Below are 288358 nucleotides of genomic sequence, written 5' to 3'. Positions count from 1 at the left end.
TAATGGAGAAAAACATGGTCTGCTGATAATTTCTCAAAGTTGGGTTTTATTCGGAATGGCAGAAGAGGGCTGTCCCAGGATGTCTGACCCTAACTGGGCTCAGGGGCGGTCCTCTGATTTAGTTCAAATAAAAAGGGAATTGTATTTTTCTTCATTAAGCAGTCCACAATCATATTACACAATTATACAAACAGTATCATACTCACTCATTCATCTTATACAACAATTAGATGTAAACCTCATATCTGAGGCTATTATATAAACAGTGTTATGGTAATGTGGCCTCACTGTCTCTCTTGAGATTCCCAAGTTGTGCCAAACGGACCAGTTCGTAGCTGGATTCTTCACCGATCTTTTACACTTTCTCTGGAACATGAAATGTGTTCGTACCTCAAGTTCTGTGAGGTGGAAGGATTTCCTTTGTCTCCATGAAAAACTACTCTCTATAACTGTGTGTCCATGAGGTCTTCTCAGGAATTTACGACCTCTGACCACAGCAGTCTGGTTTTAGACGCAGAGAGCGGGGGATGGTGTTCGCTGTACTCAAAGAGGGCAACGTCATGACACCTAGTTAGGTCATGTTCAGTTCGTACTGCTTCAGGGACTTTTTTGAGGAGACCTATTCAGTTGATATACTGCCTAGAGATTTAGATGAACACAATTGTTCATCGGGGAGAGGATGGTGTAACTTTAATGGTTTACAGAGTTAATGTTTAAGTTAATTCATTGAGCTAAAGATATTTTATTTTGTTATTTACATATGTAATTGTATTAGAATTTGTGTGTTGGAGATTGAGAGAACCAAATACATATTTTGTTGTATTGGTTAGTATTCGATTACGCTTTTGACTTCAAGTTCTAGAATGCCTTGCGACAGGAAGTAGAGAGAGAACGCGCCAGTTATCTACAAGTGACAAGTGATTATCCTGACTTTCGCTAGCAACTTCCTCTTGTTTTTTAGAAGTTGTTAAATGTAACGTGAACAAGTAGTATTACTAAAATAAACTTTCATTTCAAACCCTACGTCCCGAGTCACTACTTTGAAGAGTTATTCTATACTGTATGCTGTAGCATTACGATTTCCCTTCACTGGAACTAAGAGGCCATGAAAACAGCCCCAAACCATTATGCCTCCTCCACCAAACTTTACAGTTGGCACAATGCATTCGGGCAGGTGATGTTAACTGAACGGCCAGATGGTGGAACATGATTCATCACTCCAGAGAACACGTTTCCATTGCTCCAATGGCGGCAAGCTTTCACCACTCCAGCCGATGCTTGTTATTGTGCACGTTGTTCTTAGGCTTGTGTGTGGATGCTTGGCCATGGAAACCCATTTCATGAAGCTCCCGACGAACAGGTATTGTGCTAACGTTGCTTCCAGATGCAGTTTGGAACTCGGATGTGAGTGTTGCAGAGGACAGTTGTTTTTTACGCACTCTGCGGTCCTGTTCTGTGAGCTTGTGTGGCCTACCACTTCGAGGCAGAGCTCTAGTTGCTCCTGGATGTTTCCACTTCACAATAACAGCACTTACAGTTGACAGGGGCAGCTCTAGCAAGGCAGGAATTTGACAAACTGACTTGTTGGAAAGGTGGCATCCTGTGACGTTGCCACGTTGAAAGTCACTGAGCTCTTCAGTAAGGCCATTCTACTGTCAATGTTTGTCTATGGAGCTTTCATGGCTATGTACTCCATTTGATAAACCTGTCAGCAACAGGTGTGACTGAAATAGCCAAATCAACTCATTTGAAGGGGTGTCCACGTACTTTTCTATATATAGTGTCCTTTGCATTATATTTATGTGATACGTGGTTGGGATATGACTATGATCCAGTATGTGGTTGTCCCGCCTGGCTATGTTAAGTTGAATGCCCTAGATTTGGATTGCTCTGGATGGGAGCTTCTGCTGAACAGCTAAATTGTAATGTCAATGTAGTGCAATTACCTGCAATTTCTTCATTTTTTCCTTATTTGTTTTTGTCATTTCATTTTTGTCATTTAGTTTTTTGGGCTCATTTTGTCATTGGCTGGCTAGTAATGCCACAAATTCCTTTTTAAAAACAGTTCATGTAATTTAGAATGTTCAAAACACATTCCTGAATTCACACTTGTTTAGTTTAGCTGTTCGTCTAATAGTTGATAATGATATCATGTAAATGAATGCAAGCTAGCAAAGATAACACAGACGCACTAGTAAGCAAACACAATTGGACACAACTAATCATCTTACCTATTTTGGCATGGTGAATGTTCCCTTTTCTTGCATTGCTTTCGGCACCCGTTCGTACATCTTTATGTGTCCTTCTAGGTGGCACATTTTGCACGTTTCTAGATCATATACCAACCATTATTTTGAAATGCAACTCCTGGCAAAATCCAATATCACCGCCAGCTGATATATAAGATCTGTGTCCCAAATGGCAGCCTATTCCCTAGTGCACCCTATCCATTTTACACAGCAAAGGTTTACGCTGAGATATTTTGTATTTCCTCATTTTATGGTACCTGCTGCTTAAGTCCACGGTTCCCAGGTAAGGTCATTTGACATGGAGCCCAGTCTACTGTCTCTGCTCCAACATATTTATATTGTATTTGTTATGCTGGGTTTTAACAGGATGACGGTGCCGCTAACTGTGAGTCATTCCAGAATCTATATCATTCATGTATGAGACGGGAGGCAACCAATGAGTCTTGTCGTTGAGATTCAGATGAGAGTGTAATGCAATGTGAAAAACATAATGGATATACATTTTTATGAAAAACAAACACACAGCAAAGAAACATCTTCCATGGACCTCGATTGGGATTATGAATGTTCCATTCAAAACTGTGTATAGCATCCCTCGCCACATACACACATTTTGTCACGATCGTTGGAAGGTCTGGTCTGGGGACCGTCGCCTGAAGCTATGGACTGGGGAGGCGCACTGGACGCCTGATGCGTGGGGCTGGCACAGGTGGCACCGGACTGGTGACACGCACCTCGTCACTCCTCATCACCCCCCCCCCCAAAAAAAAAAAATATGTGGGCTGTCTTTTGGGCTTTCTCTGTGGCCGCGAACCCCGGCATCGTCGCTGTCCTCCCTTTTTTCCTTGCGTCTCCTGCCAAGAAAGGCAATCCTGTCCTGTCAGGATTTCCTTCCAAGTCCAGGATCCCTTCCCATCCAGAATCTCCTCCCAAGTCCATGTTACCCTCTCCTCCTGGGCACGCTGCTCGTGTTGTGGTGGGATATTCTGTCACGATCGTTGGAAGCAAACTCGGACCAATGTGCAGCGTGTTTTGTGTTCCACATCTTTTATTAGAAATAAGTGAACCATAAAACAATACAGAATAAACTAACTGTGACAACAATGGCATGCTAACATGCAACTACACATAAACAATATCCCACCAAAACACAGGTGGAAAAAGCTACTAGAACATGATCCCCAATTAGAGACAACGATTACCAGCTGCCTCTAATTGGGAATCATACAAAATCACCAACATAGAAAAACAAAACTAGAACCCCACATAGAAATAATAAACTAAACTAACCCCCAGTCACACCCTGACCTACTTTACCATAGAAAATAAGGTCTCTCTATGGTCAGGACGTGACACATTCACACTTCATCGATAAGTGGTAATTTAGTATATGGGCTCACAGAAATCACTGATTTTCAATTGTAAAACCGCCTTGTTGTAATCAATTGCATCTGTCGGTTAAATTTAATCAATGGGGATTACTCGATTTGGCTCAAGAGATACATTCTGTTATGGGAGAATACTAATTTACTGAAAGGACCATGTGGGCTCATCAGGGCCAATGTCACATTCCCTTTATTCTGGCCCTCCTTCTAATGTCTCTATTGATCGCTGACTCTGCCAGTACTTGCACTCCCATATTCATGCTGTGGTTAATATTGGTACCCTTCTGTTTTCACTTCTCTTTAATGACAAACCAAGTTTTTTTTTATTGCTGTAGTGTTTATTAAAAGCAATCAAATTAGAAAACATCTTTATCGTGTAAATAGTGAATTTGTTTTGCATTCCTCAATATTCTTCCCCTTATCTCTGATTTACAGTAAATCGCAGGTGCCCAGGTAATTGAAGGCTTAACATCAGTTCTAGACTTTCAGAGATCAAATCAAAACAAATGTTATTGGTCACATACACATGGTTAGACACATGGTGTCGTTTAAAGACGCACTCCAGCTATTTGATTTACTTTTCTTGTTGAAAAACAATATTCCATGTATAAATACAGTAATGTACACACACACTGAAGGGTAAAAACATATATACTGTATGTTTTGAGCAAAATAGTGTTTTTTAGACACAAGTGCAAACTTCATGGAGTACACAATTCAAGGAGTTGGTCTGATGGTGCCCTCTGATGTCATCAGCTTCCCCCTTGCTTGAGGAACAATAGAGTAATAGAAAACCGAAAAGGAAGCCCACACCTTCCACACTTGTGCCATGTCAGAAGACACCTGGACCACCTATTGAGCAGTGCCTTTTGTTACCTAAATCAGGTGATAAATTAGCTGAAAAAAAGAGACTGCTCTTTGATCAGCAGTTAACAACATGTATTTTCTTTGTTCTTACTGACATGAACTGTGTGATGAATCTTGCACCTCTGATATCACATCTGGTATCACCTGCCAACGTCCATCTAGACACACTATACACAGTATCATACCACGACATGAGTGCATAAGTGCCCTTTGATATTTTAAGTAGAAATTGTGCACAAATATTAAATGAAGTGATCTTTTGTACAGACAAATTAAAAATTTAAAAAATCTGCATTTTGCCATGTCCTTCTGTGGTTTCTATGGAGATTTTAACCACAACATTTCTCACTTTCCACCATCATTGTAAGGTCCTAGTTATGTCGTTACTTCGACAAAGTTATTTGTGAAGATCACTGTTTATTTCATGTTATTAGTGATTCATTTGAATAACCTCTTGAGATGGGAAGTTAAGCTGAACATGTGTTTTTTATGACAGCATGTTTTTCACCAAGTTACCCCACTCGAAAGGTACCTAATTAGTGGAATGACCCATACCACTTCTCTATTGAAGGTTGATATCTCAGAGACCAACTGCTGTTTCAGACATTCGTGAGATAATTCATGCCCCCAGTTCAACTTTGTGTGGCTCGTTTCATGGAGGTTGAAGGTGAATGGTTCAGCTGTCTCCTCTAGAAGTGGGGTAGACAATCTTTCAAGGCACTCTAGTTAATCTACTGTCTGTGTCTATTGATTATAATGAACCAGCAATGCTTTGTTCACACGAGAGATCCACAGCCCTTCATGATGAGTTGCAATTGTTTGTGTCCCCCACCCCGACTACATTTTAGCCACTGAGCAGACTGCATAAATGTTGATACTTTTTTAATCCAATACTGGTCCTCTGTTGGAATCAAACCCACAACCCTGGCATTGCAAGTACCATGGTCTACCAACTGAGACATACGGGACCCTATCACACTTGCCCATCCATGGTCTAGCTGGTCAAGCTATTCTGACTAGCATGGTCTAACTTGTGGGTTTTTGTTTGTCCACCCGCATTCTTGAGGATTGATCACAAGTTCTCAATGGGATTAAGGTCTGGGTAGTTTCCTGGCCATGAACCCAAAATATCGATGCTTTGTTCCCCGAGTCACTTAGTTATCCCTTTTGCCTTATGGCAAGGTGCTCCATCATGCTGGAAAAGGCATTGTTCGTCACCAAACTGTTCCTGGATGGTTCGAAGGATGTGTTCGTACCATTCTTTATTCATGGCTGTGTTCTTAGGCAAAATTGTGAGTGAGCCCACTCCCTTGGCTGAGAAGCAACCCCACACATGAATGGTCTCAGGATGCTTTACTGTTGGTATGACGCAGGACTGATGGTAGCGCTCACCTTTTCTTCTCCGGACAAGCTTTTTTCCGGATGCCCCAAACAATCGGAAAGGGGATTCATCAGAGAAAATTACTTTACCCCAGTCCTCAGCAGTCCAATCCCTTTACCTTCTGCAGAATATCAGTCTGTCCCTGATGTTTTTCCTGGAGAGAAGAGGCTTCTTTGCTGCCCTTCTTGACACCAGGCCATCATCCAAAAGTCTTTGTCTCACTGTGCGTGCAGGTGCTGCTGCCATTCCTGAGCAAGCTCTGTACTGGTGGTGCTCCGATCCTGCAGCTGAATCAACTTTAGGAGATGGTCCTGGTTCTTTCTGGACTTTCTTGGATGCCCTGAAGCCTTCTACACAACAATTGAACCGCTCTCCTTGAAGTTCTCGATCATCCGATAAATGGTTGATTTAGGTGCAATCTTACTGGCAGCAATATCCTTGCCTGTGAAGCCCTTTTTGTGCAAAGCAATGATGACGGCACATGTTTCCTTGCAGGTAACCATGGATGACAGAGGAAGAACAGTGATTCCAAGCACCACCCTCCGTTTGAAGCTTCCAGTCTGTTATTTGAACTCATTCAGCATTACAGAGTGATCTCCAGCCTTGTCCTCGTCAACACTCACACTTGTGTTAATGAGAGAATCACTGACATGATGTCAGCTGGTACATTTGTGGAAGGGTTGAAATGCAGTGGACATGTTTTTGGTCGATTAATTTCATTTGCAGGGCAAAGAGGGTCTTTGTAAATAATTGCAGTTCATCTTATAACTCTTCGTAACATTCTGGAGTATATGCAAATTGCCATCATACAAACTGAGGCAGCAGACTTTATGAAAATTAATATTTGTGTCATTCTCAAAACTTTTGGCCATGACTGTACAGCACCCGATGTCACAGGAAGGTCAAAAAGATTATCAAGGACATTAACCACCCGAGCCATTGCCTGCTCACACCACTACCATCCAGAAGGTGAGGTCAGTACAGGTGCATCAAAGCTGGGACCGAGAGACTGAAAAACAGCTTCTATCTCAAGGCCATCAGACCACTAAACAGCAATCACTAACTCAGAGAGGCTACTGCCTTTATTGAGACACAGTCACTGGCCACTTTAATAAATGGATCACTAGTCACTTTATACAACGCACTCTAAATAATGCCACTTTAATAATGTTTACATATCTTACATTACTCATATCACATGTACTGTATTTACTCTATTTTATACCATCTATTGCACCTTGCCTATGACGCACGTCCATTGCTCATCCATATACTTACATGTACATATTCTCATTCACCCCTTTAGATCTGTCTGTATTAGGTAGTTGTTGGGGAATTGTTAGATTACTTGTTAGATATTACTGCATTGTCGGAACTAGAAGCACAAGAATTTCGCTACACTCACATTAACATCTGCTAAACATGTGCATGTGACAAATACAATTTGATATGATTTGATTTGACTTGGTTGTTCCAGTTTAGATGGTTTAGGTCTCATGTATGTATCTCTCTAACTCTGGAAGTAATTCTGAAAGCAGTGTGTGGGTTAATAAAAGTTTCAATGGTTGGATATCCCAACTCTGGCTGGATTCCAATAGGAATTAACATTACTTTGCAAGCCAGGCCAGCATAATATGAAATGCATTCACCAGCAGACCAGTATCACCAGCAAACCAGCAAGTGTCCACAGCACAATGAATGCTGGTCACCAGCAAAACCCGCTCTAGTCACCAGAAGGGTGACTATTTAATGCAAATATTTCTAGGGCTTCTATCTGTCTGTCTGATAACAGGTGTATCATGTTACACACATGGGCATTTTTCCAGGGATTTAAGCTCTCCTTTTTTGAAAGGTAACGTTTGTGATGGGATTTTTCTGTGTGTACACTGCATGACAGTTTACAGATACCCCATACGCAGTCATGATATTCAACACTGATGCTCCAGTGCCATCAAGTGAAGCTACATGAAATTACACTGAAATAAAACGTGTGTTAAGTCCTCTCATGTGTATAGACTACTTTATGTACATAATATTCTCCATAATAGGACTTCATGAGACCCAAAACTGAACATCACATAATTGTGTAACAGAAAGTGAAAAGCATAATGGATACCATTAAAACATTTAAAAAACACAACAAAGAAGCACCTTGATTGGGATTAAGAAAGTTTCATTCAAAACTGCAAACAGCATCCCTCCTCACATTCATGCTCACAAACACATTCGCACTTTGTCGATAAGTGGTCATTTAGTATATGGGCTTACAGAAATCAATGCCTTGTAATCAATTGCATTTGCCAGTTAAAATGAATCAATGGGGATTACTTGACTAAAATGTGGAACATCGCTTTGGCTCAAGAGATACATTCTGTTATGGCAGAATACTAATGTACTGGAAGGATCATGTGGGCTCATCAGGGCCAATGTCACATTCCCTTTATTCAGGCCCTCCTCATTTCTCTTGATCGCTGACTCTGCCAGTACCTAACCTCCCTTTTTTCTCATGAGTCATATTCATGCTGGGGTTAACATTGGTACCTTTCCGGTTTTCACATCAATTCAATAAAAAATACACGCTTTTTTATCGCTGTGGTGTTTATTAAAAGCAGCACACTTAGAAATGGAATACATCACATTGGCAAAGATTTGTATCCTGTAAACAGGGAATTTGTTTGCATTCCCCTCTGATCTCTGATTCACAGTAAATCGCAGGTGCCCGGGTAATTGAAGCCTAAACATCAATTCCAGACTTTCAGAGATGGTAGTTTAGAGATGCACTCCAGCTTTTTGTTTTACTTTTCCTATTGAAAAACAATATCCTACGTATAAATACATGAATGTATATACACACACTTCAGGGTAAAGAAACATGTTTTTTAGACACAAATGCAAACATCATGTAGTAGGCCATTCAATGAGTTGCTCTGATGGTGCCCTTGATGTCATCAGTCTCCCCTTTGCTTGAGGTGCATCTATCCACACTTGTGCCATGTCAGAAGACACCTGGACCACCTATTGAGCAGTGCCTTTTGTTAAGTAAATCAGGTGATAAAAGAGCTGAAAAAGAGGCTGGAGTAGGACTTTAAGACATGTTCTTTGATCAGCAGTTATCAACATGTATTTTCTTTGTTCTTACTGACATAAAATGTGTGACGAATCTGGCACCTCTGGTATATTTGGGGCGGCAGGTAGCCTAGTGGTTAGAGTGTTGGGCCAGTAACCGAAAGGTTGCTAAATCAAGGTAAAAAAAATATATACGTTTTTCTGTCCCTGAACAAGGCAGTTAACCCACTATTCCTAGACCGTCATTGTAAATAAGAATTTGTTCTTAACTGACTTGCCTAATTTAATAAAGTATACATTTTTTAAATTCTGGTGTCACCTGCCACTGTCTTTCTTAATGCACCGTATGTCACTTCTCCATTGAAGGTTGAGATATCAGAGAGCAAAAAGATACTTAAGTATCAAAAGTAAAACTATAAATAATTTCAAATGTATTATATTAAGCCAACCAGATGGCACAATTGTTAATTTTTAATTTAAGGATAGCCTGGGGCACACTACAACAAGTAGACATCATTTCCAAACGAAGCATTTGTATTTAGTGAGTCCGCCAGATCAGAGGCAGTAGGGATGTATGGGGTTAAAAGTACATGATTTTATTTAGGAATGTAGTGAAGTAAAAGTAAAAATTGTCCAAAATATAAATAGTAAGGTAAAGTACAGATACACAAAAAAACAACTTAAGTAGTACTTTAAAGTATTTTTACTTAAGTACTTTACACCATTGGTTTCATGCAGGATGGTATCACCTGCCACTGTCCTTCTTAATGAACTATATGTCACATCTTATTTGAAGGTTGAAATATCAGAGAACAAATACTGTATCAACCTTTAGTGAATATTGTGGTTTTTTTCTCTTTTCAATCTTTCAAGGCCCTATAGTTAATCTACTGTCTGTGTCTATTGAATATCATGACCCAGCATTGCTTTGTTCTGGGAAGAGTCTCTTTGATCAGGGTGAAATGTACAGTTAGTCAGTACATGGAAAAACTACAAATCAATGACCACTTCTGATATTCAGAGACAGAATCAACTCTCTTGGGAGATATTAGCTATCCGTCTTCAGTGAATCACATTTGGGAGAGAGAAAATGTAATCTGAACACAACCAATCAAATTCCTCAAATACCTTCCCCAGACACAACCAATAGCCCTGTAAGAAACCTTTATGCTCTTAATTAGCATCAGATATTACATACAGGCATTACTAGTTTTGAACTGTCATAAATAACTCCATCTGTATCCTAGGAGATACCCTGGAAGAATATATATTAATAGGAATCATTCACACAAACACTTGTTTTAAGTGTATCATGTTTGAATGGGAAGGCCATTTTAAGACTATGAAAAGAAGAAATAATAATAACCAGCTGCAAGCAACCTGGTACATCCTTGTCTGAACCTGAATGCAGGGTTTGATCTCTGACAATGTATTGCTAATGACAATGTGCTTTTGAGGTTTTGTATCTTTGCCAAATGTATAATCCTGTGTTGTGTAAAACAGCTCATCTTGACTCACTTATTTAGGGCTTACCCATGTAGCAGAGGAGGCTGGTGGGAGTAGCTATTCGAAGACGGGTTCATTGTAATGGCTGGAATGGAATAATGGAACGGAGTCAAACATGTGGTTTCCATATGTTTGATGCATTTGGAAACGTTACATTTATTCCATTCGAGCATTACACATGCCTGTCCTCCTATAGTTCTTCCCACCAGCCTCCTCTGCTACAAGGGTAAGCCCTAAAAATATTATATTTAACTTGGCAAGTCAGTTAAAGAGCAAATTCTTATTTACTATGATGGCCTATCCCAGCCAAACCCTAACCGCACTGGGCCAATTGTGCACCACCATATGGCACTCCCAATCAGGGACAGTTGTGATACAGCCTGGAATTGAACCAGGGTCTGTAGTGACACCTTCAGCACTGTAATACAGTGCCTTAGACCACTGCGCCACTCAGAAGACATGTTGGAAACCCCTTTACCAGAGCCTTGTAGTCTCATGATCTGGACTGATCTCCTAGACTAGGTCAACTGGTGGGTCTGTCTTGGTGATATGCTTGCAAGTGACAACATGGGTGTGAACAACAGAAACAATGTAGTACAGTACTACCTAAACAAAAACACTGAATAAACATTGCTGTGACAGATTTAATTAATTTACAGGCATTCCAAGTGAGAGGATTAGGAATAATCCATTGTTGTTATGTGTTCCCTGTGTGTAGTTTTACTGTCTGACTGTAAGCATTGCAGTCCCTGCCACGGGCCTGGGCGGAACAAGACGGTGGCTGCATCATCATTTTATGGAATGCAGTTTTTGCTGGCTACATAACATATAACAAAAAATATTTTGGAAACTGAACAGATATTTGCCTCACATCTCTGTCAATGGGGCACCACACACTTACATTTCATGCATAACCTATGTAGCCTATATATGTCTTCATGTAGTAGACCAGGGTTGGACTGGGACCAGAAATTGTGCCTGGCATTTCTTACACAATAGTCAGTTTTTTTTTTGTTGTTGTAATTTTTAACCCCTTTTCCTCCGCAATTTCATTCTTGACTCATCGCTGCAACTGCCCAATGGGCTCAGGAGAGGCGAAGGTCGAGTCATGTGTCCTCCGAAAAATAACCCACCAAACCGCGCTTCTTACCACCCGCTCGCTTAATCCAGAAGCCAGCTGCACCTATGTGTTGGAGGAAATACTGTTCAACTGATGACCGAAGTCAGCCTGCAGGCACACGGCCCGCCACAAGGAGTCGCTAGAGCATGATGAGCCAAGTAAAGCCACCCCCCGGCCAAACCGTCCCCTAACCCAGACGATGCTGGGCCAATTATGCGCTGCCCTTTAGGGCTCCCGGTCACGGCCGGTAAAGACACAGCCTGGGATCAAAGAGACAGCCTGGGATCAAACCCCAGGCTGTAGTGACGGCGCAACACTGCAAGACAGTAACTTAGACCACCTCGCCACTCACCTCACCTCACACAGGCCACACCTGTCAGTTTTTTTTTCTTGAGGCCACCACACTGGCCCATTTTTCCCCTTGTATGATGTAACGTGTAATGTAATGTAACATTACCAAATGCATCAAACATTATTAGTCAGATAATGTTTATGTTTCACTAAAAACACAAGTTATACAGGCCCACTGGGCCTTAAAATGGCCAGTCCGCCACTGTAGCCTAAACATGCCATTAGCAGCAGTAGTTTTGACTACTATTATTATGCAAAATAACATTGGCCCATCATCTTGGCCTATTTTTTTTTGCCAGTCTTATGCAATAAATCCTTATGTATGCCTACTGATATAAAGTTCTAAAGGTAAAATAGGCCTACTCATCATATCTCTCTGTGTTGTTATTAATAAAATGTAGACCTAGTCTATGTTGGATGAAGGTGCATTGCGCTTAGCAGGCAACGATGTTGATGATAAACTTACAATAGCACTATTGAGTAGCCTAATGTCTGGAAATGTCTTGCCTGTTGATCACATATTGCCTATTGATCAGTCCCAGTGGCTGCTCTGATTGACAGGAGAAACGGTTCATGCGAAGAATCAAAAGTTAAGGGCAAGAGTAGTATCTTTATTAAATAGCGCGTCAATTTCTCGATCGAGAAATCATTAGCGTGGAGTGTCGAAAGGGGTGATACATTTAGAATGGAAACAAGTGGGCGTTGATTTTAATTTTTTCTTAGTTTCTCTTTTCTTATGTTTGGCAGATGGACTCCATCAAATTTAGAGTGAATTTTCCGTAAATATTCTATTTGCCTGATATCTTTAATTTCACAAATGACTTCCGCATGATTTTGCATTGGTTGTTCACTGCTAAAATGATCAACTGACTCACGCTTTCAAATGCAAACTTGTTCGGTGGCAGTGGCCACATGTCACTCTTACCCGGGGTCTTAAAGCTGAGGGGTCTTAAAGCTGAGGGGTCTTCAAGCTGAGGGGTCTTAAAGCTGAGGGGTCTTAAAGCTGAGGGGTCTTCAAGCTGAGGGGTCTTAAAGCTGAGGGGTCTTAAAGCTGAGGGGTCTTAAAGCTGAGGGGTCTTAAAGCTGAGGGGTCTTAAAGCTGAATTCCGTGGAAATTCACTGGCTTTTTATGGTGCCTCACAGGTCATTTTGCACAACTGACCACACCTTTCTCTAAATGTCTATGTCAGTCATTTCTCATGTTTCAACTTAATTTGTTTTATCTTTAGCTTAGTTGATTTTCCTTTATTTTGGTTGAGGTCTTAACAAAAAGTTACATTTTAGAATCAATTGTGTCTTGACACGCCAGGGCTACTTGTATTTGTGGGTTTTGAATTATCTTGGGTCCATGCTAGAACATCCTGACCTTTCCACAACTTTCAGCTTGATAACTTATTTCATGAATTTATGAGACGTGGCCTAAGGGCATTCCATAGCATCTGCATTCGAGAACTTGTGGTCTTATGACTACCTGCTAGAAGTTAGAATCGGTAGACTGCTCTGAACGTAGAACTGCTGTTTGTATTGTCTAACAGTGAACATGAAACTAGTTTTTAGATGCTATACCCCTTATCCGCAAAATCTAATATGGATAGCAGTCTTGTTCTGTCTTAGCTGACACCTGTTTCCTTATTAATGACATAATTAATTTGGGCTCCCGAGTGATGCAGTGGTCGAAGGCACTCCATCTCAGTGCTCGAGGCATAACTACAGACCCTGGTTCAATTCCAGGCTGTTTCACAACGGGCTGTGTTTGAGAGTCCCATAGGGTGGCGCACAATAGACCCTGCATCGTTAGGATTTGGTCTGGGTAGTTCGTCATTGTAAATAAGAATTTGTTCCTAACTGACTTGCCTAGTTAAATAAAGGTTAAATATACATGTATTTTTTGTTGTTAAAAATGGTCAAGCATTTTAAATTCTCATATAAGTCTAATCTTATCCTCATCAACCTTGTTCCCTTTAGAGTGCTTCAAGCATTTGGAGGCCACTCCATACCACAGCAGTCAGCCATGCCAGTGGACCTTACCATGCAACTGTGTCTGAGCTCGAGTCCTCCCCTCTGTCACCTACTGGGTGTGTCTCCTCTGAAGGCCCTGAGACCTCCCCTTCAGACAAGAGATTTCCAGACTCCCAGGGCAAGCCTCTGCACTGCAACCCCCTCCTCTTCATCCTTTTCCTCCTCACCAGTGGTCTTGGAACTGTGTCCACAGGAACAGTGCCATCCCTAAGAGGAAGCGCGTGGTGTTTGCTGATACAAAGGGTCTGTGTCAGCATTACTGAGCACTCCTTGAGTGGCACTGTGCGTGTCTGCAATGTTGGCTTTGAGAAGTCTGTGCACGTGCAGGTGACCTTTGACTCATGGCGTAGCCATCGTGACATCGCCTGCTCCTACCTTCACCGGCTCTACAGCGATTTTAGGACTGATGTGTTTGCCTTTGACGTCCCCCTCCCCCAGAACCTGGATCCCAGCGAGCATCTTGAGTTCTGTGTGTCCTTCCGGCTAGGCAGCGGGGACACACCTTGTTGGGACAACAACAAGGGACAGAACTATAGGGTGTGTGTGAAGCTTGACGGGTCAGGTTACAGCCATTCCCAGGCCCCGTTATGGCACTGTATCACCACCTGCAGTGTCCCCCTAATGGCCAAGGAGCAGAGGAACCAGCCTAAAGAACCCCATGTACCCTGATTTCTAACACCACTCAGAGGCCTTTATCAGCCAGAGTTGGGGGCGACTGGAGAATTCTGTCCCTTTCTGGTGGAGGGAACAGGCCCTAATCTGGTCAGGAAATTAGACAACTTTGCCAATCTGATTCTGGCTGCCTGAATTTGACATACTCTTTCCAAGAATATGTGCAATGTTAAAACCTGTTTTAATTTTAATAGAGGAAGTAACGGACTCAACTGAAATAGAATTGACCAATCAGATCAGCTCTGAAAAAGACTGGATATGAAAATATCTGACGTGATTGTTCAAATGCCAATTAGTGGAAAAAAGACAATTGGGCTGCCTGTCTAAATGCAGCCTATGACTCTGTAACGGACGTCGGTGGAAGAAGGTGAGGACCAAAGCGCAGCGTGGTACTTGTTCATGTTATTTATTTAAACTGAACACTATCAAACAAAGAAACAAAAAGCACAACCGAAACAGCTCCTTCAGGTGCAAAACACACTAAACAGAAAATAATCACCCACAAAACACAGGTGGGAAAAGGCTACCTAAGTTTGATTCTCAATCAGAGACAACGAACGACACCTGCCTCTGATTGAGAACCATACCAGGCGAACACAACACCACAACATAGAAAAAAGTACTGATTGCACACAAAGGCCCTCCCAAGAAGAGTGTCATGCAGACTTCAACTTCAGCCACCAGAACTAGCCTTTGAACAAAAGAATGTGTGCCTTGAGTTATTAAACATTCAAAATAGTATTGTCTTCACTCTCATTATTCTGAAACTGCATGTCTAGCAACTGACAAATCATACCACCACCTACTGTATATAGTTATCACAAGCCCTCTAAATTGGTATATAAAGGGAAAAACTAATTTGAGGCTAATTCATGTCAAATTTGTGTGGAATCATTAACCTTCTACAGTGGGGAGAACAAGTATTTGATACACTGTCGATTTTGCAGGTTTTCCTACTTGGTGAAGTGAAATGAAAAAAATGACAAGTACATTACAATGTCTAGTTTAAGAAACACACACCTCACAGGTCCTCAACTGGCAGCTTCATTAAATAGTACCCGCAAAACTCCAGTCTTAACGTCAACAGTGAAGAGGCGACTCCGCGATGCTGGCCTTCTAGGCAGAGTTGCAAAGAAAAAGACATATCTCAGACTGGCCAATAAAAAGAAGAGATTAAGATGGGAAAAAGAACACAGACACTGGACAGACAAACTCTGCTTAGAAGGCCAGCATCCCGGAGTCGCCTCTTCACTGTTGACGTTGAGACTGGTCAGACAGATTACCAGGACGTGTGCTCCGGGCATGTGCTGACCAACTGGCCGGTGTCTTCACTGACATTTTCAACATGTCCCTGATTGAATCTGTAATACCAACATGTTTCAAGCAGACCACTATAGTCACTGTGTCCAAGAACACTAAGGCAACCTGCCTAAATTACCTCAGACCCGTAGCACTCATGTCCATAGCCATAAAGTGCTTTGAAAGAATGGTAATGGTTCACATAAACACCATTATCCCAGAAATCCTAGACCTTCTCCAATTTGCATACCGCCTAAACAGATCCACAGATGATGCAATCTCTATTGCACTCCACACTGCCCTTTCGACCTGGGCAAAAGGAAAACTTATGTGAGAATGCTGGTCATTGACTACAGCTCAGCATTCAACACCGTAGTACCCTCAAAGCTCATCACTAAGCTAAGGATCCTGGGACTAAACACCTCCATCTGCAACTGGATCCTGGAGCTCCTCAGGGGTGCGTGCTCAGTCCCCTCCTGTACTCCCTGTTCACCCACGACTGTGTGGCCAGGCACGACTCCAACACCATCATTAAGTTTGCAGACGACACAACAGTGGTCTGATCACCGACAATGACGAAAAAGCCTATAGGAGGAGATCAGAGACCTGGCCGGGCGGTGCCAGAATAACAACCTATCCCTCAACATAACCAAGACTAAGGAGATTGTGGATTGCAGGAAAAGGAGGACAGGGCACGCCCCCATTCTCCTTGACGGGGCTGTAGTGGAGCAGGTTGAGAACTTCAAGTCCACATCACCAACCAATTAGAATGGTCCAAACAACACCAAGACAGTGGTGAAGAGCAGACGACAAAGCCTATTCTCCCTCAGGAGACTAAAAAGATTTGGCATGGGTCCTCAGATCCTCAAAAGGTTCTACAGCTGCAACATCGAGAGCATCCTGACTCTTTGCATCACTGCCTGGTACGGAAACTTCTCGGTCTCCGACTACAAGGCACTACAGAGGGTAGTGTGTACGGCCCAGTACATCACTGGGGCTAAGCTGCCTGCCATCCAGGACCTCTACAGCAGTGTCAGAGGAAGGCCCTAAAAATTGTCAAAGACCCCACCACCCCAGTCATAGACTGTTCTCTCTACTACCTCATGGCAGTACCAGAGTGCCAAGTCTTGGACCAAAAGGCTTCTCCACAGCTTTAACCCTCAAGCCATAAGACTCCTGAACAGGTAATCAAATGGCTACCCAGACTATTTGTAATGTCATTTGATTTATACAACATGCCTACCACTTTGAAGATTCAAAATATTTTGTATTGTGAAACAAACAAGACATAAAAACAGCAAAATTGAGCGTGCATAACTATTCACCCCACCCCCCTCACCAAAGTCAATACTTTGTAGGGCCACCTGTTGCAGAAATTACAGCTGCAAGTCTCTTGGGGTATGTGTCTATAAGCTTGGCACATCTAGCCACAGATTCTCAATTGGACTGGGGTCTGGGCTTTGACTAGGCCATTCCAAGACATTTACTTGTTTCCCCTTAAACCACTGGAGTGTTGCTTTAGCAGTATGCTTAGGGTCATTGTCCTGTTGGAAGGTGAACCTCCGTCCCAGTCTCAAATCTCTGGAACACTGAAACAGGTTTCCCTCAAGAATTTCGCTGTCTTTTGCCATCCATCATTCCTTAAATTCTGACCAGTTTCCCAGTCCCTGCCGATGAAAAACATCCCCACAGCAGGATGCTGCCACCACTATGCTTCACTGGATATGGTTCTCGGGGTGATGAGAAGTGTTGGGTTTGCGCCAGACATAGCGTTTTCCTTGATGGCCAAAAGGCTACTTTTTTTCTCATCTGACCAGAGTACCTTCTTCCATATGTTTTGGGAGTCTACCACATGCTTTTTTGCGAACACCAAATACAGTGCCTTGCGAAAGTATTCGGCCCCCTTGAACTTTACGACCTTTTGCCACATTTCAGGCTTCAAACATAAAGATATAAAACTGTATTTTTTTGTGAAGAATCAACAACAAGTGGGACACAATCATGAAGTGGAACGACATTTATTGGATATTTCAAACTTTTTTAACAAATCAAAAACTGAAAATTTGGGCGTGCAAAATTATTCAGCCCCCTTAAGTTAATACTTTGTAGCGCCACCTTTTGCTGCGATTACAGCTGTAAGTCGCTTGGGGTATGTCTCTATCAGTTTTGCACATCGAGAGATTTTTTCACATTCCTCCTTGCAAAACAGCTCGAGCTCAGTGAGGTTGGATGGAGAGCATTTGTGAACAGCAGTTTTCAGTTCTTTCCACAGATTCTCGATTGGATTCAGGTCTGGACTTTGACTTGGCCATTCTAACACCTGTTAATTTTTTAAACATTCCATTGTAGATTTTGCTTTATGTTTTGGATCATTGTCTTGTTGGAAGAAAAATCTCCGTCCCAGTCTCAGGTCTTTTGCAGACTCCATCGGGTTTTCTTCCAAAATGGTCCTGTATTTGGCTCCATCCATCTTCCCATCAATTTTAACCATCTTCCCTGTCCCGGCTGAAGAAAAGCAGGCCTAAACCATGATGCTGCCACCACCATGTTTGACAGTGGGGATGGTGTGTTCAGGGTGATGAGCTGTGTTGCTTTTACGCAAAAAAACCATAACGTTTTGCATTGTTGCCAAAAAGTTCAATTTTGGTTTCATCTGACCAGAGCACCTTCTTCCTCATGTTTGGTGTGTCTCCCAGGTGGCTTGTGGCAAACTTTAAACAACACTTTTTATGGATATCTTTAAGAAATGGCTTTCTTCTTACCACTTTTCCATAAAGGCCAGATTTGTGCAATATACGACTGATTGTTGTCCTATGGACTGAGTCTCCCACCTCAGCTGTATCTCTGATCAGTCTTCTTCTTGTATGAGCTGAAAGTTTAGAGGGACGGCCAGGTCTTGGTAGATTTGCAGTGGTCTGATACTCCTTCCATTTCAATATTATCGCTTGCACAGTGCTCCTTGGGATGTTTAAAGCTTGGGAAATCTTTTTGTATCCAAATCCAGCTTTAAACTTCTTCACAACAGTATCTCGGACCTGCCTGGTGTGTTCCTTGTTCTTCATGATGCTCTCTGCGCTTTTAACGGACCTCTGAGACTATTACAGTGCAGGTGCATTTATACGGAGACTTGATTACACACAGGTGGATTGTATTTATCATCATTAGTCATTTAGGTCAACATTGGATCATTCAGAGATCCTCACTGAACTTCTGGAGAGAGTTTGCTGCACTGAAAGTAAAGGGGCTGAATAATTTTGCACGCCCAATTTTTCAGTTTTTGATTTGTTAAAAAAGTTTTAAATATCCAATAAATGTCGTTCCACTTCATGATTGTGTCCCATTTGTTTTTGATTCTTCACAAAAAAATACAGTTTTATATCTTTATGTTTGAAGCCTGATATGTGGCAAAAGGTCGCAAAGTTCAAGGGGGCCGAATAATTTCGCAAGGCACTGTATGTTTGCTTATTTTGTTCTTTAAACAATGGCTTTTTTTCTGGCCACTCTTCCGTAAAGCCCAGCTCTGTGGAGTGTACGTCTTAAAGTGGTCCTATGGACAGACACTCCAATCTCTGCTGTGGAGCTTTGCAGCTACTTCAGGGTTATCTTTCGTCTCTTTGTTGCCTCTGATTAATGCCCTCCTTGCCTGGTCTGTGAGTTTTGGTTGCCTGGTCCCTCTCTTGGTAGGTTTATTGTGGTGCCATATTCTTTCCATTTTTTAATAATGGATTTTATGGTGCTCCGTGGGATGTTCAAATATTTTTTTATAACCCAACCTTGATCTGTACTTCTCCACAACTTTGTCCCTGACCTGTTTGGAGAGCTGCTTGGTCTTCATAGTGCCGCTTGCTTGGTGGTGCCCCTTGCTTGGTGGTGTTGCAGACTCTGGGCCTTTCAGAACAGGTGTATATATTCTGAGATCATGTGACAGATCATGTGACACTTAGATTGCACACAGGTGGACTTAATGTAACTAATTATTTGACTTCTGAAGGTAATTGGTTGCATCAGCTCTTATTTAGGGGCTTCATAGCAAAAGGGGGTGAATACATATGCACACACCTCTTTTTCAGTTTTACATTTAAAAAAAATATTTTTCATTTTTTTCATTTCACTTCACCAATTTGGACTATTTTGTGTATGTCCATTGCATGAAATACAAATAAAAATCAATTTAAATGACAGGTTGTAATGCTACAAAATAGGAAAAACGCCAAGGGGGGTGAATAGACAAACAGATTTTTCACCTAGTCACTGCTAGTTTACCTGCTGCCTCCATCTCCCAACTCTACTAGTCTGCCACCCCTCTGAGTTCATCCCTTGGTTTCACATGTAGGGGAGCTGTTTTGACCATATACTGTAGTAATTTAGAAAATATACACAGCACTATCTAATGGAAGAGAATCCTGTTCATCTAAAACATTTGCACTGATACGCAAACTGATATAGCCGGTGAAGCATAATGATAACATAACAAGACTGGCAAACTGTCCAAATGGCAAGTAACAGGCTGAAGAGCAAAGCACAATGAAAGGTGGGAAAAAAATCCATGATTATCATTACTGTACAGCAACACTGGGGCATCCATCCTTGATCCAACACTATATGTAGTAGAACACCATGTTCTACAACTTCCTGGTTGTCTGATGATGGGACTTCATGTCATCAGGCAAAAGGAGTATCTATACAGGCCACAACACAACCCTTATGTATTATCAGTCAGAATCCTCCACCACCCCACAAAACTCCTCTATCCTTCCTACGCAAAGCTAGTTCTGCTCTATGTCTATAACATTTTACATTTGAGTCATTCAAAAAACAGACAGCAATCATTAAACAAGAGGAAAGGTAGATTGAGGAAGATTTGGGAAATAGAAATCATTCTGAACTGAGATACAGTACCAGTCAAAAGTTTGGACACACCTACTCATTCAAGGGTTTTTCTTTATTTGGACTATTTTCTACTTTATCAAATAATAGCGAAGACATCAAAACTATGAAATAGCATATATGGAATCATGTAGTAACCAAAAAAGTGTTTTGTTTGAGAATATTCAAAGTAGCCACCTTTTGCCTTGATGACAGCTTTGCACACTCTTGGCATTCTCTCAACCAGCTTGGTGTGCCCATTAAAAGTTCATTTGTGGAATTCCTTTCTTTCTTAGTGGGTTTGAGCCAATCAGTTGCGTTGTGACAAGGTAGGGGTGGTATACAGAAGATAGCCCTATTTGGTAAAAGACCAAGTCCATATTATGGCAAGAACAGCTCAAATAAGCAAAGAGAAATGACAGTCCATCATTCATTTAAGACATGAAGGTCAGTCAATCCACAAAATGTCAAGAACTTTGAAAGTTTATTCAAGTGCTGTGCAAAAACCCATCAAGCGCTATGATGAAAATGGCTCTCATGAGGACCGCCACAGGAAAATAAGACCCTGAGTTACCTCTGCTCTGAATCTCAAATATAAAATATATTTTGATTTGTTTGACACTTTTTTGGTTACTAAATGATTCCATATGTTTTATTTCATAGTTTTAATGTTGTCACTATTAATCTAAAATGTAGAATATAGTAAAAATAAAGAAAACCTCTTGAATGAGTAGGTGTGTCCAAACTTTTTACTGGTACTGTATATACAGGTACAACGGTGTAGGCTGTGCTGTGTGAAGCAGTGGTGTCTGTGGTGGGAAGGCAGAGGCTGAGAAGCCACAGGCCTCTGGTCAGATGGACGTATACAGCCACACTGGCCAGACAGGCTTATACAGCCACAGGCCACTGGCCAGACAGGCTTATACAGCCACAGGCCTCTTACCAGAAAGGCTTATACAGCCACAGGCCACTGGCCAGACAGGCTTATACAGCCACAGGCCTCTTGTCAGATGGACGTATACAGCCACAGGCCTCTGGTCAAACAGGCTTATACAGCCACAGGCCACTGGACAGACAGGCTTATACAGCTACAGGCCACTGGTCAGACAGGCTTATACAGCCACAGGCCACTGGCCAGAAAGGCTTATACAGCCACAGGCCTCTTGCCAGAAAGGCTTATACAGCCACAGGCCTCTGGCCAGACAGGCTTATACAGCCACAGGCCTCTTGCCAGAAAGGCTTATACAGCCACAGGCCTCTGGTCAAACAGGCTTATACAGCCACAGGCCTCTTGCCAGAAAGGCTTATACAGCCACAGGCCACTGGTCAGACAGGCTTATACAGCCACAGGCCTCTGGTCAGACAGGCTTATACAGCCACAGGCCACTGGCCAGACAGGCTTATACAGCCACAGGCCTCTGGTCAGACAGGCTTATACAGCCACAGGCCACTGGCCAGACAGGCTTATACAGCCACAGGCCACTGGCCAGACAGGCTTATACAGCCACAGGCCACTGGCCAGACAGGCTTATACAGCCACAGGCCTCTGGTCAGACAGGCTTATACAGCCACAGGCCACTGGCCAGACAGGCTTATACAGCCACAGGCCTCTGGTCAGACAGGCTTATACAGCCACAGGCCTCTGGCCAGACAGGCTTGTACAGCCACAGGACTCTGGCTTATACATCAGGGTGGTGACATACTTCTTCTTGTAGCGATGAGTTGCACTAAGCACCAATCACACCATCCTGAGAGGAGAGAGAGAGAGAGAAATATAGAACTCCATTAGCACATACATGACATTTCCCTTTACCTCTCATTCTGATTCATTCTGTTCCATCTTGCACACTTTCAATCAATCTACTAATGCTTGATGTCTTTGATTTAATCTTTCTGATCGCTCTCTGGTCTTACCTTAATGGACAGGGAGTAGAGGTGATTGAGCATGACATGGTTGGGTTCTGGAAGCAATGCAGGGTCACACTGATGAGGGAAAGCAAACATCTTTCTTCAGTGCATGCACATTACTGTCAATGACATGAACCGCTCTGTCATGTCTTCATCATTGATATTCCTATGAGGGTTTGGATTCAGTTGTTGTCATCTTGTACTCAGAGATTCCCGTGTGCTTTTTTAGAATGACCTGTAGCAGGTGAGGTGGCAGAATGGGCAGAGACTTATCTTCCTGCTTGGGAATGTAGGGTCCTGGTGGTACGGTCCAGGAGGGGAGCTGGACAGGTCTAACTCACAAACAGATGGCAAATACAATGCGAGATTGAACATCAATATTTGTCTTGTTAATATTTTGCTATTACCAGTTACCATCTAACTTTCTAGCATCATGGAGACATTTTCCAATACAGTAGCATAACTTGGTTACACTCATTAGTGTTATGCAGAGTCTGTATTTCGGGAGTTGGGCCAACTTTTAGAATGTTGTTCTAATTCTAGACATTCAGTTACATTGCATGAAATATGACTGGGGTGCTAACATGGCTGCCATAGAATGTTAAAGATGCATCATTAATGCAGAAAGCTCAACGGCCCTACTTCCTTAATACGTGGCTCTGGCGTTATGCAAGGGTAAACAGGTTGTGGACACTGACCTGACATACACTGCTCAAAAAAATAAAGGGAACACTAAAATAACACATCCTAGATCTGAATGAATGAAATGTTCGTATTAAATACTTTTTTCTTTACATAGTTGAATGTGCTGACAACAAAATCACACAAAACGGATCAATGGAAATCAAATGTATCAACCCATGGAGGTCTGGATTTGGAGTCACTCAAAATGAAAGTGGAAAACCACACTACAGGCTGATCCAACTTTGATGTAATGTCCTTAAAACAAGTCAAAATTAGGCTCAGTAGTGTGTGTGGCCTCCACGTGCCTGTATGACCTCCCTACAACACCTGGGCATGCTACGGATGAGGTGGCGGATGGTCTCCTGAGGGATCTCCTCCCAGACCTGGACTAAAGCTTCCGCCAACTCCTGGACAGTCTGTGGTGCAACGTGGCGTTGGTGGATGGAGAGATGTCCCAGATGTGCTCAATTGGATTCAGGTCTGGGGAACGGGTGGGCCAGTCCATAGCAGCAATGCTTTCCTCTTGCAGGAACTGCTGACACACTTCAGCCACATGAGGTCTATTATTGTCTTGCATTAGGAGGAACCCAGGGCCAACCGCACCAGCATATGGTCTCACAAGGGGTCTGAGGATCTCATCTCAGTACCTAATGGCAGTCAGGCTACCTCTGGCGAGCACATGGAGGGCTGTGCGGCCCCCCCAAAGAAATCCCACCCCACACCATGACTGACCCACCGCCAAACCGGTCATGCTGGAGGATGTTGCAGGCAGCAGAACGTTCTCCACAGCGTCTTCAGACTCTGTCACGTCTGTCACATGTGCTCAGTGTGAACCTGCTTTCATCTGTGAAGAGCACAGTGTATAAGAGCACTTCTGTGAGTCCATCATAACTGCATCAAACACCTCAAAGTCAATCTTCTTCACTTGGATGACGTTGTTGACTGTGCCTAGCTGGTAGGTTACAACAGGCTGGGGGACCAAAACCAGCAATCTACAGTGGACTCAAACTTCAAATCTGTTAGCTATTTATCATCCATATAAGAATGACTAAGTAAACATTGGTTCTCCATCAGAGCCATTACAACATGTAAAACATAGGTGGTTCTGGTCCCAAAACACACTGCTCACCTCAGCTGGGTCATGAGTCCATGTTCCGTCCACATAGAACTTATTCTTACTGTCAGTGTGTTCTATCTTTCAGTCACAAAAACTTTGTGGCTATTGTGGATCTGCCTGAAGGGGAGCATCATTATAAGTGCATATACACACTCACAAATTGCACCATAGGCAAGTCAACAATAATGTTATGAGTATGATGCCCTTCCCAGGGCTGCTAACCCACCTCCTGGTTAGGGAATCTCCAGACAGAGAGACCTCCTTTCCAGGTCCAGTCCAGCGGAAAACAGTGGGGCGGTCCAGAGTGTGCCCTTTATCATCCTCCTGGTTCTGACGCCATGCAAGGTACTCCTCTTTCTCTTGGGGAGCCGAGGAGACCAGGGAAGATGGAGAGATGTGTGTGAGACAGGAAGAGGGAGAGATGAGTCTCTCTATATGTGTGAAATGGGAAGAGGGAGAGGTGAGGCTCTCTGTATGGGAGACGGGAAGTGTCACAGGCGAAGCAGGTACAAGGAGTCAAACATTTAATAGGGAACGGACATAGAACTAGACAGGAACAGCTTCAGCACATGGGTAACAAACACATAACAATCAATGCAGCAGTGGGGAACAGAGCTGGAGAACTGACAAATATAGGGGAGGAAAAAAACAGGTGATTGAGTGAGTCCAGATGAATCCAATATTGCTGATGCATGTGACAAGGGAAGGCAGGTGTGCATAATTGATGATGGCAGGAGTGCGTGATGCAGGGCAGCCTGGTGCCCTCGAGCGCCACCCGGCGCCCCACCTGGGCGAACCGGCCAAGACATGGGAGCCTGGCGAGCCGGCTGAGGCAAGGAAACCTCTCGAGCCAGCCAGGGCTTGGAAGCCTGACGAGCTGGCTTAGGCACCCCCGGTTCCATTGGCGGCAGAATCCACCCCGACATCTCTAAAAAACAAAAAATTAAATCTCCTGGACCGGCTGGGCGAAACAGACCTGACGATCCAGCTGAGGCTCGACGTGGGATGGGCGCCTTCCGAGCCAACGAAACCTCTCGAGCCAGTTAGGGCGTGGAAGCCTGACGAGCTGGCTAGGCACCCCCGGTTCCATCGGTGGCGACCTAGGACCAACGTCACCACCAACCGGAACACCAGTACTCCCCGATGCTTCGTGTGTTGGCTGCTGCATTCTGTCACGGGACGACGCTGGAGAGGCGAAGCAGGTACAGGGAGTCAAACATTTAATAGGGAACGGGCATAGAACGAGACAGGAACAGAGTCAGCAAGGGAACGGGCATGGAACGAGACAGGAACAGAGTCAGCAATCGGGTGACAAACACATAACAATCAATGCAGCAGTGGGGAACAGAGCTGGAGAACTGACAAATATATGGAAGGTAAAAAACAGGTGATTGAGTGAGTCCATGTCAGTCCAATATCGCTGATGCGTGTGACGAGGGAAGGCAGGTGTGCGTGATGGATGGCAGGAGTGACATCCAAAGACTATGCATAATGTCAGCTAGCTAGCTACAGTGCTGTGAAAAAGTATTTGCCCCTTTCTGATTTTCTCTATATTTGCCTGTTTTTCACACTTAATGTTATCAGATATTCAAACAAAACCTAATATTAGATAAAGGAAACCTAAGTAAACAAATAACACATGCATACGTATTTCATTTATTTAATTAGAAAAGTTATAAAATACCCAATACACCAGTGTAAAAAAGTAATTACACTCAATAACTGGTTGCGCCACCATTAGCTGCAATGACTGCAACCAAACGCCTTGTAGTTGTTGATCATTCTCTCACATCTTTGTGGAGGAATTTTGGCTCATTTCTTCCATGCAGAACTGCTTATACTCAGAGACATTTGTGGGTCTTCGCACACAAACTGCTCGGTTCAGGTACTGCTACATCTCAAATGGGTTTAGGTCTGGACTTTGACTAGGTCATTCCAAAAAATGTATATTTGCTGCTTTCAGCCATTCTGATGTAAAATTGCTTGTGTGTTTTGGTTGCTGCATGGTTGCCAATAAATGGTCAGCGAAACGCCCCTAATTAATATTCATTCACACTGACTGCATGACGACAATGAGGCGAAACCCGACAGAAATGCTAAAAAATGAAATTTCACCAAGTGTGAAATGGAAGTTCTTTTAGGTGAGGTTGAAGCAAGAAAAAATATATTGTTTGGTGGACACAGTTTGGGAATTACAAATTACAAGAAGGCGTTAAGAGTGGCAACATGTAGCCGACGCTATGAATGCTGCTGGCTCAAAAGGTCTGACCCTCTCAGAAATAAAAACATCAAAGTGGAGGCCAAAAGGGGCATAGACTTACAGAGAAAGTGTTTGTGCCACAGGCGGGGGAAAGGGGACACCGGAGCTCAACACACTTGATGAGCAACTTGCAGGTATTATAGGGGAATCCCTCCTGAGTGGAAGAGTGACAGGTGGTGGAGGGGGACACGGACATGCAAGACGCACCGGATGATCCAGGTATGTAATTAGTATTCCCTCTTTTGAAAAGAGTAAACCAAATGCATTCATGTTGTGTTTAAACATGTATTTACACAAACAATGGTGACATTTTCTATTGTTTTTAGTCGCTGCGTGTTCCAGCGGGGTCGGTGGTGCTGCAGCTGAGCAGGAGCTGAGTGTTCCACTGGGGAGGTGGTGCTGCAGCTGAGCAGGAGCTGAGTGTTCCACTGGGGAGGTGGTGCTGCAGCTGAGCAGGAGCTGAGTGTTCCACTGGGGAGGTGGTGCTGCAGCTGAGCAGGAGCTGAGTGTTCCACTGGGGAGGTGGTGCTGCAGCTGAGTAGGAGCTGAGTGTTCCACTGGGGAGGTGGTGCTGCAGCTGAGTAGGAGCTGAGTGTTCCACTGGGGAGGTGGTGCTGCAGCTGAGTAGGAGCTGAGTGTTCCACTGGGGAGGTGGTGCTGCAGCTGAGTAGGAGCTGAGTGTTCCACTGGGGAGGTGTTGCAGCTGAGTAGGAGCTGAGTGTTCCACTGGGGAGGTGGGTGCTGCAGCTGAGCAGGAGCTGAGTGTTCCACTGGGGAGGTGGTGCTGCAGCTGAGTAGGAGCTGAGTGTTCCACTGAGGAGGTGGTGCTGCAGCTGAGTGGTGCCACTGCAGCTGAGTAGGAGCTGAGTGTTCCACTGGGGAGGTGGTGCTGCAGCGGAGTAGGAGCTGAGTGTTCCACTGAGGAGGTGGTGCTGCAGCGGAGTAGGAGCTGAGTGTTCTACTGAGGAGGTGGTGCTGCAGCTGAGCAGGAGCTGAGTGTTCCACTGGGGAGGTGGTGCTGCAGCGGAGTAGGAGCTGAGTGTTCCACTGGGGAGGTGGTGCTGCAGCTGAGCAGGAGCTGAGTGTTCCACTGAGGAGGTGGTGCTGCAGCTGAGCAGGAGCTGAGTGTTCCACTGGGGAGGTGGTGCTGCAGCTGAGCAGGAGCTGAGTGTTCCACTGAGGAGGTGGTGCTGCAGCTGAGCAGGAGCTGAGTGTTCCACTGGGGAGGTGGTGCTGCAGCTGAGCAGGAGCTGAGTGTTCCACTGAGGAGGTGGTGCTGCAGCTGAGCAGGAACTGAGTGTTCCACTGGGGAGGTGGTGCTGCAGCAGCTGAGTGTTCCACTGGGGAGGTGAGCTGAGTGTTCCACTGGGGAGGTGGTGCTGCAGCTGAGCAGGAGCTGAGTGTTCCACTGGGGAGGTGGTGCTGCAGCGGAGTAGGAGCTGAGTACGCCCAGCCCCGGCGTCTCCACTGCACCTCGTGCGTCACAACCCTCCACCGCCCGTGTCCTCACAGATGCAGTCCTGCAAACGCAAAGTGACACCATCAACGCTATTAACGAGGTTGCCAAGGAGTTGCAGTGGGACAGGCATGGCTTGGTTTCTGCAGGTGATTCTCTGTAAAGCTGGGCCCACTACAGAGCAGAGATCCAAGAGAACAGCTCTTGGTAATCGGAACCGGCTCATAAACCACTCATCATCATTTGCCAGAAAATCTTGCTGGTCTCTGAAAATTCTCTCTCTCTGAATTCTTCCAGTTGCCAAATCTTCCAACATTGCCAAAGCAGCCATTATTACACATTGTTAATGCATACCTTTTTATACCCACACATTGGTTTGTAAAACTAGCCAATTGCATAACACCTTCAGGTGTGGTAATGACCCTGATTGTAACTGCCAATGACAGGGCCATTATCACATTGACAATTCTGCGCAAAGAACACATGACAACAATATATGAAACTGTACACTCGTATTTGTACATGTCGGTAGGGGTGAAGTGACTATGCATAGATAATAAACAGCGAGTAGCAGCAGTGTACAAAACAAATGAAGGGGGGCATTAGCTACTCAATGTAATAGTCCGGTGGCCATTTGATGAATTGTTCAGCAGTCTTATGGCTTGGGGTAGAAGCTGTTAAGGAGCCTTTTGGTCCTAGACTGGTGCTTCGGTACCGCTTGCCATGCGGTAGCAGAGAAAACAGTCTTAGGTGACTGGACTCTCTGACAATTGTATGGGCTTTCCTCTTACACCGCCTATTATATAGGTCCTGGATTGCAGGAAGCTTGGCCCCAGTGAAGTACTGGTCCATACGCATTACCCTCTGCAGCGCAACATGGTCAGATGCCGAGCAGTTGATATACCAGGCGCTGATGCAACCGGTCAGGATGCTCTCAATGGTGCAGCTGTAGAACTTTTGAGTATCTGGGGACCCAAATCTTTTCAGTCTCCTGAGGGGAAAAGGTTTTGTGCCCTCTTCACTACTGTCTTGATGTGTTTGAGACATGATAGATTGTTGGTGATGTGGACACAAAGGAACTCTCAACCCACTCCACTATAGCCCTGTTGATGTTAATGGGTGACTGTTCTGCCTTCCTTTTCCTGTAGTTCACTATCAGCTCCTTTGTCTTGCTCACATTGAGGGAGAGGTTGTTGTCCTGGCACCACACTGCCAGTTCTCTGACCTCTTCCCTATAGGCTGTCTCATCATTGTCGGTGATCAGGCCTACCACTGTTGTGTCGTCAGCAAACTTAATGGTGTTGGAGTCGTGTTTGGCCAGGCAGTCGTGGGTGAACAGGGATTACAGGAAGGGGACTAAGTACACACCCCTGAGGGGACCCAGTGTTGACGATCAGCGTGGCAGACGTGTTGTTGCCTACCCTTATCACCTGATGGCGGCCCATCAGGAAGTCCAGGATCCAGTTGCAGAAGGGAGGTGTTTAGTCCCAGGGTCCTTAGCTTAGTGATGAGCTTTGTGGGCACATGGTGTTGAACGCTGAGCTGTAGTCAATGACCAGCATTCTCACATAGGTGCTCCTTTTGACAAGGTGGGAAAGGGCAGTGTGTAGTGCGATTGAGATTGTATTGTCTGTGGATCTGTTGGGGCGGTATGCAAATTGGAGTGGGTCTAGGGTATCCGGGAGGATGCTGTTGTTGTGAGCCATGACCAGCCTTTCACAGCACTTCATGGCTACCGACGTGAGTGCTACAGGGCGGTAATCATTTAGGCAGGTTACCTTCGCTTCTTTGGGCACAGGGACTATGATGGTCTACTTGAAACATGTAGGTATTACAGACTCAGTCAGAGAGAGGTTGAAAATGTCAGTGAAGACACTTACTAGTTAGTCTGCGCATGCTTTGAGTACACGTCCTGATAATCCATCTGGCCCCGCGGCTGTGTGAATGTTGACCTGTTTAAAGGGCTTGCTCACATCGGCTACCGGGAGCGTTATCACACATTCCTCCAGAATAGCTGGTGCTCTCGTGCATGCTTCAGTGTTGCTTGCCTCGAAGCGAGCATAATAGGCATTTAGCTCGTCTGGTAGGCTCGCATCACTGGGCAGCTTGCATCTGGGGTTTCCCTTTGTAGTACATAATAGTTTTAAAGCCCTGCCACATCTGACAGTAGGATTCAATCTTAATCCTGTATTGATGCTTTGCTTGTTTGATAGTTCGTCTGAGGGCATAGCGGGATTTCTTATAGGCGTCCGGATTTGTCCCACTCCTTGAAAGCGGCAGCTTTAACTTTTAGCTCGATTCGAATGTTGCCTGTAATCCATGCCTTCTGGTTAGGATATGTATGTACGGTCACTGTGGGGATGATGTCGTCGATGCACTAATTGATGATGGCGATGACTGAGGTGGTATACTCGTCAATGCCATTGGATGAATCCCAGAATATATTACAGTCTGTTCTCGCAAAACAGTCCTGTAGCGCAGCATCTGCACCATCTGACCACTTCTGTATTGAGCGAGTCACTGGTACTTCCTGCTTTAGTTTTTGCTTGTAAGCAGGAATCAGGAGGATAATTATGGTTGGATTTGCTAAATGGAGGGCGGGGGAGCACTTTGTATGCATCTCTGTGTGTTGAGTAACGGTGGTCTAGAGTTTTTTTGTCCTCTGGTTGGACATGTGACATGCTGGTAAAAATGGGGTAAAACTAATTAAGTTTCCCGCTTCTGGGTGAGCATTTTCTTGTTTGCTTATGGCCTTATAGAGTTGGTTGAGTGCGCCCTTAGTGCCAGCATCAGTCTGTGGTGTTAGACGGCTATGAATAATATAGATGAGAACTCTTGGTAGATATTGTGGTCTACAGCTTGTCATAAGGTACTCTACCTCTGCAATATCTCAAGATTTCTTTAATATTAGACATCGCGCACCAGCTGTTATTGACAAAAAGACACACACCCCCACCCCTCGACTTACCAGGCGTAGCGGTGCGTTGAAAATCCCTCCAGCTCTATATTGTCTGTGTCGTCGTTCAGCCACAACTCGGTGAAACATAAGATATTACAGTTCTTAATGTCCCATTGGTAGGATAATCGTAAGTCATTCATTTTATTTTCCAATGATTGCATGTTAGCAAGTAGAATTGATGGCAATGGAAGTTTACCCGCTCGCCTACGGATTCTCAAAAGGCAGCCTGATCTGTGTCCTCTTTTCTTCACGCAACTGATGTGGACCTGGGCCTGTTCCCGGGAGAGCAGTATCTCTTTCTCGTCGGACTCTTAAAGGAAAAAGCTTAATAATCACAGTTCTGATAAGAGACAGTAAGAGCAGCAAGATTATGTACAAAATTGTTGTTGTTTTTTAAGTTACAAAGCAAAAAAAATGAACAGAATAGCACAATTGATTACAGGCATCCTCTTTGGCTCCATTTTCATATTTGAGGGGTTCTTTTGCAAAAACAAATCTCTCTGTTTGTGAGTGATGCTACCACCTCCCTCTACTGCTATAAAGTTATCTGGTTGACAAGAAGCACATAAACTATGTTATTAGTTTATGTGCTTCGTGTAATTCCCGAGTGCCCCGCCTCCTTTCGTACTTGACTGTCAGGGTGTGCAGTGTCACTTTCTTACCACAAGGTGGTAGTGTCGACCTGTACTGGGCCATCAGGCTCTGAAAGATCTAGATTTATAGGACGATAATTAAGTTAGACTATCCCAGCCAAATGCTGATATAGACATTATTTCAAACATAGTCACATAACAATGTCCCTATGCTTGTGTTTTTTACGCATGTCCTTTAAATCACCTTTAGAGTGAGGATGACAGGCAGTCAGACAAACAAGAATTGTCACTTATCATCCTGTTGCTTTTAAACTTCTGATATTGTTTTTCCAACATCCCACAGCTCTCAGCAGCCGTAAAATATCACACAGCCTCCGCACTCTCCTCTAGCTGTCCGACCCTGAGTGACTGGCTCTAGCTGCACTGTCTGGTGTCTCCCTGTCTTCCGTCTGTCTGGGTATCAGGAGAGCTGTAGGGGAGACTGCAGATGATTCTGTGCTTGTTTCATCCTCTCCTTCTCTACATGTCCAGTGTCCCTCCATAATACACAAATGGATATATACACACTCATCCACGCACAGACATAGACACTCTCGTATAGGTCAGGTTTAGTTGAAACAATCATCCACACGAAAAGATTCTCTCATACATCGACATCCTCCCACACAGAAAGATGCACACCCTCAAGTATTACTTGCACAAGGGAGTATGTTTCCTTCCTGTGTCACATAATGAGCCCCTGGGATGCTGGGTTGTGATGCACCAGGGATGCTGCATTGTAAAACAGAACAATTCAACAAGACACCTTCATATGGAATGTGGTGACATCACTGATAATAGGTTTACCCATATATACTGAACAAAAACATAAATGCAACATGAAAAGTGTTGGTTTCATGTTTCATGAGCTGAAATAAAATATCCCAGAAATGTTCCATACGTACAAATACCTTAAAATGTTGTGCACAAATATGTTTATCCCTGTTAGTGAGCATTGCTTCTTTGCCAAGATAATCCATTCACCTGAAAGGTGTGGCATATCAGGAAGCTGATTGAATAGCATGATCATTATACAGGTGCACCTTGTGCTGGGAACAAAAGGCAACTCAAAAATGTGCAATTCTGACAGAAAACACAATGCCACAGATGTCTCAACTTTTGAGGGAGTGTGCAATTGACATGCTGACTGCAGGAATGTCCACCAGAGCTGTTAACAGAGAATTGAATATTAATTTCTCTACCATATGTCATTTTAGAGAATTTGGCAGCACATCCAACTGGCCTAACAACCTCAGACCACGTGTAACCACGCCAGCCCAGGACCTCGACATCTGGCATCTTCACCTGTGGGATCGTCTGAGACCCCGCAGCCACCCAGACAGCTGATGAAACTGAGGAATCTTTCTGTCTGTAATAAAGCCCTCCTTATGATTGGCTGGGCCTGGCGCGCAAGTGGGTGGGCCTGGTACCAAGTGGTTGGGCCATGGCGGGCCATGGCTGCGCCACCTAATTTATTTATTTAAATTGACTGATTTCATTATACGTTTGAAGTCGTAAGATTACATACACTAAGGTTGGAGTCATTAAAGCTGTTTTTTCAACCACTCCACAAATGTATTGTTAACAAACTAGTTTTGTCAAGTCGGTTAGGACATCTACTTTGTGCATGACACAAGTCATTTTTCCAACAATTGTTTACAGACAGATTATTTCACTTATAATTCACTGTATCACAATTCCAGTGGGTCAGAAGTTTACATACACTAAGTTGACTGTGCCTTTAAAAAGATTGGAAAATGCTATGGAGCGCACGGTGTTTCCAGTGCGGGTGCATAGCCCGGTGCGGTTCATACCAGCCCTTCCTATTGGCCGGGCTAGAGTGGGCATCGAGCCAGGTAAGGTTGGCCAGGCTCATAGCTCAAGAGCTCCAGTGCGCCTGCACGGTCCGGTCTAATCCAGAACCAGAACCAGAGCCGGTGTTAGAGGTGAGCGAAGCAGAGACTGTGAAGGAGTTAATGGGGAAAGTGGAGGAGAGAGTAATGAGGGAGTTGCTAGTATGGTGCTATAGGTACGATATTCGTCCGACGGAGCGTGTCGGGGACTTAATGGCACCTGGGTCAGCGCTCCATACTCGTCCTGAGGTGCGTGTTAGTCTGCTGGTGAAAAATGTGCCAGCCTCACGCATGAGACCTCCTGTGTACCTACCTAGCCTTGCGCGTCCTGTGCCAGTCCTGCTCTCAGGCTCTCCAGTACACCTTCACGGTCCAGTCCATCCTGTGCCACCTTCACACCCCAGCCCTCCGGTAGCAGCTCCCCGCACCAGGCTTCCGATGCGTGTCCTCGGCCCAGTACCACCAGTGCCAGCACCACGCATCAGGCCTACAGTGCGCCTCGCCTCTCCTGTGATGTTGGAGTCTCCCGCCTCTCCTGCGCTGTCGGAGTCTCCCGCCTGTTCAGCGCTATCAGAGCCTTCCTACTCTACAGCGCTGCTGGAGTCTCCTGTCTGTTCAGCGCTATCAGAGCCTTTCTCCTCTCCTGCGCTGTGCTGTCGGAGTCTCCCAGCCTGTTCAGCGCTATCAGAGCTGTCAGTCTGCCTCCTCTGTCACAGCGCTGCAGTCGGAGCCTCCTGCCTGTTCAACCAGAGCAGTCACTCTTCCAGATCTCTCGCAACCTGCGAAGGGGTGGCTATGACTTTAATGGAGTGGGGTCCACGTCCCGAGCCGGAACCACCACCATGGACAGACGCCCACCCGGACCCTCCCTATGGTTTTTCCAGAGGTGAATCTTCCAGATGCGCAGGAGTCCGCACCTCTAGGGAGGGGGTTCTGTCAGTCCCGCTGCTCAGTGGTCTTAGTATTTTGTGTTTTCTTTAATTATTTGTTCCGGCCAGGGTGTGACATTGGGTTCTGTCGCGCCTTGGTCTTAGTATTGTATTGTTCGTATTGGGGTTTTTGTAGGCATTGGGATTGTGGTTGATTAGGGGTGTGTCTAGTATAGGCTTGGCTGCCTGAGGCGGTTCTCAATCAGAGTTAGGTGATTCTTGTTGTCTCTGATGGGGAACCGTATTTAGGTAGCTGGGGTTTCACTGTGTATTTCGTGGGTGATTGTTCCTGTCTCTGTGTAGTGTTCACCAGATAGGCTGTAATTAGGTTTCACGTTCCGTTTTGTTGTTTTGTATTTGTATCAGTTATTTCATGTACCGCGATTCATTCATTAAAGACATGAGTAAAACACCACGCTGCATTTCGGTCCGACTCTCTTTCAACAAACGAAGAACGCCGTTACAATATTAACATATCTTGAAAGGCCGCTCAGCAAGGAAGATGCCACTGCTCCAAAACCAGCATATAAAAAGTCAGACTATGGTTTGAACCTGCATATGGGGACAAAGATCATACTTTTTGGAGAAATATCCTCTGGTCTGATGAAATAATAATAGAACTGTTTGGGCATAATGACCATTGTTATGTTTGGAGGAAAAAGGGTGAGGCTTGCAAGCCAAAGAACACCATCCCAACCGTAAAGCACAGGGGTGGCAGCATCATGTTGTGGGGGTGCTTTGCTGCAGGAGTGACTGGTGCACTTCACAAAATAGATGGCATCATGAGGGAAGAAAGGCATGTGGATATATTGAAGCAACATCTCAAGACATCAGTCAGGAAGTTAAAGCTTGGTCGCAAATGGGTCTTCCAAATGGACAATGACCCCAAGCATACTTCCAAAGTTGTGTCAAAATAGCTTAAGGACAACAAAGTCAAGGTACTGGAGTGGCCATCACAAAGCCCTGACCTCAATCCTATAGAAAATGTGTGTGTAGAACTGAAAAGGTGTGTGCTAGCAAGGAGGCCTACAAACCTGACTCAGTTACACCAGCACTGTCAGGAGGAATGGACCAAAATTCACTCAACTTATTGTGGGAAGATTGTGGAAGGCTACCTGAAAAGTTTGACCCAAGTTAAACTATTTAAAGGCAATGCTACCAAATACAAATTGAGTGTATGTGAACTTCTGACCCACTGGAAATGTGATGAAAGAAATAAAAGCTGAAATAAATAATTCTCTCAAATTTTATTCTAACATTTCACATTCTTGAAATAAAGTGGTGATCCTAACTGACAGGGAATCTTTACTTGGATTAAATGTCAGGAATTGTGAAAAACTGAGTTTAAATGTATTTGGCCAAGGTGTATGTAAACTTCCGACTTCAACTGTATCTCCCCATCGACGGTGAGAATGATTTACAGATATTTCCGCCAGTTGTAACTGCAGAGAAAGTACCCTTCAACTCCATGGAAAAGCACTGGCAGAGCCTACTTTATCTTTGTTTGTTTTAAAGGTGAGAGTTGAGGGGCGTGCTGAGCTGAAGCATGGTTTACGGGAAATGGGTGCGTGACTTGATGGGGGTGAAAGTGAAAGGAGTTGTACGGTGAGGATATAAAGCTGTGCCTGGACCACAGTAGCCCATTTATCTGCAGATCCTTGTTTAAAATATTGAGACACAGACAGAGAACATCTAAGACAGAATGTCCTTACGGTTGGCTGCACTTCTTCTGTTGACATCAGTCCTCTGGAGCCATGCAGCAGGTGAGATCCTCTCTTCTACTGCAGAGCTACTGTTATTAACTACTTTTACCTCAAGTTGTTTTCATAGTAACTACTATAATAACGTCTTGGTTACATGATGCTGTGTCTTGATCACTAGTTATCTGTGGAACTGAATACGCTCTTCGTCTTCTCAGGAGAATGTTGAAATGTAATTTTAGTAGAATGCCATACCCAGAGAGAGAATACACAAAGATACAGAGGGGATAGTCTAACCTGTGTTTGTGTGTCTGCAGCAAACACAGATAAAGCAATGGACTGCTGCCTGACAACAACCGATGCCAAACTTCCTCACAGAGTGGTGAAGTCATTCCGTATCCAGACAGTCAGTGGAGGATGTCGGATACCTGCCACTGTGTAAGCAACATTAATCATTCCACACACTTGTACAATATGTTGCCAAATGTAACACATCACCCTAACCACAAGTTCATGTTTTCTGGATGTGTGTGACTGCATTGTTTGAACTATGTCTGATCTAAGTTACTTCTGCCAACAGGTTTGTCACGAGGAAGAATCTTAGACTGTGTGCTCCTCCTGCCACCAATAACAACTGGGTGACCAAACTCATCAAGCAACTGAAGAGGAAATCGCAGAATGGAAAGGCCAGAAAAGGGAAAAATGGTGGGATTCTATCTTAAAGTGTGATGCAATTCACATGAATCAATTCTATAAATGATAACGTTTTCTTCCATCAACGGTGAAGGTCCACCCGTGTCTGTATTCAACTGTTTCTCCTTGTGCATTATTTCTCCTCAGGCAAGAACAGTAGACACTGAAAGACTGATCCCTGAACATGGAGCTCCAGAACACGTTCTGCAAGAAACAATAATCAGCAGTTGGACACATTTTGTCAATGACATTTTAGAAGTTAGTTCTCATTGTAGGGTGGATGCACCGTGATACTGTTGAATCGATTGAATTCTCCCGGTTGCCATTTTTCTTTTTGACCAACACTGTTTCATGTGTACTTCGTGTACTGCAGAAAAAAACACTGCGTCTTTTCTAACCTTTCTCACAGTCACTTTACGTCCCTATAAGCTGGATTTTGTATTGTATAGATACATTTTATGTAAATAAAGTGTTTGCTTTTTTAAAGAAATATTGTGTTTTTCATCTCAGTATTAATTATGTATTAATTTTGTCCAGTTAAAGATTTGTCCATGGTTTTTACATTGTACAACATTATTGGGAGTAGTTAGTAGTTCAATTTCCAAGATATTCACATCCATTCATAAAACACAATGATCAACTCCAGCCAGTTGTCTCTGGTGTCAGTAGAGCAAGTTCTAACATCATCAAGGGATAGGTACAGGGAAACATCTGAGTTATAGTCTGTGTTAAACACTGCATGAACCTACATACCTACTTACTTAGGGCTGAGCCGGTGCAATAACATTTTCTCTGCCATGAACAACTCTCTTGGCACTTTACGAGTAATGCATTAACACACTTAAAGACAGATTTACACTTTAACCAAATGTGTTATTCCTTATTCTTATAAACCTTATTCCATAGTTATGATCTATGGACCTTCTGTGTTTAATTTCCTCAAACGAAGAAAAGGCGCAGGAACTTGGTCTGGTCCAAGGTGTGGCCGAGCATAACTAATATAATAATAATAATAATAATAATATATGCCATTTAGCTGACGCTTTTATCCAAAGCGACTTACAGTCATGTGTGCATACATTCTACGTATGGGTGGTCCCGGGAATCGAACCCACTACCCTGGCGTTACAAGCGCCATGCTCTACCAACTGAGCCACAGAAGGACCATAACTCTCTCCAATGATAACAGAATGTCAGCTAGAAGAATGGAGCACTGGGACATCAGCTGCATGTCTCCCTGTAACTCCATCTAATGGCTCATGAGAGTGTGACCTCTCTATTCATGGCAGCCCGATGTAGGTGAAGTTTCATCAGGCTACTCCTCTAAACCCCAGACCTGTCAGTCTAAAATACCTCTATGCGTGGGGACAGACTGACTCCTCAGAATGACAGTTGAAATGCAATCAGTCTGTTCAGCCAGGGAGGCGAACTGTATTCCTATTCCTGTCAAGTTGCAGTCCACTATCCATAGCATGTGTTTCCAAGACCTCTATTCTTTCTAACTCATGACTTATGATAAATAGCTCAAATGGGATGTACACTGAGAGTCATTTTTACAGACATCAGATGAGGGGAGTTCACTTCAATGGCAGATTGTCTCCATTGCCTGATACATTTGAGCAGAATCCTCAGTAATGAGGAGGTGAAAGTGAAAGTGCGTCATCTGTTGGTGATTTAGGAAGCTGAGCTAATAATGAGCTTTATAATATTAAGCTTTTCCCCCCCTTTGGCTCCACAGGGAATTTGTACCTGCGCTGTGGATGGCAAAAGGGTAATGGAATACAACATGTAGTGCTGGAGATACTTTGAATATGACCTTAGAGATTCACATGTATCATTTTCTGTGGATTTAATTATTATCAGTAGACTTCTAATTGTAATGTTATATCACAGAAAAGAGTGCCCACTGTAAAGTTTGGTGGAGGAGGAATAATGGTCTGGGGCTGTTTTTCAAGGTTTGGGCTAGGCCCCTAGGGGAGGCTGGGCTAGGCCCCCACTCTGTAGGGAAATCTTAACACTACAGCATACAATGACATTCTGGATGATTCTGTGTTTCCAACTTTGTGGCAACAATTTTGGGAAGGCCCTTCCTGGTTCAGCATGGCAATACCCCCATGCACAAAGCTAGTCCCATACATAAATGCTTTTTCAACCTTGGTGTGGATGAACTTCACTGGCCTGTACAGAGCCCTGACCTCAACTCTGTCGAACACCCTTAGTGATGAATTGGAACACCAACTGTGAGCCAGACATCAGTGCCCGACCTCACTAATGCTCTTGTGGCTGAAGCAGTGTTCCAACATCTAGTGGAAAGTCTTCCCATAAAAAGGCTGTTATAGCAGCAAAGTGGGTACCAACCTCATATTAATGCCCATTTTGGAGAAAAAAAAATCTCCTTTATTTAACCAGGTAGGACAGTTGAGAACAAGTTCTCATTTACAACTGCGACTTGGCCAAGATAGAGCGAAGCAGTGCAACACAAACATCACAGAGATACACATGGGATAAACAAATGTACAGTCAATAACACAATCGAAAAGTCTATATACAGGGTGTGCAAATGTAGTAAGATTAGGGAGGAAAGGCAATAAATAAGCCATAGTGGCAAAATAACTACAATTTGGCAATTAAACACTGGAGTGATGGATGTACAGAAGATGAATGTGCAAGTAGAGATTCTGGGGTGCAAGAAGGAGCAAGAAAATAAACAACAATATGGGGATGAGGTAGTTGGGTGGGCTATTTACAGATGGGCTATGTACAGGTGCAATGATCGGTAAGCTGCTTGACAGCTGATGCTTAAAGTTAGTGAGGGAGATATAAGACTCCAGCTTCAGTGATTTTTGCAATTTGTTCCAGTCATTGGCAGCAGAGAACTGGAAGGAAACGCAGCCAAAGGAGGAGTTGTGTCATGCTCTGACCTTAGAGAGATGTTTTATTTCTCTATTTGGTTAGGTCAGAGTGTGATTTGGGTGGGCATTCTATGTTTTATATTTCTTTGTCTTTTGGCCGAGTGTGGTTCCCAATCGTGGTCTCTGATTGGGAATCATACTTAGGCAGCCTTTTTCCCACCTAATGTTGTGGGTAATTATTTATTTTCTATGTGTGTTTGTGTGCGCCACGGTTGCATCACATTCGGTTTCTGTTTACCTGTTTTTTTTGTGAAAGTTTCACATTATTAAAAGATGTGGAATTACATGGGCCTTGGCTCATCTATGACAGGGATATTGAAGACAGTGAACGTGACAAGTTGGCTTTGGGAGTGACCAGTGAAATATACCTGCTGGTGCACATGGGTGAGTGTTACTATGGTGACCAGTGAGCTGAGATAAGGCGGGGCTTTACCTAGCAAAGACTTATAGATGACCTGGAGCCAGTGGGTTTGGGGACGAATATGAAGTGAGGGCCAGCCAACGAGATAATACAGGTCGCAGTGGTGGGTAGTATATGGTGCTTTGGCGACAAAATGGATGGCAGTGTGACAGACTACATCCAATTTGCTGAGTAGAGTGTTGGAAGCTATTTTGTAAATCACATGGCCGAAGTATAGTCAGTTTTACAAGTGTATTTTTGGCAGCATGAGTGAAGGATGTCTTGTTGCGTAATAGGAAGCCGATTCTAGATTTAATTTTGGATTGGAGATGCTTAATGTGAGTCTGGAACGAGAGTTTACAGTTTAACCAGACACCTAGGTATTCGTAGTTGTCCACATATTCTATGTTAGAACCATCCAGAGTAGTGATGCTAGACGGGCTGGCGGGGGCAGGCAGCGATCAGTTGAAGAGCATGCATTTAGTTTTGCTTGCATTTAAGAGCAGTTGGAAGGAGTGTTGTATGGCATTGAAGTTCATCTGGAGGTTTGTTAACACAGTGTCCAAAGAAGGGCCAGAAGTATACAGAATGACATGTTCGAGGAGGAGGTGTCCACATACTTTTGGTCATGTAGTGTATCTTTGACCAACAGTCATGTGAACTGTGATAAGGGCCTAATGACTTTATTTCAATGGACTGATTTCCTTATATGAACTGTAACTCTTAGAATTGTAAAATGTTAAAATTCTTACATTGTGTGTATATATTTCTGTTCAGTGCAAATATATAAAGCATCCAAAGTATTTCCGATTTTTTTGTGGTCCACATAACGGATTGCTTTATATCGGGAGTTATTATTTTTCTTATTGCCATCACTTCGTTTTTTTCCATGTTAATTTTATATCCTGAGATGTTTGAGTATTCTGAAAGGAGCCATTGAGTTTTCAGTATTGGTCAGGTAGATCATCTGCAAATAACTTCAGTTTATATTCATGTTTACCAACACAGATACCTGTTACTTTTGGGTCCCGCTAATTCTTACTGCAAGCGGTTCAATTTCCAACGCAAACAGGAGGGGAGAGAGGGGACAACCCCGTCTTGTGCCCATTTCTAAAGCAATTTCATCAGATAATGTATTATTTGTGTATATTTTTCAAGTGTGACCTTTATAAAATAGTTGTATTAAATGTATTATTTCAGCTGGAAAGTTGATGCTTTCAATGTTTTGAAAAGAAAAGGAAAATCTATATCTTGTTTTTTTGCATATTGTATATGGCATATTCCGGCGCTGCCAGAGATGGCAGCCTCGCTTCGCGTTCCTAGGAAACTATGCAGTTTTTTGTTTTTTTTACGTGTTATTTCTTACATTGGTACCCCAGGTCATCTTTGGTTTCATTACATACAGTCGAGAAGAACTCCTGAACATAAGAGCAGCGTCAACTCACCATCAGTACGACCAAGAACATGACTTTCGCGAAGCGGATCCTGTGTTCTGCCTTTCACCCAGGACAACGGAATGGATCCCAGCCAGCGACCCAAAAAAACGACTTCGTAAAAAGGGGGAAACGGAGCGATCTTCTGGTCAGACTCCGGAGACGGGCACATTGTGCACCACTCCCTAGCATTCTTCTCGCCAATGTCCAGTCTCTTGACAACAAGGTTGATGAAATCCGAGCAAGGGTAGCATTCCAGAGGGACATCAGAGACTGTAACGTTCTTTGCTTCACGGAAACATGGCTCACTGGAGAGATGCTATCGGAGTCGGTGCAGCCAACTTTCTCCACGCATCGCGCCGACAGAAACAAACATCTTTCTGGAAAGAAGAGGGGCGGGGGCGTATGCTTCATGGTTAACGTGGCGTGGTGTGATCATAACAACATACAGGTACTGAAGTCCTTCTGTTCACCTGATTTAGAATTCGTCACAATCAAATGTCGACCGCATTATCTACCAAGGGAATTCTCTTCGATTATGATCACAGCCGTATATATTCCCCCCCAAGCAGACACATCGATGGCTCTGAGCGAACTTTATTTGACTCTTTGCAAACTGGAATCCATTTATCCGGAGGCTGCATTCATTGTAGCTGGGGATTTTAACAAGGTTAATCTGAAAACAAGACTACCTAAATTTTATCAGCATATCGATTGCGCAACCAGGGCTGGAAAAACCTTGGATCATTGCTATTCCAACTTTCGCGACGCATATAAGGCCCTGCCCCGCCCTCCTTTCGGAAAAGCTGACCACGACTCCATTTTGTTGATCCCTGCCTACAGACAGAAACTAAAACAAGAAGCTCCCGCGCTGAGGTCTGTTCAACGCTGGTCCGACCAATCTGATTCCACACTCCAAGACTGCTTCCATCACGTGGACTGGGATATGTTTCACCAATTTGTATTCTGGATAAGAGCGTCAAATGACAAATGTAAATGATCTCTCTCAGAATGACCTTCTTGATCCAAATCAGTCAGGTTTCAAGACTAGTCATTCAACTGAGACTGCTCTTCTCTGTATCACGGAGGCGCTCCACTGCTAAAGCACAACATTGCTCCTACCAGGTTGGCGAGGCCTGTCTCCTCACCCAGCTCTCACCACTGGTGTCCCCAGGGCTCTGTTCTAGGCCCTCTCTTATTCTCGCTATACACCAAGTCACTTGGCTCTGTCCGCTCCTCACATGGCTCTCCTATCATTTGCTATGCAGACAACAACATTGACGAATGCGCTGATTCGTGAGTTCATTAGAACATGCGTTGAAGATGCCGTTCCCATAGCAACGATTAAAACATTCCCAAACCAGAAACCGTGGATTGATGGCATTCGCGTGAAGCTGAAAGCCCGAACCACTGCTTTTAATCATGGCAAGGTGACCGGAAACATGACCGAATACAAACAGTGTAACTATTCCCTCCGCAAGGCAATCAAACAAGCTAAACGTCAGTATAGAGACAAAGTAGAATCTCAATTCAACGGCTCAGACACAAGAGGTATGTGGCAGGGTCTACAGTCAATCACGGATTACAAAAAGAAAACCAACCCAGTCACGGACCAGGATGTCTTGCTCCCTGGCAGACTAAATAACTTTTTTGCCCGCTTTGAGGACAATACAGTGCCATTGACACGGCCCTTGCTCCTGGCAGACTAAAACATGCGGACTCTCCTTCACTGCAGCCGAGGTGAGGAAAACATTTAAACGTGTCAACCCTCGCAAGGCTGCAGGCCCAGACGGCATCCCCAGCCGCGGCCTCAGAGCATGCGCAGACCAGCTGGCTGGTGTGTTTACGGACATATTCAATCAATCCCTATCCCAGTCTGTTGTTCCCACATGCTTCAAGAGGGCCACCATTGTTCCAAGAAAGCTAAGGTAACTGAGCTAAACGACTACCGCCCTGTAGCACTCACTTCCGTCATCATGAAGTGCTTTGAGAGACTAGTCAAGGACCATATCACCTCCACCCTACCTGACACCCTAAACCCACTCCAATTTGCTTACCGCCCAAATTGTTAGCTAGATTACTTGTTGGTTATTACTGCATTGTCGGAACTAGAAGCACAAGCTTTTCGCTACACTCGCATTAACATCTGCTAACCATGTGTATGTGACAAATAACATTTGATTTGATTTTATTTGAACTCAACCATGTTCTTGTACTTGTTTGTGTCTATTTCAAAAATAAAACTTTGTTGTGTTACAGTCTGAATTTAAAATGTATTAAAATTATATTATTTTGTCGCTGGCCTTCACACAACACCATATTATTATATAATGTCAAATTATTTTGACAAATTAAGTTAAATGAAAGCTGAAATGTCTTGAGTCAATAAGTATTCAACCCCTTTGTTATGGTAAGCCTAAATTCGAATTTGCTTAACCTCTCTAGGGTACGTGGGATGGTAGCGTCCCACCTCGTCAACAGCCAGTGAAACTGCAGGGCGCCAAATTCAAAACAACAGAAATCCCTTAATTAAAATTCCTCAAACATACATTTATTTTACACCATTTTAAAGATACACTTGTTGTAAATCCAGCCACAGTGTCCGATTTCAAAAAGGCTTTACGACGAAAGCAAACCAAACGATTATGTTAGGTAATTGCCTATTCACAAAATAACACAGCCATTTTTCCAGCCAAAGAGATTATTCACAAAAAGCAGAAATATAGATAAAATGAATCACTTACCTTTGATGATCTTCATCAGATGACAATCATATTACTTCATGTTACACAATACATGTATGTTTTGTTCGGTAAAGTTAATTTTATATCCAAAAATCTGAGTTTACATTGGCGCGTTGTGGTCAGAAATGCATTATCTCAAACAAACATCAGGTGAAAGTGCAGAGAGCCACATAAAATGACAGAAATACTCATCTTTAACATTGATAATATTTTCATGAAAATATAGATACACTTCTCCTTAATGCAACCGCTGTGTCAGATTTCAAAAACACTTAACAGCAAAAGCACACTTTGCGATTATGTTAGCTAGCCACGGAAACACATACAGCCATTTTCCAGCCAAGGAGTGTCAAAAAAGTCAGAAATAGCATTAAAATGAATCACATACCTTTGATGATCTTCATCTGGTGGCACTCCCAGGTCTCCATGTTAGACAGTAAATGTTTGTTTTGTTCGATAATGTCCCTCTTTATGCCCCTCCTTTTTGTTTACGCGTTTTGTCCAGTAATCCGAATGCAGAAGGCGCATGCACTAATTCCAGGACAAAACGTTTTTAAAAAGTACAATAAAAGTTTGTAGAAACATGCCAAACGATGTTTAAAATCAATCCTCTGGTTGTTTTTGTAATAAATAATCAATAACATTTCAACCGGACAAAAGCTTCGTCAATAGGAAAGGAGAAACAAGAAAGGCACGTTCACGATCAGGGCGAATGGCTGATGAATGGAAATTTCCACTGGTCGCTGATTGAAAGTGCTGAATCTCCCTCATTTTTCAGAGTAAAAGCCTGAAACAATGCATAAAGACTGGTCACATGTAGAGGAAGGCACAGAGCTCATGAACTGGGTCCTAAGTCTTTGTATGATGGATAGGCTTTCAATGGAAAAACAGCCTTCCAAAATAATAGTTCTTCCTGGTTGGATTTTCCTTGGGTTTTCGCCTGCCATATCATTTCTGTTATACGCTCAGAGAGTATTTTAACAGTTTTGGAAACTTTAGAGTGTTTTCCATCCAAATCTACTAATTATATGCATATCCTATATTCTGGGACTGAGTAGCAGACAGTTTAATTTGGGCATGCTTTTCATCCAAAATTCAGAATGCTGCCCCCTACCCTAGTGAAGTTAACAAGTAATAAGTTGCATGGACGAACTCTGTGTGCAATAATAGTGTTTAACATGATTTTTGATTGACTACCTCATCTCTGTACCCCACACATACAAATTATAACTGGTTTCGCATGATTTAGTCAAATCAAATCAAATTTTGTTGGTCACATACACATGGTTGGCAGATGTTATTGTGAGTGTAGCAAAATGCTTGTGCTTCTGGTTCCGACAGAAATACCTAACATGTAATCGAACAATTCCACAACAACTACCTAATTCACAAATCTAAGTAAAGGAATGGAGTAAGAATATATACAGTACATATGAGATGAGTAATGCCAGATATGTAAACATTAGTAAAGTTGCATTATTAAAGTGACTAGTGATCCATTTATTAATGTGGTCAATGATTTCAAGTCTGTATGTTGGCAGCAGCCTCTCTGTGTTAGTGATGGCTGTTTAACAGTCTGATGGCATTGAGATAGAAGCTGTTTTTCAGTCTCTTGGTCCCAGCTTAAATGCACCTGTACTGACCTCGCCTTCTGTTCACTTCTAGCGGTGTGAACAGTCAGTGACTTGGGTGGTTGTTGTCCTTGATGATCTTTTTGGCCTTCCTGTGACATCGGGTGCTGATCGGGTGCTGTAGGTGTCCTGGAGGGCAGGTAGTTAGCCCCCAGTGATGCGTTGTGCAGACTGCCCTCTGGAAAGCCTTGCGGTTGTGACCGGTGCAGTTTCCATACCAGGCGGTGATACAGCCTGACAGGATGCTCTCAGTTCTGCATCTGTAAAAGTCTGTGAGGGTTTTAGGTGACAAGGCAAATTACTTTAGCCTCTTGAAGTTTATTGAGAGCTGTGAGATATTTGCCAGGTTTATTTGCAATTAAATAGTATGCTTTATTTTAGTTTAAATTGTAGTTGTTGGCTCTTTTCAAAAGTAAAAATTGTATTCCTGCTTAATGAGGACATTTTATTTTCTTCTTTAGCTTGCAAAGATATTTTATGGGCTTTTTCTAAGATGGCACTATCTTTTTCTTAATTAAAATTTCTATATCAGATTAAACTTTTGCAGAGTATTGGATTCTAGAGAGTTTGCCTATGTATCGGCAGGACAGAGCGGCAGCGTCTGGTAACCTCAAGGGGGGTGGTGTGTGTCTCTGTTAACAACAACTGGTGCGCAATCTTTATTATTAATGAAGTCTCAAGGTTTCTGCTTGCCTGAGTTAGAATACCCAATGATAAGCTGTAGACCATACTATTTACCAAGAGAGTACACATCTATTTTTTCATAGCTGTCTATTTACCACTACAAACCCATGCTGGCACTGAGACCACACTCAACAAGCTATCTAGGGCCAAAAGCAAACAAGAAAACCCTCATCCAGAGGCAGCATTCCTAGTGGCCAATGATTTTCATGCAGGATGTCACCTGTGCAACTAGAGGCGAAAAAAACTCTAGATTACCTTTACTCTACACAGAGACGCCATACCAAGCTCTTCCTCGCCCTCCATTTGGCAAATCTGACCATACTATATCCTCTTGATTCCTGCTTACAAGCAAAAACTCAAACAAGAGGTACCAGTGGCGCACTCAAATCGGAAATGGTCCAATGAAGCAGATGCTAAGCTACAGGACTGTTTTGCTAGCACAGACTGGAATTACGTTCCAGAGTTTATCACATCAATCACTGGCTTTATTAATAAGTGCATCGACGATGTCGTCCCCGCAGTAACCGTAGTAACCGTATGTACACATCCCAACCAAATAGCATGGATTATAGGCAACATCCACACTGAGCTAAAGGCTAGAGCTGCCTTTACAAGGAGGGACACGCACACACACACATATCCCAGAATCCTTCACTGCCTGCAGACCACAATGCACTGATAAGAGAAACATCTGGTCTGGAACCAACTTCAGCCTTTCCTTCGACAAAATTTAGGATATCTCAGGATTGGGGAATGCTTGTCATTCATTATGAAATATAAACAAAGTTTTCTCATCTATGTTTGGAAAACACTTTTTGCTTTAGCCTGTATACATTTTTCAGGAGCAGAACAGGAAATGGTTATATCTTGCTGCTCTATTTTCTTTCACTTCTGTTCAGTCCCTTTCATAGTCACTCTGTGTCACCATGGCCTGCACCCTGTGCCCTGTTTCAGGTCCTCCCCGTTGTCCATCCCACTGGTAAATACCACACCCTGCAATCATACACCTATCAGCAGCCTCTTAGTCTGCCTCTCACCCGGGAAATTATGTTCTCAACTCTGTCGATCTCTGTTTGTCTCTCGTTCTCTCTCTCTGTCTCTTGGAGTTGGGTGCTTAGAATAGCAAATTGTATTTCCACCAACCATTTCATTAGTTTGCATTCTTTTTGAAGGCAGTGCACAGACGTCAGTTCAACAAATAGTTTTGATTTACATTTGGTTAAGTTGTCAACTAATGTGAATTCAATATGAAAAAATAATAATATTAGAAAAAAATACTAAATGCCTTTACGTTGATGACTTTTTAAAAATCCAATCAGTTTTACACTTTGATTCAAAGTCATCACATACATTTATGGGGTTGAAATTATGCTTAAACAACTTCAACCAGTTTTTGCCCAGTGGGCAGTGTCAACTTGAGGATTAAACTAATGCATTATAATATTCACATATAGGCTTTGTCTTCCTTGATCATTCATTTTAAGAGTTTGTACTACTTTATATGCATGTACAGTACCCGTCAAAAGTTTGGACACACCTACTCATTCCAGGGTTTTTCTTAATTTTTTTGGTACTTTATTTATAGATTTTCAGATATGAGAACAGAATAACAGTACATATATTTTGATTTGTTTAACACTTTTTTGGTTACTACATGATTCCATATGTGTTATTTCATAGTTTAGATGTTTTCACTACTAATAGTAAAAAAATAAAAATAAAAACCTTGAATGAGTAGGTGTGTCCAAACTTTTGACTGGGATTTTATATATTGACATTTTTTATATACAACATTTATATTTGTATAGAATACACCTAATATAGAATTAGTATTTTCTTTGACTCAAATTCAATTTGCAATTCTGTATTCTGTTTACTACTTGAATTGGAAGAATTGAATTGGAATTATGAGGCACTCTCAATTCCATTCTGAAATGAGTCCAACCCTGCTGTCTATCTCTCTCTCTCTCTCTCTCTGCCTCTCTCCCTTAGCAGTACACTCACGTGGGCTATTCACAGATCTGCTCCCGCCCTTCTCAACCCATTGCCACTTTGAGGCTGAGACAGTGGGAGTGAGTGAGGGGCTGTGATAATATCTCCTTTCCTTCTTTCAGTTTCCCAGAGAGCTCTGACAGTGCACTGAAAGAGGATTGGTGTGTGTGTGTGTGTGTGTGTGTGTGTGTGTGTGAGAGAGTGAGGGACATTTAGGGAATGGGTTAGGGGTACTGAATGGGTTGAAGGAACAACACATTAGGCTGATGGAAGAGCCAGTGGGCTACTCTTTACACCCCCTCCCCTCCAACCTCTGCTCACTAATGCACTATCTACCCAGAGCATGCTGGGTAATCCCTGGGTCTGCCTTGGAGAAACTATGGGAGGCTTTTATCAGTGTGTTACAATAGCAGACTTAATTGAAGAAGCTACAGTGTACAGTGTAGTTCATGTATTTAAACTTGAGAAATGGTGTTGGAAGAATATTTTAATTGAGTTCTGAACGCTGACCTAGTGCTTGTTTGATGTATAGAATAGTGTGAGGCATCACATTTGAGGTAGACAGCCAAAGACCTTTCATCCTTTCAGGACTAGTCTGTCATGAGGTATCGGGTAACCTGGGGTCAATGTTTTCACTAGTTTCAGTCCTTCACATCGCTGACTGATCCAGCTATGGGCTTTCCAAGATGTTCTCAAAAGTCTTCAGTTTAGTTCTATAGGGGATCAAATTAAATAACATTTTATTTGTCACATGCACCGAAATCAACAGGTGTAGTAGACCTTACTGTGAAATGCTTACTTAAAAGCCCTTAACCAACAATGCAGTTCAAGAAATAGAATTAAGAAAATATTTGCTAAATAAGTTAAAGTAAAGAATTAAATAAAAAGTAACACAATAAGATTACATAACAATAACGAGGTTATATACAGGGGGTACCGGTACCGGGTGAGGGGGAGGGGGTTCAATGTAAATAGTCCGAGTGGCCATTTGATAACTTGTTCAGCAGTCTTATGGCTTGGGGGTAGAAGCTGTTAAGGAGCCTTTTGGACCTAGACTTGGCGCTCCGGTAGTGCTTGTCGTGCGGTAGCAGAGGAAACAGTCTATGACTTGGGTGACTGGAGTCTTTAACCATTTTTTGGGCCTTCCTCTGACACCGCCTAGTATATATTGTAGGTCCTGGATGGCAGGAAGCTTGGCCCCAGTGATGTATTGGGCCGTACGCACGTCCCTCTGTAGTGGCTGACGGTCAGATGCCGAGCAGTTGTCATACCAAGCGGTGATGCAACCGGTCAGGATGCTCTCGATGGTGCAGCAGTTGAGATTCTGGGGACCCATGCCAAATCTTTTCAGTCTCCTGAGGGGGAAAATGTGTTGCGTGTCCTCTTCACGACTGTCTTGGTGTGTTTGGACCATGATGGTTTGTTGGTGATGTGGACTTCAAGGAACTTGAAACTCTCGACCCGCTCCACTACAGCCCCTTTGATGTTAATGGGGGCCTGTTCAGCCCTCCTTTTCCTGTAGTCGATGGTCATCTCCTTTGTCTTGCTCACATTGAGGGAGAGGTTGTTGTCCTGGCACCACACCGCCAGGTCTCTGACCTCCTCCCTATAGGCTGTCTCATCGTTTTCAGTAATCAGGCTTACCATTGTTGTGTCGTCAGCAAACTTAATGATGGTGTTGGAGTCGTGCTTGACCACACAGTCGTGGTTGAACAGGGAGTACAGAAGGGGACTAAGCACACACCTCTGAGGGGCCCCAGTGTTGAGGATCAGCGGGGCAGATGTGTTGTTGCCTACCCTTACCACCTGGGGGCGGCCAGTCAAGAAGCCCAGGATCCAGTTGCAGAGGGAGATGTTTAGTCCCAGGGTCCTTAGCTTAGTGATGAGCTTTGTGGGCACTGGTGTTGAACGCTGAGCTGTAGTCAATGACCAGCATTCTCACGTAGGTGTTCCTTTTGTTCAAGTGGGAAAGGGCAATGTGGAGTGTAATTGAGATTGTGTCATCTATGGATCTTTTGGGGAGGTCTGTGGATCTTTTGGGAAGGTTTCCTGGATGATGGTGTTGATGTGAGCCATGACCAGCCTTTCACAGCGCTCCATGGCTACTGACGTGAGTGCTACCGGGCGGTAGTCATTTAGGCAGGTTACCTTCACATTCTTGGGCACTGGGACTGTGGTGTTCTGCTTGAAACATGTAAATAAAGTGAGGAAAAATAAACCTCTCAGACAGACAGCAGCAACCATTTCTGCTGATCTCTGATTCATTTATCAGAGGCAGGGTGAGACTGAGAGAACATTGAAGCCTTCCACTTAACAAAGGCACTGAGTCAGACAGAGAGCATCATGGGAATTTACATTCTGTATGAGAGCAGGGGTAACAGCTGTGGGGTTATGGGAGATGTAATCAGAGGATAATTATTTATATGTTGCTGCTGTAGCAATAGGCTATGGGCTAAACCCACACAGAGGTAGAATTACTTCAAGGTGAACTGGTCATTCTTTTTAGTTTGAAACATAGGAAACATTCTCTGCAGTTTGACATGATATCTTTGATATGATATCTCTATCTTTCAACAGGTTCAACATGATCTGAGGGTTCTTATCAGATAAAATGTTTTAGACCTACCCTGAAAGCCCAGTTTCATCTGGTTCTAGGAAGAAAAGTGATATATTTGTCACAGCCTGAAAACTTACTCAGAGTGCAGCTGAGTCTCTCATCTCCACACTATCTCATTTCCCATCCTTCACACTGTGTACAGTATACAGTACATACATATGAGAAGAGCTTTTTGTGGTAGAGGACATGGAAGCAAACCTTCAAACCAATTCCCTATCCTGTTCCATCTTCTATTTATATCTAAAATCATTGGACAGTGGGAGGGGAGTGAATAACATCGACATTGACAGAAGGAAACAGGATGAGGATGCTGAGTCAATAATTACCATAACTACCCATCACTATTGATGAGAGGAAAGGGTAGGCATTTTATACGTCTGTTTGAGAGAGGAAGGGGGAAAGCAAAGGAAGAAACAAACTAAATCACCAAAATAGGCCTCAATCCCAGATGTGGACCATTGTGGAGTTTTCCTTTGTTTGCCTTCCAAATGCACTTCTCTTCACCAACTGGCATTCTAACAGTTATCTGCTTTTCAGCAGATGAGATTAGAGCCTCTATTGCAAATAAACAGAAGTCCTTCTGTAATAAACCTTAAGTGCATCACACCACAGAGTCAAGGGTTGCGTGATCATGGATTGCAGAGATCTCTGTGTCTTATTGTTGCATACTAAATTAAATAAGCATGTCCAGGTCGGAGAGTGGCTACTCAGCCAGACCCTTATTCTCTAGTAAGTGCTCCTAAGAAGCCCTGTAAGAGGAATGTGGTCCCCTGAAGACCTGGTAGTCTTCAGGGGGCCATAATCATAATAAAGCCCGTTCAGGATCATCACTCGTTACGGGATTGGGTCATGGAAGCCTGCCTGATTCCCAGAGGCTGACTATCACGGCGATGTCATTATGTTCCTGCAGCTCCTGGCAATGCAGAGGGAGGATGTTCTTAAAGACAACAGTGTCGTGTCTTTACTATCATTAACTGAAGACTTTTAGTTTTTATCAAAGATTCTCTGTAATTAGCATTTCCTTTTGAACTAATCAGGCAAATGTAATTAACTAGGAAGTCGGGGCACCATGGAAAATATTCAGATTACAAACTTATCATTTTCCTAATACAACTTTTCAGATATTTTAATACCTGATCAATTAGTCTTCTTAATTAATGAGTTATTTATTTTACCTCACGTTAGTCTAATTCCAAACATCGTAAATTGTTGGTTATCTGTACGAACCCAGTCTTCACTATGAGACATCCATACATTAATTGTCTTAAAATCATTTATTTACTTACTAAGTAATTCACAGATATGCATAAACAAACAGTAGATAGTTACAAGGAAATGATAACAGACTTTCCCTAGTGGGATAAACCGGCATCGCGGCTTGGTGTACAAAAGGGAAGTGGGGGTCGACTGAGATAAGACAACACACAGTTGACAATTATAACAATTGAAATTCTAATCCTTTGCACACTAACGCTCACTCATTCGGGAACAATTGCAATCAATAAATATATTTACGCCCAGTGTGTCGTCGGGGTCTCTGTTGAAAAGTTATTTTCTGTTGGAGAGTTTGTCCGCCCTCTCTGTCGTGGTTAGAATGGATAGTTCAGAGTGACATTCATTAATGTCGTTATGGACAGATGTTTCGGCGGTTGTCAGTATTTGCTTTCAATGATTCCGAATTCCTAGCTGCAGACTAGTAATTAATATCAAAGACTTGTTCTTATTCTGTCGGTATCTATAGTCTAAGAGTTTAACCACGTGGTATGGTTAAAAGATTCAGCCATCTTCTCAAACCTTGGCCCTCTCGTTATGGAGGTAAGCTGGTTTGCAACCTTTGTCCTCTAGTAATTGAGGGAAACATGGTCTGTTGAGAAATTCTCAAGGTAGGGGTTCTATCCGGAATTGCAGAAAAAGCTGTCTCATGACGCAAGGTCCTAAGGGAATTGGAGTTTCCTTCATTAAACAGTCCAAAATCACATTACACAATTTTACAGTATCATCCTCACTCATTCATCTTATACAACAATTAGATGTAAACCTCATATCTGAGGCTTTTATATAAACAGCGTTATGGTAATGTGGCTGTTTTGACTCCTATGAGTTTCACAAAAATGTACCAAACGGACCCGTTCATAGCTGGATTCTTCACCGATCTTTCCAGAACATAAATGTTGTTCGGACCTCAAGTTCTGTGAGGTGGAAGAAATTCCTTTGTTCTCGTCTATGAAAACTCTACTCTCTCTCAAAAAGTGGCCATGAGGAGATTATCTCCTCCAGGAATTTACGACCTCTTTCTGACCACAGCAGCCTGGGTGTAGGAGACAGGGAGAGGGGGATGGGGCTTGCTGTACCCAAAGAGGGCAACGTCATGACAACAGGGTGAAAGCCTCTTCACCAGCTACGACTCACTTCCTGACCGCGGAATCTATAGTGTTGGAAAATGTATAACGGTGAGAAGAGAAAATGCTTTCCCCTATATTTAAAAGAGGGACATGGTTTTTGCTGTCCAGCAATGTGTTTTGGTCCATCTATTTTCCTTTGAAACATGTGCCTAGTCGGTTGTCTGAATTGTTTTTGGTCCAGTGAGATGGCACATTAGAATTCTACATTTGACGTTACTTGGGGGGGTCCAGTAATAAAACCCTGAGGCAGAATCAAGAGGTGTGTCACGACTTCCGTCGAGGTTGGCTCTCCTGCCCGTTCAGGCGGTGCTCGGCGGTCGTCGTCACCGTCCTACTAGCCACTACCGATCCCTTTTCGTGTATCTGTTGGTTTTGTCTGATTGGTTTCACCTGTGTGTTGTTTAGTTAATTAGTGTCTGTATATAATGTAGGTTGTCCCGCCCTTGTTTTGTGCGGGATTGTTTATTTTGTCATTCATTTCGTCTGTCGGTGTTTTTGTGTTTCTTATGCTCCGGTTAGTCTGTTATCCTGTGTTGGATAATTTCACCCTGTGTGTATTTGGGTTGACCGTGTTTATTTTGTTCACCGGAGAATAAACTTTATATCGCTATCTGCTCTCTGCGCCTGATTCCACCCACCTTGATTAGACGTGACAAGGTGACTACCCCATGAAGCTGGTTGAGAGAATGCCAAGATTGTACAAAGCTGTCATCAAGGCAAAGGGTGGCTACTTTGTAGAATCTAAAAAATAACATGTATTTTGATTTGTTTAACACTTTTTGGTTACTACATGATTCCAAATGTGTTATTTCATAGATTTGATGTCATCACTATTATTCTACAAAGTAGAAAATAGTAAAAATAAAGAAAAATCCCTGAATGTGTAGGTGTGTTCAAACTTTTGACTGGTACTATATATATATATACACAGTAATCATAATAAATAATCCATAGCAATGTGTCAATGCTCATAAAACCCCTGCTTCCTCCAGGCCTTTTTGATCTCAGAATGGGCCACAGGAATTTAAAATGAAATACAAAAGCATACTGAATTTCCACTTTACATGCTTTATAGCTATTTTAGCCATTTGTTTTCAAAAATTGTTTTAGGGATCCCCATTAGTTCCTGACAAGGCAGCAGCTCCTGTTCATGGGGTCCAAACACATTAAGACATTTATATTACACATAAAACAAAATTTCAAACACTACAGTACATCATATAACACAGTCACACCACCACATATCCATCCTTTCGAGAAGCCCTCATAATTGTATGCAAAATACCCAGTGTAACTGACAATTAACCTGTAAATGTCATTGTTTTTTGTTTGAATTGTTTACGTGTTCGCTACGCGGTGGAAATGTTAAGACAAGCGGAACTACGTGGCTAATAACTGTACATTATCGTAGCAACACACCTTTGGAGTGAAGACAATCCCGCGCTGTGTTAGCTAAGTTTTCATGTCATCGCCTGGTAAAGGTTGAAGTGTGTATGTTCGGATGGAAACATTATAATAATTAAGAATGAAGCGTGAATTCATGCCAGGAATAATAGGTGTGAAGTTTTGATTTTCTCCCTTCTGTAATAAGCAGCCAATGAGGTATTTTTCCTTTATTCATGTGTTTAATCTGATACTGTTACAGCGCCGGCTAAACTGTTTATGTGTGTAAGCACTTCAGAGTTATACCAAGCTAATAAGTCACTCGTAAGACAAGAAAGTTGTAAGAGTGTGCTTAACTGTATTTTCATTTACTTTATAGTTCCCATGGAAGGTGATAATTCTGACTAAAACTACAGAATAACGCCGCCAGTTAAAATCAAGGAACGGTTGTGCTCGTGGCTACTGGAGGGAGCTACACCCATCTCAGAGAAATATAACCCAAATACAAATGACAGTAATCAGTGCGTTACGAGTCCAAGTCAATTTCACATCAGATATAAGCAAAGGAAATATACTATCAGAAGGGAATATCCGACATATCCACCCATCTATCCACATATCCATCTTTCTTATTCAACAACACAAAGACAAACACCTAAAAGCTGCTAATTAAACTCTGAGGCCTATCTTGTTGCTGTCATTTCAGTCTAGTTGCTCTAGCTACAAAAAGCTGTCCTATCTGCTTCCAAACAACTGTCCTGTTCATCTTTTCAAACACATGTGAAAATCTGCAAGAAAAGAGCATGGACAAGGTTAAACGGTTCAGATTTGATAGTTGCTAATGCAGGCAGAAAAAAAAGACCTGCTGGGTATGAGGCGAGAGCAGATGAAGCAGATGATCCAGCCATCTGTGTATTGAAAGTGTAAAATACTTTAAACATAAAAACATTAGAATCAAACAAAATCCATGGGATGTGGAGTCTTTTGTCTTGGATGAAAGTTTATCCAGTAGGTATGGCTTTTCTTGTTGCTATGCTCTTCTTGTCCAATTAGGTGCACAGCCTCACCATGAGGCCATATCGCCAGCCAGACAGCCTTATTCATGTAGTCAGCCTCTTGACCTCTCCTCTCTCTTTGTCGCACCCTCTCTTTTTACACTGTATCCATGCCGACAACAGGATGAGTTCAACCAACAACTAAAAAGGCATCCATAACAGTGCATCTTCGATAAGTGGCAGTCCATTTCCTTCCACATTAGGATGAACCCAAAGGGAAACACTTTTCCGACTCTCATCGCGCACAACAGCATGCCCATTTTTCATCTGGCCCAGCGACACAATCAATTATGCATGCAAGCTGATCCTGTCTTTCTGACCAAATTTCATTAGAGCATCATTGCTGGAGCAATGAGACAACGCATGTATTTTGGGTGTGATGGACATATGACTTTATCTTGCGTCTCCCCCCGCGTCAATTATCAGTTCAGTTTCAAGTTTTAATGTCACATACACAAGTACAGTGAAATGCCTTTCTTGCTAGCTCTAACCCCAACAATGCAGTAATCAATAACAGTATAATACTACAAATAAGGTAGAACAAAAACACACAAGAAATAAACCATTCAAATAAGAAGAACAGAGAAAGTAAGTAAGCATGCTATATACAGGGTGAGTCAGTTCCAGTACCATATTTACAATGTGCAGGGATACTGGAGTGATAGAGGTAGATATGTATAGGGGTAAGGTGACTAGGCAATGGCATCGGGATATATAATAAACAGAGTAGCAGCAGCGTATATGATGATTGCATATGAGTGGGTGTGTGTGTGTAGTCAGTATAAATGTGAGTGTTTGTGTGTTGGAGTGTCAGTGTGCGTGAACGTGCAGGGCCTTGTGAGTGTGCATAGAGACAGTGCCATTTTGTGTCAACTCAGATAATCCATGTAGTCAATTTGTTAGCTATTTAGTTAGCTATTTAGCAGTCTTATGGCTTGTGGATAGCAGCATTTTAGGAGCCTGTTGGTGTCAGACTTGATGCACCGATCTCAGGAACCACTGCTGGGTTCATTGGTGCTGAATCTGATGAAAACAAACTTGAGTGCAGGGAATCGATGAGATCGTGTTGCCATTGCACATCTATCCTTTTTCTGTGTTTTTGCGAGGTGTCATGTGCCATGGAGAGAGTCACTTTTTACTTGCTCATTCAGCTGGTGATTTGGGGAGACAGGCGTACAGTAATTTGTGAGGACGTGCGGAAGAGGGTAATTAGATCAGTGAGATAGTGGATGTTTCCCTGCAGCTCTCTGTTTTCAAGCATTACCTCCAAATTACGTCACATATTTATTACCTTACGTAACAGTCAGTTTTTGACCACTTATTAAAGTAGGCCTATCTTGTGTCATGTTGATTTATTAAACATTATAGTCATTACTTTTTCATGTTCATTTGGAAGGTCATACTGTATATACACTGCTCAAAAACATCAAGGGAACACTTAAACAACACAATGTAACTCCAAGTCAATCACACTACTGTGAAATCAAACTGTCCACTTAGGAAGTGTAACGGATGTGAAACGCTAGCTTAGTTAGCGGTGGTGCGCACTAAATAGCGTTTCAATCGGTGACGTCACTTGCTCTGAGACCTTGAAGTAGTAGTTCCCCTTGCTCTGCAAGAGCCGCGGCTTTTGTGGAGCGATGGGTAACGATGCTTCGTGGGTGACTGTTGTTGATGTGTGCAGAGGGTCCCTATTAGGTACCGAGATGAGATCCTCAGACCCCTTGTGAGACCATATGCTCGTGCGGTTGGCCCTGGGTTCCTCCTAATGCAAGACAATGCTAGACCTCATGTGGCTGGAGTGTGTCAGCAGTTCCTGCAAGAGGAAGGCATTGATGCTATGGACTGGCCCGCCCGTTCCCCAGAACTGAATCCAATTGAGCACATCTGGGACATCATGTCTCGCTCCATCCACCAACGCCACGTTGCACCACAGAATGTCCAGGAGTTGGCGGATGCTTTAGTCCAGGTCTGGGAGGAGATCCCTCAGGAGACCATCCACCACCTCATCAGGAGCATGCCCAGGTGTTGTAGGGAGGTCATACAGGCACGTGGAGGCCACACACACTACTGAGCCTCATTTTGACTTGTTTTAAGGACATTACATCAAAGTTGGATCAGCCTATAGTGTGGTTTTCCACTTTAATTTTGAGTGTGACTCCAAATCCAGACCTCCATGGGTTGATACATTTGATTTCCATTGATAATTTTTGTGTGATTTTGTTGTCAGAACATTCAACTATGTAAAGAAAAAAGTATTTAATAAGAATATTTCATTCATTCAGATCTAGGATGTGTTATTTTAGTGTTCCCTTTAATTTTTTGAGCAGTCTATACAGTTCTCATTTATTCTGGTTAATAGGGGAGAGTAACAGGGCACAGTTGTTGATTTATGGTTGTGATGGCAATTTAACAATGCCAAGTGTATGCCAAAGTGTTCATTAGAGAGGAAGTCCTCTAAGGTTCTAAGAAATCTGGTTGAGCATTCTGTAGGTTTTACGAATCCTGGATGAGCTGGCAAATATGGAAATTAGCAGGGCCTGGTTTCCTAAAAGCCTCTTATGGCTAAGTTCCTCGTTTGAGCCAAAGATATTGTTCTAACAATGAACTTAGCCTTAAAATGCTTTTGGGAAACCGGGCCCAGACTAAGTGTAAGGACCGATGCCGGAGATGAGAAGCAAGTAACATTTAATGAAGAACAGGCATGAAACAAGACAGGCACAGCGCCAGCACACGGCAAAACAACGACTTTCGACAATCAATGCAGCAGCGGGGAACAGAGATGTGGAACTGACAAATATAGGGGAGGTAATAAACAGGTGATTGAGTCCAGGTGAGTCCAAATATATGCTCATGCGCGTGACGGGGAAAGGCAGGAATGCGCAATGCTGGGGAGCCTGGTGCCCTCGTACGCCAGGGGAGAAGAGAAGGAGCAGGCATGAGCAGGTAAAAGGTCAGGCATTTATTTTATTTTACATACAAGGTAGAGCTGGTGTTCACTCCATGGAGTTCCTTCCTCTGTGCGTCCACACCCAAATCCTTATCAGTGGAAGAGTGAGAATTGGAGTTGATTATCATGTTTAGTAATGCCTGGCCCTTCCAATGTGAAGGTTGGAGTGTTCTGAGAGTGGAACAGCAGCTATATGAAAGATAAGACTTGGACACGGGCATTCATAGCTCAACAGGACGTGACTTTATTCTGCAATCAGGTTTCGTGACAGACAGGAATTTATGGACACAGTCCAGGCATGACTAATCAATGATAATCAACTCCAATTCTCAATCCTACATCAGCCAAGTAATCAGACAGCCTTCAATTGGTTGCAAAAGCATGCAATGGAAAGCAGTCACGTGTCACGTGTTACATGACCTAACACCTAACACTGGCAAGTTTGAATACTCTGTTCATCACAACATCAGTTTCTGGTTATACCTATTTCCTTTACAGGAAGTAGTGCTATAAAATATTAAACCACAGAGAAGTGGATTATTGGATTTTTGCCACGGTAAGATGGGATCCGTCTCTCTCCTTACTCTACAGCTAATGCACTTTCAATTAATTACTGTCCAACTTTTAAAGCATCACCGCTTTTATGAAGGTAATCGTCAGTGAAGTGCCCACACAGTAAATCAAAGAGATATTGCTAAATTACAATGAACTTCCTACTGGAAATAGAACAGACATGTTGAGCAGAATTGTATTTAGATATGCTCAAGAGTAATAAATTAGTTTCTGTAATGCATGCTGTCGTGTCTCTGACTGATTCAGTTATATGACATGCTATTTTATCAAATCGATTACCTAACGTTTAATTGATTACGTGGTTGAACTAAACCATGCAACAATTAACCCATTAATGACCTGGGGCACCACGAAAGCATTAATTTATATAGAGCAGTTATCTCCCGAATCCACTCTCTTAAAGATCTGAAGATCTTTTATATCAATAACAGTCAGTTATTAATCGCCACCTCGATCACCATCTCATTTTGATTGTCGTAATTACTTGGTTATCTGCACCCTAGCTAATAAGTTGAATCAGCAATACACAAATTGGCTTAATTATTTATTTACTAAATACCTAAATCATCACACAGAATTACATATACACAGGATTGATCACACATCGATTACTGATCATGTCATGAAAAGCCCCTAGTGGGCTAACCCGATATGACGGCTGGTTACACAAAGGAAGGGGGTTGGGTTTGAATGAAAGAGCGGGAAGACTGAGGGACAAAGGTATTGAAACTCTATTGGACCTTGCGAAGCTATTCTACAGTAAATAAAGAATCTCATCCATGCATTCTAATAACCGCCCATTTGGAAGAGGAAAATGCAAGATATATATATTTACTCTGAGCTGCGCTTCGAAAGATGGGTCGAAGATGGAAGACTGGTTTACCCGTCAGAGATCGCCATTCTTTGAGTAATCTTTCTGGTTGTAGTGTTGTAGAGCAGATACATTAAAGTACCCTGTCATTATTAGGAGATTATCTGTCCTTTCCTAGGCCACGTACGTTTACAGCTGCAGCTGATAAACTCGATACTTGTTTGAAGTTCATACCAAGTTGCCATAATCAGCTTGCGCTGTATTCTGGCTGGTCTAGTCGAAATTCATTCTTCCAGTGTGGTGATGGTCACCTTTATGTTAAAATTCACCCTTTTAAACATATGGACACCAATCCTCACGTCGTTGGGAACTAAATGTTAATTTCGTTAGGTTGTAATTGAAATTAGCACTTTTAAACGTATGCACACCAGTCCTCACATTGTCTGGAACTAAATGTTAGTTTTGTTAGGTTTTAGTTGAAATTAGCCCTTTTAAATGTATGGATACCAGTCCTCACGTCGTTGGAAACTAAGGTTGACTTCCGTCAACTGGCTTTTGTACTGGAGGAGAGAAAGGCATGTTTCATTGTTCTCAACCAACGTCTGTTCACTTGGACATGGCCACTGAGTGGGCCTACGTTTTACAATGAAACAATTATCTTATTTAGGGGGCTAAAATTACATTTCATCTTTCTACAAATAGTTTCATATTTAAACATTTAAATTGCACAACAATTCCATGTGAATCTGATATACTAGAATGTGTAGACTTTACAAGATATAATTTATGTTGTCCTATCATCAGATATAATGTCCCAGACACCAACTGATCTGACATCATATACTTTAAGTACCAACGGACACTTTCAACTGGTTGAGAAAGGAAAATATTGTTCCATTCCCCAAACTTTTGATGTTACCATACTCTCTCTATGTTAACAAAGGGCTTTCCAAGAGTACATTCTGTAGATTGGAGAGAAAAGAGTGAAAGGTAATTATCGGGGGGGGTTGTTGCACCCAATTATTTTATTTCTGCTTTGCACATTCTTCCACTGCAAATCTACCATTCCAGTGTTTTACTTGCTATATTGTATTTACTTCGACACCATGGCCTTTTTTTGCCTTTACCTCCCTTATCTCACTTCATTTGCTCACATCGTATATAGACTTGTTTCTACTGTATTATTGACTGTATGTTTGTTTTACTCCATGTGTAACTCTGTGTTGTTGTATGTGTCGAACTGCTTTGCTTTATCTTGGCCAGGTCACAATTGTAAATCAGTATTTGTTCTCAACTTGCCTACCTGGTTAAATAAAGGTGAAATAAATATAATAAAATAAATAAAAATAAACCTCACCCAACAGGGCAACGTCATGACAATGCTGTTCTTACTACTTACTCTCTTGAGGTTAAATGAGGCAGTCTTGCCTTCCCGTGTCAATAAAAATAGTCCGGTGGCCATTTGATAAATTGTTCAGCAGTCTTATGGCTTGGGGGTAGAACGTGTTGAGGAGCCTTTTGGTCCTAGACATGGCACTCCAGTATCGCTTGCCGTGCGGTAGCAGAAAAAACAGTCTATGACTTGGGTAACTGGTGAGCTGTAGTCAATGAACAGCATTCTCACATACAGTATGTGTTCCTTTTGTCCAGGTGGGAAAGGGCAGTGTGGAGTGTAATTGAGATTGCATCATCTGTGGATCTGTTGGGGCGGTATGCGAATTGGAGTGGGTCTAGGGTATCCGGGAGGATGCTGTTGTTGTGAGCCATGACCAGCCTTTCACAGCACTTCATGGCTACCAACGTGAGTGCCAAGGAGGATGTAGTCACTTAGGCAGGTTACCTTCACTTCCTTGGGCACAGGGACTGCGGTGGTCTGCTTGAAACATAGAGGTATTACAGACTCGGTCAGGGAGAGTTTGAAAATGTCAGTGAAGACACTTGCCAGTTGGTCCGTGCATACCTTGATTACACGTCCTGGTAATCCGTCTGGCCCAACGGCTTTGTGAATGTTGACCTGTTTAAAGGATTTGCTCACATCGGTTACCGATATCTTAATCACACAGTCGTCCAGAACAGCTGGTGCTCTCATGCATGCTTCAGTGTTGCTTGCCTCAAAGCAAGCATAAAAGGCATTTAGCTCATCTGGTAGGCTTGCGTCACTGGGCAGCTCGCAGCTGGGTTTTCCTTTGTAGCCAGTAATAGTTTTCAAGATTTGCCACATTTAACGAGCGTCAGAGCTGGTGTAGTATGATGCAATCTTAATCCTGTATTGATTCTATGCTTGTTTGATGGTTCGTCTGAGGGCATAGCATGATTTCTTATAAATCCGGATTAGTGTCCCACTCCTTGAAAGTGGCAGCTTTAGCCTTTAGCTCGATGTGGATGTTGCCTGTAATCCATGGCTTCTGGTTGGGCTATGTATGTACGGTCAGTGTGGGGACGACGTCGTCAATGCACTTATTGATGAAGCCAATTACTGAGGTGGTATACTCCTCAATGCCATTTGATGAATCCCGGAACAACTATAGTGATGATGCTTTTCTATCATTCTTCCATCATTCATACACAGAAATCAATAGTAATCCTTCAAATCACTACTGGTGGTCTGTAGATTATGGAGGCAGCATTTCCAGGACGAAGCATTACTGTACACAGTTTGATCATCTGTTAGTTATTATTGAAAGCTGCTAATTGCATTTCTTCAGATGGTTCTTCATTTACATTGTGTCAGAGAGGAAGCATTAACTTGATTAACATTGTACAAATACCACCCACCCGCACATCATCCTCCTGCTTCCTCTCTCTCTCCAATTTAGGTGGAGATGTGGCAGATACTCTGCCCAATGCCTCATTTCTGAAGACCGTATGGACCAGTGGTGCTTCTGTACCACATTTATCCATATTTGATATCCATCAACAGAATGTAAAGTTATGAGATGTACACACAGCTGGTCATGACAGTGTTTAAATAGAAAATAACAAATTGATCGCTTCAATAAAATGTCTCCTCACGTTAATCCCATCAGCATTTGGGAAATGACAGTTAATGAAACCAGGGGAATCATTACATTTCACTCTGTTCTCTTTTTCCGCCCATATTCTTGGCATGTAGGTACAGTACATGTATTTTCTTTCCAACATCCTAGGGTCCAGGCTTCGAAATTATGTTTGGTTTATTTTCTTCTTCCAGAGATAAATGACATAAATCTCCTGCTGTGCTCACCAGAGTTACAGCCTGTCCTCTGCTCGCCATAAATAGGCAGAAACCTGTGACACATAATTAAATTCACTGCTCAAGCTGTCAGCGGTTCTGCCTGGCCCTCCTCTCCCTGGTACTAATGGATGTTTGTGTCCATAATGACTGTGTGGCAGGTCCACACTGGTGGCTCAGCTTACTATACTATGATGCACCATCACCAAGCCTTGTTAATGTATAAACTGTAAAATACAACGGTCCAAACCTTAAGATTGAAATGTTCCTACCCAAGGAGACAAGCACCATTCCGCATGGTTTCTTCCATCGTATGTGAACTATTGACTTGGTGATGGAGTCAAACAGATAAAGCAATGGAATCCTCATGTATACCTCTCTTCCTTCAGAGGCCACAAAGCATTGTAAATCAACTGCTTGGCAGGAGTCACCATCTATAGATTCCATCTAGCTAACTCAACCAGTCAATGTGTAATTTAACTAAGGCCACAGGCTCATTATTTGTTCAGTACATTAGTGTTGGTGTCAATGATGTACATATATACACTTTGGATTGCTGATGCTATGTATAGGCCATTGAGAGGATTTGAAGCCACTGGTTGGCCATATTGGCACTCCCCAGAAGAGGCAGTCCTCCATAGGAATGAATGGAATTCTACAGTATTTCAATTATACGTTTCAAGGATAAAATGTTTTTAAGTATTGGTTATTTCATGGGGACAGTAAAATGAAAACTTTCAAAACATTATACATTATACTTTAAGGAATATATTTTTCTCATTTTTACGTTTAGCTCATGTACTATAATTTTACATTATGCATTAAGTTGTACAGTACACTGAGTATACAAGACATTAAGAACACCTGCTCTTTCCATGACATAGACTGACCAGGTGAATCCAGGTGAAAGCTATTATCCCTTATTGATGTCACTTGTTAAATCCACTTCAAATCATTGTATATGATGGGGAGGAGACAGGTTAAAGTAGGATTTTTAATCCTTGAGACATGTGTATGTGTGCCATTCAGAGGGTGAATGGGCAAGACAAACGATTTAAGTGCCTTTGAATGGGGTATGATAGTAGGTCGCCATGCGCACCGGTTTGAGTTAAGAACAGTTTCCCGTGTGTATCAAGAATGGTCCACCACCCAAGGGACATCCAGACAACTTTTTTATCTATATTTTTTTAAATTCAAGTTTTACAAAATGTACATCAATGTAAGTACAAAAATGTTATCATATCCCAACCACCCTCCCTCCATACAACACATCCACCCAACCCCCCTGACCCTTCCCTACCTCTCGGCCCTACCTCAGTCCACCCACCTCGATTCCCTCCATCCCTCCCAACCACCCTCAAACACCTTCCAACCACCCACCCTGATCACCCCATATAGCTAACCCATCCCACACCCTCCCTCAATTTGGTCCTAGAAAACAAAAATTCTACAGAGATTTCACAACAGATAAACAATCAAGAATACGGGGGGGATACAAACAACTCAATACAGATTAAAAATACTTCAACAGAAATAAATACATGATCAATAAACCTTAGACAAACTTGCTTGGACTGGATAGCATTATATTGATGACTGTACCTATTATATAATGACTATTGGTCATGTCTACTGGGAAACCTTAAAGCACATCATCAGATGCCTCTGCAAGCCATTAAAATATGATATATATGTTTGCCATTTTCTAACAAATGTATCATTGGAACCCCTAAGAGAATACTTCATTTCCTCATGCTTTAGGAAGAACATTACACCGTTGAGCCATTGAGAAGTAGAGGGGGGCTGAGCAGACTTCCACTGGAGAAGAATTCTACGTCGAGCTAAGAACGATGTAAAAGCAACAATATCTGCATGTTTGGGGTCCAAGGAGAACAAGTATTCTGGAATACCAAAAACAGCTATCAAAGGACAACACTGAAGGTTTATTTCAAGCACCTCAGATAAAGTTTTAAAAATAGAATTCCAGGAATTTTGTAGTTTAGAGCATTGAATGAACATGTGACTAAGGTCACATGGTGAGACATGACATCTATCACACTCATCATTTACATTTGGATATATGTCAGTCTGGATTTGGAAAAATGCACCCTCTGTAAAACCTTAAATTGTATGAGACCAAGACAAGCACAAGATGTAGTGGCGCGGACTCTATCAATCGCCTCATCCCACCACTCCTGTGTAAATGCAACACCTATTTCCCTTTCCCAAGCAAATTTAATTTTGTTGGTGGAGTATTTGTCCAATGACAAAATACATGGATAGATCTGAGAAGTTATTGCTTTTTGTCAAGGTAATGGAGTCAATATGCCATCCCAGGGTTGAAAAGGGGGTGGAGCAGGGAAGCCATAAAATTGGGAGGAGACACAATGCCTAATTTGAAGGAAAAAGAAAAAGTAAGATGGAGGCAAACAGTATTTAGAGGCCAGGTTGTGAAAACTAGAAAAAAATATATTTACATATAAGTCTTGGGAGGACTTAATACCTTTCCTTGTCCAGTAAGATAAAGCATTTTAGAGAAACAGAGAATAAGTGATTCTTATCAATCGGACCCATAGTAGATGCAGCGGAGAATTTAAAATGTTGTTGAAACTGGTACAAAATCTTAAGTGTGGAAAACACTACAGGATTGCGAGTATAGCGAGAGGGGGATGTTGGGAGAGAAGAGCAGAGTGAAGCAGGAAGATAATAATAAATACAAGAATGTGCCTCTAGGTGGCACTATGGGGTATCTGGAGCATGTAACAACATCTGAAATTCTGAAAGTTGGCTGCCCAGTAACATTATAAAAAGTTGGGTAGTGCCAGCCCTCGACTAAACTTGCATCTCTGAAGTAAACATCTACTGACTCTGGATACCTTTCCTCCCCAGGTAAATGTGGTAACAGCCTGATTGATTGACTTTTAAAAAACACTTTCGTAAAAACAATGGGATAGATTGAAATAAATAAAATAATTTGGGTAAACTGGATACCCCATCTCTGAAAATCTGTTTAATTTGCATAAGAAGGGTATTTGAAACCAGAGCGGCTAAGCTGAAAGGGCAAGTCTGTCTGCTGGATTGATTGGGAAACACTCAATTTTCTGGAGATTCAGATTTTTTTTAAATGTACCTTTATTTAACTAGGCAAGTCAGTTAAGAAAAAATTCTTATTTTCAGCCTAGGAACAGTGGGTTAACTGCCTGTTCAGAGGCAGAACAACAGATTTGTACCTTGTCAGCTCAGGGGTTTGAACTTGCAACCTTCCAGTTACTAGTCCAACACTCTAACCACTAGGCTACCCTGCTGCCCCAGGGAGAAGGAGCCAAAGTAACCGGAGAAGGAGCCAAAGTTCTCCAGAATAGAAAGGATAGAAGGTAAACAAAGTTATTCACATAGAGTAACCAATCATCTGCATATCATGATTACCTATATTAAACTCCTTCCCGTGTTACACCTTGGAAAGAGGAGCGATGGCAAATAATGATGGGGACAGTGGGCAGCCTTGGTGTGCCCCACGTTCCAGGGCAAAATAATTAGAACAGGTGTCATTGGTACAGACACTGTCCTGGGGAGATGTATACAAGGGATGGATCCATGAGCTAAATTTGTCCCCAAATCCACATTTTTTTACCTCTTCAGTGTAGTGGGCAGTATTTTGATGTTTGGATGAAAAACGTACCCAAATGAAACTGCCTATTTCTCAGGCCCAGAATCTAGAATATGCTTATAATTGTCAGATTAGGATAGAAAACACTCTAAAGTTTCCAAAACTGTCCAAATATTGTCTGTGAGTATAATAGAACTGATATTGCAGGCGAAAACCTGAGGAAAATCCAATCAGGAAGTGCTGTTTTTCCTGAAACCTCTCTGTTCTATTGCATGCCTTCCCTCCATTTAAAGAGATATCAACCAGATTCCTTTCTCTATGGCTTTCACATGGTGTGAACAGTCTTTAGACATAGTTTCAGGCTTTTATTCTGAAAAATGATGGAGAACGATCACATCGCGTCAGCGGATGGCAGTGGGTGCCAGCAGAGTTTTGCATGCCCAACAGCTTGGAGCAGAAATGTTCTCTCTCTCTCCTATTGAAAAAGCAACAGCCTACCATCCAGTTGAAATATCATCGATTATTTATTGTAAAAACAACCTGAGGATTGATTATAAAAAAACATTTGACATGTTTCTATGAACTTTACTGATACTCTTTGGAATTTTCGTCTGCCCGTCATGACCTGCATGAACCTGTGGATTTCTGACCCAAACTCGCCAACCAAATGGAGGTTTTTGGATATAAAAATATTCTTTATCGAACAAAAGGAACATTTATTGTGTAACCGGGAGTCTCGTGAGTGCAAACATCCAAAGATCATCAAAGGTAAGCGATTCATTTTATTGCTTTTCTGACATTCGTGACCAAGTCACTTTGCTGCTAGCTGTTTGTAATGTTTTGTCTGCTGAGAGAGATGTCCTAACATAAATGCTTGGGAAGCTTTTCCTGTAAAGTTTTTTTTTAAATCAGACACGCCAGGTGGATTAACAACAAGCTAAACTGTGTTTTGCTATATTGCACATGTGATTTCATGAATATTAAATATTTTTAGTAATTTAATTTGAATTTGGCGATCTGCAATTCAGCGGATGTTGACGAAAATGAACTCGCTAACGGGATGGGTGCGCCAAGAAGTTAAGAAGAGCAAATAGGTACTCCCACTCAATTCTGTCAAATGCCTTCTCTGCTTCTAGGGAGATTACCATCTCAGGGGAGTTGGAGAATTGTTTAAAATAAATCATGTTAAACAAAAATCATATCTGTCCTTTATATAGCCAGTTTGTTGATGTGATATGAGTCTTGGTAAGACTACTTCCAGGCGCCTCGCTTTCACCTTCGCCAGCAACTTTACATCCACATTAAGGAGGCTTAGGGGCTTAAATGAAGAACAGGAAGTAGGGTCTTTCCCCTTCTTAAGGAGAAGGGCTATTGAAGCCTGTTAGGGTATGTGGCAATGAGCCATGACCAAGTGATTCATTATACACAGATAAAAGTAAAGGGGCTAACTTGGCATAGAATTTCTTAAAGAACTCATTTGAAAGCCCATCAGGCTCTGGAGCCTTGATGCTCTGCATTGACTTGATAGACTGAATAACTTATTCAAGGCTGAGAGGAGAATCAAGGTCATCTGCAGTTTCAGCCTCAACTGTGGGAGTCTCCAGTTCACCCAAAAATGTAGTCCTATCGGCAGTATCTGATGGAAATTCAGACATATACAGGGAGGAATAGAAACATTTGAAAGTGTCATTGATCCCAGTAGGGTCACAAATTAAGCTGTGAGAGGAATCTTTAGTTTGGGGAATCAGACGGGCAGCAGCACTACATTTTAATTGCTGTGCCAGCAGACAACTTGCCCTGTTGCCATGTTCATAGTAGGTACCACGTGAATGCAATAGTAACCAACCTGCATCTGAAGTGGACAAGAGATTGAATTCAGATTGTAAGTTCAAGCGTTGCATATATAGCTCTGGAGATGGCGTCAGGGCATACTGATGGTCTAAGTCAAGTGAGTTCTTTAGTGAGTTCTAGTTTAGGTTTCCGAGTTTTGTTTAAATGAGAAGAATAAGAAATAGTTTCTCCTCTAAGATAGGCCTTAAATTATTCCCATAAGAGAGAATCAGAGCTTGTCTGATTTGAAAAAAAGAAGGTGATCAATAGAAGTGGAGATAACGTTACAGAAGTCTGCATCAGACAGGAGAAGAGAATTGAATCTCCAGAGAGGAGTACGAGTTTGTCCTGATAGGACTTTGTCGAGGGCTAAAGGTCCATGGTCAGAAATTACAATGGGTAAATATTCAGAAGAGATGACAGTTGGAAGTAAATTATGATCAATAAAGAAAGAGTCAATACGAGAGAAAGAAGGGTGTACATGTGAAAAGAAAGAATACTCTCTTGCCTGGAGATTCTGAAATCTCCAGGGATCTGTACACCCATTCTGAACCATAAAATCTGAAAAGGACTTTGACATAGCAGAAGGACACATAATTCTGGGGTTGGATTGGTCTAAAGCCAGGCTAATAACATAATTCAGATCCCCTGCCAAATATCAAAAGATGGGTGTTCAGAGAAGGGATTTTCCCCAGCAACTCATTGGCAAATTCAACATCATCAAAATTGGGAGCGTATACAATAGTACAGGTGTGTGCCAAATGTTGCCAGCTATGATTAAATATTTCCCATTACTGTCTGAAATAACATTATTAGTAGAGAAAAGTATTACTTTACTAACCAAAACCCTCTGGCTTTGGAGTTAAAGTCTGAATGAAAAACCTGACTAAACCTGGAGTTCTGTAGCCATGAGTGATCTTTAATAATGCGTAAATGGGTCTCTTGTAGTAGCTTTTAGCTACTTCAAATGAGAGAAGACCCTAGACCTCTTGACAGGATTGTTCATTGTCTTAGTGTTCCAAGATTGAAAAATTATTTTGTAATTATTAATTATTTTTTAATTAATTATTATTAGCGTTGTTAGCCATCTAAAATATTGAAACAAAAAAGGTGTGAAGACAGAAAACTGCTGAAAAAACCTCAACCTCCCCTCCCACGTAAAACCCAAAGTCTCCTTCCCCAGTGAATGGAGACAGCAGGTTGAAATGTGTGCAGATTCGGTGCATATATACAGAAGACCTTCCTATCCTAACGCGGAGAGGTTCCACAGCACCAGTCATGAAATACATTTGAAAAATAATTCACAAAACGGTAAAGTAGGTCAACAGACAAAACAAACATCCCATGACAGTGTAAAGGAACTGTCCTGACTCAGGGAGTCTTCAATCAGTGCAACACGTACAATGTGTCTTAAGGATGGCCACATAAGTGTCCCGCAGTATGTTACCCTGTTACAAAAAAAGAAAAGGGGCGGAATGTCTGTACATGTACGAATGATCAATAGGACCTAATAAAGTGATGAAAAGTCCTTCAGTAAGTATCTAGACGAAAAGAAAGAAAAAAATAGAGGAAAGCTCTGCAAAAGCCTGGAATTGTAGCCATGCATTATTACGCTAGCCATCTCGCCAAATAAAAAGGACCGTGCAAATGTGTAGCTTAAATGACAACCTCACAAGACAGTATTAGTCATTTTTATCAGAGTTCAATAACGTTAGTGTTTCTGCCGAGTAGAAAAGGAATGGCAACAGGTAGAGAAAAAAAAGGCCCTGCAGTAAAAGTTAAACATACCTTCGACTTAGAGGCTAGGCTATGCATGATACCTGGCAAAAGAGTAGGTCATAGATCCAAGATACGGCTCAGAAGTGACTGTCGAACCAAGGCGTCCTCTTGGGAGTCGAATTGTAGCTTCCCCCCAGCATGTTCAATGTGCAGACGAGCAGGGAAGCGGAGTGAGAATTTCACTTTTTCCATTAAGTTTACATTTCACATCGAGGAATTTAGGTATTTTCTTGGCGACATTCGAGCTTAGGTCAGGAAAGTGTAGCTGGTCTCTGCCCTGCCTCTGGAGGATGTGCTCCTTGTCACGGGAGTAGTGAAAACGGTCTATAAACACTCTAGGCCTGGAGTTGTCGTCTCCGCCCGCTGGGAAGGGGCCAATGCGGTGGGCTCTATCCAGCTTCGGGGCTGATGGAACGATGGCCGTACCCAGCACATCTGCAAAGAATTCTGAAAAGAAATTAACTGAGTCCCCTCCTTCACGTTTCTCTGGTATACCAACAACACGAAGATTGCAGTGGCGAGAACGGGATTCCAGGTCATCGGTCTTGTCAATCAGCTTTTGGTTTTCGGAGCTCAGACGGGCGACCGTTTTCTCAAGTGCTACTATGCGATCACTGTAGTCACACAGGTCATGTTCAAAGCCGTCAATTTGATGGCCTTTTTCATCCGCAGCGGCTCGGACACCATCTAGGACAGCGGAGATGGGGGCCAGAGCAGCATCGATGGCAGTTTTTGAGCTGAGTGGCAATGGTTGCTGTAATTTCTGAGACCAGAATCGTACGGAGGTTCTGAAGATCTGTGGGGAGTGTGACCGCATGAGGCTCTGTAACAGTTGGACTGGAGTCGGCGCCATCACCATTCACGCTTGCCATCACGGTTGAAATGTTAGTTACAGGTCTCCTGCTCCTCAGGTTGTGTGACATTTGAATCAATAAGGTAACTTATGTACTCATCAATCAAATATGATATGTAAGAAAGTGGAATGCAAAGTATAAGTTTGGCAAAATTAACTAATGCGTAGGAGCCTCGTCCATGAGCTTCTTCTCCATTCACATGCTAAACCGGAACTCTGACATCCAGCCAACTTAACATAACTGTGGGAAGCACTGGCGTCAACATGGGCCAGCATCCATGTGGAAGGTGTTCCAAATGTTTGGTATAATCAGTGTATGTAATAGAATAAATGTGACAAAACAAATGTAGATGTTAATAAATGCATTTATATAGCACCCAAATAATTTTTACAATGGTGGGTGAGTGCCAAGATGGAGGTGCGGTGGCTTAAAAACAGTGCCCCCTGTTAGTGATCTAGTGTATACGTATAAATTATTGTTTGGTATCTATGCGTTGTGTAGGATAACTGGTCTTAACCCTGACCCTATCAAATCTACAAGAAGCATCATCTCTCATCTTATCAGTCAAGTTAGAGTATGTTGCATGACTTTGACAGACTCATTTACCAGTACTAAGATCCTTGGCTCTGACCAGTGGAGAATGCTTGTTTCAGTGGGTAACCTATACAGTGCATTCTAAAAATGTTCAAACCCTTGAACTTTTCCCCCATTTTGTTACGTTACAGCCTTATTCTAAAATATATAGCCAGCAAAAACAGGTTTTTAGAAATGTTTACAAATTAATACAAAATAAAAACTGAAATACCTTATTTACATACATTTTCAGACCCTTTCTTATGAGACTTGAAATTGAGCTCAGGTGCATCCTGTTTCCATTGATCATCCGTGAGATGTTTCTACAACTTGATTGGAGTCCACCTGTGGTAAATTCAATTGATTGGATATGATTTGGTAAGGCATACACCTGTCTATACAAGGTCCCACAGTTGACAGTGCATGTCAAAGCAAAAATCAAGCCATGAGGTTGAAGGAACTGCCCGTAGAGCTCAGAGACAGGATTGTGTCGAGGCACAGATCTGGGGAAGAGTACCAAAAAATGCCTGCGGCATTGAAGGTCCACCAGAACAGTGGCCTCCATCATTCTTAAATGGAAGAAGTTTGGAACCACCAAGACTCTTCCTAGAGCTGGCCGCCCGGCCAAACTGAGCAATCGGGGGAGAAGGGCCTTGGTCAGAGAGGTGACCAAGAACCCGATGGTCATGCTGACAAAGCTCCAGAGTTCCTTCCAGAAGGACAACCATCTCTGCAGCACTCCACCAATAAGGCCTTTATGGTAGTGGCCAGACGAAAGCCACTCCTCAGTAAAAGGCACATGACAGCCCGTTTGGAGTTTGCCAAAAGGCACTTAAAGGACTCTCATACCATGAGAAACAATATTCTCTGGCCTGATAAAACCAAGATTGAACTCTTTAGCCTGAATGCCAAGCGTCACATCTGGAGGGAACCTGGCACCGCTCATCACCTGGCCAATACCATCCCTACAGTGAAGCATGGTGGTGGAAGCATCATGCTGTTGGGATGTTTTTCGCCAGCAGGGACTAGGAGACTAGTCAGGTTTGAGGGAAAGATGAACGGAGCCAAGTACAGAGAGATACGGGCGGCAGTGGTTAGAGCGCTGGACTTGTAACCAAATGGTTGCAAGATCAAATCCCTGAGCTGACAAGGTCAACATCTATCATTCTGCCCCTGAACAAGGCAGTTAACCCACTGTTCCTAGGCCGTTATTGAAAATAAGAATTTTTTCTTAACTGACTTGCCCATTTAAATAAAAGTAAAAAACTATAATAATAAATACTCTATGAAAACCTGCTCCAGAGCGCTCAGGACCTCAGATTGGGGTGAAGGTTCACCTTCCAACAAATAAAATAAAATAAAATGTTATTTGTCACATGCTCCAAATACAACAGTTGTAGACCTTACAGTGAAATGCTTAATTACAAGCCCTTAACCAACATTGCAATTTTAAGAAAATAAGTGTTAAGTAAAAAAAATCCTAAGTAAAAAATAGAAAACAAAAGTAACAAATAATTAAACAGCAGCAGTTAAATAACAATAGGACAGGACAATGACCCTAAGCACACCGCCAAGACAAGGCAGGAGTGGCTTCAGGCCAAGTCTCTGAATGTTCTTGAGTGTCCCAGCCAGAGCCCAGACTTGAATCCGATCTAACATCTCTGGAGAGACCTGAAAATAGCTGTGCAGCGACGCTACCCACCCAACCTGACAGAGCTTGAGAGGATCTGCAGACTCTGAAAATAAAGGTGTGCCAAGCTTGTAGCGTCAAAGACAAGAAGACTCAAGGCTGTAATTGCTGCTAAAGGTGCTTCAACAAACTACTGACTAAAGGGTCTGAATACTTATGTAAATGTGATATTTCCGGGTTTTTTATTTATACATTTGCAACAATTTCTAATAACCTGTTTTTGCTTTGTCATTATGGGGTATTTTGTGTAGACCGATGAGAGAAAAAAACGATTTTAATCTACTTTAGAATAAGGCTGTAAAGTAACAAAATGTGGTGAAAAAAAAGGTGAAAGCGTCTGAATAGTTTCCAGATGCAGTGTATGTGTGCTTACAGCAATGTAGTGAGGTTCTGTAATGGAGATTGACACCTGAATGACGGAGACCAGTGACTGCAGTAGTCTCTATCACGTTTCGGCATTAGGACCCTAATCCAGTTGCCATTACATTCTATTATGTCAGGTGTGATAATAATGAGGATGTAATATGGGCTGCTTCCCAAGGCAGAGACTATGTTTAACACTTTTGAACAATTCACAAATTGTAGCAATTCTAAATCAGTAAGGGGAGCCTTTCAGTTGCTAGGCAACAGTATTGGCATCATTGTCCCTCACAATATTTGCACAACCCACACCTATTCAAGCTATGTTTAGGGGATGGATGTGCAGCCATATAATTGGGAATTGGAATACTAGAATGGACATGAACCTCTTCTTATGATAGTATAAAGGTCAGACATTTTAGTCAGGGGGTTGGTGAACTATGGTTTGATAAGATATTGTGTAAAATAATGAATTTGAAAAATTTATTTTTACTGTATGTTTGTTTGTTAGGTAGCTTGCAAGCCAGTTTTAGAGGAGTGACTTTTCTAATTAACTGCCAACATGCCAATATTCCATTCAAACAATGAGGTCAATCCACAGCTATACACTGACTGAAATCAGTTGATAATAGGACGTTAACAAGTTTAAATGCAACAAGTATCATATAATAGCACTCTCAGCTTGTTTTACATTTATGGTATGTTTATGTATATTTTAGAGGCTATTTATACAGGAAACGTGTATGAAAACCCTTTTAAACTGTATTTATCATTATATCACAATATTTTAGGTTGACAATAATTCTACTACACAATTTCTGGTATATCACATACCTTACTTTAATTTTCCTGTATAATTAAAATATGGATTATGCCTCTTACTGCCATTCATTCCAATTAGACGGGTTTGGATTTTTCCCTGACCGCTATGGCTATCATTTTCACCCCATTCTGGAACACCGCTAGTAATTTAATAGGATCGCTATGTGCACAGCTATGTTTACTTAAAGGGAAAATCCACTCAAAAACTCGTTTTTTTTGTCCACTGTTGATACAGTCCCAAAAAATGTTGCACGTCAGCAGTCAAGTTTTCAAGATATTGGACTTTTTGCATCATCACTTTGCTTATTGAAAGTCCAATATCTTGAAAACTTGACTACTGTCATGCAAATCATTTTGGGACTGTATCAACAGTGGACTAATAAAAAAGAAATATTGTTTTTGAGTGGATTTTCCCTTTAAGTTTATAAATGAAACCCCATCTAACAATGAGGGACAGTTTAACATTTAGCCTACTCCATTCTAATCTGGGTCATCTCATAGAGAATGAGAGACATTCCAGGGTCAATCATGTGTAGGTCAAGGATGCTACCAATACTGGGTGAGATTATTTTTGGAGGGGTGTTAACCCATAGAGATATATCTCTTTGTGTAAACCCCTGCTCTACCTGAATATTCAATTGTAGCTATTTGAAGATTTTTAAAAATAGAAGAGAGCTCCTCCTCAGCAGCACTAGGCTATACATCTCTCTGCACAGTGAAGCATTACACTTCAAGTGTTTATAAAGTATTACACTGTACAGCATCAGGTTAAATGATTGAATCATGTAAGGCTAAATGAGATCATGCTGGGTTGTCAAATCTAAATAAGTTCTACCCTCACTGTTCAGTCTATTAGTGAGTTTTGATAGGCCACTGATGGGAGCTGCATTGAATAACAATAGACTGTAATGTCCTTTTTTCCATTTTCTCTGAAGAAAAAAAAACAGTTTTTATCAATATTTAAATAAACATTCCATAGCATTTTATGACAGGCACTGTGTTTGGCAGTGTGACCGGAATTGATTAAGAATACACTGTGTGAAACTTTTCTGAATGATGAAACAAAGAAAAAATACCTCGGCTCACCTGATAGATAGCGTTCTGTCATCTGTTATGGGCGTGACTAAATAGAAAATACAGATACAGTAAGACTTCTCTTGTAATGAGGAGAGACTGTGGGCATATCAGTTACACTAATTCAACAGCCTAGCTTGAACAAAAAAGGGGATACTAAATGATCACCTTAGCGACAGTGTAATTTGCCTGGCTACCCAGACTCCTTGCTCTGTTCAAACTCTATGCCACAGATTTTTGTTTTTTCTCTGCAAGGTCTGTAACGGATGACTGAGCTGCTGAAGAATTTAGTGTGAGGCTTCAGGCTACAGTGTAATATGTCCAACTGTCTTTACGCTCTAGTTATTTGCTATTTATTACATGGTATACTACAGAAGAAAAGCATTGAATTACTTCATATCCTCAAGCAGCTCTCAACCTTTTTCTTCTCACATTTCCATTTGGTTAATCTGTATTTATCCCCTAGACTATTTTCTGGTTGTTTGATATGTAAGATATTTTGGACTAGGCTTTATATATTGATGTGTTTTGAGAGAGGGGGTGGGGAGCATGTGAGAGAGGGAGCGAGCAAGAGAGACAGAGAGAGAGAGAAAGAGAGAGAGAGACAGAGAGAGAGAGTTTCATGTCAAAGCACAGAATGCCTGCTGATGTGCTTTTCATTCTGTTGGTTTGAATCCTGAGCAGTCAGTCATTCAGGAAATGTAGTCTACATTGGGACAATGACAAAGTCACAAGGATCACAGAAGGCAAGGACACTGAAACAAATTAAAGGTATTTTAAAGGTTCATACTTTAGTTGAGGGTCTGTATAAGAAAAGGGAAGCACACACACACACACACACACACACACACACACACACACACACACACACACACACACACACACACACACACACACACACACACACACACACACACACACACACACACACACACACACACACACACACACACAGAGAGAGATCAATCCTGGCTTGACCATAAGGCACTGCAACCATTACCATTCACATGGAGGGTATGGGTGCCAAGGGAAGTGGAGAGGATATTGTGACACACCCTGCCTCTTGGTAGAAAAGTCAATGTAAAGGGTTTTGATTTCTCACCTGTCTTCAAACCTAGTGCGACCTGTTCAGTTTATCTTCATTAAAAGACCACATTCATGTGAGACCAATAGAATAATTGATTAACTTTCAAACTCCTCCGCTGTCTCTCCTCTGCAAGATGATGAGTCATTTTATTTTGACCTCAAAGTGCACAGGCATGAATATTACAGACAGTCTAAGACAGTGAATTGAACATCAGTACATAACGTTTACTGTGTAACAAGACCTAATCTGGAACTCGGATATGCAGAAAACAACATTGTTATTGTTATAAGCAAAACTTCAACATTGCACAAGTTTTGTGTCCCACCTTCAAGAGAACTCTACCTTTTGATATTTTAGAAAGTGTGTTTACTATTTTACTGGTGGAGAGTCTGTAACAACAATGGAAACAGGTAAGGAATTCAAAATACAATAAATAGATATATCTTATTCATGACAAATCCCGAGATGGACGTAAGGGACAAAGAGACACTGGGGGGTTAGCTGAGGGGTCAAGTTTTGTGTGTTACACAAAGCGGAGTATTCCTCCCTTCTCCTGGCTCTGTCTGGAGAGGGCCAGCCCCCAGACACCTATGGGTCACTATGCATTCACCTCTACATCAATAATGTATGGCTCTGGCTACATTTAACCCATCATGCACTGGAACCACACACTGGGAGGTGCTAGAGACTATATCCCCCTCTATAGTACAGAGTACAGATTAAACATATTTGAACAGATAGAAAGGGCAATGTTTGTAAAGTCAATGTTTACAAAGTCAATGTTTGGAAGGTTAAGTAGGCAAAATCAAATTAGATATGATATTATGTCATACTCCCATTTATTTTCAATCACCTCTCTCACCTCTGTTTAAATGTGACTGGCTGTAATTTAATATATCAAAGTATAATTTTCAATGCATTTGCAAGATGCCTGAACTTAAATTTTACCATAGGCTCCCATTAGATCTCTATATTGAATCATGATGCTGTCTGCGATGATGATATTGATTCATGAGAGGTTTGAGTGGGGCTGTAAAAGCCTCAACACTCCCATATATGACGTTTCAACTTTTCTGGGAGGTTATTGGTTATTAGTGTATTCTGGCACAAGCAGGTTTTTTTATCTGGTCCCCGGCCAATCAAGAAGATAACATTTTAGATTGAGTAGCCTGCAAGTTATCTAGTTCCTCAATACTTTCGATTGACTGACTAGCAAGGCTCGTTGTTAGTGTGGGTCCGAATAGTGAATAACATTGCTTCATTGTTCAACTTCGGTCTCGCTGTAACTGTGCTGTGCTGTGCATACATACGGCTGCATTTTCGACAGAGTTGCCCTGTAGCTCTCCACGCGCGCAAGTGACAAGGAAGAGATTTCAGCACTGGAGCTGTCCACGCAATCTTTTTGACGGACTCGCATCACTCTTATCACCTATGCTATAGGTTATTTCGATCACATTTGCCATATAGATTTGTAAGTGAGTCTATTTGAGTGAGTGTCACGCATACATAAAATACCATTCAATGCATTGTGGTAAAGAAACACTAGTAAGCTAAACCCGCACATCGCCTACTTTTCATTCAATCGAAGCCTTGCAATGCTGGGTAGCCGTGCGTGAGGCACAAGAAAAAAGGAATTCTCAAGTCACGGTGGAGAGTTGTCCGATTTTTATCTCAGGTAAATTCCGTTTATTTATATTTTCAATATGACAGAGATTAACAGCAACATTGTTAGATAACACAACGTTTCACAGTTGCATTTCCAAAGACTTTTTGATTGATGCGTCAAGGATGACAAGGCTCGAATCGAATCTGGGGTTATTGCAGCAGCTATAGAATTTTTCTTTATCAGACAATTATTGATCGCTGTGTTTTAAAATGAACATTCATAGGCGGGATTTAGTGATCTAGTGTCATGAAGTTCCTCGCATTTCTTTATGTGCAACCAGGGTGACACGCACATTTGCGGGTTTGTAATGGAGGCTTGGCATTAGACCGTTTTGCAGGCAATCAAGGTCAGCTCTCAGACGGGTGCGGATCCTAGCCACACATGATTATGTCATGCATTATAACCTCTCGTTGGGTGGTTCAACCTACCTTTGGTTCAGTACTACTACAGCCTGTGTATCCCATCCTGGGCTAATCCTTTGGTAAACACAGGCCCTGTGCCTGGGGAATCCTAGTGCCCTGGACTGAGTCCTGCTCCCCAGCCTGTGACAGATCTCCTGCCTTTTGCACAGTGCCCATTGTCAGCTTCTCTCAGCCTCAGTGTATTGGCTGGCACTGGCACAGCCTCTCAGTTTGCCTGGCAGCCTGTGAATGCCAACATGGGGACTCCTCTCTAAGGATGCATTTAGAATTAAATTCCTCCACTTCCAGGCGCTTCTGTGTTCTCGGTGTACCAGAGATATGGAATCCCAGCAGGTCAGGGAGATTTTGTCTCAGGCATTTTTGTGTATGTTTTTATTAGATTTTTTATTTCACCTTTATTTAACCAGGTAGGCTAGTTGAGAACAAGTTCTCATTTGCAACTGCGACCTGGCCAAGATAAAGCATAGCAGTGTGAACAGACAACACAGAGTTACACATGGAGTAAACAATTAACAAGTCAATAACACAGTAGAAAAAAAGGGGAGTCTATATACATTGTGTGCAAAAGGCATGAGGAGGTAGGCGAATAATTACAATTGTGCAGATTAACACTGGAGTGATAAATGATCAGATGGTCATGTACAGGTAGAGATATTGGTGTGCAAAAGAGCAGAAAAGTAAATAAATAAAAACTGTATGGGGATGAGGTAGGTAAAAATGGGTGTGCTATTTACCGATAGACTATGTACAGCTGCAGCGATCGGTTAGCTGCTCAGATAGCAGATGTTTGAAGTTGGTGAGGGAGATAAAAGTCTCCAACTTCAGCGATTTTTGCAATTCGTTCCAGTGCGGCCAAATGAGGTGTTGGCTTTAGGGATGATCAGTGAGATACACCTGCTGGAGCGCGTGCTACGGATGGGTGTTGCCATCGTGACCAGTGAACTGAGATAAGGCAGAGCTTTACCTGTTTACCAGTGTGTGTGTGTGTGTGGTTATTTTGTGTGTGTATGGTTGTTTTGTATGTGTGTGGGTGGTTTTTGTGTGTGTGTGTGGTTGTTTTGTATGTGTGTGGGTGGTTTTTGTGTGTGTGTGTGTGGTTGTTTTGTGTGTGTGTGGTTGTTTTGTGTGTGTATGGTTGTTTTGTATGTGTCTGGGTGGTTTTGTGTGTGTGTGTAGTTGTTTTGTGTGTGCTTGTATTTGTGTTTACAATTCTGCTCACTGGTGAAGGCCTGGCCTGGTGGAACTTGTTAGTGTAATTAGTTCCAGGTCTTTGCTCTGCGGGTCCATGGATGAGATACTTGGCTAAATGGGATTCATTCCCATGAACAGGAATGCTATGTGGCACCCCCATTCAATTAATATCCCCCCACAATCCCGGCATGAAAAGGAGGACTGGTTGGGATTCTAATCTGCACATATGTACATGGACAACCAACTCTGTAATCAGACCCAGCACCTTAACCCCTACTGTCAAACTGGGTTCAATACAGAAACTAGAGCTGTTCTTTATGATCATAAACTGTCTGTTGGGAAAAGCCTGTACAAAAGTCTCGATCAAATATATTCTCTTAAATCCACCAGTTTGCATAATGCAGGATAAAAGATCGCCATTGTAGGAGCTTAACGTGGATGACATTCCTCAGGGACACCTGTGCAGACGAGGTGTCTGACAGAATACTAATGGACAACCAAGGTGTCCTAATACACTGTTTTACAAGGCTCACAGGAGCCAACCCATTCTAATTCCAACCCAAGATTAATGTCCTGTTTTGCATACGCTCTGCCTGTGCCAAAATGTCGTCTCTGCGGGACAAAAATAGATTCTCTATTACACCGAAGACTTCAAGTATTTTGGGGGGGTATTATCCATGAAATGTACAAAATAAATGTCAAATCAAATTGACTGACTTTCATCAGTGCACAGTGTTGTGTTGGTGAATTATGGTATTGTTCATTGTATCACTTCCCTTCAGTGGGCTCTGAGCAGGGCTGGCAATGCCAGACATGGTCTCGTTCTCATAAATCATGTCTGACCAGTGGAGTGTAGAGAGCCTACAAAAAGGATTACTGGGAGCAAGAGCTAGATCAGGGGGGTTTAAAGAGCACCATGGTGCCATCTTCCTCCAAAAGTATCAATATTTCATTACACCAAGACAGTGCTGTGAGCTCCAGCCATCCTGTTCACCACCATTGGGTGCTTTGCTTCATAGAGCAAACCCAGATGTCTTTGTTAAAGCTGACAAGCTGATAAAACTGATTCAAATGTTTCTATAGGCAACACAAATATATTCAGACTTTAACACTCTACGTGAAAGTGCTCTTATTTAGCTTGTGCAAATTCTATTTGCTGTAGCTCTGCCAAAAACACTGCACAATCATTATTCCTGCTGTGTTACACTATGTACCCAGCTCACCATAGGCTTTACGAGTCTTGTTATATGCAACAATATGAAAGATACAAGTGCCCATAAAAGTGCCTAGAATTCCGCCCGTACAGTATCTCGAGACCTAGTGGGAGAATATCCAGACTGTTGCGGTGGAGCTTGTTCAGAATGGGATTGCATCAAGTCCTGCCATGCATCAAGTCCTGTCCCAAGGAGTGGCCATGTTTTCCTTCCCATCTACTTCTTATTTTTATCCAGGGGCATTTAAATCATTCAGAGTGGTTCAACCTTCTGTGCAGAGCAGCACAGGCAGCTGCTCCTGTAGGAAGCTTGTGAACACACAGCCCGAGGGAACCACAGCACTCCTCCTCATTTCTATGGATTTAGCCTGCGTTGTAGTATGTGGGCCAAAAGATAGTTGTTTGCCACCCTCCAGACATTTTCAGTCTTTAGTCCCGTTTGTAAATAAATACAGTTTTCACATCTATGAATTCTCACATTCTGAGTGTCTTCTGAGGTAAGATTAGTGTAAGATACTCTAATGAGAACACCAGTCAAGTGTGAGGGGAAGTATAATGTTCAAATGTTATGCATTTTTGACAGTTTCATGGCAAAGGCTTTGGGTTAGAAGACCTGCTAGATAACCAGTGGCATATTTCTAAATTCCCTTTATTACATCAGTGTGCAAAGCACTGACCCACGTGTGTCAGCTTTGACTTGCCCACAGGAGAACAATAAATAAGGCCCTCGTTTAAAATTCACAAGTTAACCTCAAAACGGTGAGGTCTCCTACACTGCTCAGTCTCTCTGTGAGCAGCGGAGGCTCCAGCTCCATCTCCATGGGAGGATGTTACGTAATGAAAGGTGGACAATGTCTTATGTCTATCAGGGGGTTCCAGGCCCTTTTAGTCAGGATATGGAAGTGTGTTTGTGCCAGGTCTGGTCAGCCAGGGATGGCCTCTAGTGGAGCTTGACTGTAGCCTTCCTGTGGTTCTCCTCGGATGCCCTGTTAGATAGTCTATCATAGAGCCTCATTACTGTGTCTGTCTGTCTGATGTGTCACCCGTCCCCCGTCACCTCAACACTCTGTAGGAGGATGGACACATCACTGGCTGAGATTAATTAGAGCAGCATAATAATCTCCTCCTGGCACTCAAAAGACTTTGATGAGCTTGTGTTCACACTATGTCCCCCTGCTCCCTGTCTGTCAGTCTGACTGTCCACCCGTCCATCTGTCTGAGCTGCTAGTTTCAGGAGGTCCACAGAAAGAGGCTGTACCAGCAAAGGCAGTAAAGGCCGATGGGTGTTTGGGAAGAGTGTCCTATCCTCCAAATCCTGTCATTGAGCAAGATTCAATAATATACCAAAAAAGGTCCACGCACAGAAGTCTCAAAACTGTAGTCATATTAGAGCTAACTGAGAGAAAGAGAGGACAGGACAAAGGCAGGGAAGCACTCCGATGGTGCTCTAGATGAATGGGATTGGATTTCACACAACCACTTATCTGGAGCGTGGCTGGATGAGATTGCATTTCAGATCGCGACACGTGTCCTCTAAGTACCATGTAATCAACTTGAATCCCCAACAGCCCCCTTTTCAATAACGGAATTCATGGTCTCGAATGAGCCGAGTGGAATAAGTGAAAGTAGTTCTTTGTTTGTTACAGGAGCCACTGAAGATTACTGTGTTTTGTTCTACTCTTCCCATTCATTTTATTTGTTGATTTATGTTTAATGCTCATATCTAAAGTCATTTAATGTGATTGATGAGCATTAATGGTGGCAATCCAGGACCAGGAATGGCTGAGCTCAGTCTGGTGATAGATCATGATTCCACAAGGCACAGACGTCAATTCAACGTCTAGTCCATGTTGAAATGACATGGAAACAACTTTAGTTCAACCAGTCCAGGGGGATGCGTAACTGTACATGAGAATGGAACCATTATGCACACGCACACAAAGTTGGTCAACATATCACATTAATCGTAACGCTTGATAAAATGGCAAGTCCAATTAGCCATATCTCTCAAACAAAAGGTATGCCATGCACGCAGCAATGAGTACCCATCTCTCTCTCTCTCTCTCTCTCTCTCTCTCTCTCTCTCTCTCTCTCTCTCTCTCTCTCTCTCTCTCTCTCTCTCTCTCTCTCTCTCTCTCTCTCTCTCTCTCTCTCTCTCTCTCTCTCTCTCTCTCTCTCTCTCTGTAGTCATGGGAGTGCTCATGTCTAAGAAGCATCAGGTGGAGAAGGTGCAGAAATGCACCTCAGTCGTCTCCGCCTTTCAGGAAGGGGTAAAGGAACGTGCCCCATCCACAACAAACCAGGAGGAAGGATCCAAAGAGGAAAGAGAGGGGCCGACTGAAGCCTCGCCACCACCCAACCTGGAGGAGAAGGAGGAGGCAGAGCACAGAGAGGCAGACAGCAAAGCGGGGCCCTCAGGGACCTCCCAGCAGGCTGCAACTTCGGCCCCCACCAGGGACGAGTGTAAGGTCAACCAGGAGGCCTGGAATAGGTTACGGGACGGAAAGGGGGTGGAGCCTGAGGATCTGGACAAGACCGGCCATCAGCTCACCCCAACTGCCTTTGTACGTCCCAAGAGAGATGCCAACGTTGACCAGCCTATGGAGATAGCACTGGGACAGAGAGAGCAGGTAAGATTGTGTGGGATACAGTACAATAAAGGGTTTACTTTGTTCTTTAAACCCCTGAATTTTTAAGATATGTGACAGAAGGAATTACCATGGCAACTGCAGACTTATCTCCGTGAACTCCAGTTGAGTTGGGATGTTTAGACTGAAAAGAGACCTAAACATCTGTTAAGTATGCTGAGTCTTTAGTATTTTCCCCCATAGGTGAGATAATGTGTGTTTGATGTATGCTTTTGTCACACCAGCTATTTTCCCTCTACTCTACGGTAGAGCCTTTGTGTTGGCGTCTAAGTGCTCTTCATAGAGAGAATGCTGTTGTGTGGGCAGGTGCTCAAGCTGTCTCTGTGAGGAGGCCTTGGCCTCTGCCTCACATCCCAGGGTCACCATGACTAATAGGGGTCCTGAAGTGGTCAGAGACGGGGGCGGGGTTCAGGACTGGACCAGATGACCAATTAGTCGCTTGTGGCTATTAGGAAGAGCAGACTTTTATAATAGGACTCTCAGAGAGGATTGAGATTGTTTTTATGCTTTAAATCACTCTAATGGTGCTCATCAGAAACAAAAAGTAGAACAGAGAGTGGACTATTTTCAGTAGTGAGGAATAACATGTTACAGCTGCAGGGACAGCCTAGAGAGGAGCAGACGAAACATTAAGATTAAGACGTATAAAGAGGAGGAAGGGAAGTGCTACTAAGGTCCACAATAGTCCATTTTGGTAGATAGAAGGTGCTCTTTGGGACTCCCTGACGAAGGCCATGCAGCCGAAACGTGTCGGTAAAAAAAAGAAACTTTGTTTCTATTGAACATGCCATACTAATGAAGGCATTTTAATTAATTATATGAAGAGTTGGTCCTCCTTTCTTTAAGATTAAGAAGTTATCACATCAAATCAAATCACATTTTATTTGTCACATTCACATGGTGAACAGATGTTAATGCGAGTGTAGTGAAATGCTTGTGCTTCTAGTTCCGACAATGCAGTAATAACCAACGAGTAATCTAACCTAACAATTCCACAACGACTACCTTATACACACAAGTGTAAAGGGATAAAGAATATGTACATAAAGATATATGAATGAGTGATGGTACAGAACGGCATAGGCAAGATGCAGTGGATGGTATCGAGTACAGTATATACATATGAAAAGAGTAATGTAGGGTATGTGAACATTATATTATATTAAGTGGCATTGTTTAAAGTGCTAGTGATACATACATTTTTACATCAATTTCCATTATTAAAGTGGCTGGAGTTGAGTCAGTATGTTGGCAGCAGCCACTCAATGTTAGTGGTGGCTGTTTAACAGTCTGATGGCCTTGAGATAGAAGCTGTTTTTCAGTCTCTCGGCCCCTGCTTTGATGCACCTGTTCTGACCTCGCCTTCTGGATGATAGCGGGGTGAACAGGCAGTGGCTCGGATGGTTGTTGTCCTTGATGATCTTTATGGCCTTCCTGTGACATCGGGTGGTGTAGGTGTCCTGGAGGGCAGGTAGTCTGCCCCCGGTGATGCGTTGTGCAAACCTCACTACCCTCTGGAGAGCCTTACGGTTGTAGGCGGAGCAGTTGCCGTACCAGGCGGTGATACAGCCCCAATGGATGCTTAAAACTTCAAACTTACTACCCTCTCCAGGACTGTCCCGTCGATGTGGATAGGGGGGTGCTCCCTCTGCTGTTTCCTGAAGTCCACAATCATCTCCTTTGTTTTGTTGACGTTGAGTGTGAGGTTATTTTCCTGACACCACACACCGAGGGCCCTCACCTCCTCCCTGTAGGACGTCTCGTCTTTGTTGGTAATCAAGCCTACCACTGTGGTGTCGTCTGCAAACTTGATGATTGAGTTGGAGGTGTGCATGGCCACACAGTCGTGGGTGAACAGAGAGTACAGGAGAGGGCTCAGAACGCACCCTTGTGGGACCCCAATGTTGAGGATCAGCGGGGTGGAGATGTTGTTACCTACCCTCACCACCTGGGAATGGCCCGTCAGGAAGTCCAGTACCCAGTTGCACAGGACGGGGTCGAGACCCAGGGTCTCAAGCTTAATGATGAGTTTGGAGGGTACTATGGTGTTAAATGCTGAGCTGTAGTCGATGTACAGCATTCTCACATAGGTATTCCTCTTGTCCAGATGGGTTAGGGCAGTATGCAGTGTGGTTGCAATTGCGTCATCTGTGGACCTATTGAGGCGGTAAGCAAATTGGAGTGGGTCTAGGGTGTCAGGTAGGGTGGAGGTGATATGGTCCTTGACTAGTCTCTCAAAGCACTTCATGATGACGGAAGTGAGTGCTACGTGGCGGTAGTCGTTTACCTCAGCTACCTTAGCTTTCTTGGGAACAGGAACAGTGGTGGCCCTCTTGAAGCATGTGGGAACAGCAGACTGGGATAAGGATTGATTGAATATGTCCGTAAACATACCAGCCAGCTGGTTTGCGCATGCTCTGAGGACGCGGCTGGGGATGCCGTCTGGGCCTGCAGCCTTGCGAGGGTTAACACGTTTAAATGTTTTACTCATGTCGACTGCAGTGAAGGAGAGTCCGCAGGTTTTGGTAGCGGGCCGTGTCAGTGGCACTGTATTGTCCTCAAACCGAGCAAAAGCGTTATTTAGTCTGTCTGGGAGCAAGACACCCTGGTCCGCGACGTGGCTGGTTTTCTTTTTGTAATCCATGATTGACTGTAGACCCTGCCACATACCTCTTGTGTCTGAGCCGTTGAATTGCGACTCTACTTTGTCTCTATACTGACACTTAGCTTGTTTGATTGCCTTGCAGAGGGAATAGCTACACTGTTTGTATTCCGTCATGTTTCCGGTCACCTTGCCCTGGTTAAAAGCAGTGGTTCGCGCTTTCAGTTTCGCGCGAATGCTGCCATCAATCCACGGTTTCTGGTTTGGGAATGTTTTAATCGTTGCTGTGGGTATAACATCGTCAATGCACTTTATAATGAACGCTCACCGAATCAGCGTATTGGTCAATGTCAGAATCAGATTGGTCGGACCAGCGTTGAACAGACCTGAGCGCGAGAGCTTCTTGTTTTAGTCTCTGTCTGTAGGCTGGAAGCAACGAAATGGAGTCGTGGTCAGCTTTTCCGAAAGGAGGGCAGGGGAGGGCCTTCTATGCGTCACGGAAGTTAGAATAACAATGATCGAGGGTTTTACCAGCCCTGGTTGCACAATTGATATGCTGATAGAATTTAGGGAGTCTTGTTTTCAGATTAGCCTTGTTAAAATCCCCAGCTACAATGAATGCATCCTCAGGATATGTGGTTTCCAGTTTACATAGAGTCAAATGAAGTTTGTTCAGGGCCATCGATGTGTCTGCTTTGGGGGGAATATATACGGCTGTGATTATAATCGGAGAGAATTCCCTTGGTAGATAATGCGGTCAACATTTGATTGTGAGGAATTCTAAGTCAGGTGAACAGAAGGACTTGAGTTCCTGTATGTTGTTATGATCACACCACGTCTCGTTAATCATAAGGCATACCCCCCGCCCCTCTTCTTACCAGAAAGATGCTTGTTTCTGTCAGCACGATGCGTGAAGAAACCAGCTGTCTGCACCGACTCCGATAGAGTCTCTCGAGTGAGCCATGTTTCCGTGAAGCAAAGAATGTTACAGTCTCTGATGTCTCTCTGGAATGCTACCCTTGCTCGGATTTCATCAATCTTATTGTCAAGAGACTGGAAATTGGCGAGTAGTATGCTAGGGAGTGGTGCGCGATGTGCCCGTCTCCGGAGCCTGACCAGAAGACTGCTTCGTTTGCCCCTTTTACAACGTCATTGTTTTGGGTCGCCGGCTGGGATCCGATCCATTGTCCTGGGTGGAAGGCAGAACACACGATCCGCTTCGGGAAAGTCATATTCCTGGTTGTAATAATGGTGAGTTGAAGCTGCTCTTATATTCAGTAGTTCCTCCCAACTGTATGTAATGAAACCTAAGATTACCTGGGGTACCAATGTAAGAAATAACACGTAAAAAAAACAAAATACTGCATAGTTTCCTAGGAACGCGAAGCGAAGCGGCCATCTCTGTCGGCGCCGGAAGTAGACCGCGTTATTGAAACGGATGGCCAAAGTGTAGAAGCAACAGAATATTGTTATTTGTATTTGTATTTATTAAGGATCCCCATTAGCTGTTGCCACGGAAGCAGCTACTCTTCCTGAGGTCCAAACCCATTAAGGCACTTACAGTACATATAAAACAAAATATAAAACAGTACATCATATAACATTATTACACCACTACATATCTACAATACAAAATGTATAATACCACCTTACAACAATATTACAGTGTGCGTGTGTGTGCTAGCGCTTGTGTGCAAATGCGTGTGTCTGTACCTTTGTGTGTGTCTCTTCACAGTCCATGCTGTTCCATAAGTTATATTTTTATCTACTGCTTGCATCAGTTACCTGATGTGGAAAAGAGTACCATGTAGTCATGGCTCTATGTAGTACTGTGTGCCTCCCATAGTCTCTTCTGGACTTGGGGATTATGAAGAGACCTCTGGTGGCATGTCTTGTGGGGTATGCATGGCTGTCTGAGCTGTGTGCTCGTAGTTTAAACAGACACCTCGGGGCATTCAGCATGTCAACACTTCTTACAAAAACAAGTAGTGATGAAGTCAGTCTCTCCTCCACTTTGAGCCAATAGAGATTGACATATCATACATTTTTAGCTCTCCTTGTACATTTAAGTGCCAGCCGTGCTGCCCTGTTCTGAGCCAATTGTAATTTTCCTAAGCCCCTCTTCGTGGCACCTGACCACACAACTGAACAGTAGTTCAGGTGCGACAAAACTAGGACCGGTAGGACCTGCCTTGTTGATAATGGACTTCTCCCCATCTTAGTAACTCTTGTATCAATATGTTTTGACCAATATATATGTTTAACAGTTTACGATCCAGCGTTTAGTCAACTCAATTTCCACATTATTCATTACAAGATTTAGTTGAGGTTTAGGGTTTAGTGAACGATTTGTCCCAAATACAACGCTTTTCGTTTTTGAAAGATTTAGGACTATCTTATTCCTTGCCACCCATTCTGAAACTAACTGAAGCTCTTTGTTAAGTGTTGCAGTCTTTTCAGTCGCTGTAGTTATAAAGATGAGCATAACACTTGTTACAAAAGATAATAGATAACAGATATCAGCCTTAAATTAAATTGTTCATGTTTGGAGCTGTAGGATACTTCACATAAGAGAGGAAAATGAGCAGTGCTGTGTTTTTCGTAGATTAGTCATCAAGGAAGTACTCAAAGTCTTGGTGGAACCAGATATGATTATGATATTGGCAGGCAATTTCAGCCTCCTTCATGATTGGGTAAAATCAAGAGAGAAACTTCTCCTTTCCTATCAGGCTCTCTACAGATAACTGTAGTTAGAATCCTCACACAGGATGACTCACACATAATGATACCAGACAAGATAGCTAGAAACTGTTGAGTTACATCTGTTTCATAATGTGATGAGAGTATAGACCACTATGTCTCTAGGAATAGGTTTGAGTATAGAGCATGGGGGAGGTATGATTCCTCCTGGCTATAGTCACCTGTAAGGGACCAGGTTTAATGAGGTCAGTCCATAAGACTGTGACGATAGTAACGTTTTTCATCCTGAGGTCAAAGCAGTATTAGAGGTTAATACTAAGAGACTGACTGACTGCGCTATGATATAAGTTCCCACTATAATAATATTGACTGTGTAGACAGTCATAATTCTTCTGCCTGTGAATGGTCCTGAGGGATGGACCTGAAATCACCTGAAAGAGAGACACTAAACTGATGACTCAAAATGACACGTTACTATGAAATTAAACAGTGAATCTACACTTTAATCATATTTGTTTGATTGTATGGCGGTATTGACACAACATTCTTTGCATTCACTGTTTGATCAATCCAATAACCTGTCTAGACTGTAACATTCAGGAGAGAACAGCTAGCCTTCAACATGGTGACATGTGATTCAAAGCTCGTCTTTCTGACAGTCTTTGTGAGAGAGAGGTGTGTCACGGGATTATTTCTATATTTAAAACCCTAATGGAGAAGCTTAATGGAGTGGGTATGAAAGTTTGATTATGAAAATATGTTGAATGGATGCTTTGGGATTTGGGCAATGAAACCCTTTATATACTTTCCTACTTAGATGAACTTATGGATACCATTTCTATGGTCTCTGTGTCCAATATGAAGGAAGTTAGAGGTAGTTTTGCGAGCCAATGCCAACTAGCTTTAGCGCAATGACTGGAAGTCTATGGAAGTCTTATCTGCAAGAATGCTAGCGCTAGTTAGCAACTTCCTTCATACTGCACTCAGAGACATAAAAATGGTATTCACGAGTTCATCTTTCTCTGGTGAAGTAGATATGACTTTACCGTTATAGGATCAAAATCCTTTTTTCAGCCCATACTACTTAGTCATTTGGATAAGTCAGTGACTACATATGATTCTCAGACATATACAGTAGATGGATCTTTCAGCTAGTGGATTTGGAACAGAACTTACAAATCTCCTACTTAGGATTCAACCCCCACCTCATGCTTTAGGAGTATGGTCTTTAACCCAATGACCTGATTTGCCTTTTCCCCAGCCGGTGAACGATGAGATGTGTGAGGTGTGTGAGGTGTGGACGGCCGACGACCTGTTTCCCTGCAGGACCTGCACACGGGTCTTCCATGATGGCTGTCTGAGTGAAATGGGCTACGTGCGTCCCGAACTCCTGCAGGAGATGAGGGAGACAGCTCACACCGCGACAGGCTGGAGCTGTTACTACTGCGTCAGTCACTCAGTCAATAATCACCTCCTATTGGCTATTCACAAAGACCAACCACACTCCACAAAGACCGCTATTTCACCTTTGTATGATGCATACCCACTACTGTGACTATAACAGTCACAACTTTAAACAACACACACTTTATGAACCTGAACACACCTTGCACCCACACACACATCTGTATATAAGTGTATTCTCTTACTACACTTCCAGACAGATCCTCTTTCCCAAGTGTATGTTTATAAAAGGACAGTAATACATCATTTGGAGGAAATGTTGAATGCGTGCCAAGATTCTTAATCTCATAATGAATTAAATAGCTTGTCTTCAACATGAAGGACACTCCACTAATCTTTGGAGAAGCAATGTGCAATATGGTACAATTAAAGTATAGACAGCGTAAGGGTGCAATTCCTAAAGTGCTCTTCGGACTAATGTAGAGGGCTTATCTTACTGATGTAGGATATTAATTTGATCCGTCTGTTGCAGGATAATTTACTTATAGTGTATTTGAGAATTAAAAAAGCCTTCTGAAGTTTGTAATTTTCACTTTGAAATTTCAGACTTGATTTTCCCTTACGCAGAATGTAATAAAATCGTACAAAAACTGTCAAATAATTATAATCCACATGATAATGAACATTTCCTGTTGCTGACGGATTATTTTCCTGCTGGTGCGAACTGGCTCAAATTAGGATCCTACATCTGTATTTTTGCAGACTGTGAGAGTTGAAGCTGATTGAGAGACTTTGATGAGTACAAAAGAGGCCGTTTTTAGACAGTTTGAGAAGGGACATCGATAGGGCCAATTGACTTCTTCCTCGCTGGCCCATAATCAGTATGAGTGTGAGGCAGAAAGTGAAGAGAAGCGTGATAGTGGAAGAAGATGAAAGTGACAATGAGAAAAATACACCTTTTCATCTATGAAGAGTTGAGCTCTAAGAACTGTTGTCAAAGCTTCAGACAAACACTAATTTATTTTATCGCCTGGGAAAGTCATCCAAAATGACCCCTTTGAAATGTAATTTCACAGCTTTGGTGTTGTGTCATTCTCACATCTCCTCTCATCCACAGTCACGGGGCTTGGGGATTTGCCTGAGGTGGTGAGAGCTGGTGCTGCCGTCACCACTGACTAGACTTTTCCAATATCGAGGAGACCAAAAAGTCACCCTCTTGTCCCTATTATTTTATTGTGGTTGCTTAAGGGTCTTTGCAACATAATAATTAATAGCTTGTAATCATTTATAATCATTTATAACTCCCCCTGGTGCTCAGGATAGAGTAACCTACTGTATTTCAACTTGTTTGGATTGTGGATGAACAAATACATTTAAAAAAACTTTAAGCATTACTCGGGAGACTAAAATATAAATCGGAAACAACTAGTGCGCGTCATCCAATTGATTTCTATTGTTGACACTTATGATTAGTTATGCTCCCTGAGGATTTCAAAAGGGATTTGTTTTGTTCACCATGAACTGATCTTGAGCGATAGTTTAACAAACCTGCCAGAGAATACACAAACACAAACCAAGAAAGTGGGTTGTGGTGTTTAACTAGACACCCAGCTCAACACATCCCACTACGTACAGATACAGAAAAGCTTTCTCTCTTTCAAACATGAAGTCAGCAGTATCCCCGTGCTGAGGAGATTGAGCACTGTGGATATCGAGTGAGAGTGAGTGACTCTGGTACACAGCTGATCAATGCACTCGCATTTATGGGTTTATTTGCAGACCCGTGTTGAACGCAGTGTGTTTACGCAAATCCTGGAAAAGTACAAATGTCACCCAGCAGGCCATTTTCATCAGCCCCCAGATTTGATTCACCACTCCTGCACCCCCTCCTCTTCTGGTGTGCTCCTGTTCTGACAGCACCACAGTTCCAGATCAGTGGCACATAGGAAGAGTTTATTTTATGATATCTGGCAGGCAGAGTTTGGACTCTTTAGCATACATGTGAAGAATAAACTATTTAAGGGATACGCCTGTCTTTCCTGGAACTATTGTTTATTTGATTCCTTTAAGGGATTAGCAAGAATGCAAAGAGCACACCCAAAGCCCTAGTTTTGGACTCATATCCTGTTTTGAGCTCCATATTAGTGCATAAAATCCAAATACATTTTCAGAGGTGATGCTACTGGAAATCAAAACGGCCTGATTTCCATAACCCTGGGCTATCCAGAGATTTCACATATCATGGCCAATTATCCACCCCAAGTATTACAGTCTGTCATTCTCATCCTCCAACTCCCTCCCCGCAACTTGCTCATCAGAGATAGACAGTGTAGAGAAACTTAGCAACCTCCACACACCTGCTGCACACAATTCACTTAATAGAAGGTTTAATGTGTGTTCAACCTGAACTGCACCCTTGCCAAGGAGTGTAGTAAAATGGCTGCTGGGCTTACATTTTCCTATTACCATGGTCGTTTATTCCAAACCATCTAGTACACACTTGACACACTTGTCTATAAAAATAGCTTCTGAGAAACTGCATAATAAGCAAACAAAGGCATTCTGGATCATTTATGATGCACCCTGAACTGAATTTAGACACACAGCACATGAATCCACTAGGGTTTGCTCCATTAGAGAGCATATGAGGGCAGCGGGGCACACTTTGGGCTGACCCATACTTAATTAGCTTCAGACATGAGTTTATATCAGATCTCTCCCCATTAATAGTGACCTTCGCCCCTTTCTCCCATAGGACAACGTGAACCTGCTCCTGACTGAAGAGGAGATGTACAGCCTGATGGAAACCTTCAAACAGTGCAAGATCATCCCTGGTCAGTCATAATGTCATGGTGCTTCTGCTGCACCTCTAGAAAACAATACATAACACAGCCGTCAGATCTGCATTATCTGGGACAACTAGGCTTTATTGGGTATAGCACTGTAGACAGTGATTAATAGATCAATACCCCCAGTACATTGTATATACAGGTTGTTCTCATTCACTTCAAGCATCTCTGAGCCAACCCTCTAAGCACATAAGCAAAAGGTTGCTGAGAACCGAATGGTGCCAAAGCTCTCTGTTTTTGTAATGCACAATGTCGTGTCTCTGACTGATTAAATTATATGACAGGCTATTTTATCAAATTGATTACCAAATGTTTGATTGATTACATGATCGAATTAAACTATGCAACAGTTAACTTGTTAATAACCTGGGGCACCACGGAACAGTGTTTATAGAGCAGCTGTCTTCCCGAATAAACTCTTAAAGATCTGAAGATCTTTTATATCAATAGCAGTTCATTATTAATCATCACCTTATTCAGTCTCATCTGAATGTCGTAAAATTCTTGGTTATCTGCACGAACCCTGGCTAACAAGTTGAATCAGCAATACAAAAATTGGCTTAATTATTTATTTACTATAAACCTAAATAATCACACAGAATTACATATACACAGGATAGATCATACATCGATTACTAATGATGTCATAAAAGAAAAAGTCCTTAGCGGACAAAACTGATATGACAGCTGGTTACACAAAGAAAGGGGGTTGGGTTTGAATGAAAGAGCGGGAAGATTGAGAGACAAAGGGGATTGGGTCTCTATCAGACCTTGAGAAGCTATGCTACTGTAAATACAGAATCTTATGCTTTCTAATTACTGCCTTTTCGTAAAAGGAAAATGCATGATTATATTTACTCTGAGCTGCGCTTCGATAGATGGGTCGAAGATGGAAGACTGGTTTGCCCAGCAGAGATTGCCATTGTCCTTTGAATAATCTTTCTGGTCATAGTGTTGTAGAGCGGATACGTTGAAGTACCCTGTTGTTCTCAGGAGATTGTCTGTCCTTTCCTAGGCCACGTACATTTACAGCTGCAGCTGATAACTTGACGTCTAGGATGTATCACTTCTTTAGTAAATAAGAGTTTAAAGTTCATACCAAATTACCATAATCAGCTTGCGCTGTATTCTGGATGGTCTAGTAGAAATTCATCCTTCCAGCGTGGTGATTGTCACTTCCGCGTGATGTAAATCTTATATAAATTTCATTATGTAGAGTGGATATTCAACCATTCGCAACCACAGCTCACGCTGGGGTTTTCTTAGTCTGATGTGAATTGGGTCACAGGGGCTTTTATACTGGAGAAGAGAAGGGCGTGTTTCATCCCTCTCCAACCAATGTCTGTTCACTTGGGCGTGGCCACTGTGTGAGCATAGTTTACTTATGAAAACAATTCTCTCATTTAGAAGGCTAAAATTTAAACTTTTCACAAATAGTTTCATATTTAAACATTTAAATTTCACAACAATTCCATGTGAATCTGATAACTAGACTGTGTAGACTTTCTAAGATACAATTTATGTTGTCCTGTCATCGGTAATAATGTTCCAAACAACAACTCTCTAACATCATAGTCTTTAAGTACGAACGGACACTTTCAACTGGTTGGATTACAGAAATATTGTTCCATTCCCCAACTTGTAGATGTTACCATACAATCTCTATGTTTACAAAGGCCTTTCCAAGAATCCATTCTGTAGAGTGGAGAGAATAGGAGAAAAGGTATTTATGGGGGGGGCATAAGCCTCACCCAACAGGGAAACGTCATGACAACAAGTTCATAGTAACTAATCAATATGTCTCTGTAACTTCTTGTTACTGTATGTATTTCTTAGCAATTGTCTGTTACAGGTTTCTATAAAACTGCACATTGTGCTTCAGCCTGGTTTCCATCGCAATGTGTGATATAAATGACAGGCGTTCTCGGGATTTGTGAAATTAATAATAATCATAAACTAATTGCATCTGGATCACTGCTTGTGGAGATTAATTTGTGGGTGTTGTGATGAACTGCTCTTGCTGTACAGAGTCGTGCCTGGTGTCAGATGAGCTGCTGCAGTACCGCCACTTTGTGTCCAAGCAACTGTTTGAGAAGGACCTCTCTGATGAACAGGAGGAGGAGGTGTTGGCCCAATTCGCTGCCCTGGACCCGGAGAAGAGGGGCCAGATCGAGTGGTCTGACTTCCTCTACCACGAGTCCCTGGAAGTGCTCAAGAAGTTCCGCACAGAGGTACCAGAATCCATCAGAACCCACTAAATCTGTGGCATTCAAGTGTGGTGTGTTACACATTGACACACGTGCATATAGACACATACACACACAAACTCTCATCCTCTGGATGCCTTTGTTCCCAGAACTCCTTGGTGCGGCTGTTGAGTGCTAAGGAGCGGGACCATGTGCGGTCAGTGTTCATGGGTTTGGACCTGGATAAAGACAGTGTGGTCACAGGAGCAGAGACCCGTTGGGCCCAGCAGTCCTGGTTTCAGAAGCTCAGCAAGGAGTCCCAGTCCTGCAATGTGAGGTGAGCACAACACTGTTGAGCCCATAACCATCCATCCACAGGAGATGAGGTTGAGAAGTTAATTAAATGTCTGTCACAGACTCACAGTCAGGAGCTTCTACTCAAGGGGAAAATAGAACTCAATCAGTACAAGGTAATGTGAAAAATTCCTCAAGCCTCTTTAATCCGCTTCATACTCTAGAACTAATAACACTTAACAAAGATATGTTTAATTTAACGTGGCATGAGATGCAGAAACGTCATTGACTGTGCCTGAGAGGTGTGAACTAAAGCTTACTACTGGGGTTTCATCAGTTTCATTTCCCCTGTTGCAGCCGAGGAATGTACTTTTCTGCTTTGCATGCAGGTGCACGGTTAGGGAAAATAAATCATTGAAATAAAGGGTTTGATGACAATTCTGATGGAGAAAGTCCTGCATACGCCAAACTGTCAAGAATATTGCCCTGGAGGCAGAACTGAGTGTTTGGTATTAGTTTAAGGTTAGGGTTAGGCATTAGGGTTAGCAGTGCGGTTAATGTCAGGGTTAAGGTTAAGTTTAAAATCAGATTTGTATGACTTTGTGGCTGTGCTAGCTGGTGACCACTCTGCAGAGCTGCCTTCAGTTCAAGATTCATGACAATAAATGCCAACCGGCACAAAGTTGATTCTAATTCATTAAACAGTGAACCCTCTTTGAGTAGAATATTTATTTATATCGCTCACCTCTCTTAATCTCACCGCTCCTCATCTCAGTGTGGATAATTGCACTGTCTGTGATTGGAGACTTTCTCTCAGGTACTGATTCATTCACAATTCTTCACTGATTGAGTCAGTGTGTGCGTGCGTGCATGTGACTGTGTGAATGGACTACCCTGTGCTGGCCTCCTTCATTGTTATATGTCATGTCATACCATTCCATCCGCCTTATCACCTTATGTCCCATCCTTCAGACTCATTGGATTGTGTTCTCCTGTGAATTGTGGGTAAGTGACAAAGCACTGCATGGGTTAGCAATGGGTTATCAGTATTTTGTCTTCTCTTTAGCGTCTCCAAGCCCTCAATCCACAAGTAATCTCACACGTCCTATTCCTTTTTGAAGTTCCACCCATAATTTCACTCACCCTCTCACCAAGGCCAGGATAAAGTCCACCTGAGGAATACTGGAATCATAGAGCAAACACTACAGGTGGGATCTATAAAAATCCAAGAACAATTGAGATGTCTTGCTTATACACAAAGAGCCCTTCATATGATGACTCCCTGTTGGTTTGAGCTGTGGATAAGAAATATCCAGTCCTCTCAGAGGGTTCAAAGGGCAAACTTTTGTTCTCCTGTGAGAAGCTCTAGAAGGCTACCCTCGTCAGCTTTAAGAAGACACGGGGGGCCAAGTGGATGTGAAAGGGTCTGGTCCCTACGCCAAGGACCGAGCATGCATTCTAATTCACCTCTTAGGTCAGACAAGACCACAATGTGCTCATAGAGATTACTCACAGTGTATAATATATACATACTATTAAGCCAGAGAGTGCAACAAGACTGAGGATGTAGCAGAAAGTGTTCAAGTATTCATCTTTCATCGAAGAGGTTTACATGCAGAGCAAACCGTGAGCCTGTCTCTTCCTCTATCTTTAATAATTCATGAGTTGGCCTGTGGCCTGGAAGAAAGCCATTTGGTCTCAATAACCCACTGAGATATTTTCAATGTGGTTTTGCATTAGATTTCTACCTGACCTCTTCACAGATTAAACTAATTGCTTTTCAAAGCTAAATGGTGTCTTGTCCTTGGCAGACATGTTGGAAACTCAATGCCACCTATTGTAGCGTATAGTGAATCTGTCTGTCTTGTGTGTTATTTTCCTGCTGCAGTATTAGCCATGTTGGCCCAATATCTGACAGCAGCCCAGCCAGCTCCAGCAGTGAGAGAAGCACTCAGAAAGATGACAGGTATATAATAAATATAATTGTGTGTTTGCAGGCATATACGTGCTTGAGTGTGTGTGTGTGTGTGTGTCTGTCCTTAGTTGACCTCAGTTTAGAGGATATGGCTCCCTAACCGCTTCTCTGTTCCCATCACCAGACCAGTGAGCTGGGATGACTTCCTGAGGGAGAGTGCCATCTACATCCTCGCTGCCCGGCCCAACAGCTCGGCAATGCATATCCGTCTGCCCCTATAGCCCCAGCGACCTCACCTTGCCTGGGCCGGGCCCCACCATAGAGAGAAGGCCTCCCCTGGAAGTGAGCCGGTACCATTGCACTGTAGGGGAATACTGTACCACTCAGAGACTTGACAGAATAAGCCATCAACAGATCTCCTGCTTCACACCATAGATCAATGACCAACTGACAGCAACAGTCAACGACCCACTGACAGCAACAATCAATGACCTACAAGTACTTACTGAGGGTAAAATGATAAACAACCTGACAACACAAGCTGACAATCCACTGGTTATAGATACTCCTGAAACACAGCATAAAAAGCAACAGCCCATTTTCAACACAAGCCAACAATTCACTGATGCTTTGAAGACTTGGGGTATCCTGGTAGGCACACATTCCCCTAAACGATAACTACTATATACAGTCAATTTGTCATGCTACAGTCTTACAAACCTCTGTATGATCAATTCAATTGGATTAGAATGGCAATGATAGGCTGTCTTATACTATCACATATCCTGCTATTGGGTAAAGCATCATTTTTGGATCAGCTTCCGTATGGTAACACTGTTTTGTATCACTTGGCATCATACTTGTGGATCATAAAATAGTAATCTGTCATTTAGGGAGATTTTGTAGCCCCTTCAAATCTTGGTTAATGAGTGTATAGGACTGACCGTGCAACTGCTCCAGATCAGCACATGTACCAAACAGGAATAACAGCTATCCGCATACATAATATTATATATTAAGACATGCCATACCTACAAGTATAATGACATATTATTATGCATTAAAAAGCTGTATTTATTCCTATACCCTCTAAGCTATTTTCAGTTTTTCCACTCACTTGTTCAAGATCCATATATTTTTGATGATTATGATATTGTAATGGACACTAACCCAGTATCTGGCCTGTACATTCAGCCATAAGTACATTTTCTCTTGTAATGTAGTAGTCCAACCACTGCGTATGTATGCTATGACAAAGTAGAATTTTCTGCTCCTGCTGCCATTCCAATCTTGTATTTGAACACTGCCATTTAGATTTGTACGGCTTTGAGGATTATTTATTGGAGTTTAAATCATGCATTGGAAAGGAATATCTCCTTAGGATGAAGGTTGAAGCCCACGCATTAGGCCTTCATGATACTTGCATAAGCATTGCTTCAGACCTGGCTTTGTGGACATAACAGTTTGCCTTAGTTAGGGGAACATGTTGATACATTTTCCAAGGTGCTGCAGTATGTCATGTTTATGCTTATGTAATGAAGGTCCACTTGTCTGGTATCCTGGCCTGAAGTAGGTCATTACTTCAATCCTAAGAGGGTAAATGCTTTGGAATTATGTGACAGTGCTGAAATAAATGAATGGCATAAACCCTCCTAAATCACTCTCTGTACAACGTATTTCTATGCTAAGTGTCCAATTCCCAAGGAACAAAAATAATGGCTTTAGATAAATAATTCATTTTAACACACCATCAAAACCATTATCTGACCATTTCCCTAAAGCATCCAAAGTTGAAATGGTCGTTGAGAGTTTAGTGTTTTTACTAGGTGACATCTGCTCTATCAAGATAAATAAAAGAGTTCAAAACAGTAAATAAATAAACGCCAACAGCACTGTAGGTAGTAGTGACTAACCATTTTACCCTAAGCAGCTAAGTGGACAAATAAAGGAGCATGCCCAGGGAGTGTTGAGGCCAGAGCGGAATGGAGAGGCTCAATGAAAACACTCTAAGTTTCTCCAATACACACAGACACAGTATTTCATAACGGATTACATTAACACTTAAATAACATTTGATTTGATGCTGGTTCCAGTGAGATCGTAAAAGGCACAGAGTAAACCGCATTCTTCCGGGCTGGCTGGTTTTGAAAGGAGCCCTACCTTGTGGAGGAAGAAAAATATTAACAGTGTATGGCTACTGCCACGCACACCACTGAGCACTATCCCTGAGGGTTTGTCAATATTGTTCTTCTGAGAAATAAAAGATTGGATACTGTAGCCATCTCTAAATTGAGATTCAAGCTTGGAGAAAGAGAGAGAGGGAGCATCCTTCTTCGATGATAATATTCTAGTCCCATGTTAACTGGCAACTCTGTAAACAGTAACAGGTAAGTCTACGTCAACACAAAACAGAGCTCTGTAGCACCTCAATCAATGTGTAAAGTCGCATTTGATTTAGCCTTATAACATTTTGCTTACAGCAAATACTATTATTTACCACAGCAATGATTCACTTAGAGTGACAGCAGGTTCAGGGCCCATTAATGCCCGAGTGTGTCTATGCATAGTCTCTTGTGTGACTGAATGAAGCTCAGTGTAAAGGTTAGCCAGCGTCCCACTAAGCTCAGGGGGAGGATTGCTGACTGACCCAGCTTCTAGGGGTGTGCTGTGTTATTGACAGACAGGGCACCACGGGGATGCTGGACAATCACCACCATCCTGCTCCCAGTGGTAAACAGTAGCAGTACAGTCATCACCAGAGCAGGAGGGGGGAGAGAACAGCCGGGCCTGGCCATCTGTCCGTCCGCCCGCCCTAATGGAGCCACGCCGAAAGGTCAAGGCATCAGTTACGTCACAGCAGACTTATCAAGAAGACCCACCCTGGGAGTTCCACCGAGACAACAATAGGTGATTTGTGTGTGTGTGTGTGTGTGTGTGTGATTGGTATTCAGTTCTATACTCTCCCATAAACCTGTAGTGATAGCATGCTCTGTACATTTACACAGTTCCCAAGCTAACCACTTTCCTACAAATCGGCCATAACTAAAACATCCAAGGCATACCGCCCATCTCCCCAAACCATCAATTTTAACACCCGCCCACACAAACACAACACTACACCTCCCACCTCACTCAGCTTCCTTCCAGTCAGTCTACTGAATTTGATGTGAGCCCAATAAAGTCGTCTGGCTCCAGGGCACCTGGTTACGTTTTTAAGAGCTAATTTTATGAAATATTGAAGTGCTCCTCTGAAAGCCATACATGTGGGTGATGAGGTGTTATAAAAACACCACCACCACCCACATTTCCCCAATACACACACACACACAGATGCAGTATTTAAGGACGGATTACATTAACCCTTAACAACAAAACAGGCACTCAAGCACATACAAACACACACACTTTAATGAAATCGTCAATGGCACCGACAGACATGGTCGCCTCGCTTCGAGTCCTTAGGAAACTATGCAGTATTTTGTTTTTTTCATGTATAATTTCTTACATTGTTACCCCAGGAAATCTTAAGTCTTATTACATACAGCCGGGAAAAACTATTGGATATAAGAGAGAAGTCAACTTACCAACATTACGACCAGGAATACAACTTTCCCAAAGAGGATCCTCTGTTTGGACCACCACCCAGGACAATGGATCTAATCCCAGAAGCCGACCCAAAACAACGGTGCCGCAGAAGGCCTCCTGGTCAGGCTCTGTAGACGTGCACATTGCCCACCGCTCCCGAGTATACTACTCCAGTCTCTTGACAACAAGGTAGACGAAGTTCAAGCAACGATTGCCTTCCAGAGAGACATCAGAGATTGCAACATTCTCTGTTTCACGGAAACATGGCTCTCTCGGGATACATTGTCGGAATAGCCACCGGGCTTCTCCATGCATCGCGCCGACAGAGATAAACACCTCTCTGGGAAGAGGAAGGGTGGGGGTGTATGCTTCATGATTAACGACTCATGGTGTAATCAAAACAACATACAGGAACACAAGTCCTACTGCTCACCCGACCTAGAATTCTTACCAAATCAAATGCCGGCCATATTAGCTGTGTACAGCACATTCCCCCCAAGCAGACACCACAACGGACATCAAGGAACTTCACTAGATTCTATGTAAACTGGAAACCATATATCCTGAGGCTGCATTTATTGTAGCTGGGGATTTTAACAAAGCAAATTTGAGAACAAGACTACCTAAATTCTATCAGCATATTGATTGCAGTACTCACGGGGGTAATACACTTGATCACTGCTACTCCCGCGATGAATACAAAGCCCTACCCCACCCTCCCTTCGGCAAATCCAACCACGACGCCATCTTGCTCCTGCTGTCTTATAGGCAGAAACTCAAACAGGATGTACCAGTGATGAGAACCATTCAACGCTGGTTTGACCAATCGGAATCCACGTTTCAAGACTGTTTTGATCACGCAGACTGGGATATGTTCCAGTCAGCCTCAGAGAACAACATCGATCTATGAGTTGACTCAGTGAGTGAGTTTATAAGGAAGTGCATTGGAGATGTTGTACCCACTGTCACATCCTGACCATAGAGAGCCCTTGTTTCTCTATGGTGGAGTAGGTCAGGGCGTGACTAGGGGGTGGTCTAGTTTAATATTTCTATGTGGGGTTCAAGTTAAATTTTTCTATGTTGGTGATTTGTATGATTCCCAATTAGAGGCAGCTGGTAATCGTTGTCTCTAATTGGGGATCATATTTAGGTAGCATTTTTTCCCATCTGTGTGGGATAATATTTTGTGTTTTGTGCATGTGCACCATTTAGTCACATTTCGTTGTTTCTTTATTGTTTTGTTGTGCGGTTCACTTACTTCAATAAAAAAAATGTGGAACCCAGATCACACTGCACGTTAGTTCGAGTATGCTTCCAGCGACGTTCGTGACAGAATATCCCACCACAACAGGACCAAGTAGCGTGCCCAGGAGGAAAAGGTATCCTGGACTTGGGAGGAGATATTGGATGGGAAGGGATCCTTTGCACCGATGCCCAGTCCAGGCACGGCGTTCAGCCAGGCGCGGTGGCCGGATATGGGGTCTGGGCGGGGGTTACGACCCGCACCGGAGCCCCCACCAACACTAGTCATCCCCCCTAACCCTCCCATTTGGTTCAAGGTTTTGCAGCCGGAGTCCGCACCTTTGGAGGGGGGGGGGGGTACTGTCACGTCCTGACCATAGAGAGCCCTTGTTTCTCTATGGTGGAGTAGGTCAGGGCGTGATTAGGGGGTAGTCTAGTTTAATATTTCCATGTGGGGTTCTAGTTGAATTTTTCCAATTAGAGGCAGCTGGTAATTGTTGTCTCTAATTGGGGATCATATTTAAGTAGCATTTTCCCACCTGTGTTTGTGGGATAATATTTTGTGTTTTGTGCATGTGCACCACATAGTCACGTTTCATTGTTTCTTTATTGTTTTGTTGTGCGGTTCACTTCAATAAAAAAAGATGTGGAACCCAGATCACGTTGCACGTTGGTCCGAGTATGCTTCCAACGATGTTCGTGACACCCACTGTGACTATTAAAACCTACCCTAATCAGAAACCGTGGATGGATGGCGGCATTCACGCAAAACTGAATGCACAAACCACCGCATTTAACCACAGAAAGAGGTCTGGGAATATGGGTGAATTTAAACAGTGTATTCCCTCTGTAAGGCAATCAAACAAGCGAAATGCCAGGGACAAAGTGGAGTCACAATTCAAAGGCTCAGACACGAAACATATGTGGCAGGGCGTATAGGAAATCACTGACTACAAAAAGAAAACCAGCCACGTCGCGGACACTGACATTGCGCTTCCAGACAAACTAAAAATCTTCTTTGCCTGCTTTGAGGATAATACAGTGCCACTGTCGTGCCCCCCGCTTACAAGGACTGCACCCCACCCCCCTTTCTCCGTGGCCGACATGAGTAAAACATGTAAACGTGTTAACCCTCACAAGGCTGCTGGCCCAGACGGCATCCCTTGCCGTGTCCTAAGAGCATGTGCAGACCAGCTGGCTGGTGTGTTTACAGACATATTCAATCGCTCCCTATCCCAGTCTGCTGTCCCCACAGGATTCAAGTTGGCCACCATTGTTCCTGTACCCAAGAAAGGAAAGATAACTGAAATAAATGACTACCAACCCGTAGCACCCACTTCTGTCATCATGAAGTGCTTTGAGAGACTAGTCAAGGATCATATCACCTCCGCCTTACCTGCCACCCTAGACCCACTTCAGTTTGAATACCGCCCCAACAGGTCCACAGACAATGCAATCACCATTACAGTGCTCTATCCCATCTGGACAAGAGGAATACCTACAGTTGAAGTCGGAAGTTTACATACACCTTAGCCTAATATATATTTAAAAAATCCCTGTCTTTGGTCAGTTAGGATCACCACTTAATTTGAATAATGTGAAATGTCAGAATAAGTCAAATAAGTAGAGATAATCATTTATTTTAGCTTTTATTTCTTTCATCACATTCCCAGTGGGTCAGAAGTTTACATCCATTCAATTAGTATTTGGTAGCATTGCCTTTAAATTGTTTAACTTGGTGTCAAATGTTTCAGGTAGCCTTCCACAAGCTTTCCACAATAAGTTGGGTGAATTTTGGCCCATTACTCCTGACAGAGCTGGTGTATCTGAGTCAGGTTTGTAAGCCTTCTTGCTCGTACACACCTTTTCAGTTCTGCACACACATTTTCTATAGGATTGAGGTCAGGGCTTTGTGATGGCCACTCCAATACCTTGACTTTGTTGTCCTTAAGCCATTTTGACACAACTTTGGAAGTATGCTTGGGGTCTTTGTTCATTTGGAAGACCTATTTGCGACCAAGCTTTAACTTGACTGATGTCTTGAGATTCAATATATCCACATAATTTTCTTCCCTCATGATGCCATCTATTTTGTGAAGTGCACTAGTACCTCCTGCAGAAAAGCAACCCCACAACATGATGCTGCCACCCCCGTGCTTCATGGTTGGGATGGTGTTCTTCGGCTTTGAAGCCTCCCCCTTTTTCCTCCGAACATAACGATGGTCATTATGGCCAAACAGTTATATATTTGTTTCATCAGACCAGAGGACATTTCTACATGTGCAGTTGCAAATCGTAGTCTGGCTTTTTAATGGACGTTTTGGAGCAGTGGCTTCTTCCTTGCCGAGTGGCCTTTCAGGTTATGTCGATAAAAGGACTAGTTTTACAGTGTATATAGATACCTTTGTACCTGTTTCCTCCAGCATCTTCACAGGGTCCTTTGTTGTTGTTCTGGGATTGATTTGTACTTTTCACACCAAAGTACGTTCATCTCTTGGAGACAAAAGAGGAGGCACTGGGTGTGAAGGTAGGCCTTGAAATACATCCACAGGTACACCTCCAATTGACTCAAATGATGTCAATTAGCCTATCAGAAGCTTCTAAATCCATGACATCATTTTCTGGAATTTTCCAAGCTGTTTAAAGGCAGTCAACTTAGTGTATGTAAACTTCTGACCCACTGGAATTGTGATACAGTGATATGTAAGTGAAATAACATGTCTGTAAACAATTGTTGAAAAAATGACTTGTGTCAAGCACAAAGTAGATGCCCTAACCGACTTGCCAAAACTATAGTTTGTTAACAAGAAATTTGTGGAGTGGTTGAAAAATGAGTTTAAATGACTCCAACCTAAGTGTATGTAAACTTCCGGCTTCAGCTGTACCTCATCTATAATTACTGATATCCCAGAATTAGGATGGCCACATTCCTGTGTGTCTGTGTGCATCTGGATGTGTGCGTGTGTATATGGAAGAGGGGGGCTGTTATTGTCAGTCAGTGCTCTTTCTTTTATGTATGTGTTTATTACTGTGTGACAGACAAAACACAGGTCTGAGGTACACTATACAGTATATACAAAAGAACATGGACACCCCTTCAAATTAGTAGATTTAGCTATTTCAGCCACACGTGTTGCTGACAGGTGTATACAATTGAGCACACAGCCATGCAATCTCCATAGACAAACATTGGCAGTAGAATGGCCTTACTGAAGAGCTCAGTGAATTTCAACATAAGATGTCACCTTCCCAACAAGTAAGTTCGTCAAATTTCTGCCCTGCTAGAGCTGTTCCGGTCAGCTGTTATTGTGATGTGGATACGTCCTGGAGTAACAACGTCTCAGCCGGAAAATAGTAGGCCACACAAGCGCACAGAGCGGGACCGCCGAGTGCTGAGTTCCAACCTGCCTTTGGAAGCAACGTCAGCACAAGAACTGTTCGTTGGAAGCTTTATGAAATGGGTTTCCATGTCCAAGTAGCTGCACACAAACCTAAGATCACCATGCACAATGCCAAGCTTCGGCTGGAGTGGTGAAAAGCTCTCCGCCATTGGACTCTGGAGCAGCGGAAACGTGTTCTCTGGAGTGATGAATCACTCTTCACCATCTGGCAGTCCGACGGATGAATCTTGGTTTGGCGGATGCCAGGAGAATGCTACCTGCTCCAATGCATAGTGCCAACTGTAAAGTTTGGTGGAGGAGGAATAATGGTCTGCGGATGTTTTTCATGTTTCGGGCCCCTTAGTTCCATTGAAGGGAATTCTTAACGCTGCAGCATACAATGACATTCCTGGCAATACTGTGCACAATGCCCCCGTGCACAAAGTGTGGTCCATATGGAAATGGTTTGTCAAGATCGGTGTGGAAGAACTTGATTGGCCTGCACAGAGCCCTGACCTCAACCCCATCAAGTACCTTTGGGATGAATTGGAACGCCGACTGCAAGCCAGGCCTAATCCCCCAACATCATTGCCCAACCTCACCAATGCTCTTGTGGCTGAATGGAAGCCCCCGCAGCAATGTTCCAACATCTAGTGGATATCCTTCCTAGAAGAGTAGAGGCTGTTATAGCAGCAAAGGTGGGACCAACTCCATATTAATGCCCATGATTTTGGAATGAGATGTTAGGCAAGCAGGTGTCCACATCATTTTGGTAATGTAGTGTACCTTTATGTTGTGTCTTTCGACCATAACCTGCAATCATCATGAAAGAACATGTCAAATGCACTGTAGCATGAACTATACAGGTAACTGACAAAATAAAGAAAACACCAACATAAAGCGTCTTAATAGGGCGTTGAGCCACCACGAGCCAGAACAGCTTCAATGCAGCTTGGCATACGTTCTACAGGTGTCTGGAACTCTATTGGAGGGATTCTTCCGCGAGAAATTCCATAATTAGCTGTTTTGTTGATGGTGGTAGAATCTCCCATAAGTGTTCACTTGGGTTGAGATCTGGTAACTTAGGCAGTTATAGCATGGTTTACATTGTTTTCATGCTCATCAAACCATTTAGTGACCAATCAAGCTCTGTGGATGGGGCATTGTCATCCTATGGAGGCATAGCCACGGTGGTCAAAATAATGGTCTATCCAGCATTTTTATACATGACCCTAAGCATGATGTGATGTTAATTGCTGAATTAACTCAGGAACCACACCTGTGTGGAAGCACCTGCTTTCAATACACTTTGTATCCCTAATTTCCTCAAGTGTTTCCATTATTTTGGCAGTTACCTGTCCATTCCATGCACCTGTACATAGCACACCTATAATTTAGCCCAAACAACTACCTCTTTCCCAACTGTATTTAATTAATTAATTAATTTTGCTTCTTTGCACACCATTATTTTTATTTCTACTTTGCACATTCTTCCATTGCAAAACTACCATTCCAGTGTTTTACTTGCTATATTGTATTTACTTTGCCACCATGGCCTTTTTTGCCTTTACCTCCCTTCTCACCTCATTTGCTCACATTGTATATAGACTTGTTTATACTGTATTATTGACTGTATGTTTGTTTTACTCCATGTGTAACTCTGTGTCGTTGTATCTGTCGAACTGCTTTGCTTTATCTTGGCCAGGTCGCAATTGTAAATGAGAACTTGTTCTCAACTTGCCTACCTGGTTAAATAAAGGTGAAATAAAAATAAATAAATAAAAATTCCAGTGGTTGTTTAAACTAACCTAAACCTGTCAGGTCTAGGCTGAAACTCAACAGTGGTATACAAACCTTTTCCTTCTGCAATGTGATCCAAAGTGGGTTTATGAAGCCTGATGAGGCATGAAGTGAGAGGCGAAGGCTTAGTGTTTACTTTGGTCCTGCATCAAGACAAATCTTTCTCCCTTCCAGCTCATTTTGCTATTAATGGGGTCTCTATGATAGATCCAGCCAGAGAGAGGTAGCCTATTACTCCAAAACGCAGTGATTACAGCAGCTCCTTTAACAATGTGTTTTATCAAAGGGGTACACAGTATGGCAGATAAATACAAAGTACTTATTAATACATCTCCTCAGTTGGTTCAAAAATCTTTGCACTCAAAATAGTTGCATGGCTTATAACGACTGGCACAGCCGTTTTCCCATTTTGTTATATCAAACTTAACTAACCCCACCACATTTCTGATGAACTTGCCTGTTCAAACTTGTATCTCGTAATATTTGTTCAGATGGGTTACGAGGAATTATCCGTCATTGTGACAGCTCTTTAAAAAGTGACATGGACCATAAAATCGACCCATTGTCTGTCAACTCTCACCCGCTTCTTATAACTCTATTCAACGTCTGCCAGGTCTCTGCTGGCATTGTTGTTGTGTAAATATATTACGGGAAATAGAGCTCCTGCCACTGTATTAGCATGAGAGGTACAGGATATGCAGGGAAGTAAGGCTTTGCACAGTAGATGGCAGCCATCCAGTGGAGGTAAGGGGACTGTCAGTCAGTGCTTTGCTCTGCTGCAACAGTGACGTGCATAACCAACGGCTCTGGAGCTACCGAGACTGGATGACGGTGCTAATGTCTGTTCTCATGTTCTTCTGTTTCACAGGCCATGCATGTTTAATACCTTAACCAGTAACAAACCCTAATAGACCTTGGTGGTTATCAGTAATAGGTCTGACATGAGGTGAGCACCTATGTTTAAGCAGGCCTGCTGATGCTGTGCTCAGTGTATTTTCATACACACGTGTCACTGTCATTACAGAGTAATGTAGTTGTATTAACAATTAGCCAGTACTAACAGGGCTGTATGTATGACAGTAGACTACAGACTCTGGCTTGTTTTTGGCCAGCAGTCCATGCAGACAATTCCTGTAACAGTTTCAAGAATCCTTGGTTTTGGGGAACTCATCTCACCAGTATCCCAGCCAGATACCGTAAGAACAACAACGGCACGCTATGTACACCTCATTTCACACGAAAGCAATGCCATACGAAAACAATCCTAGCTTCTGAAATAAGCCTCACTAAAAGCATTATTGTTTAACAATGTACCGTATATGGCACTTGTCTTGCACAACTATTCCTTCATAGTCTGACAGTGTTAGTCATGTGATTTCTAGTTATTAGCATTGTGTTCAAGGAAAGGCTGTGGTAGTAGCACTGTATATTTGTACATGATTATGAGGTTAATCTTCTACTGGGTGATAATGAAGAATCGGAGAGTTGTGGAAAGCCTGAGTTCACTCTGCAACAATCAAAGATAAGGCTGTTTGACCAGAGGGGAGTGTCACCCTGGCTAGTGGTCAATCGCTACAATTCCCAGAATTCCCCAGGCACAGCAGAGGTTTCCCACTTTCTCAGAGCCATGCTGATCTAACCTTGAATCAACAAAACATATAAATACCTGCCTCACAGCCTCAACCAAGCTGTGAAAATGGGCTGCACATGGACTCTTCTCTTTGGCTGGGAGTGCATGTGGCCCCTTCTATAGAATTGAGACAGGAGACTCCCCAATTATTATAATTGTTTAATGTTTTAAGTGTAACTGTGCCTTTTCAGCTACAATTTGTTTAAGAAAAACTGGACAGTGTTTCACGTGTTAGTCAGCGACACATTACAAGCATTCGAGCAGAGCTATTCTGTTCAGGAGTTGTGTGATTGCAGGGATAGTATAGTACCTTGACATGTTACATGCATCAGCCTGACTGACAGGAAGTCTTCCTTTGTTATTCTGGGAATTACCTACCTCTGGAGAAGAGACAGAAAACCTACTAACACTTCAAAATGTCACTCATCAATACTAATAACAAGGCGTGCCAATATCACTCTATATATTATACACACACGCACACACACACACACACACACACACACACACACACACACACACACACACACACACACACACACACACACACACACACACACACACACACACACACACACACACACACACACACACACACACACACACACACACACACACACACGTGGCCAAAAGTTTTTAAAATGACACAATTATTAATTTTCAAAGTCTGCTGCCTCAGTTTGTATAATGGAAATTTGCATATCCTCCAGAATATTCTGAAGTGATCAAATGAATTGCAAAGTCCCTCTTTGCCATGCAAATTAACTGAATCCCAAAATAACATTTCCACTGCATTTGGAATTTGCTGCCAGTAAGATTGCACCTAAATCAACCATTTATCGGATCATCAACAACTTCAAGGAGAGCGGTTCAATTGTTGTGAGAAGGCTTCAGGGCGCCCAAGAAAGACCAGCAAGCTCCAGGACCGTCTCCTAAAGTTGATTCAGCTGCGGGATCGGGGCACCACCAGTACAGAGCTTGCTCAGGAATGGCAGCAGGCAGGTGTGAGTGCATCTGCACGCACAGTGAGGCAAAGACTTTTGGAGGATGGCCTGGTGTCAAGAAGGACAGCAAAGAAGCCACTTCTCAACAAGGAAAACCATCAGGGACAGAATGATATTATACAAAAGGTACAGGGATTGGACTGCTGAGGACTTGGGTAAAGTCATTTTCTCTGATGAATCCCCGTCCCGATTGTTTGGGGCATCCGGAAAAAAAGCTTGTCCGGAGAAGACAAGGTGAGCGCTACCATCAGTCCTGTGTCATGCCAACAGTAAAGAATCCTGAGGCCATTCATGTGTGGGGTTGCTTATCAGCCAAGGGAGTGGGCTCACTCACAATTTTGCCTAAGAACACAGCCATGAATAAGCCACATCCTCTGAGAGCAACTTCTCCCAACAGTTTGGTGACGAACAATGCCTTTTCCAGCATGGAGCACCTTGCCATAAGGCAAAAGTGATAACTAAGTGGCTCGGGGAGCAAAACATCGATATTTTGGGTCCATGGCCAGGAAACTCCCCAGACCTTAATCCCATTGAGAACTTGTGGTCAATCCTCAAGAGGCAGGTGGACAAATAAAAACACACAAATTCATAAACTCCAAGCATTGATTATGCAAGATTGGGCTGCCATCAGTCAGGATGTGGCCCAGAAGTAATTGACAGCATGCCAAGGTGGATTGTAGAGGTCTTGAAAAAGAAGGGTCAACACTGCAAATATTGACTCTTTGCATCAACTTCATGTAATTGTCAATAAAAGCCTTTGACACTATGACATGCTTGAAATTATACTTCAGTATTCCATAGTAACATCTGACAAAAAAATCTAAAGACACTGAAGCAGCAAACTTTGAAAATTTATATTTGTGTCATTCTCAAAACTTTTGGCCACAACTGTGTGTGTGTGTGTGTGTGTACATACATACACACATGTATGTACATACATACATACATACATACATACATTGCTCAAAAAGGGAACACTTAAAAACAACACAATGTAACTCCAAGTCAATCACACTTCTGTGAAATCAAACTGTCCACTAGACAACAGGTGGAAATTATAGGCAATTAGCAAGACACCCCCAATAAAGGAGTGGTTCTGCAGGTGGTGACCACAAACCACTTCTCAGTTCCTATGCTTCCTGGCTGATGTTTGGTCACTTTTGAATGCTGGTGGTGCTTTCACTCTAGTGGTAGCATGAGACGGAGTCTACAACCCACACAAGTGGCTCAGGTAGTACAGCTCATCCAGGATGGCACATCAATGCGAGCTGGGGCAAGAAGGTTTGCTGTGTCTATCAGCGTAGTGTCCAGAGCATGGAGGCGCTACCAGGAGACAGGCCAGTACATCAGGAGACGTGGAGGAGGCCGTAGGAGGGCAACAACCCAGCAGCAGGACCGCTACCTCCGCCTTTGGGCAAGGAGGAGCAGGAGGAGCACTGCCAGAGCCCTGCAAAATGACCTCCAGCAGGCCACAAATGCGCATGTGTCTGCTCAAACGGGTCAGAAACAGACTCCATGAGGGTGGTATGAGGGCCCGACGTCCACAGGTGGGGGTTGTGCTTACCGCCCAACACCGTGCAGGACGTTTGGCATTTGCCAGAGAACACCAAGATTGGCAAATTCGCCACTGGCGCCCTGTGCTCTTCACAGATGAAAGCAGGTTCACACTGAGCATGTGACAGACGTGACAGAGTCTGGAGACGCCGTGGAGAACGTTCTACTGCCTGCAACATCCTCCAGCATGACCGGTTTGGCGGTGGGTCAGTCATGGTGTGGGGTGGCATTTCTTTGGGGGGGCCGCACAGCCCTCCATGTGCTCGCCAGAGATAGCTTGACTGCCATTAGGTACCGAGATGAGATCCTCAGACCCCTTGTGATATATATGCTGGTGCGGTTAGCCCTGGGTTCCTCCTAATGCAAGACAATGCTAGACCTCATGTGGCTGGAGTGTGTCAGCAGTTCCTGCAAGAGGAAAGCATTGATGCTATGGACTGGCCCCCCCGTTCCCCAGACCTGAATCCAATTGAGCACATCTGGGACATCATGTCTCGCTCCATCCACCAACGTCATGTTGCACCACAGACTGTCCAGGAGTTGGCGGATTCTTTAGTCCAGGTCAGGAGCATGCCCAGGCGTTGTAGGGAGGTCATACAGGCACGTGGATAAGAGCGTCTGCTAAATGACTTAAATGTAAATGTAATGTAAATGTGAAGGCCACACACACTACTGAGCCTCATTTTGACTTGTTTTAAGGACATTACATCAAAGTTGGATCAGCTTGTAGTGTGGTTTTCCACTTTAATTTTGAGTGTGACTCCAAATTCAGAAATGTGATTTTCACTTATAATTTTTTGTGATTTTGTTGTCAGCACATTCAACTATGTAAAGAAAAAAGTATTTAATAAGAATATTTCATTCATTCAGATCTAGGATGTGTTATTTTAGTGTTCCCTTTATTTTTTGAGCAGTGTATATATATACACACACACACAAAGTTGAAGTCGGAAGTTGACATAGGTTGGAGTCATTAAAACTTGTTTTTCAACCACTCCACAAATTTCTTGTTAACAAACTATAGTTTTGGCAAGTCGGTTAGGACATTACTGTTTGCATGACACAAGTAATTTTTCCAACAATTGTTTACAGACAATTATTTCACTTATAATTCAGTGTCACAATTCCAGTGGGTCAGAAGTTAACATACACAAAGTGCCTTTAAACAGCTGTCAAATTCCAGAAAATGATGACATGGCTTTAGAAGCTTCTGATAATTGACATAATTTGAGTCAATTGGAGGTGTACCTGTGGATGTATTTCAATGCCTACCTTCAAACTCAGTGCCTCTTTGCTTGCATTATGGGAAAATCAAAAGAAATCAGACCAGACCTCAGAAAAATCATTTTAGACCCCCAAGTCTGGTTCATCCTTGGGAGCAATTTCCAAATGCCTGAAGGTACCACGTGCATCTGAACAAACAATAGTACGCAAGTGTAAACACCATGGGACCAAGCAGCCGTCATATCGCTCAGGAAGGAGACGCGTTCAGACTCCTAGAGATGAACGTACTTCGGTGCAAAAAGTACAAATCAATCCCAGAACAACAACAAAGGACCTTGTGAAGATGCTGGAGCAAACAGGTAAAAATGTATCTATATCCACAGTAAAATTAGTCCTATATCGACATAACCTGAAAGGCCACTCAGCAAGGAAGAAGCCACTGCTCCAAAACCGCCATAAAAAAAGCCAGACTACGGTTTGCAACGGCAAATGGGGACAAATATTGTACTTTTTGGAGAAATGTCCTCTGGTCTGATGAAACAAATATAGAACTGTTTGTCCATAATGACCATCGTTATGTTTGTGGAGGAAAAAGGGGGAGGCTTGCAAGCCAAACAACACCATCCCAACCATGAAGCACAGGGGTGGCAGAATCATGTTGTGGGGGTGCCTCATCACGAGGGTCACCTCCACCAGAACAAAGACACTGCTCCGGGAACCCTTAGGCCTCGAACATCAACCTGCAAATTTAGAGATTTTTAGAAAATAAATAATGCTTAATAAAATGGCAGAGAAGATGTGATGATTAATAACAAGGTATAGAATTACGCACGACTCCCTTTGAGAGCATGATCTATCACACAGAGCAGAAAGGAAGGACACTAAAAACATATACTGTGATTCATGTGAATTGGCACTTGAGTGCAAAAATCTTCCACACCCTTAGATGTCTCCTGAGGATACCAGTTGCACAGACTGATGCAAAGATCAGAGAAGAGAGGAGAGGAGGTCCTGAGTCAATCGCAGGGGTGTGTCTGTGTTTGTTTATATGTGCCCCATTAATGAATAGGTAGCGTGTTGCTAGCTGAAGAAGGGCAGAGCTGAACTGCTGGGGACTCTCTGTCAGTCTCATCTCCATGATAGCATTGTCCTCGCCTTCCTCCCCACTGCTTCCTCTTCCCCCACACACCAGCGGCCAAGCCACTGCACACGCGCAAACATACAGACACGTCAGCAAAAACTGAGCTTCATATTCATAATCAATATATATCTGTGATTTATTTAGAATTCAATCTACACTTAACCAGCATGGCTACCACAGCATTCTGCAGTGATAAGCCATGCCATCTGGTTTGTGCTTAGTGGGACTATCATTTGTTTTTCAACAGGACAATGACCCAACACACCTCCGGGCTTGTTAGGGGCTATTTGACTAAGAAAGAGAGTGATGGAGTGCTGCATCAGATGACGTGGCCTCCACAATCCCCCGACCTCAACCCAATTGATATGGTTTGGGATGAGTCGGACCCCAGAGTGAAGGAAAAGCAGCCAACAAGTGCTCAGCATATGTGGGAACTCCTTCGAGAATGCCAGGAGTGTGCAAAGCTGTCATCAAGGCAAAGGGTGGCTATTTGAAGAATCTCAAATATAAAATATATTTGGCCTGCCTGGCTGGTTCCTCCAGAGAGCAGTGCATGCGCTGGTAGAGCGGGGAGAGGAGGTGGTGCAGCTCTGCCTGGGGGCTGATGCCTGTGCTGGCCCTGTAGCGGGGTGGGAGGGGATTTGATCCAGGGCCTTGGACAGGGGCTGGTACCCTGGTCTTGATGAATACGGTGAGGGGGGTCCAGCCAGAGCAGGGCTAGCCCTAAACCCAGCACAGAGAAGGGAGCCCTGAGGAGGGCCCGCTGGACCAGGCTGATCAGCTCAACCAGGTTCCTAAAGCTGTCCTCCGGGGTTTCAGCCATAGCCCACTGCAGCCCAAAACAGACCGACAGCCGGGGCAGGATCCAGCAGGCCGTGAACACCGTACCACCAGGACTGTTCAGGTTGCTGCAGCGCCACAGCAGTTACTGTAGATCCAGGAGCCCAGAAAGGCCAGAGACAGGATGTAGATCAGGTTCTTCAGACAGCTGTCCTGCACCTGTGACAGGCGGGAGGGGAACAGGAAGGGATGGCAGGGATGGCTCCTCCTGACAACCATGAAAGGAGTGGGAGAGAGAGCCTAAAAACACCCCCAGGCAGGCCAGAGGGTCATGGCCGTCCCAGGTGAGATGGAAGGAGACAGAGGCTCAAGGAGAAAAGCAGAAAGGTGACCACACAGCCCTGTGCTATTACATAGCTGTCAGAGAGCAGGGAGTCACAGCGCAGGAGGAGCACCAGGAGGGGAGGGGTTAATAAGAAGCAAGGCAGGGTCAGTCAGTCACTCCTTGGGGCCACCTCTCTACCCTCAGCAATCTTGCTGGCCCAGTCAGGCTCTCAGCAGTACCTCAGAGGAGAGGGCTACAGCCGCTAGGCACCAGGACCCCTCAGCATAGCCCTGTGTAAACAGCTGACCTGCAGCTATACACACCCCTACCCCAGTGGCTGCCACCAAAGGGACCCTCAGCAGACCACTCTCCCTCACCAGCACAGAGGACATCATACCACGCAGGTACATGCCAGGAAAGCTATGCCGGCAGCCATCTTGGCTGGGTCGAAGCATGCCCATGTGGCTCGGCAGGTATTCCCGAACAGAGGTCAGGTACAGTTGCAAGGAGGTCACTAGCTCTGGGGTGGGAGAGTGGCCATCATTGACAGTGGTGAGGTACTCAGAGGAGGCGGCGGGAGCAGTCTGCATGCAGCTGAGAGACAGACCCTCGATGTCTTTGGCTATTCATGGTTCAAATATGTGCAGAGACGTGCAGTAAACTGTATTATTCAATATACAGCACATGAATGTATCTGGCATGATTACAGCTCTGTGATGACCTGTTTGGCATTGATCCACAGCGCCTCCGCCTGGCTGAGACCTGCTGGTGCACCCCCCTATCTGGCTGTCTGCAGGGAACCGAGGCAGCAGGACATGCCCACACTGGCTGTAGGGGATGGGTATGCCCAGGAGCAGGGCAAGGGTAGGTACCAGATCTGTCTGGGGCACCACCTTAGAATCACTCTACAGGGAGATAGAGACAAGACAAAGGTCATTCAACGTGGAAAAATCAATGCCAGACATTACATTTTGTCAACTGGTTATTGTCATGCAAAAGACTGCTGGTCTCAAGGTAATTGACAGGTAGACTAATTAACAAACACATTTATTGTCTATCCATCTATTTAATATACACCATCACAATAAATTCATTATTTATTTTAAGAAAATGTATTTCAGAAGAACAGAATATGAGTTAGCCAAATGTTATCTGGCTATGCACCCTGCCATAAGGCTGTAGAGTTGTTCATTTATTAGACAAGATATGCTTCAGTCCCATGCCATTATTTTATATTATAATTGAGCTTCGCTGTATAAAATAAAAGTGGCTGTGTAAAAGTGATCAATTTAAAACAGGTACTACAGTAGCAAGAAAAAGTATGTGAACCGTTTGGAATTACCTGGATTTCTGCATAAATTGGTCATAGATGAAGATAAGATCATATTTTAAGTCACAACAATAGACAGTCTGCTTAAACTAATAACACACAAACAATTATACATTTTCATGTCTTTATTGAACACACCATGTAAACATTACACTTACGGGGTGGGAAAAATATGTCAACCCTTGGATTTAATAACTGCTTGACCCTCCATTGGCAGCAATAACCTCAACCAAACATTTTCTGTAGTTGCAGATCAGACCTGCACAACGTTCAGGAGGAATTTTGGACCATTCCTCTTTACGAAACTGTTTCAGTTCAATAATATTCTTGGGATGTCTGGTGTGAACTGCTCTCTCGAGGTCATGCCACAGCAACTCAAATCAGGTTGAGGTCAGGACTCTGACTGGACCACTCCAGAAGGCGTATTTTCTTATGCTGATTTACTTCTGTGTTCTGGGTCGTTGTCCTGTTGCGTCAACCAACTTCTGTTGAGCTTCAATTCGTGGACAGATAGCCTAACATTCTCCTGCAAAATGTCTTGATAAACTTGGGAATTCATGAGGCAGCCCCAAACTATGACTCCCTCCACCATACTTCACAGTTGGGACAAGGTTTTGATGTTGGTGTGCTGTGCCTTTTTTTCTCCACAGTGTTGTGTTCCTTCCAAACAACACAACTTTAGTTTCCTTTGTCCACAGAATATTTTGTCAGTAGTGCTTTGGAACATCCAGGTGCACTTTTGCAAACTTCAGATGTGCAGCAATGGGTTTTTTTGGACAGCAGTGGCTCCTTCCATGGTGTCCTCCCATGAACACCATTCTTGTTTAGTGTTTTACGTATCGTAGACTGGTCAACAGAGATGTTAACATGTTCCAGAGATTTCTGTAAGTCTTTAGCTGACACTCTAGGATTCTTCTTAACCTCATTGAGCATTCTGCGCTGTGCTCTTGCAGTCATCTTTGCAGGACGGCCACTCCTAGGGAGAGTAGCAACAATGCTGAACTTTCTCCATTTATAGACCATTTGTCTTACCGCTGAATGATGAACATCAAGGCTTTTAGAGATACTTTTGTAACCCGTTCTAGCTTTATGCAAGTCAACCATTCTTAATCTTAGGTCTTCTGAGATCTCTTTTGTTTGAGGCGTGGTTCACATCAGGCAATGCTTCTTGTGAATAGCAAACTCATATTTTGTGAGTGTTTTTTATAGGGCAAGGCAGCTCTAACCAACATCTCTAATCTCGTCCCATTGATTCGACTCCAGGTTAGCAGACTCCAATTAGCCTTCGGGCTCACATACTTTCCCCAACCTACACTGTTAATGTTTAAATTATATATACAATATAGACAAGAAAATACAATAATTTGTGTCTTATTAGTTTAAGCACCCTATGTTTGTCTATTGTTGTGACTTAGATGAAGATCATTTCAAATTTGATGATCAATTTATGCAGAAATCCAGATAATTCCAAACGGTTCACATACTTTTTCTTGCCACTGTATATCCTAGATTGAGTTATGTAAAAATTTTAGTAGTGAAAGACACACATTTTAGAAATTTAAATATATATGGTCTGCATGATGCGACTATGGGCTAATGATGATTTTAGAAAGTCATAAAAAAAAGAAAAGAGCTTGCTCTCTACCTTGCTTCAGGCTGCACACACTGTTCTCTCATCAAGTGATCATATTTTCACCCATCAGACTATTCTCAATTGAATCCTATCTTTACTAATATCTAAAATTAGCAAAGGTGTAACGTATTTAAGCCAAAATACTTTAAAGTACTAGTTAAGTTGTTTTTGGGGTATCTGTACTTTACTATTTATATATATTTTATTATAACTTTCACTTCACTTCACTACATTCATAAATAAAATGTACTTTTTAATTCCATACATTTTCCCTGACAACCAAAAGTACTTGTTACATTTTGACAGGAAAATGATCCAATTCACAAACTTATCAAGAAAACATCCCTGGCCATCCCTACTGTCTCTGATCTGGCATACTCAGTAAACACCCATGCTTATTTTGTCAATTATGTCTGAGTGTTGGAGTGTGCCCCTGGCTGTCGAGCAATAAAAAATAAATACCAATTCTGGTTTGCTTATTAAGCACTTTGAAATGGTTTATACTTTTATTTTTGATACTTAAGTATATTTAAAACCAAATACTTTTAGACTTTTACTCAAGTAGTATATTAAAAAAAGGTATATTTAATGTATATTTACTTTTCCTCAAGTATGACAATTTAGTACTTTTTCTACCATTTAATTTTTTGGGGATCTTATAATGAGCCATTATCAAATGGGCAAGTAAAGGGGCAAGACAAAAAAGACATGTCATCCGTGTGCACTGGAATAGCGAATGGAGGTCACTTTCCCGCCATTACGTCGTTCACTCATGTCGTGTAAGGCTACTCACCGACAGGTGATATTCCGCCCTATCTCTGTATGCCATGGGCTCTCCAACACTGTTCCTGCAACTACCTAGTGCTTAACTTGGGAAGCGAAGTGAAATCTGTTCAAGAACATCGATAGTAATATGTTTTCACAAAGAAACATATTTAATTATACTGCTGACAGACCCTCTCTCTGCACAGTGGAAAAAGGAATGAAGGAGATGGAAACTCACAGTGGGAGATGTTCTGTAGCTAAAGGTAAAATGTGAGCCTATCATTTAAAAGTCCCTATTACTTGACTATTGAAAATCAATTACTAATGCAATATAAATGTAGGCTAAATTTGAATGTGTCAAATTCAGGTATTTTTAAATGTTTTATTTAGGGCTTGGACTTATAAACTCAGCAAAAAAAGAAACTTCCTCTCACTGTCAACTGCGTTTATTTTCAGCAAACTTAAAATGTGAAAATATTTGTATGAATAAAGCGAGATTCAACAACTGAGACATAAACTGAACAAGTTCCACAGACATGTGACTAACAGAAATGGAATAATGTGTCCCTGACCAAAGGGGGGGTCAAAATCAAAAGTAACAGTCAGTATCTGGTGTGGCCACCAGCTGCATTAAGTACTGCAGTGCATCTCCTCCTCATGGACTGCACCTGATTTGCACACTGTGCAGGTGTTGTTACACATGGTCTGCCACTGCGAGGACGATCAGCTGTCCGTCCTGTCTCCCTGTAGCACTGTCTTAGGCGTCTCACAGTACGGACATTGCAATTTATTGCCCTGGCCACATCTGCAGTCCTCATGCCTCCTTGCAGCATACCTAAGGCACGTTCACGCAGATGAGCAGGGACCCTGGGCATCTTTCTTTTGGTGTTTTTCAGAGTCAGTAGAAAGGTCTCTTTATTGTCCTAAGTTTTCATAACTGTGACCTTAATTGCCTGCAGTCTGCAAGTGCATGTTCATTAATCGTTTATGGTTCATTGAACAAGAATGGGAAACAGTGTTTAAACCCTTTACAATGAAGATCTGTGAAGTTATTTGGATTTTTACAAATTATCATTGAAAGACAGGGTCCTGAAAAAGGGACGTTTCTTTTTTTGGTGAGTTTTATATTAGGCCTATGCTTATGCATAAGCTCTAATACGCATATAGGTGTTTTGAATTCATCATCACTTTAGAAAGAGCTGTCCATTTCGTTGTGCTAGGCTTCGAAACAACATCCACAAAGACCATGTTTTCCACTCAGTTTCAACCTTCAGTTGAACTTCTTTCTTCAAATTGATCAATCACAGTGATGTGAATTTTAAAAGCATATACTGTTTTGACGATGTGTTTGATGTGATTTCCATAACATTTGCATTGATGCCAGAGTGGTTATAGGGACAATTGAGCCCCAAGTACCAGGCCATTAGGACTGATGGTCGTTAGCGGGTTGAGTACTACCAAAGCATGTCCAGAGTGCATCAGATCAATGTAATTTTATTTGTCACATGTGCCTAATACAACCTTACTGTGAAATGCTTACTTACCTTAACCAACAATGCAGTTCAAGAAATATAGTTAAGAAAATATTTACTGAATAAACCAAAGTAAAAAAAAATTATAAAATGAAACACAATAAAATAACGAGGCTACATACAAGGGGGCACCAGTACCCAGTCAATGTGCGGGGGTACAGGTTAGTCAAGGTAATTGTACATGTAGGAAGGGGTAAAGTGACTATGCATAGATAATAAACTGCGAGTAGCAGCAGTGTACAAAATTAAGGGGGGTGTCAATGTAAATAGTCCGGGTGGCAATTTGACTAATTGTTCGGCAGTCTTATGGCCTGGGGGGGTAGAAGCTGTTAAGGAGCGAGAGAACAGTCTAGACTGTGGTCTTTGATATTTGTTTTAGCCTTCCACTGACACCGCCTAGTATATAGCTCCTGGATGGCAGGAAGCTTGGCCCCAGTGATGTATTGGGCCGTATGCACGAACCTCTGTAGCACCTTACGGTCGGATACCGAGCAGTTGCCATACCAGGTGTTGATGCAAACAGTCAGGATGCTCTCGATGGTGCAGCTGTACCATCTGGGGGCAGACCGTCAGAAAGGTGACCACACAGCCCTGTGCTATTACATAGCTGTCAGAGAGCAGGGAGTCACAGCGCAGGAGGAGCACCAGGAGGGGAGGGGTTAATAAGAAGCAAGGCAGGGTCAGTCAGTCACTCCTTGGGGCCACCTCTCTACCCTCAGCAGTCTTGCTGGCCCAGTCAGGCTCTCAGCAGTACCTCAGAGGAGAGGGCTACAGCCGCTAGGCACCAGGACCCCTCAGCATAGCCCTGTGTAAACAGCTGACCTGCAGCTATACACACCCCTACCCCAGTGGCTGCCACCAAAGGGACCCTCAGCAGACCACTCTCCCTCACCAGCACAGAGGACATCATACCACGCAGGTACATGCCAGGAAAGCTATGCCGGCAGCCATCTTGGCTGGGTCGAAGCATGCCCATGTGGCTCGGCAGGTGTCCCGAACAGAGGTCAGGTACAGTTGCAAGGAGGTCACTAGCTCTGGGGTGGGAGAGTGGCCATCATTGACAGTGGTGAGGTACTCAGAGGAGGCGGCGGGAGCAGTCTGCGTGCAGCTGAGAGACAGACCCTCGATGTCTTTGGCTATTCATGGTTCAAATATGTGCAGAGACGTGCAGTAAACTGTATTATTCAATATACAGCACATGAATGTATCTGGCATGATTACAGCTCTGTGATGACCTGTTTGGCATTGATCCACAGCGCCTCCGCCTGGCTGAGACCTGCTGGTGCACCCCCCTATCTGGCTGTCTGCAGGGAACCGAGGCAGCAGGACATGCCCACACTGGCTGTAGGGGATGGGTATGCCCAGGAGCAGGGCAAGGGTAGGTACCAGATCTGTCTGGGGCACCACCTTAGAATCACTCTACAGGGAGATAGAGACAAGACAAAGGTCATTCAACGTGGAAAAATCAATGCCAGACATTACATTTTGTCAACTGGTTATTGTCATGCAAAAGACTGCTGGTCTCAAGGTAATTGACAGGTAGACTAATTAACAAACACATTTATTGTCTATCCATCTATTTAATATACACCATCACAATAAATTCATTATTTATTTTAAGAAAATGTATTTCAGAAGAACAGAATATGAGTTAGCCAAATGTACTGTATGTTATCTGGCTATGCACCCTGCCATAAGGCTGTAGAGTTGTTCATTTATTAGACAAGATATGCTTCAGTCCCATGCCATTATTTTATATTATAATTGAGCTTCGCTGTATAAAATAAAAGTGACTGTGTAAAAGTGATCAATTTAAAACAGGTACTACAGTAGCAAGAAAAAGTATGTGAACCGTTTGGAATTACCTGGATTTCTGCATAAATTGGTCATAGATGAAGATAAGATCATATTTTAAGTCACAACAATAGACAGTCTGCTTAAACTAATAACACACAAACAATTATACATTTTCATGTCTTTATTGAACACACCATGTAAACATTACACTTGCGGGGTGGGAAAAAATGAAACACAATAAAATAACGAGGCTACATACAAGGGGGCACCAGTACCCAGTCAATGTGCGGGGGTACAGGTTAGTCAAGGTAAGTGTACATGTAGGAAGGGGTAAAGTGACTATGCATAGATAATAAACTGCGAGTAGCAGCAGTGTACAAAATTAAGGGGGGTGTCAATGTAAATAGTCCGGGTGGCAATTTGACTAATTGTTCGGCAGTCTTATGGCCTGGGGGGGTAGAAGCTGTTAAGGAGCGAGAGAACAGTCTAGACTGTGGTCTTTGATATTTGTTTTAGCCTTCCACTGACACCGCCTAGTATATAGCTCCTGGATGGCAGGAAGCTTGGCCCCAGTGATGTATTGGGCCGTATGCACGAACCTCTGTAGCACCTTACGGTCGGATACCGAGCAGTTGCCATACCAGGTGTTGATGCAAACAGTCAGGATGCTCTCGATGGTGCAGCTGTACCATCTGGGGGCAGACCGTCAGAAATTCCAGGATCCAGTAGCAGAGGGAGGTGTTTAGTCCCAGGGTCCTTAGCTTAGTGAAGAGCTTTGCGGGCACTAACGCTGAACTGTAGTCAATGAAAAGCATTTTTGCCCCCTCTCTTTGTCCCCCTCTTTGTTTTTACACTGCTGCTACTCGCTGTTTATTATCTATGCATAGTCACTTTACAAACCAACTCAACTAACCTGTACCGACGCGCACATTGACTCAGTACTGGTCGCCCCTGTATATAGCCTCGTTGTTATGTAATTTTCTTGTGTTACTTTTTGATTTAATTATATTTCGCACCATAGTTTATGTAGTAAATATTTTCTTAGCTTTCTTGAACTTCATTGTTGGTTATCGGCTTGTAAGTAAGCATTTCACAGTAAAGTTGTATTCGGCACATGTGACAAATACATTTTTAAAAATGTTATTATCATAATTTTTGTCCATCACCCCCCGATTCAGAATATATAATTGTCATAGTCATGGCACACTTTGTCTAAGAGCTATTGAAGATTGAACGATGGAAAATATATAAATATTTTCAACAACAAAATAAGCAGTAGATTTTCCACTATCCACCCCTGATTCAGAATATAACATATTCATAGTCATGGCATGCTTGGTTCAATAGATATTGAAGTGAGAAAACCGAATATCCAATATAAACTAATTTTACCTCGGTCATCAGCTTTTGTTCTGATGTAACTTAGAGCCCAGCACAATGTAAAAACTCTTGGCCTCATCCGTGCTACCATAACAGCCGCTCATCAGTTGCAAGTGCAAGCTACCTTGCTATACTAACTTCTGACCTTGTTTTAGCGTTCCGTTTTTTCTTCTCTCTGCCAGGGCCAGCCAGCAACGAGACAGGAGCCTCGGGTACACACAATCCGATAATACTCCCCTCTTATTTTCATTGGGACTCCAGCTAATGATTATATTGCCACGCGGAAGTGCATGTCGCCACACGGTCAGGTCTCGCTGTAACCCCGGTAACCCTCGCTGCAATGCCGGTATGCGCACTGCAACCAATGTTTATATAAATCAATGACTACAACATATGAAAAGTGCGGGAAATTTGGACTCAGGTTGTTGTCAACCTACACAACCATGCTTAAAGACATCAGAACGTGTTGAACGTATTAAACATTCACAATGTATATGTTTTAAAGTTAGAATAATGTATTTTTTTGCAGTAACCTGGACAGATAATCGCCAGAGGTCCGTTTCCCATATCAACAAGGGGACGTGTTTAACCAGTGCACCACTTGTTGTAACTTTCGTTTCCTGGGTCGGCCGAGTGTCACACACGAGAGGATATTCATTTTTATTTTAGACTAAGCCACATACATATCAGCCAACAATTACGTTAAGAAAATGTTCCAAATATTGTGCCGGACCGGTGGTGCTGTTTTAAAGGTAAAATGCAGGGTATTTCAATGCAGTTAGTTTGCTAGCTTGCTAAACCAGTTAGCTAGCTGCTAGCCCGATATTAGACCAAAGGAGCCAGCCACAACATGTTCTGATTAAAGGGCAAATTGGCTCTGGAATCCAAAACAGCCAAATTCTCTATTTAAATGTGAATCGATTCTCAATTGCAGTACGGTTCTAGAAACATCAATCCATCAACTTTCATATGTCAAAATAATTTCAGAAATTCAAAATACACACTTGCTGTGCACCAGAGGAGGAAGCGGAGGACCATCCACATCAGTGTATTTCATACAAATATTTAAACGTTTAAAAATGTATCCTTTTTTTAGATACAACTATACAAAATCGATTCACATGTCACCAAATAATTGATTAAATTACAATGTTTTGCACATAGTTGTAAATGAGAACTTGTTCTCAACTAGCTTACCTGGTTAAATAAAGGTGAAATAAAACAATTTAAAAAAAACAGCCCTCTAGGATAGCACCATGGTGTAGCCAGAGGACTGCTAGCTTCCATACATTGACTTCAATACATAACTGAGGCTCATGGTTCTCACCCCCTTCCATTGACTTACACAGTAATTATGACAACTTCCAGAGGCTGTCCTCCAACCTATCAGAGCTCTTGCAGCATGAACTGACATGTTGTCCACCCTATCAAAGGATCAGAGAATGACTTTAGTATTGAAAGCATGAGCTACACCAAGCTACCGCTGCTGTGCATAAAATGTGTTGAGTAGTTGACTCAGAAAGATAGATGACAATTTTGAACCAATTATTTTCTTCAAAAATAAAGGAGGAGGACAGATAGCTGCATTTGCTTTTTTAAATGAAATATAGCTATCTAGTTTAGCTTACTCACACACAGCTCAAGTATAGGGAGGCTTTGTTAGCTAGCTGGGTATGACTATCCAACAGTGGAACAATTCCTAGTCAAGGTAAGCTTTTGGTTTTTACTCATTTATTGCCACCAGGGCCCACCTGTGAAACTGCTTAACGACTGTACTGCATGATTGTAGTGAGTTTACTAACACCTTAGTTCTAGTAGCTATGTTGACTATGACGTTACTTTATCTTATATGGTGACAAGGATGTAGCCTGTGTTTAGCAGTTATGATATGAAGGTTTGGCTTGGAAAGGTTTTTTCACCTGGTCACAGACAGCTGATGTGTTGTGCATTGAAGTCCACAAGGGAAGGGAAAAGGTTCAGGAGGAGGAGAGTGCGTAGATGCAAGATGGAATGCAACAAGCTGTTTGTATATGGCTAGGAAAGTTAACTGTTCTGGTGTGATTAGGGGAGTATTTATTCAGCTGATTCTGTTAAAACAGAACAAAACAGGGATAAACATACCTGCATTTGTCCAATAGAAACTTGTTTACACCTTAGATTAGCTAGATTAGCAAGAGTGTGCAAGGCGGTATTGAATGTGTCACTGTCTGTCACCTCAAATCTTTCTCTCGACCTGTGTGCACCTACATTGTAAACTTCCATTCATAGGCTAGGTTGTAGCAACCTCATCGTGGGTATAGGGAAAATGTGAGTATTTTTACCTTTATTTAATTTAACTAGGCAAGTCAGTTAAGAACAAACTCTTATTTTCAATGACGGCCTAGGAACAGTAGGTTAACTGCCTGCTCAGGGGCAGAATGACAGATTTGTACCTTCTCAGCTCGGGGGTTTGAACTTGCATCCTTCCGGTTACTAGTCCAACTCTCTAACCACTAGGCTACCCTGCCGCCATAGATACATAGATAGGTTTAGGCTACTACACCTATCTATGTTACATTGAACTGGGTGAATGGAATATGAATGACAGTCATCCAACATGCTGTAATAGAAAAAGAAAATCGCCCTCCCTCATCATAAACTATAAAAATTGTCCTCAAAAGGCACCGACCGTCACTGCTGTACACTGTTTTAACTGGTTTTAACAGTTGCAGTGACAATACGTTTGTGGCATCCATCTTCAGTTTACACACAGGTGGGCAATCTGACGTCTGTATTGGCCTGCAGCATTTTGGTGACACAGCCTCTGCAGAAGTCTGGGCATTCATACTGCTTCACGGAGCAGTGCTGTTGAGCAGAGCTGTTGTCAAGGATGTGCGTTTGTGTTTATATAGCACCTACCGTCAATCAATCAGGTCACTGCGGAGCTATATGGAGCCCGCCACATTGTTACAACATTTGGGAGGCGATGGGGTAAGGAGCTCAATTTGGCCTCTGCATGATTCTGGAAGCTTCGCAATTGCGTCACACCTTCCACACGGAACCTCCAACCACATTTTTGTATTAAGCATAAATTGGCTTTTTGTAGAAAAATGATCAAAGCAGATAGTTAACCAATAGCTACCCAAACTAACTATTTAGCAATCTTATGGCTTGGTGGTAGAAGCTGTTCAGGGTCCTGTTGGTTCCAGACTTGGTGCATCGGTACCATTTTCTGAGATATACTGGGCCATATGCACTACCCTCTGCAGCGCCTTGTGGTGGAATCAAGCATTTGACATACCAAGCGACGATGCAGCGAGGCAGCTCTAGTATTTTTTTGAGGATATGAGGGCACATGCCAAATCTTTTCAGCCTCCTGAGGGGGATGAAGCATTGTCGTGGCCTCTTCACTACTGTGTTAGTGTGTGTGAACCATGATAATTCCTTAGTGATGTGGGCAACGATGACCTTGAAGCTCTCGACCTGCTGCACTACAGCCCAGTTGATGTGGATGGGGGTGTGCTCAGCCCTCCGTTTCATGAATTAATAGAGCTGACGTTATTCCTTATTCAACATGTCAGAGAGGCATGTTTGTTCTACATAGCATATTTGTATCTGAATGTTCCAAAACGTTGTGTCCTGCTCAACGCACCCTGGGTATTCAACTCATATCCATCATGTTAACTAGCATTGAACCCAGAAAGAGTACCAGTAGATAGCTAGCTGGCTATGGTAGAAACTACCAGTGAATAACAAGCAAGGAATTAATAACTATTTAGATATCTAATTTCTATCATGTTTAGTTAGGGTCATAGCTAATCACTGAGGTTTCAAGCTCCATCATTATGTAGCTTTTCAAGTTCCAACGCTCATGGAGTAGTTTTCTGGTCATGATGCAACATTGTGTCACTTTGATGGTTTTTGTTATTGTTTCCCTCCAGCATTCCCAGAGGACAGTGCCCACAGTGCCAGTGTTGTGGGCGACACAAGCCCAGCAGCGATGGGCATCCAGTCTACCCATGAACACTGTGGTTCTGTTTGTACCACAACAAGAATCCTGGGTTGTGGAAAGGATGGGCCGCTTCCATCGCATCTTGGAGCCGGTAACTTACCCATTGATCTGCAATTAGCCAGTGATCTGCACCCTTAATTATATTGTCACACTATATCACAGTATGAGTCCTGAATATATATATATATATATATATATTTATCATTTTTATGCATCTTGTCCTCTTTCGTATATTCTGTAGGGCTTGAATTTCCTTATCCCAATCCTGGACAAAATTCGTTATGTTCAAAGTCTTAAAGAGATTGTTATTGATGTCCCAGAGCAGTCTGCGGTCTCTTTAGGTGAGTGACATCACTGTGTTTGTCACTGTCATTGTCACTGTCATTTTCACTGCAATGTAGTCAGTTGGTCCTCGGCTCTGGATTAACTGATGTCTGACTACATCCACAGATAATGTGACACTACAGATAGATGGAGTCCTCTATCTTAGGATATTGGATCCTTTTAAGGTAGGTTGGTGAAAACCATGATGTCTTGATGTTATTGTTCATTGAATGTTTTTGCTTTGTTTTTAGATGTTGATAACAAGATGTACTTCCTTCCAGGCCAGCTATGGAGTTGAGGACCCAGAGTATGCTGTCACCCAACTTGCTCAGACCACCATGCGCTCAGAGTTAGGAAAACTGACCCTGGACAAAGTATTCAGGGTGAGACTCAAAATTGTGTTTCAGAGTGAATTTGTATTTATTTACCTCATTGCCTTATTGTTTTATATATTTCTTTCTTCAGGAAAGAGAGACCCTAAATACCAACATAGTCCACTCCATAAACCAGGCATCAGATGCTTGGGGAATCCGTTGCCTTCGTTATGAAATCAAGGATATACATGTTCCACCTCGCGTCAAAGAGTCCATGCAGATGCAGGTGAGAGGGGCTGGCCCTGCTGCCAACAAACTGGGAGACATATCTTCAACCTGAAATTATCGCAGAACATGAGCTTATCTTAGCCTATCAGTTTTGTATGTGTACAGATGCACTCTCTTAATTTGATCACTCTGTTGTTGCAGAAAATGCAAACTTGTAGTGTATTTTGAAGTCCAACTCGAGTCTCCTTTTCAGCTCATTCATCACATTTCAATAGGTGGTCCAGGTAAATCATGACACAGCACAATGGGGGAGGGGGTTGTTTTTTTAGACAACTGCAAACTTCAAGAAGTACGGCATACAAGGAGTTGGTCAGCTAGGGATTCATGATGTCATCGGCCTCCCCCTTTCTTGAGTGACAATAGAGGAGTAATATAGAACACTATTTTGCTCAAAACCTATTTTATTACTATTTTAGTGTGTGTACTTTACTGTATTTATGCTTGGGATATCGCTTTTCATCAGCAAAAGTATTTTAAAAAATCGCTGAAGGACATCTTAATTTTAAACTTAAACTCAAATTTCAGACTTGATTTGCCCTAATGAAACAATATCAACCCACAAAAATGTCCATTAATTATAATCCACATAATATTTCACATTGTTTTCCTGCTGTGAAAACCTGGTCAAATTAAAATAGAACATCTATACACTCTTTCTGACTGCCTTTCATTGTGTAGGTGGAGGCAGAGCGTAAGAAGAGAGCCACTGTGCTGGAGTCGGAAGGGCACAAGGAAGCAGCCATCAATGTTGCTGAGGGTCGCAAGCAAGCTCAGATCCTGGCCTCAGAAGGACAGAAAGCAGAACAGATCAACAATGCAGCTGGTAGGTTGATACACATACAGTGCATTCAGAAAGTATTCAGACCACTTGACCTTTTCCACATTTTGACACGTTACAGCCTTATTATAAAATAGATTAAATAAAAACGTAAATCTATACACTGTTAGGTTCCAAATAAACAGACTAAAAAAACTAATGGACGCTTAGTAAAGCTCAAACCAAGTTTATTCACCCACTGTGTCATACAGCTGCAAATGACAAACATATCCACATTCACCAATACACCTCTGTTGCTATCCAGAACCGTAGGGATATCTGTTCTTCCTCTGACCTGACCTCGGGCCCCAAATTCCTTACTCCTCCCCATAGGATCCCTGATGTCCAACAATAACATATTGACAGAATCTAAGCGTTCTACATTCCCCTCTCTCTCTGTGAATTTCTTTTGTTCAAGTTTAGTAGTCAGAACCCAACACATTTTCCCATAATGACGAAGCAAAAACAGGTTTGAAGTCATTTTTGAAAACGTATAACAAATAAAAAACAGAAGCCTTATTTACTCAAGTATTCAGACCCTTTGCTATGAGACTCGATATTGAACTCAGGGTCATCCTTGTTTCCATAGATCATCCTTGAGATGTTTCTACAACTTCATTGGAGTCCACCTGTGGTAAATTCAATTGATTTGGACATGATTTGGAAAGGCACACACACCTGTTGATATAAGCTCCCACAGTTGACAAAAACCAAGCCATGAGGCTGAAGGAATTGTCTATAGCGCTCTGAGACAGAATTGTGTCAAAGCACAGATCTGGGGAAGGGTACCAAAAAATGTCTACAGTATAGAAGGTCCCCAAGAAGACAGTGGCCTCCATTCTTAAATGGAAGAAGTTTGGAACCACAAAGACTCTTCCTAGAGCCCGGCGGACTGGCCAAACTGAGCAATTGGGGGGGAAAGGGCCTTGGTTAGGGAGGTGACCAAGAACCCGATGGTAGCTCTGACAGAGCTCCAGAGTTCCTAGTTGGAGATGGGAGTACCTTTCAGAAAGACAACCATCTCAGCAGCATTCCACCAATCAGGACTTTATGATAGAGTGGCCAGGCGAACACCACTCCTCAGTAAAAGGCACATGACAGCCCGCTTGGAGTTTGTCAAAAGGCACGTAAAGGACTCTGACCATGAGAAACAAGATTCTCTGGTCTAATGAAACCAAGATTGAAATATTTGGCCTGAATGCCAAGCGTCACATCTGGAGGAAACCTGGCACCATCCCTACGTTGAAGCATGGTAGTGGCAGCATCATGCTGTGGGGATGTTTTTCAGTGGCAGGGACTGGGAGACTAGTCTCAAAATGAGAAACTCTCAAAATACAATTGTTAGTAGTTACTGTCTTGCCTCATCGCTAGATCTCCCGTACAGGCTCGGGAGAGACGAAGGTCGAGAGTCATGCGTCCTGCGACACACAACCCAACCAAGCCACACTGCTTCTTAACACAGCGAGCATCCAACCCGGAAGCCAGCCGCACCAATGTGTCGGAGGAAACACCGTACACCTAGCGACCTGGTCAGCACGCAATGCGTCCGGCCCGCCACAGGAGTCGCTAGTGCGCGATGAGACAAGGATATCCCTACCGGCCAAACCTTCCCTAACCCGGACGACGCTAGGCCAATTGTGCGTCGCCCCATGGACCTCCCGGTCGCGGCCGGCTGCGACAGTGCTTGGGCTCGAACCCTTAGGCCACTGTGCCACCCGGGAGGCCCCGAACGGCTCCTGTTTGCTTCATCAAACTTAGTTGAATGCACTGACTGTAAGTCACTCTGGGTAAATGACAAATGTTTCTGTAATGTAAGGAAGCTTGATGTACAAGTACACCCCCTGGACAGGACTCTAGTCTCTGTCACCATTTCTAATGAATGACTCTTATCTTTATCTTCACTTAGGTGAGGCCAATGCTGTCTTAGCCAAAGCAGAGGCCAAGGCTAAGGCTATCCGGCTGTTGTCAGAGGCTCTAGCTGAGCAGGTAAAGTAGCTGTGATGGCTTCATCGTGTTCATGTTAGTGTGTACATGTTGATGTATTGTGTCTAAATGGCACTTGACCCAACTGTCATTGTGTTTTGGACAGAATGGAAACGCGGCAGCCTCCCTCAGTGTGGCTGAGCAGTACGTCTCAGCTTTCTCCAAGCTAGCCAAAGAGTCCAACACTATCCTGCTGCCCTCCAACTCTGGTGACATCAGTGGCATGGTCACACAGGTCTGTCTCTGTTTCTTAAGCTATTTAATTATGTGTGATTGCACAGGCCATCTTCCCTGTCCCTCCCTTTCAACACACCCTTGTCTCTCACTCTTCTTACTATTTCAGAACAGTAACGGTATCTATTTTTCCCTTCTCTTTAGGCTATGGCTATTTATGGCAGCCTGGCCAAGCAAAGCTCAAAAAAGATAGAATGTGTGACCCCAGTGACCCCAGAGTGGGCGATGGAGAAGAGTGAGGACCCTGCACCACCAGCCCAGTAGTGAATGATGTCAAGACCACTCAGAGTCAGGCACAGAACCAGAAGCTGTGCCAGACAACCACGAGTGCCTGTTCAGCACCTCTGTCTGGCCCAAAGCACACGCTGCAGGACAGAAGGGCAGGATAAGAACGTAAAAACTTTGGGAATGCTTAACAGCCTGGAAACTTCAACCCATTTGAGACAATACATGTCACTTACACATTGTTTTATTTTGAATGAGTGGTATTGTACACAGTACGTACACACGTTCCAATTGCAAATCCACGAGCTGTCGTATTGATACTCTTCTCTTGCATCAACAGATCAAAGGACTGCAGTGGTAGGTATGATAGTAAACTGCTAGACTGGTTTAGGGCATTCTGAGTTAGCTCCTGGGTAATAGGATATTATCTATTTTATGTGATGTACTGTTGCAATGATAATCTCCTGTCTTCTTCATGTCCAATTATTTGTCCTTCATATGTTTTCATTTCATAGTCTCATGAATGTTTTAGTTCATGTAAGTGAGAGCTTGTGCCCTGACGTTAAGATCCTCCCTGGTTCAGAGCAAGCAGAGAAGGGAACAAAGGTCAGATTTAAATATATAGTGTCGGTCAAACCTACTCATTCATGGGTTTTTCTTTATTTTCACTATTTTCTACATTGTAGATTAGCAGTGAAGACATCAAAACTATGAAATAACACAATTGGAATCATGTAGTAACCAAAAAAGTTTCAAAAATGACCTCAGATCCAAAATACATTATGGAAATGCAATGTTTTATTTCACATCAATACCAGATCGAAAGGGTCATCTGTGAATGAGGAAGGTTTGACATAACATAGGAAATGTGTATATATACAATGACAATACACTATCCTGACCAATAATGGCCTTCCATGTACAATTTCATGATGATGCTGTCACTATTAAAGGATTTGTGACTGGCTTTAGGGAAGATTGTAACATCTCATCATAATAAATCTTGGGGAAATTATTGGTTTGAATGATTTGGGATTGTACACAGCAGGGATTTCATATTTTGTATTTTTCCATATTGTTCATTGTAGTAAATATACATACAAAAGTCAGTCACTGAAAGTTTGAAAAGTAAATCTCAGTAAAAAAAAAATATCCTTTATCATGATTTCCACCACAGTATGCATGTTACACATAGAAGCCTCAGGGAGGGGCTGTTGAGTTATTTAGGGATATTTTGTCTAGTACCAGCCAAGCCACTTACAGCTTTTCTAAACCATTTCTGGTGCCACCATGACTGGGAAAATATATTAGGGACTAGTCCAGAATGCTGGGTATGGGTTCATGTCCTAGGCAGTGTTCGAGAGCATCGTGTGTAAATGGTGACTGACTGATCTACAAATAATGAGTAGTTATTTATGTGGCAAGGTGATTTGTGGATCAGTCAGGCGCCTGTGGCCAGCGATGTCACACTGGCCCCTACTCTTGCTGTTCCACCACAGCTGCTACAATATCACCAATTATATGAACCACCCCAACCAAAGCTGTAGGTGATCCTAATGGCTGCGTTAGGTATAATGACATCATTCAGACTCAACAATGAAAAGGTGTTGGCCACCTAGGGATGTAAAGTATGTATTTTAATGTAAGGGTAAAATATACTGAACAGAAATATAAACGCAACATGTAAAGTGTTGGTTCCATGTGTCATGAGCTGAAATGAAAGATCCCAGAAATGTTTCATACACAGAAAGCTTATTTGTCTCAAATGTTGTGCACAAATTTGTTTACATTCCCATTAGTGAGCATTTCTCCTTTGCCATGATAATCCATCCACCTGACAGGTATGGTATATCAATAAGCTAATTAAACAGCATGATCATTATACTGGTGCACCTTGTGCTAGGGACAATAAAACACCACTCTAAAATGTGCAGTTTTGTCACACAACACAATGCCACATGTCCCAAGGTTTGAGGGAGTGTGCAATTAGCATGCTGACTAGGAATTTCCACCAGAGCTATTGCCAAATAATTTAATGTTCATTACTCTAGCATAAACTGCCTCCAATGTTGTTTTAGGCAATTTGGCAGTACATCCAACTGTAAACACGCAAGACCAGAACATCCAAATCCGGCTTCTTCATCTGTGGGATCGTCAGACCAGCCACCCGGACAGCTGTCTGTAATAAAGCCCTTTTGTGGGGAAAAACTCATTCTGATGAACTGGGCCTGGCTCCCCAGTGAAATCCATAGATTAGAGCCTAATGAAATTATTTCAATTGACTGATTTCCTTATATTAATTGTAACTTAGTAAAATTGTTGCATGTTGCATTTATATTTTTGTTCGGTATACAATGGTTCATAATTTCCATGTCAATGGACAATAAAGGTCTAACCAAATGCATCAGTGATATTGTAGAATTTACTTGTGACAGTCAAAATTACTCCAATCCTTAGTAGTTTATAGTTATTTAATTATTCTTTCAGCATGGGTTGTTGTCTATCATATGCTTGCTCGACACATGTAACCGAATAACAGAAATGGTGCTGATTCTATCCATTTATATCTATGTAGAAAATCAAATGTCTGGAAAAAAAATCGAGCATAAATAACTTTTTTCAATTACCAGTACTATTTCAAATCAAATGTTATTTATCACACGTGCCGAATACACCAGGTGTAGACCTTACAGTGAATTGCTTCCTTACAAGCCCTTAACCAACAATGTAGTTTTGTGCAAAATACCTCAAAAATAAATAAAAGTAACAAATAATTAAAGACCAGTAGTAAAATAACAATAGCGAGAATATATACAGGGGGTACCAGTTCGACTCTAAGGCTGCATTTACACAGGCAGCCCAAGTCTGAAAAATATCTGATGTGAAAGATCTGATGTGATTGGTCAAAAGACCAACAAGTGTAAAAAAAAAAATATCAGAATTGGGCTGCTTGTGTAGACAAAAATATTAATAATATTGATTGAATTTGCAATGAAATTAAAATGTTCAGTGATAGGCTATTCAATAATGTTTTAATATAGGTCTACATGCAAAAGCTTTCTATGTCAATGAAATTACATTTTTCAGTGTTAGGCTATTCAATAATGTTTTAATATAGGTCTACATGCAAAAGCTTTCTATGTCATGGCAACATGTTAGAATTCCAAGGAAACAATATAAAACTTTACAAGGGATCTGAATCTGATTGTAAAGGATGATAACCAAAGAAGACCAACTGGCAATGTAGCGGACAAAACAACTCCAGGCTTTGAGCAAGGCACTTAACCCTAATTGCTCGAGATAAGAGAGTCTGCAAAAATTACAAACAAAAAAACTACAGCGCAGGACACTATCTAGGAGTCTGCGTCACCACCTGTTCCCTCAACTGTGTTTTTCAGGTTCTCTTTATCGATTGGTCAGAATCTTCTGTATGGTCCCGCCCTTTTCAGAGATTATGCTTCCTCAATGGATGGGCTAGATGTCATTACAGAGTACTTCGGCACCGCCCTCTTATCGCGGTGCTGTCAGGTTAGTCTAATGATTTTTTTCATGGCGTGCCTTTGGCAGGCACCTATTGCTCACTGCCGAACATTTATGATTCCATTTCCAGCATCTCAAGCCCACCTCTAACTCTGGAAATTCTGCGAAGAATTTAAAAAGTGATTGGAGGCATTGTTTGTAATGTTGCCGTGCCGAGCGCATATTTGAACTCGAGGAATTATCAGAGAAACTTTTGCCATGTCTCTACTTTGTGTAAGAGGTGAGTTATTACTTTTTTCTTTAATACATTTTCATTGAGGTTGACTTCTTAAAGCGAAAGAAATACAATTGTCTCAAGTAAAGCAGAGTGTGATTCGCAAACATTATATGGAACGGTTTTGACAGCAGGATGGACCAAACTGAACGAATTGAACTTTTGCGACCGTGATTGTTTACGTTTTTTTCCCTTGTTGAAGCCGAGTTATTTCCGTTTTTGTCTCCCTTATACAGATAGGGAGGAGAAACTCATGAAGCTCAGATATTATAATAAAATAGTTTATTTTGCATGTCTACATTACCTAATATTCCAGTGTTTTCTTCTCTGTCAGCAGTGACTCAACATTTGTCAATGTTTTGACATTTGACATTTGTCAACAGTTTTCCAAATGACTACATTGGAATATGTAGTAAAAAGCAGTTTCAATAGATAAATATTTTTAGCAGGTGTAATAGTGTAATTGGATATCAAAGTATATTTATAACTTTTTTGATTTTAATATCATGTAAACCAATGCCATCTCAACGAGGTGTGTGTGATTCTAGATACTAGACAGCCTTTTATCTTTAGATTGTGGATGTCTTAGATCACCATGTCAATTTCCTCTAAATATCTAATTTACTAGACATTAGACATGTTTGGCAGTGTCTCTGTTTAACATCCTAAACTGTCTTGAAGTAACTGTCCATTGAAAATCTAACTTTTCTGTTCATATTCTGTTAACTCATACCCGTATAATGTTGTTGACTCATCCTGTACCCGTATTTGTGTCTAAAGCATAAATTGGAGGAAAATCTAAATCCTCACCTCAAACTTCTATCTTAAAAAGATGTTTCAGAAATGCTTGCTATTGCCTCGGCGAGGATGATGTCATCTTTTTGAAGAGGATGAGCTTGCCAATCAGTGGTCTATCACATGAATATTTTTAATGACCAGTATACGCCCTCACAATTCTGTTATTGAGGTACGCCCAACCAATTTCAACATAGGGAAGCTGCTTTTTAACATGATTAAACAATTTCACTCGTATTGCAATTCATTATAGGTCATATTTCATAGATATCTGGAAACACTGGACACTTACTATAAGATAGTATAGTCCTATTACATATCAGGTAAAGCACATGTTATAATTTTTTTATCATGCTGTCTGGAGTAGAGGTAGACCGATTATGATTTTAACGCCGATACCAATTTATTGGAGGAACCAAAAAAGCCGATACCGCTTAATCAGCCGATTTTTTTTATTTTATTTGTATTTGTATTTTTTTTAATTGATTGATTTATTTTATTTATTTTTTATATAATTTTTTATTATTATTTATTTATTTATTTGTAATAATGACAATTACAACAGTACTGAATGAACACTTATTTTAACTTAATATAATACATCAATAAAATCAATTTAGCCTCAAATGTCACGCCCTGGTAGAAGTATTTTGTGTTTGTCTTTATTTATTTGGTCAGGCCGGGGTGTGACATGGGTTTATTGTGGTGTGTTTTGTCTTGGGGTTTTGTTAGTTATTGGGTGTGTGGCTTAGTGGAGGTATCGAGCAAAGTCTATGGCTGTCTGGAGTGGTTCTCAATCAGAGGCAGGTGTTTATTGTTGTCTCTGATTGGGAACCATATTTAGTCAGCCATATTCTTTGAGTGTTTCGTGGGTGATTGTCCTTAGTGTCCTTGTTCCTGTGTTAGTTTACACTAGTATAGGCTGTTTCGATTTTCGTTACGTTCTTGTTTTGTAGTGTTTATAATTGATTTGTGTTTTACGTTTGTTCATATAAACATGGATCGCAATCTACAAGCTGCATTTTGGTCCGACTCTCCTTCACCACAAGAGAACCGTTACAGAATCACCCCCCACAGGACCAAGCAGCGTGTCAACAGGCAGGAGCCACAGGAGAAGCAACAAAGGCAGCAACAGCGGCGCAATGAGGATTGGACATGGGACGATATATTGGATGGCAAGGGTTGCTACACATGGGAGGAGATCCTGGCGGGAAGGGATCGCCTTCCATGGGAACAGGTGGAGGCAGCGAGGAGAGCAGAGGCAGCCGGAGAGAGGAGCCGGCGATATGAGGGAACACGGTTGGCAAGGAAGCCCGAGAGTCAGCCCCAAAAATGTCTTGGGGGGGGGGGGCTCACAGGGAGTAGGGCTACGCCAGGTAGGAGACCTGCGCAAACTCCCTGTGCTTACCGGGGGGCTAGAGAGACCGGGCAGGCACCGTGTTATGCTGTGGTGCGCACGGTGTCTCCAGTGCGGGTGCATAGCCCGGTGCGGTATATTCCAGCTCCGCGTATCGGCCGGGCTAGATTGAGCGTCGAGCCAAATGCCATGAAGCCGGCTCTACGCATCTGGTCCCCAGTGCGTCTCCTTGGGCCGGCTTACATGGCACCAGCCTTGCGCTCGGTGTCTCCGGTTCGCCTGCATAGCCCAGTGCGGGCTATTCCACCTCGCCGCACTGGCAGGGCGACCGAGAGCATTCAACCAGGTAAGGTTGGACAGGCTCAGTGCTCAAGAGCTCCAGTGCGCCTCCACAGTCCGGTCTATCCAGTACCACCTCCACACACCAGCCCTCCGGTGGCAGCTCCCCGCACCAGGCTTCCTGTGCGTGTTCTCGGTCCAGTACCACCAGTGCCAGCACCACGCATCAGGCCTACAGTGCGCCTCGCCTCTCCAGCGCTGTCGGAGCCTTTCTCCTCTCCTGCGCTGCCGGAGTCTCCTGCCTGTTCAGCGCAGCCAGAGCTGCCAGCCTGCATGGAGCAGCCAGAGCTGCCAGCCTGCATGGAGCAGCCAGAGCTGCCAGCCTGCATGGAGCAGCCAGAGCTGCCAGCCTGCATGGAGCAGCCAGAGCTGCCAGCCTGCATGGAGCAGCCAGAGCTGCCAGCCTGCATGGAGCAGCCAGAGCTGTCAGTCTGCATGGAGCAGCCAGAGCTGTCAGTCTGCATGGAGCAGCCAGAGATGTCAGTCTGCATGGAGCAGCCAGAGCTGTCAGTCTGCATGAAGCAGCCAGAGCTGTCAGTCTGCATGAAGCAGCCAGAGCTGTCAGTCTGCAAGGAGCTGTCAGTCTGCAAGGAGCTGTCAGTCTGCAAGGAGCTGCCAGTCTGCAAGGAGCTGCCAGTCTGCATGGAGCAGCCAGAGTTGTCAGTCTGCAAGGAGCTGTCAGTCTGCATGGAGCAGCCAGAACTGTCAATCTGCAAGGAGCTGCCAGTCTGCAAGAAGCTGCCAGTCTGCACGGAGCTGCCAGTCTGCACGGAGCTGCCAGTCTGCATGGAGCTGCCAGTCTGCACGGAGCTGCCAGTCTGCAAGGAGCTGCCAGTCTGCACGGAGCTGCCAGTCTGTAAGAAGCCGCCAGAGCTGTCAGCCTACATGGAGGAGCCAGAGCCGCCAGTCAGCGTGGAGGAGCCAGAGCCGCCATTCAGCATGGAGCAGCCAGATCCATCAGTCTGCCAGGATCCGCCAGTTCTCCAGACTCTTCCAGATCTGCCAGTCAGCCAGACTCTTCCAGATCTGCCAGTCAGCCAGACTCTTCCAGATCTGCCAGTCAGCCAGACTCTTCCAGATCTGCCAGTCAGCCAGACTCTTCCAGATCTGCCAGTCAGCCAGACTCTTCCAGATCTGCCAGTCAGCCAGATTCTTCCAGATCTGCCAGTCAACCAGACTCTTCCAGATCTGCCAGTCAGCCAGACTCTTCCAGATCCGCCAGACTCTTCCAGATCTGCCAGTCAACCAGACTCTTCCAGATCTGCCAGTCAACCAGACTCTTCCAGATCTGCCAGTCAACCAGACTCTTCCAGATCTGCTAGTCAACCAGACTCTTCCAGATCTGCTAGTCAACCAGACTCTTCCAGATCTGCTAGTCAACCAGACTCTTCCAGATCTGCTAGTCAACCAGACTCTTCCAGATCTGCTAGTCAACCAGACTCTTCCAGATCTGCTAGTCAACCAGACTCTTCCAGATCTGCTAGTCAACCAGACTCTTCCAGATCTGCTAGTCAACCAGACTCTTCCAGATCTGCTAGTCAACCAGACTCTTCCAGATCTGCCAGTCAACCAGACTCTTCCAGATCCGCCAGTCAGCCGGGATCTGCCAGAACCGCCAGCCAGCCAGAATCTGCCGGATCCAGCTACCTGCCTGAGCTTCCTCTCGGTGCTGAGCTTCCCCTCAGTCCCGAGCTTCCCCTCAGTCCCGAGCTTCCCCTCAGTCCCGAGCTTCCCCTCAGTCCCGAGCTGCCCCTCAGTCCCGATCTGCTCCTCAGTCAAGTGGGGTTGTGGGTGAGGACTACTAGGCCATGGTCTGCGGCGAGGGTGGACATTGATTGAGTGGGGTCCACGTCCTGCGCCGGAGCCGCCACCATGGACAGATGCCCACCCGGACCCTCCCTATTGTTTTGAGGTGCGTTCGGGAGTCCGCACCTTAGGGGGGAGGTTCTGTCACGCCCTGGTCAAAGTATTTTGTGTTTGTCTTTATTTATTTGGTCAGGCCGGGGTGTGACATGGGTTTATTGTGGTGTGTTTTGTCTTGGGGTTTTGTTAGTTATTGGGTGTGTGGCTTAGTGGAGGTATCTAGCAAAGTCTATGGCTGTCTGGAGTGGTTCTCAATCAGAGGCAGGTGTTTATCGTTGTCTCTGATTGGGAACCATATTTAGGCAGCCATATTCTTTGAGTTTGTCGTGGGTGATTGTCCTTAGTGTCCTTGTTCCTGTCTCTGTGTTAGTTTACACTAGTATAGGCTGTTTCGGTTTTCGTTACGTTCTTTGTTTTGTAGTGTTTATAATTGATTTGTGTTTTACGTTTGTTCATATAAACATGGATCGCAATCTACACGCTGCATTTTGGTCCGACTCTCCTTCACCACAAGAGAACCGTTACATCAAATAAATAATGAAACATGTTCAATTTGTTTTAAATAATACAAAAACAAAGTGTTGGAGAAGAAAGTAAAAGTGTAATATGTGCCATGTAAAAAAGCTTAAAACGTTTAAGTTCCTTGCTCAGAACATGAGAACATATGAAAGCTGGTGGTTCCTTTTAACGAGTCTTCAATATTCCCAGGTAAGAAGTTTTAGGTTGTAGTTATTATAGGACTATTTCTCTCGATACCATTTGTATTTCATATACCTTTGACTATTGGATGTTCTTATAGGCACTTTAGTATTGCCAGTGTAACAGTATAGCTTCCGTACCTCTCCTCGCTCATACCTGGGCTCGAACCAGGAACACAACGACAACAGCCACCCTCGAAGCAGCAATACCCATGCAGAGCAAGGGGAACAACTACTCCAAGTCTCAGAGCGAGTAACGTTTGAAATGCTATTAGCGCGCACCCCGCTAACTAGCTAGCCATTTCACATCACGTCGTTACGCCAGCCTAATCTCGGGAGTTGATAGGCTTGAAGTCATAAACAGCAGAGCTGCTGGCAAAACGCACAAAAGTGCTGTTTGAATGAATGCTTATGAGCCTGCTGGTGCCTACCATCGCTCAGTCAGACTGCTCTATCAAATCATAGACTTAATTATAACATAATAACACACAGAAATGCGAGCCTTAGGTCATTAATATGGTCGAATCCGGAAACTATCATCTCGAAAACAAGACTTTTATTCTTTCAGGTGAAATACGGAACTGTTCCGTATTTTATCTAACGTGTGGCATCCATCAGTCTAAATATTGCTGTTACATTGCACAACCTTCAATGTTATGTCATAATTACGTAAAATTCTGGCAAATTAGTTCACAATGAGCCAGACGGCCCAAAATGTCGCATATACCCTGACTCTGCATGCAATGAACGCAAGAGAAGTTACACAATTTCACCTGGTTAATATGGCCTGCTAACCTGGATTTCTTTTAGCAAAATATGCAGGTTTAAATAATATACTTCTGTCTATTGATTTTTAAGAAAGGCATTTGTGTTTATGGTTAGGTACACAATGGAGCAATGACAGTCTTTTTTCGCGAATGCGCACTGCATCGATTATATGCAACGCAGGGCACGCTACATAAACTAGTAATATCATCAACCATGTGTAGTTATAACTAGTGATTATGATTGATTAAGTTTAATGCTAGCTAGCAACTCACCCTAGCTTCTTACTGCATTCGCGTAACAGGCGGGCTCCTCGTTAGGCAGGTGGTTAGAGCTTTGGACTAGTTAACCGTAAGGTTGCAAGATTGAATCCCTGAGCTGACAAGGTAAAAATCTGTCGTTCTGCCCCTGAACAAGGCAGTTAACCCACCGTTCCTAGGCCGTCATTGAAAGTAAGAATGTGTTTTAACTGACTTGCCTAGTTAAATAAAGATTACATAAAGGTGTAAAAATAAAATGGCAAAATCGGCATCCAAAATGACCGATTTCCGATTCTTATGAAAACTTGAAATCGGTCCTAATTAATCGGCCATTCTGATGAATCGATCGACCTCTATCCTCAACCATGTGTAGTTAACTAGTGATTATGTTAAGATTGATTGTTTTTTTATAAGATATGTTAAATGCTAGTTAGCACCTTACCTTGGCTCATTGCTGCACTACATAACAGGTTGTCAGTCTGCCAAGCAGTCTCCTCATGGAGTGCAATGTAATTGGCCATGATCAGTGTCCAAAAATGCTGATTACCGATTGTTATGAAAACTTGAAATTGGCCCTAATTAATCGGCCATTCTGATTAATCGGTCGACCTCTAGTCTGGAGTCAAATAAGTGTCAGCCTAGATAAAACCCACTTTAAAAATAAATTGTAGACGTGTAGTATACAGTCATAATTCATTTAGTTGACTGGCATTTTTGTCAGGGCAAAACTGGCTGCCCATTTTCAAATTTTAAGTTTTAATGTCATGTGCATAAGTACAATAAAATGTCTTTCTTGCAAGCTCTAAACCCAAAATGCAATAATCAATATCAATGCTTACTAAAAACACAAGGTAGAACAAAAGCACATGAAGATAAAAAAAAAAATTAAAAAAAATTAAAGAGAAGATTTTGTACAGTGTGTTGTTCGATTCCCTTTCTGGGGGTGCTTGATACTGGCCCTATTTATGCTTTCACAGTGACTCCTTGTTCAATTGATGATTTCAATTGCAGTCACTGAAATGATGCACAAAATACCATCAAGGAGGCATTTTATTTTTATTTCACCTTTATTTAACCAGGTAAGCTAGTTGAACAAGTTCTCATTTACAACTGCGACCTGGCCAAGATAAAGCAAAGCAGTGTGACACAATCAATAACACAATAGAAAAAAATAAAGTCTATATACAGTGTGTGCAAATGGCGTGAGGAGGTAGGCAATAAATAGGCCATAGTCGCGAAGTAATTACAATTTAGCAGATTAACACTGGAGTAATAAATGAGCAGATGATGATGTGCAAGTAGAGATACTGGTGTGCAAAATAGCAGAAAAGTACATTTAAAAACAATATGGGGATGAGTTAGGTAGATTGGGTGGGCTATTTACAGATGGACTATGAACAGCTGCAGGGATCGGTTAGCTGCTCAGATAGCTGATGTTTAAAGTTAGTGAGGGAAATATAAGTCTCCAGCTTCAGCAAAAATAAAATTGCAATTTGTTCCAGTCACTGGCAGCAGACAACTGGAAGGAAAGGCGGCCAAAGGAGGTGTTGGCTTTGGGGATGACCAGTGAGATATACCTGCTGGAGCGCGTGCTACGGGTGGGTGTTGTTATCGTGACCAGTGAGCTGAGATAAGGCGGCGCTTTACCTAGCATAGACTTATAGATGACCTGGAGCCAGAAGGTCTGGCGACGAATATGTAGCGAAGGACAACCGACTAAAGCATACAGGTCGCAGTGGTGGGTGGTATAAGGGGCTTTGGTAACAAAACAGATGGCACTGTGATAGACTCCATCCAATTTGCTGAGTAGAGTATTGGAAGCTATTTTGTAGATGACATCGTCGAGGATCGGTAGGATAGTCAGTTTTACTAGGGTAAATACTTATACTTATTTTCCACCATAATTTGCAAATAAATTCATAACTCCTATAATGTGATTTTCTGGATTTTTTTTCTTCTCATTTTGTCTGTCATAGTTGAAGTGTACCTATGATGAAAATTACAGGCCTCATCTTTTTAAGTGGGAGAACTTGCACAATTGGTGGCTGACTAAATACTTTTTTGCCCCACTGTATACAGAAAAAAAGTCGGCCCGACAATTGAACCCTGTGGTACCCCCATAGAGAGTGCCAGAGGTCCAGACAACATGCTCTCTGATTTGACACACTGAACTCTGTCTGCGAAGTAGTTGGTGAACCAGGCGAGGCAATCATTTGAGAAACCAAGGCTATTGTCGAAAGCCTTGGCCAGGTCGATGAAGACGGCTGCACAGTACTGTCTTTTATCAACGGCGGTTATGATATCGTTTAGTACCTTGAGCGTGGCTGAGGTGCACCCGTGACCAGCTCGGAAACTGGATTGCATAGCGGAGAAGGTACGGTGGCATTCGAAATGGTCAGTGATCTGTTTATTAACTTGGCTTTCGAAGACTTTATAGATGCAGGGCAGGATGGATATAGGTCTTTAACAGTTTGGGACTAGAGTGTCAACCCCTTTGAAGAGGGGGATGACTGCGGTAGCTTTCCAATCTTTAGGCATCTCGGACGATACGATAGAGCGGTTGAACCGACTAGTAATAGGGGTTGCAACAACGGCGGCTGATAATTTAAGAAATAGAGGGTCCAGATTGTCTAGCCCATCTGATTTGTACGGTCCAGGTTTTGCAGCTCTTTCAGAACATCTGCTACCTGGATTTGGGTGAAGGAGCAGCTGGGGAGGCTTGGGCAAGTAGCTGTGGGGCGGGGGGCTGTTGGCCGGGGTTGGGGTAGCCAGGAGGAAAGTATGGCCAGCCGTAGAGCTGCTTGACTGAGTTCTTTGAACTTCAATTATTTCTAATGTTTAGAAAAGCGTGACTTTTGAGCTTTTCCCTGTTATTCTCCCTACTTTTCAGTTTGGGACAAATACTAAAATGTAACAAAATAATACCCAAATAGAAAAATGTCATCAATACCTCTGTGGCTGGTACGGTCACTCTTTCTCTTTTTGACACTGAGAGAAAATAAAACAGGCAGGTGTTGAGTGTCAAGTCTAGTCCTTCAGGCCTATCTCCATCAAGACTAATAATGTTCAAAACATTTTTTTTTGTCCATTTTCATGCAAGTGTACATAGCAGACATGCCAGTGTCAACTACGCTCTGAGGTATTCTTTTCATAGCTCTTCAATCATTATATTTTGGCAGGTACATTATGGCACAGAAGTGTGATTGTGACCAGTTGGCAGAGGTACTTATTATAGGAGCTCGTGTGTCTTGTCACCTAGGTCTGTCTCTGATCACAGTTCTAACCAACTACAAATTCAGTTGTCAGGCTCATCACACCATGCAAGTGAGTCTTCAAAATTTTCATTTGACCTAATTCAGTCCACGGCTATTGTTGTCACGTCCAGGTAACAAAACAGTATAAATGGTATCTGTCTTCTCTTGGCATCTGTCCATGGGCTAACCTTAATTCTCCTCATCCAGAGCAATCTTGTTTGACACCTCTTATAGCCAAGTCTCTATCTGGGCCTGTCACAGGCCAGAAGAGATGAGTGCGTGTGGCAGTGAATGGGTCATAAGGAGTCTGGATGGGTTGACACAGCATATCCAGAGACGGGTAGCTTAATGAACACTCAAAATTAGCATGTTTGTTCGATCTACTGTGGTTTCCTCAAACACATTCTTCCTTGAAAATGTATGACATCCATTTATTGATTAGTGTTGGGAAAATGAAAACAGGAGTTTCTGTATTTTAGGACAGCAACCATAATAGTGTATTGAAAGGTGAAACCTAGTCAGTTGCACAACTAAATGCATTCAACCGAAATGTGTGTTGCGCATTTAACCCAATCAGAGAGGTGCAGGGGGCTGCCTTAATAGACATCGATGTCATTGGCACCCAGGGAGCAGGTGTTGGGGAGAATGGCAGATTTTTAAACCTTGCCGGTTTACAGATTTTAAATGCTAGGCACTCTATTGATTCCCCACTAAACCGTCTGGTCGGCCTGTACGTGATTGGCTGCTGTTACTCACCCATTCCCCCGTACAGCAGCGCCATGGTTTTTGGTTTATTTATTACCTTTAGAAAGGCCCCTCTCCATGGTGATGTCTCCACAACAGATAAGTGGTCTCCCCTCCAAGTGCCCACGTGTGACAGGGACAGTCATGAGACCCCTGCTACGTGTGAAACAGGATTGGGTGGACAAGGCACAGTCATGAGACCCCTGCTACGTGTGAAACAGGATTGGGTGGACAAGGCACAGTCACAGAGACCCCTGCTGTGTGTGGAGCGTGGCTAGGTGGACAGTACACAGCGACCATTATAATAATATTCTCCAGAAAACCTAGGGATTGTAATGTGTGGATCCTGGATAGACATCCTGATTTGGTAGATCATTTTTACAGACAGAATATTTAGTACCACCAAGCCTTTTCATATGCTAAGTGTGCCATTGACATGGACTGGGATTTAGTCTGTGGCTCCTCTGAAAAAAAAATGTGTGTCTCTTAGTGCTATAGAAAAACAGTGTTTGTGAGAGTCTTCATGAAATGAAAGCAAACAATGTCATGAAATGGGCCATGTTGACTTTGGCACAGATTCAGCTGTGTCAATAATCTGATATATAGATAACTCGAGGTGTATGGACTAGGCCTTTAAATATGAAGATCGTGTGAGAGGGGAATGACATGGGAAAGATGTCATGTTGAAAGGGAGAAACAAGAACAAGTCCAATAGAACTGACAGAGATTGAGTAGAGTAGCAAAATTGTGAGAGCAGAGAGGGGGAGAGCGCTGAGAGATTGTAAGAGTAATCCTATGGACATCTGTTTCTCTCTCTCGCCTGCTCGCCCACCCGCCCATAGCCTCCACTTCATATGCTCAGTGCAATGTGTAAATACAGAACAATACCAGCCGCAGCAGAGCCTTTGACCCAACTTGCTGAATTTATCTTCCTGCTTCCTGTCTCCCTGGCCCCGCCTGACGACGCTCTCTAGCCACAGCACTCCAGGCATGCAGGGCCAGAGTCAGGAGTTTCTGTCCCTCCCATCCACCATGTGTTCAAATTATGTGCTTCCTCTGTCCCCAACTTAAAGATGTCCTCCAGCTATTTAAAAAAAAACTTTTACTGTTTTACTTTTATCTCACTTATAAATACAGTAAAGAACACAGTACTAAAAGGTAAGAAAACTGTTTTTTAAAAAACGTTTTTTTTAGACATAACTGCAAACTTCAGCGAGTAGGGCATTCAAGGAGATGGTCTGATGGGAATCTGTGATGTCACCGGCCTCCCCCTTGCTTGAGGGATAATAGATGAGCACACTTGTGCTATGTCATGACTTACCTGGACCTCCTATTGAGTGACTTTTGTTAAGTAAACCAGGTGTTATAAAATGTATTGGTCACATACGCGTGTTTAACTGATGTTATTGCAGGTGTAGTGAAATGCTTGTGCTTCTAGCTCCAACAGTGCAGTCATATTTGATAATGAGGTGAAAAGGAGACTGGAGTGCCAATTTAAGTGTTACCAGTACTAATCCTCTGAGTTAAGTAACAGTCGCAAGTGAGTCAATATTACAATGCGCCTCGTGCTGGGCTGCTGGCAGTTAAAGTTTGAGTGGATGTAATAAATTATGTTGGTATGTAGTATTGTTAGTGGAACTGCTGTTAGCTTTTTTTCTGTCCCATAATTTCTTTGCTATGCTGTGTTTTTAATCTACTAAAACTAATACACCCTGGCTCAAATTATTATAACTTTTACTGCTTAGTGATATTTTGTTGTTGCCAATATCAAATATGTCCCTCTTGTCAGCTTATTTAGTAAAGAAACCAATATGGCTAGACATCAGCTGAGCACACCGTAGAGCACACCGTAGAGCAGATTAGAAAACAGTATGTTGATGGGGTAACGGAGTAACTGCCCCTGGCCAAACACTGATGGCTTCACACAGCCGCTTCCACAAAGATGGGGGGCTGAGCAGAGGAGAGATGAACATCAGTTTCCATCATAATGGGCCTTCGCTTTATGGCTCTCTGCTCTGTTTTCCTCTGCTTACAAGGCATCCGCTTGATTGGGACATCATGCCATCGTGCCAACTCACAGGCCAGAGTCACAGCCTGGTGGCCGAGAAGAGCCTGTCTGGAAACACTTACAGTACCAGTCAAAAGTGTGGACACACTTACTCATTCAAGGGTTTTTCTTTATTTGTACTATTTTCTACATTGTAGAATAATAGTGAAGACATCCAAACTATGAAATAACACATATGGAATCATGTAGTAACCAAAAATGGTTAAATAAATCAAAATATACTTTAGATTCTTGAAAGTAGCCATGCTTTGCCTTGATGACGGCTTTGCACACTCTTGGCAGAAATGTTCCATATGCACACAAAGCTTATTTCTGGTGCTGAGGAGTATTTCTCTCTGTAACAAAGCCCTTTTGTGGGGAAAAACTCAGTCTGATTGGCTGTGCCTTGCTCCCGAGTGAGTGAGCCTTGCTGCCAAGTGGGTGGGCATATGCCCCCCCCTCCCAGGCCTACCCATGGCAGAACCCCTGCCCAGTCATGTGAAATCCATAGATTAGGGCCTTATTTATTTATTTAAATTCACTGATTTCCTTTTGAAATGTAACTCAGTAAAATCTTTCAAATTGCTGCATGTTCAGCTGCATGTTTACCTTTTATTTAACTAGGCAAGTCAGTTAATTATGAACATTCTTATTTACAATGGCGGCCTACCAAAAGGCAAAGACCTCCTGCGGGAACGGGGGCTGGGATGAAAAAATTAAATAAATGTTCAGTATAGTTACAAGGATAAGTAGCTTATCATTTTTAAATGTGTGCATGCTTTTCTCATCTGAGAAAACAGTTGTTTCAATGGGAGTGTGGGGGATTTCAAACCTCTTCCATGGTAGGATGATCCTGAACATCCTCCACCATCATTAAGTTTGCTGATGACACAGCAGTGGTAGGCCTGATCACCAACAATGGTGAGACAGCCTATAGGGAGGAGATCAGAGACCTGGCCATGTGGTGCCACATCACCAACCAACTAGAATGGTCCAAGCACACTAAGACAGTCGTGAAGAGGGCACGACAAAACCTATTCCCCTTCAGGAGCCTCCACTGTCTCATAAATATTGCGACCACTTATTGGTTTCACAAAGGAGTGGGGGATAGAGGAGTCGAGGAGTGTACAGACCTTTGCCCAATTGAGAATTTCCCAGTGTGAGGGAGAGGAAATTAGTGTTTCTGCAGAGCAGGGGTTCCCAACCTTTTTCCCCCTAGGGCCCCCCTTTTCACCTTTTTTTATTGTTTACTGAGCCTATATTAAATACACCACCAGCTTGATTTTGTTTAATTTGAGTGACCGAGGAAAATGTTGTTTTGAAGCTAATTTCCTGCAATATATGCCGGGATTCATCCGATACCATTGAGGAGTTTACCAGAACAGTCACGGGCTTCATCAATAAGTGCATAGATGACATAGCACCCACAGTGACTATGCGAATGTATCCAAACTAAAAACCATGGATTACAGGCAATATCGGCTCTGGGCTGAAGGCTATAGCTACCACTCATGAAATGGGCCATGTTGACTTTGGCACAGATTCAGCTGTGACTATTGACGTGTAGCACTCACATCTGTAAATACAAAGTGCTTTTGAAAGGCTTGTCATGACACACATACACACCATCATCCAAGACACCCTGGACCACTCCAATTTGCATACTTCCCAAACAGATCCACAGATGACGCAATTTCAAATGCACTTCACACTGCCCTCTCCCACTTGGACAAGAAAAATAACTACAGTATGTGAGAATGCTGTTCATAGACTACAGCTCAGCATTCAACACTATAGTCCCCTCCATATCTCATCACCAAGCTGGGGACCCTGGGACTGAACACCTTCTGCAACTGTGTCCTGGCCTTCCTAACAGGCCGGCCCCAGGTTGTGAGGGTAGGCAATAACACCTCCTCCACACTAACCCTCAACACAGAGGCCCATCAGTGGTTTGTGCTTAGTCCCTTCCTGTGACTGTGGCCACGCACGACTTCAACACCAAGTTTGCTGACGACACGACGGTGGTAGGCGTGATCACAGACTGCGATGAGTGTGGTGGTCAGAGACTTAGTAGTGTGGTGCCAGGACAACAAATCTCTCCCTCTTCTCTCCCTAAGACAAAGGAGTTGATCGTTGAATACAGGAGAAAGAGGGGAGAGCACGCCCACATCGACAGGGCTGCAGTGGAGTGCGTCAAGAGCTTCAAGTTGTTTGGTGTCCACATCACTAAGGACAAAACTCACACACATTCACTACATACCAGTGGCGGTCAGTGCCGTTTATGGCCTTATTTCTATTACAGCATGTTGGATGACTGTCATTCATATTCCACTCACCCAGTCCAAAGTAACATCGATAGGATTGGGCTACTACATGTTACTCAAATTGTCCCTATATCCATCATGAGGATAGCTACAACCTAGCCTATGAATGGAAGTTTACAACGTAGGTGCACACAAGTCTAGAGAGAAATTTGAGATTAAATACACACGCTTGCCTGCATCCATCTTATCTAGGGTTTAATCATTAGTACAACCAGTTGCAAACAAGAGTTTTTATTGGACAAATTCAGCTATTCTTTTTTTATCCCAGTTTAGTTTACTTACGTGTTAAGAAATGTTTTTCAACAGAATCGACAGAATGAATACACCTTTGATCATAGCAGCCATGCTCTTCTAGCCTCTTCCTCTCACCTTTTCCCTTCGTTTGTAGACTTCAATTAACAATACGTCAGCTGTATATGACCAGGCGAAAAAACCTTTCCAAGCCAACCATGTCATAACCACTACACACAGCCTACATTTTTGTCCCTATATTAGCTAAAGTAACGTCCTAGTCAATATAGCTAATTGAACTAATGCGTTAGTAAACCCACTATAATCGTGCAGCAAGTGTATATAGTGTATATGCAGTAAGTAGTTACACCGATGGGCCCCGGTGGCAATAAATTAATAAAAACAAATGCTTACCTTGACTTGGAAGAGTTCCAGTGTTGTGTTGGATAGTCATAGCCAGCTAGCTAACATAGCAACCCTCTGTTTGAGCCGGGTGTTTGAGTAACTAAACTAGCCAGCTGCATTTGCTAGCTAAGTAAGTTAAACAAAATTGACAATTACTCTTGATTCTCCTTCATTTTTTAAGAAATTAATTTATCTTTCTGCGTCAACTACTCACCACATTTTATGCACTTCAGTCCTAGCAAGCTGTAGCTTATGCTTTCAGTACTAGATTCATTCTCTGATCATTTGATTGGGTGGACAACATGTCAGTTCATGCTGCAAGAGCTCTGATAAGTTGAAGGATGTCCTATGGAAGCCTTCATAATTACTGTGTAAGTCTATGGAGGGGGTGTGCACCAAGAGTCTCCGAGGTTTTGTATTGAAGTCAATGTAGCAAGAGGAGGACGGAAGCTAGCTTTTCTCCGGCTACACCATGGTGCTACCTTACCGAGTGCAGTTGAGGTTACTGTAGACCTTCATAGCAAAACAGTGTGTTTCAATTAATTATTTGGTGATGTGAAAATATTTAGTATAGTTTTATCTAAAAAGGGTAACTTTTTCAATGTTTTACCATTTTTATTTTTATGAAATTCACTCTGAGGAGCCATCACTGCTTCATACGCACGCACACAAACCGAACACACACGCATACCGATACAACACAAGCACAAACCCATACCCACACACTCTGTTCTTTATTTTACGCTTCTCTCCTGATACCTAGTCACTTTACCTTGCCTTCAGGTACATATCTACCTCAAATACCTCAAACCCCTTCACATTAATCTTGTACTGGTACCCCTGTATATAAATCTGGTTCATTGTATAAAACTACTTCCCAAGTCCAATTTCTTTGACTCTTGGAACTTAGGTCATAGCTCAGCTTCTCCCAGGTTGGGAACCCCTTGTGTAAAGAATGGAAGATGGCAGGTGCATTTTAACTTGTATTTAGAAATAATTCCTCTCGCGCTCTCTCCTCCCTTTTGGCTCTTAGCCAATAGCCACTTAATCTCACCACCAGCAACATGGCAAACTAAGATGGGTAAATAAATAGAGCCACCCTCACTTGAGCTGCATGTTATTCTAGCTGTGTACAGAGAGCGAGGGGGAAGAGCTGCACGTGCTGATATTAAAATCATGTAATGTCAGCTTCTGTCACTCACTGCCACCCAATCCTGTTCATCTGCCATCCCAGCCCAGTTGTTTATTTGGCTGTACATAAGGCGGGAGCAGCATTCACAATGAATCCCCTCTAATCCATCTTTCAATCCCATAACTGTTATTATATAGATACAGGAAAGGTCTGCCAAGTCTAAAAATAGATCCGAGTGCTCTAGAGGTTGTTTTTCTGCTCTTGTTTTCGACAGTGTAGATAAAAGGAGAATGTATCGTTATAGGAAGCATTTTTTAATATATTTTTTAGATCTGGTAGGCTAACCTGCAAGACGGTTAAGAACAAATTCTTATTTACAATGACGGCCAAACCCACCCCTAACCTGGACGACGCTGGGGCAATTGTGTGCCGCCCTATGGGATAAGCATATAGCTTATCTGGGTGGGCTGGGTCGGTATGGATGTGGGTTGTGCATTAAGAGATTTGACTCTCAAAAGATTACACCACATTGGTCAATATGAAAGTGTGGTCTGTCACAGACTAGTGTTGAATTGTTTTGAAACATGTGAACATTTCCATCAAAAACCTGAAACATTGTTTCTTAAGTTTAGACACATCAATGTTTTTGGCAATGCCCTTCTCAATCAGAATAATTAATACATTTTTATTTATGAGAAACGGATATGGATAAGATGCCTGGGCTATGCTGATCAGACGGTATACTGAGGCATGTAACTATTTTATTTTAAGTTTTTTCCCCCTCATCAATCTACACACTATCCCACAATGACAAAGCAAAAACAGGTTTTTGGAAATGTTTTGCTAATTTATTAAAAACGTAAATAAAATTACATAGGTATTCGTATTCAAACCCTTTACTCAGTACTTTGTTGAAGCCCCTTTGGCAGCGATTACAGCCTCGAGTCTTCTTCGGTATGACGCTACAAACGCGACACACTTGTATTTGGGGAGTTTCTCACATTCTTCTCTGCAGAGCCTCTCAAGCTCGGTCAGGTTGAATGGGGAGCATCGCTGCACAGCTATTTTCAGGTCTCCAGAGATGTTAGATCGGGTTCAAGTCCGGGCTCTGGCTGGGCCAATCAAGGGCATTGAGACTTGTCCCGAAGCCACTCCTGCGTTATCTTGGCTGTGTGCTTAGGGTCATTGTCCTGTTGGAAGGTGAACAATGACCCAAGCCCAGCTCAGTTAACTCATGACTCTCAAACCCGCATGCGGGAGCGTAACCATAGCCTCAAACTAATTAGCATAACGCAGCGGACATAAATCTTCCTAGAAAATCTTCCTATTCATGAAAATCACAAATTAAATATATTGAGACACAGCTTAGCCTTTTGTTAATCACACTGTCATCTCATATTTTCAAAATATGCTTTACAGCCAATGCTAGACAAGCATTTGTGTAAGTTTATCATGGCATAATGCTATGGCTAGGCTCTGCTACCAGCAGGCAACATTTTCACGAAAATAAGAAAAGCAATCAAATTAAATAATTTACCATTGAAGAACTTCGGATGTTTTCACTCAGGAGACTCCCAGTTAGATAGCAAATGTTCCTTTTTTCCAAAAATATTATTTTTGTAGGTGAAATAGCTCCCTTCGTTCTTCACCTTTGGCTGAGAAATCGACTGGAAAATGCAGTCACTACAACACCAAACTTTTTTCCAAATTAGCTCCATAATATCAACAGAAACATAGCAAACATTGTTTAGAATCAATCCTCAAGGTGTTTTTCACATAACAATTAGATAATATATCCGTCGGGGACAATTGGTTTCTCATAAGAAGCGATTGGAAAAATGGCTACTTGTGTACTTTACGCAAGATTTCCTGCGGGAGCCATCATGTGACCACTTGCTAAATGTGGTCCCTTATGGCTATTCTTCAACATAAATGCGTAAAACGACGTCACAATGCTGTAGACACCTTGGGGAATACGTAGAAAACGTAGGCTCATTCGTAGCTCATTCACAGCCATATAAGGAATCATTGGCATGAGGCGGTTTTAAAAAATGTGGCACATCCTGATTGGATTTTTATCAGGGTTTTGCCTGTAACATCAGTTCTGTTGCACTCACAGACAATATCTTTGCCGTTTTGGAAACGTCAGAGTGTTTTCTATCCAAAGCTGTCAATTATATGCATAGTCGAGCATCTTGTCGTTTAAAACGGGAACGTTTTTTATCCAAAAATGAAAATACTGCCCCCTAGTTATAAAAGGTTAATCCCTACCATTGTGTCGCTGAGTCATCGTGATTTAGCAAATGTACATTATACCAGGGGCATTGTTAGAGACAATGTCAGTAACCTAACTGATGTCCCTCTAACTGCCCTGAATGCCTCTGCTATTATATGCAGCTATCATGTGCCTATGAACCAGATTTATGCTGTTAGCGCTGGGGCGGTGTGCCCTAGTAGGAAGTCCACTGTGTGCAGCACACCCTGCACCAACAAAGAACATGAGAATATCTACTTCTGCTACGCTTCCCAGTAAAGCAATGAAAACAAGCAAGCATCCCAGAAAAGTGCTCAAAATAGCCCACGTTAACCTTTTTGGGATAGGGGGCAGCACTTTCACTTTTGGATGAATAGGGTGCCCAGAGTGAACTACATCCTACTCTGTCCCATATGCTAATATATGCATATTATTATTAGTAGTAGTATTGGATAGTAAACACTCGGAAGTTTCTAAAACTGTTTGAATGATGTCTGTGAGTATAACAGAACTCATATGGCAGGTGAAAACCTGAGAAAAATCCAACCAGGAAGTGGGAATTCTGAGGTTTGTAGTTTTTCAAAGCTTGACCTACCGAATACACAGTGTCTATGGAGTCAAGTTGCACTTCCTATGGCTTCCATTAGATGTCATCCGTCTTTAGGAACTTGAATGAGGATTCTACTATAATGGAGGGGCTCATGAGACCTGTTTGAGTCAGTGGTCTGGCAGAGTGTCTCAGGCTCATGACGTGCGCTCCCGACAGAGTTGGCTCTCGTTCCAGTGATTTTCTTCAGACATAGGAATTCTCTGGTTGGAACATTATTGAATTTTTATGTTAACATCCTAAAGATTGATTCCATACATCGTTTGACATGTTTCTATGACCTGTAATGGAACTTTTCGAGTTTGTCTGGACGAAGAGCTCGCGCCTCATGAAGATGGATTACTGGGCTGAACACGCTAACTACAAGTGATTATTTGGACATAAATTATGGACTTTATGTAACAAATCAGTCATTTATTGTCGACCTGGGATTCCTGGGAGTGCCTTCTGATGAAGATCATCAAAGGTAAGTGAATATTTATAGTGTTATTTCTAACTTCTGTTGACTCCAAAATGGCAGATATTTCTCTGGCTGGATTGGGCTCTGTGCGCCGTTCTCAGATTATGCTTTTTCCGTAAAGTTAAAAACAAAATCTGACACAGGGGTTGCATTAAGGAGAAATCTATCTTTAATTCTGTGAACAACACTGCTATCATTTATTATGAGTATTTCTGCAAAATCACCGGATGTTTTGGGATCAAGACATTACTACATGTAACGCGCCAATGTAAACTGAGATATTTGGATATAAATATGCACATTATCGAACAAAACATACATGTATTGTGTAACATGATGCCCTATGAGTGTCATCTGATGAAGATCATCAAAGGTTAGTGATTCATTTTATCTATATTTCTGCTTTTTGTGAATCCTATCTTTGGCTGGAAAAATGGCTGTTTTTTTTTACTTGGCGGTGATCTAACATAATATGTTGTGCTTTCGTTGTAAAGCGTTTTTGAAATCGGACACGATGTGTGAAAGTTACATATTTCTAAAAAATATTTTTGAATTTCGTGCGCTGCCTTTTCAGCGGAATATTCCGCTAGCGGAACGCCTGCGCTAGAAAGGTTAACATAGGTAGCTTAACAGTTAATCAGTATCTGGATAATATGTGTGAAATGCTTGATAATGTGTGTGATATCAACAGAGATGTATATTTTCTGGGTGATATAAATATTGACTGGTTTTCATCAAGCTGCCCACTCAAGAAAAAGCTTCAAACTGTAACCAGTGTCTGCAACCTAGTTCAGGTTATCAGTCAACCTACCAGGGTAGTTACAAACGGCACAGTAATGAAATCATCAACATGTATTGATCACATTTTTACTGATGCTGCAGAAAATAGCTTGAAAGTAGTTTCCAGATCCATCGGAGGTAGTGATCACAATATACTAGCGATATCTAGGAAAACCAAAGGACGGGCCTAACACATTAAAAAAAACGTTTTGGAGTGATTCCTATGTTGTTGATGTGAAGAATGTTTGTTGGTCGGTGGTGTGTAATGAGGAGCAAAAAAAAACGTTGCACTTGACACTAACTTCTTGACGCTACCCATCCCTGTCATGGGATCATTTTCGTCAGCAACCACTGAATAGCATAGCGCAACAGTCACATAATATTACAAAAAAAATATTAATATTCATGAAATCACAAGTGCAATATTGCAAAACACAGCTTCAAGAGGTTAATGAAATTGCTTATCCCAGTTACTAATAAGCATGCATTTAAGAAGAGCCACTTAGTGCATTTAAGCATGCATTTAAGAAAATGACTGTAAAAACTGTTAAATCCTATGGATTGATGAGGATTTGAAAAATTGTGGTTGAGAGGGATGACGCAAAAAGAATGGCAAATAAGTCTGGCTGCACAGCCGATTGGCAAACGTATTGCAAGTTGAGAAATTATGTGACTAAACTGAATAAAAAGACGAAGAAACTACACTATGAAACAGATAAATGACATAAAGAAATATAGTAAATATCTTTGGAGCACCTTCAATGACATTATTGGGAAAAAAGGTCAACTCAACCCATCATTTTTTGAAACCGATGGCTCATTCATCACAAAACCGACTGATATTGCAAACTACTTTTTGATTTTTTTAATTGGCCAGATAAGCAAACTTAGGCATGACATGCCAACTACAAACACTGTCACTACACATCCAATTATATCTGACCAAATTATAAAAGACAATTGTAATTTTGAATTCCGTAAATTCAATGTGGAAGAGGTTAAAAAAATTGTCTATCAACAATGACAAGCCACCGGGGTCTGACATCTTGTATAGAAAATTACTGAGGATAATAGCGAACATTATTGCCACTCTTATTTGCTTATCTTCAATTTAAACTTACTAGAAAGTGTGTTCCCTCAGGCCTGGAGGGAAGCAAAAGTAATTCCGCTACCTAAGAATAGTAAAGCCCACTTTACTGGCTCAAAGAGCCGACCAGTCAGCCTGTTACCAACCTTTATGAAAAAATGGTGTTTGCCCAGATACAATGCTATTTTACAGTAAACAAATTGACAGACGTTCAGCAAGCTTCTAGGGAAGGACATTCAACAAGCACAGCACTTACACAAATGATGATTGGCTGAGAGAAATTGATGATAAAAAGATTGGGAGCTTTTTTGTTGGACTTCAGTGCAGCTTGTGACATTATCGATCATAGTCTGCTGCTTGAAAAACGTGTGTGTTATGGGTTTACACCTCATATCACTTAATCCGGTATAGCTAAAGACACGACACACATGATAACATACGCATGGATTTTGTGTTGTAGATATGTGGAGTAGGGGCCTGAGGGCACACACTTGGTGTGTTGTGAAATGTGTTATACAATTTTTTTTTTAAACCTTTAGAATATATTTGTAACTTAACTTAATTTTTTCAGACCTAAGGAAGATCCCGATTGGCAGCAGCTGATGGGGATCCATAGCAAATACAAACCTTCACCCCAGTCTGAGATCCTCAGCGCTTTGGAGCAGGTTTTCATCAAGGATCTCTCTGTACTTTGCTGTAGGTTTCCTCCAGATGGGATGCTTGGCATTCAGGCCAAATAGTTCAATCTTGGTTTCATCAGACCAGAGAATCTTGTTTTACATGGTCTAAGCGTCATTTAGGTGCCTTTTGGCAAACTCCAAGCGGGCTGTTGTAGTGGAAATTTCCTGTATTTACCAAATCATGAGAGCAAACCACAACACAAGTCAGAGTTATCATAAAGTCCATCTTTAATTATTATGAGCTCCATCACAACCCTGTGACTCTCAGATCAATTCAGTGTCTATAAATTAATTATCTGAGAGTGCTTACACATTGCAACTGAGATCCTTTATAGCAAAGACACACATAGCCAGACAGCATTGGCTATGAATTATCGTTCAGCTTTGGTCTCCTAAACTATGTTCTTATCTCGCTCTTGGTACCACTCGGGACCAACACCATTACCTCACCCAATGGCATATATCAAATACAACCCCTCCTGGACAAGATCACAGAGAGACAGTGACTGGCACACAGACATTGTGGAGCCAAGAGATAATTGGTTCCCCCTCAATCATCCCTTCCCATGGTTTAAAAGCTACCTTTACATATGAAGACAAGCTTGACCTCTCCCCTTTCTGTGGCCCAAGTAACTGAACCCTGACGGAGAACAGATAACTGCAACCGGCCAACACTATAGTACAACAAAATACATTCTAAATGACAAGTATCTCACAAGCATATTATGAAAATAAAACATATTATCTATGTCATCTTATCTAATTCTGATTCTGCCACGACACTGTCATGTACCCTTTACTGAGGAGTGGCTTCCGCCTGGCCACTCCACCAATAAAGGCCTTACTTGCCTAGTTAAATAAAACCTTAAAACCTGTTTTCGCTTTTTCATTATGGGCCATTGTGTGTAGATTGATTAGGGAAATTATTTATTTAATCAATTGTATAATGAGGCTGTAATGTAACAATGTGGATAAAGTCAAGGGGTCTGAATACTTTCCGAATGTGCTGTACAGCTTCTCTTCTGTCATAACTTCTGAATGAATGTTTTAGAATGAATGTTTATGAATAGACTACAGTTTGTCTTGGGTGCATATTTTATGTGGTTTGAAATACTGTCTTCTTGCATAAGTTTCAAAGATGACACATTACACGCACACTTGTTGTATCATTTTTCTGCAAGAAATGCCTAATTCAGCAGGAGTGAATATTATGCTACATATGAGAGGCTATAGGTCAACAGTCAGTGTACGGACTTCAGTTACTATTCCATTTAACCCATATGAACTTCAATTAGGAGTATTCGGTGTATTCATGGATACAGGGCTATTCGTTAGCGGGATTTAAAAGTTGCATGTAAACAGCTTATTCCGTGTAAGACCTTATCTGGTATACTGTGTGCATGTAAACGTGGTCAATTATTAACAGTGGTGGATTTTATTCCCCCATGTCACTTTTTTTTTTGTTAGTATTTGGTGCTTCTCAAAAATGTGATAGGCTGGTGTTTTCTGCTGATAGGTTGAGAGAATATTGTGATGCTCACTCAGACACGTCTGGCCACGTCTAACACAATCCTACTCCATGCTTCATCAACATGTGCCCCATCTGTCGGTCTGCATATCAATGAATGTCAGAACTCACCGACAAATGTCATGTGCCCTTGTTTTTCCGTCGTTGTGGTTGATAACACGTGGCTGATTGGTGTCCGTGTGACTTCTTTCTGGTCCGTGATTCACTGATCCGGTTACACTCTCAGCATGACGGATATCCTGGCTCTGACTGTGGCCTCCTAGGGGGACACCGAAGTGACGTGAAGTGAACACCCGATCACATTAATTGTACACAATGTAGGGCTAGCCTACAGCAATCAGCCTTATCAGAGTCCGTATGATATCCTTGAAGTAAATCATGAGCAGGCATAACGACTTGCTGTCTAGGTTTTTATTAAAAACACAGTTTTATGTCTTTTGTTTCTAACAGTTGTTTTCTCTTTCTATTTCAGTAAAGAAAGCCAAACTCCAAGGATCTCCAGGTAAGTCCTTAAACTGCCTCTTTTTATTTAGGAGTTATGTACTCGAATGCTGACCGAAACTAGGACTGTTTGTGAACCTTTTTAAAAAGCCTTCAGAGCAGGAAGTCATTTGCACCTACTTCTCCTGTAGGGCAATCAGTCAGGGCAGTGGTTGGTTGACTTTTGTATTAGTGTAATCCAATGGGGCTTTCTGTCCCTGCTTCCCGCCTAGCTCTATCCCATGTGCTGCAGGTGAGCTGCTCAGCAGTAGTCGTGTGTGCGTAAAATCACTGGGGAAGCTGCTGGCATATTGCAACCTATGTGTTTTGATAATTGCGTTGTTTACTCTATAACCTGTTAGTTCATATGCCTTGACACTGGTATATATGCCTAAGGCCGAGACAATAAGAAGTGGCAGAATAAATTCAACCACACCTTTCTTTCATCACAAAACCGGAGAGCAACCTCTGTCTGGTGAAGTCCACAAAGCATATTGCATGTAACAAACAGTTACATAACCTACAGCACGGTCAACAAGTTCATGTTTCTGACATTTTCGGACCACTAAACAACTATTGATTTAGAACCACAGAGAGTTACTGCAAGTCTCAAACAAACAGGAGTTGCCTCCACTATACCAGCACCATTTCAACTTTATCACATCACCTCTGCTTAATCTAATACAGTGACAACTAAAAGATACCAATAACAATTTAGTTCTATATACGTAAGCTAAATATGATTTGTCTCTCTCTCTCTCTGTGTGTGTGTGTGTGTGTGTGTGTGTGTGTGTGTGTGTGTGTGTGTGTGTGTGTGTGTGTGTGTGTGTGTGTGTGTGTGTGTGTGTGTGTGTGTGTAATCACAATTGGAAAAGGGACCTAGGTCTCAATGTCTCCCCTATCAAAATAAAGGTTAAATAAAAAAATATTTAAAAATGCTAGCTACCGGAGGACAACAACACGGAGATGCATCAATTCAAGTTTTTTCTGTCAATGACATTTTTCACTTGATGTGATTGGTATGACGCTTATTTTTTTAGGGTGCAACTCAACCATTCATATATGAGCTCACTCAGTTTGGCTCACTGCTGATTTGAATATTATTTTATACCTTTTTCATCAGGGTAGGCCAAATGACCGCTGGCTTCCCTTGCATTCAATGCTACGGGCGGCAACAATGTCATACACTTTTTGACCAGACAGCATCAGATAGATCTATTGATAGATAGATCTATCGATAGATAGATGGGCTACAGAGACAAAGGGGTGCTGTTTCGTTTGCTCTGATCCTTTCTCCGGTGAGAGACCGTACAAATTTTCTCTTGCAAATTGAATTAAAATTTTGAAACAGACTTTTTTTTTTTTTTTTTTTTTTTTCAATATTTTGGGGAAGCCCGGCTTCACCTGGCATCCATGAATACATGCCACTACTGGTCAGATCAGTGCTGGCAAAATCCAAATCCCCACGCACTCCACTTAGGTAAATCCCTATACTGTTTGCCCTCACTCCTATCTCATAAACCCTATGACTGTGTTATTGTGGTACTCTGTTTTATTTTGTATTATATATTCCATGTTAACTGCTATTGTTTGAGTGTTAATTCATTCGGGACTAATAAACCAATTAGTTGTTTGAGTAAATGCAGTCCTCACTTAGAGTAACTCTTTGATTGACTTTACATTCATAATTTTGTATTGGTAAATCCTCATTTAAATTTGCACACACATCATATGCTTTTGTGTTCCACCTTTACATCCTTGCTTTTACTTGACTCAATTATTTAATACGAGAACACTAGTTGGTTAGGTTTAGCTCATTGTCTCTAGTCTCTTAATAATTGCATGACGGTGCAAGATAGACACATATACAATAGCCTTTACTCTGGTGATGCAACGGTTAGTGACCTGGCAAGAGCCATCAGAGATGCACAGGCCGTATTGCATTTGGATACACATGATTATGGAATCCGATTTTAACCCAACTACTACAACTGGTTTGGCTTGACATGAATTGGCCCAGAATACAAATATACACATACATTTGATTGTTTGTGCTATTTGCAAATACTTACCTACCACTATTCACAAAACACAACTACCCAGGTGTGCCCTGTGACAGAGGAATATGTCTTCTATGACATACAACATTGATGAGAGGTCCAAATAGTAAATGTCAGCCTTCCAACCATCCGTGTTTTTCGGACTAATTTATTGGAAAACTGATGATGTGTCAATAATGAATGAAGACACTTGACTAAGGCATGTGTGGTGAGTTGGAGCGAAAGACCGAGGGGTTCTGTCGCTCGTATGACTCAGTAACCTGGACAGATCTTCTGTCTACTTTCAGAGTGTGGGTACTTATCAAAGTCTGCTGTTTGATGGTCGGTCCACACGACAATCCAAGTTTGCTCTCTGTGTGCGTGCATGTGCGGGTGTGTGTTATGACAGAGGGTGGCTGTTTCTTTCTGGTAAGATGCTATCAGTCCTTTGTGCAAGGTGGAAGAGCTCTTTCAGATAGAGACCACAATCACTAAGTGGCTCTAATCTAATCCAGGCCGCCTCCTCTTATCTTTGAACTTGTATTCATGAGAAGCAGCAAGTGTGGTCCAAGACGAGGCATGGGGCATCTAATTAGTAATGGGGAGATGGGGAGTGTCTCCAGATCATGGTCGTAATGTCTGTATTGCTGACTGGCCTCCTGATACTCTAATTAGACCTGTTTCTTCTCAACCCAGAGCCCTAGGCCTGGCTGTTTACCTGATGTCCCCACTGGAGACCTGTACTGAGTGTACAAAACATTAAGAACACCTTCCTAATATTGCGTTTCACACCCTTGTGCCCTAGGGGCGTGGACTCTACAAGGTGTCGAAAGCATTGCACAGGGATACTGGCCCATGTTTACTCCAATGCTTCCCACAGTTATGTCAAGTTGGCTGGATGTCCTTTGGGTGGTGGACCATTCTTGATACACAAAACCCTACAGCGGTACCGTTCTTGACACACTCAAACCGGTGCTCCTGGCATCTACTACCATACCCTGTTCAAAGACGCTTAAATATTTTATCTTGCCCATTCACCCTCTGAATGGCACACATACACAATAAATTTCTCAATTGTCACAAGGCTTAAAAATCATTCATTAACCTGTCTCGTCCCCTTCATCTAAACTAATTGAAAGTGTAGATGAGTGACATAAATAAGGGATCACAGCTTTCACCTTGATTCACCTGGTCAGTCTGTCATGGAAAGAGCAGGTGTTCCTAATGTTTTGTACACTCGGTGTATAGCTTACAGCAGGTTTCAATATAACTAGACCTCTGGGACTAACAACATACTGCATTACATTAGTGTCAATCAATTAATTGTTTCTGTCTCTGTGAAATGTCGCGTGTATCAGGGATGTACGATATATCGTTGGTACCGAGCTAGCACCAATACAACGAGCCTGAAAACAATGACCAGTAGAACCTGCAGTCATTTTCATTATTCTTAGCCTCTCTGGGGTAGGCGGGACGCTTGCGTCCCATATGGCCAATAGCCAGGGAAAATGCAGAGCGCCAAATTCAAATACATTTCTTTAAAAATCTAACTTTCATTAAATTACACATAGCAAATTAAAGCTACACTCGTTGTGAATCCAGCCAACGTGTCAGATTTCAAAAAGGCTTTTCAGTGAAAGCATAAAATGCTATTATCTGATGATAGCACAACCGTAAAAAACGAGTGTAGCATATTTCAACTCTGCTGGCGCGACACAAAACGCAGAAATAAAATGTAAATCATGCCTTACCTTTGACAAGCTTCTTTTGTTGGCACTCCTATATGTCCCATAAACATCACAAATGGTCCTTTTTTGTTCGATTAATTCAGTCGATATATATCCAAAATGTCAATTTATTTGGTGCGTTTGATCCAGAAAAAACACAGCTTCCAACTTACGCAACGTCGCTACAAAATATCACAAAAGTTACCTGTAAACTTTGCCAAAATATTTCAAACTACTTTTGTAATACAACTTTACACATTTCTAAATGTATATAATCGATCAAATTGAAGACAGGATGATCTGTGTTCAATACAGGAGCAAAACAATCTGACGCTACTTTTCTGGTTACACGCCTCTATCAAAAGGTACACATGAAGTGACGTTCGTTCCGAGCTATGGTACTTCTTCATTACACAAAGGAAAAACCTCAACCAATTTCTACAAACTGGTGACATCCAGTGGAAGCGGTGGGAACTGCAGGAAAGTCGATTAGAATTCTCGATTCCCCATGAAAACATATTGAAAAGACAGTGACTTCAAAAAAACAAATCTGAATAGTTTGTCCTCGGGGTTTCGCCTGCTAATTAAGTTCTGATATACCCACAGACATGATTCAAAAAGTTTTAGAAACTTCAGAGTGTTTTCTATCCAATACTACTAATAATATGCATATATTAGGATCTGGGACATAGTAGGAGGCAGTTCAGTTTGGGCATGCTATTTATCCAAAAGTGAAAATGCTGCCCCCTACCCCAAACAGGTTAACAATGATTTAGGAATCCGTGTAAGTATTAGCTATCAAATCAAAGTTTATTCGTCATGTGCGCCGAATACAACAGATGTAGACCTTACAAGGAAATGCTTACTTACAGGCTCTAACCAATAGTGCAAAAAAGGTATTAGATGAACAATAGGTACGTAAAGAAATAAAACAACAGTAAAAAGACAGTGAGAAACAGTAGCGAGGCTATAAAAGTAGCGAGGCTACATACAGACACCGGTTAGTCAGGCTGATTTGAGGTAGTATGTACATGTAGATATGGTTAGAGTGACTATGCATATATGATGAACAGAGAGTAGCAGTAGCGTGAAAGAGGGGTTGGTGGGTGGCGGGACACAATGCAGATAGCCAGATTAGCCAATGTGCGGGAGCACTGATTGGTCGGGCCAATTGAGGTAGTATGTACATGAATGTATAGTTAAAGTGACTATGCATATATGGTAAAGAGAGAGTAGCAGTAGCTTAAAAGAGAGTTTGGGGGGGTGGCACAGAATGCAAATAGTCTGGGTAGCCATTTCATTACCTGTTCAGGAGTCTTATGGCTTGAGGGTAAAAACTGTTGATGCCTTTTTGTCCTAGACCTGGCACTCCAGTACCGCTTGGCATGCGGTAGTAGAGAGAATAGTCTATGACTGGATAGTCTATATCGCCTGCTGTAGAGGTCCTGGATGGCGGGCAGCTTAGACCCAGTGATGTACTGGGCCGTGCGCACTACCCTCTAGTGCCTTGCAGTCGAAGGCCGAGCAATTGCCATATCAGGCAGTGATGCAACTAGTCAGAATGCTCTCTGTTGCAGCAGTAGAACCTTTTTGAGGATCTCAGGCCCTATGCCAAATCTTTTTAGTTTCCTGGGGGGGAATAGGCTTTGTCGTGCCCTTTTCACGAATGTCTTGGTGTGGTTGGACCATTCTAGTTTGTTGGTGATGTGGACTCCAAGGAACTTGAAGCTCTCAACCTGCTCCACTACAGCCCCATTGATGAGAATGGGGGCGTGCTCGGGCCACCTTTTCTTGTAGTCCACAATCATCTACTTAGTCTTGGTCACGTTGAGGGACAGGTTGTTATTCTGGCACCAACCGGCCAGGTCTCTGACCTCCTCCCTGTAGGCTGTCTCGTTGTTGCCGGTGATCAGGCCTACCAAATCAAATCAAATCAAATCAAATTTATTTATATAGCCCTTCGTACATCAGCTGATATCTCAAAGTGCTGTACAGAAACCCAGCCTAAAACCCCAAACAGCAAACAATGCAGGTGTAAAAGCACAGTGGCTAGGAAAAACTCCCTAGAAAGGCCAAAACCTAGGAAGAAACCTAGAGAGGAACCGGGCTATGTGGGGTGGCCAGTCCTCTTCTGGCTGTGCCGGGTAGAGATTATAACAGAACATGACCAAGATGTTCAAATGTTCATAAATGACCAGCATGGTCGAATAATAATAAGGCAGAACAGTTGAAACTGGAGCAGCAGCACAGTCAGGTGGACTGGGGACAGCAAGGAGCCTTCATGTCAGGTAGTCCTGGGGCACGGTCCTAGGGCTCAGGTCAGTTGAAACTGGAGCAGGAGCATGGCCAGGTGGACTGGGGACAGCAAGGAGTCCTCATGTCAGGTAGTCCTGGGACATGGTCCTAGGGCTCAGGTCCTCCGAGAGAGAGAAAGAAAGAGAGAAGGAGAGAATTAGAGAACGCACACTTAGATTCACACAGGACACCGAATAGGACAGGAGAAGTACTCCAGATATAACAAACTGACCCTAGCCCCCGACACATAAACTACTGCAGCATAAATACTGGAGGCTGAGACAGGAGGGGTCAGGAGACACTGTGGCCCCATCCGAGGACACCCCGGACAGGGCCAAACAGGAAGGATATAACCCCACCCACTTTGCCAAAGCACATCCCCCACACCACTAGAGGGATATCTTCAACCACCAACTTACCATCCTGAGACAAGGCCGAGTATAGCCCACAAAGATCTCCGCCACGGTACAACCCAAGGGGGCAACCCAGACAGGCCGACCACAACAGTGAATCAACCCACCCAGGTGACGCACCCCCCCCAGGGACGGCACGAGAGAGCCCCAGCAAGCCAGTGACTCAGCCCCGTAACAGGGTTAGAGGCAGAGAATCCCAGTGGAAAGAGGGGAACCGGCCAGGCAGAGACAGCAAGGGCGGTTCGTTGCTCCAGAGCCTTTCTGTTCACCTTCCCACTCCTGGGCCAGACTACACTCAATCATATGACCCACTGAAGAGATGAGTCTTCAGTAAAGACTTAAAGGTTGAGACCGAGTTTGTCTCTGACATGGGTAGGCAGACCGTTCCATAAAAATGGAGCTCTATAGGAGAAAGCCCTGCCTCCAGCTGTTTGCTTAGAAATTCTAGGGACAATTAGGAGGCCTGCGTCTTGTGACCGTAGCGTACGTGTAGGTATGTACGGCAGGACCAAATCAGAGAGGTAGGTAGGAGCAAGCCCATGTAATGCTTTGTAGGTTAGCAGTAAAACCTTGAAATCAGCCCTTGCTTTGACAGGAAGCCAGTGTAGAGAGGCTAGCACTGGAGTAATATGATCAAATTTTTTGGTTCTAGTCAGGATACCACTGTTGTCGTCAGCAAACTTAATGATGGTGTTGGAGTCTTGCCATGCAATCGTGGGTGAACAGGGAGTACAGGAGGGGACTGAGCACGCACCCCTGGGGGGGGGCAGATGTGTTGCTACCTACCCTCACCACCTGGGGGCGGCCCGTCAGGATGTCCAGGATCCAGTTGCAGAGGGAGGTGTTTAGTCCCAGGATCCTTAGCTTAGTGATGAGCTTTGAGGGTACTATGGTGTTTAACGCTGAGATGTAGTCAATGAATAGCATTCTCCCATAAGTGTTCCTTTTGTCCAGGTGGGAAAGGGAGGTGTGGAGTGCAATAGAGATCTGTTTGGGCGGTATGCAAATTGGAGTGGGTCTAGGGTTTCTGGGATAATGGTGTTGATGTGTCCCATTACCAGCCTTTCAAAGCACTTCATGGCTACGGACGTGAGTGCTACGGGTCTGTAGTCATTTAGGCAGGTTGCACAGGGACTATGGTGGTCTGCTTGAAACATGTCGGTATTACAGGGACATGTTGAAAATGTCAGTGAAGACACCTGCCAGTTGGTCAGCACATGCTCGGAGCGCACGTCCTGGTAATCTCTTTGGTCCCGCAGCCTTGTGTATGTTGACCTGTTTAAGGTCTTAGTTACGTTGGCTACGGAGAGCGTGATCACACAGTCGTCCGGAACAGCTAATGCTCTCATGCCTGCCTCAGTGTTGCTTGCCTTGAAGCGAGCATAGAAGTGATTTGTAGACTACTTTGTAATCTGTAATAGTTTGCAAGCCCTGCCAGATAAGATGAGCGTCGGAGCCTGTGTAGTATGATTCAATCTTAGCCGTATATAGATGCTTTTCCTGTTTGATGGTTCATCGCAGGGCATAGCAGGATTTCTTGTAAGCTTCCGGGTTAGAGTCCCGCACTTTGAAAGCAGCAGCTCTACCCTTTAGCTCAGTGCGAATGTTGCCTGTAAACCATGGCTTCTGGTTGGGGTATGTACGTACAGTCACTGTGGGGACGACATCCTCGATGCCCTTATTGATAAAGCCAGTGACTGATGTGGTGTACTCCTCAATGCCATCGGAAGAATCCCAGAACATGTTCCAGTCTGTGATAGCAAAACAGTCCGGTAGTTTAGCACATGCTTCATCTGACCACTTTTTTGTAGACAGAGTCACTGGTCTTTCCTGCTTTAATTTTTGCTTGTAAACAGGAATCAGGAGGATATAGTTGTGGTCGGATTTACCAAATGGAGGGCGAGGGAGCGCTTTGTACGCATCTCTGTGTGTGGAGTACAGGTGATCTAGAATTTTTTTCCCTCTGGTTGCACATTTAACATGTTGATGGAAATTTGTTAGAACTGATTTAAGTGTCCCTGCATTAAAATCTCTGGCCACTAGGAGCGGCGCCTCTGGGTGAGTGGTTTCCTGTTTGCTTATTTCCTTATACAGCTGACTGAGTGCAGTCTTCGTGCCAGCATCTGTCTGTGGTGGTAAATAAACAGCCACGATGTTAGGGTTATCTTCCGGTGAAGGAGAGGTGGACCAAAATGCAGCGTCGTTATTTCAATACATGTTTAATAAAAGATAAACACGAACAATACACGTAACAACCTAAACAGCCTATTCTGGTGCAAACTAACACAGAGACAGGAACAATCACCCACGAAACACTCAAAGAATATGGCTGCCTAAATATGGTTCCCAATCAGAGACAACGATAAACACCTGCCTCTGATTGAGAACAACTCCAGGCAGCTATAGACTGTTCTAGACAACCCCACTAACCACAATCCCATGACCTACAAAAAACCCCAAGACAAAACACACCACATAAATAACCCATGTCACACCCTGGCCTGACCAAAATAATAAAGAAAACACAAAATACTAAGACCAGGGCGTGACACACGAAAAGTATACAGTGGGGCAAAAAAGTATTTAGTCAGCCACCAATTTTGCAAGTTCTCCCACTTAAAAAGATGAGAGAGGCCTGTAATTTTCATCATAGGTACACTTCAACTATGACAGACAAAATGAGAAACAAATCCAGAAAATCACATTGTAGGATTTTTTATGAATTTATTTGCAAATTATGGTGGAAAACTTTTGTTATTGACCAAATACTTATTTTCCACCATAATTTGCAAATAAATTCATTAAAAATCCTACCATGTGATTTTCTGGATTTTTTTCTCATTTTGTCTGTCATAGTTGAAGTGTATCTTTTCCCAGGTAGATAGTCCTACTTAAAGGTGTGTGTTGACTATTCAGATCCACGGAAATCTCAGGTTGCGCATGGCGCACATATATAGAAAAAAGAGCACACTTTCAACCTGTATTATTTTAGCCAACTATTTATCCATCATTTTACCAGGTAAGTTAAGAGAGAACACATTCTCAGCAACAACCTGGGGAATAGTTACAGGGGAGAAGAGGGGGATTAATGAGCCAATTGTAAACTGGGGATTATTAGGTGACTGTGATGGTTTGGAGTCCAGATTGAGAATTTAGCCAGGACACTGGGGTTAACACCCCTACTCTTACGATAAGAGTCATGGGATCTTTATTGACCTCAGAGAGTCAGGTCACCTGTTTAACATCCCCAATCACTGCCCTGGGACATTGGGATATTTTTTAGATCAGAGGAAAGAGTGCCTCCTACTGGCCCTCCAACACCACTTCCAGCAGCATCTGGTCTCCCATCCAGGAACTGACCAGGACCAACCCTGCTTAGCTTCAGAAACAAGCCAGCAGTGGTATGCAGGGTGGTATGCTGCTGGTTAACAGGAAAATAACAAGCCAAAAATCCTAGGTAGGCTAACTAGGCCTTTTTTAATACAAAATGATTGACTGGAATTAATCACATCAACAAATAGTGATGACATAGACTGGACTGTGTTAATGTGCACCTGTAACTTTTGAATTACAGATGTAGCCTATATAGGCCTAAATGATGCAGCCCCTGCTCCACCCTGTTAGTCCTATTGTCTCATCGCAGTTGTCTCTGTTTATAACAGAATTCCCCTGTAAGTCAAAACATTAACATTCCTATTATTGGGTTGCACTGGGCCTGTGGCGGTCACAAAATTTTGTCAGCCGGTGATTGTCAAGCAAATAATTGTCAGTCTCTCGGTAAATGACCGTTAAATTAATATAAACACATTTAGTATCTCCTGGCTTCAACACATAATCTACAAGCCATTTAAAGAAGTCTAATAAATCCATGTAATACAGCCTACACCTTCACAATAAATCCATTATTTAGACCGGTCTAAAGAAGCATGATAAGAAGAAAATGTAGTCTATTTCAGAAGAAACGAATAGCATCCTCTGAGTTGTCCTGACGTGGCTATGGCTGTGGGCTACACTAGTTAATTTAGCAGACAAGATAATGCTCATAATTCTGTGGCATTATTTTTTTTAAACATCTTTTTTGTATGAAGAATACAATTGAACAAAGCTGAAAAAAATCGAAATATTTTCTCCAAATTATTTTAGGGAATGCTCACATGCGGCGATTCAGTGTTGACCGATTAACAAAGAAATATGTACTCCTATATGCTTAATTTATAGTTATTAATGCAACTTTAGTTTAGTAACTTTGTTTTGATTTTTAATACATTGTAAAGCAGAATGATGAGACTAACGATGATTTGAAAGGCATGAGCTCTGCTTTGTTTTTCGGCGGTTGGAACCAAAAATCTCAAATATGGACTAATTTCCACTGGTCTAATGTCCATTGCTCATGTTTCTTGGCATAAGCAAGTGTCTGCTTATTGGTGTACACACTAAATCAGTCACTTATTCACAATTTGACAAGCACTTGATAATGCCTCGAATATCATGGCAGCATCCTCATTGTGGCTGTAATGCACCCTAAAAAAATCCAGGCCTTTTGCGGCCTGGAGTGCAGCATTGTGCCCTTCTCCCCGAGTGTGCTGCGCAATTCGAACCACCTCTCACTCGCATGGCTCTCAGTCAGGTGATAGGGTCTTTCTAACCGACTACAAGTGAAGACACACATCGGGGACGCCACTGTGTGCATATTAAAGAACTGTCCACATTTTACTTTTCGTCAGCCAACAAGATGAGTAGGCCTAACGAACATCAAAAGCACTAACCTATGTCAACCTATCCCTCATAGTACAACAGTTGACCTATTCTGTGCAATAAATAAATATTCCAAACATAGTCTGGGACAGTTGTGGGATGTGATTGATCCCAAGTTAATACAACGACTACCATCAAAAAATATTTTTTATGCAATGTGGCTGACGCAACAGATCAGAACGTTTAGCTTAAAATGTTAAACTCTTATGCTATTTCTTCACATTATAAGTGCAGCAATGCACACGTGGTAGTAGGCTATAAGCGCAAATGTTCCTTTAACGGAAAACACCATTATCAAAAGTGACCGCAAATGCAATTATGCTTTTATTATAAAGGTGCTTTTTTTATGGTGAAAATGATCTTCCCAAAACTGAAAACTCACGCTGCGAATGTATGCCAGTTAGGCTCTGCACCCCTTGTAAAGTGGATTAATGTGCTTCATTTTAATTAGTTATTTGGCCACTTCAGTTGTGATACAAACCTTATTAAAACACATATGCCTATGGGCTAGGCTACATGAGGTGTGCAACTATGATTAGAAAAAGTCACAAAAAAAGGCATTGTTTCTTATGCGGGTCATAATTCACATGTGATAATATATCATTCACAAATGATAGGCTAATATTGTCACCCATCAGACTATTTATTGATTTAATCTTGACTTTACATATACTAAATAATATACAGTACCAGTCAAAAGTTTGGACACACCTACTCATTCAAGGGTTTTTCTTTATTTTTCCACATTGTAGAATAGTGAAGACATCAAAACTATGAAATAACACACACATAATAATGTAGTAACCAAAAATGTGTTAAAATCTAAATATATTTTAGACTCTTCAAAGTAGCCACCCTTTGCCTGGATGACAGCTTCGCACACTCTTGGCATTCTCTCAACCAGCTTCACCTGGAATGCTTTTCTAACAGTCTTGAAGGAGTCCCCACATATGCTAAGCACTTGTTGGCTGATTTTCCTTCACTCTGCATCCAACTTATCCCAAATCATCTCAATTGGGATGAGGTTGGGTGATTGTGGAGGCCAGGTCATCTGATGCAGCACTCCATCACTCTCCTTAGTCAAATAGTCCTTACACAGCCTGGAGGTGTGTTGGGTCATTGCCCTGTTGAAAAACAAATGATAGTCCCACTAAGTACAAACCAGCTGGGATGGCGTATCGCTGCAGAATGCTGTGGTAGCCATGCTGGTTAAGTGTGCCTTGAATTCAAAATTAATCACTGACACTGTCACAAGCAAGGCACCATCATACCTACTCCATGCTTCACGTTGGGAACCACACATGTGGAGATCTTCCGTTCACATACTGCGTCTCACAAAGATACGGCGGTTAGAACCAAAAATCTAAAATATGGACTCATTTCCACTGGTCTAATGTCCATTGATCGTGTTTCTTGGCATAAGCAAGTGTCTGCTTATTTGTGTCCTTTAGTTGTGTTTTTTGTTGTTGCAGCAATTCGACCATGAAGGCCTGACTCACCCAGTCTCCTCTGAACAGTTGATGTTCAGATTTGTCTGTTACTTTAACTCTGTGAAGCATTTATTTTGGCTGCAATTTCTGAGGCTGATAATTCCAATGAATTTATCCTCTGCAGCAGAGGTAACTTTGGGTCTTCCTTTCCTGTGGCGGTCCTCATGAGAGACAGTTTCATCGTAGCACTTGATGGTTTTTGCGAATGCAATTGAGGAAACTTTCAATGTTCTTGAAATGTTCCGGATTGACTGATCTTCATGTCTTAAAATATTGATGGACTGTCGTTTCTCTTTGCTTATTTGAGTTGTTCTTGCCATAATATGGACTTGGTCTCATGCCAGAATAATCAAAAACCTGGGCATTCTAGTTGTGTTTTCAAGTTTTTTCGACGTGCAACTCGTGCTTGACAGCATGCCTGACAGCCAATGATCCACTATATGGATAGCCACGCAAGCTTCACCCTCATGTCGGTTCTAACAAGATAGGTAGTGCTAGGTATCTACAGCCAATCCTGTAGGGGCTTAAAACTAGTGAGCTTCGATTGGTCAATAGTACCACAGCGCACGCGACATGCTCGCATCAACCAACGGTCCCCCGCCCACTTCGCTTCCCCTTATTGAAAATGAATGGAGTTCTGTTGTTTCATCACCCCCAGTGTGCTAGATGGACTTCTGCTATGAGAGCAAAAGGATAAAGTGACTTGCACTCTGCTCACCCTGACCAAAATTTACGCTTTCATTGTAGCAGAAAAAATAAGATTTTGCAACACCCCAGTGTAGCTATGTTGGGCTACTGGAAAGGCAAAAAAAGAAGACCTAATGGGACAACAAGAGAGCAGTTTTAACTGGTCATGATCATGAGAAAGAAGTTGGCCGCACTTCTTTGTGACCTGTGGTGCCACCACATCTGCCCCTACAATAAATATGAAATGATTTGCCACTACCTGCTTCACAGTGATGACTTTTAAATATGTTTATAAATCAAACAAGGTCTTTTAACCTTGGTCTTTAAATTGATGGTATGAGAGATGACAGAGACCTTTTCTGCTATGGAAGTTGGTCTCGCCTGTCTCTGCATCACGTAGTCCTACTGTACTGGCCTATGTCGCAGTGTCAGAGGTGAAATGGTAATCATGCCCAGAGCTATATTAGGGTGGCTGTTCTGCAGTGAGTGAATCACATCAGCCAGGAGAGAGGATGGATGGCTAGGCTATATCTGCTGCCTGCCTGGCTGTGTGGCACTCCTCTGTAGTGAGATTACCAGGGTCAGTGAATTGGTCTGGGTGCAGGGCGGTGGGGGGAAGGGTGGGGAAACTGACTTATCTGCTTTCACTCTCACCTACGTCGCCGACTGTCCTTCAGTCACACAAAGTCAAAGTGAAGCAGTTGGGATAGTAACAGTAATGCTAGATTGGCCATCATTGCTACGTCTGCCACCACAATTGTCTTTCTTACCTGTACACAGAAGCTCTCCATCTGGCAAATCATTTGACGTCATTCAGATTACTGCTCATGTCCTATAAAGACAAAGTAGTATGGAGGCTTGGTCTCCTACGTGTACACAGTAATCTACTCTTTTTTTTTTTTCCTTTCAACATGACAATCTATCTTTGTAATGTGGTGAGCATAAGTAAGTACTGTTAGTACGAATATTAAATATCAGTACCTCTTCCCACCATTACTTCATGTCATTATATGCATGCTTTTCACCTCTTTTCCCCTCCTCTCTGTGTTGCAGGTAAGTTCAATAGCTATGTGACGCTGAAGGTGCAGAATGTCAAGAGCACCTCCATTACCGTGCGAGGGGACCAGCCGTGCTGGGAGCAGGACTTCATGTTGTAAGTGACCAGTAACCACACACTTCTTAGACCTCTCTATTCCTGTCCTATGCACTCAGTCTTTGTTTATTTGGATCCCCAAATAATTTTGCAGTAGCTTCTCTTCCTGACATCCACAAAACACGACAAGTAACGGAACACTGATACACTGACACACAGGACAGTCACACACATTTTTAATACGAAGTGATAGGCCCCACAAGGTCACAGAATCAGGATTGCTGAGTGCTGAAGCGTATAATGCGTAAACATCGTCTGTCCTCGGTTGCAACACTCACTACCGAGTTCCAAACTGCCGCTGGAAGCAACATCAGCACAATAACTGTTCAACGGGAGCTTCCTGAAATGGGTTTCCATGGCCGAGCAGCCGCACACAAGCCTATGATTACCATGCACAAAGCGTCGGCTGGAGTGGTGTAAAGCTCGCCACCATTATACTATGGAGCAGTGGAAATGTGTACTCTGGAGTGATGAATCATGCTTAACCATCTGGCAGTCCGATGGATGAATCTGGGTTTGGCGGATTCCGGAAGAATTCTTCCTGCCCCAATGCATAGTGCCAACTTTAAAGTTTAGTAGAGGAGGAATAATGATCTGGGGCTGTTTTTCATGTTTCGGGCTCGGCCCCTTAGTTCCAGTGAATGGAAATATTAACGCTACAGCATACAATGACATTCTAGACGATTCTGTGCTTCAAGCTTTGCGGCGACAGTTTGGGGAAGGCCCTTTCCTGTTTCAGCATGACAAAGCCCCCGTGCATAAGGCGAAGTCCACACAAATGTTTTTTTCGAGATCGGTGTGGAAGAACTTGACTGGGCTGTACAGAGCCCTGACCTCAATCCCATCAAACACCTTTGGGATGAATTGGAACGCAGACTGCGAACCAGGCCTAATCGCCCAACATCAGTACCCGACCTCAATAATACTCTTGCGGCTGAATTGAAGCAAGTCCCCTCAGCAATGTTCCAACATCTAGTGGAGAGCCTTCCCTGCTATTATAGCAGCAAAGTGGGGACCAACTCCATATTAATGCCCATAATTTTGGAATGAGATGTTCAACAAGCAGGTGTCCACATACTTTTGGTCATGTAGTGTATGCCGTATAAGCCACAACATACTTGCTGTGTGTGGCGGATAGAATACCAGTAGTCTGGAGGCTCTGTAAGTGTCAAGTGTCACATTTTCATACAGTGTCAACATAGAATCAGGTAACATCAGGTTTGTTTTGTTTAAATGATGATCAGAGAGGAACGATGAAGCGAGGGTCTATGGCTCTGAGCTCAACAGACTTATTGTAACAGTACAGTATATCCTCCATGCTCAGCCACTAACACCTTTATTTGATTAAGGCTGACTGTCTTTTGGAATTATGCAGCAGACGGGTGAGAGCAGGGCAGCTAGTCTTCCTCTGGTGCTAATGCTATGTAGCTACAGTTCAGGTTTATGATTTTCAGACAGTAATATGTGAGAGCAGGCCACAGTCGGGGATTTCCAGGAATGTTTTGTCCCCGTTGTTGCCTGCCAGGTGGGTTGTTGTTTCGGGAAAGTTAGCTTACCTTTTCTCACAACTATTCACTTCCTCATGGTTACTCATCTAATTTCCTATTTTCAGTGTTCCGTATGTAGGCTGGGCAGTTTTTAGCTCTAGGCTTACTCCTGTGTGTGCGCATCTGTGTATGCAATATTTATGATGTTTTTCCACATCTGTTTCAAGGATGTTTCTGAGTATAAATGCTTGGTTCTGTAGTACTGTTCATGAAACACAATGCATTAGCACTTGTCAGCGAGTCTGAAGTTTACTGTTAACTTGAAACTGGCTCTGCTGGATTTCTTTCTTCTCCAATGACGTGTTTCCTTGCCAGAAAGCTGTAGCCTGTTGGTTCTGTGGGTCAACCTTTTATGTAACAGATTCACATAATTGATTTTGATTGCATACTATGTAATTGACTCACAGAGTACTTAAGTGGATGGATGCACCTTTCTCCTCTTAATGAGATAGCAGATTGCCAAATGGTATTTTGGTTTGTAAGGCCAGGCTTCTGTTTCTATGCTAGCCAGAGGGCCTTGGAGACTAGAGTCCAGTCCAGACTACAATTTCCTTGTGAGATAATGGCCATCCCCACCAAGAGACCGGCTCAGGCCACCAGGGCTGACAGAAAACGGGAATGTAGCGAAAGCTATGGATCAATATATACACCGTACACCCCAGCTCACCTTATTTCTAGAGCTGTTTCCATAGCTCCTGTGCTATGCTGCTCAGTCATTAGAGACGGGATATTGTTCTTTAGGGATACAAATACAACGCGGGGAGTATTTTGTGTTCACTGCTAGAGCTTAGCCTATGTAATGTTTAAGAGCCTTCATGAGATTGTCTCATTGAACTGATGGCTTATGTTTACACTGACTGTGATGGTGTTGTCTTTGATTGTGTTGTCTCTCACTGTTTCCGCAACAGGGTGCTCCAGGAAGTGACATACAGGAGAGCCTTAATGTTTCTGTGCTTGAATGAAAAAAAATATATATATTTCACCTTTATTTAACCAGGTAGGCCAGTTGAGAACAAGTTCTCATTTACAACAGCGACCTGGCCAAGATAAAGCAAAGCAGTGCGACACAAACAACAACAGAGTTATACATGGTATAAACAACCGTACAGTCAAAAACACAATAGAAAAATCTATATACAGTCTGTGCAAATGTAGTAAGATTAGGAAGGTAAGGCCATGGTGGCGAAATAATTACAATTTAGCAATTAAACACTGGAGTGATAGATGTGCAGAAGATGAATGTGCAAGTAGGGATACTGGGGTGCAAAGGAGCAAAAAAATAAGTGACAACATGGGGATGAGGTAGTTGGGTGGGCTATGTACGAATGGGCTGTGTACAGGTGCAATGATCGGTAAGCTGCTCTGACAGCTGACGCTTAAAGTTAGTGTGGGAGATATGACTCCAGCTTCAGTGATTTTTGCAATTCGTTCCAGTCATTGGCAGCAGAGAACTGGAATGAAAGGCGGCCAACGGAGGAGTTGGCTTTGGGGATGACAAGTGAAATATACCTGCTGGAGCGCGTGCTACGGGTGGGTGCTGCTATGGTGACCAGTGAGCTGAGATAAGGCAGAGTTTTACCTAGCAAAGACTTATAGATGACCTGGAGCCAGTGGGTTTGGCGATGAATATGAAGCGAGGACCAGCCAACGAGAGCATACAGGTCGCAGTGGTGGGTAGTACATGGGGTTTTGGTGACAAAATGGATGGCACTGGGATAGACTACATCCAATTTGCTGAGTAGCGTGTTGGAGGCTATTTTGTAAATGACATCGCCGAAGTCAAGGATCGGGAGGATAGTCAGTTTTACGAGGGTATGCTAGGCAGCATGAGTGAAGGATGCTTTGTTGCGAAATTGTGCTTTGTTTCTATATTTAATTTTGTATTGGAGATGTGAGTCTGGAAGGAGAGTTTACAGTCTAACCAGACACCTAGGTATTTGTAGTTGTCCACATGTTCTAAGTCAGAAACTGTCCAGAGTAGTGATGCTAGACGGGCGGGCGGGTGCAGGCAGCAATTGGTTGAAGAGCATACATTTAGTTTTACTTCATTTAAGAGCAGTTGGAGGCCACTGAAGGAGTATTGTATGGCATTGAAGCTCGTCTGGAGGGTTGTTAACACAGTGTCCAAAGAAGGGCCAGAAGAATACAAAATGGTGTCGTCTGCATAGAGATGGATCAGAAAATCACCAGCAGCAAGAGCGACATCATGGATGTATACAGAGAAAAGAGTCAGCCTGAGAATTGAACCCTGTGGCACCCCCATAGAGACTGCCAGAGGTCCGGACAACAGGCCCTCCGATTTGACACACTGCACTCTATCTGATAAGTAGTTGGTGAACCAGGCGAGGCAGTAATTTGTGAAACCAAGGCTGTTGAGTCTGTCGATAAGAATGCGGTGATTGACAGAGTCGAAAGCCTTGGCAAGGACGTTGAAGACGGCTGCGCAGTATTGTCTTTTATCGATGGCGGTTATGATATCGTTTAGGACCTTGAGCGTGGCTGAGGTACACCCATGACCCGCTCGGAAACCAGATTGCATAGCGGAGAAGGTACAGTTGGTTTCGAAATGGTTGGTGATCTGTTTAACTTGTCTTTGGAAGACATTAGAAAGGCAGGGTAGGATAGATATAGGTCTGTAACAGTTTGAGTCCCTTTGAAGAGGGGGATGACTGCGGCAGCTTTCCAATCTTTAGGGATCTCGGACGAGGGGGGTTGCAACAATTGCGGCGGATAATTTTAGAGAGGTTCCAGATTGTCTAACCCAGCTGATTTGTAGGGGTCCAGATTTTGTAGCTCTTTCAGAACATCAGCTATCTGTATTTGGGTGAAGGAGAAATGGAGGAGGCTTGGGCAAGATGCTGTGGGGTTGCAGAGCTGTGGACCGGGGTAAGGGTAGCCAGGTGGAAAGCATGGCCAGCCATAGAAAAATGGTTGAATGAAGCCTCAAAACACTCATCTGGTTGCCATGGAGACAACCAGTTAGGCATTACTCCATCCTACCCCTGCTTTTGGAGTGTCTTTTAGAAAGTAATGGGAAAAATAATAAATGCAGTAGAATACAAGGTGTGTTCTGTGTAGTGCTTATTTTCAAGCGTTTTCCAAAGCCTTTGTGTCCCTGTGCTGCAGGAGCCTGTTCATTCCCATCTCACTCCACAAACAATGGGGAGCTCAAATGGAACATTATTTAATCAATCAATCAAATGTATTTATAAAACCCTTTTTACATCAGCCAATGTCACAAAGTGCTGTACAGAAACCCAGCCTAAAACCCAAACAGCAAGCAATGCAGATGTAGAAGCATGGTGGCTAGGAAAAACTCCCTAGAAAGGCAGGAACCTAGGAAGAAACATAGAGAGGAACCAGGCTCTGAGGGGTGGCCAGTCCTCTTCTGGCTGTGCCGTGTGGAGATTATAGATGTTCATAGATGACCAGAAGGGTCAGATAATAATTATAACTGTGGTTGTAGAGGGTGCAACAGGTCAGTACCTCAGGAGAAAATGTCAGTTGGCTTTCCATAGCCGATCATTCAGAGTTATAGACAGCAGGTGCGGTAGAGAGAGAGTCCAAAAAAGCAGGTCTGGGATAAGGTAGCTCAATACATAGTGAATTATACATTATACATTTATTAGACAATCACCGTGTCGCTGTCTTTCTACTGATCTCTATCTCTCTATTATTGGGTTTTTGAATGCTGTTTTCCTGGTGGACTGGGTCTTGTTTTATATCTTTATTTAACTAGGCAAGTCAGTTAAGAAAAAATTCTTATTTTCCATGATGGCCTAGGAACAGTGGGTTAACAGCCTGTTCAGGGGCAGAACAACAGATTTTTACCTTGTCAGCTCGGGGGTTTGAACTTGCAACCTTCCGGTTACTAGTCCAACTCTCTAACCACTAGGCTACGCTGCCGCCCCTATGGGTTCTTTAATTTGTGTTTCCATGATGCGGAACGATAGAGAGAGCTCAAAGTGAAGTCGGTGTGTGATTGATCAAAAAGAGTCTTGGTTTAATATTTTTTATGAAATGTTAAAAATTGTCTACTCATTCTTTTTATATTTGTTTTATAAAAGTACTATATGACTGTAAGCAGTTTATACAAGTACATGTTTACATTCACTGTGGCCACGTAAGAGCCAAAGAGATGTGAAGGTGATTGGTCTGCTCATTACAGTAATAGTGTTGTCTTCATTTGGTACATCGCCTTTAGTGTTAGTGGTTTAGAATATTTTTGTTTGCACCTGGGCTCGCTCTTACTGCCACCTTTACTGAGGGCAGTGCACTTTTGATAAGTATCTCTTCTCTCATCTTTCTTTTGAAGTGCCGCAAATGAGATGAAGAAATTATGAGCAGTGGTCGCTTTCAAGTGAGATGCTCTTTTATTGTCAGCAAGCTGTATTTGCATCCTTTTCAATGGCAAATTAAGGATGGAAGGCATCACGACATCTGACATGATGCAATAGGCCTAATCAAAGACCAAGGGATCAGTGAACAGCCAGACGGCGCTTAGCCCTAGTTTCTGTAATAATTATTTCAATGTCATGGAGGTGACTCAACACATACTGAATGAAACCATTCTACATTTGTTAGACGATCACTGTGTCGCTTCCTTTCTACTGATCTGTCGCTCTATTAAACTGTGTGTCTGTATTGAATGAGAGTTGATTATGACCCCCTCTCCTTTATTGCCTCTCTCTCCTGTTTCTCCAGTGAGATCAACTGTTTGGACCTGGGCCTCATTGTGGAGGTGTGGAACAAAGGCCTTATCTGGGACACCATGCTGGGGACTGCCTGGATCCCCCTCAAGAGCATCCGCCAGTCAGAGGAGGTGAGAGGGGCAGATGATTCACTCATACAACGTTACACACCACCAACACAACTGGCCAAAACATTTAGAGAACACACATTCAGCTCCGATGTTGAAAGCCAACATTTACAACACACAGTTCAAATTGTATATAAAACATGTACAAAGTAGTTTGGGCACTGGTTCACCTCCCAGTTAGTTTCATCTGGTCTCCCTGTCTATGTCCTCTGACCTAGCCCTTTCTCTTCCCTCAGGAGGGCTCAGGGGACTGGACCTTCCTGGATGCTGAGGTTTTGATGAAGGCTGACGAGATCTACGGCACCAAGAACCCAACACACCACCAGGTTCTTCTGGACTCCCACTTTGAGCTGCCCTTTGGTAAAATGTTATATTGATCACAATGTTTCTGTTGGGCACTTAGCTTCCCATAGGATATCTATTTCTATATCATATGTTATCTCTTTAAATGTTTTTGTTGATTCTGTACTGTGTACCAGGGTCTATTGTCCATCAAACTGTGTCTACAGTTACAGTAGCTACAGTTGGTATGATGTATGATGCTGAAATGTTATAGGTCTGTTTTTGTAGATGGAACATGTATAGGGCACAATACAGTAATGATTATACAGTAGTAGCCTTCTCCAGTGACCTGTGCTTTAACATATGCATTCCAGCTGTGTGCCAGCCTTGTCCCATCATGCACTAGCAACTCCTGAACAGGGAGTACAGGAGGGGACTAAACACATGCCCCTAAGATCAATAAGTTAAAAGTGTTTGTCTGTGAGAGGGACTAGAGCAGCTTTCAGGTGTTTAAGGGCAGGCCTTTGAAGGTAGCGGTAGGGAAGGGAGGCTGTGTGTTTGTCTGGGTTCTGTGTACCACTGATCCCATTCATTCACCAGGACAGGGGTTTGGTTTCATCTGCCTTTGAACCTCTGGCGTTTTTGTGTTCAGCTCTCTTTAAAGTCCAGAATTTTTATTGCTGTAAATGAATATAGGGGAATGATAAATGGGTTAATGTTAAATGAATATAGGGGAAACACTTTAATGTCCAGTGTCTCTCTGTAAAGGAACATGGGACATCAGGTCACAGGGAGGGAGTCTGCTCTAACAGACCAGTGGTTTGGTAGGAGGCATCAATGTAGAATTTACCTGTCTGCACATTTTTGTCAGTTGTTAGGCTGGTAATGTCATCAAGTTAAGGTTTGCACAGTTTTGCAGTCTCTAGAAAGTCTAGTGCTCTGCGCTTATGTCACTGTGAAGTTCTGTCCCTGTCAGTACTAACGTCATTGTCTTGTGCTCTTCTGGGCAATCATTTGCATCTGTCATGACAAACATTACTACAGTGGAGCCCTGTCATTCATGGTCCCTGTCCCCCAACAGTACAGTTTCAGGGCATAGCCAACTATTTTTAATGTCTCTTTCCTAAGTGGCTCATTATATATTAAAAAGGACCATGAATATATAATAGTAGCATGTTGGAGAGTGGATGGTTTAGGATGGTATGGGGTAGGGCAGGATGCAGCTCACCAGTCATCCCACTCTGTGTCTGTGCACCCCTCTCTATCAGACATCCCAGATGACGAGGCGCAGTACTGGACCGGCAAGCTGGATTGCTTCAACACTGTGAGGATCTATGATGAGGTAAGGCCTACCCTACATGCTAAGGCGCTATTTCACCAGGAACATGTATGTAAAAAATGTAGTAACACATTCTACCTATTTATATTTCAAGCAGTTACAGAGGTGAAGTATTTTACAAAATACCCTCTGTTTACAAATTGTAAAGTTCCCAGTACAATGCGGTTGAATATTCTGTAACCTTATCTCCAGATTACACTTGGCTCTCTGCATTCACTAGCACACGGTAAAATACATGGAAATGGAAGATGGGACTAACCCTGTTGTCATTTGATATTTTCCTCACCTCGCTTTTGCATTTCACAGAAAACTCTGGTTAGGTACTGTATTGACATGAGCGTGTGTTTATCATCGTGTGCTTTGAAGTGATAACGTAGATGGTAGGTCGAACTATTGCATGCAGTGGCATTGAAGTCATGGTGGTGATGCCAGTATTATGACAAATGTAGGAGTTTGAGATAGGTGATGATGATGATGATTTTGTTTTTGTGGATTATAATGGTCAGAGGTCACAATTCTTGTTGTCTCCTTTCCTCTCTCTGGTACCCTCTACAGGATGAGGTCCAGAGACGCCTCATGCCTCCCGCTGCCTCCCAATGCTGTGAGTGGGACTGACTTCCACTCCATAATATCCCACTAGATGGAGCTCTCTCATCAGCCTTTCTTCCATTAGTTTGGCCTTTTTATGTTATTTATTTCCTTGTCCTATTCCTGAGTTATGTGTAAATCTCCTAGCTCAGAGTTGACATCAAGTAAGCCTTTTATCCAATCTTAATTTTCCAGAACAGTCACTACTTATCCAAAGTTATGAAGAATGTCAACACAGGGATGCCACGTTCATGCATGTCTGCTAGTGGTGTTTCTGTTTGTCCACTGTGTATGTTATGGTCATAATTCCCCCTCCCAAGTCAGGCACTGTTTTTGCATACTCTCCACTACCTCTCACTTTACTTCTCCACCAACACCCTCACCAGGCAACTATTTTGGATGGACTGACACACTGAGTATGTAATACACAGTCTTTTTCTGATGAATTCTAAACCTTCCCAAAGCTTCACCTTGGCCAATCCTCAATGCTTTGTGCATGTTTTCCAGCACCAACAATAGTCACTACAGCCAGGGGAAATATCCCCCAGCCCCACCTCATCGCACTACACCTCATGCCATCTGAGTTTCATCATCTGTATCAATTTCCCCACAGGACATGGAAACACAAATATGGTTATTATTACTACCTCTATGGAAACATAACTGGACAATAGCAGTTAGGCCTAGATCTATGTTTTTGTAGTCAGCGGGTGACCTTGATAAAGCATAGTGGCAGTTGACTTCCTGAACAGATGTCTGTGAGATGCAACCGCATGGGTTGCCAGCCTGTGTTCAGGTGTCACCTTGACAACTTGTTTTCCCCTCTGATTTGTCCCGAGCTATCTATTTATCTCACATATCCGTCTGGAGTGATAAGGCCTATGTCCCCTTAAGCAGGCCACTCAGCTCAGGGTCAGCACTGCAATCCAAAGGACCTGTCTGATGCCAAAATTGAGTCTGGGTCGCTAAGGAGAGAGAATTCCCTTATGTCAACATTGCAATTGAGTTACTTAACGCAGTCATTTTGGAATATCACTTTTTGACTGGAGTGTCCATTTTTGTCTGTATTCAAAGCAGGAATCCTTAATTGAAACAAAGCAGTCACCCACCTGTGTTTTTGGTAAAAAGCTGAGGAATGGGGCTAGAGAAATGTAACCACTCAAATTCATAGACAGTGTTATGTATTTCTAAAAAATGTTTAAAAAAAATTGAAAACAGTAACCTTTATTTAACTACCCAAGTCAGTTAAGAACAAATTCTTATTTACAATGACATATGCAAGGACTGACCATCCATGATGTCAAAATGATAGTTTTAACCATGTTTTGAGGATATGCTTTGTTTGTTTACAAACATTTGAGTATAACAACCTTATATTTTGGGTTCTGATGTGGTATGACAGTTAATCTAAGCTCAGGTGGCATTTATAAGTTACTGTGCCTTCAGAAAGTACTCAGACCTCTTGACTTTTTCCACATTTTGTTACAGCCTTGTTTTAAATTTGAAAAAATAGAAAATTATCTTCAGCAATCGACACACAATATCCCATAATGACAAAGCGAAAACAAAATTTATCAACAACATAAATATTCAGGCCCTTTGCTATGAGACTCAAAATTGAGCTCAAGTGTATTCTGTTTCCATTGATCATCCTTGATGTTTCTACTACTCGATTAGCATCCACCTGGGGTGAATTGGAAAGGCACACCTGACTATATAATGTCCCACAGTTGACAGTGCATGTCAGGGCAAAAACAAGCCATGAAGTCGAAGGAGTTGTTCGTAGAGCGCCGAGACTGGATTGTGTCGAGGCACAGATCTGGGGCAGGGTACCAAAAACTGTCTGCATCATTTCATGCCCCCCTGAGAGGATCTGCAGAGAAGAATGGGAGAAACCCCCCAAATATAGGTGTGCCAAGCTTGTATCGTCATACCCAAGAAGATTCGAGGCTGTAATCGATGCCAAAGGTGCTTCAACAAAGTACAAAGTAAAGGTCTAAAGGTCTGAATACTCATGTAAATGTAATATTTCAGTGTTTAGTGTTTTTACTGTTTTTACTTCGTCCCCCCCTCATCAATGTAATACTTTTTAGAATAAGGCTGTAACGTAACAAAATGTGGAAAAAGTCAAGGGTTCAGAATACTTTCCGAATGCACTAACTTAAAAATTAAAGATGGATGTAGCACCTAGGGGTTCTCTTTAATGGCCTATATATTCAGTTACATCACTTTCCCCTTCTCACTGAAGTTTTTTTTCTGGTTGGCTTGCATTCAAAAGTGCATGACCCTTGCCCTCCTTACCTCCCTCTTACCTGATCATTCCTGACCTCAGTGTATCGAATGGAGATTCTGTAGTCATTTTAGCAGTTTGAGGATGTAGAGGTCTCTAGATGTTCTGTGTTGTGGAGCTTGCCCTGTTGTCCCTCTACAGCCCTGGATGACCATGACAGTGCAGTGGACGACCGGGACAGTGACTACCGCAGTGAGACCAGCAACAGCTTTCCCCCGCGCTACCATACTACGGCCCAGCCCAACTCCTCCATGCACCAGTACCCCATGGGCCCCCGGCTCCAGAACCACCTGGACTCCTGCACAGACTCCATGCACAGCTTTGACATGGACTACAGAGACCACCGCGGGAGCAGGTAGAGGTTCTGAATAACACACACAAACATACAGGACATGCCCCTACACAGAATACAAAGACACATGCACAGTACAAATTCAGCCATTAAAGATGGCACACCTTTAAACAGTCATACATATTGACACACAGTGAAGAAGAGTTAAGACATGAATATAGTTTTTGAAGTGCAGTCATTTATTGTCTGTTGGTTTGTTCTGATGGCTTGATTTTCACGTAGGAAACTATGAAATTATTATATTGCAAATAGACCCAATTAACTAAGGGCTTGAGGCTTAGCTATTTTGTTTCTTGGAGGGCGTCCCTCTTTCAGATGATTTGGGGACATCCACCCTCCTGGTACAGAATGACAGAATCATGCATCAGAATACAAGCACATTTCTTAAGTAAGGTTGGCAGCTTTAAATCTAGTCAGGTTATGTTTATTTGTCACTGACACATCCTTTAACACAGCACAATGTCACCTGCTTGAATAATATAAATAGTTCCCCCTAAGGAGTGATTCTTCAATCTAATAATGTTGTTGGCAACAGTGCAAGTTAACCCAATAGATATTGAATCTTTGGGGTTTTGTATATAATTGGATCTAGTATAGAATTTGTATAGAATTGTTATCTAGTTAATAGAATATATATTTGTTAACATGCAGTGCCTTCAGAAAGTATACCCCTTGACTTATTCCACAATGTGTTGTTTCAGCCTAAATTCAAAATGGATTACATAGATTTGTTTTCTCATCCATCTACACCAATAATACATAATGACAAAGTGAAAAAGTTTTTCGAAATGTTTGCAAATGTATTGAAAATTAAGTATAGAGGTATATACAGTGCCTTGCGAAAGTATTCGGCCCCCTTGAACTTTGCGACCTTTTGCCACATTTCAGGCTTCAAACATAAAGATATAAAACTGTAGTTCCAAACTTCTTTCATTTAAGAGTGATGGCAGCCCCTGTGTTCTTTTGGACCTTCAATGCTGCAGAACGTTTTTGGTACCCTTCCCCAGATCTGTACCTCAACACAATCCTATCTCGGGGCTCTACGGACAATTCCTTCATCCTCATAGCTTGGTTTTTGCCAAAGTTGGATTACCTTTCTAACCAAAGGTGATGGAAACAGGATGCACCTGAGCTCAATTTCGAGTCCCATAGCAAAGAGTCTTAATACTTACGTAAATACGATATTAGTTTTTTAAATATAAATTTGCAAAATGTATTAATTGTTTTAATACATTTTAGGAAAATGCTGTAACGTAACAAAATGTGGACAAAGAGAAGGGGTCTGAGTACTTTATTAATGCACTGTAACACTTTGTATTAAGGAAAAAGGTACAAAATCTGTCGTTCTGCCCCTGAGCAAGGTAGTTAACCCCCTGTTCCCCGGGCGCCAAAGAGGTGTTGATTAAGGCAGCCCCCCACACCTCTCTGATTCAGTTGGGTTAAATGTGGAAGAACATTTTCAGTTGAATACATTGTTGGTTAACTGACTAGGTATCCCTCTTTCCCTATGTTGTGTGTAGGCCAGTGACAAGAAATCTCAATTTTATCTATTATAAATTCAGGCTGTAAAATAACAAAATGTGGATAAAGTTGTGGGGTGTGAATACTTTCTGAAAGCACTGTAGTTAAGAAGGAACACATTTGGTCTTAAACCAAAATGGTCAAATTGTCAAAATTGTCCAACTGCTTGGACGTTTTCCAGGATGAAACACAAATAATTTGCTAACTCCAGTCATGTATCCAGTGTAGAATGGTTATTTGCACTCTTACATGTGTGACTTGCTTTGTAAAACATGTGGCTCAATGAGATTGTGGTAAATGTCAGTCTGTGTGGACAGATAGAAAGCTGATCCGGATAATTCCATAACATCTGAAAAGAAAAGTGGGATTACAGCCAGGATTTTTTTTTCCTTCAGACGTAGTCTTTTACAAAACTTATTTTGGTAGTTTTAATGAAACTGAGCTTAGTTTAGCCTGCTTTGGTCACATATGGGTCTTTGGGACCCTGGTGTTGGTTTAGTAATAGAGATTGCCCTCCTCGACCATGTCTCTATGTGGTCTGTAATACTACTTTGGACAGAGATGATTCAGCTTTGCTTTTATGTTGTTGATAATCCCCCAGAATGAGGAGGTGAATTTCTGTCCTCACACACACAACGCACTTATATCAAACAATCTTAATAACACTGTTACCAATATACTCACATATACATAAACACACATTCACCACATTTTTATCATATGTATGTATTTAATGCTTATTGTCTCTGTCACATTGTCTTTATCTTACTTTTTTTGTCCTGTTATAATATGCAATCTTTGTATTGTTTTCTTTTCTGCTATTGTTTCCTCTCACATCCCATTGTACCTCTACCTTAATAAATGAACCTAAACTAGAGCCATAAACCATAAAGCGAGGGTCAGGATCATCCCTGTAGATTATGGTATGGGTGCGGAGGATTAGGAGAGCAAGTACAAAGTGCAGGGGAGAAATCAGCTGAGCGAGTTACTGGACAAGGAAGAGAATCGTTGGCCTGAGGACGATGTTATCCTCCGCATGGGGAGAGCTCTCACTGAGCCCTCAGGCAGCTCACTCTCCCAAAGCACACAACGCAGTGGCATCCTACCTGCCATCTACCCAGCGGGCTATGACACTATCGATCGGCAGTGGACGAAAAAGATTCGGAATCCAGGAGGACTGGCCGACTTGGAGTCAGAGAAACTCACAGATGAGCCTTTCCCCCCTAATCTTGCACTCCTCCGCCAGAAGAGAGGGGAGCTGGTGCTGCACCAGGTGTTAAAGATTGAGGTGGAACAGATGACACCGTGTCTCAAGCCATACAAGAACAGACTTCTTTACAAGACTAGGATGTGCGCCAAAAACATGCTGAGAGACACCTACGAGAACTACATAGTGTATCAGGAGGACGAAGCTGCCAGAATGAGGACAGGTTTAGGGTATGATTCAGAGGAGGAGCTGCACTACTCCAAGCGATCGGAGGAGGAGCTAAAGGAAATTGCCTCCTTAGCAGAGACCATTCATTCTGAGAATGGGAGGGGCCATGGCCAAGGCAGACATGCTTCATCCCATGGAAGTTACATAGACAAGCATCAGAGTTATCTGGTTAAGAAGAGGGGAAAGGTGGAAATGGGAGGATGGGCTCCTGAAGCAATGCTGTCTCCAGTGGAGGAACCAGGTGACAAGTATATGGATCCCATGGATGAGCTCCAGTGCCTAGTTGAAACAGTATCAGATTACCTGGCTGAAAAAGATTAGGAAATAAGCAGGTATGGGTCCCTTCCCAAGTCATCCATATCAAGCTTATTTTCCCAGGGCAGCGTAAGTATAGAATCTACTGGAGAGGACCCAAGGACCCCTAGAGATGTCAAGGAGGAGACCCAGACAGAGGCTTCTCCTAAACCAGGAATATCTGGAGTGAGAAATGCTATGAGTTCATTACTCAGTTCCTTCACTAACAAGGTTAGCTCAGCCCCAAGCAGCCCAGCTAAGGTTCTGCAGAAACTAAAGAAGTATCACCTGCACCATCTTCGCAATCTGGTATATCCACACTGTTTTCTTTCATTCCAAAATCCACCAGTCCTGCTCCTGTATCTGTTGTATCTCCTACAGTTCACCCCAGCAGAACATTTCCTTCAATTTACCTTCCCAGTCTGATGCCAAGACACAAGTCCACAATCAAGATACACCAGTCATTAGAACAGAGATTCTAAATAGTACAAGTGATAAAGTTCAGGACTCTGCAACAATGCCACAAACACCAGCAGTCACTTTCGCTTTTGAGAAAATTCATTTTGGTAAACTTTTTTCAGGTGAAGAGGTAGTGAACTCTACAGAGGGAAAATGACCTCCAGGGAGAAGTGGCTCAAGAGAGGACTCTCAAAATCTTGCAAACTGGGATGAGAAATGTATCCAACTAGGTGAACAGTCAAGGACTGTGATAGGAGACAGAAGCCTTGATAATTCAAGAAATACACTCCAGAATAAACGATGTGTTAATGCACAAGGAAAAGTTGTGCATGGGAGACATGACTGACTGCCTCTCAGCAATATGTGCCTACAGTGGGTGGGAAGCCCATTAGCCAACGAGAACCAGTGAGTTCAGGGTTCTTTATCCCTTTCAATAAATATGTCAGCTCATTAACTGTATTTGAGTCAGAACCAGATATTAGCTTAGATAACCCTATGGAGGAGCCATCTTTAGGCAGTAAGCTAAAATGTCCGTTTATTTCCTCTGATGATGTCTCTTCCCAACAGCCTTCAAACCCAGAAAGAGGAATGTTCTTTGGAATCATGAAATTTGGTTCTGGTGAGGATGTCCATGCCTCCAAACCCCCAGAAAATCCTAGTCAACAACAGGCACAGCATCACCAATTCACCCCAGCTCCACATCAGTAGCATATGCAGCAACATCAGAGACCACCTCCAATGCCTCTTGGGCATGCTCCTCCTAAACCTGAACCTCAAAGTTTTTTAACAGGACTTCTTAGATTTGGCTCTGTGGGTGACTTATCTGGGAACCCACCACCATAGCAAGTTCCCCCAAACAGTCAACCCCCTGATCCAGTAATCCTCAACAGTTCCCTTGCAACCTCCCACACAAGTACATGTCCTTATTCTCAGCCGAGTGGTATTCTCTCAGGGTTTCTGAGGTATATTAATTTTCACAAAGTCTGCTGCCTCAGTTTGTATGATATCAATTTGCATAAACTCCAGAATGTTATGAAGAGTGATCAGATGAATTGCAATTAATTGCAAAGTCCCTCTTTGCCATGCAAATGAACTGAATCCCCCCCAAAACATTCCACTGCATTTCAGCCCTGCCACAAAAGGACTAATGGACATGTCAGGGATTCTCTCGTTAACACAGGTGTGAGTGTTGACAAGGACAAGGCTGGAGATCACTCTGTCATGCTGATTGAGTTCGAATAACAGACTGGAAGCTTCAAAGGGAGGGTGGTGCTTGGAATCATTGTTCTTCCTCTGTCAGCCATGGTTACCTGCAAGAAACACGTGCCATCATCATTGCTTTGCACAAAAAGGGCTTCACAGGCAAGGATATTGCTACCAGTAAGATTACACCTAAATCAACCATTTATCGGAATATCAAGAACTTCAAGGAGAGGGGTTCAATTGTTGTGAAGAAGGCTTCAGGGCATCCAAGAAAGTCCAGCAAGCGCCAGGACCGTCTCCTAAAGTTGATTCAGCTGCGGGATCGGGGCACCACCAGTACAGAGCTTGCTCAGGAATGGCAGCAGGCGGGTGGGAGTGCATCTGCACGCACAGTGAGGCAAAGACTTTTGGAGGATGGCCTGGTGTCAGGAAGAGCAGCAAAGAAGCCACTTCTCTCCAGGAAAAACACCAGGGACCGACTGATATTTTGCAAAAGGTACAGGGATTGGACTGCTGAGGACTGGGGTCAAGTCATTTTCTCAGAATTAATCCCCTTTCCGATTGTTTGGGGCATCCGGAAAAAAGCTTGTCCGGAGAAGACAAAGTGAGCGCTACCATCAGTCCTATGTCATGCCAACAGTAAAACATCCTGAGACCATTCATGTGTGGGGTTGCTTCTCAGCCAAGGGAGTGGGCTCACTCACAATTTTGCCTAAGAACACAGCCATGAAATAAAGAATGGTACCAACACATCCTCTGAGAGCAACTACTCTCAACCATCCAGGAACAGTTTGGTGACGAACAATGCCTTTTCCAGCATGATGGAGCACCTTGCCATAAGGCAAAAGTGATAACTAAGTGGCTCGGGGAACAAAACATTGATATTTTGGGTCCATGGCCAGGAAACTCCCCAGACCTTAATCCCATTGAGAACTTGTGGTTAATCCTCAAGAGGCGGGTGGACAAGCAAAAATTATGACAAACTCCAAATATTGATTATGCAAGAATGAGCTGCCATCAGTCAGCATGTGGCCCAGAAATTAATTGACAGCATGCCAGGGCGGATTGCAGAGGTCTTGAAAAAGAAGGGTCAACACTGCAAATATTGACACGCTGCATCAACTTCATGTAATTGTCAATAAAAGCCTTTGACACTTACGAAATGCTTGTAATGAATTCTGTGTCCATTTGGGTCAATAGGCAGTTTCTTTAGTGCAGAGCCTCCTCCATCACATCAACTGCAACTAAAACCTGTAGTTAGAAATTAGCCAAACAGACTCACAACACAAGGTTCTCAGTTGACACCATGCATACCTTCACTTCAGAAACAACAAACAATGGATGGTTCTGGGCAAAGTGGGGTCCAACAGCCAGCTCTTGATCAGCAATCAGGTAAAAGCATGTCACAAGTATTTCCTCCTAATACAATCATTGGCCCCACCCCGGGCCGATCACAGATTATTCCACCAACCGGACAAACCAAATAGGAACCACCCCCAAAACCATCAGGCAGACTGTTTGGCTTTATGGGAGAAATTGGAGACATGGTCTCTGGAACACCACAACCACCAACAACTATCACCACTATTAAAGAGGAAACTCCTGGTATTGGATTATTGTCCATGTTTGGTGAGTCTTGTCCACAGCAGGCCTCAACCCAAACTGGGTCCTCATCACAAGCACCTCCCCCGAAACCACCTGGTAAAAGTGTATTATCAATGTTCAGAGGACCAAGTCCACTACAGGCACCTTCTCAATCTGGGTCCACCCCTCAGGTGCCTCAACCAGAGGCTAACTCGATTCTTGGAAGACTCCTTTCTGGTTCAACTGTCAATGAAAGCCCAGAAAAATTGTTTTCCATGTTTGGTGGCCCCAGTGCCCCACATCCTTCAGCAGCAGCTCTGTCAGTTACAGGGTCCTCCGTTCCAGGATCTACAGTGCCTAAAGAACCACACACGGAAGTGTATTTTCCATGTTCAGTGGCCCTTTGTCACCCCCACAAGCTAGCTTTGATGAATCGGCAACCACAGTACCTACTCCTGAGTGTGCCACTACCCAAAAGGAATCCATCCCAGAGTGTGCACCTCAGGAACCTGCCACAACTAAAGAACCAGTAGCCCTTAAAGAGCCACCACCTACAGACTCTCCTCAAACTGCAGGTTCTATGTTGGGAGGGTTGTTTGTAGGATCTAGTCCCCAGCCCACTGCAACTACTCCTCAAACAGACCCAAGCTACTGGATTTCTTTCCATGTTTGGAGGGTCTACTCCCCAGCCTGGCACAGCTGTCCGTCAAACTGCAGGTTCTAGGTTTGGGGGTTTGTTGGGAGGGTCTAGTCCCCTACCAGCTACAACTACTCCTCAAACGGCACCAACAATGCCCACAGAGAAGAAAATAGCCACAGTTATACCTGACACCACCCCAGCTGATAGCAGTGCCAAAATAAAAGACCCGGGAGGCAGACTGTTACGTTGCACAAAGATTCACAATTGAGTCACCTGGACAACCTGACGCCAAAACTCAACCTCGAGTCAATTTCCCTCAAACCTGATACTAAGGCTGTTAAAGTAGCCCAAGGCCAAGGCATTGAGAAACCTCCTGCTTCAGTTGTCAACTGTCAATCAAAAGAAGCTGATATCCCTACAGCATCAGGGCAACCTGCTAAAACAGAACAGCCCTCAAAAGCAGAACTACCTCAAACGAAGGACCAGTCCAGTTCGTCTGGAAAACAAAAGACTGTGAAAGGAGCAGTAATACATGAGAAGCACAGGGTAATTTTGTGGGAGAGCCTGAAAGTAAGGAAATGGACAAAATCAGGCCCACCAGTGGTAAGTGCCCAGAAGATTACCCCAGCCGACCAGTTGCCTAAGACTAAAGAGCTGGCCCTCATGTCCCTGTATGGTGGTTTTATTTCAGGAACTGATGATGCTGGAAAGTCTTTTGGATCCATGTTTTGATCTACACCAACAATTCCCCAAGCCCTTCCCGTGTGTTCTCAGGATTCAAAACAATATCTGCAGGCCTGTTTCAGGAGGACAAGATAAGTGTAGCAAAGCAATAACCATCCACTGCCTCTGAGGTTTGTGGGGGGCTGCCAAACCTCTCAAACTACAAGCTCCCCCAGTTGTTACCACTCAGCCTAAAACTAATGAAAAGCCAATCAAGGAGACAAGCGATCAAAGTTCGGTAGGTCCCCCTGGTGACTTAGCCAAACCCCAGATTTTCATCTCCACACCTGAGGTAGATCCTTCAGCATCCCTTTCCCAAAAGGAGAAGGAAAGCCTTGTAGAACCACCCCTCTCTGCAGATCCCACCTCTGGAATACATCTGGACGACCAGTTCAAGAAGGATCTATTGAGTGCTAAAAGGCCAGTAGAGGCATACACGCTTTATGATGCATTGATATTTTGGGGAGCGTAACCAGGGTCCAGCTCCGCAATCCACCCCACTGAGTACTGTGTTCTGTCTCTTTCCTTTTAACCGTGTTTGTTTTAAGCAGTTTTGCTACTGTGTTGGTGGTTGATTAGGACGTGTATTATACCTGTTGTGATTTTGACAATAAGCTAAATATTTCTTGTTCTTAAACTCCTAGTGTAAGATTCATTCAAGTTGTACATACATTGCAATTATAATTCTAAGAATATATATATATAACCTTACAGAATTCCCTGTTGCCATTCAGTTTGATCAAGTCAGAGATTTCAATCACTCACGGTCTCCCAGAAATAGTAATACAAGAAAACCAGTACAGACAAACATTTATTGGGATAATCTGGTACATTAAAATTCATTTCAGGCAATTGTAGTTATTTTCTCTGTAAGGTTGGATGTATTTTTAAAATGTTGTACAATTCAGTAGAAACTATAGAATAATGTCTATCCAATTAATGAACCTAGTTTTTCTTCATCACAACAATGATTATTCTAATATTAAGTCTCTTCCCTCACCACTCCAGTCCGGTAGAAAGTAGTCGCTTTGGGTCCTCTGGGAACCTGAGCCAGACCAGCTCCCAGATTAGTGAGACAGGCCAGGAGAGTGCTCCAGGCTCAGGGCTGGAAGAGTCCTTACACTCCTATCACAGTACCGGCATCCACCCCTCCATCAATGTCCAGCAACCTACCAATGGACACATCCCCAGCAATGTTTTGGGGAAGAAGTTGGGCAGACCCTGCCTGGATGTGGGGAAAAGCTTAAATGGCTCGTTGAAGAAATTAGACCACTCAGTAGAGAAAAGTTCCAACAAACATTTGCAAAGGTGAGTCATTTATAAGAGAAAGAAAGAGTTGTGAATTTTGAACCTCCACTGAATAGTACAAGTACATTCTTGGTGAATCTCTCACTTTATCTCTCAATCCACACATCTCATTTTACACGACAATGAGTCTCCCTTTCCCTTCTCTCCATCCAGAATACACTGGTTGAAGGCCATCAACAAAGTCAGGGATCAGCTTCAGGAGGTAGGTTTTTTTTCCCATGTTAATCTTATGTGCCCTTTCCTCTCATGTATTACCATCTAATCATCTTGCCCACTCTACACATTCACAACCACACGTTTATTATCCTGCTGCCCATTTGTATTTTTTCCCTATCTGATTGGTTGAGTTTCACCTCTGGTAGTTCGAAAATCGGCAAACTAAATAGCTTATTCCAAGTATTCATCAAGATGCGTTTACTTACGTGTATGTTTGCTGATTGAGTTAGAATATCAAACAGCGGTTCACTGTTCTTGTTCTTTGAGTTAGATGTGACCCTAGTGGCTCTGCGCTTCAGAGGTGGAAAATTATCATTGATGGATTGTTAACTCAGAAATGAATCACTCTCACATACACCACAAAGGACCTCTCAATTACAGACTCTCCTCTTCTCGTGCTACCTCAGATTTGAGTGTTGAGGATCAGCGTGGCAGATGTGTTGTTGCTTACCCTTACCACCTGGGGGTGGCCCGTCAGGAAGTCCAGGATCCAGTTGCAGAGGGAGGTGTTTAGTCCCAGGGTCCTTAGCTTAATGATGAGCTTTGTGGGCATTATGGTTTTGAACCCTGAGCTCTAGTCAATGAACAGCATTCTCACATAGGTGTTCCTTTTGTCCAGGTGGGAAAGGGCAGTGTGTAGCGTGATTGATATTATGTCATCTGTTGGGGCGGTATGCGAATTGGAGTGGGTCTAGGGTTTCCAGCATGTTGGTCTTGAAGTGAGCCATGACCAGCCTTTCAAAGCACTTCATGGCTACCGACGTGAGTACTATGCGGCGGTAATCATTTAGGCAGGTTACCTTAGTTTTCTTTGTCACAGTGACTATGGTGGTCTGTTTGAAACATATATAGGTATTACAGACTCGGTCAGGGAGAGATGGAAAATATCAGTGAAGACGCTTGCCAGTTTGTCTGTGCATGCTTTGAGTACACGTCCTGTTAATCCGTCTAGCCCGCGGCTTTGTGAATGTTCACCTGTTTAAAGGTCTTGCTTACATCGGCTACGGAGAGTGTGATCATACAGTTGTCCGGAACAGCTGGTGCTCTCATGCATGCTTCAGTGTTGCTTGCCTCAAAACGAGCATAACGGGCATTTAGCTCGTCTTTTAGGCTCACGTCACTGGGCAGCTTGCGGCTGGGTTTCCCTTTGTAGTCTAATATTGTTCAAGCCTTCCCTGCCACATCAGACGAGCGTCAGAGCCGGTGTAGTATGATTCAATCTTAGTCCCATATTTACGCTTTGCCTGTTTGATTGTTTGTCTGAGGGCATACTAGTTGTTTGAGGGCATACTAGTTGTTTATCTACCTTGTCTGCTAAATTACCTAAATGTAAAAATAAACAATTGCAAAGCACACAGGGTATTTTTATTGGCCATGTTTCGGGGGCAGAGCTCATTAGAATAATACCCATCATGCATTAAGTTTTCACTTTACATTTGACATTTTGGTCATTTAGCATACACTCTTATCTCACCATAGTACCATCAGACTTCTGATACCAATGCAGGGTGAAAGTTGGTCACAAAATTGTGAACTGCTATAAAAAAAAAATTGTGTATACAATGATTTTGTATTTTGATAATACAAATTTCAGGTTTCGAAAGTATCTTCTTACAAAATACATTGGATTGTAGAGCAGACCAGTGAAATACAAAATACTAAAAGGTTATTGAAATGTGTATTTTAAATTCAGAAATACTTCCCATCTCTGACTCATTCTCCCTCTGTAGCCACTGCACTAATGGAGTGATGAATTGCGCCTAGGAGAGAGACTGAACAACTAAATGGGAGAGTGAGGGAAAGATGCAGGAATATAGGGAACAAGTGTGCAGGAATATAGGGAACAAGTGTGATGGGAATAAAGAAGTACAGCTACAATGTTTATCACATTGTTATTTTGCGCATTTTGCCGAGCAAATTTAGGCCTTGCTTTATCCTGTGATGCTCACTTTGGGGAGTATAAGGATAGTGAAAATGTTTTGCACATACAGATTTTTTTTTTTAATTGTACAAAATAATTGGATGGACTGGGATATTTGCAGAAAAGTACTGTGAGAAACCATGCTGATTTTACATTGTAGACTCGGCGCTTACTACACAAGTGCATTTGATTGAGTTAAGAGGGCGGAAAAACCTGAATCTCCAAACTGAATAAATCAAAAAAGGAATGACATCTCTGTCAACCTCAATTTATCCTGATTTTCTGTGATGTAGATGGGTTAGGTGGAGCTGCCTTAAAGCTGCAATATGTAACTTTTTGGGTGACTTGACCAAATTCACAGAAATGTGAGTTATAGTTCTGCCTTTCTTATTGAAAGCAAGTCTTAAGAAGTGGAAGATCTGTTCTATGTGCACTATTTCTATGCTCCTGGGTCTTATGTTGTGTTGTTGCACCTTACTTTTGTTGTCGTATACCAGCTTCAAATAGTTGAAAAATACTGTATTTTTGGTTATGGAAAATATATTTCACAGCAGTGTAGATTGTTCAATGATTCTCAACACTACTTGCTTATTTTGTCACACGAACTGAAATTAGGCAAACTATTTTAATTTTAGCCACCAGGAAATGGCAGAGCGATTTCTTGCATAGTGGACCTTTTTTAAGTAGTGATACCGGAGCTCCAAGGCATGCGTCGAAATCGCTAAGCAGTTTACTTCGAAACAGTGTGCCGATACCTGCATCAGAAGCACGTGATCAATGACGTCCGAAGTTTAATTTCGTCAAACAATCACCTGATTGGTTTGGTATTGATTTCGGTAAAAGACAAAAGGCTACTCGGCGCATGCGCTACACCGTGTGGGACGTCATCTATAATAATTTGGCTGCTTTAAATTATTTTGACCAGCATGTGCCACTAGTGTACACTGTGTTGATCAAAGCTGTGAGTAATGAACCTATTTATGACACAATTGACTGGAAAGCATCAATGCTTCTGAAAGCTTTGTTTCTCCATCACTACCTTTTTAAGGTTTATATTGCAAAAGAAAGACTGACGATATCTGACCAATCTGTTGTTCAGAGACTGTTCATATCAGACCTGGGTTCAAATACTATTGCAGGTATTTCAATTACTTTTCAATACATTTCAAAACAAGTATTCAGAACCTTTATTTGAAATGAAAACAAGTCGTTGAATATGGGAATGTATTTGGAAATGCATGCATTTAACCCAGGAATTTGAAATAAGTACTTTCAAATGCAATTTGCTTGATTTAATAACAATTCAAATACTTTGATTCTCCTGTACTTCTGTATATCTTTTAGGCAGTAGTTCTGAAAGTAGTGCTCACAACCCCCAGAAAATAGCGTACTGTCAAATATGTGCATTGCAATCTCGCTCTGAAGTGTGTGCATCTTGCTAGCTGTCACTCAAATGGCAAGGGGCTGAAGATCGTTGGCTAGAACTCTAATTGCTAGGGGGCTGGCCCACATGGAGGGAAATGTAGGGAACATGGCGCAGCACAGCTTCCAGAAAAACGGTTGCTTTCAAATTAGGGATTTTGTAGCTAACTGAGGTAACACGGTAATTCTGTTCATAGATTATGCATGTATGAACTACACATTGACACATTCAGCCCACAGCAGGAGGTTTAAGAAAGATTTTGTAGTCGCCAAAGTTCTGGAGCATGTTTTGAAATAAAAGTACTTGTTTTTGGCTGTGTATTTGGAAATACTCAAATACACATTATTATAATTTTTTTTTAAATACTAAAATACACATGTATTTGAACCCAGGTCTGGTTTATATACAGTATGAGGAATGTGTAGAAGACTAGACGGACTGGTTTCAGCTGTAGCACAGATTGTTGTTTGTAGTCATGCACTCCATTAAACCAATTGATCCGCGGTTAGAAACCAGTGCTTGTCGTAATGAACAGGTTACAGTTATATTAGTGCGGTGTCTTGCGATGCATTCCATTAATTAAGCCATACAGCCTGGTTATGAGGAAGGGGTTGAGACGCAAAGAAAGTTGGCTGAGACGCAAAGAAAGTTCAAGGAGAGGGGCTACAAAAATGATCAGATTATTATTATTATTGCCATTGAGAAAATTCAAAACAAACCGAGACATTACCTTTTTCAAGGTCAGTCTCGCAAAAAGACGCATTCTTGTGTTCTAACTACCCGCTATTCAAAGCGTTCTGAACAAATTAAGGGAATCGTTCACAAACATTGGCACATTCTAAAATCCGATGATAGTCTCGGTAATGTGTTTTCGAACCTTCCCTTGGTCATTTTCTCGCGGGGCAGAAATCTCAGAGATCAGTTGGTACACTCTGATTTACCACCCCAAGATATTCCTGAACAATGTCTATTTGCGCCCCTACTGGATGGAAATTACAAGTGTAATGGCTGTGCTCAATGCAATGGCACTTATAAATGTAGATCCTTCAAACACCCACAAACGGGGAAATTGATCCCAATCAAAGGTGTTATTACGTGCTCCACTAAGGCAGTTATTTATCTTATAACTTGTCCTTGTGGTAAAAATTATGTGGGTAAAACAAATCGCAAATTAAAAGTACGTATCTCAGAGCATCGTAGCACCATTGGGTGCAAAAACTTGACTTACCCAGTTGCGGCCCACTTTTTGGAGGCAGGCCACTCGACTTCGTCTCTGCGTTATATTGGCATCGAACATGTCACCCTCCCTAGGAGAGGGGATGACCTTGATAATTTATTGTTAAAACGAGAGGCTGCCTGGATCTTTAACTTAAATACCGTTGCTCCCTTCAGTCTCAACATAGACTTTGATCTGAAGCCATGCTTGGGATTTTTGTTACTTTGCCATTGTAATTGTTTGTAAGCTTGTGTAGTCTAAAATCAATCTATGATCGTATATGCTATCCATTTGTTGTTTGTATGCTGTTCATTGTATGCTATTTTAATATTTGAGAATTAACCAATGATATTAGGCCACTCTTGGCCATGATTACAGACACATGTGTCTTTTGACACTATATTGACGAGTCATTCCGCAGTGTTTGTGATTATACCCTGATGAAGACAGCTTGGCTGTCGAAACATTGGTAATTCAATTTTTGCATCTGAGCTCCTAGAGTGTGCGACTCTTTTATTTTCAAGTTTTTTTACTCGCCTAAGTAGGTGTGCGTTTATTTTTCTTCTAGATTATGAGGAAGGTGTTGGCATGGTGCTGTGTTCCATTATACTGATTGCTATAGGGCCGGTATAAGGGTCAAATGGAAAGAGAGTGAGGACAGCAGGATGGTACAGATAGAGGTGGAGAGAGAGGGGGGATATGGAGAGAGGGAGACTGAGAGCTGGCATTTTCACAGCTTCAGATTAGCTTTGTACTGGAATACATCGCCAGAGGACAGAGAGAAAGGGGATGGAACGAGAGAGGGAATGCACGAAGAGCGGGAGGGAGGGGTACTTAACTGGGACTGAACTGTCATGTGAGCCTAGACTCCTCGCGCTTGCCCTTCCTGGGTTTGTACATCTGGAATGAGAGAGTCAACACTTCTCCTGCGTCTGTCAATCTGGGTGAAGACGAGCAGTCCAATGTGCTTTGAATGTAGCTCATGGAATTATAAGCACCTGGGGATATTTAACAAAAGGGGGAAAAATTACTTTTAAGATTTGGCGCTTGTCTTCTATTGAGTGGTTTTCCACATGGAGTCAACGGTCCCCACTAAGTGACTTCTCCCGCCTTCACAGATTCTTCCAGTATACTATTACCTTTTTCTGCCTTCATGAGGTAAGGTTTATTGAATTTTTTGCATCTTTAGAAATGGCATTATTGCATAAAGTTTGCATTTAATATTGCACTACATAAACTTAAGAGAATGTTTGCTCTCGACTATTCTGACTTTTATTCATGAAATGTATGGCTAATAGAAAAATGTTTCCATAACAATGAATAATATTGTGCAGACTTGGGTTCAAATTATGTGTATTAAATTATCTGGTATTTAAAATACTTTTTCTTTGTATTTGAGTATTTTCAAATACACAGTCCAAAACAAGTACTTTTATTTTAGTATAGAATGGTTATTTGTAAAAATCAAATAGTCTACCAAATTGCATTTGAGAGTATTTTCAAATAATTATTTAAAATTGAATTGTCAAATACTTATTGATAATTATATTTTCAAATAACTGGGTTAAATGCTTGAGAGTGTATCTGAGTATTTTAAAATACTTTCCAAGTGTTTTTCCAAATTCATAAAATAATTCAACTACTTGTCTTTTCAAATGAAATATATCTGTACTTTCTTCTAATTTGTACTGAAAAAAATGTTAACGCAACAATTTCGGAGATTTGACTGATTTACACTTCATAAAAGGAAATCAGTCAATTTAAATGAATTAATTAGGCCTTAATCTATGGATTTCCCATGACTAGGCAGGGGCGCAGCCATGGATGGGCCTGGGAGGTCATAGGTCCACCCACTGGGGAGCCAGGCCCAGCCAATTAGAATGAGTTTTCCCCACTGAAGGGCTTTATTACAGAAATAAGTTAAATAAGCTTTTTGTGCTTATAGAAGGTTTCCGGGATCTTTTATTTCAGCTCATGAAAAATGGGACCAACACTTTACATGTTGCATTTATATTTGTGTTCAGTATATGTGAAAGTAATGTAGGTATTTGAACAAGTATTTGAATCCAGGTTTGATATTGTGATATAGTCCAATATAATTATGACAATGACAACGTTGCTCCTGTTGCATGAATAGGAATAGAATGAGCGGCCAATTGATCAGTTGAACATGAGCAAACCAAGCCAGACTTTTTTTCTAGGCCACAGAACATGAAGGAAAGAGAGAAAAGACATTGCTCTGGGGCACTCCAGTGACTCAGTCAGAGTTACCCAGACATAACACCCTCTCCGTGGTCTGGACAGCTTACTGCTGAGGCTGAGCCACTGGCCATTCAGATTATATGGGCTGCTGGCTGCATACATTAAATGGGCCAGGAGTTGTCTTCAGGAGCCCAGCTAAGAACTGCTGTGAGAGTGATTGATGTCTAAATCACATTTTAGATAAACAATGTGTATTTTACCTGGGAATGTCTGTTCATTTTGTCCCTGTTTATTTCCAGATTGTCTTAGTTGGGGCGGCAGCGTAGCCTAGTGGTTAGAGCGTTGGAGCATTGGAGCCTCTGAACAAGGCAGTTAACCCACTGTTCCTCGGCCGTCATTGAAAATAATAATTTGTTCTTAACTGACTTGCCTAGTTAAATAAAGGTACAAATAAAAAGATAGCTAATGGATTATGACATGAAATGGCAAGAAAAAGCAATTTAAATGGAAAGTCAATGTCCACCATGAGGATATCTGATTCCAAAAAGTATTTTAAACCTCTCCTGTACTTATATTGCTAATAATATTATTGGCTTGATATGTGATTCCTGACAGTCCTGGGCAGCTTTTATAAATGTGCATCACTAACAACAGCACCGTTGGTCTGGCAGCTAGCTGTCTTAGTGCTATTCATGATTATGCCTTCCCGTCAACTGTGCTCTTATCATGCTAATGCACACCTCCAGTACTTGAGTGGTATTGGACAGAGGTTAAACTTCTGGTGGAGGAGAGGGTTACGAATGTTTCCCACCAGGGAGTCCTGTGCGCAAGCTGGAGATGGACTTTAACACCTCTCATGCTTTTACATCTTCTTAGTTGTTCCTTCTTAACAGCCATAGAATTACTCCCCTATCAATTCAGATGGGAGCAAAGTCATTATTGCAGTACTTTTATGTTATAATGTGTTAGATTTGAAACGTTTATGTCTATTATAGTACTGGGGCTATAGAATAAATACATTTGCTTCATAGGTTGGCATGGAAACATTGACCTTGTTTGCCCCAGCCAAGGTGAATTTGTCCGATCATTTGGGATGGTTTCTACTCTGACTATGCATTTCTATTAAGTTCGAAACATAACGTGGTATAGAAATTCTATCCACATCCATCACTGTTTATTACAAACGTTAGGCCATCTGCCATAACAAATGCCAATGCTCTATCTATCTGCTGTTTCACAGTCACAGTGGAGCCAATGTCTCCCTGAATCCATTTGAGTGAGTAACAACAGACAGAGGCAGTCGTGGAATTTCAATGAATTCCAATGATGGCTGGCATCTCTTGTTGTAGAGTAATCAACATTAGCTGCGCTCAACACAAGACCCTCTCTACATTACGAGTAAATATATTCCCCTTGGTACGGTCGATTACTTTTAACATGCTGCTGCTCCACAAGGGTGCTGTAACGCAAATGTCACGACTCACCACAGATCTCTTCAACGAACAGAAAATAGACTGATAGAGACAATCACTTTTGTTAGTGACTGAATGTATTAAATGTCCAATGCAGCCATTATTATCTCAATATCAAATCATTTCTGGCTAACGATTCACTACCTTACTGTGATTGTTTTCAATTAAATGGCCAACAATAAACAAAAATTGCTTCTTAGCAAAGAGCAATTTCTCAATCAAGAATTTTGCTAGCACTGTCTGGGAGAGGTCTGAGTGGGGAGGGGAAAACTGAAAACTAGCTGTTATTGGCAGAGAGGTTTGGAACTCTCTTATCAGTCTATTAACTAATTTACTGCATGGTAATGTTACCATGGAAAGGCCAAAGCTCCATCCCACCAAAACGGACAGAGTGTTCAGGTGGTCTTTTCAAACAGCTCAGACTAAAAGGGCATTATCATAATCTTTACAATTTCACAGCATTATTCCAACCTCATAGTGTGGAAATATATATAAAACACAGAATAATCATGTTTTTGACTGCACTTGCCCTTCAATGACTTATGGCAATATGTTTTATCTCATTGGTCATTTTCATGTTTGGTATGTACAGTGGGGCAAAAAAGTATTTAGTCAGCCACCAATTGTGCAAGTTCTCCCACTTAAAAAGATGAGAGGCCTGTAATTTTCATCATAGGTACACTTCAACTATGGCAGACAAAATGCGGAAAGAAAATCCTGAAAATCACATTGTAGGATTTTTAATGAATTTATTTGCAAATGATGCTGGAAAATAAGTATTTGGTCAAAAACAAAAGTTTATCTCAATACTTTGTTATATACCCTTTGTTGGCAATGACAGAGGTCAAACGTTTTCTGTAAATTTTCACACACTGTTGCTGGTATTTTGGGCCATTCCTCCATGCAGATCTCCTCTAGAGCAGTGATGTTTTGGGGTTGTTGCTGGGCAACACGGACTTTCAACTCCTTCCAAAGATTTTCTATGGGGTTGAGATCTGGAGACTGGCTAGGCCACTCCAGGACCTTGAAATGCTTCGTACGAAGCCACTCCTTCGTTGCCCGGGCGGTGTGTTTGGGATCATCTTCATTGCCCTTGCTGATGGAAGGAGGTTTTCACTCAATCTCACGATACATGGCCCCATTCATTCTTTCCTTTAGACGGATCAGTCGTCCTGGCCCCTTTGCAGAAAAACAGCCCCAAAGCATGATGTTTCCACCCCCATGCTTCACAGTAGGTATGGTGTTCTTTGGATGCAACTCAGCATTCTTTGTCCTCCAAACACAACGAGTTGAGTTTTTACCAAAAAGTTCTATTTTGGTTTTATCTGACCATATGACATTCTCCCAATCTTCTTCTGGATCATCCAAATGCTCTCTAGCAAACTTCAGATGGGCCTGGACATGTACTGGCTTAAGCAGGGGGACACGTCTGGCACTGTAGGATTTGAGTCCCTGGCGGTGTAGTGTGTTACTGATGGTAGGCTTTGTTACTTTGGTCCCAGCTCTCTGCAGGTCATTCACTAGGTCCCCCTGTGTGGTTCTGGGATTTTTTGCTCACTGTTCTTGTGATCATTTTGACCCCACGGGGTGAGATCTTGCGTGGAGCCCCAGATTGAGGGAGATTATCAGTGGTCTTGTATGTCTTCCATTTCCTAATAATTGCTCCCACAGTTGATTTCTTCAAACCAAGCTGCTTACCTATTGCAGATTCAGTCTTCCTAGCCTGGTGCAGGTCTACACTTTTGTTTCTGGTGTCCTTTGACAGCTCTTTGGTCTTGGCCATAGTGGAGTTTGGGGTGTGACTGTTTTAGGTTGTGGACAGGTGTCTTTTATACTGATAACAATTTCAAACAGGTGCCATTAATACAGGTAACGAGTGGAGGACAGAGGAGCCTCTTAAAGAAGAAATTACAGGTCTGTCATTTTGTCTGTCAGAGCCAGAAATCTTCTTGTTTGTAGGTGACCAAACATTTACTTTAAGTCATTTAGCAGACGCTCTTCCACCATAATTTGCAAATAAATGGAACCTACAATGTGATTTTTCTGGGGGTGGGGGTGATTTTTTTCTCATTTTGTCTGTCATAGTTGAAGTTTGTTCCACCTATGATAAAAATTTTGACAGGCTGTACTCTCTCATATTTTTAAGTGGGAGACCTTGCACAATTTTGGCTGACTGGAAATACTTTTTTTTTTGCCGCACTGTATCTAGTTATAAGCATCAGAAACGCCAGTCCAGTTAGACCTTGGTGAAAACTGCCTGAAAAGCTGATGGGGGGAAAAAGTTCAGCTAACCCTGTGCTCTGTCTGAAACAGACTTCTCGGTCTGGGCAAATGGCCACAGAAGCACACAGAAAGATGGTGGTTAAACGGACCAGTCTGTCTGTCACTGTCTGACGCAGAGAGGTTGGTGGGTTGGTGCTTAACAGCATAATGCTACACAGCAAGTGCATAGGGTTGGGCTGCTCCTGCCTGAGCTGTCGTCCAACACCCAGGATCAGTGGGGATAAGAGGCAGATGAATAGGTTAAGCCCAGCAAATAATCCTTGAGTGTTAGTTTCGCTGTTGCATAAGTGCATACTAACTTATTGTCTCACTACAGTGTAGATAAAATCATGGATTTCCATGCACAGGTATATGCCTTGATTTTAAATTACATGCATCTTTCTACAATACCTTGCATATATTGAAGTACTAGTCACTCAAGTCCGATAGTATGGTCATGTCACCCAACAGATTCCCTAGTTATCCCTGTGTCACTCAACCAGACCACACACTGTGTCTAGCAGGGGGAGGGGTCACAGCTATCTACCTCCTCTATTGCAGCTGGTGTGTGCACAATAATGACACTGACTTGGAGGATAGAATTGAGCCGTCAGTTAAGTACAAGTCTTCTGATCACGTCCTAATTATAGAGTTTAGGCCAGCTGTATGGTCTGATCATTTCCCTGATCCTTCCTTCTCTGTGAGTGAAGAGAGCGGGTGAGTGGCCAACCCACTGATATACAGAGCACTGGCCTGACTCACAATGACCCCCAATATCAATGTGTTTTTTTAATCACAATTCCACACTCTGCTTTGCCTCCATAGTCTATCTCTCTGGCGTTGCAGAGATTAAAGCCCTCTACTCCCACTCTCCCATGCCTGAGTGTCTGTGTGTGTTGTCTGTGTGTTTTTATAGAATTATGCCTGCAATGTATATAGGAATGCATTGGCATGAGCTAGTAAGATGGTTATGTGGGTTGTTTGCAAACCAAATCGAAGCTAAAAATACATTTTCAGTCATCCATTGCAATTAAAGTCTTGGCTATCTTGGCTATAGAGCCACTTATTTACTTTGTTTTTTCATCATGATCTCACAAGCCATTATAGCAGCAGGAATATGTTCTTGTTTTTCTCTCTCTCTGCTTTCTGGTCTGTTGGACTGAAAAATTAGAATAATGGCAAGCTCTCAAAATGAAGATGTGGAATTATGCAAATGTGTATAAATTGTATTGATTCTCTGAGGGGTTTGTGTGCTGTATGCCAATGACTGAAATGTAAAGGATGAAATGGCTTAGAAGAATGCATAAGGGAAGGTTCATGTTGATAGAAAACAAGCATTTCCCCCCCCAAAAAAATTTTTTGCATGTGATTTATCTTTGTCTTCTCTGTCTCGCCAGTCATGAACAAGGCCCTGTAAGCAGATCAGTCTCTTCTATATCATCAAGATGTTGTGTGGTCACACAGAGATTCAATCCTAAGGGTGCTGGTCGGCCTCTGAGGACGGAGACCAGTGAAGCCAGGTCCCCATACAGTCCTCAGGGATGTTCTCTAGGGGTCACGAGAGGGGTGTCAGTGGAGGAGATGAACCAAAAGGGACAGAGCCACCTCGGAGTCCACACAAGTGGTCCAAGAGGAGGGAGCTGGGGGGGAGGGAGAGGACTCAGAGCCCCAAGGTGAGTCGCAGCGTGCAGAGGAAGCTCCAGAAGTACCTGCAGGGATCGGAGGGTCCTGTGGAGCCCTCCATCCACCAGTCCCAGGACCAGCACATCCCTGTGGAGATGCAGCAGGACATGTTCATCTGTGGCCTGCAGAGAAACCCCTCCAGTGGGGAATTCCCTGGACTCCACTCCTGCCTGCACAACTGCCGCAGTCACACAGTGACACTAAACCCACCTGTGGCTGGGGAGATGGAGCTGAACAGGGAGGGCTTCATCAACGCCCCCTGTACTGTACACACTAACGACCCCACCACTAGTCTCCCCACCTCTCCCTCTGGAGAGAACAGCAGCTCTGAATGTCAGGATGGGATCGGGGTTGTGGGGGACACACACAGGCCTTCTCCTAGTGAAGGGAAAGAAGAAGAAGAGGAGACAGATGAGGAGGGAGAAAAAGGCACCAGTGACATCGTCGAGCACATATTGAAAGAACTGCGAGGGATCAACAAGATCCAGGAGGAAATATCAGACCTGCGGCATTACCTAACCTCTGTGAGGGGCTCTGTGGACGAGGTCTCCTGCTGTGTGGATACAGTGCTGAATGAGATAGGGGAGCTCTGTTCCTATGGAGCCTCAGCACCAGGACCCCAGACCCAGCTCTATCCTCAGACACCTCAGAGGCTCAGCGTCAGACGTGGCAGCCTGGGCAGGCAAAATGCAGTCACAGCTTTCCACAGGAGGGACACCAGTCCTTTACTGGAGCGCCGGCACAAGTCTTGGGACATAGACCCAGTGATGATGATGCCACCCCAGGGGTCACCTAAGAGATGGAGGGAAAGGTTACCTCCTTTCCAACCTGAACTACCCGACCAGGAGAACTCAGACCATAGCTCAGATGTGCCCTGTTCAGGGTCCAGCCTCTCCAACCTGGAGAGGGGGTATGCCAATGATTGCACCAGCTCCCTGTCCTCTGGCCAAAGCTCCAACACTCTGGACCGGGACACCAGGTATCGCTCTGGTAAGGCCGGGGTGTGGCAGAGCGGTTGGGCATCGGCGGACATGCAGCGTAGTGTGAGTGGTGATGGGGGGTGGAGTTGGGAGAACGGATGGAGCGAAGAGGACGTCTGCTCCTGTCTGAACAGTGGAGAGGAGGTGGAGGACCACTGTGGAGGGCCTGGTGGCTGGGCCAGGTACACCACAGGAGAGACCAGCAGCACCCCAGGCCAGTCCTCCAACAGCAGCTCAGAGCACCTGTCCCTGCTGTTCAGCTGCCACAAAAATTCCCCCTCCAGCTCGTCCAGTGTAGTGGACTGGCGGCCGCCCAGACAGCAGGGCAGCAATGGACACTTGGAGTGTGACTGTTCAGCCAACTGCCCATACTCCCGGAGCTCCGGCTACCACACTGTAGACGCCTACGCTGATGATGTGGGGAGCTGTGGGCCGTCCAGGAGCATAAGTCACTCTACTGTGCTGCTCACAGACTGTGATGATGGCTACCTGGAGCCGCACTCTTCCTGTGACCACCGTCCATCCTCATTTGATGCCCTGGACATGGGATCTGCTAGGAACCTTGACAGGGAGTGGACTGAACAGTCTGTCCCAGGAGATGATGCAGGAGAGTGGGAGTCAGAGCACCTGCCTAGCCCTGAGCCTGAGAAGACCCAGCCCCTCAATGCGGGATTTGATGCGAAGAGCATTGAGAAGGCTGTGCTCAATTTCAGGTCAGCTCTGAAAGGGGCTCTGAGGAAGCTGGAGGGGTCCAGCCTGGAGCATGGTAGAGATGACAGTGAGTCTGAAGCAGCTCCCTCTCCTGTCAGACCCTGCTCCCCTGAACCTCCTGAGGGAGAGATCACTCTGCCAACTGATCACGTCCACTCTGGGTCTCCACTGGAAGAATTCAGTGAGGCCTCAGTGTATGCGGACTGCAGCCCAGCCCAAGAGAACCTGCTGCTCTCCCTACAAGCAGCATCCACAAAGCAAAGTACTCACTCCCCCTGCACCCCTACTGAATATCACTCCATGGAGCATTTAGAGAGCCAAGAAGCGTATCAGACTGATGGAGAACTGTCCAACCCAGAGCTGACACCAGACCACAGTCCTCCTGGAGGGGCTGGGCATAGCCCAGGAGAGTCTAACCTCAGCCCAAGGGGGATAGGGTTAAGTCCAATAGGAGAGGACCATGATGGAGCTGATCAGGATGAGTTTAGTGAACAGGATGTTGTCAGCCCTAAGGAACGCCTTGCTAATCTGCAGCGCATCCTAAAAGAAAAGAGACAGAGACGCAAACTCTTCAAATCTTCCCAAGGATCCCAGTCCACTTTCTCTGAGGATGAGCTCAATCCAGGTAGCTGTGCACTACGGTATTTGCAAGCCCAGCAAAAAATAAGTAATCTAACACTCGTATTCCTTATGTACCTAGACTTTGACAGATTTTCTCTGACTGCATTAGCCCATGATTTATATTAATGAACGTAGCATTACACGATTATGATTGATCCTGCCACCTTGGGTTAAAAATTACCACTATTGATTGCTAGTGTAGTTGATCTGGTTATTTGATGTTCTTTTCTTAGCTATTTATATCCATGAACCCTAATGTTTTCTTTTTTTCGTGGATTTTTCTTCCTTCCAGACGGCAGCAGGGAAGATGACCAGGTTACTCTCATGCTTTTTAAATTAGCTCCCTTTTTAGTTATGTTTTGTTGTTTTCATTCACACAGATATATTTTGAGTTTTGATGTGACTGTTGCATTTGCCGTTGGGTGTTTTCATATCCTATGCACTGTCCCCATGTTTTCCTTTAGCGGAGGTGTTTAACAGCTTCTCATTTATTGTTGAGGTTTGCTCCTAATGAATGCATTTTCAAATGGCTTTACGATTATGTTTTGATTGAAATAAAATAACCTATTATTTCTGTCATTCAAAATCTGAAAAGGGTAAAATAACGATGTTCTTGGCAGCATCAGATCAGTAGAAACACTGTTGTGAAGTTGTTTTGTAGATGCCATATTCTGAGCACCAGCTCAGAACTGTTTCAAACGCTGTCAGAACCTCCTAGTACTAGGAGAGGGAGAGGAGCCCTAGAGAGCCCAGCTACCCAACTCTAGCCCCATACATCTGAGAGGAGGAGGTGCTCAGGAGCTGATGAAACACTTTACCACAGAGGAAGAGAGATGAAATACGTCTGTCGTTTTTTTTCCCATGTTATTGCACAACTCCAAAAAGGTTCTCTGAAGTACCCCCCCACCCCCCAAAGTTCTCCCAGTTGTACTTTGAACATCTGCGCAACAAAACAAGTTGTTCCTTGTTTTATTTGCATCTGTACATTGTTAGTGATATCAAACAGAAAACTGGTCATTTAATGTGTTCATCTCTTTCCCGCTCTCATTTTACAAGTACCTCCCTTAGGCTACTGATTTATATATTGTTCTTCTATTTTCGGCGTTTCAGTTTGCCAACAATCATTAGATGCCATGTATGGATCAAATGTGTAAAATGATGTTCTGAATGTGTTCTGTTCTGCATGTACCATCGAAGAGGTGAAACTCAACCATCTGTGTGTCTTTCCATTCTCTATCCTCTGTGTACATTTTTAACCTATAAGATGAAGTCTTTTACTGTGGTCTAAGAGCTGAATCTGAAAACCTATTGTGTTTTAAATCTTGCAGGGACAAGATGATGAACCCAACTCCAGACAAGCTTGGATCAAGCCAGGGTATACGATGACACCCAAATCATTTCTGTTGATTTAGATTTGCCATGCTTTTTTAATGTGTTGGAAAGAAGTAATGCATCTGTTTCTGTATGAGGACAAGCATATCATTTTGTTCCGTGTCCACAGCGGTGGAAGTGGTTTGTTTGGGATTGACAGCATGCCAGACCTTCGTAAGAGGAAGCCTATACCCCTGGTCAGCGATGTGGTAAGTGTTGCCTCCCATCCTTGTCACTGCTTAAAATCTCAGTGCTGTTCTATCTGTCAGTACATGTTTCTCTATCCTGTAATACCAGCACAAGAGAAGCATCTTGATAATTAAGGATTACATTTATTATTTCAATGTTTGCTTAAGTCGATCTGTTAAAAAAAAAAAAGTGATCGCATGAGGAATCACCAAGATATCACCCAATGAGGCCACATGTGAAACCAGTCTTATAATCTCTCTCTCCCCCTCTCTTAAACCTTTAATTATCAACTTGCTTGAATGCAATCATTTTCCTTGGTCAGGCGATGGTAAGTGGAAATAACCCAATTGCCCCTCCCATTTGTAATCAGAAATGTAAAGGAAAAACTGTATATATCAAGTAGGACAAATTGCACTGCTTGTGCAAAGAAATTGTACAGTATGCAGCTGTCCTGCAAAAAAATGTGTACTAATGCGCAACAAGGGTTTTACGGTGCAAATAAGTAACCATATGTCACCGTGCAACTGCACTGTGGTGTTCCTACTTGATATAATAACTTAAAACAATATTCCCTTCCTCTTATTCTACCTCTACCCCTTCATTCATATGATTGATTTTATTTCTGTTGGGGTTTAATTCTCCACCCTTACATGCTGAACCATGAACATACCATCACTACCAGGGTTTTAACCCAAGCCACCATTGGTAACACACGCACCTGGGTTAAGTGTCTGTTTCTTCGACTGGTCAGTGATGGTTCAGTTCTGCCCATGTCGTCACCTCTTATATGACCTGTTGTAACAATCCTTACATGAGTTTTTTCCTTCATCCACTTTGGTTTGGTTGGGGTGTTGAAGCTCTATGGGCCTTTGGATGACTCACCTGGGTAGTACACTCCCTGGGTAAAGGGCCGAACAACTCGTTTAAAATGTATTCCAACACTTACAATACTACACCAACCGTTTGGGGTTAGTTGAAGGGTTGTTGGTGTGTTACCATGGCAACTAACACTATTTTCCCCTGTCATCCAAGTCACTGGTCCAGGCCAGGAAGGCTGGAATCACCTCTTCCATGGCCGCACGCTCCTCCGTCAAAGACGAGGAGCTGGTGAGAACATCATGGGATACATATTACTCTACTGAGATAATCAAGACTCTTTTTCAAAACTCACCAATGTCATATCTCAGTATCCTCACTCTCTGCTCTCTCCTCTCCCCTCTGTAGAAGAACCACGTTTATAAGAAGACCTTACAGGCTCTGATTTACCCCATCTCCTGCACCACGCCCCATAACTTTGAGGTGTGGACGGCCACGACACCCACCTACTGCTATGAGTGTGAGGGGCTGCTGTGGGGCATCGCCCGCCAGGGCATGAGGTGCTCCGAATGCGGGGTCAAGTGTCACGAGAAGTGCCAGGAGCTACTGAATGCTGACTGCCTGCAGCGTAAGTACAGCACAGTGGAAGTTGGACTAAGAGGAGGTTTGTTTAAGATCCTTTCGCGATGACTGAGCTTAGTTGCCTAATGCAGGCAATCACATGATTGACAGTGTATGAAATGTAAATGTCCATTTGTAATGGATTTGTACTTTACAATTTTTCTTCTGATTGACAAGGTTGACACTTTTTTCCAGAATTTGTCTACAGAGTTTCTGGCTCAAACTTTCCTGTTAAATTACTTTTGCTTCATCTCCATCCCAGAATACAGCTGTCAGTTATATGTAAAGTCCTGTGTGATTATGGTGTACCATCATTGGTTATGATTGATGTTTCAGTGAAGACATAATTATACATCCACCTGATTTTGGACCGGAAAATAAATGGCTTTAAACAACTGGATACATATAAACAGATGTGCCAATTTACATTACAATATTCACACACGGTGCCAAAAATACAGCCCGTTTACTTTAAGTGTGTGGTTTCTGATTTTCTAGGTGCTGCGGAGAAGAGTTCAAAGCATGGGGCTGAGGATCGTACCCAGAACATCATCATGGCCATGAAGGACCGCATGAAGATCAGGGAGAGGAACAAGCCGGAGATCTTTGACGTGATCCGGGATGTGTTTGTCGTCAGCAAGGCGATCCACGCTCAGCAGATGAAGACCATCAAACAGAGTGTACTGGACGGAACCTCCAAGTGGTCGGCCAAGATCACCATCACAGGTGCACAGACACAGGGAGTAATGTCATGGCACTAGTGGTCATGTTCCACAAACTGTTCTGTTCTACTGTAAATAGTCTCTTTCTCTTCCCATCTGACTTTGTCAATGTCTCTCTATTGATATCAACCTGCCTCCTGTCCCATGTGATCTGCCTGTCTGCAGTGCTGTGTGCCCAGGGACTGCAGGCCAAAGATAAGACGGGTTCCAGCGACCCCTATGTCACGGTCCAGGTGGGAAAGACCAAGAAGAGGACCAAGACCATCTACGGTAACCTCAACCCTGTCTGGGAGGAGAACTTCCACTTGTGAGTCTATTTAACCTAGCCCTGTTAATGTCTGGGATCTTGTGTGTAGTCTGTAGTATTCTCTTGTAAAACGGTGGGTCCCTGTTCGTAGTAAAGTGGGTCCATGTCTCTAGTAAAGTGGGTCCCTGTGCGTAGTAAAGTGGGTCCCTGTGCGTAGTAAAGTGGGTCCCTGTGCGTAGTAAAGTGGGTCCCTGTGCGTAGTAAAGTGGGTCCCTGTGCGTAGTAAAGTGGGTCCCTGTGCGTAGTAAAGTGGGTTTCTATGTGTAAGCAGGTCATGGCATGAGTAAGCCTCAGGCTGTCTAGGTTTCCTCACCCAAATGCGTGTGTGGTCTTAAGAACCCACGTCCTAATTGTCACACGCTGTCTGGAGCCTTCTGACATTGTCAGACACTAATTTATTCAGGGTAGTGGCACACATGGGTAATTAACTCTATCCTCGTTTGCCTTAAATGGCATTAGGCCAAACCAAGTTCAGTTGAATTATGGAAGAATGAACTGCAATGTGTACATAAAAGCAATGTAATTACCATGCATATCTTGTCTTAGTGTAAATGTGAAGATTTGATACCATCTTGCCATTTTCTTCCCCCCAGCGAGTGTCATAACTCCTCGGACCGTATCAAGGTGCGTGTGTGGGACGAGGACGATGACATCAAGTCCCGGATGAAACAGCGTCTGAAGAGAGAGTCAGATGACTTCCTGGGTCAGAGCATCATCGAGGTCCGCACGCTCAGCGGAGAGATGGACGTCTGGTACAACCTGGGTACGTCACAAGTAATCTCTCTGCTACAGTATATTGTGTGCTGTATGTGAGAGGAAGGTTCCTGCCTGTGTTGGAGACCCATGATTATTATGTTAAGTAAAAGTAAAGATGAGTCACTACACCACATCACAGCCCTGAGACACAGTAGTCGGGACACAATGGACATGTTTTTATTTAGAACTGTTGATTCAAAGGAAACATCCATTATTTTCAAGCCCTGAATGCTGATTGGCTGACTGCCGTGGTATATCAGACCATATACCACGGGTAGGACGAAATATTTATTTTTGCTGCTTTAATTATGTTGGTAACCATTTTATATAAGCAATAAGGCACCTCTGGTGTTGTATATGGCCATTATATCCAGGCACTCCGTTTTGCATCGTACATAAGAACAGCCCTTAGCTGTGGTATATTGGCCATATACCACACTTCCTCAGTCCTTATTGCTTAATCTCTGAAGCCAATCAATCAATCAATCAATCAAATGTATTTATAAAGCCCTTTTTACATCAGCAGATGTCACAAAGTGCTATACAGAAACCCAGAATAAAACCGTAAGCATTGCAGATGTAGAAGCACTGTAGCAAGGAGAACTCCCTAGAAAGGCAGGAACCTAGGAAGAAACCTAGAGAGGAACCAGGCTCTGAGGGGTGGCCAGTCCTCTTCTGGCTGTTCCGAGTAGAGATTATAAAAGTACATAGCCATTAAGGCCAGATTGTTCTTCAAGTTCATAGATGTCCAGCAGGGTCAGATGATAATCACAGTGGTTGCAAAAGCCATTCAAATATTCCAGTAGCAGGCCAACTGAGGCTGTGGAACAGGGAAGTCTCTGTTCTTTATAGCCAGGGCAGTTCCGGTCTCTCCTCTATATAACTTGACATAGCATCCCTCTCCCTTTCACAGCCTCTCCTCAGTCCTCACATGCCTCCTCATTGTGTCCGAGAGGCTATTTTTTTGTGTGTGGGTCTTTGTCGGGAATATTCCCTTCTACTGATCTGATGGGGCTGGTGTGAGAGTCAAACGTTTGAGATTATCAAAAGGAGGCAGGTTATGTTTTATTTTTCGGTGCTTTTTTTCATGCTGGACTCGTCAGTTCTTCAGTTCTCATGAATCGAGTGGATTCGAGTGGATTCATAGTTTCGTCGAATGCATATTCTGTTAGCTTCCTCCTTGCATCTGCCAACCCCCCTCAAATGTTGTTTTTTTAGTCATACTCTATCATTAGTTTTCTCTATAGGAGGGCTGAAATCAACCCTTTAAACTAACAGATTGTTAGTTGCTGCACAGTGTTTTGTCTTAATGGACTATCTGTCAGAGGGCTAGTTAATGATGGGTAGAAAGTCTAGGACATCTTACAGTAATAAAGTGGGTTAGCTAGCATCATAGTGCATCTCAAATCAAATCAAAGTTTATTTGTCACGTGTGCCGAATACAACAGGTGTAGGTAGACCTTACAGTGAAATGCTTACTTACAGGCTCTAACCAATAGTGCGGGAAAAACAAAGGTGTGTGTGTGTGTGGGTAAGTAAAGAAATAAAACAACAGTAAAAAGACATTTGAAAAAAGAGTAGCAAGGCTATATACAGACACCTGTTAGTCAGGCTTATGGAGGTAGTATGTACATGTAGGTATCGTTAAAGTGGCTATGCATATATGATGAACAGAGAGTAGCAGAAGTGTAAATAGAGGGACGGGTGGTGGGACACAATCTGCCTCTCATGTCACCAGCTCTGTTCTAAATCCCAGCCCTCTTCTCTAGTCCAGTCTGTGTTGTGCTTGTACCTCATTACCCACTTCTCCCTTGGCCAGCAGCATTTTTCTCGACAAATTACCCAGGTGAGGACTGGCCCAAAAGCTCCTACTTTCCTATTGTCTGTCCCCACAATGGTCTTTATGTATGTACATTTCCCTACATTTTAGCTAAGGTTTCTCATTTAAGGTGTTCGATACCACACAGTAAAAGAAGAGATTGAAATCCCCCACTGTCCCCCTCTCTCTCCCCTCTGTCCTCTCAGGGTTGAGATCCTCCTTGATTATTATGTAGCACACTCCAGGAAGTCGACCGCTCCGAAGACACGTACAAATTAGCCTAATAATGTGGCTGTCAAGCGAAATAGCCGGGTTGAGCTGCCGAACACGGCACTTCCAGAATAAGACCGGCTGTGAAGCATTTATTTGGGCATTAATATGGAGTTGGTCCCCCCTTTGCTGCTATAACAGCCTCCACTCTTCTGGGAAGGCTTTAGCAGGCAGACATTTGACAAACTGACTTGTTGGAAAGGTGGCATCCTATGACAGTGCCAAGTTGAAAGTCACTGAGCTCTTCAGTAAGGCCATTTTACTGCCAGTGTTTGTCTTTGGAGATTGCATGGCTGTGTGCCCGATTTTTCTATACCTATCAGCAACCGGTGTGACCACATACCTTTATTTATTTATATATATAAATAACACCACCTCATTCCAGTATTTTTATTTATTGTACTATTTTCTACATTGTAGAATAATAGTGAAGACATCAAAACAATGACATAACGCATATGGACTCATGTAGTAGCAAAAAAGTCCAGATATATTTTACATTTGAGATTCTTCAAAGTAGCCACCCTTTGCCTTGATGACAGCTTTGTACACTCTTGGCATTCTCTCACCCAGCATCATGAGGTAGTCACCGGGAATGCATTTCAATTAAAAGGTGTGCTTTGTTAAGTTAAATGTGTGGAATTTATTTCCTTCCTAATGCGTTAGAGCCAATCAGTTGTTTTGTGGCAAGGTACTGTAGGGGTGGTGTACAGAAGATAGCCCTATTTGTTAAAATCCATAGTATGGCAAGAACAGCACAAATTAGCAAAGGGAAATGACAGCCCATCATTAATTTGAGACTTGAAGGTCAACCAATCTGGAAAACTTCAAGAATGCTGAAAGTTTCTTCAAGTGTAGTCGCAAAAACCCTCAAGTGCTGTGATGAAACTGGCTCTCATGAGGACCGCCACAGGAAAGGAAGACCCAGAGTTAACTCTGCTGCAGAGGATAAGTTCATCAGAGTTACCAGCCTCAGAAACTGCAGCCCAAATAAATGCTTCAGAGTCCAATTGAGATGGTTTGGGATGAGTCAAATGGCAGAGAGAAGGAAAAGCAGGCAACAAGTGCTTAGCATATGTGGGAACTCCTTCAAGACTGTTGGAAAAGCATTCCTCATGAAGCTGGTTGAGAGAATGCCAAGCTGTCATCAAGGCAAAAGGTGGCTACTTTGAAGTATCTAAAATATATATTTTTTACTAAATGATTCCATATGTATTATTTCATAGTTTTGATGTCTTCACTATTCTACAATGTGGAAAAATAAAGAAAAACCCTTGAATGAGTAGGTGTGTCCAAACTTTTGACTGGTACTGTATATTATTTAGTATATGTAAAGTCAAGATTAAATCAATAAATAGTCTGATGGGTGACAATATTAGCCTATCATTTGTGAATGATATATTATCACATGTGAATTATGACCCGCATAAGAAACAATGCCTTTTTTTGTGACTTTTTCTAATCATAGTTGCACACCTCATGTAGCCTAGCCCATAGGCATATGTGTTTTAATAAGGTTTGTATCACAACTGAAGTGGCCAAATAACTAATTAAAATTAAGCACATTAATCCACTTTACAAGGGGTGTAGAGCCTAACCGGCATACATACATCTTCACTATTAATATACAATGTAGAAAATAGTACAAATAAAGAAAAACCATTTTGTGTGTGTGTGTGTGTGTGTGTGTGTGTGTGTGTGTGTGTGTGTGTGTGTGTGTGTGTGTGTGTGTGTGTGTGTGTGTGTGTGTGTGTGTGTGTGTGTGTGTGTGTGTGTGTGCAGTGGGGCAAAAAAGTATTTAGTCAGCCAAGGTCCACTTAAAAAGATGAGAGGCCTGTAATTTTCATCATAGGTACACTTCAACTATGAAAATAAGTATTTGGTCACCTACAAACAAGCAAGATGTCTGGCTCTCACAGACCTGTAACTTCTTCTTTAAGAGGCTCCTCTGTCCTCCACTTGTTACCTGTATTAATGGCACCTGTCCACAACCTCAAACAGTCACACTCCAAACTCTACTATGGCCAAGACCAAAGAGCTGTCAAAAGACACCAGAAACAAAATTGTAGACCTGCACCAGGCTGGGAAGACTGAATCTGCAATAGGTAAGCAGCTTGGTTTGAAGAAATCAACTGTGGGAGCAATTATTAGGAAATGGAAGACATACAAGACCACTGATAATCTCCCTCGGTCTGGGGCTCCACATAAGATCTCACCCCTCGGGGTCAAAATGATCACAAGAACGGTGAGCAAAAATCCCAGAACCACACAGGGGGAACTAGTGAATGACCTGCAGAGAGCTGGGACCAAAGTAACAAAGCCTACCATCAGTAACCCACTACGCCGCCAGGGACTCAAATCCTGCAGTGCCAGACTTGTCCCCCTGCTTAAGCCAGTGCATGTCCAGGCCCGTCTGAAGTTTGCTAGAGAGCATTTGGATGATCCAGAAGAAGATTGGGAGAATGTCATATGGTCAGATGAAACCAAAATATAACTTTTTGGTAAAAATTCAACTCGTCGTGTTTGGAGGACAAAGAATGCTGAGTTGCATCCAAAGAACACCATACCTACTGTGAAGCATGGGGGTGGAAACATCATGCTTTGGGGCTGTTTTTCTGCAAAGGGACCAGGACGACTGATCCGTCCGTGTAAAGGAAAGAATGAATGGGGCCATGTATCGTGAGATTTTGAGTGAAAACCTCCTTCCATCAGCCAGCAAGGGCATTGAAGATGAAACATGGCTGGGTCTTTCAGCATGACAATGATCCCAAACACACCGCCTGGGCAACGAAGGAGTGGCTTCGTAAGAAGCATTTCAAGGTCCTGGAGTGGCCTAGCCAGTCTCCAGATCTCAACCCCATAGAAAATCTTTGGAGGGAGTTGAAAGTCTGTTGCCCAGCAACAGCCCCAAAACATCACTGCTCTATCGGAGATCTGCATGGAGGAATGGGCCAAAATACCAGCAATAGTGTGTGAAAACTTACAGAAAACATTTGACCTCTGTCATTGCCAACAAAGGGTATATAACAAAGTATTGATAAACTTTTGTTATTGACCAAATACTTATTTTCCACCATAATTTGCAAATTAAGTCATTAAAAATACTACAATGTGATTTTCTGGATTTTTTTTCTCATTTTGTCTGTCATAGTTGAAGTGTACCTATGATGAAAATTACAGGCCTCATCTTTTTCAGTGGGAGAACTTGCACAGTTGGTGGCTGACTAAATACTTTGTCTGTCTGTCGATTAGCAGACCTGGTTAGTGTGCCAGATCTAGATTGAAGTAATTGAATCACTGACGTGTGTGCCTATTGTTACAGAGAAGAGGACAGACAAGTCAGCCGTGTCTGGGGCCATCCGTCTCCAGATCAGCGTGGAGATCAAGGGAGAGGAGAAAGTAGCTCCCTACCACGTACAATACACCTGTCTACACGAGGTACAATACTCAGTACATATCTGTTCATACAGTATGATTACTGCAGACATCACATTAAAACCAGTCCTAAACCAGCCCTAAAAGCACAGCTACTTGTGGGTCTCTATATCACACTGACATTATGTCTGTCTGCCTTCTAGAACCTGTTCCACCACTCAACAGACATTCTGGGCCAGGGGATAGTAAGGATCCCCGATGCTAAAGGAGACGATGCCTGGAAGGTGTACTTTGACGAGGTGTCACAGGAGATAGTGGATGAGTTCGCCATGCGCTACGGGATCGAGTCCATCTACCAGGCCATGACGTGAGTCAGAGGGAGCAGACCACTCTCTCGTGCACTGTCTCTCTCGCACACTCTCCATCTTGCTCTCTGTCTGTCTCCCCTTCTCCCCCCTCTCTCTACTATGAAATAACCATTTGATGCTGTTGTCATTCCCTGGCTGCCTCCAAATTAAGGAAAGTCAATTATAAATGGTCTTAGAATGGATCTGTCTCCATGAGGTGCCATTCTCCATACAGATGCCTGTTAACCGGGTCCATCATTCACATAAAGCACACTCAGGTGGCCATCCCTCAGCTAGAATGGGGCAGGGGCTTGATGGGAGAAATGAAACAGCCGTCCCGCATAGGGAGGATTCATTCGGTGTAAGCCTGATCCCAGTGAGGGTGCTAGGTAGCTAAACATAGACCTACTCTTGTGCAGTGTTGTTATAACATGCATAATGTCCCATAATATTCTATACTGTAGATTATTTTGTCCCACAATGAAAGAACATGTCCATCTTGTGTAAATTGGTTCAAATTACATAAACAAATTGATTCCGTTAACATTTTGACCTGGACATTACATCAGTCATTCTGATTTGTGTACAAGATACATAATAAATACATGAATGAATAGAATCCATCAACAAACAGCATCATGTCCCATTGAGCTGCTGTCTCTGAGCCCTCCCTGACAGTAGTGCCCTCTGCTGGTGTGTTTAGAAACTTTGCCTGCCTCTCCTCTAAGTACATGTGTCCTGGTGTTCCCGCTGTGATGAGCACCCTGCTCGCCAACATCAATGCCTTCTACGCCCACACTACCGCTTCCACCAACGTCTCCGCCTCTGACCGCTTTTCCGCCTCCAACTTTGGAGTGAGTATTGCCTGACTGACATCCCACTCCACAATTACACCATCTTGGTTTCTACCCTGTTTTATAACACAGGATGCCTTTTTCTGAATGTATGTTTTTGTTTCCCCATCTCTCTATCATGTACAAATGTCTCTATCCTCTATAGGTCCAGATTACAGGCTCTGTTTTTACTTCTATTTTGCTTACTTTCTCTCCAACAGAAAGAGCGCTTTGTCAAGCTCTTGGATCAACTCCACAACTCCTTACGCATTGACCTCTCCACATACAGGGTGAGTTACACATATTTCACCTGAACCTCAAAATGCACTTGTTGGTTGAACTACATCTTCCCCCTTTTATCTCTGTGTTCCTAATGGTCCCCTTTTCCTCTCATCCAGAACAACTTTCCTGCGAGCAGTAAGGACCGTCTCCAAGACCTCAAGTCCACTGTAGACCTCCTGACTAGCATCACCTTCTTCAGGATGAAGGTAGTCTTACACCAGGGTTCAGAAGGAAATGAAACACACAGACTCAGGGTTCGGTTCTCAGTATAAAACAATCCAGATGTATTCCTATCTCTGGTAGAACAGATAGCTCTATTATCTTCCTTAGTACAGATATCTGTAATCAGTGTGTTTTGACAGTAACTCCCCACCTAAAATAATGACTGTTGATAGTGCTATGCAAGCCATCTCTCTCTCTCTCTTTCTCTCTCCCTGAAATGCTCACCATTTCCCTCTGGCGTCCAGGTCCAGGAACTGCAGAGTCCCCCCAGAGCCAGTCAGGTGGTGAGGGACTGTGTCAAGGCCTGTCTCAACTCCACCTACGACTACATCTTCAACAACTGCCAGGAGCTGTACAGCCGCCAGTACCAGCTGCTGGACACAGTGAGTCACTCAGACCCACTCAGGTTCTACTCACTTTCTACTGCAGTGTCATGTATGTGATATCGACAGAGGTATATTTTCTGGGTGAGAACCACATTCATGTAAAGCTTAGAGAGGATCTCTTGTTAAATAATGTTGAAGTAATATGGATACAGGTTAATCTGCCTCACCTAAAGCCCATTCTGGTGGGAAGCTGCTATAGACCACCAAGTGCTAACAGTCAGTATCTGGATAACGTGTGAAATGCTTGATAATGTATGTGATATCAACAGACAGGTATTTTTTCTGCGAGATTTAAGTATTGACTGGCTTTCAAGCTGCCCACTCAAGAAAAAGCTTCAGTGTCTGCAATCTGGTCCAGGTTATAAGTCAACCTACCAGGGTAGTTACAAACGGCACAGGAATTGTTTAAAGCAGTATCCAAATCCATTGGATGTAGTGATCACAATAGTAGCCATATCTAGGAAAACAAAAATTTCAAATCCTGGGCCGAAAATAGTGTATAAGGGGTCATACAATAAGTTTTGTAGTGATTCCTATATTGTGATATTTGTTGGTCTGTGGTGTGTAATGAGGAGCAGCCAGATGCTGCACTTGACACATTTACAAAATTGCTTATTTCAGTTACTAATAAGCATGCACCCATTAAGAAAGTGACTGTAAACACTGTTAAATCCCTCTGGATTGTTGAGGAATTGAAAGACATTCAACAAGCACAGCACTTTACACAAATTACTTATGATTGGCTGAGAGAAATGTATGATAAAATATGCTGTTTTGTTGGACTTCAGTGGCTTTTGACATTATCGATCATAGTCTGCTGATGGAAAAACATATGTGTTATGGCTTTACACCCCCTGCTATATTGTGGATAAAGAGTTACTTGTCTAACAGAACACAGAGGGTGTTCTTTAATGCCAGTTTGCAATTTTAAATGAGAACTTGTTCTCAACTTGCCTTCCTGGTTAAATAAAGGTTAACTAAAAATAAAATAAATAAAATGGAAATCTCTCCAACATAATCCCAGGAGAATCAGGAATTCCCCAGGGCAGCTGTCTAGGCCCCTTATTTTTTTTTACACAAACGGACTAAATGCCAGTTATTCATATGACAAGGGATATTACTTTAATCCAGCAGTGTTGTTTCATGCAGTGTTTTGTCTGACTTGGAGTGTGGTTATGGTTGTGTTCTGGCCCAGAACAAGCTGTGTTAGTTTGACTGTGTGGTTGTGTTCTTGTCCAGCACAAAGAGGATCTTCCCCTGGAGGAGCAGGGCCCCAGCATCAAGAACCTGGACTTCTGGCCCAAACTGATCACCCTCATCGTCTCCATTGTAGAGGAGGACAGGAACTCCTACACACCCGTCCTCAGCCAGTTAGTATTAAATTACTATTACCTAACTAATGTACTAATGATTTCTGTTTTAATGTTCTATTTCCAGTATCTAATGCTGCTCTGTGCCATTTCTGCTCCAGGTTCCCTCAGGAGCTGAATGTGGGGAAGGTGTGTGCTGAGGTCATGTGGATGCTGTTTTCCCAGGACATGAAGTATGCCATGGAGGGTGAGTCTCCACAGATTCCCTCCCAGGAGCCATGCAGACATTTTGGGGTCAAGGTCCTAAACCACTGCTACTATATCCTAGACTTTGTTGGCCCTACTTGGGCCCTTTTTCTGGGTGTGTTTGCATATGTTGTAGCTATATGGTGAAAGAATGAGCCCAAGAGGATACCTGTGTATTGTACTGTAGACCCTAAGCAACAGTAAAAGGAAAATACATCTCCCCAGTCTCTGCGGCTCCACTCGCTGTCTGTGGCTCTTTCTCTGTCTCAGCCTTGTCTGTCTTTTCTCCTTTGTCTGTCTTTCAGTAATGGATAATGTTGATCATTACCAGTGGCTTCAGGGTAAGACTGACAAGTGAGACGACAGAGTAGACCCTCTTATTATGCTATGCTACAGTAGGTGACAGTTTTCTCTTAGCCATTAGTAATCATGTATTTTAGTGTTGAATATAATTTGACTTCTACCACACCGACTCCAAAGCAAATCAGGTGCGGAAAATAGGTTTATTCAAATAGGACAAATTATGCTTGGAAGTAGATGATCGTTCTCCCCTGTCCTCAGTGATGCTCTCCTGAGACTCTCTCCTGTGGTTCTTTCCTGTGATTATCTCCCCGGAACAAAGGGACAGGATCTAGTTTTATAACCCAGCCCTAGCCTGTGGTGACCAATTAGAAGTCCTTGCAGTACAACTGGGCCAGTGGCCAAATATCGAGTATCCTATTTCAGGCTCACCGTATAGACAAATTCCTCCCATGTCTCTGACCCATTGATAAATAATTCCCTATTACAGAAAAAACACTATTTTCATTGATCGTTAATTCTATTTGCTTTATTCATAGTCTGGCAAGCCATTTGTATTCATCAGTTCTGTATGGCTCATCTCCATCTTTTCACTTCTATCTTGCTATATTTCTTTCTATTTGTGTTGCCTTGTTCTTCTTTCATTTCCTTCCTTCGTCCTTGCTCACTTCTCTGTATTCTATTCACATCTGAATTCCACTGTCTTTGGGCAGATGTTTTATGCTGGTAAGAGCATCAACCCCCCCCCCCATCACTCCCCTAGTCCTGTTCTCCTCCCAGAACCCCACAATCCCCAACAGTTAGATCTGTGTTTCCAGGGAAAACGGCCATTTCCAATGGAGACGGCGAGTTAATTATCTAGGGAAGGCCATTGTTTGTTTCTTTCACTGTGGTAAAAGGAGGGATCACTGCCGCTACCTCGCTTTCCAACCAAGGTGCATGAATTGAGGAGCAAACTGAAGAGAGAATTCAGCCACACTTGGAGGACAATTCAATAAAACTAATTTTAAAAACCTACATAGGTTCTACTTTTAGTGATAGACACATTTTTAATTAATTCAATTGTCCTCAGTGTTGCTGAATCTCCTCCACTTCTTTCACTGTGGTCAGAGTTCCTGACTATGTTTTACATATTCCGTCTGTTCTCTCATTTCATTGCTGAGGTTAGAGAATATTTTTTTAATGCTTGAAGAAGAATAGGGAGCAAGCTACACTGAAGCTGAGAATGGAGAGAGGAATGAGGGCGTGAGGAATAAAGAGAGCTGTATCCCAGGGGAGGATGGAGGAGTTCTGGGGATGTGTGATACAGTAGAGCCCCATGCGGTGCAGAGCGAGAGCGTGATATGTGCTGGGTGTGAAAGCTGCTTATGTCTTCCAGGACCTCTCTATAACTCCTCTCCCCACAGGTGGACTGTATATCTCTAAGTAGTATCTCCACTTCCCTCTGTCCACATGAAAATGTTCACACTCTCCCAATGACAGATCTCTCAGCGATTACAGCTGTGTCTTTCTGGGTACGTCTCTAAGAGCTTTGCTCACCTGGACTGTACAATATCTGCACATTATTCTTTAAAAAATGCTTCAAGCTCTGTCAAGTTGGTTGTTGATCATTGCTAGACAGCCATTTTCAGGTTTTCCCATCGATTTTTCAAGTCGATTTATGTTAAGTGAAAACTGTAACTAGACCACGCAGGAACATTAATGGTCGTCTTGGTTAGCAGCTCCTGTGTATATTAGACCTTGTGTTTTAGGTTATTGTCCCGCTGAAATTAGAATTTGTCTCCCAGTGTCTGTTGCGAAGAAGAGGTTTTCCTCTAGGATTTTGAATGTGCTTAGCTCTATTCTGCTTCTTCTTATAAAAGAAAACTCCCTAGTCCTTGCAGATAACAAGCATACCCATTACATGATGCAGCCACCACCATGCTTGATAGTATGAAGTTGTACTCTGTAATGTGTTGTATTGGATTTGCTCCAAACATAACACTTTGTATTTGTATACATAAAGTAAATGTCTTTGCCAATTGTTTTGCAGTTTTACTTTAGTGCCTGATTGCAAACAGGATACATCCTTTTCACTCTGTCATTTAGGTTAGTGTTGTGGAGTAACTACAATGTTGTTGATCCATCCTCAGTTTTCTCCTATCACAGCCATTAAACTCTGTTACTGTTTTAAAGTCACCATTGGCCTCATGGAAATCCCTGAGTGATTTCCTTCCTCTCCAGCAGATGAGTTAGGAAGGATACCTGTATCTTTGTAGTGACTGGGTGTATTGATACACCATCCAAAGTGTAATGAATAACTTCACCATGCTCAAAGGGATATTCAGTGTCTGCTTTTTTTTTTACCCATCTACCAATAGGTGCCCTTTGCAAGGCATTGGAAAACTTCCCTGGTCTTTGTGGTTGAACCTGTGTTTGGTTCCTCGGTTGAGTAGTGAATTTCATACAGATAATTGTATGTGTGGGGTACAGAGATGGGGTAGTCATTCAAAAATCATGTTAAACACTATTGCACACAGAGTCCATGCAACTTTTTATGTGATTTGTTAAGCATATTTTTCTCCTGAACTTATTTATGCTTGCCATAACAAAGGGGTTGAGTACTTTTGACTCAAGACATGTCAGCCTTTCATTTTTTATTAATTTGTAAAAATGTGTAATTAGCATAATTCCACATTGACATTATGGGATATTGTGTGTAGGCCAGTGAAACTAAATCTCAATTTCATCCATTTAAAATTGAGGGTATAACACAACATTTTGAAAAACTCAAGGAGTGTGAATACTTTCTGATGGCACTGTACATGGGTGCATATTTATGCACACTTGTACAGTCGTGGCCAAAAGTTGAGAATGACACAAATATTAATTTTCACAAATTCTTCTGCCTCAGGTTGTATGATGGCAATTTACATATACTCCAGAATGTTATGAAGAGTGATCAGTTGAATTACAATTAATTGCAAAGTCCATCTTTGCCATGCAAATGATCTGAATCCCCAAAAAACATTTCCACTGCATTTCAGCCCTGCCACAAAAGGACCAGCTGACATCATGTCAGTGATTCTCTCGTTAACACAGGTGTGAGTGTTGACGAGGACAAGGCGGTAGATCACTCTGTCATGCTGATTGAGTTCAAATAACAGACTGGAAGCTTCTTAAGGAGGGTGGTCCTCGGAATCATTGTTCTTCCTCTGACAAGCATGGTTACCTGCAAGGAAACACGTGCCGTCCTCATTGCTTTGCACAAAAAGGTCTTCACAGGCATCCTTGCTGCCAGTAAGATTGCACCTAAATCAACCATTTACCGGATCATCAAGAACTTCAAGGAGAGTGGTTCAATTGTTGTGAAGAAGGCTTCAGAGCACCCAAGAAAGTCCAGCAAGCGCCAGGACCATCTCCTAAAGTTGATTCAGCTGCGGGATCGGGGCACCACCAGTACAGAGCTTGCTCAGGAATGGCAGCAGGCAGGTGTGAGTGCATCTGCACACACAGTGAGGTGAATACTTTTGGAGGATGGCCTGGTGTCACGAAGGGCAGCAAAGAAGCCTCTTCTCTCCAGGTAAAACATCATAAGGCATATCCCCCCCCCGCCCCTCTTCTTACCAGAAAGATGCTTGTTTCTGTCGGCTCGATGCGTGAGGAAACCACCTTGCTGTACAGACTCCGATAGCGTGTCTCGAGTGAGCCATGTTTCCGTGAGACAAAGAACGTTAGTCTCTTATGTCTCTCTGGAATGTTACCCTTGCTCGGATTTCATCAACCTTGTTGTCAAGAGACTGGACATTGGCGAGTAGTATGCTCGGGAGTGGTGCGCAATGTGCGTGTCTCCGAAGACTGCTTCGTCTGCCCCTTTTACGGCTTCGTTGTTTTGGTTCGCCGGCTGGGATTCGAACCATTGTCCTGGGTGGTGGGCAAAACTGAGGATCCGCTTCGGGAAAGTCCTATTCCTGGTCGTAACGATGGTGAGTTGACGTTGCTCTTAAGTCCAGTAGTTCCTCCCGACTGTATGTAATAAAACCTAAGATTACCTGGGGTACCAATGTAAGAAATAACACGTAAAAAAACGAAATACTTCATAGTTTCCTAGGAACGCGAAGCGAAGCGGCCATCTCAGTCGGCGCCGGAAGAACAATCTTACGACACTGAAGCAGCAAACTTCGTGGAAATTAATATTTGTGGTATTCTCAACTTTTGGCCACGACTGTACACACTCAGACATGCGCACACACACAAACACACACTTAGAGAGACACAAACTCCCACTGGTGTGTTTGTCGCCACAGAGCATGAGAAACACCGGCTGTGTAAGAGTGCTGACTACATGAACCTGCACTTCAAGGTCAAGTGGCTGTACAACGAGTATGTGAAAGACCTGCCAAACTTCAATAGCGTTGTCCCCGACTACCCATCGTGAGTTATCCATGAATTTTCTAAACTTAACAGAAATGTCTAAAAATAGGTTCACCCTTTTTTACCCCTTACTTCATTCGTTCAGGTGGTTCTTACAGTTTGTGCTGCAGTGGCTGGATGAGAATGAGTACGTTTCCATGGAGTTCATGCACGGAGCTCTGGAGAGAGACAAGAAAGATGGAGTGAGTAACTGGTAGTAGTTATTTAAGCAATAAGGCACAAGGGGATGTGGTATATTGTCTATATACCACGACCCAGGGCTGTTCTCAGGCACAGCGCAACACGAAGTGCCTGTAAACAGCCCTTAGCCATATACCACAAACCCTGAGGTGCCTTATTGCTATTATAAACTAGTTACCAATGTAATTAGAACAGTAAAAATAAATGTTTTGTCATACCCATGGCATATGGTCTGATATACCACGGCTTTCAGCCAATCAGCATTCAGTGCTCGAACCACCCACTTTATAATTCCCTATAGCGCATGGTATATCAGCTTGGTAGAATTCAATGGCTATTAGTTCATTCTCACATGCTTTGTTTGAGCTGCTTTTGAAAGCAAAAGTGGAATTAAAAACATTTGGCATTGTTGATTTCGATTTTCATAATAGCAAGCTAGGACTGATGGTTTGGTTAGCTAAACAATTTTAACTGTTTAGTTACCAATGCAACTACTGTAGCTATCTAGTAAACTTTAACTACTTCAGTGGATGTTGAACTCATTTCTACCAACAAATTAACACATTTCTAGTGGCAAATGTGTTGAATTATAAAATGGATAATCAACTCGGGGCTCTATGCGTTCTCTGGAAAATAATGCAACTCCGTGCAAGGTCAGTTCCACTCCTTCCACTGTGGAAGGTGTCATGGAAAGCACCTTCCACATTGTTCATTATTTTCGATAATATGCATAGCCCCTCATTGATTGTCCCTTACATCTTTGTCAGTTATTCACTATAAACTATATAGTTACCTTTGTCTTCATCCCCTTCTCCTCCCAGTTCCAGCAGACATCTGAGCATGCTCTTTTTTCCTGCTCGGTGGTGGACGTATTCACCCAGCTCAACCAGAGCTTTGAGATCATCAAGAAACTGGACTGTCCTGACCCCAAGGTCATGGCTCACTACAGCAGACGATTCGCCAAGGTAACCTTATCCTCCGCATCATACCTACCTACCTGTCAGAACTGTGTGTACCTGGAGGGATAGATTGCTCTCATCTCTCCACCCTCTGAGATTCATGTTAGGGAGCCTCGTCCTGGGTCATGCTTTATTTGGAGTTTTGGCTTGAAATGTTTTTCAAACAATGGGAGGCAGAGTTTGGCATTTTCTCAAACTACTGTTGTGTTCAAGACCACCTAAAGCGAGAGCGATTCAAGACCGAGTCAAGACCTGAGAAATTTGAATCCATTTCAAGACCATGACTGCAATTCTGTCAAATTGTCACCGTGACAAAATGTCCAGTATTTCTGTGTTCATGTTTCAGAATAACATGTAGATTCTTTAGACATTCAGAATAAATGCATGCTGAAGGAAGATAGAGCCACTCTACAAATGATTACTTACCCAAATATAGTGTGGCCTTCTACGCTTTCAGTGAAATGCTAAGGATTTATAAAATTACAACAATAATTATTATTATATGAATCTTTTCAATGATGTTCCAATTTAAACTCTTCAGTGTTTGTTAGAAAGGAAAGGGTCTAAACTAAAGAGGAAAAAAGTTATAATCAGGATTTGTCTTTGGTGGTCTCTGGGGAGATAAATCTAGCTAGCGAAGTCAGCCATTGGGACTTTTTGAAGGCCAATAGTTCAATAGGGAGCAGTAATTTTCCATTAGTGAGGTCGGGCACTGATGTTTGGCGATTAGGCCTGGCTCTCAGTCAGCGTTCCAATTTATCCCAAAGGTGTTAGATGGGGTTGAGGTCAGGGCTTCCACACCGATCTCGAAAAAGTATTTCTGTATGGACCTCGCTTTATGCACAGGGTATATTGTCATGCTGAAGCAGGAAAGGGCCTTCCCCAAACTGTTGCCACAAAGTTGGAAACACAGAATCGTCTAGAATGTCATTTTTTATTTTACCTTTATTTTAAGCAAGTCAGTTAAGAACAAATTCTTATTTTCAATGACGGCCTAGGAACAGTGGGTTAACTGCCTTGTTCAGGCGCAGAACGACAGATTTGTACCTTGTCAGCTTGGGGATTCAATCTTGCAACCTTTCGGTTAGGCCAACGCTCTAACCACTAGGCTACGCTGCCTTCCCATTGTATGCTGTACCATTAAGATTTCTCTTCACTGGAACTGAGGCCGAACCACGAAAAACAGCCTCAGACCATTGTTCTTCCTCCACCAAATTTTACAGTTGGCACTATGCATTGGGTCAGGTAGTGTTTTCCTGGCATCCACCAAACCAAGTTTCATCCGTTGGACTGTCAGATGGTGAAACGTGATTCATCACTCCAGAGAATGTGTTTCCACTGCTCCAGAGTCCAACGGTGGCAAGCTTTACTCCACTCCACCCGACGCTTGGCATTGCGCATGGTGATCTTAGGCTTGTGTGCGTCTGCTTGGCCATGGAAACCCATTTCATGAAGCTCCCGAAACAGTTCTTGTGCTGACATTGTTTCCAGAGGCAGTTTGGAACTTATTAGGGAGTGTTGGTGCTTCAACAAAGTACTGAGTAAAAGGGTCTGAATACTTATGGAAATAAGGTATTTCTGTTTTTAAATGTTTTATAAATTTGCAAAAATGTCTAAACTTGCTTTTGCTTTGCCATTATGGGGTGTTGTGTGTAGATTGAAAAAGATTTAATCAATTTTAGAATGAGGCTGTAACAATGTCGAAAAAATCATGGGGTCTGAATACTTTCAAAATGCACTGTATGTTTCATGAAATTAGTATATATATTTTGCCAGGCTGAATGGAAGCTGATATATGGAGTGTTTTACTCTGCTGGTCTCAGGAAGAAATGATGAGTACTCACTGTCCAAGGCCAAGTCCAGACTGAATAAAAATGTGTTCCACACCCAGACACTCAATATGTGGTCTTGGGACTGAGACCGGTCTCAAGTACGACAACACTGGCTCAAACCTTTGAAACATCCCCAAATCTTATTAAAGTGATTCATGACCGCCCAGAGCATTTTCTAGGCCTGAAAACAGCCAACTCTGCCCTTCAGAGAAATCCTTACCATTGCTTTTCTTATTTGAAAGTAGTGTACGCTTATTACAGATATGAGCCCCAGTAAATCACATTTCAATAAAAGTAGCCGGAGGGACTTTTGAGGGACTGAGGGACTTTCACATTTGTCTAAAAGGAATTGGATATGATATGTTCTCATTAAATCAAAATGACTAATGGGACAACATCATTTAATATACCCTCTCTCCTTCTCCCTGGGGCTAGATCCCTGGGGCAAGCCTGGCCTGGCACAGCTTATAGAAAGACTGTGATTCTGCATCACAAAGAATACATCCAGGGAATACATTCATACTTTCAGAGGCCTTTTGGCAGTAACCTCACATACATACCCTTACTTTAACTTTACAGAATAACCACACTAGCCTCTAGCCTGTGTAAAAAGACCACTTCGCATTCACAGAAAAGGATGACGGTCATTTAGTGGTTTGATGAAATGTATTTCCAAGGACATGTCACCCATATTTAGTTGGACAGTTTAATTACTTGTTTTCCTCCCCACAGACTATTGCCAAAGTTCTTCTGCAGTACAGTGCCATTCTGACCAAGAGCTTCCCCTCCTACTCTGACAAAGAGAAGATTGTAAGTCTTCATATCCTGCCTTACACAATATATCATTGGTGGTGGGTTTTGCAGAGTTTTAAACGGGTCTCTGTACCTCTCTCTCCCCCTGTGTAGACGTGTGTACTGATGAATAATGTGCAGCAGTTGCGGATCCAGCTGGAGAAGATGTTTGAGTCCATGGGTGCCAAACGGGTAAGCAGCGACACTGTGTATAGGAAGAGATAATAACAAATGGCTTCGTCCACAGATGGGTAAGATGGAGCTGGGGTGGCGGGTGGGGGTGAACAGTGTTCTTCCTCACTGTGCTACGGACCACTAGGAACCTGCTGGAGATGTTTACAGGCTCAGTGTGTCTCTGGGCTCATGCAGCTAGTTGAGCAGACTTTGGTGTTAGCAGGTTTGGATTTAAAGGAGTGAATGATGTGCTACTCTCGCATCACACCTAGAGTAATAAAGAATCTCAATTATTTGTTATTGTGTGAAGTTGTGAACATATGGTTCAATGATGTTGAAACTGCTCTTCATAGACAAGGTCATGAACATGGTATTTGTGTCTTTCTGTACCAGTTAGCAAACAAGGAAGCAATGGTATGGAGATGGTCCACATGATTTAGAGCAGCGGTTCTCAACTAATTTTGCCTCAGGACCTAAATTGAACCAGGTTGTCTGTCGCAAACCCAATATTTGCAACGCAAATTTGATAGTAAATGTAGCAGTAATATGACAAGGGAACAGCAGTCCCACCTTTTTCATTGTCAATAAGTCAATTTTTCCAATATTCTTGATGAAGAATGTTAAGCTCACTGATTTGAGACCAGAAAATCAACCAAATCCACTAAATAGCTCTATATTGAAAATATTGTTAAGATCGAAGATTTCTTTTTAGAGATCAAGTTAATTTAAAAATGTAAGTTAATTTCAACAAACTTTTCTCAACTGTAACTCAGAAGTTGAGAATCGCTGATGTCATCCTGTCATGAAGAATAGAGCATTAGATAAATAGCATACTGTACTGTATAAGCCACTTCTTATTGTGTAGACTCGACTGTTACATTAACATATGCCCTTGGTGATTTATATTAGTTCCCTACTTCAACTTCCTAGAGGACAAAAAGCTATGTATGGTCTGACCTTCCCTATGTTTAGCATCCCTACTTTAAGAGCACAATGTAGTTATATGTACAGTGCCAGTCAAAAGTCTTGAAGCAGTTCCCACATATGCTGAGCACTTGTTGTCTCCTTTTCCTTCACTCTGCGGTCCAACTCATCCCAAACCATGTCAATTGGGTTGAGATTGGGTGATTGTGGAGAACAGGTCATCAGCACTCATCACTCTCCTTCTTATTAAAATAGTCCTTACACAGCCTGGAGGTGTGCTGGATCATTGTCCTGTTGAAAAACTAATTATAGTTCCACAGAATGGTGTGGTAGCCATGCTGGTTAGGTGTGCCTTGAATTCTAAATCAATCACAGACAGTGTCACCAGCAAAGGACACCATCACCCCTCCTCCATGCTTCACGATGGGAACCACACATCAGTTTACCTACTCTGCGTCTCACAAATTTGGACTCATCAGACCAAAGGACAGATTTCCACTTGTCTAATGTCCATTGCTTGTGTTTTTTTGGCCCAAGCAAGTCTCTTCTTCTTATTGGTGTCCTTTAGTAGTGGTTGCTTTGCAGCAAATCGACCATGAAGGCCTGATTCACGCAGTCTCCTCTGAACAGTTGATGTTGATATGTGTCTGTTATTTGAACTCTGTGATGCATTTGTTTGGGCTGCAATATCTAAGGCTGGTAACTCTAATGAACTTATCCTCTGCAGCAGAGTTAACTCTGGGTCTTCCTTTCCTGTGGCGGTCCTCATGAGAGCCGGTTTCATCATAGTGCTTGATGGTTTTTGAGATTTCCCACATTGACTGAAAGTAATGATGGCCTGTCGTTTCTATTTGCTTATTTGAGCTGTTCTTGCCATAATATGGACGTGGACCTTTACCAAATAGGGCTATCTTCTGTATACCACCCCTACCTTGTCACATCGCAACTGACTCGCTCAAACGCATTAGGAAGGAAAGAAATTCCACAAATGTAACTTTTAGCAAGGCACACCTGTTAATTGAAATGCATTCCAGGTGACCACCTCATGAAGCTGGATGAGAGAATGCCAAGAATGTGCAAAGCTGTCATCAAGGCAAAGGGTGGCTACTTTGAAGAATCTCAAATATAACAAATATTTACTAGTTACTACATGATTCTAAATGTGTTATTTCATAGTTTTGATGTCTTCACTATTATTCTACAATGTAGAAAATATTGAAAGTAAAGAAAAGCTGTATGTTAAGGATGAAGAGGACCGGCTTCATTCTGAATTATTGTCCCATTCTTACTGAGTTATCGGATGTTGAGTAAAGTAGTTTGGCTTAGTAATCCCTTAGTATTGGTTTACACACCCATGATTGAATTGTAGCACAAAAGTTTGATAACTTGAGTGTAAATAGATATTTCCTTCACTGCTAAATATTGACAAGCAGGATGATAATGAGGAAGATAAGGTGGTTGTGCATTCCCTTTTGATTGGGGACAGTTTGAAAGTTACCAAAGTGGTGTTGTAGATAGAGTATGTAACTCACCTCCCACATGACCAGCAGGTCATAACTGATTATGTGGATAGAAAGACTCTGGTTGGTTTATGTTATCATTAGAAGACTGCACATGGAGTCTGTGGAATAAAGTTAACCCCACAGAGATCCTATTAAATTACTCTAATTCCTAATTTTATGATTCACCCTCTATGGAGCCTTTAGGAATCCCCATCGTGAAACCATAGAAGAGGAAAAGGTGGGTTTAGTGTGTGTCTTTCTCCCTGCGTTGTGTAGTTGAGGGGTAGCTATGCTGCTCACAAAAAGGACACTGGTTCATTGGTCAAAATATTTACTTGCTCTTCAGGTATTTGCCATATATTCCTAGCAGTGTGGGTTGTTTTTACTCAATGCGATCTCTTCATAAGAGATGGCAGTAAATGTTGCCGTATCTTCTCTTCCCTACCGCTCTCGGATAGCCTGAAAAGAAAGACGAGGTAAAGGTGAGGATGTGACATCCTCAGTGAGTGGCGATCCACACTAACACACTCGTGCATCACAGTCACTAACAGTCACTTACTCAGCAGTATACACACGCACAGGATGCTCATGAAAAACATACTCCGTCTCTCCCTATAGCCCCTGTAAGCCTTCCTTGTATCCACTGGTGCAGAACTCATTAAGTAGTCTCCCCCACAGCTGTCCTATACTGTACCCTCGTCTACACCCTAGACATGTAGTCTAGTCCCTGCCAGTCCATGTATCAGCTGGCTTATTGGAGTATTAGCTTAATGGGCCACATCATGTTGTCATCTGTCTGGCTGGGGTTGCTTTAGGCCTCTGTGAGATGGTTTCTGTCAGACCGATGCTGTGGTTGTAGATCTGGGACACGTGACACCTGGTGGCTCCTCTAATAGTGTATACTTCTGGTCAATATCATGAATCTGCTGTCATAATAAAACTTCATTTTCTATAATCATATTTCTTTGAAGGTGGTGATTATTACATGCAAAAAGGTGGGTTATTCTGCAGGAGTGTGTGTCTAATAAAACAGAGTGACTAATAATTAAATAGAAAAGAAGTAGCAGTGACTTCCGTCAAACATGTCCTATTTTCACTTTCTATGAAAATGTTTGATGCCTTTTCTTGCCGTGCTTGTTAATTTACTGGCGAAAATAACTTTTCCTCCATTGATGATGGATTATCATGTGCTCTACTCTGGCTTGCATTATGCACACTTTACAGTGTGTGTGTGTTCTCTGGTTTGTGAGAATCATGCTGATATAACATGTTACATGGTAAAGTAAAACGTGCCGTACTCGTACTTATCAGACTGTCTTCTCTGCGTCTGTCTGCCTTAATGTCTATCTTTATGCCTTTCTCTTTCTGCCTGTCTGTCCATCTGCAGCTGGACACAGACGCTAGTGACCTCCTGAACGAGCTTCAGGTCAAGCTGAACAATGTGCTGGATGAGCTGAGTACCACATTTGGAAACAGGTACACACACCGACACACACACACACACACACACACACACACACACACACACACACACACACACACACACACACACACACACAACGCAGTCCCAAGATTCAAACATGTACACTCTCCCCATACTCTACAACTCACTCATTCCTAGTGTTTGTACTGTAGTCTCTTGCACACAGACTCTGTAGTCAATTTTTTTGCTCTGACCCATAACCTCTGTGGCTCCTTTCTCTCCTATAGTTTCCAGGTCCATATTGATGACTGTATGAGACAGATGGCCTCTCTGCTCTATCAGATCAAGGGCCCAGTCAACGCCAACAGCCACAACGTGGTGGAGGCCGACTCCGACAACATGCTGCGGCCACTCATGGACTTCTTGGATTCAAAGTGAGTGGATCCCTTGATTCTCTCCTGCTTTGCTATGGTCACTGTTTTGGTGGTGTACATTTTAGGTCCTTTTCTATGAAGTCAAAGGTGTTATTGTCAGTATGTTGTGCCATGTTGCATGGCACAAAATACATTGAGTGTGTGTATGTATGCAGGTTGACGCTGTTTGCCTCGGCGTGTGAGAAGACGGTTCTGAAGCGGGTTCTGAAGGAGCTGTGGAGGATTGTGATGAGCAGCCTGGAGAAGACCATTGTCCTTCCGCAAGGAAATGGCACCTTTGTAAGACCTAACACCCTCAACATTCACCTTTTAAAATGTGGCCTTTTTCTCATGGCTCTCTACTCCAAACACTCTCCTAATGTTATGCATGTTCTTTTCCTCCCCATTTGGAAAAAAAACAAACATTTTACGTGGAGGTTAAATATTTATGTCAAATACATGTAGATACATTTGCACCTTTGCTAAAATGCATGTAATGCCTTAAAATGTACTCCAGAGATGCATGTGCAGTACAAGTCAGACATTTGGACACACCTACTCATTCAAGGGTTTTTCTTTATTTTTTACAATTTTCTAATAGTGAATACTTCAAAACTATGACAGCTTTGAACACTCTTGGCATTCTCTCAACCAGCATCATATGGAATGCTTTTCCAACAGTCTTGAAGCAGTTTCCACATATGCTGAGCACTTGTTGGCTTCTTTTCCTTCAATCTGCGGTCCAATTCATCCCAAACCATTTCAGTTGGGTTGAGGTCGGGTGCTTGTGGAGGCCAGGTCATCTGATGCAGCACTCCATCACTCTCCTTCTTGGTCAAATAGCCCTTACACAGCCTGGAGGTGTGTTGGGTCATTCTCGTTAAAAAACAAATGATAGTCCCACTAAACACAAACCAGAAGGGATGGCATATCGTTGTGGTAACCATGCTGGTTAAGTGTGCCTGGAATTCTAAATAAATCACAGACCATGTCACCAGAAAAGCACCCCCACACCTCCTCCTTCATGCTTCACGGTGGGAATCACACGTGCGGAGATCATCCGTTCACCTACTCTGCGTCTCACAAAGACACAGCGGTTGGAACCAAATATCTCAAATTTGGACTCATCAGACCAAAGGACAGATTTCCACTGGTCTCATGTCCATTGCTTGTGTTTCTTGGCCCAAGCAAGTCTCTTCTTATTATTGGTGTCCTTTAGTAGTGGTTTCTTTTCAGCAAATGTATCATGAAGACCTGATTCACGCAGTCTCCTCGGAACAGTTGATGTTGTGATGTCTATTACTTGAACTCTGTGATGCATTTATTTGGGCTGCAATATCTGAGGCTGGACACTGTAATGAACTTATCCTCTGCCGCAGAGTTAACTCTGGGTCTTCCTTTCCTGTGGCAGTCCTCATGAGAGCCGGTTTCATCATAGCACTTGATGGTTTTTGCGACTGCACTTGAAGAAACTTTCAAAGTTCTTGACATTTTGTGGATTGATTGACCTTCATGTCTTAAAGTAATGATGGACTGTCGTTTCTCTGCTTATTTGAGCTGTTCTTACAATAATATGTACTTGGTCTTTTACCAAATAGGGCTATCTTCTGTATACCACCCCTACCTTGTCACAACACAACTGATTAATTGGCTCAAATATATTAAGAAGGAAAGAAATTCCACAAATGTAACTTTTAACAAGGCACACCTGTTAATTGAAATGTATTCCAGGTGACCACCTCATGATGCTGGTAGAGAGAATGCCAAGAGTGTGCGAAGCTGTCATCAAGGCAAAAGGTGGCTACTTTGAAGAATCACAAATTCCATATGTGTTGTTTCATAGTTTTGATGTCTACACTATTATTCTACAATGTAAAATAGTAAAATTAAGAAAAACCCTGGAATGAGTAGGTGTGTCCAAACTTCTGACTGGTACTGTACATACATTTGCGTATTTGCTCAAAATGAATGTAATGCCTAACAATATTCCAGAAATGCTTGGGTATGACATCTAGTCTTCAGGGTAGCCAAAGTGCTTCCAAATTCATCTTCTAATATTACTCTTTACGTATTGGTTAATGGAGTTAATGGCACAAAGCCAAAACTGGCAGTGATATCATTTTAATTGTTCATTCTGTCATAAAGAGCACATGTTCAACTTCATGATTTTTTTTTTTTTAAATCGAGGTATTTTTTTTTTACAATATTAAGGGACTTCGTTTTTATCGATTAAAAAAAAACTATACATCGTACAATGCTCCACAATGTGTCAGTGTAGGTCTAGGTCCTCCAATGAGAGGCATTATATTCTACAATGTTTTGGTTCCAATTGTTTTTCCACTGTTAGTTGTTCCCATTGGTATTGATGAAACACTTAAAGTGCTGTGTTTCAAGTAGACTTACCTTGACATGACCATTTAGAAAACCATGTAAGTCTCTTTAGGACAAGGTGACCTTTATCAATATATTTGTCTATTCACTCTCAGATTCGAAAATTCTTAATTAATTTATACCCCCAAGCCATAAGATTCCTGAACATGTAATCAAATGGCTACCCGGACTATTTGCATTGTGTCCCCCCCACCCCTCTTTTACACTGCTGCTACTCTGTTTATCATATATGCATAGTCACTTTAACTATACATTCATGTACATACTACCTCAATGAACCCGACCAACCAGTGCCCCTGCACATTGGCTAACCAGGCTATCTGTCTTGTGTCCCACCACCCGCCAACCCCTCTTTTACGCTACTGCTACTCTCTGTTAATCGTATATGCATAGTCACTTTAACCATATCTACATGTACATACTACCTCAATCAGCCTGACTAACTGGTGCCTGTATATAGCCTTGCTACAGTATATAGCCTTGCTACTGTATATAGCCTTGCTACAGTATATAGCCTTGCTACTGTATATAGCCTTGCTACAGTATATAGCCTTGCTACTGTATATAGCCTTGCTATTGTATATAGCCTTGCTACTGTATATAGCCTTGCTACTGTATATAGCCTTGCTACTGTATATTGCCTCGCTACTGTTATTTTTTTCACTGTCTTTTTACAGTTGATTTTATTTCTTTACTTACCTATTGTTCACCTAATACCTTTTTTTTTAAATTGCGCTGTTGGTTAGAGCCTGTAAGTAAGCATTTCACTGAAAGGTATTCATTCGGCGCACGTGATATTCGGCGCACGTGACAAACTTTGATTTGATTTAATTAGCATCAAAGTAGACATCATGCAAAACTACAAATCCCTGCAAGCTTCTACATGTCATCTCTAGCTGACACCTTTGCTAAAAGGTATTGTCCATTTTAAACTTGCACCAGAAAGTTCACAGAATTACTACATTTAGCTAACATTAGATAATTAATCCAGAGATTCTTACCTTTGCCTCAATTTGTCAGTCTCGTCCAGATCATCATGGCATTTGTAGTTATTTATGATAGCCACGTTAGCAGCTCATTAGCATTTCATTTTTGGGGGGCTAAATACAGGTGAATATGTTGATAAAAGTTACCTTGTCCAAGAGCAGATATTCCCGAACTGGGGTTCTTCACATGTTTAAATAGTCCATTTCTATTTTCCAATGGGGCTATACATTTGGGTAAGTTTCTTTTCTCGCCTGAGTAGCTTCGTTTCACTGCCAAAAATAAAGTTAAACCATCTAGTGTTCAGCGAAAAAACAACACAATGTCAAATACAGGTAGCCTAGTCAAATAATTAACATCCAATCACATTAACCGTTACTCTGTTGCGGGAATTCCACTAACGGTCCTTGTGTAGCCAAACGTAGCTGCTGCTCATTCCGTTTGCTCGATAATGGATCAATTCTGTTGAAAACCCAAGTTGTTCTGCTTCCACGAGCACGTCCAATGCTAGCATCAGTAATTCTACATGTGTTGCTAGCCCAGCTAGCATGGACACTGACATTTGTGAATCTGATGCAGCCGAAGAGCTACTGCCCCCTTACCCGGGAAAGCACCGAACAACAGACCGGGACGTTGGACCACCAAAGAGGTGCAAATATGATGAGAACTGCATTGAGTTGGGGTTCACTTGTATTGGGAGTAGTGCCTTTCCTCAGCAAGTGTGTTATATGTGCAAAACTACAACGCAATTAAACCTTCACTTCTGTGGAGACATTTAGAAACAAAACATGGCATTTTTTATTTTTTTATTTCACCTTTATTTAACCAGGTAGGCTAGTCGACAACAAGTTCTCATTTACAACTGCGACCTGGCCAAGATAAAGCAAAGCAGTGTGAACAGACAACACAGAGTTAGACATGGAGTAAACAATTAACAAGTCAATAACACAGTAGAAAAAAAGAGTCTATATACATTGTGTGCAAAAGGCATGAGGGGGTAGGCGAATAATTACAATTTTGCAGATTAACACTGGAGTGATAAATTATCAGATGGTCATGTACAGGTAGAGATATTGGTGTGCAAAAGAGCAGAAAAGTAAATAGATATAAACAGTATGGGGATGAGGTAGGTCAAATTGGATGGGCTATTTACCGATAGACTATGTACAGCTGCAGCGATCGGTGAGCTGCTCAGATGGCAGATGTTTAAAGTTGGTGAGGGAGATAAAAGTATCCAACTTCAGCGATTTTTGCAATTCGTTCCAGTCACAGGCACAAGAGAACTGGAATGAAAGGCGGCCAAATTATGTGTTGGCTTTAGGGGATGATCAGTGAGATACACCTGCTGGAGCGCGTGCTACGGGTGGGTGTTGCCATCGTGACCAGTGAACTGAGATAAGGCGGAGCTTTACCTAGCATGGACTTGTAGATGACCTGGAGCCAGTGGGCATTTTGAAAAAGAAGCCAGGGTAGTTTTTTGAGCGAAAATTAAGACAACTTTCAAGTAGTAAGACATGTATAAAAGCAACAGATACCATTAATAAGAAGGGTCTAGAAGTGTCTTATATGGTGAGCTACCGAGTGGCTAGGACAGGCAAGCCCCATACTATTGTGGAGGACTTAATTGTTCCTGCTGCCGTGGATATGGCTTGGACAATGCTGGAGGAAAAGGCCAAAATAACTACAGACATGAAAATGTCTTCATCAAACAACACTGTTTCACAACGCATCAGTGACATGGCAGAAGATGTTTTGAAACAATTACTGCTTCACGTACAAGCCAGTGAATTATGTGTGCTACAGCTGGATGAGTCAACAGACGTGGCGGGCCTGGCACAGCTCCTGGTAAATGTCTGTTATGTTTATGGGGGGTCAATTAACCTGTCTGGGAACGTGGGTTCCGCTAGAAATCTCATAAGTCAAATCTCAAACATACAAGTATTAGGCACCATTTTAAAGATACAATTCTCATTAATCCAGCCACAGTGTCTGATTTAAAAAATGTTTAACAGCGAAAGCTCCACAGACGATTATGTTAGGTCACCACCAAGTCACAGAAAAACCCAGCCAAAAACCCAGAGAATTCCATTGTCTGTAGAAAAGCAATGGAACGAGAGCAACCTCTCGTGAATGTGCGTGACTGAGCTTGTGACTGCTGGCAGACCTCTGACTCATTCCCCTCTCATTCAGCCCCCCTTCACAGTAGAAGCATCAAACAAGATTCTAAAGATGGTTGACATCTAGTGGAAGCCTTAGGAAGTGCAACATAACCGATATCCCACTGTAACTTCAGTAGAGGCTGAGTTTAAAAACTACAAACCTCAGATTTCCCACTTCCTGTTTGGATTTTTTTCTCAGGTTTTTGCCTGCCATATGAGTTGTGTTATACTCACAGACATCATTCAAACAGTTTTAGAAACTTCAGAGTGTTTACTATCCAATACCAATAATAATATGCATATATTAGTATCTGGGACTGAGTAGGAGGCAGTTTACTCTGGGCACGCTTTTCATCCAAAAGTGAAAATGCTTCCCTCTAGCCCAAATATATTAACAAGGACAACAAACAGATATTTCCATCATTGTATGATTTTTTTTTTTGCAAATGAGCTAAAGCTTACGGACAATGTCAAATGTGATATATTAAAGCACCTGAGTGAGTTGGGTGCGCAATTACGCAGGTACTTTCCCGAAACGGATGACACAAACAAATGGATTCGTTATCCCTTTCATGCCCTGCCACTTACCGATATCTGAACAAGAGAACCTCATCAAAATTGCCGCAAGCACTTCTGTTAAAATTGAATTTAAATCAGAAGCCACTGCCAGATTTCTGGATTGCCTGCTCTCAGCCTTTGGCAAATCTAATTTTTAAGACCCTGATGCCCTTTGCAACCACGTACCTATGTGAGAGTTGATTCTCGGCACTCACTAGTATGACAACTAAATACAGGCTCAGAATGTGTGTGTAAAATAATTTAAGACTGAGACTCACTCCAATACAACCCATGATGGCAGAGTTACAGTTGAAGTCGGAAGTTTACATACACCTTAGCCAAATACATTTAAACTCAGTTTTCACAATTCCTGACATTTAATCCTAGTAAAAATTCCCTGTCTTAGGTCAGTTAGGATCACCACTTTATTTTAAGGGGTACGGGAATATAAAAAGTTTGGTAACCACTGTCCTAGAGATGCTATGGTTATCAAAGCGTCACACCATGATATATGTTGGAATGCATTTCAATTGCATTAAATATATATATATATTTATTATTATTCTATTTTTTATTTGGCCTTTTCTACCTATTTCCCATGTATCCTAAAATATCTTTATGTATTTGTAAAAATGTTATCTATTTTTTTGTGTGGGTCAGGGGGCTCAGATCTTGTCTGCAGCCAAGGAACTGGGACAGCTCTCCAAGCTCAAGGATCACATGGCAGGAGAGGCCAAAAGCCTGACACCTAAACAGTGTGCTGTCATCGATATAGCACTGGACACGATCAAGGTTTGTGTTATGTTTAAGTTCATAGTGACACCTGTGATAAAGTTACTACTTACAGTAGTTGCTGAAGATGACTTGGTTGCTGAGCATTTAATTACTGTCCTCATTAATTGCATAGGAGGAAAACAATCCTACCGTCTCCCTCTCTTTTCCCATCTTTTCCCTTTCTTCTGCAGCAATACTTCCATGCTGGAGGAAACGGTCTGAAGAAGGCTTTCCTGGAGAAGAGTTCTGAGTTGACCTCACTACGCCACGCTCTGTCCCTCTACACACAGACCACAGACACACTCATCAAGACCTTCGTCACAACACAACACGCACAAGGTAAGGCGCGCGCGCACACACAATTGCATCAGTCTGTGTCAGTCCTAAAATAACCTTTGTCTCTCCCCTGCCTTGCCACCAGGGGTCACCAGGGGTCTTGAGTACTGTTATATTCCAGTAAAGGGCTTGAAGTTGATCTATCAGCTAAATATTGTGTGTCTCTTATTACTTACCTATTAACTAACTTTATCTGGCTGTGTGACTGTTCTGTGAGTTGAAGTCTAACATGACTCTGCTGCCATTTGACGTGTTTTTTTTACTGTTTGTCTTCTCTCTTGTTATCTCCTCTGCTGCCTCCTCACCAGTGCACAATGGGAAGGGTATTAGGTTAACTCCCAATGAAAAAATACAACCCTCCAGGGGTAGGTTGTGCCAACAATGGATAGCATGTGCCAACAACCCCTCCCTCCTTTACTCTGTGACTGTACATAAACCCCTTCCCATCTGCCCCTGCCCCTGTGGGTGAATTTTCCCTAAACATCAACCCTGACTGCTCCTCCTCCTGGTTGTATGACACTACCCATGGCCTCTCGTCCTCCTCCTCCCTAACGGATACTACTCCTGGTATCTATAACCACTGACCACCACTGGAAGATCATGTCTTGTGTTTCTATCTGTGTGTATGCTAGGCTCAGGAGTGGACAAGCCAGTTGGAGAGATATCCATACAGATTGACCTATTCACCCATCCTGGGACTGGGGAGCACAAAGTCACTGTCAAAGGTTCTTATAGGGATTTCTAAAGGTTTAAGGGAACATGACTATAATGAACCATTATCTCTGTCTCTCCCTGTCCCAACAAACTAACAATCTCCTTCCTCATTGTGTATCAGTGGTGGGAGCCAATGATCTGAAGTGGCAGACGTCTGGGATGTTTCGGCCCTTCGTGGAGATCACCATGATCGGACCCAACCTCAGTGACAAGAAGCGCAAGTTCCAAACCAAGTCCAAGAACAACAGCTGGGCGCCCAAGTTCAACGAGACCTTCCACTTGTGAGTGCAGAGCCAAGCAATAGTACAGTAGCCTGTTACCTACAATAACCAATAGTTGCCCCTTGAAATAGCCAATGCTCATCGTAAAAAAGAAAACTCTCCCTCCCCTCAATGTCTCCTCAGTGTCCTGGGCAACGAGGATGGCTTTGAGTGCTACGAACTTCAGATGTGTGTGAAGGACTACTGCTTTGGTCGTGCTGACCGGGTGGTGGGCATGGCTGTGATGCAGCTGAAGGACGTGGCAGAGAAAGGCAGCGTGGCGTGCTGGTGCCCTCTGGGCCAGAGTGTCACCATGGATGAGACAGGCCTCACCGCCATGCGCATCCTCTCCCAGCGTTCAAACGACGAGGTGGCCAAGGAGTTCGTCAAACTCAAGTCTGAGATACGTTCTGCGGAGGAGGGCAGATGAGGTCTCCCTAAAGGAGTGGAGGAGTGTGAAGGGCCTCTAGTAAAGACAAGTGGAGAGGGATGGGAGAATCTTTGTCACAGAAGGAAAGCCGCTCGACTTTGGACTAATAATGTTTCCTGGCTGCTACTGGCTGTTGGTTGGTTCACCAACATACGGTCACTATTTATCACACTCACCTTATGAATCTCTCACTCACTATATCATTCACACACATAGTTTCTCTTTCACTAAGTGGTTATTACACACACTCACACGATACTGTACTTCCTGTGGGTCTGCCAGTCTTGCACTATGGACATGCCATGGGAATTATGTGCCAGTCACCTCCCTGCCAGCCTGTATGTACTTCAGTATAGGGTCTCCCCCTCATCCCACAAATGTTTGTCATGTGCAATACCCCCCCAACTGTGGCCGTACGTTTGATGCCTTACACTTTGGAAGCTGTGAATGTGTGAAGTTTAGACTATAACCTATAGTACAAAATTGTTCATTTATCTTCCTCAATCTCACTTTAGTGTTCTTCAGGATCCGTATTAAAGTCTCATTGATGCTACTTTAAGGGTCCAAACACAGGATGTCTTGTTAATGTTGGTGCATCGGTCAAGGTAGATTCACCTGGTTTCTATCCTTTTGACTTCTACCACATGTCAAGTACCCTGCTCCTAAATATAGTGTACAAATACATTGGTTTCTGCTGTAGAAAAAGAAAGTGTTGTTTTTTTTGTATTGAAAGTGGTGCCTTGTGGTGTTTCTGAAGTGATTTTACATTTGAGTCATCCACCTATTTTCTGACTTGAGGTACTGTAATGCCAACAGCACTCTCCCAATGTAAAGGGGTTGTGTGTGCCCTGCCAGGAATTGGGCTCTCATTCCTGACCCATTAATCCCGTAAGTGTACAGTGTTGACAATGCACTTTGAATTAGTATTTTCTATAATGCTTTTGAGTCTAAATTCAATCAAATTGATTTATAAAGCCCTTCTTACATCAGCTGATGTCACAAAGTGCTGTACAGAAACCCGGCCTAAAACCCCAAACAGCAAGCAATGTAGGTGTAGGAGCACAGTGGCTTGGAAAAACTCCCTAGAAAGGCCAGAACCTAGGAAGAAACCTAGAGAGGAACCAGGCTATGAGGGGTGGCCAGTCCTCTTCTGGCGGTGCTGGGTGGAGATAAATTGACATCAACATCGTCAACCCAAGGGCTGCCTTCAATAGAGAGAGAAACTTCCATTAAGGATAGATGGAGATGTGAGCATGTTTAATCGCTTATTACAGTACATCAAAGTGCAGTGGTGTATGGAGGGCCGTGTCTTAAACTTTGTATTCACTAGGAAATAACCCTGGCGAAGACATTTAAAACATGCTTTACAAACATTTGGCTAATCTTGCCAACCCTCTGACACAGCCATTTTATTTGTTGTTTTTTTAAATGTATTTAATCCAGATGACGAATGGGGTCTACTATTACAAACAAAGGGGGCTACTAGATAGCATTTGAGTATTGTTTGCAGTGGTTGTTTTGAATGGCTTTGTGCTGCAGTACCATACAGATACTAACTGGACCGAGAGGATATTTGGGGACCAGAGGAGTTTAAACAGTTTTTGTCTCCGTTGAAGAAAAACAATTATTTTCCAGCTATGTTTCCTTGTATCTCTGAGTGGCCTTGCTACTGTGATGATAATAGAAGCTGTCTATTTAATACCTGTTTTACCCCTTATTTTCTGAGTATTTCTTTTGTTGAACAACAATGGGGGATTGGTCAATTTGCCCGAAATCAACTGTATTTAATCATTTTGAAGGATTTATATTTGTTTAATATTTGTTGAGTTGTAGTTATTCTCTTAGTCTTTTTTAAAGTTGACATTGAAAATGTGTGTAAACCTTTTTTGGAAACATGGAATGATGGTGGAGCTGTTCAGTACTGTATCAATTCGCTTAAGGTGTGATGCATGCCAGTCAACTTCCTCATAGAAATGAGGGGAGAAACAAATCACACTCATACTGAAAATATTTTTGTATTTGTCAAGTAACACTGCCATTGTCCATACAATTATAGTCTGTTTGTTGAATAGGAAACCACTGCAAAATCACACACTGCAGAAGTTATATCTGGGCTTTATATACAGTATCTACTGTACCAACGTGAAGTCCTACATCTTTTGGGCTGTTGATTTAGGGAAATATGTCTACCTTTACTCTTAACATTACATGTTCCTTGTGCCAAGCTGTCCCCAAGTGTTCACTTTTTATCATTTCATTCTGTTTTTAATACATAATTTTTTTTTACTTGTGAACTTTTGCACTACTATTAAATCACTGCAATAGTTAGCACGTATAGTATATAAGTCAAAGTACTATTGTGAAGTTGTATTTGTATTATTGCTACTGGATAACATTTGGTATTGATCATTTACAATGTGTACATTCCAATTTATGAATTTTGTATAAAGTATTTAAGAAATATCTGTTGATGTGTCTGACAAATTTAGTGTGTTTTCCTTTACAAAAAACATGATTCTCATCTCCAGATGTGATAGTTATTTCATGAATTTTTACATAACATGTTTTTTTCCTGCTGTTTTTTTGCTAGTAATATTTTGTTTGATAATCAGCATTATTTCATATTGCAGCTATGTTATTTGTAAGAGGTAAAATACAAACCATTGCATAAAACTAAAGAATGTTCAATGTTCACAAATATCCTTTTCCATTTGGTATTTCGTAAATGTCTGGAGGATACCTTGCCGTTTCTCTCCAAGCTGCCGGTGTTGAGCTCGGTAGAGCCTTGTTTTATAATAATCACGTGCCCTGAAAAGACCACTGTGCCCTTGAAGGGTCATGAAGATGTCTATCACCACAAGGTAAGACATGCACTCAGTGTCTCTTCAACATTCCTTGGTATCATGTGCGTGTGTGTATTCGTGTGTGTGACCGTGCTTCTGTGGCTGTGCATCCATTTGCCCATTGGCTCATAATGAAGTCCTGGGGACTACAGAGGACCCTTTTGTACTCGTGTCCAGGTTTTGGATTTCACCTGTGGCTCTGAAGCTCTGAGATTCTGTTCAACATCCTCCCCCCACTTTCATAACAATCATCACAATTCCGATGATATTAACACTTCTAGTCCACATACGAGCAATGCCACGTTCTAAAGGGTAAAACTCATAGACTTTAATCAAAATATAAAATATATTGTAACGTGCAGTATGACTGTTTTGATATGAATTCATATATAGGAAGTGGAAAATAGTGTGTCTGCGCATGCGTCCCCACCTCAGGGTGTGTGTGACATGCCTGGTATCCTCTGATCTTCCAGGTCATTGCCCCATTGTTTGTTCTGATTGGCCAGTGTCTGTCCCTCACCTCAGTTTTACTGCTGCTCAGCACCTGCCTCTGCTTTGTGTCTCAACATCCAGGTCCAAAGATCGCTGGCTGCAGTGTTTACTCTAGCTCTGTGCCATTACCCTTAGGGGGATCCCGTTCTGTTTCCTGTAGCTGCCCTTGACTTTGCCTCCCCCACCTCCTCACACCCCACCTCTGGGACTCCACCTGCTCTGCTCCACTCCTGCCTTCTTCCTAGGAGTCTCAGGAGCCCCTCTGGGTCTGCGTCTTGGTGTAAGTGCGTTTGCCCAGACTGAAGCGCAGTTCCGTCTCCTGGATTTACTCTAGTTTAACTGAAAGGGAGGGTGTGTTGAGTGAGAGAAGCGGGTGTCGTTGGAGACATCCTTAGGCCTACTTCCTGCCCGTCTTTGTTGTACCTGTCTGTGTTCTTTTGAAGGACCTTGACTTTCCTGAGGGACTCCGATATCATTCTTCTCACAGGTATGTGACTGGACATTATTTGCTTTTCTCCAATGATACTGCTGCTAACAATTAAGTGAACCTGTGCCTGGGGTCTGTCTAGAACGGGTCTGTCGACAAGTTCAGAGGCTTCAGACATACAGTATTTGGCTAAGGAAAAGCTGATCAGTTAATCAAACTGATATACAGCATCCTAATGAATTTGAACATAAAACCACTGGGCACAGACGTCAATTCAACGTCTGATCAACGTTGGTTTAACATAAGTTCATTTAAATGACCTGTTGCAGTGACCGTATTACCACCACACCGGCAGTCACAGGTCATGAAAACATTCAAATTCCACGTGATCATTTAGTCACGGTAATTAGGCTTCTCCAAGCTCTGATGCTGCTGATGGTCATTAGTAGCCTACCAAACTTGCTAACTGCCTGGTACTCAGCACTCTATTGTCCCTCTAATCACTCTGACATCAATGCAAATGTATTAGAAAATCTAATCAAACAGTTCATGAGAGCGCATGAGCTCATGTTGCGCAACATTTCAATCGGCTATGCAATTGCGCGAGAAAACAGAGTGATGGCCTCTACTAAAAAGAAGAGAATCAGCTTTCTATAGGCTAGACCTATATTTATTTTTCAACTTTCCTAATGTTACGCACATTTGCTTATATTTAAAACAGGAGTATAGCAAATTAATGAACCACAGGAAAAGAGTCCTTCATTCGCTATTTAAGTACGTAGATGACATGTACTTTTTCCAGCTGTCCCTGTTTCGATACAGGTGCATGATAAAGGTCCATTCTAAAAATAAATAAAAAATAACACATTTTATTTAGTATATGTAAAGACATGATTATGTCTGATGGGTGACAATATTAGCCTATCACTTGTGAATGATATATTATCATTTGTGAATGATGCCCAGCCCAAGCAACAATGCCTTTTTTGCAACTTTTTCTAATCATAGTCGCACACTGGGGCAGCAGGTAGCCTAGTGGTTAGAGCGTTGGACTAGTAACCAAAAGGTTGCAAGATCGAATCGCTGGGCTGACAAGGTAAAAATCTGTTGTTCTGCCCCTGAACAAGGCAGTTAACCCACTGTTCCTAGGCTGTCATTGAAAATAAGAATTTGTTCTTAACGGACTTGCCCAGTTAAATGAAGGTTAAATTAAAATAAACACCTCATGTAGCCTAACCATAGGCCTATATGTTTTGTTAAGTTTGTATCACAACTGAAGTGGCCAAATAACTTCTTAAATTGAAGCATTACATGCATAATTGCATTTGCAGTCACTTTTGATAATGGTATTTGGAACATGGAACATTTGCGCTTATAGCTTACTACCATGTGCACATTTTTGCGCTTATAATGTAAAGAAATAGCCTAATAGTTTAACATTTTAAGCTAAACGTTCTGATCTGCTGTGTCAGCCACATTGTGGATAAGGAACCACGCAGTTGCATCCCCAATGTGACTGTCTTCACTTGTAGCCTGTAAGAAAAACCCATCATGTGATGGAGTGCACAGCACCTAGGGAGAAGGGCACAACGGCCACTGGCCCAAAAAAAGGCATGGATTTTTTTTTTTAGGTTGCGTTATGGCCACACAAAGGGGATGCAGCTGTGAAATTCTAGGAATTGATCATCAAGTGCTTGTCAAATTGTGAATGAGAGACTGATGTAGTGTGTACAGCCGAGCTCATGCCTTTCAAGCAACTTTCCAGCAACTTTTTTTCAAATCATCATTAGTCTCATCATGCAGCCTTACAATGTATTAAAAATCAAAACATATAGCCCAAGGTTTGTAGAACAACTAAAGTTACATTAATAACTCTAAATAAAAAATATAGATATTCATATTTCTTTGTTAACCGCTCAGCACAGAATAGCTGCATGTGCGCACACAAATCATTTGGAGATAATATTCTTTCTATTTTATTTAGCTTTGTTCATATTTTTCATACTATAAAATAATGCCACTGAAGTCTATGCAAATCTTGTCTGCTAAAAGAACTAGTGTAGCCCACAGCCACTTTGCATAACCAGATCAGGACCTAATATTAGGACAACTCAGATTATGCTATTCTTTTCTTCTGAAATAGACTACATGTTCTGCATATCATAGACCTGTCTTTACAATAAGGGATTTATTGTAAAGGTGTAGGCTATATTACATGGATTTATTAGACTTTTTAAAATGTAGATGTTCCAAAGGTCTGCAAGTAGGCTATGTGTGGAAGCCAGGAAATGTTAGATGTGTTTGTTAATTAACGGTCAATTACGTGAGACCGACAGTTATTTGCTTGGCAATCACTGGCTGATGAAACCACAGCCCTACGTGGAAACAACGTTGATTCAACCATTGTGTGTGCCCAGTGGGTACTTTGTATCAAAGTGTGTGTGTTCTGGTACAATGCAGGGAGTAAATATTCCCAATGTGAAAGTTTAAACTAAAACAAAAATGAAAGAAATATGGGTGTGGGAAAGCATGCAATTGGGGAGAAGTTTTGGCTTTTGGTGTTGTGGTGGGCGTGAGAGGGTGAGATTACTTTTTGACCTGTGGTTTGGAGTGAATTTTGGCTGTTTTATTTGTGAGTTTCTGCCAAAACAGATGGTCATTGAACTGTACAATTTCACGGTGAAAAACTTGTCAGAGGAAGATACTATAAATATATATATTAATATTATCTTCTTTATAGTATCTTCGTCTGACAAGTTTATATATAATAGTTTCTGTACTTCTAAGGCTTTCTATTTACTTGAATGTAAGGTGTGTGGGCTATGTAGGAGGTTTTTGAGCTGGTGGCGGCCATCACAGAGGAGCTAGAAGACTGATAAGGAGACTGATAAGAGAACTGTGTGACTTCAGGCAGGCGAACATAATGTGGGGAATACCAGGTCTAATGTTCAAGGTTTATAGCGAGCTCAAGTGTAGTGACTGAGTATGGATTATCAAGTGTATTTTGCTCTGGTACAAATGGTTGATAAGGAGTGGCTCTACTACATCTCAACATGGCATTTACTCTACCAGTGAGCATAGAGGGGAAATGTACGACATAGCAGGTTAATGTACATGAGCTTTTACAAGAGCTTCATCCTTAATATCAGAAACTATACATTTGACTCCTCTTTATACTGGACTTAAAATAAAAAATTCAATAAAAAATAATAATAATAATTCATCTTTATTTAACTAAGTCAGTTAATAACAAATTCTTATTTACAATGACACCCTACCAAGGAACAGTGCCTTGTTCAGGGGCAGAACGACAGATTTTTACCTTATCTGGTTGGGGATTCGATCCAGCAACCTTTTGGTTACTGGCCCTACACTCTAACCACTAGGCTTCCTGCCACCCCAGACTTGCCCTAATCAAATCTGTATTTTTTATATTTAAAAAAAAAAGCAAAGTCTCCTCATGGAACAATTTACACTGTAATAAAGAGGATTCATAGTTTATCTTCATGGACATGGCCTAAAATATTCCCAGATTATGGTTGATCTTCATTTAAAAAGCTCCAGCCACAGTAATCCAGAAGAATAAAACCCAAACATAAATTATATTTATGAAATTCAAATTTCATTTTTTTTTTTAAATCAGGCCTACTCCGTGACTAATTTAACCTGTGTTTGTGAAACCTGTTCATAGAAACCAGCGCTTTGTCCATAACTCAACAGATTATCCCTATAAAGTAAATTTGATCATTTCTGTATAAAGCTCATTAGATCACATCAATGCCATTTCCACAAAATGTTTACTTGTGTTCATTTAGATATCAGGAAGCTCATTTGCGTAGGGAACAGGCTTGTGTATCTGTGTGTGCATGCGGATATGTGTGGAGGCGGGGCCAGTGATTAAAGAATTCTCACTCTCACCAATAGTGTAAAACTGATAAGTGGTCGTTGCCAAGGATACTACACATAGGCCTACGTTAGTACAACCCTACAAGGCTCACCATGAACTTGTCATAAAATGATTATAGCTGTTCCACACTTGCTGTTCCACACACTGGTTAGAGTGTATAGACCTGCTGTAAATGAGACCGTTCCGCTCCCTTCGCTCTGTCATAACACGGTTACAATATACTGTAGCTGTACCACAAGTATGGAGAAATCATCATGGTCAGGAAGTTTCCCAACCTTGCCTCTCATCATTTTATATAGTGAGTTTCACTTTGTGATTCCATTATTAATCAAGCTATTATTCCACATCAGCCATCTGTTTCTTCTCCCAGGTGTGATATGGGAGTGATGAGCTGAACATGGGGTCGCTACTGTCACAATTGGGTCTGGAGTGTGGGAGGAAGGAAGTAAAAGGTGAGTTAACTGACCTGCTGTAGTCTAGCCCCAGCTCTGATGTGGAGAGCATCCCCAGAGTTTATTATTTTACTGCCACGCCTGTGATCTGGCTATCTGTGTCCCAGCCCTTAAGGGGCTAAAGCCAACATTTACTTGTGGAAGAGTTGAGCAGTTTATTGCCACACCTGTGATATATAATTGATGTTGTGTTTCCCCCTACAGAGGAAGAAAGACACCTGCGAGCAAATGACAGAGAATTCAACTTGTCTTACGAGTATGCTGTAAGTACTGCTGTCGATTACTCATTCCAAGCCATTGTTTACATTGTGTGTCTGCATGTTATGTTTTCATGTGTATTTGTCACAGTAACACATTCCCCTCTTGCTTCCCATGCAGGACAATGCCATTAAAACCTCCAAATACAATATCTTCACCTTTCTCCCGCTCAATCTGTTTGAGCAGTTCCAAAGGCTGGCCAATGCCTACTTCCTCTTCCTCCTCTGTCTCCAGGTAACCTTTACACAGCCTTTAATGCAGCCACTCTAAGCATCATTCTGTCAATGCTGCACAGGGCTGATGCCTGTAGATATAGTGTATTCGGAAAGTACTCAGACCCCTTGACTTTTTCCACATTAAATAAATAAATAAAATAAATAAATAACTGTCCTCATCAATCTACACACACTACCCCATAATGACAGCGAAAACAGATTTGAAATATTTGCAAATGTATTAAAATGTAAAACAGATACCGTATTTACGTAAGTATTCAGACCTTTTGCTATGAGACTCGAAATTGATGTCCGGTGCATCCTTCCATTGATCATCCTTGAGATGTTTCTACGACTTGATTGAAGTCCACCTGTGGTAAATTCAATTGATTGGACATGATTTGAAAAGGCACACCTGTCTATATAAGGTCCCACATTTGACAGTGCATGTCAGAGCAAAAACCAAGCCATGAGGTCGAAGGAATTGTCCGTAGACTGAGACAGGATTGTGTCGAGGCACAGATCTGGGGAAGGGTACCAAAAAATGCCTGCAGCATTGAAGGTCCCCAAGAACACAGTGGCCTCCATCATTCTTAAATGGAACAACTTTGGAACCACTAAGTCTCTTCCTAGAGCTGGCCTCCCAGCCATACTGAGCAATCAGGGGAGAAGGGCCTTGGTCAGGGAGGTTACCAAGGACCATATGGTCACTCAGACAGAACCCCAGACTTCCTAGGTGGAGATTGGAGAACCTTCCAGAAGGACAACCATCTCTGCAGCATTCCACCAATCAGGCGTTTATAGTAGAGACGGAAACCACTCCTCAGTAGCCAGACGGAAACCACTCCTCAGTAAAAGGCACATGACAGCCTGCTTGGAGTTTGCCACAAGGCACCTAAAGGAACATGATTCTCTGGTCTGACGAAACCAAGATTGAACTCTTTGGCCTGAATGCCAAGTGTCATGTCTGGAAGAAACCTGGCACGATCAAACATCTCTGGAGCGACCTGAAAATAGCTGTGCAACGACACTCCCCACCAAACCTGACAGAGCTTGAGAGGATCTGCAGAGAAGAATGGGAGAAACCCCCCAAATACTGGTGTACCAAGCTTGTAGCTTCATACCCAAGAAGATTTGAAGCTGTAAATATACCAAAATGTACAGTGTGAGTGCAAATGTATATTTCTTCATAGTATCCACATAAGCTCCCTCATGGCCTGGAGCTGGCTGTAGGCTTATACTATATTGTAGGTAGTAGCAGTACTAATTGGCAGCAGAAAGTTGAGTCCCTGCTGGTGATGTTTTGTCTCTCCTGGCTACTCTCAGCTCATCCCAGAGATATCATCCCTGTCCTGGTTCACCACCGTGGTCCCCCTGGTCCTGGTGCTCTCCATGACCATGGCTAAGGACGGCAGCGACGACATAGTGAGCTCAACGTCTACTAATTACAGTATTAAGACCATATACAGAACATGGTTTCTACATAGACCTGTTTTTTTCTGGGCTCCAGATCCTAATATTCCCTCTCCTTCGCCTGTGTAGAACAGACACAGGTGTGACAGACAGGTGAACAACCGGAAGGTGGAGGTCCTCATCGATGGAGAGTGAGTCTCTCTTCCCTTTGTCTTAGCTTGTTTCTCAGTGCTTGGAAAGTGCTTGAATGTCACAGACCACTCAAGAGGTCTGTATATTTGTTGTGTATGCATCAGGTGGTGATTTGTTAGTCAGTGTTAGCATTCTCAAACACCAGATGTCACTCTAGGCTTGCTTTAGCGCAGCATCATTACGATCTTGCTCTTTTCAGACTAAGGAGTGAAAAGTGGATGGATGTTCAAGTTGGGGACATCATCAAGCTGGAGAATAATCAGTTTGTCACGGTAAGGTTGGAGGTGTCTGCTGAGGGTCAAAGGGCAGATGTACCACAGAAATACAATCAGCCAGTGTAGGTCACCAGTCATTCTACAGAATAGAAAATTGGACTAATTTATATTTCAAGTAAGTCATAATTTATGGGGTTTCACATTAACATTCTATAGCTCTCTCTCTTGTCTTTATCACTTTCTTTCTCCAGGCCGATCTCCTTTTGCTGTCCAGCAGTGAGCCTCTCAACCTCATCTACATAGAAACAGCTGAACTAGATGGGTGTGTCTCTGTTGCGTTCATGCATGTGTTTGTGTTTGCCTTTGACACCAAAGATATTTCACTGCCTTTCTTGATTGTATGAGCTCTTCCTCTTTCTCTGTGTTTCTCATCCTGCCCTCCTCCTCCTTTAGAGAAACTAACTTGAAGGTGAAGCAGGCCCTGACTGTAACAGGGGACCTGGAGGATTGCATAGAGAAACTGGCCAACTTCAACGGTAAGACTGGAAAAAAGTTTAGATTATCATGGCTTAAAAGTCTAGATTTTATGAATCAGAATATTCTTAACTGTTGTACAGTCCCTGAAATTCTCTGTCCCTGTGTAGGCGAGGTGCGCTGTGAGCCACCCAACAACCGCCTAGATAAGTTCACTGGCACCCTGACTCTGAAGGGAGAGATGTACTCACTGGACAACGAGAGGGTCCTGCTGAGAGGCTGTACTCTGAGGAACACCCAGTGGTGCTTCGGCCTGGTCGTCTTTGGAGGTGAGTCTCACCGGTCCACATAATGTCAGAGAAATTACCTAAGACTTAAAAAAATATATCCACAACTGATGATCAATCTATTTCCTCTTCCAGGTCCAGACACCAAGCTGATGCAGAACTGTGGAAAGACTACATTGAAACGGACCAGCATTGATCGCCTCATGAATGTTCTGGTGCTGAGTGTGAGTATGACTATACATACACACACAGTCATCACACACACACTTCTTAACTGTTGTGTTTGGTCTTCCAGATCTTTGGTTTCCTGGCGGTTATGTGTTTAATCCTGGCCGTTGGGAATGGAATCTGGGAGTACCAGGAGGGCTCTAAGTTTGCTGCATTCCTACCCAAGCAAGAGGGGGTTAACGCTCCCTTTTCAGCCTTCCTCACCTTCTGGTCCTACGTCATCATCCTCAACACTGTGGTGCCTATATCCCTCTATGTCAGGTCGGTGCACTTCACATATTATCCAGTCATTCACTGCAATTGCATCTCTGTGTCCAAATGTGTTACTTCTACTGTGCCTTTGATGACAGGACTACATCACCATGAATCATCAATGTGAATTGTTTGCATTTCTCTCTCCCTCTCTCTCTCTTTCTCCTGTGTTTTGGGTGCAGTGTGGAGATAATTCGCCTGGGGAACAGTTTCTACATAGACTGGGACAGGAAGATGTACTATCCCAAGAGTGACACACCTGCCGAGGCCAGGACCACCACGCTCAACGAGGAGCTGGGTCAGATCAAATACATCTTCTCTGACAAGACTGGAACACTCACACAGAACATCATGACCTTCAACAAGTGCTCCATCAACGGGAAGTCCTATGGTGAGGCCTGGCGCTGGAATACACACACTTATATCAAATCAAATCAAACTGTATTTGTCACATGCGCCGAATAAAACCGGTGTAGACCTTACCGTGAAATGCTTACTAACAAGTAAAAAAATACTGTATATATTTTTTACATTTATTTATATATATTCATAGTTTTGATGTCGTCACTATTATTCTACAATGTAAAAAATTGTTGAAATAAAGAAAAACCTTTAATGAGCAGGTATGTCCAAACTTTTGACTGGTACTGTATATATAAACACATGAGAAATAAAACACACAAGAACGAACCTATATACAAGGAGTACCATTGCCATATCAACGTGCAGGGATGGATGGTAATAGCGGTAGATGAAGAAAAAGGTCAAGTCTAGCACTATAAGCGCGTATTATGTGTTTACACACACGGTAAGGCATACATTAATACACATAGGTGGCAATCATTCACTGTACCATATAACTGACTAAATGTGTTTCTGTTCTCCAGGGGAGTTGTTGGACTTTTCTGGACAAAGAGTGGAGATTAATGAGGTGAGAGGAGGAAAAGGGTGTGTTGGGTTTATGGATTTAAATGTATGAAAGAAAATCTCTTAAGCCTAGCATTCAGCAGGCAACATTTTCACAAAAACAAGAAAAGCATTCAAATAAAATAATTTACCTTTGAAGAACTTCGGATGTTTTCAATGAGGAGACTCTGTTAGATAGCAAATGTTCAGTTTTTCCAAAAATATTATTTGTGTCACCTTTGGCTAAGAAAAAAACCCGAAAATTCAGTCATTACAACGGCAAACTTTTTTCCAAATTAACTCCATAATATCGACAGAAACATGGCAAACGTTGTTTTAGAATCAATCCTCAAGGTGTTTTTCACATATCTATTCGATGATAAATCACTCGTGGCAGTTTGGTTTCTCCTCTGAACAAAATGGAAAAATGCACGCACCTGGAGATTACGCAATAGTTTCGACGGAGGACACCGAGCGGACACCTGGTAAATGTAGTCTCTTATGGTCAATTTTCCAATGATATGCCTACAAATACGTCACAATGCTGCAGACACCTTGGGGAAACGACAGAAAGTGTAGGCTCATTCCTTGCGCATTCACAGCCATATAAGGAGACATTGGAACACAGCGCATTCAAAATCTGGCTCACTTCCTGTATGAAATGTCATCTCGGTTTCGTCTGTAGCATTAGTTCTGTGGCACTCACAGACAATATCTTTGCAGTTTTGGAAACGTCAGAGTGTTTTCTTTCCAAAGCTGTCAATTATATGCATAGTCGAACATCTTTTCATGACAAAATAGCTTGTTTAAAACGGGAACGTTTTTCATCCAAAAATGAAATACTGCCCCCAGAGGTTCAAGAGGTTAAGGCCCTTTCTTTGGCAATAAATCCTTACATTCCGTGGCACTAACATTCCTAACCCTCACTCACTCTCTGGTAGAAAACAGAGAAGGTGGACTTCTCTTGGAACAACCTGGCCGACCCAAAGTTCTGTTTCCATGACCACAGCCTAGTGGAGGTGGTGAGGGAGGGCAACCCCGAGGTGCAGGCCTTCTTCCGCCTGCTTGCGTTGTGCCACACCGTCATGCCCGAGGAGAAGAAGGAGGGTGAGAAAGTGACTCCTGCTGGATTCATATGTTATTGCATTGGTGTGGGTGACTAAAGACTGCGGCTTGAGGTAGAAGTTTCACAGTGGTTGGGAGAACAACTTCTACCTACTCCATAAACTAGACAATGCGACTAGTAAATATCTTCCAATTATTGTGATCTTCTAGGTGAATTGTACTACCAGGCCCAGTCACCAGACGAGGGAGCTCTGGTCACAGCAGCCAGGAACTTTGGCTTTGTGTTCCGCTCTCGTACGCCAGAGAGCATCACTGTAGTGGAGATGGGAGAGCTGGTCACCTACGAGCTGCTGGCTGTACTGGACTTCAACAACGTCCGCAAGAGGATGTCGGTCATCGGTGAGTCCAACAAACACTAACCGTTACGCCTTTAGAATTCTAGGGGAATATGTTCTGAAACTGTAGCTATTTAGAATTATCTGAATGATATGTGAAGCTTGTTCAAACATTGATGGCTTTATTGTAACCGATTGACATTGAGATTTAAGTTGACTAAACCTGATTATGTGTTGTGTGGCCCCTAGTCCGCAGTCCGGAGGGCAAGCTGACTCTTTACTGTAAGGGAGCAGACACCATCATATTTGAGAGACTGAACCCTTCTTGCAGCAAACTAAAGGAGGTCACCACCGAACACCTCAATGTGAGTAACCAGCTTCTCTGTGTCCGAGAATTCTGTATTTTTTGTGGAGCGTGCGAATATATGAAAAATCTTACACAAGATGAACTACATCCTGTATGTCCAACTCTGTACCCGTGTGTTAGATCCTAACTCTAATGTAACTGTTCCATTGACAGGAGTATGCTGGGGATGGTCTGCGTACGCTGGCTCTGGCCTACAAGGACATAGACCCAAAGTATATGGAGGAGTGGAAACTGCGCCACCATGAGGCCAGCACTGCCATGGACGAGAGGGAGGAGAAGTTGGATGCGCTGTATGAGGAGATCGAGAAAGGCCTGCTGGTGGGTACTACAGACAAAAGTATCATTACAATGTCCTACAAGACAATCCACGAGCACAATATCAACTGAATCTTTCATGTTTGTACCGGTATGTGTGTGTAGCTGTTAGGATCCACTGCAGTAGAGGATAAGCTACAGGATGGAGTGCCTCAGACCATTGAGCAGCTCTCCAAAGCCGACATCAAGATCTGGGTGCTCACTGGAGACAAGCAAGGTGGGTTATCTTCCTTAGAATATACTATCAATAGGCTACAATAGTTTTCTCTGGCGCACCTTGATACTCTTTTCTCTCTGTCGGAACAGAAACGGCAGAGAACATTGGCTACTCCTGCAACATGTTGCGAGAGGAGATGACTGAAGTGTTCATCGTGTCGGCAAACACAGCAGAGGAAGTCAGAAAGGAGCTCCAGTGAGTCCACGGACAGACTATTGTCAATCACTTTCGTAGCTTGACGCACCACAGTAAGGGGACATGTAAACGTATCTCTCTCTCCCTGACCAGGACCGCAAGGAGGAAGATGAGACCTGATGGACCAGAGGAGCCTACAGTCACGAAGAGTAGAAGTGGCCTGTTTTGTCTTTTAAAGACAGAGACGGTGGCAGATGAATCAGTGGATGGAGAGTACGCTATGGTGATTAACGGACACAGTCTGGTAAGGACAAGGACTCACAGGACAAGTTACTGGAAACATAAAACTTATATTCTGATTTGACATATGTTGTAATCACTTTTCATAATCTCTGTTCCAATCTCTGTTTCATTCATTTATCTGTCTTTCCACTACTCCCTCTCCCCTCCCCCTCTCCTCCATCTCCCCTTCCTCTCCACCCAGGCCTTTGCCCTGGAGAAGGACATGGAGATGGAGCTGCTGCGGACAGCGTGTATGTGTCAGACGGTGATCTGCTGCAGGGTGACTCCACTGCAGAAAGCCCAGGTGGTGGAGCTGGTGAAGAAGTACAAGCAGGCTATCACTCTGGCCATCGGTGACGGCGCCAACGACGTCAGCATGATCAAGGGTAGGGCTGCTTGATCAAGGGTCAAGCAGCTCCGATTATGAGCTGCTTGATCACTGTGAAGGTGTTGAAGGATCCTGATTCTTGATGCTAAATGTTTGACTGCTGTTATGATTCCTCTAATCAACTCATACACACACGCATCCTCTCCATCTCTCTCCCACCACCCCTCTCCCTCTCTCTTGCCCTCCCTTCCTCTCTCCCCCCTCTAGCTGCTCATATAGGAGTAGGTATATCAGGTCAGGAGGGAATGCAGGCGGTGCTCTCCAGTGACTTCTCCTTCGCTCAGTTCCGCTACCTGCAGCGCCTCCTTCTGGTGCACGGCCGCTGGTCCTACCTGAGGATGTGCAAATTCCTGCGTTACTTCTTCTACAAGAATTTCACCTTCACCTTCGTCCACTTCTGGTACGGCTTCTTCTGCGGTTTCTCAGCACAGGTGAGACACAGAGACAGAGGTGCACGCACAGAGACGAGCAGAAAAGTCATGCTTTAGTTTGTTTAGAGTATGACATGTTAATTCCCTTTATAACTAGTGGCAGAAGTAGTTCCTGACCAGGAAACATACTTGGCTCTAATGGACTAAGCAACAGTCATGTATCTAATGTGTATTATTTGTTGTTCCCCCTAACAGACTGTGTATGACGAGTGGTTCATCACCCTGTATAACCTGGTTTACACAGCTCTACCTGTGCTGGCGTTGAGTCTCTTTGACCAGGTAATCAGGTCTCTTATGTTAGTATGTCAGTAATGTACGTCAGCCAATTATGTATGCCGTTGCAAGTAAGTAGTATGTATGTAATCACATACACTGAGTATACAAAACATTAAGAACTATCTTTCCATGACATGGACTGACCAGGTGAATCCAGGTGAAAGCTATGATCCCTTAATTGATGTCACTTGTTAAATCCACTTCAATCAGTGTAGATGAAGGGGAGGAGACTGGTTAAAGAAGACGATTGAGACTGGATTGTGTATGTGTGCTATTCAGAGGGTGAATGGGCAAGACATTTAAAGGGGGTATGGTAGAAGATGCCAGGTGCACCTGGCATTTTGTGTCAAGAACTGCAACACTGCTGGGTTGTGTATCAAGAATGGTCCAGCCAACTTCACACAACTGTGGGAAGCATTGGAGTCAACATGGGCCAGCATCCCTGTGGAACGCTTTCGACCCTTGTAGAGTCCATACCCTGACGAATCGAGTCTGTTCTGAGGGCAAAGGGAGGGGAGTGCAACTCAATATTAGGAAGATGTTCCTAATGTTTGGTATATTCAGTTTCCGTGGTGGAAAAAGTACTAAATTGTCATACTTGAGTAAAAGTAAAGATGCCTTAATAGAAAATAATTTTTGAAAGTCACCTAGTCAAGTTCTACTCTACTAAATTTCTACTTTAGTAAAAGTCTAAAAGTATTTGGTTTTAAAAATACAGTACTTAAGTATCAAAAGTAAATGGAATTGCTCAAATGTACTTAAGTATCAAAAGTGAAGGAATAAACCATTTAAAATTCCTTATATTAAACAAACCAGACGGCACAATTTTTTTTAAATTTGTGGATAGCCAGGAGCACATTCCAGACATAATTTACAAACGAAACATTTGTGTTTAGTGAGTCCGCCAGATCAGAGGCAGTAGGGATGACCTGGGATGTTCTCTTGATATGTGTGTGAATTTGACCATTTTCCTGTCAAAATGTAAAAAGTACTTTTGGGTATCAAGGAAAGTGGATGGAGTAATATTATATTATTTTCTTCAGGAATGTAGTGAAGTAAAAGTTGGCAAAAATATAAATAGTAAAGTACAGATACACCAAACTACTTAAATAGTACTTTCAAGTATTTTTGCTTAAGTACTTTACACCACTGTTCAGTGTATGTCTCCCTATATATCTGTGTGTTTAGGATGTAAATGATCGGTGGAGTTTCCAGTACCCCAAGCTCTACGCCCCAGGCCAGCTCAACCAGTACTTCAGTAAGAGGGCCTTTGTCTACACAGTGTTACACAGTGGCTACAGCTCCCTAGTCCTCTTCTTCATTCCCTGGGCAGCCATGTACGACACGGTCCGAGACGATGGCAAAGACATTGTGGACTATCAGTCCTTCGCCCTGCTGGCCCAGACCTGCCTGCTCATCGCCGTCAGTATACAGGTAAGGAGAAGGGAGAAGAAGGGAAATAACATGTGTACTTAAGTTATCGAATTTGGGCATGTGTGGTATCAAACATACAGTTGAAGTCGGGAGTTTACATAAACTTAGGTTGGAGTCATTAAAACTTGTTTTTCAACCACTCTACAAATTTCTTGTTAACAAACTATAGTTTTGGCAAGTCAGTTAGGACATCTACTTTGTGCATGACACAAGTCATTTTTCCAACAATTGTTTACAGACAGATTATTTCACTTATAATTCACTGTATCACAATTCCAGTGGGTCAGAAGTTTACATACACTAAGTTGACTGTGCCTTTAAACAGCTTGGAAAATTCCAGAAAATGATGGCTTTAGAAGCTTCTGATAGGCTAATTGACGTCATTTGAGTCAATTGGAGGTGTATGTATTACAAGGCCTACCATCAAACTCAGCGCCTCTTTGCATGAGATCATGGGGAAAATCAAAAGAAATCAGACAAGACCACAGAATTTGTTTTGTAGACCTCCACAAGTCTGGTTCATCCTTGGGAGCAATTTCCAAATGCCTGAAGGTACCATGTTCATCTGTACAAACAATAGTACGCAAGTATAAACACCATGGGACCATGCAGTCATCATACCGCTCTGGAAGGAGACGCGTTCTGTCTCCTAGAGATGAACAAACTTTGGTGCGAGAAATGCAAATCTATCCCAGAACAACAGCAAAGGACCTTGTGAATATGCTGGAGGAAACGGGTACAAAAGTATCTATATCGACAGTAAAACGAGTCCTATATCGACATAACCCGAAAGGCCACTCAGCAAGGAAGAAGCCACTGCTCCAAAACCGCCAAAGAAAAGCCAGACTACGGTTTGCAACTGCACATGGGGACAAAGATCGTACTTTTTGGAGAATTGACCTCTGGTCTGATGAAACAAAAATCAAACTGCTTGGCCATGATGACCATTAGTATGTTTGAAGGAAAAAGTGGGAGGCTTGCAATCCGAAGTACACCATCCCAACCGTGAAGCACGGGGGTGGCAGCATCATGTTGTGGGGGTTCTTTGCTGCAGGAGGGACTGGTACACTTCACATAATAAATGGCACCACGAGGAAAGAAAATTATGTGGATATATTGAAGCAGCATCTCAAGACATCAGTCAAAAAGTTAAAGCTTGGTCGCAAATGGGTCTTCCAAATGGACAATGTCCCCAAGCATACTTCCAAAGTTGTGGCAAAATGGCATAAGGACAACAAAGTCAAGGTATTGGAGTGGCCATCACAAATCCCTGACATCAATCCTATAGAAAATGTGTGGGCAGAACTGAAAAAGCGTGTGTGAGCAAGGAGGCCTACAAACCTGACTCAGTTACACCAGCTTTGTAAGGAGGAATGGGCCAAAATTCATCCAACTTATTGTGGGAGGTTTGTGGAAGTATTTTAAGAATGAGTGATGTCCAGAAATCATTTTTACTGTCCTAATTTTTTGTGTTGGCATCTCGGTTTTCTTTGAAGTCGGAAACATTTAACCCAAGTTAAACAATTTAAAGGCAATGCTATCAAATACTAATTGAGTGTATGTAAAATTGACTCACTGGGAATGTGATGAATGTTGTAAAAGCTGAAATAAATCATTCTCACTTCTATTATTCTGACATTTCACTTTCTTAAAGTAAAGTGGTGATCCTAACTGACCTAATTCTTACTAGGATTAAATGTCAGGAATGTGAAAAACTGATTTTAAATGTATCTGGCTAAGGTGTATGTAAACTTCCGACTTCAACTGTACACATACACACTCTGGACTAATGTAGAAGGCATCTCTCTAAACACATACACACAGTAACAGCGTCTGAGGTAGCTGCATGTGTCTTTGTTAAAGCTGGGTCTGGACACCCACTATTGGACATCAGTGAACCAGTTCTTCCTGTGGGGCAGTCTGTGTGTGTACTTTGCTGTCATATTCACCATGTACAGCAATGGCATGTTTCTCATCTTCACCTCCTCCTTCCCCTTCATTGGTGAGTAGTACCACTCAGCACCCATCCATCCACCTCCTCTCCCTTCATCATTCATGTCTTTCTATCTGAACATTTGGTCAGTGACACTATCTGTAACTGTTTGTTACAGTATCTGTGACTATGTAGGTGAGTGTCTGTCGCAGCAATCATCATCTGAATACATGTTGTGATGCTATACTCTATGTAACAGGCACAGCCAGGAACTCCCTGAACCAGCCCAATGTGTGGCTGACTATGCTACTCACCTCCATCCTCTGTGTGCTTCCTGTGGTGGCATATCGCTTCCTCCGCATCCTGCTGTGGCCCACTGTCAACGACAAGGTCAGATGTCAAGGGTTAACTCCTTTGTAATTGGCATTGAAGATTCACAAATGATTACTTCTCCTTCACTCTCTCTCATGCCTCCTCCTCCCTCTAGGTGAGGTACAAGGTGAGACAGGACAAGGTGTTACCCCCTGCCCCTCGCCGTGTCCAAGCCCGCCGCGTCAGTACCCGCCGGTCAGGCTACGCCTTCTCCCACGCCCAGGGCTACGGTGACCTGGTGACCTCAGGCAGATTCCTGCGGTGGACCCCGAAGAGCCGGCCAGCCCTTTTCTCCCAGACAGACTCCCCATTGGCCCAGACCCAGCCTCAGTTCTACCGCACTATCAATGAGGGGGGGGAGCCACCACTGAGTCCCTAGGAGTGATGACCTAACAGAGCACACAGTGTTCTGGCCATTCAGTCTGAAAATCCTCAATCTATTCCTAAAAGAAAAATCAAATGTCAATCAGCCATGTTTCTGTGAAACACTTCCACTGTTGCTAGGATGTGTAACATTCTTCTGGATGAAAAGTACAAGGACAACCCCAAGCCTAAATTCAGCCAGGTTTATTTTCAAGACGTATGTATGTGGAAGTACTGTACTTGTAACTGTAAAGAAAAAAGTATTGGTAATACAGCAACAAAATCATGCTGGGCAAAAGTCCAAAATGATCATTATGGTACAATGGTCATAGTGGTGGTTGGTGCCGTTTATGATTAGGGAGGACAATTTTTTTTATGGCCTTATTTCTATTACAGCATACTATTGGATGACTGTCATTCATATTCCATTCACCCAGCTCAATGTGAAATCTATAGGTTTAGGTTGCTACATCATACTCTAATTTTCCCTATACCCATCATGAGGCTGCTACAACCTAGCCTCGGTGCACATGTCAAAATACAAATGGGAGTAATCAAGGTGACAGACAGTGCCTGCATCTAGCTGATCTAGGGTGTAATCATTAGTTCAAACCGTTGCAAACGAGAATTTCTATTGGACAAATTCTGGTAGGTTTATTCCCGTTCCGTTTGCTTCTGTTTAAGATACGTTTTTCAACAGAATTAGCTGAATTAATACACCCCTGATCACTCGCACACACAGCTCACTTTCATAGCAGCCACATACAAACAGCATCATCACTTTGCTCGTTGTATAAATCTTTCTCGCTTCTATGCGCTCTCCTCCTCTCACCTTTTCCCTTCGCTTGTGGACTTCAGTGCACAACACAACAGTTGTCAGTGACCAGTCAAAAAAAACTTTCCAAGCCAAAGCTTCATACCATAACCACTAAACCGCTTCATACAGCCTACATCGTTGTCACCATATTAGCTTACATCATAGTCAACATAGCTACTAGAAATAACGTGTTAGTAAACCCGCTACACTCGCACAGTACAGTGTACAGCAAGCAGTTTAGCAGTTACACCGGTGGGCCCCGGTGACAATATAAAAAAAACAAAAACTTACCTAGACTTGGAAGAGTTTCAGTGTTGGATAGCCTTAGCCAGCTAGCTAACATAAGTAACATTCCTCTCTGTTTGAGCCAGGTGTTTAAGTAGGCTAAATTAAATAGCTGCATTATCTAGAAAGTGAACAAATATGCAGCTCTATCTCTCTGCTGCTTCTTATTTTTTTAAGATTTTTTTTTTCCAAAACTGTTCAACTATTGTCTTTCTCTTTGAGTCAACTACTCACCACATTTTATGCACTACAGGGCTAGCTTATGTTTTCACTCCAAGATTCATTCTCTGATCCATTGATTGGATGGGCAACATGTCAGTTCATGCTGCAAGAGCTCTGATTGGTTGGAGGACGTCCTCCGTAAGCCACCATAATAACTGTGCAGGTCTATGGTAGGGGGTGAGAACCATGAGCCTCCTAGGTTTTGTATTGAAGTCATTGTAAACAGACGAGGATGGAAAATAGCTGTCCTCCAGTTACAACATGGTGTTACCCCAGAGTGTGTTGTTGAGGCTACTGTAGACCCTCATTGCAAAACAGTGCATTTTAATTGAGTATATTTAGTATAGTTTGATCTAAAAAAAAAAAAAAGATAACTTTTTTAATGTTTCACCCAAAAAATGTAAATGAAATTCACTGAGGAGAATAGTCCTCCCCTGTTTTATTATAGCTTTAATGAATTGTAGTTATTATTGAGTTATTACTGTGTTATTATTTAATGAGACTAAAAGGGCCTTAAATAACATAATTTGAAACTTTTATACAAACCTTCTTTGCATATTGTTCCACCTACATTGTAGTGTCTGTACTCAGGGTGTTGCATTGAGTTATGCTATATTATTATTTGAGTGCATTATGTCAGTCATAGCCTGTTATGACTGATTTATGTTAGTATACCGTAGTAGACATATTTGTGTAATATTTGTTGGACCTACATAAAGATGTTGTATGTTTTCTCTCAATCATTGAAACACTAATCATAGACTCTCTAAATGTGATTTTAGTTATGTACCCTACTTTTTGAGCATTGTACTGCCATAATAAATGTTTGATATTTTTGTATTCCTTTTGTTGTTTTAGTAGTTTGTAATCGTTGGTCATTTTTTACAAGTACATGGCCTACATTTCTATTCGCTATTGTTGGAAACGGCTTGAGTGACAAGTCCTGCGCTCTGCGCATTGGCTAGAGACGTTGTGACGCAGATATACCGCTGACCTGGTCTTGCCTCTGTTTCACCAGCACTGGAAGCGCGACGCACGGACAGTTGGAAAGAAGGAACCGACCTGCAGCAGTTGGGTCTATTGGCAGTCACAATTTACAATATAATAACCGAACGAAGCCATCAAACTACCCGCAACACCGACCGTAGGTATGTTTAATGTTGTTTGTTTTACGTAATTTAATACATCAGTATTCGAGTGGCGCATGTCATTCAACTGCATTATGTTGAAGATTTTGAAGGAAAAATATATCGTTAGGCCTACTCTTCTCAATTATATAATATGAATATTATGCATCCATTGTAACTTTAAATTGTAAAATTGGGAGAGGATTACAGTGCAAGTTTTGACCCTGTTAGAAAGAAATGTAGGTTAGGAGATGCCTGCATAGGCTATTCCATGATGCTCAGATGAATTGTGTGTATGTTTAGAATTTTGTTTAATGTAAACGTCTTCAGGACATCGTAGTGCTACTGTCAAATGTTGGTCATGTGTGTGTTTTGGTGGCCTACTATCATGATGCGCTGTTTACACTCGCCCCATTTCACACGCCCTCCCCATCTTTCATGCAGACCCTATGTCACATTGTAACCCATGTGATGTCTTTCAGGTGTGCTGTGCGACCTAGAATGACAACCTCAAAGGCATTCTGAGACATTGTAACTAACTCACCATTCAGTCTAGTGCAATGGACACACACATCCACAGTTTTCCTTCCACTGTTTGTTAACCCTTAACCTTTAAGCAGAGGAGGTGGTGACCTAGGAGACCAAGCTCTGTCTGATGTACTGTGTTGGGATAAATCATCTGCTGAAATTACTGAATGTAGTTTGTTTAAAATGACCTTGCCAATTCTGTATTACCCGTGCTTACAACAATCATTTCCACAGAATATAGGATCAACTGTTCTAATCTTTTGTACAACCCTTTAACTGTTCATTACAAGAAAACAAACAGTACAGAAACAAACAACGTCAATTGTGTTGTCTTGATCTGTGTTCCACTCTACCACAGATTAGTAGCCAGGCAGGCAGGGTGCTGACTGGGACGCGGGGGGCATATCAAATATGCAGTGCCGTGGTTAGTCATCTGCAACAACACCCTGTCAGCCTGCATGGCCCACTTTCCACATGAAATTCTCTCATGGTATTAAACTTAATGATCTTATTTAAAGATGAGAGGCTCCAAGGAAATGTCAGTGCATGAATTCCAGTTCCCATGGATACGATGCCTACTGTATGGGATTAGAGAGGAACTTCAACTATTCTTCTATGCCAAATCAGGAACAGCTTGTTGACAAGTGATGTGTATTTCCATAGTAAACAGAGGAACTGAAACACAGAGACACTTCGGCCTAGTTAAAATACAAAGTTTTTATGAATGTCTGTAATGGATATTAGTTCAGTTATGGATAGATTTTGATGGTGGAGATATTTGTTGACATGTTTTTGTTTGAAAACCTTTTGAGGATAAAGAGGATGTTTTTTCAGCCTGTCCCTGGTACCAGATGTTGCTGGGATTTACAGATTACACCCAGATGGGGTGTGAACGATAGGCTGTGAAGGATAACACCTCTCATGAACAACACTCTGTACCCCAAATATTGTAGCAAACAAACATTTTGCATTTAAAATCGCTTTAACGTTTTTATAGTGACTTGACCTCAATACGAAAATAAGCTTCAAAGCTCAAGATGAGACTATTTGGATGATTTAACATAATTCAGAAAATGACAGGGGTTTTAAATTCTCCAAAAGAGTCAGGAGTAGAGTAGAGCCCACCCTCTTCAAATCTCTTAAAATGACTCTGTGAGTCTGCTCACTGTAATCCATGACACTGTCATAGTTCTGAGCCTCAGCCTTCTGTCTTTACAGGGAGGAAGCGCTAGCTGAGGGTTTAGGGGATGAGAGTTGGGCTCATGTGTGAACAGTACGTGATAGTCTGCTGTGTGCCTTCTCCTCCACGGCTGACTGAGTGAATCATGGAGCTCTAGCCCAGAGGTAGAGGATGTAGTTTGACTGACTATAGGCTCCAGAATTATCACGAGGCTTCATAGTATCATAGCCCATTTAATGCTCCACCTCCTGTTTCAGGTGTTTTCTTCAGAGAATGGAGACTCTTGCAGTAATAACATCACCTCATGAGCTGAGAGAATGAACAGGACGGCTAGCCTATCAGGGGATACCCTGATTGCGTGTCACTTCCCCCTGGTGCAGCTTCCCCCCTGGCAGCTTCCTGTGCAGGCAGCTCTGTGCAGTGGCTCTGCCAGCTCTGCCAAGCAGCCCGGTCGGCTGTGCTCCAGCTCCGTAGGTCTGACCCGTGCAGCCTCCCTCCCCGAGCAGGACAACCTCCACAGAGAGCCCTTCCACAGCAGCCTCAGACACATCTCCTCCAGCTACTGGAGCCTCAAGGAGGACCGGAGCGAGGAGGAGGGGGACGGGGAGGGGGGCAGCGACAGCAGCGGGAGGTGTGACTCTGGATCCTCACCAGAGGAGGCGTCACAGATGACCATCTCCCAAAGACATAAAGAACACCCTGTAGTTAAAGGTTCTTTACGGTCACACAACTCCTTCCTCCTGAATGAAGGGGTGGAAGAAGATGATGAGGATAGTGACGGAGATAACCTGCACAGATACCACGAGGACCCTTTTTTTGTGCTGCAGCTGCATGGGAACTCTAACTGGGCCCTGAGTAATGCTGGGAGGCGGTTCTCCAAACCTTCTAGCCAATCAGCCAGTCAGCAGAACAATGACAACAAGGGTAGTACTGTGTTGTTGGACTATGGGGAGCAGGAGAGAGTAGTGGATATTGAAGATAATATGTTCACATGTGGTAATGAGAGCTACTGCTTCAGCTATGGCCAACCAAAATGTTTCCCTGAGTCTTTCTCTGAGGGTCATTTAGAGTATGTCACAGACTCCTCCTGCAACAGCTCTGATGGGGTTCTCGTCAACTTCAGCTCCATCTACAACAAGAGTAACAACCCTGCCACCCCAAATGACCTCAGCTGCCCTGCAGTGCAGTCCTCCCAGCCAGTAGAGGGCTCTGTCTTCCTAAACCTGCACCCATTCTCCCAGGAGTCCCAGGGGCCTCAGGCTGCTGGACCCAGTCAGGGGAGCCGAACAACCTCCTCTCCTCATGACATGGGGACTTCTGCCCCCTGCTGGTCACCGCAGGCGCTGGACTCCAACTGTAACATCTACCTTCCCGATGCCCAGAGCCTCCTGTCCTCTCTGGAGGGCTCTGACCTCACTTCCTGTCTCCAGAGCCAGGCCAGGCTGCCCACAGGGACCACCCAGAAGTACTACAAGCTGGTGACTTGTGACCTCTCATCCCAGTCAGCCTCGCCTAGCCCGGCCTTGTCCAGCACCACCAGTGTCACTTCAGAGGGCCACTACGTCCTCTTCAATAAGGCCCGGGGAGATCAGGGCCGGGGGAACAAACAGGTAGGCTTACCACAATAACGTACAGTATGTTTAAAAATGTCCTTCGTGTTTTGACTAATTTGTAAGATGTATGATGAGCAGAATTACTTTTATAATGGTTGACTTTCCTAAACAAAGTTTTCTCCGTTTCTCCATGGCCAGCAGGAAGAAGGCTCGGACAAAGAAGGGAGGAGAGCTGCCCCATTGCACCGTCCTTGCTGTATGAGCTGGGACTCCCAACATGTCACCTCCTTCGCTGAGATTGCACACTGTAAGAGACATACAGACAGGTGTCAGAGCTCCAGCCACTTCCACACATCTCAGGACCTGTGTCCCATCCAGGAGGCAGTTTCCCTGGGCCAGAATAGCAGACACTCCCTCCTACTCCTGAGTCCCAACCAAGGCAGTAGCACTGTGTCCAACCACCCTTCTGTGTCACCAGACCATGAGGAGGAGGGTATGAAAACAAGCCTGTCTGTATTCTTACATGAGTAATTGTGATTAAGCTGAAGCTAACCCTTGTTTTTTCCTATTTTGCAAATGTTCAATCCCCTGTCTTCCCTCTTTCCCCTCCTACTCTTAGGGGCGTGTTCATGGGCAACTCCTGTAGTGCGGTACAGTAAGGCTCAGAGGCCCAGCTCTCTGCCCATCCAGCCCTTTGTCCTGCTTCCCCCAGCGGGTAAACCTCAGAGCCAGCCCCTGGGCACCCTGCTGGACCAGTACATCAGCCACAAGAACACCAAGCCCAGCTCCCAGCCAGGGTTCAAGTGCCAAGGCAACAGACTCCTGACCCACCTGCGTCCTTCACCGCTGGGCAGCTATGGAGCCATCCTCCTGGAGGGCCCCTCTAGCTCTGATACCTGCTCCACCTGCACCCCCAGTCCAGAACACTTCCAGTCCAGACGCAACTGGACACACTCCAGTCCTTACAGGCCCTACAGTAGCCATGGCTTTACTTTTACCAGTCCAAAACAAGCTCACATAAGCACAATACAATCTAATACCGAACTAACCCAGGTTCATTCATGCCAGGACCAGCTCTTTGCAGACCTAGACCAAAGCTATCCCAGCCCAGGACAGGCCCACAGTAGCCAAAACCAGTCTCAATGTAAAGATTCAACCAAACGTAGCCAAGGTATGGCTCAGATCTGCCAAGATCTCATTCGCCGGTTTCCAGAGCAGCAGAGCCCCAGACCAGTCCTCCTGACCCACAGCCCTGACTGCGCCATTGACTCCCATGTAGCAACCATGTCCCCCTCTGCCAGTCACACTCCTCATCCAGACCTGCTGGTGTCCTTCTCTCCAGACACACCCTTACCGCCCCACAAGAGAACCCCACTAACCTCAATACCTAAGGCTGGGTCTGCAGCTTCTCACTATAGCCTGACAGCTGCTCTCTCCTCAGTGGCCCATATGTCCTCTCTGAGCACCCTCCTGCAGCCCCTGGTGTTAGCAGGGCCCAGTGAGAAGCAGCATCAACAACAGCACTGCGACTCCTTCAGCCTGAGTGACAGTTGGCCACCTGTGGAGTTCTGCCTGTCACCTGAAGCCTCCTACGAGTCTCTGTCCATCAGCCATCTGCAGAGGAGAGGTGAGGGAGAGGAAGGGGCCTGATCTGTGTATAGGGGATAGATTATGGAAGATCTCATATATACTGTAGATTGGTGAGGTAGTCTATATGTAGGGGAGCATGTATGGGGTTGAGGGTGTTTTGAGTTGAGAGTATCTCATGTGGATTGTGTGATGTGATGTCAACGTATGAAGAGGATGTGTGTGGTAGGCAGACCAATGTCAGTAATCCGAAGATGAAGAGTAGTTAGACTCTTGTGACTCTTCTGAACAGTCATTATGGGAAACTGGAATCCTACATTGTCTGTTACACTGCAGAGCTTGCTGTAGCAGTGCCTTCAATACCCTGAAGGGGGTTTCTTTCAAACATGACCTATTTTTATCTTTCCCTGCACAGGATTGGCTGAGACATCTAGTGTGTGAGAGTGTGCAAGCTCCAGTGAGTGTGTTTACAGTGGGTGCAGTGTTGTTGATAACCTGGATATATGATTCACAGAATTATGTTACATTTTTTTGTGCCACAACAAACACACATTTTTATAACCAAACAATGTAAATGTTAATCACATGCTTGTTTGCACATTGTCTTGTGAAAGCAAAGCTTGCACGGTGATGCACTGTCCGCTTGGCAGGGGAGAGCACTGTAGGCAGATTTAATATGCATGAAGATTTGTACCCTGACATTTTAGAGAGAGCCAGACAAGATGGAGGAAGGGAGAGAAAATGAGAGAGGAAGGGAGAGGAAAGGAGAGAATGGGTGAGAATAGCAATAGAGCATTCTATCTCTTACTCTCCCTTCCTCCTTTTTCACCATGGTGGATGAATCATGTAGTCACACCCATCATCCAGACCTGCTGGTGTCCTCTCCAGACCCACCCTTACTGCCTCACAATCATGGATCATGTAGTCACACCCATCATCCAGACCTGCTGGTGTCCTCTCCAGACCCACCCTTACTGCCTCACAATCATGAATCATGTTCAGTACCCATGCACATTGTAAATGTACCATGTATACCAGTGTTTCCCCAACTCCGGTCCTCCAGTACCCCCAACATTACACATTGTATTGTAACCCTGGACAAGCACACCTGATTCATCAAGCCCTCAATGAGTTGAATGAGGTGTGTTTGATCAGGGCTACAATGAAAATGTGTGCTGTTGGGGGTACTGGAGGACCAGGGTTGGGAAACACTGCTGTATAGCTTCCTCTTGTATTTCAGTTTTTTTTTAATTAGTTGTACTTTCTTAATATATTGAATTGCAAGCCCTACTGTTGGATAGGGCTTGTCAAGTTAAGCATTAAACTGTACTTGTGCGTGTGACAAATAAAACCTGAACACATTGATATAGTTCCTGGTGGTTCTCCATATAGCCACACACCTTTTTTATTCAGTGTGATGTTTCTGGTTAATGAATCAAAATGTGATAGTCTTTTATGTCAGTCCCCTCAGGTATGTTGATAACCCCCTGCACATGGTGCAGAATAGGAAATGAGACAACTCTTAATGGGCTTCTTCCCTTTTCATGTTTCTCCAGGTCTGCTGAAATCTGTGAGCTTGGCAGTGGATTTGATCGTGGCTCATTTTGGCACCAGTCGAGATCCTGGGGAAAAGGTGCAGTGCATCTGAGCCAAAAGCAATCGGAAAGGAACTAGAATAACCGGACAAATCACAAAAGCTGACAGTAGTCCTGATAGGATGGATCAACCCTCATAAAGATGTGTTATTATTTTAGAATTACGGTGTAAATATTGATCATTGATATGATAATGTACCACTCTCTCCAGATGTGGCTAGGTACCACCATTGGTGGTCTTGTTCTGGAGCATCTGTGTCCCACCATCCAGAACATTCTGCAGGATGGTCTCAGGGACCACAAACTGGACCTGATCATCGGTCAGCGACGCAACCATGCCTGGAACGTGGTGGAGGCCTCCACTCACACAGGTCAGAATTGCATGGTGGTGATGATAATGATTATGTGGGGGGTTGTGGTAGGTTTGATGCTGATGATGGTATGGCTAGTTGCACATGGGGGTTGTGGTTTGATGGTCTCTGTTCCTGTCTCAGGCCCTACCACCCGGGTGCTCCACAGCTTGCTGTCCAAGGTGAGGCAGTGCTCCCTGCTGACCAGTCACTGTATGAGACTACGAGCCTTCATCATGGGCCTGCTCAAGTGAGTCCCTGTCAAGTCTCCGATGGTCTATTTTAGTAGAATATCACATTGTGTACTAATGTTGTGTATTGATTTATGAAATGTTATAATTGTAAAAATGAAGGACTTATATTCTCTCTTTTAGCCTGAGGACCTTGGAATTCTGGCTGAATCACCTCTACAACCAAAAAGGTGTTTAGATTAATGGACAGGCCTATTTTTTTTCCTTTTCTCCAAATTGTTATTAGAAAAAATGATGTTCTTGAAACTTACCTCTCTCATACTCTCCTCTCCCCAGAGGTGGTGAAAGATCACTACCATCCATGGGGTTTCCTCGCCATGTCGCAGGGGCAGTGTCAGCCTCTGTTCCAGGAGCTCCTCCTCCTGCTGCAGCCTCTCTCCATGTTACCATTTGATCTCAACCTGCTGCTGGAGCCCCGCCTGCTACACAACAGACAGCTCTGCTCTGAGGAACAATCTCCACCATGCTCCACTTTTCTCATGACCAGTTGTCCCCTGTTGAAAGGAGACAGAGAAGACAGACAGGGGGCGTACAGCTCTATGGATGGACCCAGGGAGAACAGCAGGCCAACAGGTGAACCACACCAGCTGGTACAGCATCTTCAGGGGTCCTCCCAGGTCTCAAAGGCCATGGGTCAGGAGAAGAGGGTGAGGCCTGTAGGTGAGTCTAGCAGGAGCCTGTGGTCAGCCGCTATTCCAGGGTGTTGGCAGAGACAACCTTCCCACGCGGAGAGGGGGGAATGTGGACAGATTTACAAGCATGTCATCCACCCTGCGCCTCAGCAGAGGATGGAGGGGAGGAGAGAAGAGGTGACTTCACAGGAGGGCAGGAGGGAGGAAAGGGGTCCAGAGACCCCCAGGATGACGGCAGACCCCCAGGATGATAGCCCACCCTGGGAAGGGCTACGCTGGGCCAAGCTCTTTGGATCAGGAAGGGACCACCCTGCCAGGACACAGAGGGCACCCAAAAACCCCAATGGAACACAGACCCAGAAAAGGTCAACATTTATGACTAAACTCTGGCTAACCTGTTCCTATGTTGTTATTACAGTTGCTCCTTAATAACCGTATTTCTCTTGTCTTACAGGAGACCTTCACAGTGGCTGCAGTTGGACAGTTCTCAGCTGGGCCTATTGGCCCATACAGTATGGTCAGGGAAACAGCCTGACCGGAAACACCAAACATAGACCTAGTGCCCCAGGACCACAATGGAGAGGGGTAGGGAGAAGAAAAGATACACTACCAAAAATGTCAACTGCATGATCCTGAGTCAGTCTTATAGTGCAAAGTGTTACACACAGACACCTCAGCTAGAACACACTCACACTGGTCAGAAAAGCACAGTAGACCATTTGTTACTGTCTGAGCATGGGTGATACATTTACCCAAATGTCATTTTAAGGCAATAACAACTCTACGATGTTTAGTTATATTTACAAGTGCTTCTGTTCATCTGTCATGAATTGGGATTCATGCGATAGATTCTCTCTGTGCACCTGTCAATCAAACTGTGGTCAATGAGAGGCTCCACCTATGCTACAGTCTTGCCTTAGGATCTGAAAGCCTTGTGGACCAGTCCAGACTCTCCATAAGAAACCAATTAGTATTTAATGGAGCTGCATGCATACCATACAGTAGCATCCTATTCTCCTAATAGTATCAATCTGTCCTCTACCTTCCAACCCCTATGCCCTGTCTGTTCTATGTGCGAATGGAATGTCAACAAAAAAAATGCAGAAAGGCAATCTTTACTAGCCATGTTAACTAGTGCCAAATATTATGCCACTCAGCAGCCTTGTAGTGGCTTATCTTCCAAAATGAGGTTGCCTTCATATTCAACTAGACAAAGTCAATACATGTTTGTGAGGTAATCCAGACTAGCACGGTAAGATTTCTGTGCATGTGTATAAAAAATAATATATGTACATTCAAGGAGTCATTAGGTGCTAATTTAATCCTAATACTTCGTGTGGTTCTTCTACCTACATCAATATCCTAATATATTGTTTTTTTATGATAGAGAAGTAGAGTTTTGTAAATATTTAGGTAATCAAATTCTAGAATTGTGGAACCGTTAGTCTCCAAATCGAGTGTGTCGTTTTCACAATATTAAGCTATCATGGTGTGTTTCAGGTGTACACTGTTTTGATAGGCCAGTAGTACTAAGCTAAGGAGTAAAATAAAGTTTGAAATTGCTTGACAGGAATGACTTGGTTATTATAACCTCTGCAATAATGTGAAAGTGAGTTTATCAAACCCCTCTCATCTTTCCTCCCCAACCTAACTGTACTTAACCCTACAACCTCAGAAGAATGCACCCTCTGAGTGGAAGTTCCCTGTGACAATCAACCTTTGCAAATAAAGATAAATCAATAAGTTATCTTGTGACTTGTACTTCACATTCACTTGTTGTTCTGCTCATACAAAATAAAAGTGGGCCATTATTATTTATCACCCTGGGATGTACATAGTCCACAGACCAAAGTTTTTCTGTTTCACAGACGCTGTTATTTCAAAGTCCGAGGATTCCTTCACTCAGTTCTCAACCCTGGTCCTTGTGATTGTCTGGTGAATTGTTCCTCCCTTACTGGGCTCTGGCCTCAATCTTCCTCTGAGCGCCGCTCAAGCCCAGGGCATTGTGGGTAAGCTTCTCAAAGGTCTGGCCGTACCTGAACTTGTATCCTGTGGGCAGATTGAAGGTGACTTGATTAAAACTTGATCTTGATGTGATAATATAATATGATCAATTATAATAATCATAGATGGTAGATATGGAGATTTCAGAGATGTGTGTGAGGCTTGGTACTGTAGTGTTTTGAAGAAGTTAAGGCCCACCTGGAACATGGCCGGTGTAGGAGGGCAGAAGTCCCCGGTGGGAGGGGTAGACAGTGGGGATGGGGGGCAGGGCTCCTGATTCCTCCCCAGGGAGTTGCAGGGAGGTAGGGTCCCTCCTCATCTCCTTCCCAAACTGAACCAGAGCCTTGTTGGTGGTGATGGGGTAGCCCGTCCCAATCAAGAAGCGAGATTTGGGCACGTACCCTGTGAAACCTGAATACATGCCCAAATGGAAGATCTAGTCAATACAAAGGGACTCCTATACAGTTGATTGTGCTGCACACTAAAGCAAACACTATCACATGAGGTATTTCAAATGGTACCTTTGGCATACTGTACCTACCTGAGATGAAGTACTTGTGTGGACTGCTGTCTGCCATGAAGTACGGAGAGCCTTTGGGCTTCCAGGGGTCCATGGTCTTGTAGGGGGCTGGCTCTTTAGAGATGGCCGTCAGAGGGGTGCTCAGTCTCCGAGGCTGGAGGGGATAGATAGAATGACAGACAGACACTATGGTTGAGATAGAGAAGGTATTCAAGCTTCTGGCTCCTACCCAAAGTCCTATCCCAGACTACAGACCTTTGATTATAAAAGGAGATTTTCTCCCATGGTATTGTGATTTAAAAATAAAAAATTCAATCAACTTCTAATGCGGGTGCATGGGATTTGTTGGATTACAGTCGGTGTGGTTTCGTTGCATCCAATGGCAGTGTCTGCGATACAGTAATGCAATGAGCCCCTTGTGGATTTGACAGCTCTGACGCAGTTCCACCTCCGACACCACCAAAACAACGTTATATGATTGTCAATCTGATTGAATCTAGCCCATGACTGATCTGAATCTGTGGGTGGTCTATGATTGGAGTGCTCTCCAGGTTGTGCACCTGGCCTCGTTTAGACAAGTTATACATGACACTGACACAGGATCTCAGCATGGATTATTAAACAGGGATGACCCTGTGTGTGTGGGTGGGGCGAGCATGCATGCATAAGTGAGCGAAAAATTAGAGCTTGTTACTTTAAACTCTGAGATGGTGCTGTTGCTGACCAGCGGTATTGCTGATGCCAGGCGAACCCTCTGCTGGTCCCGGTCAAACTCAGACAGGGCCTCGCGACACGTCTCGGCATACGTACGGGAGAAGTAGTTCTGGCTTTTGGGAACAAAGCCTGTAAAAGACACCAGATTCAACACAATGCAAAACATACTTTACAGAAGAGAAGGAGTTCTGCTTAATATATGAAAGCTGAGCAACAGTCTGTTTACCAGTGTAGCCCGGTATCATCCTCTCCAGATTCCTGCGTTCTCCATGGTGGCTCCTCCAGATCTCGTCCCGTGGGCCCGTGTCTGTCTCTGTGGAGGGGAAGCGGCCCGTGTGGAGGACCAGGCGACGCGAGCGTGACACCTCCGGTGAGGACAGCAGCTTGGCGGTCAGCTGGCCGTAGGTCTTCCCCAGGTGGTACTTCAGCTGGGGGCAGTAACCTGCATACCTGTGGACAGAGGTGGTGAGGATTCTGACTAGATTTTAAACAAGGCTTTCTGGATTTCTTCTCTGTCATGTTGACAGTAGTATAAATAATTGAAACCTATTACCATGTCCATATCAAAGTAACCTTTCATTTCAATAAAGCCTGACTATGGATCTCAGGTATTTAGTTTGAGCTGTGTTGTGTTCCTTCATGTCAGCAAGTTTAGGCCTCTGAGTTGAACCTTCCTGGGTATCGTTGCCATGGGTGATGGCCTAGAGCACTGACTTGCTCTTTCTTCCTCAAGGAAATTTCGTGTAGGTTTGAAAATGTGTATGTTAATTCCTTAGGCCTATAGTAGGCCGAATGTATGTTATGTGTAATGAGAGAAAGGGCGAAATAACCATGTGAAAACGTATGCGCAAGTATAAAATCTATGGAATTACGCACGAATAGCCTACTCATTAATGCATAATTGAAAAGGCTAGAATGCAGTAATTTCCCTATACATAGCACACCATGTATGTAATAGAAATAAAGCTTAATATTGCACACATCTAATTAGAGTATTTAATTGATTTGCTCAAATACAAAAGCAAAGCAGCAGTGTGAATTACCTACCCCGGTATGTAGTGCGGATCAGGTGTCACCAGCACCTTACTGAATTTTGGGGGGAATTCCTCCATGTTGACCATACTGTACCTCAGAACCGGACTCGAGATCTGGGGCCGGGGGGCTGACAGTAAACGCACTTTGTAGTGTTTGCGGATGGTTGTCAGGATGTGGGCTGCGCGCAGAGATATGTCGACAACGTCTAGACCAGGTCAAGGCAAGGATCCATTATTCCGTCATTTCATTGTTGCCATTGTGAAGGTTATCTGCTCGCCTTTTGCCCTCAACATTTTAAAGCTTGTTGTTGTTGTTGTGTACTGTACTGTAGGCTACAGCTTGTTGCTTCATTCCGAGGTGGCAAATACGCACCGCCCTCACACATTCCCATGCACCTTATGGTCAAACAGGTGTCACGTGTCATTTGGATAAACAACCCAGTCTATCCTTTCTAAATGTTATTTAACATATTCAATAGGCTTATTTTATTATTTTTATTATTATTTGTATTATTTTTCGATACTATAGCCAGGTGTTTTTTTTACACAAACCCTCCTGGTTTTGTTTTTCTCACATGTTTCACCCAATTTTAATTATCAGATCTTAAATTTGCCTATGGGAAAATAGATAAATACATGAAATTATGAATTAGTTATTCATTTTGAAATAAAATTAGATATCTGAAAGGTAATCAAGTTTGTGGCATGAAAGTATACTGGTCTATAGCGACACCTGGTGAATTATTGCAGCATTGGCTGGGATATTTCCTTGTGTAGAATAAAATAGTAATCGCTAAAAGGTCAAACTTCTCATTTGTACTCCTCCTTTTTAACATCATATTCCAAAGTGAAAATTCCATTTCACATCATTGTTTACAGGTACTGATTCTGCCTGTACACTGACACAAAACGAATAGTGAAAATCCTAATTTAAAATAAGTAAAGAGGCTATGCTTAAACTATGCTTAAACTCAGATAGGTCACAGCCTCTGGAGTTGTAATCTATGTACAAACTCAATGTTAAAAGCACTGTGTGTTTAACTAGTTCCACAGCCTTTTCTTAGGTAAGTTGCCCAAATAATCATTTCTAGTTGAATGAAAATATGAGACAAAGACATTATTTTAAGTTGAATTTTGAATTTCTCTACATTTTCTCATGTTGGAGCAAAGTTCAGGTAACACTGAAAAGTTTTTAGATTAGATTTCTTTACAGTGTACAGTACGTCACACCTACCCACTCACCAACAGTACATGCCAAACCTCTTGTGTAACATATTATTGTAAATGTCATAACAAGTATCATCTTATTTTTCAGGAAAAACATGGATGTTTCATCAACAGCTAACTGACACATGGTGTTGCTATCACTTTGTCTTTGTCATGACTTGTTTCTGTCATACCTGAGTTTGATGGGGTTTGGTGGGAGGAGTTGTGGTCTCAGGTGAGAGGGAGTCATAGTTCCCAGACTCAGACCACAGAGATATGCCAGGGAACAGCCCTCCACATGCATGCAGCATCACCGCTGTGACAGGATGGATGATAGATGACGAGGCATGTCATGAGGATATAGGCGGAACTTCAGGGATGTTTTAAATTCTATCTCACAAACTCACTTCAGACTGTGTGGGCTTCTCGAAGCCAGATACTTTTCCTTGTCCTCCTCGTGCTGCTACCATTCTGGGGAGAAGAAGAGTGAAAAGGAGAGGACAAGTTTTGGGTTTTTGTGATGAATTTGTACATGAGCTTTAGCAATCTTCTGGAGATCTGGGTGACTGAGGGTGGACCCCCCAACATCATCTCAGACCGCCAGGAAGGGCTAGCTTTGGAGGACAAGTGGGAAGGGGGTGACTCTGGACATCCCCTCACCCTTTCAGGGACTACTTCCATGTCTAAATCTGACGTGGGTGCAGAGGATTCTGGGGTGGAGATAACCAGCTCTGAGGCTTCTCTCCCTTCCTCCTCTCCGTCTGTGTCCATGTGTAATACAGCTATTGATCCTGTCTCAACTTCAATCAGGGAGGAGGATGGACTCCCCTCTACCTCTCCTCCATGCTCTCCTGTCCTCTCTCCGCCATCCTTCTGCTCCTCTTCCTCCCTGTCGCTCTGCCTCAGGACCAGGGCTCAGGGGCACAGGGAGCTTGCTGTGGTCATGCACCGAAAAGTGGAGCAGGCACTGCGGAGGACAGACACAAGTGGCAGGCGGCAGGTCCTGAGGCATGGAGGCAGAGACGCCGTGTCACGACAGCAGTGTCACATGGCTTCACTACCCTCAACGCACTCAGTGACCCATAACCAGAGGGCAGGTCACAGGTTAGGGAGTGCTGGTCTGAGGAGGACAGTCAGTCTGTCAGTTGTGGATGAACAGGCCTCAACAGAGCTGCTGCAGCACAGAGGAGGCCTCTCCCCACAGCACAACACTCTGCCTCCTCAGACAGAGACAGAGGTGGGTGTATATTGAAAGGAGTTGTTTACTTCAACCTTATGATTCTCTGATTGTTTTCCTTCAAAGCAATCTAGTTTGAGACAGAGTGATCTATAGTGCCAAGTTTTTCCCCCAAATCTCAACCAGCTGATTGTTTGGCAATTTTGTCATCTTCATGTTTTGTACATGGGACATCTTCAGTAGTCATTTGAAATATTATTCCCAAATGTATTGAACAAACATTCAAATCGGATTGTTTTCCGACATGTTAGTACGGCAAAAGCAGTGTTTCGTCCATAAATTGTTATGTTCCATGTCTGTTTTTACAGTGGACTGAAGGAGAGTCAGGAAGGTGTAAATAAGCCTTTACCCTTTATCACAGTTAACAGTTGCAACACACACACACACAAACAGACACAGAGCGAGACAGGAAGACAAACACTTAATTACATTGTCTGAATCCCTTTGATGCCTGTGGGTTGTTATTGTTCATATTGTAGTGTGTCATACTGTGAACCAGTCTGTCCAGGTGAGCAGTCAGCCACTAGCATGAGTGGAATGGAGCCAGTGCTGCCGAGGCAGATGGATTATGAGGGTGTTGTGTTGAGCAGTCTGCTGTGTTGTCCGTCACAGTTCTGTGTCAGATGGCGAAGTGAGGGCAGTCCCATTGGGTCCTTTATTTCAATAAATCCTTTATTTAAAGATTTTGGCCAAGATCATTTTGAATCCTTATACAAATTGTTAGTCTTACGCCCCAAGGATTCCTCTTTTGTAATGTTATTATCCAAAGGTCATGTAGAGTGTTGACAATGGTTGGTGAAATGAATTAGGTAATACGGGAACATTATGTCTCATTAGTCAGTGTACTTGGAGGTCTTTGCTCTCTGTAGGACACAGACAGGGTGCTGTGTGTTCATCAGGCAGGCAAAAGCCAGTTAAAGGCCACCTCATTAGCTCAGCTCTCTTTGAGGAAGAAATATACAGTAATTCATGCTCCTAGTGACTGCACTTTATTTAGTCACTAATCAGCAATGAAAATATAAAGTACGCTGTCCCAGAAGTCATAACGTTAGATTGCTATTCTATTCCATTCAGAACAATATATGTTTTGTGAAGTAATAAGCCAGAGTTAATTTACTGTACTTTCCCATGTGCACTGTTACCTTTCTTTACAGATCCGGGAGAATGATGTGTGTGAGAGATCATATGAAGGGCTCACCCCAGGGCTGGGGTACCTGGAACATGTGTGCCGGATGCTGGAGGAGATTGCTAGGCTACAGATGCATAACCAGAGGTTACAGGTGGAGATGGAGGCTCTCCGGGAGCAGCAGGAGAGCAGGGTAAGGGGACACGTTGACATTTGATCTCTGGGTCACGTCTAAATAGAGAATCATGTGGATAAAGCTTCTAATAAGTCAGTATTTGAGTTGATTTGCTGCGAGAATTAACACAGTCAGCATAACAGGAAATGATTCATCAACATTTGACCTGCTGTTTCTATCCGTATAGAACTCACAACACAGTCAGTGTGACTGCAAGGCTGCTGAGGACGGTGGCCGCTCTGCCAATGAAAGACGACTTAATGCAAAAGATTATGTTGAGGACTTAGCCTGCCAATCATTTAAAAATAATAGTAACGTGCATCAGCATTTTCGACAGAGGTCAGCATCGGACACAAGACTCATGATGGGATATCTGAGTGATCCTCCAATTTGACTTCCCACAGTGTACACTGGGAAATACGGAGTCATCACTGGTTATTTGGGTTGAAACTGAGGGTTGTGAATTGTGTGTGTTTTAGGGAAGGCGAAGGAAGAGTCTGGACGGCAGTACCTGAGTATAGAGGACCTGCTTGAACAGCCCAAGGATGACAAAAAGCAGGTAAAATTGTGTAAACTAAACTCTTGCATGTACGCACACACACATGCGTATGCAGGTAGGTATGCATGGACACACTTGCACACACACTAGCTCAAATTGTACACACACTCAAATAGACACAAATAATTAAGCTGTATTTTCGTATTTGTGTGTGTAGTGTATGTCTGTGTGAAAGTATGCTTGTGCCTATGTGTAAATGTTCTTTGCATGAGTCTGGATATATGTCTCTATTGACAACTATCTATGTGTCTCTCCAGGAGAAAGAAGAGGTAGGAAATAAAGAGCAGGGAAGTAGGATTAAGACCTGGAAGCTGAAGATTGGCTCTCTGAGGAGGGAGGAGACCACAGAGAAAACCAGGTGAGACGACAGCGACACCTGGAGGAAAGTGTGTGTGGTGTCATGCTATGTGATGCTCTTATGAAAAAATATCCATGGCTGCTCTAACGTGGCAGCCAAATGGGAATGATTCACTGTTGCATAAATAATGCACAGTGTGCTCAGAGGAGCTGGGAAGTGCACATACTTAGCCTAGGCATCTGTTCATGAAAATTCACTTGGACCCATCCCATATGGCCTCTGTTTACAATCACTCACTTTTGCATTGAGGAATTATGCTTTAAGAGCTACATATTCCATCCATGCAATCTTTAATAGTTCTGGTGGATGATTTTTCTTCCACATAAAGCAAACCGATTCATTCATCCGTGGAGAAGGTGAGCGGGCGTCGGTTGAGACAGCTTTTCAAGAGAAGGAAAACTGTGCCAGAATGAGAAGAGCAGAATATTCCAACATGACAGTCATTGGTTCTAAGTAACATTCCTCTGTTAAGACTTGGAGAATGAGGACACATACTGTAACACTTTTTCCACAAAGCTGTGGATTCACAGGACGCCAATCTATTTAGTCATCTCAATATATGGATATTGGTGTTTGTCTGCTGGTACATGTATAGTTATTTATACTCAGGTAGCATATATATTTTTATATTGCAAGTTTATACAGCCAATAACCAATGTGTTTTTTTATGTTTCGTTGATGTCCAAGTACAATGGCTATAGGATATGATCATATAATGTTTTAAAATAAGTAAAGCCAGTGCAATATATATATATTTCATCACTTGTCCATGTCTGTCTGTATCCCCACGTCTGCAACAGGATATTCATTTTTCACTTTTGGTTTATACAGTATTTTCAGGAAAATATATATATGTGTATATATATGTGTTTATGTGTGTGTGTGTGTGTGTGTGTGTGTGTATATACAGTGCCTTGCGAAAGTATTCGGCCCCCTTGAACTTTGCGACCTTTTGCCACATTTCAGGCTTCAAACATAAAGATATAAAACTGTATTTTTTTAGTGAAGAATCAACAACAAGTGGGACACAATCATGAAGTGGAACGACATTTATTGGATATTTCAAACTTTTTTAACAAATCAAAAACTGAAAAATTGGGCGTGCAAAATTATTCAGCCCCCTTAAGTATATGTATGTATGTATGTATGTATTTATATGTATATATGTATGTGTGTGCATAAGTACAGCACTATATGCAAATAACTCAAAGCCAGCCATTCTGAGAGCAGCATTTATTTTTCAACTCGAAGTAACGAGCCCAATCAGTCCTCCATGACAACAAAATCATAAACAACAGAGTAGTTTAATTAGTGCTTGGTGTATGCTCAGGTAAAACCATTTTAACAAAAATATAAACACAACATGCAACAATGTCAACTATTTTACTGAGTTACAGTTAATATAAGGAAATCAGTCTATTGAAATAAATTAATGAGACCCTAATGTATGGATTTCACATGACTGGGCAGGGGTGCAGTCATAGGTGGGCCTGGGAGGGCATAAACCAGCCAATCATGAGTTTTTCCCCACAAAATGACTTTATTACAGACAGAAATTCTGTCCTCAGTTTCATCATCTGTCTGGGTGACTGGTCTCAGATGATCCTGCAAGTGAAAAAGCCAGATATGTAGGTCCTGGGCTGGTGTGGTTACACGTGGTCTGCGGTTGTGAGGCCAGTTGGATGTACTGACAAATTCTCTAAAATGATGTTGGAGGGATGGTAGAGAAAGAAACATTCAATTCTCTGGCAACAGCTCTGGTGGACATTCCTGCTGTCAGCATGCCAATTGCACGCTTCTTCAAAACTTGACATCTGTGGCATTTTGTTTTGTGACAAAACTGCACATTTTTTTAGTGGCATTTTATTGTCCCCAGCACAAGGTGCACCTGTCTAATGATCATGCTGTTTAATCAGCTTCTTGATATGTCATACCTGTCAAATGGATTAATTATCTTGGCAAAGGATAAATACTCACCAACAGGGATGTAAAGAAATGTGTGTACATTTTAGAAAATGAAGATTTTTCTGTGTATGGAACATTTCTGGGATCTTTTATTTCAGCTTATGGTTCATAAATCTCCATGTTACGTTCATGTTTTTGTTCAGTATATATTTCCATATTTTCAATTCCTATTTTTGAAGATCAAGGAGTGTACAATTAATTGGAATGACTGGAAATTTGGCAGACTCTGTACAACAAAAACAAGTAAATTATAGCCTTATGCTATTCATTATCTGTAGTAGAAAGCAAGGGGTTAGAAGAAGCCCACATAACCAACCCATAAAGTAAAATGCAACATCCATTTATGGCCTGCTATGATTTATCCTGCAATAGATGTTCAATTGTTAATGTACATTCTTGTATTATTATAATGCCTCTTAATTTGCATGTTGACATATAATGGGATGAGTCTTGTCATTTAGGCAGAACTGAGTGATTTACGCTGGATGGGCCAGCATCAAAGTCAAATGTGCTATTTTGTTGAAATGTATAAAATAAAACATTTGCTTTTAATATGTGTTAGGTTAGGCATCAGAGTTAGCAGTGGGGTTAGGTTTAAAGCAGATTTTGTGACTGTACTAAACCTGCACCTATTTTTCAAGGGGAACGTCATCTAAAAGTTACCTGCTGAGGAGTATTTTTGTCATAATAATGTATTTGTTTTTGCTCAATCTGATTGGGTGAGCCTAGCAGGGCCTGGCTCCCCAGTGGGTGGGCCTGTTTCCACCCAGGCCCACCCATGCCTATGCCCCTGCAACAACCAATATCTAGATCCATTTTGGGGGGGATTCATGAGCCATTTATGAATGTAACCATAACAGAGATTTCTTCATCCTTACAGAATCTTGATTGAAGCCATGATTGAATTTGTGCTCCTCTCATTGGATTTCCACTCCATAACTACCCCAATTGTTGTGCACTTTATCAGTCTTCCAGGAAAAGCTGGTTTTCTTCCACAAGAAAAGGACCAATTTATTTACAGTAACTGAACAACTGTGTGGGAAAATGTATAACCAGTTCATAACAATTACTCCTACAAATTTGGTTGACAATTTCGAAACCTTTTGGAAACAAAACAAATGTTATAAGGAGGATGGGATCCACCCAAATAATTTGGGTTCC

The 288358-nt window shown here is 42.8% G+C and overlaps 8 protein-coding genes and 1 pseudogene across 15 annotated transcripts; 7 read left to right on the top strand and 2 right to left on the bottom strand.

The window, feature by feature from the left end:
- Positions 1–22405: 22405 nt before the first annotated feature.
- Positions 22406–28537, bottom strand: LOC118384848 (uncharacterized; annotated as a pseudogene).
- A 7625-nt stretch (positions 28538–36162) lies between these two features.
- LOC118385657 (C-C motif chemokine 19-like) lies at positions 36163–37462 on the top strand. The gene is made up of 4 exons (XM_035772876.2): positions 36163–36342; positions 36597–36717; positions 36860–36984; positions 37120–37462. The coding sequence occupies exons 1-4, from the start codon at positions 36282–36284 to the stop codon at positions 37137–37139; spliced, it is 327 nt and encodes a 108-aa protein (XP_035628769.1). The 5' UTR covers positions 36163–36281; the 3' UTR covers positions 37140–37462.
- Positions 37463–78633: 41171 nt separating this feature from the next.
- LOC118385228 (PHD finger protein 24-like) lies at positions 78634–99619 on the top strand. Its single transcript, XM_035772190.2, has 8 exons — positions 78634–79121; positions 84126–84568; positions 91150–91335; positions 94048–94126; positions 96170–96372; positions 96498–96664; positions 98510–98587; positions 98721–99619. Exons 2-8 carry the CDS (start codon positions 84128–84130, stop codon positions 98815–98817), a joined length of 1251 nt encoding a protein of 416 aa, XP_035628083.1. The 5' UTR covers positions 78634–79121; positions 84126–84127; the 3' UTR covers positions 98818–99619.
- Positions 99620–125222: 25603 nt separating this feature from the next.
- On the top strand, positions 125223–133829 carry LOC118385226 (stomatin-like protein 2, mitochondrial). 2 transcript variants are annotated; one of them, XM_035772187.2, is made up of 10 exons: positions 125223–125390; positions 128559–128720; positions 128871–128970; positions 129080–129138; positions 129235–129336; positions 129419–129553; positions 130234–130378; positions 132279–132358; positions 132462–132590; positions 132734–133829. In XM_035772187.2, the coding sequence occupies exons 1-10, from the start codon at positions 125349–125351 to the stop codon at positions 132851–132853; spliced, it is 1074 nt and encodes a 357-aa protein (XP_035628080.1). In that variant the 5' UTR covers positions 125223–125348; the 3' UTR covers positions 132854–133829. The 2 variants fall into 2 exon arrangements, with proteins under 2 accessions (XP_035628080.1, XP_035628082.1); XM_035772189.1 differs by lacking the exon at positions 125223–125390 and adding an exon at positions 126106–126346.
- A 2513-nt stretch (positions 133830–136342) lies between these two features.
- LOC118385223 (protein unc-13 homolog B-like) lies at positions 136343–248166 on the top strand. Of its 3 annotated transcripts, XM_035772185.2 has the most exons (38): positions 136343–136574; positions 160651–160680; positions 175118–175217; positions 181469–181586; positions 181820–181943; positions 183134–183207; positions 183760–183805; positions 186224–186437; positions 195302–195601; positions 195755–195803; positions 211637–211683; positions 211810–211888; positions 212901–212975; positions 213093–213312; positions 213804–214031; positions 214193–214334; positions 214928–215097; positions 220502–220617; positions 220758–220921; positions 221605–221755; positions 221956–222024; positions 222133–222222; positions 222484–222621; positions 223864–223994; positions 224096–224181; positions 228767–228893; positions 228979–229075; positions 229895–230038; positions 232597–232674; positions 232771–232848; positions 236644–236732; positions 236967–237113; positions 237269–237392; positions 243845–243976; positions 244150–244297; positions 244927–245019; positions 245130–245289; positions 245413–248166. In XM_035772185.2, the coding sequence occupies exons 1-38, from the start codon at positions 136553–136555 to the stop codon at positions 245696–245698; spliced, it is 4686 nt and encodes a 1561-aa protein (XP_035628078.1). In that variant the 5' UTR covers positions 136343–136552; the 3' UTR covers positions 245699–248166. The 3 variants fall into 3 exon arrangements, with proteins under 3 accessions (XP_035628078.1, XP_052377061.1, XP_052377059.1); XM_052521099.1 differs by lacking the exons at positions 136343–136574; positions 160651–160680; positions 175118–175217; ... (5 more) ...; positions 195302–195601; positions 195755–195803 and adding exons at positions 201145–201535; positions 207711–210312; positions 210601–210623; XM_052521101.1 differs by lacking the exons at positions 136343–136574; positions 160651–160680; positions 175118–175217; ... (8 more) ...; positions 245130–245289; positions 245413–248166 and adding exons at positions 201138–201535; positions 207711–210312; positions 210601–210623; positions 244603–244918.
- Positions 248167–249118: 952 nt separating this feature from the next.
- On the top strand, positions 249119–268336 carry LOC118385222 (phospholipid-transporting ATPase ID-like). Of its 2 annotated transcripts, none has more exons than XM_035772182.2 (28): positions 249119–249520; positions 253738–253819; positions 254024–254082; positions 254198–254311; positions 255619–255717; positions 255835–255896; positions 256097–256169; positions 256364–256434; positions 256566–256648; positions 256757–256915; positions 257009–257097; positions 257169–257362; positions 257536–257744; positions 258241–258284; positions 259201–259366; positions 259535–259723; positions 259909–260024; positions 260180–260344; positions 260447–260558; positions 260648–260753; positions 260847–260997; positions 261178–261361; positions 261571–261794; positions 261990–262073; positions 263259–263504; positions 265368–265506; positions 265697–265827; positions 265925–268336. In XM_035772182.2, the coding sequence occupies exons 2-28, from the start codon at positions 253765–253767 to the stop codon at positions 266186–266188; spliced, it is 3588 nt and encodes a 1195-aa protein (XP_035628075.1). In that variant the 5' UTR covers positions 249119–249520; positions 253738–253764; the 3' UTR covers positions 266189–268336. The 2 variants fall into 2 exon arrangements, with proteins under 2 accessions (XP_035628075.1, XP_052377058.1); XM_052521098.1 differs by having other exon boundaries at positions 253718–253819.
- A 134-nt stretch (positions 268337–268470) lies between these two features.
- On the top strand, positions 268471–277482 carry LOC118384847 (AP-4 complex accessory subunit RUSC2-like). Of its 4 annotated transcripts, XM_052521095.1 has the most exons (11): positions 268471–268644; positions 270370–270495; positions 270589–271941; positions 272083–272377; positions 272504–273511; positions 275028–275104; positions 275278–275437; positions 275561–275666; positions 275791–275837; positions 275944–276664; positions 276754–277482. In XM_052521095.1, the coding sequence occupies exons 3-11, from the start codon at positions 270649–270651 to the stop codon at positions 276851–276853; spliced, it is 3807 nt and encodes a 1268-aa protein (XP_052377055.1). In that variant the 5' UTR covers positions 268471–268644; positions 270370–270495; positions 270589–270648; the 3' UTR covers positions 276854–277482. The 4 variants fall into 4 exon arrangements, with proteins under 4 accessions (XP_052377055.1, XP_052377056.1, XP_052377057.1 ...); XM_052521096.1 differs by lacking the exon at positions 270370–270495 and having other exon boundaries at positions 268471–268640; XM_052521097.1 differs by lacking the exon at positions 270370–270495 and having other exon boundaries at positions 272086–272377.
- Positions 277483–278043: 561 nt separating this feature from the next.
- On the bottom strand, positions 278044–280991 carry LOC118385221 (protein FAM166B-like). The gene is made up of 6 exons (XM_035772179.2): positions 280585–280991; positions 279764–279987; positions 279518–279666; positions 278845–278977; positions 278502–278714; positions 278044–278348 (listed from the first exon to the last, which is right to left on the bottom strand). The coding sequence occupies exons 1-6, from the start codon at positions 280656–280658 to the stop codon at positions 278251–278253; spliced, it is 891 nt and encodes a 296-aa protein (XP_035628072.1). The 5' UTR covers positions 280659–280991; the 3' UTR covers positions 278044–278250.
- Positions 280992–281641: 650 nt separating this feature from the next.
- On the top strand, positions 281642–286095 carry LOC118385656 (uncharacterized). The gene is made up of 6 exons (XM_035772875.1): positions 281642–283014; positions 284169–284333; positions 284503–284692; positions 284795–284874; positions 285132–285232; positions 285561–286095. Exons 1-6 carry the CDS (start codon positions 282298–282300, stop codon positions 285643–285645), a joined length of 1338 nt encoding a protein of 445 aa, XP_035628768.1. The 5' UTR covers positions 281642–282297; the 3' UTR covers positions 285646–286095.
- Positions 286096–288358: the final 2263 nt, after the last annotated feature.

The sequence above is a fragment of the Oncorhynchus keta genome, chromosome 6, assembly GCF_023373465.1.
Source record: "Oncorhynchus keta strain PuntledgeMale-10-30-2019 chromosome 6, Oket_V2, whole genome shotgun sequence".
NCBI lineage: Eukaryota > Metazoa > Chordata > Actinopteri > Salmoniformes > Salmonidae > Oncorhynchus > Oncorhynchus keta.
This window is presented reverse-complemented; position numbering and strand designations above follow the sequence as displayed.

Coding starts and splice junctions, on each gene's coding strand:
- LOC118385222 (XM_035772182.2), top strand. CDS start 253,765: ATGGGGTCGCTACTGTCACAATTGGGTCTGGAGTGTGGGAGGAAGGAA. Junction 256,170..256,363: donor AGAATAATCAGTTTGTCACG/GTAAGGTTGGAG, acceptor TTCTTTCTCCAG/GCCGATCTCCTTTTGCTGTC. Junction 259,724..259,908: donor CAAGAGGATGTCGGTCATCG/GTGAGTCCAACA, acceptor TGTGGCCCCTAG/TCCGCAGTCCGGAGGGCAAG.
- LOC118385656 (XM_035772875.1), top strand. CDS start 282,298: ATGAATTTGTACATGAGCTTTAGCAATCTTCTGGAGATCTGGGTGACT. Junction 283,015..284,168: donor CTCCTCAGACAGAGACAGAG/GTGGGTGTATAT, acceptor CTTTCTTTACAG/ATCCGGGAGAATGATGTGTG. Junction 284,875..285,131: donor CCAAGGATGACAAAAAGCAG/GTAAAATTGTGT, acceptor GTGTCTCTCCAG/GAGAAAGAAGAGGTAGGAAA.
- LOC118385228 (XM_035772190.2), top strand. CDS start 84,128: ATGGGAGTGCTCATGTCTAAGAAGCATCAGGTGGAGAAGGTGCAGAAA. Junction 94,127..96,169: donor ACAGTGCAAGATCATCCCTG/GTCAGTCATAAT, acceptor CTTGCTGTACAG/AGTCGTGCCTGGTGTCAGAT. Junction 96,665..98,509: donor TCCCAGTCCTGCAATGTGAG/GTGAGCACAACA, acceptor TTCCTGCTGCAG/TATTAGCCATGTTGGCCCAA.
- LOC118385221 (XM_035772179.2), bottom strand. CDS start 280,658: ATGGTCAACATGGAGGAATTCCCCCCAAAATTCAGTAAGGTGCTGGTG. Junction 279,988..280,584: donor GATCCGCACTACATACCGGG/GTAGGTAATTCA, acceptor CTCTGTCCACAG/GTATGCAGGTTACTGCCCCC. Junction 279,667..279,763: donor GATGATACCGGGCTACACTG/GTAAACAGACTG, acceptor TGTCTTTTACAG/GCTTTGTTCCCAAAAGCCAG.
- LOC118385226 (XM_035772187.2), top strand. CDS start 125,349: ATGTTCCAAATATTGTGCCGGACCGGTGGTGCTGTTTTAAAG. Junction 125,391..128,558: donor CCGGTGGTGCTGTTTTAAAG/GTAAAATGCAGG, acceptor GTTTCCCTCCAG/CATTCCCAGAGGACAGTGCC. Junction 128,721..128,870: donor TCCATCGCATCTTGGAGCCG/GTAACTTACCCA, acceptor TATATTCTGTAG/GGCTTGAATTTCCTTATCCC.
- LOC118385223 (XM_052521099.1), top strand. CDS start 207,855: ATGTTCTCTAGGGGTCACGAGAGGGGTGTCAGTGGAGGAGATGAACCA. Junction 213,313..213,803: donor GAATGCTGACTGCCTGCAGC/GTAAGTACAGCA, acceptor CTGATTTTCTAG/GTGCTGCGGAGAAGAGTTCA. Junction 220,618..220,757: donor AATACACCTGTCTACACGAG/GTACAATACTCA, acceptor TCTGCCTTCTAG/AACCTGTTCCACCACTCAAC.
- LOC118385657 (XM_035772876.2), top strand. CDS start 36,282: ATGTCCTTACGGTTGGCTGCACTTCTTCTGTTGACATCAGTCCTCTGG. Junction 36,343..36,596: donor CCTCTGGAGCCATGCAGCAG/GTGAGATCCTCT, acceptor GTGTGTCTGCAG/CAAACACAGATAAAGCAATG. Junction 36,718..36,859: donor TGTCGGATACCTGCCACTGT/GTAAGCAACATT, acceptor TTCTGCCAACAG/GTTTGTCACGAGGAAGAATC.
- LOC118384847 (XM_052521096.1), top strand. CDS start 270,649: ATGAACAGGACGGCTAGCCTATCAGGGGATACCCTGATTGCGTGTCAC. Junction 275,438..275,560: donor GGAGGCCTCCACTCACACAG/GTCAGAATTGCA, acceptor TTCCTGTCTCAG/GCCCTACCACCCGGGTGCTC. Junction 275,667..275,790: donor TTCATCATGGGCCTGCTCAA/GTGAGTCCCTGT, acceptor TCTCTCTTTTAG/CCTGAGGACCTTGGAATTCT.